The sequence below is a fragment of the Sminthopsis crassicaudata genome, chromosome 2, assembly GCF_048593235.1.
Source record: "Sminthopsis crassicaudata isolate SCR6 chromosome 2, ASM4859323v1, whole genome shotgun sequence".
NCBI classification, from domain to species: Eukaryota; Metazoa; Chordata; class Mammalia; order Dasyuromorphia; family Dasyuridae; genus Sminthopsis; species Sminthopsis crassicaudata.
The window spans coordinates 311283081-311571438 of NC_133618.1; the positions used below are offsets into that span (position 1 = coordinate 311283081).

Here is a 288358-nt window from a genome sequence, read left to right on the forward strand (position 1 = left end):
GCCCTTTCCGCTGCATTGTTCAGAAACTCTGCAAGGAGGAAAAATCTGGATCGGTCTCCTTGGCGGGGTATTTCTCGTGCTTGCATTTCCCAGGCACCAGCAATGCCTAAGGACACCCAGGGACATGACCCTCAATTTCTTTGAAAGGTTCTCAGTTAAAAAACAAAAACAAAACACAAAATTAAAACAAAAACAAAACCCCCACAGTTCCATTCCCACCCCACCCCTGCCAAAGTACTCACTTGCTGGGGCAGCCAGGTGTTCCAGTGGCCTTGGGGGGGAGGGAGGGGAACACCTGAGTCCAAAACTGGCCTTAGGCGTTTATTAGCGGTGTGACCCTGGGCAAATCACTGAGCCTCCAAAAAAAGGGGGGTTTAGTAACTGGAGAATATGGCCTGTAGTGAGCGATGTAAGGAGTGCCTGAGGGAGAGCGTCGGTGATGGCTACTGTAATGTCAACAAAATTCAGGGTTGTAGCCGAGTTAAAGACTACGGCGACGTAGGTTTCCGAGGACAGACGATGACAGATGGGTACCAGGATGCCAGCTGATGCATGCACTCCTGTTCTCAGAGTCCATGTCAGCTGATTTTACTTACCGTTCTTCTTTGTTACAGGGAAAGCCTCACTGGTGGGTGTGTTGTGTGTAGGTGATGGTGTGCCTGGAAATGACTAGGATATTAAATCAAAAGGCATCAATAAAACTTAAAACAAAAGAAAGGAAAATAGGGTCGGCATCCTCGGGTCGTTTGGGGTGCATTTCCTTTTTACAGCTGAACTCTGCAGGGATGAAGGCAGTTCAAATCAGTTTGCATGCTGCCTCCCAGAAGGCTTTGCTGCTTTCTTGGTGTTTCCTTCTCCAGCTTATTTTATGGATTAGGACATTGAAACAAACAGGGTTTTTAAAGTAACTTGTCAAGGGTACCTCAGCTTGTATGTATCTGAGGCTAGATTTTAATTCAGGAAGGTGAGTCTTTGGGATTCCATCACTGTGCCGCCTAACTGCCCCCTACAGAAAGATAGTATGTCACTGTATCAATTATCCAGCCAAGGAATGCAATGCCTGGTTTGCCCATCAGGTGGCAGTCTATTTGACCCATTAATCAAGTGTTGGGCCATGCAGAGGATAGTCTCAAAAATCTGCAATATTCCCATTAGCCTCCACTAGGTTGCTTTATTGTCCTAGAAGGTTTTGAGCTGCCAGTGGTCATGCTCACATTGTCCAGATTTGGAATTTAGTTAGCGCATGATATGGAACATTAATAAAAAAATTAAAATGGGACACATTATAATATCAGGAGGGAACCCGCTTCATGTCTAGAACATCTCTTAACTAACAACTCTCTCATTCACAGACAGAGCTACTCACCAATTGGTGGCAAGTTTCAAAAAATGATGCAAGACTTAGGTATTCTTCCATGGAGCTCTCTATCCCCAATCATCTCCTTAAATTTCTCCCATTTGGGGAGTATAATTAGGGAATTCCTGCTCTGTGGGTGCTCGTAGAAGGGGAACCAAGTGAGGAGGCCTGGAGTGTCTGATACTGCAGCTTTAGTGTAAATAAAAAACATGGAGGAAGTGAAAGAAGGGAGATGGGGGTTGATTGAGGACTTTTAAACCTACCATGAATAATTATTATTGTCAATTTTGTGTGCTCAATATTCTTCTCACATATGCATGCGTAATTTTTCAGCATTGACCCTTGCAAAACCTTGCGTTCCAAATTTTTCCCTCCTTCCCTCCACCCCCTCCCCTAGATGGCAAGTAATCCAATACATGTTAAATATGTTAAAAAATATGTTAAATCCAATATATGTATGCATATTTATGCAATTATCTTGCTGCATGAGAAAAATCAGATCAAGAAGGAAAAAAAAACTGAGAAAACAAAATGCAAGCAAACAACAGAAAGAGTGAAAATACCATGTTGTGATCCACACTCAGTTCCCACAGTCCTCTCTCTAGGTGTAGATGGCTCTCTTCATCATAAAATTATTGGACATGACTTGAATCATCTCATTGTCGGAAAGAGCCATGTGCATCAGAATTTATCACATTTAGGTTTTCATGGGGGACTTTTCCTTTCTATCAGTCCCGGTTACCAGCAAAGGCCTTTAAGCCACTACCTCCCAGTAGCTGCTTCCCCCCTCAAAGCCACCTCTCACCTGAACTACTGCAATCTTCCTATCTTCACCCCCCACTGTAGGCAGCATGATTTTCCTAAAGCATAGCTCTGGCTGGTTTTATTGTTCTCCTGCTTGAGGACCCAGTGATGCTCTCTTGCCTCAGAACTGTTTTTGCCTGGCAGTCCTCATGCTCTAAGCATGAAAATTACACTTTCACATATGTTTCTTAGAATCCAACTTTCCTTGTAATGGAATACTATTGTGCTGTAAGAAATGATGAGCAGATTGGTTTTAGAAAAACATGGAAAGATTTATATAGAAAAATGAAGACTAAAATGAGTAGAACTAAGAAAATGTTGTATACAGTATTGTCAAAATTGTTCAAAGGGTTCTGTGAATGACTAGCCATTTTGAGTAATATGAACATTCAAACCAACAGTGAAAGACTTGTGAAGAAAAATGCTATCTCGCTCTTCAGAGAAGTAACTGATACATGGAAGTATGTATTTACACACACACACATATATTATATATGCACATGTATATATAGAGAGATACAAATATGTATGTACACTTATATGTACATATAGATATATATAAATATTCGCAATTTCTATATGTATATAAATTTTTGTGTCCTTATATTATGTATCTTTCTGCTTATATTTATATATGTATATATACACATGTAGGTTTATATATATATGTTAATATATTTGTGTATATATATATATATATAATGGTTCTATATATACTGCAATTCCATATATTGTTCATATATCTCTTCATATGCATATATCTATCATCTGTCTCTCTCTCTTGCTCAAATGTCCTTAATTAAGAGGGAAGGAGGGAGACAATTTAAAACTTAAAATGTAAGAAAAAATTAAATCAAATAAATTTAAAAATTCAGTTTTTCTTCAGGGTTCATCTCAATTCTATTTGAAGTATTTCCTGATTTTCCCAAGCTACCACTACCTCCCCACTCTCCCAAATGTTGTTTTGCATATATTTTGCATTTTATTCAGTTGTGTACATGTCATTCTACACCCATTCCCATCTCCATCCTAGCATGTAGTAAGCTCCTCATGGGTTGTTTCTTTTTCTTTTTTCTGCTAATATATCTAGTGCTCAGCCTAATGCCTGGAAAATTGTAGGGAGAGACCTAGGCCTGTGATTTCATTTGTAAAGCTATTGAATAACAGATATGCCATTAGAATATTTGTTTATTAAATTTTAGTCTTGCACTTTTTAGAGTTTGGAGGAGGGAGAGGTCATTTTGTCATCCAAACTGGTCACCAAATTATCACTGATAGTTTTTCTTGTTTGTTCATCATGGCACAGATCCTCTTCAGGGTTGTTTCAGTTTGGAGTTCCTTTTTCCTATGACCATCAATAAATATTGATTGAGGCAATTAGCTGGCACAGTAGATGGAGGACTGGATATGGATTCTAGAAGATCTGAGTTCAAATGAAGCCTCAGATACTTACTAGCCCTATGACCCTGGCCTCTATTTACCTTAATATCTCCATCTGTAAAATGAGGATAATAATAGCACTTATTTCACAGGGTTGTTGTGGGAATAAAAATGAAAACTTTTTAAGATACTTACCAAATCTTTAAGGTGGGAAAAGGGAGAAAGAAGGAAGGGAACAAACATTTATTAAGTTCCTCCTATGGGCAAAACACTATGCTAGGAACTTTATAAATATTATTTCATTTGAGAGATAATGCTGGTTCTTTTAAAAATCCTTACTATGGGCAGATATGTGCTAAGTACTTGGCAAAAAAAAAAAAAAAAAAAAAAAAAAAAGCAAGAACATTTCTTTCCCTTAATGAGCTTATATTTTAATGAGGGAGACATACATAATTTGTTAGACATAATATTTTTAAAAATTGATATTGTAATATTTTATTATTATTTTTCAATTAAGCAAATTGGGTAGGTGACAATTGAACTTACTTAAAATACAAATAAGTGGATAGCTATTTACAAAACATTTTAATCTGAAAAAGTACTTTTCTGTAGGATTCTTTTAATTGGCAAGCTCCCCAGAGTATTAAATATTTTTCAAGTTCCAAAAAATATATATACATGCAACTTTATAAGAATTCATTAATTTGATTCAATTCACTATTAATTGAGTGCCTTCTATGGGTCAGGATGATAACAGATATTATTACTGTATTGCACAATGTGAGGAATGTCTGCATAATCTTCACTGGGAGACAGCATATTGGAAAGAGTAATTGGTATCATGTGATTTCCTCTGTATTGCTGACTATCACTATTTGTGTGACTTTGGATAAGTCTCTTACTCAGTTTTCTCATTTTTAAAATGAGGGAATACATTTGATGCAATCCCTTTAATCTCTAAATCCCGTTATCTCAAAGCTGGGAGTTGGGATAAAGGGGAAGGGAAAAAAGCATTTCTTAAGCACCTACTGCATACCAGGCATTGTGCTAAGCTCTAAGCAGAATTATTTTCTTATTTGATTCTCATAATAAGCCTAGGAAGTATGTATTATTATCCTCAATTTACAGAGGAGGAAATTGAGGCAAACAAGTTAAACAGGGGATAGGCTCATATAATTAATATCTGAGGCTACACTTGAACTTAGGTTTTCTTGTCTCAAAGTAGTATGATAGAGCACTGAGTTCTTCCTGATTTCTGGACTCAGACACTTACCAGAAAGTCATTTAACCCTGTTTGCTTCAGTTTCCTCATCTGTAAAATGACCTGAAGAAGGAAATGTCGAAATATTCCAGAAGAATACTGGAAATCCAAGAAAACTCCAAATAGGCTTATGAAGAGTCAGACATAACTGAAATGTCATCCTGTTTACACAAAGAAATTTAAGATTTGTCCCTCCTCTCCAGAAGCTTAAAATTTAGTTGATTTGAAATAAATTACAATGCAAAGGAGTATATCTTAAGCATTATATGAATACAGGCAATAAGTGTTATTATACAGAGGAGGAAGAAATTCCAATGACCCCTTTGATATCATCTTCTGGAGAAGGTGATATGTCATTGATTTGAAGGATGACTAGAATTTAGAAAAAGGGAGGAGATAAAAGGGGAAAAGTAAGTTCTTAGTATTTGGCTCTAAAGTTGGAAAGTTGTTGGGGGGTGGAGTGGATTTGTTATTTAAGCAAAAAAGCAAGTCTCTATCTTTTTTTGAAAGCTTCTCCTATCCAGGGGCAGAAGGATGTAGACATTGTCTGAAGACAGATCTATGGCTAATTTTTCTGGGTCTCAATTTACTTATCTACCAAATGATTGGGTTGGATTAAATGACCCCTAGGTCATCTTTAGATGTGATTTAGTTGTGATTGACCTAAGACCAATGCTCTGTGCTAGGTATGGGCAATACAAAGATGGATAGTCTACAAACCTTGCTCTCAAGAAGCAAGATTATGTTCTAATGAGAGCAGCTCTATAGAGGAGTAGGTAAAATTCTGGACCTGAAGATCTGAGTTCAAATCTAGCCTCAGACACTTGTGTGATTGTGGGCAAGTCATTCAACATTTCTTTGCCTCAATTTCCTCATCAGTAAAACAAACAAACAAACAAACAAAACAAAAACAAAACCCTACCTCCAGGGTTATTGTGAGGATCAAGAGATAATTGTAAAAAGTGCCTGGTACACATGATAAGGGCTCTATAAATGCTAACTATTAGCTATTCTTATTAATAGGGATGGGGGTTTCTTGTACATAAGAAGCAGTTAGGTAATGTAGTAGATAGAGTTCTGGGTTTGAAATAAGAAAGATTCATTTTCATGATTTCAAATCCAGTCTCAGTTACTAGTTGAATGACCTTGGTCAAGTCATTTAAAAAAACTCTTGTTTACCTCAGTTTTTTCATTTGTAAAATGATCTGGAGAAAGACAGCAAATCACTCCAGTATCTTTGTCAATAAAACCCCAAACTGGGTCATGAAGAGTTGAACACAACTGATAGCTGACCAAAAATGACTTTACCATCTCTATGCATAAATAACTATGGTACAAAGGAAACTGAGATAAGTACATAGATAAGCATTTAAGAAGTAGAGGCACTCTGGGAGGGAAAGGTCACTTCAGGGTTCAGAAGATTTCCTAGAAGAGTTGGTCCCTGAATGAAGTGTTGAAGTTCAACAGACTGAGATGGAGGGAATACAGGGAGGGGAAATAATCCATTTTAGACATGAGACAGATTGTCAGCAAGGCACAAAGATGGGAGAGGAAAGAATGAAAATAGAAAGTTCAGTTTAGCTGTAGAATCAAGGGGACTAATATGAGGTAAGACTGAAAAGGTGATCATGCAGGCTGACCTATCTAGGTCAATTAAATGCAGGATAGGGCTCCAGAATAGAACTGTATGATACATAGAAAGAGAAGAAGGCAAATGACACTCATTTTTTAGAGGTGGCAAGAGGATGAAAAAATGACACAGGAGAGAGAAGGAGCTGTCACAGGAGGAGGAGAAAAATCAGCTGTGCACAGAATCCAGAGAGCATAGCCAGAAGAAGCAATGCAGTAGTGCCACTAAAAGATATTATTTGACCCAAAATGACAGAGGTACAAATTATTTGTCCAACATGAGACCACTTTTCCCATTGATATGTATATTTTCCAAGAATAAATCCTGTACTTATTATGTGAGAAATGTAAATTTGGTATTTTTCTTATCGTGCCATTTCATTAAATGTCTTTGCTTTGAACTAAGTGTGTGTATCGGTTGACTATTAAAAGGTAAATACATCAGTGGGGGCTTGTGGCTCTTGGAAGTCAAGGGAAGACAGAGAATCCAGAAAGAGCTCATCAGTGTCAGATTCTCTACAAGAATCAAGAAGAGTCAGTGCAGAAACATTTCAGCAGATAAAATGAAGAACTTTCTACAATTAGAACTGTCCAACAATGGCGCAAAGCCCCTACTACTGAAAAATATATCAGGAAAGGCTGGGTGATCATCTGTCAGGAATGTTTTGGAAGGAGTTCCTGCACTGGGAGGGAGGTTGTCTAAATGACCTCTAAGATGTTTTCAGACCCTGAAATTTTGTGCTTTCTATGATCAATCTCTTTTACTAAAATTAAAACCCTCTTACTCTGTTTTTGAGAGCAGCTGTTCACTCTCCACTGAACAAAAACCCCTCCACATGTCTGAAGACAGCTCTTAAGTCACCTCTAAGCTTTTCTTTCTTTAGGCTAAACAGTCTCACTGCTTCCTCCCCTCCCACGTCCTGGGGAGAGAGAAAACTCCAGATTGGAGAAGAACTGGGGGCTGCCCAGGCTGATGATTTGTTGGAACTCTGAGAAACCTTGTTGCTTTTCAGGAAGCTATTGGGTTTTCCCTTTTCTTTCTTATTTACCTGAGTCCTTATGGATCAGCAATAATGCCCCCTTTCCTCCCTCCCACTCCACCCCCTGGCTGATTGGAATTCCACTATGGACTAAGTCCTCTGGCTCTCCTCTCCCCTTTCAGCCATCTACCCCCACTCTTCCATAATTGGGTGGAGCTCTGAGTGGGCAGCCTTGCCAAGCAGGGTTTCCTAGGCAACATCTCAGTCAGTCTCGTGTTTTGCTAAGGGCTCCCAATCCAGGCTCAGCTACTCACAGCCTGGCTGGGTGTCCCCTTTCCCCTGTCCCCAGCCAAGAAATACCCTATCAAGAGCTGTAGTTGCTGTTAGATGGAAAGAAATCATCCTCTTGGTCTTCAGAACAACTGGCTTGATGGAGCTGGGTGGGGAGGGAGAATTGTTTATATGTAATAAGACATAATCTAATTTTTTTTTATCAAAGCTTTTTATTTTCAAAACATATGCATAGATACATTTTCAACATTGATCCTTGCAAAACCTTGTGTTCCAAATTTTCCCCTCCTTCTCCTCACCCTCTCCCCTAGATGACAAGTAATGCAATATATCATAACCTAATTTTTAAAACAACATGTGCAGCTACTTTCTATCTACCCAGGTAACTTATACCTTCGGAATCTAATACTTAATGTGCAACAAGAAAATTGGATTTACACACATATATTATATCTAGGTTATACTGTAACACATGTAAAATGTATGGGATTGCCTATCATGGGGGGAGGGTGTAGAGGGGGGGATAATTTGGAAAAATGAATACAAGGGATAATATTATAAAAAAATTACTCATGCATATATACTGTGGAAAAAAATTCTAAAAAAAAATTTTTTGAGGACCATTGATCTAATAAAATATCTAAAGCAAGATTTGAATACCAAAAAAAAAAAAAAAAACACCCAAAAAACCCAAAAAACAACATGTGCAAGGGGGGGGGGAGTATTATTGCCTTTTTCTTTTCTTTTGAGTGGAGTGGGATGGGAAAACCTTTTCCCCTAAATGGGGGGTCAGATATTTTGGCACTTAAACTGCTACCTTTTAGAATTTGTTCCAACTTCTATAACCTGAAGGATGAGGAATAGGCAAAGAACAGTCCTAACATCATTTCCCTCCTGCTTTGGCTAAAAAGAATGATAGTCACTGCCAGGGTAGATTACCACCCTCCCCTCCACCCCCATTATCTAGACATCTTATTTTGATAAACAAAATTAAGTAAAAAAGACATATATCACTGATGGGATGTCCAAAAGTAGAAGGGCCTGATCTTAAAACAGATTAAAAAAATACCTCCTTTTCTTCTGGGTTAGGGGGTGGGGGTGGGGAAAAATAACTTCTCAAAGAAGCCAATGGAAGGGAATGAGGAGGAGGTGGGGTAGCAAGGCCGGGAAAGGGTTGGTTCCCCGAATGTCCTTTTTCTTGTGGCCAGAGCCCCCACAAACTATGGCATCCTGATGGACTGATGTCAGGGAGGGGCCCTGGGAAGGGAGGCTGGAGGCAAGATGAATCAAGGCCTGTTAGTCCTCGTGGACTGTTGCCCCAGCTGTGTGCTCAGAGGGAGGGGAGGCGAGGGGCCAGGGTGGGGGGCAGCAGGCCAGAGAGGAGGCCCGGAGGCTCTGATTCTTTCCCAGATGACCTGGTGTTATTTTTAGCTCTGGAATGTTCCCCCTGAGCCCCTCCAGGTTTATTTAGCTTCCCTTTGCTGCCTGAGCTCCCCTTAGTGGACAAAACAAAATTGCTGAGCTTTCTGCCTGAGGTTCAAAGCATGAGGAGAAAGAAAAATGGAATATTAGGGCATCCGAGGAAAAAAAAACCTGGGAGTAGGCAGGGCTTTAGTCTTAAATAATTGATTATTTCTTAGTCCTTTTCAATGGACTTTTGAGACATTGCTAACTTGTGTCATGTGGTATAATGAGCAGTGCTAGATTTGAAACAGGATGATTTAGATTCAAATTTGTCTCTGAACCATTTTAGCCAGATGACCACTTAATCTCTATCACCCTTAGATTTTTTTATTTGAAAAAAAAAAAGATAATAAATACCTGTAATATCTACTGCACAAGGTTATTGTGAAGCTTAAATGATGCAATTATGTAAAACACTTATAAACCTAAAATTACTATATAAATATAGTATCTAGGTACACTCAATTCACAGGACAGGTATTTTATAAATGGTTCCCCAAGTTCAAGGTATTCTGTAGGTAAGAACTCTAGTATTGTAGTTCACAAGCCCTCACTGATGTGTTTACCTTTAACAGTCAGCTGAGGATACAATTAGTTCAAAGTAAATGCATTTAATAAAATGGCATAGTAAGAAAAGTAGCAATTAAACATTTCTCATTTTAACTTGGGACTCACTTTCCCACAAATACACATATCAGTGGGAAGAGGAGGAACACAGGGTTGGGGCAATTTGTGATCTCATGGCCATTAATGTCTTTTAATGATACATTGTACTCTCTTCTGATTTCCACTGGATACATACAGTCTTTGAACAAATAGTCTTTGCTAGATTTGCAGCTATGGCAAGTGAGGCTCTCTTAGACAATTTTCTGCCTAACTAGGATTGACCAGATGCTTCCAAGAACTGCCTCCATGAGGTATCTTGACAGTGGATCTTTTCTCTCTTCTGGTTTGAGCTGAACTCTGGTTATTTCTTCTTCATTTAGAAGAGTAGGCTCAATAATTCTTTTTCATTTGAAAAGCACTAGAATTTTCTTTTTTTTTTTCTTTTTTTTTTTAATAGTTCCTTTAGGAAAGCAGATTCCCTCAGCCATAAGACAAGGAAATATGCTTCCCTATAAGGGAGAAAGGCAGCAAAGTGATATCATGGTAGAGTGCTGAACTGGGAGTCAGGAATTCCTGAGTTCAAATCTGGACTCAGATACTTTCTAGCTGTGTGAACCTAGGCAAGTCACTTAACCCTGTTTGCCTCCATTTCCTCATGTCTAAAATAATCTGTCTTTAGATACACAAACTATCTTTTCTGATAAAACATCAAATAGCATCGTGAAGAATCAGACATGGCTAAAATACCTGAACAACAGCAAAAATAAGGTGGGAAAATTCCAAACTTCCTCAGCTTAATTTTTTTATTCACCTTTCAGAATCCTCCATCTTGTTTCCTTCAGAGTCTCCCTCAGGAGATTCTCAGTCCCAGGGACCAAGCTCTTTAGAACAAAACTTCTTAACTAAATAATTAGTGCTTTCAGCCTCAAATCTGTCTTTTCTGTGGAATTAACTTCCTCTCAAGGCCTTGGATAGACTCTGCCAGACACCTCACCTTAGTTTATGATAAGCCTTTTCTGTGACTTTTGATTATAATCTCCAAAGCTTAGACTATTCCGGTCATTATCCAGGAAATGTCTATTTGCCTAAAAACTTCAAAAATCTAAGGGTACGTACCAGGTTCCCAGATCCAAATTTCCTCTGTTTTCCATGTACAGAGCTTGGCTGGTATTTTTGACCTTTCATAGTATACATATCCAGCAAAGCCTGAGGAGGCTTAGAATTCACTTTTACATAAATGCTAGCTACTTTTTAAAAATATGGATCTGGGAATGAAAAGTTAGGTGACTGCTCATGGAAACTTGTATTTGGCAGAGAAAGCTATGCTTTGTTATTCTGGGCCTTCTATTATTCCTCCTTCCACCCCCAACCTGTAGGGTCCCATATCTCTATGGGTAGGCAGTCTGAGTACTGTTTGTAATTCCTATTCTTAAAGGGAAAAACATTACAAGATACTTTCAGCTGGGTAACTGGGAGCTTAATATAAACTCTAAAAGGCATTCCTTTGTCCTGGGAGCATTCTATCTATGGGATGGATTGTATGTCCAACATTTTACACTGCTGTTGTCTCTCTCCTTCTATCCCTCTCTCCTCCCCTGTCTTTCTCTTTCTCTGTCTCTCTGTCTCTCTCTTTCTCTCTCTGTGTGTTTCCCTTTTTCTGTTTCTCTCTTCACTAAGGACAATGATTCAATTCTGGACCTGTGTATTTGGTGATCATGTTAAATCTTTGGGGCACTGGGAGTCTTCTGAGAGATTTCGTGGTCTTTTTCTCATGTTCTTTGACTCTTTGCATTCCCCACTCAGAGCTCTCAGGAAAATTACTTAAAGCTCAGGGTTTAGTTCACTTCTGGGATCTCAGGAAAAGCAGAATTAGAAAGGTACTTGTACATATGGAGTTTTCTTGTCAAAGATACTGGAATGATTTGCCATTTTCTTTCCCAGCTCATTTGACAGATGAAGAAACAAAGGCAAACAAACTTATCTAGGTTTACATGACTAATGCCCGAGGCTGGATTTGAATTTAGGTCTTTCTGATACCAGGTCCTGGGTGCTCTGTCTGTGCCTTTGAACTCTAATAAGACACATACATCTTAGATAAATGTTTGGTCAGTCATGCTCAAGACAGAAACACAAAATAGGAAAGTCAGCTAGGAATTTAGTACCTATGTGCTCCCACAATAGCTGGTTTGGAGAAAAATGGGAGCTACTTTTTTACTTCCATCCTTGGAAACTTCAGAGTTAGTTGATGCTTCCTAAAAAGTAAAAGGAAGAATGAATGGGGGTGGAATCATTCCTTTTTTAAAGGTCCACTGAGCCACAGACTTTGCTCAGTAGACCAGAAGAGATTGCTTGGTTGTCCCCACATCATCTCTTAGTGCTGTCACAAATGGCCAGAAACAGCCAGAGGCTTTGTTATCCCTAAAGTATCCATGCACAGAGATAGCACACAGTAACACAGAGAATCAGAAAAAGCAGCTTTATATATGCTCAATTCAACACCCAGTTATTTGAAGATTCATAGAGGTTAACTAATGTAATCCTTGAAATCTAGATGAGGAAACTGATACCCTAAGAAGTTTGTACCTCATTATATTCTGCTGGTCCCTTCATTTGCTTCTTAAATACTTACCTACTCATGCTTAGGTCTTTTTCTAGCATCTGCTGGCAGGAGTCACTTTTTCATTGATTATTTTATTTTGGAGTTGTGGTAGAAGACAGCCTTTATTTCACCTCATGGCATATGCAAAATGTGCAAAGGAGTCACAGGAGACATAGAGATAACACAGAAAACACTCATAATAGCCCATAAGCTCACCTCAAAAAGGAATCAAAGTTGAGTCTGCCATTCAATTTCCATTGAAATTCTTCCCTCCATTACATTTTCACACAGTCCCTCCCAGACTCCATGGGGCAGCTAGACAGGTAATGCTCTTTCCAACAGATTTGTACTGCCCAAATAAAGCATTGTAGGGGACAGAGGAGAGGAAAATATTAAAGGAGGCTGTATGACAATGCACTGAGGGCTGGTTTCAGATTCTGAAAGACCCGAGCTTAATGACTCATCTTGGCTATATGGTTTTGGGCACTTGCTGACCTCTTAGTCTCCTAGGTTACTCTCTAACTTGTTCATCTACATTGATGGAGGATATTTTCTCAATGGGAGTTCCTTATACCAATGAAATCACAGATCTGGACCGCTACTAAAAACAAGAAATAAACAAAAAGAGAAAGGCAGCAAGTTCCTGATCTAATGCTCCCTCATGTTATTGCTGTAGTGCCTTTATTGCATTGACAAAGAGATGAAGAGGCACCTTCTTTAAAACTCCAACTCCTCCTCCCCCAGTGGCTTCTGAAAACACTTTCTGACTAAAACAAACATTTAGTCCTTATGATCTGCCCCATGTAGGAGCTCTATGTCTAAGGCAGAACTGGGTCCTTCAATTAAGTATTTTTTTTTTTGACTAAAGGAAGCCTTATGTGTCTAAGCAGTTGATTGGGTGAAAGACCTTCCCTGAAGTGGGGTGATAGCCAGGAGAGTGCACAAATTCCCAGTTCTTGACTTTCCTTTCTCCTCTTGTTTAATGAAGAAGGGAGGGGCTTGAGACATTACTTTGAGGTTTGTCATCAAGGTTATTCTTAGCCGTGGTATCTTTTTCCTTCTCAGTATCTGTTAGCATCAATTCTGACAAATCCCTTCACCTTTCTAGGGGTGAAACTGTTTTGTGAAGTGCTGTTGCCCACTGGCCATGGGCCTAATGTCATCTGGAATGGAGAAGAAGAAGCTGTTTTTTTCATTGACAAGGTATTTACCTTCAGCAGTGGAGGGAAGAAGAAGAGGGCAGCTATATAGCTCAGTGGATAAAGAGATGAGCCTGGAGTTAGGAAGACTCACCTTCCTGAGTTCAAATCTGACCTCAGACATTTACTAGCTCTGTGACCTTGGATAAGTCACTTATTCTATTTACCTCAGTTTCCTCACCTATAAAATGATCTCAGAAAGAAAATGGCAAACCATTCTAGTATCTTTGCAAAGAAAATCTCTAATAGGGTCATGGAGAGTGAGACATGACAGAAAATCATTCAACAACAACAAAAAGAGAGGGAGGTGCAGGTTCAACAGATAAGAAGCTGTAACAAAGTGTTTCACCATGTCTGTTTCTGAGTTAAGAGAAGATCTGTAAATAATAATTCATATTTGCAGTTTATAAAGTACTTTCCTTATTGCAACCCAGCAAGGTAGAGAAGTATTATTTGTATTTTTACACATGAAGCCATTGATGGTGAGAGGATCTAAGTGAATTGCATACATAGTATGCTGATTAGCCTACGTAGTATGCTGATTCTTGAACTAAGATTTTCCAACTCCAGAGCTAATGCTCCTTCCAGTACCTCTCACTCCTTCTCTTTGGAGTCATAGGTTCATAGATTTAGAGGTGAAAGAGATCTTCTACTTCTTTCTCTACCACTTCCCCTTTTATTTTACTAATGAGAAAAGTGACAGAGAGATTAAACGATCCAAGATCAAACAAGCAATAGATGAGTACCACTTGTGGTATTGAAGCCTGGTTTGTTTGTTTGTTTTTTTTTTTTGGCTCCAAATCCAGATGATACTGCATGATACAGCAGAACACAGGGCAAGGGCTTGGTCCCCATAATTATTATTCTGCCCATCAGAAAATCCACTGGGCCCTTCCACTTCTGGGAGCCAGCACCAAGTTTTCTTCTTTATCCACCCCCACAGGAAGAAAGAGGATAAACAATCCCTTTTTCTGAAGATGCTGTGCTCAGGCTCAGGGACAGGGTGGCAACACTTTAGGGAACTGTGTCTCCCTCCCACTGCTGGTGTTGCTGCTGATGAACTCAAGGGAAAGGCCCTGGGCTCCAAGCAGACAAATGTGAGGGTGAAAATAACTGGCTCAAAATAACATGGTTGGCTCTCCCCCTCCCCACTGGCTGCTGCTTCTTAGCCTCAGAATCTCCCAGCTGTTTCTGCTTATCTGAAGCCAGTGAAGCTGGTTGCCTGGATACCAGGCCTTTTGATTAGCAGCTGAATCCCCCAGGGACAGGCAGTGCTGCCTGCCTTTCTAGCCAGATCTTTCTGGCATCCCCAAGTCAGGAAAGGAAAGGAGAGGAAAAGAAGAAAGAGGAGAAGAGAAAAAGTACGAGAGGGAAGGGGAAGAGAGGGAAGGGAAGGAGAGGGGAAAGAGATAGGGGAGGAGAGGAGGGTAGAGGAGAGGAAAAGAGAGGATAATGGAGGGGAAGAGAGGAAAGGGAAGGAAGAGAGAGAGAGAGAAAGGAGAAGGGACAAGAAGTGAAAAGAGATGAGGGGAGGAGAGGAAGGCAGAGGAGAGGAGAGAGGAGGGGAAGGAAAGAGAAGAAAGGACAGGGAAAAACCTGAAAAGCTTTCTCCCTTGTTCCCAGGTAATATGGACACTGTTCTCATTTTCTCTCTGAACATTATAGCTCATCTCTGCCAGCTTTTTGCCCTTTCTTTTCCCAAGCATAGGACCCTGTCTGGCTTATATCATTAATGGAGGAGGAGAGCATCTCTTTCCCTAGCTCTAGGTTAGAGTGATGGTTGATCCCCAAAAGAGCTGTTCCAAAGACTTAGAATTCTAATCTCACAGAATTAGAGATCCCCAAAGTTGGGCAGGACTTTAAAAATCATCTAATCCAAACTGACCCTGAAATGGGAATCCCCTTCTACAGAATTTGTGACAAGTGGTCAACAGCTGTAGAAGAGCAGCCTGTGTCTGGAAGCCACATGAACTCTGGGACAATTCCCATAATGACTAGAAGGGAAGGACCAATCACCCAATAGACAGGAATCATGGCCCAGTATGACTTAAGCCAGCATGATTCAAGGAGGTTGTGAAATCTGTTTGCTTAAGAACAACAGCTTGAGAACAAGAATATTTTGTAAAGAGGGGAACCTCTGTGTTCCAAGAAGGCACATGAAAGGAAACCTACACTGCTGGTGTCCCAGATCCTGCACAATTCAATATACAGATTTTAGAGACTCCACTGGGTAGTGTGAGAGGAGGTGGGGGGAGGAGATGCAAACTGAAGAGAAGGAGGAAGAGGAATTTAGCTAAACAGCACAGATGGAGGAACCTCTGAGAAAGGCAACAAAAGAGTCCAAGATTGCATGGACTCTAGGACAGGTCTGGAAATTAGCTGTCCTGAACATCTGCTGAGGGGCTCCCTAGCAGAAAAGGCTACCAAATAATTGGAAAGGGGATTCTCTAGTTGCCCCTTAATTCATTAGGTTGAGGTGCTAAAAGTAAAGCAAACACCTTTGAAGACTCCCCACTATCTCCCAGAAATGACATTATTTGTATCTTTAATCTGACTAAAGGAATATGAATGAGATAGGGACTGGGGGAGATTGGAATCACCAGGTGACTCCCCTAATCAATTTCTCACCCCCTCTCAACTTTTCCCCTAAGCCACTGTTTAAATCATTTCTTGACTAAGGAAAAGAGCACAGAATTAGAAGGTTGAGGAGTGAAAAAAGAAATGAGTGGATGGAAGGATGAAGTAAATAAATTGATGTTTATAAGACTAATCACCAAATTTTTTCTGGATCTAATATTTTACCCTTCTGGGTTCAAGGACAGAGCAGAGAAGGAAGAAAGAAGATAAAAAAGGAAAAGGAGAGAAGAGAATAAACCATTTTACAGAGACTTTTAAATTTGTTTTTCCTTCCCTTGGATAAGGAGTGAGATCAGTCTGTAGAAGGGGAACTGAGAGGGGAAACACATGAATAATGCAGGGAGGAACACATCACAGCAAGAAAATAGTTACTGTTTCATCAAAACTGTGCACGGTCCTCGAATACAAAATCATGGGGAGATAGAGGGTTGAGACCAGGAGAAAGGAAAGCTGTGTCCTTGGAATCTGTGTCCAAGGAATTCATTCTTTTCCCCTTACCCTAAGGCGCTTTTTCTATCACACCTCCTCTCTCCCCTTTTCTGTAACACTTTGTAATCTCCTGAAATGGAGGATCAGTCTCTGTCTTTAGTCTTTGCTTCTGACTGTTGCTTTTCTGATGTTACTTGACCAAAGCTCCCTGAGGGTTCCTGCTGGTTCTGTGGAAGGGTAGGAAAAAGAAGGCGAGTTATGTAATCAGTAAGTGTTGCTCCTCTCCCCTGGATGCTTTTGCTATTTTTCAGTCTCTGATGTTGGAGGAATTTGAAAACACTTACATCAAAGTTCCTGAGAATTTCCCAGAGGGAAGTGCAGAGGGGGGCCAGCTTGGTTACTTGACCACAAAGGTACCCCAAATGCCCTCAAATGTATTAGGACAGTGAAACACCCTCCATCATTTTCCATTTTCATGGATGACCGGATTCCGCAGATAGGGGCAAAGGGGTGTCTGAGGGTGTGGAAAGATAATTCTGGAAAAAAAAGCTTCAAAGAAAAATATCAGAACTAATGTAGGTAGAAAGAACACAGGCCCTGTGTCTGCAGCTCTACAGTGTCTCACATCCATCCCCTTTTCATTCACAGTGTTTCCTGTAATATAGTCTTTAGCCTATAGTAATAATCTTCTTTATTGACTGTTATTATAGTCTTCAGCTTGCTCTAGAACTAGTCCAGATGTTGGGGATAGAGGGCTGGCCAGAAAGTCCCAAATTCAAGCCCTGCTTCTGGTGCATCCCAATTTCATGTCCAGGAAAGTCACATCTCAGAGCTATATTGACAGCTCTTTAAATCTATAATGGTTGGTGGAAAAGGTGTTGACCTACCAGGGTAAAGGATATTTCTTTATGGATGAGGCCATTAGTGCACAGAGCGCTGGACCACAAGTCAAGAGGATTCATCTTCCTGAGTTCAAATGTAGTCTTAAGCACTTACTAGCTGGGTGATTCTATGCAAATCACTTAAAGCACATTTCTTTTTCAACCTATTTTTCACATAGTTGCCAAGATAGTTTCCCTAATACTTTAGGTTTAACTATATTATTTGTTTATATAGTTGCCAAAATAATTTTCTTAATACTTTAGATGTGACCGTGTCATTTGTCTTTAAAAGCTTAGTCCAATCTTTCAGACCCATCACAATTTGGTTCCAAAGTATATTTTCAGTCTTATTTTATTTCTTACTTCATGGAATTTTATTTTATTGTTTTATTCCACACTTCTTTTCATATTTCCTCCATGTTCCAGATCATTGTCTTCCCTTATACTTTTTTTCATACATTTATGAAAAGCATCCTCTATTACTGGAATGTTCGTCTTATACATATCTGACCATTGACATCCTTTTCATAAAACCAACTCTTCATTTTGTTTATTAGTTCAACAGTTTTCTTACTTTCAATATTACTATTTTCTTCTTTTATTTTCAGAATTTCAAATTTGGTATTTAATTGAGTTTTTCATTTGTTCTTTTTCTAGCTTTTTAATTGCATGCCTAATTCATTGATCTTTTCTTTCTCTATTTTATTCATGTAAACATCTAGAGATATAAAAATTCCCCTAAAATTGTTTTGGCAGCATCCCACAAATTTTCATTGACATCCTTGTCTTCCTTTGAGGCTCAGTGACATCTCCTCCATGAAAAATTCCCCGGTGCCTCCAACTAAAAGAGACCATTTTTTCCCTTCACAAAATTCCCTAGACCATGTTGTCTGCTTTTTTTCTCTGATATTCTCATGTTCTGCCTTGTAGCATAGTTAGTGATGTCCATTTCACAGTTGCCATTCTAAATTCCTTTAGGACAGGGTTTTTGACCTATGGCCTGTAAACTTGTTTTTTTTGTTTGTTTGTTTGCTTGTTTTTTTGTTTTGTTTTGTTTTGTTGTTGTGTTGTTGTTGTTTTTGTTTTTAAACTATTTTTTAAAACTGTATTTCAATAAAATTGATTTCCTTTGTAATCTTATACATCTTATTTTATGTATCTAAAACATGTTTCTGAGAAGGGGTTCATATACTAGAACTGCCAAAGGCAGTTCATGACTTAAAAGAGGTTAAGAAATTTTGTTATAGGATAAAAGCATTGCCATTTTTTTCATCTTTGTAAGTACCCATGTACCTAGCACAGAGAGTTCACTTAATAGTCATTAAAAAAAAATCACACCGTATGGTGTGGTGGAAAGAACATTAAATTTGGAGTCATAAGACCATGATCTGATGAATTGGATTGGAATCATGAGACATAGGTTTATTTTGGCTTGGTCACTTACTAGCTGTGTGGTCTTAGGCAAGTCATTTAGGAAGAGAGGACAAGTTACCCAGTTAGACAGGGATCATGGCCAAGGGGCTTTTGGAGCCAGGTCAGACCGCCTTCTGAGAGTGGATTGTTAAATTTTCACCAGGAATATTTGCACCTTGGAAATCGGCATATACTACAGATGAAGGCTTGGTTTTTGGTTTTGTTTAACATCTAGATTTAAGAAAATTATAGAGAAAATGCAATTGCATATTCAACTTAAAAGTGGATTATGCATATTTTTTTCCTCCAAAAACATTTACCAGCAAACTCTTGATTCTCAAGACCACTTACTCTCTCTCTAGATTTCAGTTTCTTCATCTGTATTTCAAAATTTGTAAAGCATTCTTTATATATTATCTCACTATTATACTCACTTAAGGCAGCTAAGTAGCCTAATAAACAGGCCTTGGAGGAGAGAAAACAAAAGTTCAAATCCTATTTCAGACACTTACTAAACTTCTGTCTCAGTCTTCTCATTTATAATAAGGGGATAATATTAATAACAGCTACTTCATAGGGTTGCTATGAAGAGCAGTGAGATGACATGTATAAAGCTCTTTGTAAATCTTCAAGTTCTATTTGCATTTTAGCTATTATTATTTCAGATGAGAAAAATTAACCTCAGAAAGATAGGTAAGCAACAGACAGCATGCATATTTGGACTATACTACATGCTCAGCACTGTGCCTTGCATTGGGGATTCAAATATAAGGAAAAAGAAAAATCATCCTTGCTTTTAAAATATTATTTTTTTAATTAAATTTTTAAAAATTAAGAACCTTTAGCACTACTGTCTATCTACCCAGATTACTTATACCTTCGGAAGCTAATACTTAATGTGCAACAAGAAAATGGTATTTACACACATATATTGTATCTGGGTTATACTGTAACCCATGTAAAATGTATGGGATATCCGCCTGTCATGGGGGGAGGGTGTGGAGGGAGGGAGAGATAATTTGGAAAAATGAATACAAGGGATAATATTATAAAAAAAATAAAAAAATTTTAAAAATAAAATTAAGAACCTTACATTTTAATGATACAAAGGGAGCTGAGAAGGAAGGGAGGAGATGGATGGTGCAAAAGTTAGCATGTTGGATCTGGAGTCAGGAAGACCTGAGTTCCAATATGGCCTTATACCAGCTGTGTGACTCTTGCCTCAGTTTTTTCAACTGTAAAATGGGAATAATAATAGCACCTGTCCCTTAAGCTTGTTAAAAAGATAAAATGAGATATTTGTAAAAAACATTTAGCACAATGTCTGGCACCTAGTTGGACTCTATACATCCTTATTCCCTTCTCTTTTTTCCCCTAAATGGTAGGGGCATGGCATTGAAGGCTAAAAAGTTAGAAGAAGAGACAGAAGGTTGGACAGATGGAGTGTCTTCCCAAAATGGAGGGTCCAGAAAGAATTCCACAATGGGAAAAGATGGCAGATTTTGAGGAGGCCTCGGGCACTGAGGGGAGATCTACTTTGAGATGATAACTGAGACATGCCCAAGGAAATACTAAAGAAGGGAAAGGGACCTGTATGTGCCAAAATGTTTGTGGCAGCCCTTTTCATAGTGGCTAGAAGCTGGAAGTTGAATGGATGTCCATCAATTAGAGAATGGTTGGGTAAACTATGGTATATGAATGTTATGGAATATTATTGTTCTATAAGAAATGACCAGCAGGAGGAATACAGAGAGGCCTGGAGAGACTTACATCAATTGATGCTGAGTGAAATGAGCAGAACTAGGAGGTCATACACTTTAACAATGATACTGTATGAGGACGTATTCTAATGGAAGTGGAAATCTTCAACACAGAGAAGAACTAATCCAATTCCAATTGATCAATGATGGACAGAATCAGCTACATCCAGAAAAGGAACACTGGGAAATGAGTGTAAACTGTGAGCATTTTTTTTTCTTCCCAGATTATTTTTACCTTCCGAATACAATTCTTCCTTTGCAACAACAACAAAATTCGGTTCTGCACATATATATTGTACCTAGGATATACTATAAGATATTTAATAAGTATGGAAATGCCTGCCATCTAGGGGAGGGGGTGGAGGGAAGGAGGGGAAAAATTCGGAACAGAAGGGAGTACAAGGGATAATGTTGTAAAAAAAATTACCTATGCACATGTACTGTCAAAAAAAAGTTATAATTATAAAAATTAATAAAAAACAAAATTAAAAAAAATAACTGAGACATGACAAAATCTTTGAATTATTTTTGAATAAATACTAGAGATGGGGTGGAATGGTGTCTGGGAAAGCAAAAGGTGAGGGAAGAAGGTGAAGGAGGGATCCATGGGTGGGGGAAGGTTAAGTAATAGCAAGGCAAGTTAAGGAGTAGAATTAAAGAGTCAGCAGAGATAGGAAAGATACATTTTGTTTTCTATTTTTTTAATAAAATAATTTTTTTAAAAAAAGTAAACACCAGTGTTCAAATCCAGGTCTTTCTGAGTCCAACTCTTCTAAGAGGATTTGTCTTTCACAGAGAGTTACTGTGAGGCTCAAAGGGGACAATATGTGCAAAGTATTTTAGATACCACAAATGATCATATTCTTTTTTGTTCAGTCCTTTCTGCCTTGTCTGCCCTTTGTGACCCAATATGGAGCTTTCTTGGCAAAACTACTGGAGTGAGCTGCCATTTTTTTTCCTATCTCATTTTACTCATTTATGAGGAAACTGAGGCAAATAGGGTTAAGTGATATAGCCAGCTAGAAAGCATCTGAGGCCACATTTGAGTTCAGGAAAATGAGTCCTACTGACCCAAGACCTGGCACTCTACGCATTGTGCTATCTAACTTTGCTTCAATTAGTACTTCCCCAGTGCTCTAGCTTCATGCCATTTCACTATTATTGCTGAGAAGAATTTGGAAGCAGAAAGAAAGAGGTCTAACAGGAAGAAAGAAAAATAGAGGGAAAGATACTGGGATCTCCTTTGTAAGAGATAAAGAAAAACACTGGTATAGTAAAAAGGATGGAAGGTGACTTTACTATTCAGGCATAGATCTTATATATATCATGATTCCCTGAAGTACCTAACAGGATCCCTGCTAGCCATTTTGTATTTTAAGCCTTGTCTCAAAAACCCTTTTTTCTCTCTCTGTTAGATAGGACGCACCAAGCCTCCACTTTACTTCCTTTTTCTTAATGCTATCATGTAAAAATCTCCATTCTCCCTTCCTTCTGTCCCTCTGTATCGGGGCAGTGGCAGAGCTAGGGTGTGGCTGGTTTACCATCTGCTTTGACAACTGAAAGAGCAGCTGCTGGAGGCAATAGCTAAGCAAGAATATAAAATTATCCCGGGAGGATATCTTCCCGACATGGCAGGATTCAAATAGCACATGCCGTGTGTGTGTGTGTGTGTGTGTGTGTGTGTGTGTGTGTGTGTGTGTGTTTCTGTGATCCTCACTTTGCACGTTTGAATGCCCCTCTTGCCCACCTTTGGTAGAAAAGAAATGACCATTTATTAAGTACCAACTATGTTGATGACATTTGAACCTCATAGCAACTGTGGGAGATAGGTGCTATTACTTCCACTTTACAGTTGAGGAAACTGCATTTATTAAGCACCGACTATGTACTAGACACTTACAAATATTATTTCACTTCTTTGTGACAGCGCTGGAAGGTAGGTGCTATTATCCTTACTTTGCAGTTGAGAGAACTGCATCTATTAACTATGTTAGGCACTTTAAAATATTATCTCTTTTTTCTCAATAGCATTTTATTTTTCAATTACACGAAAAGATAGTTTTCAACATTCATTTTTGTAAGATTTTGAGTTCCAAATTTTTCTCCCTCCCTTCCTTACCTCTCTCCTCTCCAAGACAGCAAGCAATCTGATATAGGTTATACATGTACAATCATTTCAAATATATTTCCATATTGTGTTGTGCAAGAAAAATCAGGCTAAAAGGGAAAAAAAAACACAAAAAAGAAAAAAGATACATACATATATATGCACATATAAACATATATAGAGACTGTATATATAAATATGTATATCTGTGCATATATATGTATGTATATATATATTTGCGTATACATATGGTATATATTATATATGTATATTTACAGATATGTGTATGTATGTACTTACATATACATATTTTTTACACAAACACACATATGCGTCTTATTTTTACGGTGGCCTTCTTCCCATTGTCTCTTTTTCTTTCATCTCTGATCATCTCTTCTCTTTTGATACCCTTTTTCCTTTAGACTTTTGTTTGTTGGTTCCTTTTGATGGCTCAGAGTGATTACAAATAACACTTGTTTCTGTTTTGGCCAGAAACCCTTCCCCTCCCAGATTGATTTTTTTTTTTTTTTAAACTAGGTGAAAGAAGCCATTCTCTGCCTCATTTTTTACCTAGCCTTAATCATTGAATGGGCATTGCTTCAGATAAACTGAGACCTGGGAAATACCTTTGCTTTAAAAGACCAAGTCCTCCCACTGTATCCTGGACCATCTCTAGTCATCCTAGTCCAGTCTTGCCACTGGATCCAGATGATTCTGGAGGAGAAAGTAAGGTTGGTAGCTTTGTATAATACAGCCTCATTTATATCCAATTCACTTACAAGTCATGGCATCTCTTTCCTGATGTCATGATCCTCTTCCAAGGACAAACAACAATAGTGGGTGTGGAATAGTAATGTGTTATTCAAATGTTCTTTCTTTTGTATTTGAAAATTTTTCTTCTAATGGCTTCTAGAACTAGTTTCTGAACTGAATTGTTAAAATTTACCACTCAATTTCTTGGAGTTTGAAGCATTTTTGTTTGTTTTTCGGTCATCTGTGAATTCTTTTATTTGGAATTTCATTTTCTGGGTATGGAATTTTTAGACAGTTTTCTTCTGTTGTTTCTTTAATTTTGGTGGCAAGGTTTTTTTGTCCTGATACTTGTAAATCAATTAGCATAATGTGTGGTACATAGTACATTCTATATAAAGGTTAGCTTTTTAATCACTACTATTGTTATTATCTTACTGTTTGGAACATATGATCATTAGGTTGTATCTGTGCATCATAATTTTGAGTTCTTATGTTTTGTTTGCATAGTGCATGTTTTAAAGATTGTTTTTTACTTCTCTTCTTCTAGATTGTCCTTTCCTTCTGTGTATTTACATTCCAAATCTATTGTTCTCTCTTTCTTGTTTCTTTGGAGACATTTGCCATCGAAGATTTTAGTTCTTCTACTATGTTCATTATTTTGCTGTAAAGGACAAAAATTTTAAATAATGATCTTTAATCGTGTTTTATTTTTTCCAATTACAAGTAAAGACAGTTTTCAACATTCATCTATGTAAGATTTTCCAAATTTTTCTTCTTCCCTCCTTTCTCTCTCCCCTCCCCAAGACAGGAAGCAACTTGACTTAGGTTATACATATGCAATCATGTCAAGCATTTTCATATTAGTCATATTGTGAAAGAAAATTCAAAATAAAAGGGCAAAACTATGAGGAAAAAAAAAAACAAGTGAAAAATAGTATCCCAGTTTGCATTCAGATTCCCTGGATGTGGTCAGCATGTAAGGACACTAATTTGGTTCTTATAATTCTCATTTCTCTCTTGAACCACCCAGGAATCATGTAATTGTGGTTCCATGTTCCTCTCAAACTCCATAGGGTCTTCTGTCTCAAGTATTGGATCATTTTTCTTTATTTTGTTGAATTTATTCATAGATATTTGTTTATTAGAATTTGTTTATTAGAACTGAGGATCACTTTTCCCTTCTGTTATTATGTTTTTATTTCCTGTTGATTTTTTTTTTAAATGTTGAAGGTCTCTGAGTTTTCCTTTTCCTGAAATCTTTGGTACTTTCTATCCCCTCCCTTCCACCCCATTTACCTTATCACTAACTTCCAACTTGGATCTTAAATCATCTGAGGCTCCTCCCAAACTGGGCAATTGAATTTACCATCTAGCTCTCTGCCCCCAGCTGATTTTTTTGGGTGGTCAGAAATAGCTCCAGGTGGATGCTGTGCTCTTTGCCCCAGACTTGACTGAATGCTGCACACCTCCCTTCCCAATATAAATGATACTCTATCTGGTGAGCTGTCCCATTTTGTCTCTCAGTTCTCTGGCCCCAAATTGGCAGTTCAAAGCCTGCTTTCCCTGGCACCATGAATTTAGAACCTTTCAGTTTTGGTCCTTCCCCTTGGCAGGCTTTGGCTCCTGAGGAGCTGTGGCCAAGCTGGTTATTGAGTCTTGAGCAAACTTCTGCACCCTGGAGACAAAGCCTTCATGGTATTGGAAAAAGGAGGGGGGCTAGGGGTGCAGGGGCAGGTTTTGATATAAGCCTGTGTTGTGTCCATGTGTCTGCTAGTGCAGCCTTGCTAGTGTGGGAGGCCTGGGAGAATGCTGAGAAGGCTCAGGGTCAATAGGAATCAATGTTTGAGTAGGGAGGATTAAAAAAAAAAGCTTTTTGATTTTAGGTATCCTAGATCATGGAAATGACTGGTTTGTTATCCTTGATGCACAATTTCTGATTTGAAAATGTCTTGGAGATAGGAAAAAAATGTCTAGTTTGCCATCTTGTTGCTCATATGACCTCAAAATGTGTGTGTGTGTGTGTGTGTGTGTGTGTGTGTGTGTGTGTGTGTAGGAAGCCAGGACAGAGGACACCAGTTCCATCTGGATCACATCCACTGATAGTATTCCAGTCTATATGCCAGTGTTGGACAAATCTTCCCCAAACAGCTTTAATCATATCATCCTTTCCTCTGCGACATATCCCTCACTTTCCCTCCACCCCTGACTTTCTGAAAGACCTTAGGCTTAAATTAAATTAATTCTGCTTTGGCATTCGAAATTAGATATAATTTTCCCTAGCTTCCCTGGGACACATAGTCAAGAAGATTTGAATTCAAATCTAACCTCAGACACTTATCAACTTACTGATTCTGACAGGTCACTGAATTCTATCTGGCTCAGTTTCCTCGTCTGCAAAGTGAACTAGGGAAGGAAATGGCAGACTTCTCCGGTATCTTCTCCCGTACTTGACTTGTTCAAGTATACACTGTTAGTAAGCTGGAGGTGGAAGAGAGCTCAGGTCCAGTGCTGTATTCACTGCACCACCTAGCTGCACTTAGAAGATTTGGGACTGAATGAAAATTTATTCCTCAGCTAAAATTCTGTGCTAATGTCTCATCGTGATGTCTCATCCTGGATGAAGAGGCTGGGGTTCCAAAGCACAGGGAATGGAATGCAGAATCTGAGAGGGTCCTTCGAGGATTCAAATATAGTTCTGATGATGGATTCTGTGACTATATTCCCAGCATCAACTTAGCTGAGTTTGTATAAATTCATTACCAGAAGGTGGATCACCGCGTCATTCATTCATTCAACAAACATTTATAATGTAACTAACTGCTAGGAGAGAACTGGTCTCAAAGTTATTATCTCTGTTCATTCCTGCCGTTGCTACTTAACTGTCATACAGACAGTTTATTTAACCTCTCTAATCTTTGAGTCTCTTAGAATTGGCGAGCAGCTGCTAATATGCATAGATTCGGGGGTTTCTTCACTTAGTATTCCCTATACAGTGAAGTCGGAAGTCCAATTAAAAAAGAAAACACCAGATTTTCTCGATTGCCTTGGGAATACACAATAAATAAAAAACTCCCCGCCCTCAGGGAGCTTACTTTCTCTTGACTACAGTTTCTACTAGTTTTGCGTTTAGTAATTCAGGAAAACTACTATGCGGATGGGAAGGAGTTGTAATCTGCATAAGTAGATGCAATTCCGGCTTTTGAAGTTTAGGAGTAATTTAATTTATTAAACGCCTGCCTTCCTACTAGGGAGCAGATTGTGCTTGTGGATTCCTTGACTCACCTACTAAGGAAATAAGCTATGGTCCCCAAATCTTTGGGTTTCCTGAAAGGTATATAATTTGCTTCCCCAGCTGCTCCTTTCTTTTCTTCTCTGAACAGCACTTTGGGGAGAGCTCCTCACAAGCTGTTTGTTCCTTGGCAAAAGCCCAGGACACAGCGTCCCCCCTTTCCCACCTCCTTCTCTTTCTTTCCTCCTCCTCCAGCAACGCCATGGGCCAGGGGAGGCGGGTTGGCGGAGAGCAGCTTGACAACTCTGAGAAAGCTACGCTAAGCCGGTCTCTTTGCATGCACAGCGGAGGCACACTTGGGTAATGGGGCCGGTTGCCTTCAAGTCCCGAGGTGCTTAGTAGAAAATGTGCCCCTTGGGGGGTTAGTGTTTACCGAAGACAGCAGCCACCTGGCTCGGAGGGAATGGCTCTCCCGCCGGCACACAGCACAACACAACTCTATTTTGTAGTGTCTTTCCTACAAATTGTATCCCCAAACCCCGTGTGCAGTCAAATAATACAATTATAGAGGTAAATAACAGCCTTGGGAGAGAGAGACCATAAGAGGTAAAGGCAAGGGAGAAAGCAGACACAGTCAGTTGAGATTTGAAAAAAAGAAAGAGATTTAAAGAGACAGGGAACTACTCCTTGGGAAAGGATGCTGTAAAAAGTATCCTTGTTTTAGCAGAAGGAGGAAGGATTCAGCTGAAGCAACCAAGTATGTTTAAAAAAAAGCTGTGTGAGCACAGTGGTTTTGTTTTTTGTTTTTTGATAGTATTCTGTTTTTCCAAATGCATGTAAAGATATTTTTTCAACATTCACCTTTTTAGAAAATAATAATGAACTTTTTGTTTTTCAAAATACATGCAAAGATATGAATATTCAACTTTGCAAAACCTTATGTTCCAAATTTTTCTACCTGTTCCTCCCCAAGATAGCAGGCAATCTGATATAGGTTAAACGTGCAATTCTAAACATATTTCTATATTTGTCATTCTGCACAAGAAAAATCTGATCAGAAGGGGAAAAACATAAGAGAGAAAAAACAAACAAGCCATAACAACAACTGAGGTGAAAAATCTATGTTTTGATTCACATTCAGTCTCCCTGGATGTTGGCACTTACCATCACAAGTCTATTGGAATTGTCTTGGTTCACCTCAATGTCGAAAAGAGCTAAGTTCATAATGTTTGATAATCATATAATCTTTTTGTTATTGTGTACAATAGTCTCTGGGTTTTGCTCACTTCATTTAGCATCAGTTCATGTGAGTCTCTTCAGACTTTCCTGAAATCAGCCTGTTCATTATGTCTTATAGAATAACATCCCATTATATTCATATACGATTACTTATTCAGCCATTTTCCAACTGGTGGGCATCCACTCAGTTTCCAGGTCCTTGCCACCACACAAAGGGCTGCTACAAACATTTTTGCACATGTGGGACTTTTCTCCTCTTTTATGATCTCTTTAGGATCAAAGGATGAGTACAGTTTTATAGTCCTTTGGGCATAGTTTCAAATTATGTGAACCTAGTGTTAAAGTCTGGGGAGACAATGACAAAAGTGATAATCCTTGCTTTCAGGGAGTTTCCATTCTACACATCAGAGACCAAAGGAAAAACTTTTGAGGAATAGGAAGTTTGAGGAATAGGTGGTTCAGTGGATAGAGGACTGGGCCTGGAATAGAGATGAGTTCAAGTCTGACTTCAGACACTTACTAGTCGTGTGACCCTAGGAAAATCACTTAGCCCTATTTGCCTCAGTTTCCTCATTTTTAATAAATGAACTGGAGAAATAAATGGCAAATCACCCCAGTATTTTTACCAAGAAAACTCCATAGACAGTATCAGTATGCTTTGGCCCCTGGGTCATAAAGAGTTGGATTCACTGAACAATAATGTAGGAAGGAAGATGTCCAGAATACCTGAGTTTAAATCCTCATTCCTTCCTTTAGGACCAGTGTGACCTTGATTAGTGACCTCTATTTCTTTGTCCTATGAAAAAAGATGGTTGGATATGATTATAGGTTTTCAACATTTTTTTTTAGTATTATGAACCCTTTTGGTAGTTTGGGGAAAGCTATGAACCTTTCTGAGAAAAATGTGTTTAAATGTGTAAAATAATAATAATAAAAGTAACATTACAAAGAAGACTAGTTAAATTGAAATATATGTATTAACTTTTAAAAAAATTATATACACCAAGTTAACCTCTGGACTAGATCCTAATCTGCTAAGAAATAGTGTGGTACAGGATGATTTCAGAAAGGCCTGGAGAGACTTACATGAACTGATTCTGAGTGAAATGAGCAGGACCAAGAGATCATTGTATACTTCAACAACAATACTATGTGATGATCAATTCTGATGGACGTGGCCCTCTTCAACAATGAGATGAACCAAATCAGTTCCAATAGTGCAGCAATGAACTGAACCAGCTACACCCAGTGAAAGAACTCTGGGAGATGACTATGAACCACTACACAGAATTCCCAATCCCTCTATTTTTGTCTGCCTGCATTTTGCTAATTGTACACTATTTCAAAGTCCAATTCTTTTTGTACAGCAAAACAACTGCCTGGACATGTATACATATATTGTATTTAACTTATACTCTAACATATTTAACATATATTGGTCAACCTGCCATCTGGGGGAGGGGGAAGCAGGGAAAAAATTAGAACAAAAGATTTGGCAATTGTCAGTGTTGTAAAATTACCCATGAATATATCTGGTAAATAAAAACTATTAAATAAAAAAATTAAAAAAAAAAGAAATAGTACGGTAAGAGTTTTAGACCTCAAGTTGGAAAAAGCTGGTTTCAAATCCCTTCTCATATACTTACTAGTTTGTAACCTTGGGTAGGTAAATGGTTTGGTGTAGTGGATAGAGTGCCAGGCCTGGAGTCAGGAAGACTTATCTTCCTGAATTCAAATCTGGCCTCAGACACTCAACTAGCTGTACGACCCTAGGCAAGTCATTTAACCCTGTTTGTCTCAGTTTCTTCATCCGTAAAATGAACTGGAGAAAGAAATAGCAAGTCACTCCTGTATCTTTGTCCAGAAAATCCCAAACGGAGTCACAAAGAGTTAGACTGAACAACAACAACAAAACTTTGGATTTTAACCATTTTCTTTCAGTGCCTCAGTTTTCCTGTTTGTAAAGTGGGAATGATAATAGCACTTATCTTACAGGGCATATTATGAGACTCAAAGGAGGTAAGGAATGTAAAGTCTTTACCTTGAGGTAGTATATAAAATACAAGTTGCTATTATTATCTCCAAAGTTTCTACCAACCTAAATCTTAAAATAAGACTTATTATAGGTCAGTAGCTCATATTTGGAGAACTTTATGATTGCAAGGCAATTTTCATATTTTGTCCAGCATGATTACTTTCATATTTTAGGTAAGGAACTGAGGTTAAAATCAACCAGTGAAATATGGTAGAATAAAAAAGAACCAGATACAGCTCATGGGATTATAAAATGAATAAATGAATGAAGGAATGCAAAGTATTGAGTGCTTACTAAAAAAAACACAGGGAATATAGATAGAAAAAACAGACAGTCTCTACTTTTCAAGGAATTTCCATCCTATTAGGGGAGACGCTGTATAGCTTTCAGATGCATGTCAGATGGAAAGGTCATATGCACCTTAGGGTGCAGTGGCAAAGCAGATGATAATGTATCATTTTTAATGTCATTCCCATGGATAACATAACATCCATTTCTAGTGTTGAACCATTTGAAAATGCCAGAGACCTTGGTGGAAAGGACTTTGTTTTCTATGTTTAGTATGCTATTGACAATAGCACCAGCCTAAGCTGTTTCCAGGCAGGATTTCTATAGAAGTTGCTTTGCAGGATGATGTCATGGAGATCTGTATTGTACACTAGATTAATGATCTATGGGATCATTGATCTAGAGGTCAGAAGTCATCTAGTCAAACCCTTTGTCAATAAGTGTGTTAACATTTGCTGAGTGCTGTTATATTTTGTATAGCAAAACAGATTATTGGCCTCTCAGTATAGGAGCATCTGACTGGTAGAGTTGCCAGGTTATGAGGTTTGGTCCTCGGTTTGGGCATTTTCAGAACTTATCTGACACTGTTCACCCAAAGGCAAGTGGACCTTGGGAGATTGATTCAGATTAGCTAAATTCACAAGAGAGTAGTTCATAATTTAGAATGTTGATTTATTAATTTGAATGGAAGATCTGAGCTGCCAAGTGGACCAGAAGACTCCTATGGGCTGGTTAGTATATGTTGCTTCCCAGAAAGAGAGGCTGCTTGAGAAATTAAATTAGGATCCAGAGGCTGCTGAGGGAAAAAGAGGGCACTAGATGACCTTGAAGGACAATGTCATTAAGCTATGCCAGACAAATGTACCCATTCTTTATAACAGAGCTATCCATTGAAATTTAGGAGATCTGGCCAGAGTATCCACACCTCTGACTAGAATTTGAGAAATGCTGACAAATTTTTATTCTCCAGCTTTCTTTTTTCTAGACTCGTTACCAGGCACCAGAAACTCCTGTCATTATAACATTATCTCATGACATGTTACAATTTTCAAGATTATAGCTTATCTTACATTTCTTCAACATTTCAAAAGATTGGTGATTTCATCAGTATACTCCCTCCACCAACGCATCTCACAACCCCCAATACCTCAAGAGATGATTTCACAAGTTGCTATGGCTAAAAAGAAATTCATCACCTCACAGCTAACCCTCTGGAAATGAATGAATTTCTTTGACCTTAAGTAGGCTGGTTTTCAGAAAATAGATAGTCTATTGATGAACCTGAATCTGAAGCCTTTCTAGATTAAAAGGCTTTGCCAGTTAATGCTTATTCTATACTAGTGAAGCTTAACAAGCCAGAGGTAAAGGCTCAGGATATAGACCCTTGGGTCTGGAGTCAAGAAGACTCCAGTTCAAATTCAACCTCAGACATTAATGTGGTTCTAGATAGGCACTTAAATTCTGTCTGTTTTAGTTTTTTTCATCTGTAAAAAGAACAATTAAAGTCCTTATCTCCCAGCATTGCTATGAAAATAAAATAATACATGGAATGTGCCTTGAAAATCTTAAAACACTATATAGATGCTAGCTGCTATTAATATATATATATATATATATATATATATATATATATATATATATATATAAATAGGGTCACCTCTATGTGAGGATGGGAAATGTTTTACTAAAGATATTTTGCATATTGCGCTTTTATGATGTTTTCTTCCTAGTAACATATAAGCAATTAGCTTATATTTATTCCAGCTATTCCTAGATCAATGTAGGATGAGTTAAAAAATCCTTTTTATTGTATATATTGGTATAAATTAGCCTCATATACTGAGAAGAATAAAGAGCTAGCCTTGGAACCACAGTGACACAGGTTCAAGTCTTGCTTCTGAGAGATAATCAGTTTTTGAGCCTGACCTTAACCATTCAGTGTTCTAGGAAACTCTAAAATTATAAGCTGCTGTGGGGTGCTGACCTGAAGAGGTAGAGGGAACTTTATAGGATATGAAGTCAAAGGTATAATCCTTATCATAATCCACACAAGAAAAATCCTATGGAATGAGGAATGTTTTTTTTGAGACTGTGATTGTTGTTGTTTATTCTTTGTTCTCAAAGAAGACCATGACATCAGGGAGGTGATGCTATAACATACAAGTAAATTGGATTTAAGTGAGGAAGAGCTGGGCAAAGTCACCAGCCTCACTTTTTCCTCCAGAGCCATCAGAGTCCAGTGGTTAGATATAGATCAGGATGATTGGAGATGGCACTGGATGCAACAGGAGACCTTTTTATTTTGTTTGGGTCCTGATTGACTCAGAGTGAATGTAAATAACAACCATTTCTGTTTTGGCCAGAAACTCTGAGAGTCTTCCCCTCTCAGATATATTTATTTAGATTTTTTTTGACTAGGTGAAAGAGGGAATTCTTTGCCTCAGTTGCCCACTAGCCTTGATCACTGAATGTCTGTGGCCTCAATCAAACTGAGACCAGATTTGAAACTTTGATGTAGTTGGAAGAGCAGCTCTGAGAGTTGGTCTGTAGTGTCCTGTTGTCTCTCAATTGTAATCCTTCTCTGGGAGGAGGTTTCTTTTCTGTATAATCTTTTCCTCTGTGAGTAGGTTTATTGGAAGGTTTCTGGAGCCTCCAGCCAGAGCAAAGGTAGAATCTCGAATCCTCTTCTTCCTGAATCCTGGCTCTGAATCTCCTCCAGCTTCCCTGAATCCTCCTAGGAAGTCTTGTCCTTGACCCAATGCAGACTGCTTCCTTCCCAACTGCCCCCCTCTTTTATCCTCCCAATGGGAACTACTTACAATGAACTTGCTCCTTTTAAAGGTGTGAACTAAAGGTGTGAACCCTGAGCTAGAGAATTGTTAAGTACCGACTTAGCACCTAGTAAGAACCTAACATTGGTCACATTCAGTTGAGTGGATAACTCAAAGAGGTGATCTCTCTGTATACATACCATGGACAGACACTAAAAATGGATGGTGAACTTAGCTCAGGGTTGAATTGGAGGAGGAAAGTAACCGGGATTGCCTTTGGGAAATGGCAGTTTTAATGACTCTGTCATGCATGGTCTCTGATGTTTACTACTTATGTATCTGTGAGCATATCACTTAATCTCCCTGGGCCTCAGTTTCCTATCTATGTAAAAAGAGGAAGAGGTTGGATTAGGGTAGACTTTGGGATCTCTAAGTCTTGGATCTTAATGTCCACAATCTTTTCCATGGTGGATAGAAGCACTTTTCAGATGAGGAACTACATTGGGGAGGTGATACAAAATATACCAGCAAAGTTGTTAAAGCTGGGATGATCACCTAATGAAGGTGAGGGATGGAATGGGAAGATCATGTCATTCATTTGGCAACCATCTTATGGCAACTGAATTTAGGCCCTTGATGTATTGACAGGATCTTCTGGGGAAGATTATGGGAGAATATAGGCAAAAGGCCATGATCTGTGGTGGTGAAGATAGCTATCAAATAAATGAAATCCCCAACCTTTTAAAGCAATTCTAGGCAAGTCTCAGCTTCTCAGGGACTCTAGGCAACTCTCCAAGACTAAATGTTGGAGAATAATTGCCTGGTAGATCTTCACTGGTGGGGCCTGTGCTCTGTTCTACATTAGGTCCTTCATGATGGAGTAAATCAGTTGAGGGGCAGTCCTTAGGGATTGAGGTAGGGGGTTGGATCTAGAGAATCATATGTCTACTTCTCCGATGTCCTTAACTAACCCTTGAACCCAGAAAACTCTTGAGTTGAGGAAATCAAAGGCAGGAACTTAATGAACCCAAAACTCTATTGAATGCTGTACTTTAGGGATGAAACAGAACATTGCCATCATAGTCAGTATTGTCCAGAACTGTTGAGTAGGAGCAACCACATGTATGGCTCACCCTCCTTGGGAATCTTCCAGCTATTGCCTTAGGTAATATCAGGTATGGACTTTACTCAATGGACTGATTGCATCTCTGATTCTTTCAGTTACTCTTTTTGTCCTGAAACTCAAGTTATTTCATTTTTCTTAGCTCACATCCTTTTAGTTTGATCTTCAGTTAGCCATCAGATAGCAATTGTAGGGCTCCAGGCTTTGATTCCTAGGAGTCCCCAACTTGACCAACTTGGCTTATTTCAGGAAATTTGGGGCTCTAGTATTTTTGCCACTTGGACAATATACTTCACAGAGGTCCTGCTCAAATACTTCATCAAAATGTGAAGGTCACTCTAGGTTCTTGAAATTTGTTCTCTAGCAGAAAATCTCATTGGGCATAGGTAATACTGGTGACTTGGAATCAGGAAGACTCGAATTTAAATTCTCTCTCAGATACTGATTAGGTGTGACCTTGGTCAAGTCACGAAATCTTTACAACTGTTGACTTCAATTGCCTCAACTCTAAAATAGGGGTGATAATACATCACAGGCTTGATAGTTATTGTTATATTTGCTGTTGTTCCTAGGCAAAAAATGTCGGAAAGAAAATGGTCCAGTGATTGTACTTTGTGATCTGTATGCTACATTGAAAGAGAAAACTAATGAGAGGAACTTGAAAATTAATAACCAAATCCCCCACTGTTGACCAGGGATTTGTGAGTTAATTTAAAGTCTTCATGATAAGAGCACATTGTATTGGTAGCAATGTACAAAGGTCCCCTGAGGACAAGAGCACATTACCAAGCTGCCAATGACCCAGTCCTAATGCCTTCCTCTCGTTGGGCTGTGATCTGCTGACAATATAAACATTAACTCATATTGGGAGGGGTGGGGGAGCCTTGGCTTCCATTCTAACATTGCGATTGGGTGGTAGAATGGCAGTATGATACTTTATGGACAATTAACACAAGTTATAGTCACAAGTGGAATAGGACCTGGAAAGGAAGTTTTTTCTCACTTTTTTTGTTGTTGTTCATTTGCATTTTGTTTTCTTATTAATTTTCTTTCCTTTTTGATCTGATTTTTCTTGTGCAGCAAGATAATTGTATAAATATGTTTACATATATTGGATTTACATATATTTTAACATGTATATATAACATATTGGCTTGCTTGGCATCTAGAGGAGGGGGTAGGAGGAAGGAAGGAAAAATTTGGAACACAGAGTATGCAAGAGTCAATGTTGAAAAATTATTTGTGCATTATGTTTTGAAAATAAAAAGCTTTAATAAAAATATTTTTAAAATGTGTCCCCATTTTGCAGATGAGGAACTAAGGCAAGTAGGGCTTAAGTGACTTGCCCAGGCTCACACACCTAGTGTCTTGTGTCTAGATTTGAATTCAGGTCTTCCTAACTCCAGGCCTAGTTTTCCAACTGGCTGTCTCCAAAAGAATACAGTAGTATAGGAAATAGAGATAGCTTGCCTTCGTTAATGGAGGCTTGGGGAGGAGCTCTTCACTTTATCCTCTAAGAAGAGGGGTAGAAGGTAATGATGAGGTATCACTACCAAGCCATGTGATCTTACAGGATTGTGGAGTTCTTATACTAAGATGCTCATTTACTTTGGTGGATTTTTCATCAGGAGTTTGATAAACTGATGAACTTCACAGGTCCAGAAAAAGCAACAAAATCCTCCAAGGGAAGGAAGGGAAGGCCTTGGAGTTTGTACCAAGGTGCAGAAATAGCCCTAGAGGGTCATGATCTGGGGCACACGGCCTGTAAAGCACATGGACACAATTATCCCATATCAGGTATTTAGAGGAACTCTGAATGCTGCAGACATGGTACATATCATGGGAGATCATGGGAGGAGTGGGAACAATGGCCTCCCAGCTGCTCAGAACTCATCTCCTCACCCCATCCCACGATTCCAGAAGAATAGATAGACAAAGTTTGCTGAGACCATGAAAAGTAACACCATAAACCAACAGGGGTTTGCAAACCTTAGTGCTGTATAAAGCTAGCTGTCGTTGAGTTGTGTCTGACTCTTGGTGACCCCATTTGGGGTCTTCCTGGCCATGGAATGGTTTGCCATTTCCTTTTCTAGCTCATTTTCCAGATGAGAAAATAGAGGCAAGCAGGAGTAAGCAACTTGCCTTAAGTCACTCAGCTAGGCTAAAATAAAATTTGAACTCAGGTTTCCTGATTCCAGGCCTGACACTCTATGTATTGTACCACCTAGCTGCCCTATTGGTAAAACATACAGGAAAGAAAATGGTCTAGTCATTATACTTTGTAATCCGTGGGACATTTCTAGATTCTCAAAGAGAAAGCCGATATGGAGGAAATAACCCTTCTGTGACCTTCCAACAAACCCTTAGCCCAAGCCAGGCCCAATGCTTGCTGAACCAGTTTTTAGGAGTATTCCAGGCTAAGGGGATAAGATAATTTGGGTTTAGAATTCCAGGCAGCCTGCCTTGGGAATAGCCAAAGAGGTTAAGTTGTATTTTGCTGCAGCTGTGGGTATATGGGCACTTGTGTCCTGGGGCCACATGACAGGAGAATTCAGCATTGTATTTCCAGAACCAAAGTCCCCTGGACTTGAATTGAGAAATGAAGAGTCAGATGGCCCCTTACTTTGAAGAATTGAATTCTTGATTCCCCATCCTTGCCTGGGTTCATTCTATCTGTACTCATAGTATGTACCATGTCACAAATTTGTAATATTATAGATTGTAGTAGAAACAGCCATTTATTTTCAATGACAGACCTGAACAGAAGTCACTCTTATATCCCACAATATAGAGGAAATAACTGATGTTTACATGTCTCATCAGTGTTGTGCCCAAGTATTCTTGACCTTTTTACTTACTGCTCTTGATTAAAGAAAGTGGAAAGAATTCTGGATTTGGAGTTAGAAACTTGCTATTGGTCTGCTGCCTGCTACCAAGGTGGTCTTTAATATGTCACTTCACCTGTCTAAACCTCAATTATACTACCTGGGAAATGAAGAGGTTGTACTAAAATCATAAAAGGGACCTTTCAGTCATGTCTGACTCTGTGACCCCATTTGGGGTTTTACTAGCAAAAATATGGGAGTAGTTTGCTATTTCCTTCTCTGGTTCATTTTATAGATGAAGAAACTGAGGCAAACAGGGTTAAGTGACTTGCCTAGGGTGACACAGCTTGGTAAGTATCTGAGGACAAATTTGAACTCAGGAAGATGAGTTTTCCTGACTCCAGACCTAGCACTTTTCTTCACTGGTGGTCACCTAACTGTTTTGAAGGGTCTTTAGTTTTCTAATTCAACCCTCTTATTGCAAGGCCCAGGGTCTCACAGTTAGTAACATAAGTGAGATTTTAATCCAGGCTTTCTGACTCTAATCTAGCATTCTTTCTGTTATCCCAGGATGGCTTTCTAAATTAGTTTCCAATTTTCCTTCTACCTCTTCATCTATGATCCCCTGATCCTTAGCTCTATCTATCAACTTAAGTCTATAGCCAAATCTATATTTGTAGTATCACTTGTGTGATCCTTTCTCATTCTTTGTGTTTGAAATGGAGATTTTTCATGCATGCTATTGTGACTAAGAAGAGTGATGAACCTTTCCATATAAGATAAATAGATCTTTTTTATATAGTCTATATTTAAAGAAGGAAAAAAAGGGAGGAAGGGAAAAGGGAAAAAGGAAGAAAGGAAGAAAATAAAGGAGAAAAAAGGAAGGAAGGAAAAAAGGAAAGGAGGAAGGAATGAAGAAAGAAAGGGAGGCAGGGAGGAAGAAATATAGGAAAGAACAAAGGAAAGAAGAGAAGGGAAGAAGAACAATGGAGAAGGAAAAAAGGGAAAAAAAACCCAATCAAATGTTTGTTAATCACCTACTATTTGCCAGGCATTTTACTTAGTACTTTACAAATATCTCAGCTAATTGTCACAACAATCCTGGGACTTAGGTGTTATTATTATCCCAGTTTTACACATGAGGGAATTGAGGGAAACAGGTTTAAGTGACTTGCCTAGGGTCACACAGCTATTAAATGTTTAAGACCAAATTTGAACTCATAAAGGCAGATTACTACATCTTATTCTATCTTCGAACTCTCTAAATGCTAGTCTAATGGTGAGCACAGTTAGTACTCAATAAATAATAGTTGATTGCTAATTATAGTTCAGATTCTTATAGGTTTTTGCAAAGAACTTTTCTTTAATTTTTTTTCTTGATGCCTTTTGTTTTTACATCACATTCATTTCCAAATATATCCTTCTTCCCTCCCCTACCCAGCAAGCTATCACTTGGATGCTACACTTGTAATAAAACTTTTTTTTTAAAGAAATAGAAGAAAAATAGCTCAGCAAAACCAACCAGCACATTGGTGGTGTCTGAATGTATATGCAGTACTATAACCATAGTCTCCTACCTCTGAGGTGAAAGGAGGCAGGTGAATTTTCTTAATATTCTGCAAAGTTGAGCTCATTCTGTATAGTTTTGTAGCATTTAGTTTCATTTTGTTGTTCTTTCTATTTGTATTGTAGTCATTGGATATATTACTTATGGTGCTTTTCTTACAACAAACCTGAATGGAAGGCAGTCTATTATGAGCAGGAGCATTATAGAAAGATATTGGGAGGTAGCAAGTGGCCCTTTTAGTCAGGAAGACATTTGTTTCAGTCTTGCTTTTGACATGTACTAATTGTTTGACTCTGGGCAAGTCACTATTTTCTTAAGTGTTTTAGGTAATTCTTTGAGACTATACATTGCAAAAAAAAAAAAGGTGCTGACCTGCATTGATAGAGGAAATTTCCTACACCAATAAAATCATAGGTCTAGGCTCTGTTCCTATACTATGGTACCTGATATTCAGAGAAGGACAGTGACTTTTACAAAAGTCTCAAGTGGAAGAGTCACTCAATAAGAATTATTACGTGTTTACGATTTGCCTGAAACCTGTGCTAAGCATTAAGCAAATATAAGCAAAAGCCCCTTTTGTAGTGGTAAGAAACTGGAAATTGAGAGGATCCCCATCAGTTGGGGAATGGCTAAATAAGTTATGGTATATGAATGTAAGGGAATATTATTGTTCTATAAGAAATGATTACCAGGCTGATTTCAAAAAAGCCTGGAAAGACTCACCTGAACTGCTGCTGAGTGAAATGAGCAAAACCAAGAGAACATTGTACACAGCAATAAGATTGTGTGATGATTAACTGTGATGGACTTGACGCTTTTCATAAATGAGGTGACTCAAAGCAATTCCAATAGTCTAATAATCTTGGAATGGAGAGTGCCCACATCCAGACAGAGAACTATAGAGACTGAATGTGAACCAAAGCAGATATTTTCACCCTTTTTAATTTTGATTGTTGTTTGCTTTTTATTCTTATGTTTTTTCCTCTTATGATCTGATTTTTCTTGTACAGTATGACAAATATAGAAATAGGTTTAGAAGAATTGCAAATGTTTAATCTATGTCAGATTGTTTGCTGTTTTGGGGAGGGGGAGGAAAGGAAGAGAGGGAGAGAAATTTGGAATACAAGATTTTGCAAAGGAATGTTGAAAACTATCTTTGTATCTATTTGGGAAAATAAAATACTATTAAAATGTAAGAAAAAGATCTTCTCTGCCCCTCAAGGAGCTCAAATTCTAATAAGAGAAGATCACACACAAAAAAGAAAGCCACAAAGATGGTGGGGGGGAGAAGGGGAGTCCAAAGAGTCAAAAAAAAGGGCTTTGGAGAAGAACAAAAGAGGAATGGCTTGCATCTAGATATTCAGACTTCAAAACCAGCTCTTTTTCTACTTTACCAAATTCTTTTTCCAATGGATGCTTGAAACATCCATTAGACCTGGCATACAAATACTAAGCCAGGGTAAAAGATTTTAACTTGGAATTCAGGAAATTAAAAAAAAAATCTTGATAACTATTCCAATATAATTGGTTTCCTTTTTAGTCCAATTTTTTTTATTTTATTCATTTAAAAAACACAATTTTGATGAGTTTCTAGTCACTGCCAAAGGGGTCAATGATATAAAAAGATTAAGATCCTCTGGTTTAGAGAGAGCAGCAATCATGCCCTGGGCAGAATAAATCCCTCCCATGACCAATTTTAAATCAATGTTTCTAGGTTAAGGAGCATTGACTGCTGCTTCCCAGCAATCCTTTTACACACACATCCTCACAGATGCAAAGATATAGACATGTGTATACACACATGTACACACTCAGAAGTCACTAATAACTAATCATCCTCAGGACTCTTTACAAGCAACTAGAAGCAAGGTGTATTTAGAAGGAGACAGATTAAGTTTATTTCAGGTAAGGGAAAATGTTCTAACAGATTTGTTTCAAAGTGGAATGAGCTGTGTTGGGAGCTAGTGGATCTCTCCTCAGTGCAAGTCTTCACGTGAAGACTGTATGCTTATATGACAATAATTCTGCAGAGGGATGCTATGTTCAGGTACTGATGGATGAGATGACCTCTGAGGACGTTTCCAGCTCTGAAATTTTTTGAAAGCTTCACTGGATGCTGACAATAGAATTCAGTCTCTACTTTGGATGAGAGGATGGGGAAAAGGGACTTTGGCAGGTGGATTTTCTTAATTATTCTGCAAAGTTGAGCTCATTCTGATGATTTTGTAGCCCTGACTCTTGTTGGGAAAATGGCATTTGCACTGTGAAAGTATATCAGGGTAGGATTTGTCTGATACCGGGAAAGGCTGAGGCTGGTGGAGTGCTTGAGTTTGGGAGTTCTGTGCTGCAGTATGACTAAAGGGATTGGATGTCTTTCATTTCCGAGCTGGGCAATCTTGAATAAATCATTTCATGTATCACAGGAACATAGATTTGAACTGGAAGACAACTTAGAAGTCACTGAACTCCATCCTTTCACTTTACAGATAAGCAAAATGAAGCTCACAGAAGGGAAATAACTTCCCAAGGTCATACAAAGAATAAGTGACAGGTGTAATTTGAATTCAGTTACTCCTTTTCCAATACATATCTACTGTTTTACAATGCTCACCTCCCTGAGTCTCAGTTTTCTTATCTGTAAAATGATGAAATATTCTTCCTAGATTTAATATAAAAATGTCCAGAGTGAATGTCCAACATTCTCCTCCCTCTCCTATTTCTGGTTCTCAGGCATGCCTGTTTTTGGCAAGAAGAGGATCAGTTTGAATCTTAATTAGTACTTGGTTTAGTGTGGGGTGAGCATTCTTCCCCTTCCCCTTTTGGAACAGGCAGGAGGGATATATTTTGTTTCTATTCCTTGACTAAAATAGTGCTAAGGAATAATAATATTTGTAACACTGTATCTTTTATTCATTATCTCTCTTTGTGGCACTGAAATGAGTTTTAGGTCCCATTCCCATTCATCCTCATACTTCTATGAGGAATTAGGAAGAGACTGTATTGATTAATCTGTGTTGCCAATGGGGAAACTGAGGAAGAGGTAGGGGAGATTTATTTGTTCATGTTCATGAAGGAGCCAAGAAATAGCTGAGTTGGGAGAAAGACCTAGATCTTTATTCAGTGTTAGACTTCTTGCTATCTTTCTGCATCCCATGTGGTGTGAAAAAGGTGGGGAGTGGTGGTAATGGTGAGGAGGCTGAGACAGGGAACAAATGGATGGGGGAGGGAGAAGGAAAAGGGAAACTAATCTGGTTTCCATGACAACCACACATGTGAACCAGCTGCTGTCACCATGGAAACAGGAGGAAACTGCTCAGAGGCAGGAGAAGCTGTCCCAGGGGAGAAACAATTTTGACAAAAATACCCTTTGATAAAAATAAAAAAGAAATAATGAAAGCCACTTTCTCTGGGACTTGGGGGCACTGCTGAGTGAGGTGACAAAATGTTGGGGACCTGGGCTGGGCTATCCAGTCTTTCCCAATCTCTTTCAGCTTCTCCTTGTCATTTTATGAGTGTATTTCAGAGAATTACAGACTTGTACTATTTTAGATCTGGAAGGGACCTTAGAGACCATCTAGTCCAACCCCCCTGATTTTACATGTCAGGAAACTGAGGTTAAGAGAAATGAAGTGACTTACATAGGATCATTTAATGAGTCACTGATAAGAGAACCTGGGTTTCTATCTTATGATAGAAGCATTTATTTTCCCCATATCATGGGAAAATGAGAAGGAAAATGCTGGGTCATATTGGTAACCAGGGCCAGACAATAAGATTTTCTAATTTGTACATCTGCTTGTTGAAGGCTAGGTGGGTAGGAAGGAAGAACAAGACACAGAGCTGGAGAATAAAAGGAGGGGAGAAGTCAGATTCCAATTCATATTTGCTAAAGGAACCAATCTTCAGCATTTTTTTTCCTAAACACTTGTCCAGTTGAACAATTTCTTTTGTGTGGGTGCTGGCTTTCTTTGTCTCTCTTTGTCTCTCCGTATGTCTCTGTCTCTATCTCTCTCTGTTGCTCTGTCCCTATCTTTTTCTCTCTGTTTGTCTCTGTCTCTGTGAATGTCTGTCTGTCTCTTGTTCAGATCACCTAGGATAGAAAGTCAAATCATCAACAAGCATTTATTAAATGCCTACTATGTGCCAAGCAGTGTGCTAAGTGCTGGGGATACAAAGAAAGGTAAAAGACAATTTCTGAGGAAGACAACTTGCAAATAACTATGTGTAAACAAGCTAGATGCAGGCTGAATTGGAGATAATCAAGAGAGAAGGCATAAAAGTTAAGGGGGATGGGAAGGATTTCTCAGAGAAAGTGAGATTTTTAGCTGGTATTTGAAGGAAGCTGCGAATCCAAGAGATGGAGGTGAAAAGGGAAAGGATTTCAGGAATGAGGGACAGTCAGTGAAAATGTCGAGTTAGTACATAGTGTCTTGTTCAAGAAACAGCAAGGAGGTCAATGTCACCGTATCAAAGAACTTAAGCATAGGGAATAAGGTCTAAGAAGACTGGAAAGGTTGGATGGGGGGCAGCTTATGAAAGGCTTTGAACACTAAAGAGAGGATTTTATATTTGATTCTGGAGGTCATAGATTATCGTTGGAGCTCACCGAATATGAGGGTGACATAGTTGGATGTGCATTTTTAAATGCATAAAATAAAATACATGGGTTTGCAAAGTAAACCAAAGGTTAGTGAAATTAAAGGTGTTCTCTTTTTTTTTTGACCACCTAAATTCAAAGACTCACTGAAATATATCCACAAATCTAGGCTCCCTATTATGAACCTCTTGACTAATTGGAGTATAATAATAAGGAGACAGGGCTGTCAAGCAGGACATAGACAATCAATACTTTGTCTTGTGGTGTGAGGTTAGTTCCAGAGAGGGCAAGTAGGGCTAGGAGGAAGAGGTAGGCACTGTAGACCTAGGGAAAGATCAAGAAGATCACGTAGGCTTCAGAAGCCCAGTCCAAGAACTGAGAATGAAGGAAATAAAATATCAAGGACCTAAAGAATCAGTCTGGGAAATTAGGAGTCAGGAACTTGAACCAGAAAATCTGGGTAACCAGAATATGATCTAAGCAAGGACTCTGGGTAATAGGCACAGGTATCAGTAATAAAAGGCAGCTAAGTGGTACAGTGGCTAGAGTACCAGAGTTGGAGTCAGAAAGAGCTGAGTTCAAATTTGGCTTTAGACACTTACTAGGTGTGTGACCTGCACAACTCAGCCCCTATTTGCCTCAGTTCCTCATCTGCAAAATAGGGACATTCTAGGGAAGGGAATGGCAAAGTGCTTCAGTGAATTTGCCAAGATGGATAAGTTCGTGGAGTCATGGAGAGTTGGACATGATTGAACAACAACACCCAGCAGTAAAAATGGAACTTGGTAAAAATACTGAGTCAAAGCTGCTTACATGTCTCCTGTCCAGGCCAGGGTGGCTAGAAAGACAGAAATGTAATTCTTGAAAACTTCATGGCATCTTTTATAGAATCTTCCAGGGAGGAGGATAGAGGGCAGAGAATGGGAATATATAACCTGTTAATTCCAAGGAAAAATCCTTTGCTTCCATGTAGCTCTTCCAGGGAACTAAGAAGACTATACTAGTTCATCCCATTTGTATGTACAAAAAGGCAAGCTAAGACATTGTATAACAAAGGGATTTGTTCAGGATATTCCTTTTTCTCTTCCAAAGTTCCCTGAGACTTGATGCTAAGAGAAGGAGAGGGAGGTGACCTTGAAACAAAAAGGACACAGTGCTAGAGAACAGAAGATAGTTCACTTCTCATATGTGCTGCCTCTTGTATGCTGGACTCCCTTATGGTGCAGAACATGATTGATGTAGCAAAGAATGATGCGAGGGAGATGGTACAAAATGCACATTTTGGAACAGTGACTGCAATGACAAGATACTGGATTTCAGTTTTCTGTCTTGGACTATGTATGGCCTCAGTCTCTTTAGCATCTCCATGGGATGCTGAAGGTATGATGGGCTGGAAGGCTGGAAAGCTTCCATTAGCTTCCTTGCTTGGAGCAGGGGTATAGGGTGATGGGTAGGTGGGTGAGGTTGCTGGCCTGGCTGCCATTTCTCAAATCCCTCTCTCCATCACTTTTGTCAGCTGCCCCTTGCTGCCACGACTTCCTCTTTCCCCTCCTCCCCTCATCCTCGGAGGCAGCTAACACATGTGCAGTTACCATGGAAACCATGTGAATTCCATTCTCAAGCTATCCACATTGCTATGCTAGACAAGTGAAAGGGGTGGGAGTGGGGTATCGGAGATACAATAGGCAGCAATAACACCTGTGTGGAGAGAGCTTTCGTTACCCACCTCTCCTAAAGCAGGCAGTCTTCTGTTCTTTAGCCCCAGAATCCTTTTTGTTTCTCAGACAGCATCCTTCTCTCAATTCCGCCCCCCCCCAACTAAAAATTCCTTTTTGTTTGTGGTCACAGGACAATAAACCATCAACTTGCCCCTAAACACTGGAATCATCCATAGAACAAAAGATTATCTCATGTATATATCTCTGGGTGGTACCAACTATGGAGATCTGCTGGATTATACAATGTGGTGGGGGAGGGCAGTGTGGGTATTTCAGAGAAGGAGATGGGATGGGGAGAGGGGAGATTGTTTGGATTGTTTGTTCTCCTTTGTAATCCAAAATGCTGTAACAATCCTAGAAATGGTGCTGATAGTTCATAGTAAGGAGACTGACTTTGGCAATTTTATGTCGTCCTCAAGAACCTTGGGATCTAAATTTCACTTTGGCCTAACAGTGGCTGAAACTGGTGAGTAAGTAAAATAAGAATTATTATCATTAACCCATGCTTTCATATACTTTATCTTCACAAAGATGCTATATATACTATTTTCATACTCATTTCTCAGTTGATAAAACTGAGGCTGATCATGGTTTAAATGATTTGTCTAGGATCAGATAGTAAGTGGTGGTTTGGATTCAGGTTTTTCTGACTTAATGTTTAAATATCATTCTATTCTCTATGACACCAAATTAATCAGGGAATTTAAAATAGGGAATTTGAAAAATGCCTTAATTGCTCTCTTTCAACAAATTCCCTAGTCCATTATGCTTATTCTTCATCCTTGGCCTTCTATCTCTCTCTTTCTCTCCCCCCCCCCCCCATTTATTTCTTCTTCTTGGACACCAAATTATATCCACTCAAGCAGCACTCCCCCATGAAGTATTCTTCTGCTATTTCACTTGCATCAATCTATACAATCACAGAAATTCCTTTTTAGTCAATAGATTTGGGGTCAAATCCAGGCAAGTCACAACTCTCTGAGCCTCAGTTTCCTCATGTATAAAAAGAAGTAGTTGGATTGGATGATCTCTTTCTATTACCAGCTCTTTGTCTACAACAGTCTACCTTAAATTTATGATCAATAAACACTTATTAAAGACATTATGCCAGCAATAACATATGTAAAGTTCTTTATAAGCCTTAAAGAATTATGTAAATGCTAGGTATGGCTGTGTTGCTTTAAAGATATTGTTACTGTTTTACTCACCAACTCTTTACAGTTTATTAAAGTACCTTCCTCACAATCCTATAAGATTGGCAGTACAAATGTGAGTATACTCATTTTACTGGTGAAGAAACTTGAGCCTGAAGAGCTTTGATCTTTCTCCTCTGCTCCAGTTCCATAACTCCAACTATTTGCTGGATATTTTAACCTAGAAGCCCCATTAGCAATTCCAACTTACCATGTCTAAAACATAACTCATTAAAACACACACACACACACACACACACACACACACATCCATTTACTCACCTTTTCTCCAAACTCGAGAGCACCACCATCTTCCCAGTTACCATGTTTACAACTCTGTTGATATCCTTTACTCTCCCATCTTCTTCACACTGCATTGTGTTATTGCCAGATCTTGAACATTTCTCTTTCCTATCAAGTCCTCATCACCTCTCATCAAAATTACAGCAAGAGTCTCCTAACAGATCTTTCTGCATCCAGCTTCTCCCCCTCTCCAAATAATCTCGAAGCTCCAAATTGATGTTCCCAAAACTAAGTCTGCCATGTCATCCCTCCAGCTCAAAAACTTTTGGCAGCTCTGTATTTCCTACAATATCATGACTCATCACCAAAAGTTTGTGCTCACAAAGACTGGACTCAATATTGAGGCTTCTCATAATAGTCCTTCTGTTTGATTCATACCTTCACTGAAGATTTCCTCTGGGAACATCAATCAATAAAAAATTTATTACCTGTTATGAGCCAGGAACTGTGCTAATTGTTGAAGATGCAAAAAGAGGGAAAAAACAATCTCTGCCTTCCAGGAGGTTACAATCTAATAGGAGAGATAATATACAAGCAAATACATACAAAGCAAGCTATATACAGAATAAATTAAAATAATTAACTAAGGGAAGGCATGAGAATTTAAGAAGGCTTGGGGAATCTGTTTCATGTCTAAAACGGATGGTTTTGGACCTATGAAATCATAAGTCTGGATAAAGAAATAATAGAAATAATATCAAACTTTATCAATGTCTATTGGGCTTATATCCCAAAGAGATCTTAAAAGAGGGAAAGGGACCCACATGTGCAAGAATGTTTGTGGCAACTCTTTTTGTAGTGGCCAGAAACTGGAAACTGAGTGGAGACCCATCAACTGGAGAATGGCTGAATAAAATGGTACATGAATGTTATGGAATATTATTGTTCTGTAAGAAATGACCAACAGGATGATTTCAGAAAGGCCTGGAGAGACTTACATGAACTGATGCTTAGTGAAATGAGCAGAACCAAGATCGTTGTATCTGTTAACAACAAAACTTATACAATGATTAATTCTGATGGGGGTGGCTCTTGTCAACAACGAGATGATTTAAACCAGTTCCAATTGTTCCGTGATGAAGAGAATCAGCTACACGCAGAGAAAGAACTATGGGAAATGAGTGTGCCTCACAACATAGCATTTTCACTCTTTTTGTTGTTATTTGCTTGCATTTTATTTTGCTTCTCTCTCTCTTTTACAGGTTTGATTTGATTTTTCTTGTGTGGTACGATAATTGTATAAATATGTATGTATATATTGGATTTAACATATATTTCTACTATGTATAACATATATTGGATTACTTACCATCTAGGGGAGGGTATGGGAGAAAGGGAGGAAAATTGAAACACAAGGTTTATCAAAGGCTAATGTTGAAGAATTGTCCACACATACGTTTTGAAAAATGAAAATCTTTAATAAATAAAAAAATAAAAAATTCCGATCAAACAAAAACCAAACAATGCCATATCCCCTCCTATGAGATTTTGCTAGAGACCTATATGACCTTGACCAAGGGACAGCTTCTCTGGGCTTCAGTTTCCCTATCTGTAAAATGGAAAGATGGTTTTGATGTCCTCCAAGTTGTCTTCCAGCTCTAGGTCCGTGATCCTATGACATCTAAATCCTATAACCTCTAAGTCTATCTTCTTACAAATATGATTTCCTTGACTTGGAGAACAACCCTATGTTATTCAACATGCATGTGCTAGAAATATGCTATGAAAGAATGAAACACATTTGTTCAACTCCATGTGGAAAGCATTGTGCTATATTCTGAGGATACAAATACAAGTGAGCAAGACATCTCCTGCCCTCACGGAGCTTATATCCTAATAGAAATAACACAGAGAAGGAGGACATGACCCCCTCTTCTCACACTCTGTCTTCTACCCATACTGAGCTTGCCATCCATCTCTTGACTATGAATTTTGTAGAGACTGACTCTTTCCTTTTTGAAACCCAATCCGCTCTCATTTCATAATCCTTAATCAGATTCAATTCATTTCAACAAATCACCCCAGCTCAAAGACTGCCCCTCAACAAACCTCACTGTGATCTCTCCCCATGCCCTAATTTTTACTTATCTCTTCCTCTTGAAATCAGCTTGACCTTGTTTATCTGTGTTTATGTTGTCTGTCTCTGCCTTCTATCATTCCCCTAACTCTGAACATGACTGTATAGTATAAGCTCCTTGAGGATAGGGAATATTTTGCTTTTGTCCTTCCAAACTCCAGTTCTATGGAGTGATTCACTGAGAGTTGGTATTTGAATCAGGAAGTCCTAGTTTTATGTCCTTTCTCTAATAAACTTAGTCATTTTGGAGGTTCCTGATTGACTCAGAGTGAATGTGTAGGTAAAAGAGGTCATTCTTTGCCTCAATTCTTATTTAACTTTAATTGCTGATTGGGTGTGGCCCCAGTCAAATTGAGACCCATTAAAGACCTTAGTTTAAAAGAGCCAAGGTTTCCAACTGAATCTTTGTCCTTTATCATTCATCTTCATCTATAGCTTGTCACTGAACTCAGCTCTGGAAGAGAAAGTGAAGCTGGTGACTTTGCACAGCCCTCCTTTATTTTATTTCAATTCACTTTTATCACAGGGCATCACCTCCCTGAGGTTGTGGTCCTTTTCAAAAATAAAGGATAAACAACAATAACAAATAACAATAACACTGTCTATGTGATCCTGGGCAAATCAGGCAGTCTTTAAAGCTATAATTTGCAGAACAATGTAGATTCTCAACTACTTTGGTAGATGGAATTTCTTTATTGGAATTTTCCAATATTAATGAAAACACAGGTATAGTTCTACAGATGAGGAAACTGAAGCTAAGAGAGTTTTCATGGCTTGCCTAGAGTCATCCAGTCTTCCTGGATTCCTGACTTCAAGCTTTGTGCTCCATTCCTTGTGACACCAGTTACCTGTAATAGGTAGTTTAATTCAACTCCCTCTTCTTATGAAGAAAAAAATTTCTGGGCTTCGAACTCTTTGTACCATTCATTTGGCACATACCTTTGCTTTGCATTGTTCTTTAACTATTCCATCTGCTGGTATCCCCAGTGGACAGTATATACCTTAGGGATTTCATACATACTATTTCTTTTTTCTCTCTGATAGCACTGAACTCACTTTTGGAAATGTAATTAGTAACTCAGATCATCTTTTGACTTCTCACTTTCATCTGTAAAATAAGGTTTGGGTAGATAAGGTGATCTACAAAGTTCTTTCTAATCCTAAAATTCTATGATTCTATTCTTGATATGGAGTAAATACTTATAGAGTTAATACCAGGTGCATCAAATAGAAAGGCCATAAGTACATTTGCATATGTTTTGCATGTATGGTAATTTTCTCACACTTACCTTTCTCCAGCAATTTTCCAGGTTATTATTGCTGCCTTGCAGCCTTCTATTTCTTTCCACGTTCCCTTTCTCCTAAAGGATGCCATTCATCTTGATTGTTCACATCCAGAATTCAAAGCAAAAAAAAAAGGAGGAAGCCCAAATAGCCAGGCATTTGGTGAAAATTCCAGGCTGAATCGATAGTGTTTTGGGATGTCTAGAGACTGATTCTAGAAAACTAGCTCCAGTTATAATCTAGAAGACATTGATTTAGGATAATTTAGCAATTTTTATGACTCAAGTTTCCATTATTAAACCAAGTTCTTTGAATTTATGGTTAGGGCCTTCATATTTGTATCATCCTTAGAACTTAACTCAATGCTCAGCATCCAGTAGATATTTAAACATTTGTTGTTATGATTCACATTTCCTTGGGGGGAGATAGATGGGGAAGACTGAGAGGCTCCATTAGTATAGCAGAAAAAGCCTGCTTCTGAAATTTGAATACAAGCTCTGTTACATACTAGCTAAGTGACTTTGAGTGAGTCAGACCTATCTGGACCTTAATCGAGGGAGTTGGATCCAGGCACCATTCTTTTTTTTTTTTTTTTTAATTAATTTTATAATTATAACTTTTTTTGACAGTACATATGCATAGATAATTTATTATTATTATTTTTTTACAACATTATCCCTTGTACTCCCTTCTGTTCCGAATTTTTCCCCTCCTTCCCTCCACCCCCTCCCCTAGATGGCAGGCATTCCCATACTTATTAAATATCTTATAGTATATGCTTGGTACAATATATATGTGCAGAACCGAATTTTGTTGTTGTTGTTGCAAAGGAAGAATTGGATTCGGAAGGTAAAAATAATCTGGGAAGAAAAAAAAATGCTCACAGTTTACACTCATTTCCCAGTGTTCCTTTTCTGGGTGTAGCTGATTCTGTACATCATTGATCAATTGGAATTGGATTAGCTCTCCTCTGTGTTGAAGGTATCCACTTCCATCAGAATACATCCTCATACAGTATTGTTGTTGAAGTATATAATGATCTTCTAGTTCTGCTCGTTTCACTCAGTATCAGTTGATGTAAGTCTCTCCAAGCCTCTCTGTATTCCTCCTGCTGGTCATTTCTTACAGAACAATAATATTCCATAACCTTCATATACCACAATTTACCCAACCATTCTCCAACTGATGGACATCCATTCATTTTCCAGTTTCTAGCCACTACAAAAAGAGCTGCCACAAACATTTTGGCACATACAGGTCTCCAGGGACCATTCTTGACTGTGAATTCCATGAGCTATAAGATCTAGGACTTATCAAAGAGTTCAACTTCAGGCTCCTCCTGATCATTCTTTGTTCTCTTTGTTTCCTCTCTCCTTGTGTGCTCCCATGACAAGATTGCTGGATTTGGAACTAGGAGAATTTGGTTCAAATCTTGGCTTCATCATTTATATCTTATGAGACCTTGAACAAATTATATAATATTTGAATCTGAGCCCTGCCCCTTAGTACCTGTAGGACCTTATGCGAGGTCAAACTCTACAGACCTCAGTTTTCTCATTTGTAAAATGAAGGGATTGTACTAGATGGTGCGCAAAGGTGCTTTCTGGCTCTAAATCTGTGATCCTTTAAGAAGCACAGAACCAGGATGGAGAGGGTTAGGAAGCTGAGCACAAACAGGTAGAATTGCTCTGAAGGATGACCTTGACCTGGTTTCTTTGCTTGCATACTAAACCTGCATCCAGTCTCAAGAGGAGGGCTGCCTCCTTCCAAGAGAAGGAGGTAGGGAGAGGGGAGATTAAGCAGGGAAGAAAAAAAGAAAGGAGGAGGAGGGCAAATAAAAAGGCTTTACTGAGAGGATGAAAGAAGAAAGAGAGAGTATGTGCTGGGGGGAAGGGAGGAGGAAAGGGTGGGGAGAGGCGGAAGGGAAGAGAGAAAGAGGAACAAAGAGAGAGCTTCAGCAGATGCAGCAGCAGCAGCATCTTGAGTGAAGGGATCAGTGAAAGATGAATGAATGAACAAATGAATGAACAAGTGAATGAGCTCTGGTGACTCAGCGTCTAATGCTTTCCCTTCCCCACCATTAAATCCTTTATTGCTCAGCCCAGCTTCCACATGACACCAGTGGGGGAGGGGATAGATGTGGCAGATTGCTGGGGGACTTTGAGTCCCCCCTCCCTAGGCAACCTTTCTTTAAAGCCCCTGACCAAATCTTTCCCCAGAAGTGCTTTCTCTGCTTTCCCTCAGATTGCTCCCTGCTGAGCCTCTTGGGCCAGGTTTGGGTACTAGCAGAGGAGAAATCTCTGAGTAACCCTGATCACTTGTCTCTTTCCAGACCCCTCATTCCTACCCTGTTTGTAATGTATGATGATAATAAAAGTAACAAAAAGAATCAGAACCTATCTCTTCCCCAGGGTTAGATTTTGTGCTTTGCTACATATAACCAACCACCTACAGATTGCAAATGTAACCAAGAGCAGGAGCAAGTATGTATTTATATACCTGCCTGATATAGAATGAAAGTCAGGAATCCTAGGGACAATTGTGTGTTGGATATGAAGCAACTCTTCTGAGCTCATTCATCCAACTCATATTACCCTTTTCTGTTTGACAGTTCTTCCTGGATGAAAAGGCATTTTCCTTAGAGAAGGACCCCACCCTTACTTATGGTGACCTGAAAGTTCCATTCCCCAGATGCTTTTTGCAGTCTTAAGCAAAAATAAGTGGCTTGAAACAAATGTATTGGGGTAACTTTTATCCTGAAAGAGGCAGGGTGGTAGGAGCATTGGACTTAGGGTCCACATCCTGCCTGTGATACTCACAACTTATATGACTTTAGACAAGTCACTCTGTGCCTCAGTTTCTTCACCAATAAAGTGAAAAGTTATATTTGATAGCTTCTAAATTCCCTTCCAGTTCTCAATATATCTCAATCTATAATCCTATCATCTATATCTTTTTTTTTTTTCTGAAGTAATTGAGGTCAATTGACTTGCCCAGAGTCACACAGCTAGGAAGTGTTAAGTTTCTGAGGCCAGATTTGAACTTAGGTTCTCCTGACTTCAGGGCTGGTTCTCCAAACACTGCACCAACTAGTTGCCCCTATCACCTATATTTCTAATAATATATGTTTTCATTGCTATAAGAAATTTGCAATAAGGAAGTTCTCCCTGAACATACCATCTATCTATCTATCATCTACCTTTTTATCCATCCATTTATAATCTTTGTTGATGTTATTGTCATTTTTCAGTTGTGTCTCTTTGAGACCCCTTTGGGGTTTTCTTGACAGATGATTACAAAAATATACATTCATATATAATATATAAATATTTTATTGTTGTTGAACTATGTCCCTTTATAATCTTGTTTGGAGTTTTCTTAACAAAGATACTGAAGTGCTTTTCCATTTCCTTTTTCGGGCCATTTTCCAGATGAGGAAATTAAGGCAAATCAGGTTAAGTGATCTGTTCACAGTCACACAGCTAGTAAGTGCCTGAGGTAGAATTTGAACACTGGCCTTTCTGACCATGTCTAGCTCTATCTAGCACTACATAGCTGTCTCATAATCTCTCTTCTTACTTATATTTTTCTTTATTTATCATATATTTATCTATCTTTCTCTTTCTCTCTCACCAGTCTTGCTACCTATCCCTTTATCTATCCATCCATCACTTATCTATAGTTTTATATATATATATATATGTATATTTATGTGTTGGGTAGTTAGGAGGCACAGTGGCAGACTACCAGGCCTGGAATCAAGAAGACCTGAGTTCAAATCAGTCTTCAGACAATTATTTGCTCTGTGATCCTGGCCAAGTCACTCAGCCTTTTTTGCCTCAGTCTCTTCATCTGGAAAAATGAGCTGGAGAAGAAAATGGAAAACCACTCATATCTTTGCCAAGAAAACTCCAAATGAGAGCAGGAAGGGTTGAACATGACTCAACAATAACAACAACATATTTATATATTACATATGAATGTATATTTTTATACTCAATTTTTCTCATATTAAAACTTTGAGATAAACAAGACATTACAGATAGAAGGAACAACTAAGACCTGAGGAAGCAAATGTTTTAGGATTACAAGATTAGGGCTAGGAAAGAATTTAGACATCATATGGTGAGACTGGCTACCTCATATTTACAGATGAGGAAACTGAGGCTTTGAAAGATTTCAACTTGTTAGAGATTAGTCATGACAATAAGTATCAGAGAAAAAATTTGAAACTGAGAGTGTAGAATAGTAGGGGAAAAAAAGCTGGATTTGGAGCCAGAGGGATTGAATTTATAATCCTGGTTCTGTCATTTACTTTTTGTCTACATGACTTTGGTTGAGTAACCTAGCTTTTATGAAGCATAGTTCCTCATCTGTAGGATAAGGGGCCTAGATGAAATGACTTCAAAATTCCCTAGTCATAAATCAATGATTTTATGATGCTCTAACTTCAAAGTGAGACCCCTTCATTACATCACACTGGCCTTAGGTTACCCAGCTAGTTAGTGGTATATCTATAACTGGGATTCAGGCCTTCTAATACTCAATTCAGAGCTTTTTTATTAAATCCCTTTGCTGGGTGGCAGGAAAAACATGAGCTTCTACTAAGCCAATGCAAGCTTCTTTGTTCCTCTTTTCATCATAATCTCCAGAGGTACCTTATTGTCGTTCTGGTTGGGGAGAGTCCTCCCCCTCTCTCCTGAAGAAACTTATCAGCTGGGAAAGCAGTCAGGCTCCACTGGGCTGAAACTACGCCCAGCTTAGGTCATAAGAAGTGTGGTCTCTGGGGATGTTGCCTGGATCACAAGAGCTATTGTCTTGGGGGATGCCGGGAGGTTTCTTGGAGACTTATTTTTGTGCCTGGGGCAAGTTCATTGAAGGGATTAAGAGAGTTCTGGGAATGGGGGAGGAGGCAATGACGGAATAGCCTCCTAAGTAGCAAGGATGTGTCCCAGGGGCAAGGAGGACCAGGGACCAAGGTGATAATAGGACCAGTGAGTTGTCTGTGTATAAGGAAGGGGAGATGGGTTAGATGAGATTTCTTTGTGACATTTCTCCCTTCTATGTTTTCTCAATTCTGTACCCCTTTCCCATCACATAAATGCTAGAGGTTCAGTTTGTATGGGATGACTTTTGGTTTCAATCCTTCTGAGCTACATCCTGTGAGAATAAAATGATTTGCCTTGCTGTATTTTATTTTGTTTTTTGCTTGCCTACCTGATCCTTCCCCCATTTTCTGGTCTAGATTCTTCCCTGCAATGGAGAGGCTTTCTGATTTTCATGTTTTCTGGTACTTAGGGAAGGTTATACAAACCCAATTTACATGGAGTGGTGGGCATCCATATGTCCTCTTATGTGCAAAGATAAAAAACAAGAAGTCACTACTTCTACTCAAGACTGACCCCAGGACCCTGGATCCTGTCCAGCCACCACCTCTCCCCGGGATGTTGTGCTGAAGGTTGTACTAATGCTATCCTCCTAAGCCTGCTACCACCATCCTTTCTGTTCCTTTTCTCCCCAAATTAATGAGGAAGGGCTTCTATTTTCTTGGCATGGGGAATCCTGTGACTTTTCCCTGTCAATTTTGTTCTTGTCTCAGGTTACACGTGTGCTTTTGGACAAGAGCTACCCTGGACCATACCCCTACCTCCCTCTGCCCAGATGACAGTTTCGTTTCCCCAGGGATTTGATGATGCTGAAGTGGAGACAGGCCTCTGGTTGCTATGGTAATGTTCCTCCCATGTGCTTCTGGGATTGTAGGACGAGGAAAGCAGTGTATGTGTGTGTGTGGGGGGGGTGTATGAGGCTAGGGGAAAGTTGTTGAGTCAATGGAGAAATACAAGGAAAGGTATATAGTAGTTTCTAGGGATGCAGAAAAATATACATGAGAGGAACTTGTTTAAAGGTCAAAAATGAGGGTCAATATCCTGCCGCCACATGAAGAGAGCCTATGGGAAGCTCCAAATTCATGGGATGTCATATCCTCATAGGATTCTCGTTGATGTCAATTTATTCCCAGGGTTCCTTTGGGCAGGTTTTGAGACTGGAAAATTCCTCCTCCCTTTCCCATCCTTGAGCTTTCTCTTTGTCTCTGGTGATAGTTTTGGTGGAAGAGATGCTGGTGAAAGGAGAAGGGGCAATGGATTTGTACAGATACCATTTTTGGAAGTTGCCTTATTTATTTATTTATTTATTTATTTTTGCTCCCAACTGTTCTTCATGATCTGGCAACTAAAAACATTTCTTACTTGGTGACCAAACTTTAGGTCAGGTGTCCTCTGTACTTCAGAAGGCTGATTGATTATGAGACAGCAGACTTGGGAACTGTCACCACCTCTTGCCCAGTTTTGTAGCAAAGCTTCAGAGCTTGCCCATATCTCAGATGAGGATAAATTCTGAAGAAAGTGAAGTGACAATCTTCACTGACAGATGGAAAGCCCTCTCTCCCTCCTCCATTTAATGAACGTGGATTGGTTGCTTGGCGGGAAAATTTCTCTCCCAACTCCATCCTCTTCTTTCAATCTCTTAGGTACTGAGGGACAGCCAGTCATTCTCCCTATGCCTTTAGTCCTCTTGCCTGACAAAATCTAAAAGACTCACCTTCAGTTCTCTAAAGTTGTGACCCCAGAATCAATTCCTGGTATTTTCTCAGGACATCATGATGATTATTTTATTATTGAGGTTGGAGTCTGTTTCAGTGTTGTCTTTATATTTTCAGCACTTCACACAGTGCTTGGCACAATGTGGGCAATTACAAAAAGTTAAATAATTGGTTTGCCTTCCCTGATTCCTCCCCTCTTGCCTGCTCTTCCATTCCCCCTTCCTTCGTTCTTCCTTCCCTTCTTCCCACCCTCTCACCCTTCCTCCATTCCTTTCTTTCTTCCTTCTTTCCCCTTCCTTCTTTCTCCTCCCTTCTTTTTTCTTTTCTCCTTTTCTTCCTTCTTTTTTTTTTTTGGAAGGGATATAGCTAATGTGGCTATTTTTTTGCATGGTTTATACATATTTGTAATGTTTTTTTTGTTTTTTTCTGGCCTTCTCATTGCGTAAGGATAAGGGGGTGGAAGAGAATTCAGAACTGAACGCAAAATAAAATTGAATTTTAAAAATATTTAAAAATGAAATGCTTGGTTTGGTGAGTTCTTCTGTCCCTGTGGAGATGCTGCCTTATGGAAGAGTTTATTGAGCAGATCTCTAATTCAGATTGTGGGTCTTCCCCACATCCTGTCCCAATTTTGTTTACTGTACTAAGATCATTCTATACTACAATTCAGAAAGTGGAAGGAAGCTCAGAGATCATTTTGTCCAACTCCCTAAAAGGTAGGAACCATGCCATTAACATGGTGCAGAATAAAGAACAATGAATGGATTTGTAGCAGAGGACCTGGCTTTTAAATCCTGCTCTGCTGTGCACTATTTGTGTGATCTTAGATAAGCAATTTCCCCCCCCCTGGATCTCAGTTTCCTCATCTGCAAAACAAAAGGGAAGTATTGAGCTAGAGTTCTTTCTAGCTTGAAATCTATGACCCTAATACAAATTAGCTTTAGCACAAGGAGAGTGGAACAGAAAGAAAGATTCAGGGAGAAACGGAAAGGCTTTGAGCTCTGAGGGAAGACCAGAGGAGAAAATGAGGGAGAAGATTTGGTGATGAGGGAGAGAAGGAAGGAATCCTTGAGGGAAGGAGTGAGGCTGGTGGTGTGGGAGAGGGAGGTGGTCCAGAGCTCTGGAAAGAGAAACCTTGGGGAAGACAGGCTGCACATTCCCCCCCAAATCTTCCCCAGGGCTCCTGCTGTGCTCCCCAGTCAGAGAAAAGGCCCCCTCTGCTCAATACAACATGATCTGTAATTTCCGGCAGACATTTGAGGTCCCTGACATCTGCATAATGTGTGCCAGTCTCTTAGCAACAGGGAACAGCTGTCTGGCATTTCCAAGATTAAACTGTAACTATACACGGCCCTTGCCAGGGGGATGGGGAGGGGGGAGGGGGATAAACAGTGCCTCCTGGCATTTTCAAACTCATTTAGCTTTTATTCATTTCCTGCTCCCAGTAATGAGGCCAGGGATTCAGGCTGCTGCTGAGATAGCAGATTGTTCTTCAGTTAGATCTGCTCAGTTCTAGCATGACTCGGTGCTGCCAGGATGAGGGGTGGGCGGGGGGAAGGGATGCAGAAGGGTAGCTCCGGGCAGCGTGTGTGTCTGTGTGTGTGTTTAAGGGGGCTGGGGGGGGGGAGAGGAGGGCCGAACAGGTTATGCTGTGAATGCCAGAGGAACAATGCTATGTGACCTTGTGCGAAACATTCACACACACCCCATTTCGATGTCTTTCTCTTTAAGTGATGGAGCTGGACCAGACAGCCTGGAGAGGCCCCAAACCTAGCGTAGCTGATGCCCTTCTCCGGAAGTGGTTCTTGCCATCGCCCCTTCCCCAGTCCTTTGACCAGTCTGCTTCTGTCTGTGCAGACACAGGGTTTGTTGTGAGCCACTTTAGAACCCTCCCTAGCTCCCTATCCGAGGGGCTCTGGACTGAAGCCCACAGTTACCTCCCTCTCTAGGGGTTAAGCAGAGCCCCATGGATGCTTCTCCCTGGCCCTCTGGGCTGCCCACAGTGGAGGGGAAGTGAGTAAGAGGACCTCGTTTTGAATTTTGGCTCTGCTGCCTCAGCCTGTCTGACCAAATTCCTTCACCTCCCTCCGTTTGTAAAAAGAGGGGCTCAGATTAGTTGACCTGGAGAGTCCTTTCTAATCCTGAGATTATGCTTGTACGAACTTGGTCCTCTTCCCAGGGTCTCCGGGCCTGCAACTCCAACTACCCGGCCCTCTTTGCCTCCATCTCCTGCCATCTGGCTATGGCTCCCCAACTCATGAACACGGTGTTTTGGTTTTGCAGTTAAAGGGAAAAGTATGTGTGGGGGAGTGGGAGTGGGGGAGTGTGGGTTAGGGCTGGGGCGGATTGGGAGGGAAAAACCCTCCGACTTGGCCTTTGCTCCCGGTCGCCTGTGCTCGCCAAGGCCGGCAGGATCCAGGAATCCATCAGCGGGTGCCAGCCCAGCGCACTGACCCAACCGAGCCGGCCAGAACTGGGGCTGGAGTCCTTCCCAGGGAGGATAAAGCTGAGGGCTTCAGGCAGCCAGCAAGTTAGTGCTGCTGCCGCCGCCGCTGCTCCTGCTGCCGCTGCTGACTCATCATCGATCCCAGCTGGCGAACACTTTTTCTGGGATAGCTGTTGCTAAGATTCCTCCGAGATGACTGATTGCTCCGGAGCCGAGGGAAAGCGGTTTTGCACATTGCACACAAACAGGCTCACACTTAGGTGGGAACGCTTGCCCGCCCCATCCCTGCCCTCACACTCCCGGGAGCAAGGACCCCAAAGAATCACAAACACCTTCAAATCTAAGAACTCAAGGAGCGGGAGACGCTTCCAGGGTGTCCCGCTGCTCCAAGCTTAGTCCCCAGGACCGGCCTCTCTGCCTCCTTTTCCTTCCCTCCCTGGGTTTCTCAGTTCCCTTCATTCTGTCTGATGACCTAATCTGCCCCGTCCCTGAGCCTGGCCAGCTTTTTGATGTCTAGTGTTCTGACCACAGAACTGGGAACTTGGCTCAGACTGGGACTGCCTGGAGGCTCCCAGCCAGAGGCAGCCTTTAGCTTTGGGTGCCTCTGTTTCCCCACCTGTCAAGAGGGATGATAACAAAGCTGTTCACCCTTGATGGAGAGGCCCCTGCTGTGAGGATCAGTGAGTTCATGCTTGGAAAGTACGGGAGCCTCTCTCTGATTGGCGCTGAGGGTTAGGCTGTTGACATTATTCTGGGAATGTTTGTTATTTTGCTGTCTATGTGCCCAGAGCTCCTGGCACCAGACAAGTTTGAGCCTTTAGCACAGAGGATCAGGAACAGGAGGAAGGGCTCATGGATTCTATTGTCTGCACAGTCGGTGACCTAAGTCCCACTGCCCTCTCATCACCTCAGTTTACCTATTTGTTTGACAGAGGTGAAAATCCTTGGGGATGGGAGCGAGCACACTAATAAAGGAACAGGACTAAGAAGGGATGTGTGGACCAGGCCCTTTTATTTGTCACGAGTTCTCTGGAGTGGTGGGCTGGCTGCCATTACTGATTGCAGGTTCTTCTCTCTTCTTCTGGTACCTAGCACCAGTTCATGTATCAGTCACCAGCTCATTTCTGGGCCAGGTTCCATGACTACTGCAGATCAGGGCTTAGGATTTGCTTCAGTTAATATCTCTGGTCTTCTCCCATCCTCCAGACTTTGGAGGAAGGGATCTGCCCAGTCTAAATCCTGGCTGACTTGCTTTGGCAGCTTGGGGTAGCTCCTTTGCCTATTCTTCCTACCTTAAAGGATTATGGGATCCAGCAAAAACCAAAACAAAACAAAACAAACTCCCCAAACACCAAGCTTGACAAGGGACTCAATTTCCCCATCTGTACAATGAAGGAGCTGGATTACAGGTTCTCTAAGATCCTTTGCATACAACCTATGAAAAAGCTATGTACAAATATTCAGAAGGTGATAGAATCACAGTTTTTAGGAACCAGAGGGATGTAAGAGATTTTTAAACTCCTCACTTCACAAATGAAGTTACTAAAAACCTGTTCAAGGTCAATTAGTGGTAAATGAGAGAGCTAGGATTTGAACCAAGATTTTTTCCAACATTGCTATGTTCTTCTATTGGTCCAGACTTGTAATATCATCAATAAGATATGAAACTACCTATTGATATAGGTAGATACTCATTTATGGCCTATGTTGGCTGGGGCATTGAGAGAGTAAAAATATTTGAAACTGATAAAGACTCAGACCCATGTTTTCCTGGCATTCCTATCTATAGTCATGCTGCTTCTCATTTGACCTTGGAATGTAGGACAAGGTCATATTTCATGTTGATGTATGTCAGCTTAAAGACTAGAAACTCCCAGAAGGTAAGAATTGTACTAACTGTAATTAGTTTACAAAAGAGTATTACCTCCAAGGCATTTTGGTCAGTTGAATATACATTATGCTTAACTATTCTTAATAGGAAACATTTGAACTCTGCCAGGTTAGAGCCCTAAATCTCCTTTTCTGATAGTTTTTTTTTTCTGTGCCAGGATTCTTTCTTGTTCTTGTGTGTCATTTTTTAGTCATTTCTGACATTTTTTGTGACACTAGATGGGACTTTCTTTGCAAAGATACAAGTGGTTTTCCATGTCTTTTTCCCGTTCATTTTACAGGTGAGAAAACTGAGGTAAACAGCATTAAAAGACTTTCTCAAAGTCACATAGCTAGTACATGTCAGAGACCATTTTTGAACCTATGAAGATGAGTCTTCATGACTACAGGTCTGGCACTCTATCTACTTTGTTTCCTAGCTGCCCTCTAGGGTTCCTTACTTTTAGCCAATGAACAGACAGAGTCCTTCAGCAAAGCAAATTATCCTCATTCTATTTTTACTAACAGCTGGTGACAAAATTTCCCATTGCTGGCAAGGTCCAGTCTCATCCATGTTCATTTTAACTCTTGTTAAATGTTTCAAAGGAATTAGAGGCTGTCATTTTCCTTTGAACTTTGAGAGGAGTTCTCCAGAGAGAAAGCTGGGAGAGTAGATTCTAAGGCAGAGTACTTTGGCTTAGGCTGCCGTGAAGGGTGAATCCCTTAGTGAAAGGCAGTGCATTTCCATAGAGTGAATTCCAAGTGACAGGGAGCAGAAATACTCTGTGTCTGAGGCTGGCACACGTGCATGGGGGCTTCCATTAGCATGACATTACCATCCTCCCCAGTCATGGAGAATGAAAGACTGGGTTGCAAATACTACAGAAACTCCATTTTAAATGTCTCAGTTCTTTACTAGAAAGTGAGGGGGTTAATCTAAGAGGCCCTTGAGGCCAGTTCCAGCTCCAGCTCTATGATATCCCAGAGATCTGGCACATTGGTGAAATCACAGCCACCATAATATGTTTTTAAAATGATACTCATCATATGACCTTGGATAAGTGACTTTTCTGTCCTTAATTGCCTCATTCCTATCAAATGAGGCAATTGGATTAAATGGATACTGAAATACTTTATGAATCTATGATTTGAATTACTCTAAGCAGTCACAAGTTGTCACATTATTATTATTTTAAGTTATTATATTTTAATTATTATTTATTATCAACATTATTCAATTATTTTCAAATTATATATTTTATTTTCCCCAGTTACATGTAAAATAATTTTTAACATTTGTTTTCAAAAACTTTGAATTCCAAATTCTCTCCCATCTTCCCCTCTCACCTCATTGAGAAGGCACATGTGAGGTTATGCAAAACATTTCCATAAAAGTCATGTTATGTCACAACATTCTTAAATCCAAAACCCCTAAGCATCATACACACAACACAGACACACACACCAATGCAAGGTTTCAGATATGGTGCCTCAATTTTTTAGGTCCGTAATGTCTCATAGATTGAGATGGGTAGAGAGAAAACAGCAACATAATAGAAAACAATGTGAAAAAAAGAGGAGGATTTGTATTATCTTGTACTGTTCTGGAATTGTTATGTTATCTCTCTAAGTACATTGTAAGCTCTTTGAGGTCAGGGATTTGGCTTTATACTTTTTATGCTTCTCCCACAGAGACAGATATTGAACATAGTTGGTGCTAAAGAAATGCATAACATGAAATAGATAGTTTTTATAGCTAACACAAGTGGGTGATTATTTGTAGAGACATCTGTCTGTTTACAGGGGGATAGACTTCTCAAGAGCCCTTCTATTCCTAGAATTTCAGGTGTTAATTCTGACCTCAGCTCTTAGAGGTACCACTGAGATAGGGTGGAGCAGAAAAAGATGTCCCTCCTATCCCTAATGTTCCCCTTAGCATCTACCCCTGACCCATACACAGTCTGCTATAGTGAAAATAGCCCTGGCTTGGGGGTCAGGAGACCTTATTCCAGTTCCAGTATTGCCCCTAGCCAGTTGTGTGAATTTGTCACCTTTTTTGCATTGGTTTCCTCATTTATAAGGTAATAGAACTGGGTTTCAAATGCTTCTTCCAACCTAACCTGCTCTGGTACTGAGTTTTTTTGTCAGTGGTCAAATTTCACTTAAAAGCAAATGAATAGAAGCACATAGTCTGCAACAGAAAATCCAATAGTATTGCATTTACCCTCTTTGTATACAGGGAAAGAACAATTACAATCTAAAGAATGAAACTCCTCCAGACCAACTCTCCTCTCACATAAGAGTCTTTTATCCACCATTATTATCTAAGTCAATTCCTATATGTGTGTGCTCTCTGTCTCTATCTCTGTCTCTCTCCTCTCTCTGTCTGTCTCATACATACACACACACACACACACACACGTATAATGCTCACATTGCTTTGTACTCAGAATATCTTTTTCCTCTGGGTTTTCTAGTTCTTTCAGTTTCTGCCTGTTCCTCTTCAGCTGCTTTTCTACACAGAGGAGTTTTTTGCCTTTCCTCCCTTCCCCACCCATTTTCTTAGAAAGGAAAGACCATGTTCCCTTAGCAGGAACTCAGCTACATCCCCACTCTATAGTCAGGTGAGGTGAAGGGATTCTCAGAATAGCCTTACATAAAGATGGATGGGCCTTCTTAATGGGCCCATATACTAACCCTCTTCCCAGAAGCTAAGAGGATTGGGGCTTGGAGAAATCAGAAGGGCTAGAAGAGAAAGGAGTGAATGAAAACCATGGCATGAGACTCACTGGATTGGTTTCCTTGGAAGTGAGAGGACTTAAAAAATAGAAATAGGTACTCAACCAAGCTAGAAGTAAAAAAAGCAAGGTATCATTTTGAATTGCCTTTCCAATACTAAGGGAACCTCAGGGAAAGGTTTCAAGGTGAAAGTCTGGGACTGGTTGCTAGAGGAAACATGGGAAAAAAAATAAAATCTACCTCCTGAACATAAGGAAGGAGAAGAGATGACAATATGAAAAACTAAGATAGGTAAGATCTCCTCCAACAGGTCAAACTATTGCTGAAATCATCAGACAAGATTTCTCATCTCAGTGTTTATGCACATTCTCCTTTCCTTTCTCTCCCCCTTTCTCTCCATAAGCTTACGTCATTAAAAAAAATTCCTTGTCTTAACAAAAAATAACAACTCACATTTATATGGTGATTTGCAGAATACTTTTCTCAGAACAGTTCTGGGCTAGTATTGTTCTGGAATGATATAGTAAGAGGACCCAAGCTGGAATTCTGGCTTGGCTATTTGTTACCTGTGTGATGTGGGGAAAATGATTCCTTCTCCCTCTCTGGGTAGACCTCAGCTTTTTTGACCATAATATGCATTTGAGGAACTCTAAGGTCCCTTAGAACTAAAAAATCTTATGATCCAGGTAGATAATAAACGCTATCTCCATTTTACAGAGGAGGAACCTAAGGCTCAGAACAGTTAACCATCTTGCTTAGGGGAAACGTGGTGTTGAATGGTAGGATCAAGAGATGGATCCAAATATTCTGGTTTTTCTACCACATTGACCTTTTGGCAATCAGGATTAGGACCATATATCTATTCCTTCCTTCCTTCCTTCCTTCCTTCCTTCCTTCCTTCCTTCCTTCCTTCCTTCCTTCCTTCCTTCCTTCCTTCCTTCCTTCCTTCCTTCCTTCCTTCCTCCCTTCCTTCCTTCCTTCCTTCACTGTCTATTTATCTATAGAAAAGGACCTTAGTGGCCATCTAGTCCAAGTCCCTCTTTTTTATGAATTAGGAAACTGAGATCAAGAGGCTTGCACTATGGTCAATGGTACAACTGGGATTCCAGTCCAGTTCTTTATACCCAGTGTGCTTTGCACTTCATTTTCTGTATCTGTCTGTATCTCCTCTGCTTTTCTATCTGCTAGCACTGGGGAGGAAATCTCACTGAAGTCTGTAGCGAAGGAGACCCAGAAGAAGCTATACTTGGATGGGCTGATGGAGGAGCAGACCAGGAAGGGTGGGAGCAGATCCTCCACTGGGGAGGAAATAGGAGCAGTCTAGTCTCTGAAGAAGTAAGATTGGCTGAGAGAGAGCCAGCTTAGACAGCTGAGGAGGAGGTGGATGACCATGGCATTCTAGGGCTACATCATCCTCATGTTCCTCTACCCTTTTAAGCAAGGTGCTTTATTATGAAGTGAGGCACCTAGTTGATTTTAGAGACACTTCTTAGGATATAGGCTGACTTCCAGTTCATGTAGGTAAGGCCTCATTGCTGTTCTAGAGATGCCTTTCTGCCTGGACACTAGCCCCCAATAAAAGGGGCCTTTCAGCTTTGCACACTGAAAACCTGCACCCCCCAAAGCCCTTCCTTCAGATTCACACTGACATCCAGTGGACATGAACAGCATCACAAGGAAACATTTTCTTTCTCCCCCCACTATCTTTTGGTTACCCAAGCTTTTGAGTTGTTTTCCTTGGAGAAGTGAGGGTGAATGCTGTTAAAAGTCAGAGAAGCATTTCAATCTCCTCTAGGGTTAAAAGTCATTTGATACCAACACTTCCAGAGCCTATTGACAAAGGAAGTTGAGAAAGACCTGGGGAGAGGGGGAAATGGGGAGGGAGAGAAGAAATCTAGTGGAATAAAAAGAGATTTAGCAACATTTAAATTTTACATTTAAGGAAACTCGGGCTCAAAAAATTTTGATGATGTCTTCAAAAACAGATACTAGATCCTAGGATTATGTAAATCTGGAAGAGATCTTTGAAGTAATTTTGCTTAGGGATCTCCAAAGCAGAAATATGACCAGACTCTAAGGTGGGAAGGTGTTACCAACCAATAGGAGACTTGGAAAACAGGTTATCTCCCACCCTTGATGTGATAGTTATTTGTAGAATTTGTTTGTAGTCCGACCACACCCTATCTGATCTTCCCAGTACTCCACTATTCATTTCCTTCCATCTCTACACCAATTTCCAGACTCTCCACTTCAGGTCTATTATAATATAAACTGATCATCATCCAAAGCAGGTGTGCAGGTTCCCCAGCTAACCTCGGGGCTGTAGTAGATATCCCTTCATTTTGGGTGGGAAAGAGTGAGTTATATAGGATATGCTGGTTTGGATGGATTATTGTCTAGATAGTTACATCTTTTGCCTAAATTTTCCTATTACTATTGAGGGTCTCCTCATGTCTAGTCACCTGATCTTCCTACTCTTGATGTCATCATTGGCTCTCTGGGCTCCCCTATCACACATATACAATCAATTGCCATTTCTTGTCATTTCTTCTTCCTCATCTGTCTCCTTTCTATTCATAATCCCCTTCTCCTATCTTAACTCCTTTCAGTGGGTCTTGGAATAGCCTTAAAATCAACTCCCTCTCTGAATGGCCACTCTGATTGCCAAATGTGATTTTTTTTCTAACCACAGATCTGGCAATATCATTATCCTACTCAATAAACTTCTATAGCTCCCTGTTGACTCTAGGATCAAATATTATTTCATCCTTATCCTTTTTCATTTCTATTTTTAAGTTTTGTAATATGCATAATTATCAGCACAAGAGTATGCAATTTATAACTAATAAAATATACATATATTAGAGGTTTATGCTTAATTTGTTTTGTTGATAGTGGTACAGATTAAAAAAAAGTTTGGAGACTGCTAGTGCAGTCCAATGGCTTGGAAAAGACTAAGGTGAGCTTTTATCATATCTGGTTCTGAACCTACCCTGGTTACATTTTAGTCATTTCTAAACCATGGTGCCTGTATCCCAACTTCCTACTTACCTTTCACCCACCAGAATTCAAAATCCATCCCCTGCATACCTTAGGCTATGACTGGTAAGCTTTCATCTTATCTTCTTTGGTCTAGAACCTACCACAATACTTTTAGGTCATCTTCAAGTCATATCTCCTGGCACTTTATCCCCCTTTCCTTTATATGTATATCCTTCCTTATAAGAATTTGTTTCTTGAGATCAGGGTCTGTCTTCCTTGCTTGTATTTATGTACCCAGGGTTAAGCACAGTGTCTTGCACCTTATAAGGGCTTAAAAACTTCTCATCCATTTATTCATGCACTCCATGGCCATGTATTCCTCCTTGCTGTTTCTGGAACACAGCACTCTATTCCCCGTTTCTGTATGTCTGTGTACTGGCTGACAATGCTTGGAACACACTTGTTTCTCATCTCTGTCTTTTAGAGTCCTTCATTTTCTTTGAGAGAATTCAAGGACCTGTGTGAAATCTGTCCTGATTCCCAAAGCTATTTTCTCCTTTCTTCAAATCACTTTAAATTTATTCTGTCATGTATATAGTATATACCTATGTAAGTATAAGAGAGGTTGCATGGCCAGAATGGATAGAAAATTGACTTGGGAGCTAGGAAGTCCTAGATTCCAGTCTTGTCACTGATGGCTCTTGACTGTATGATGCTAGGTGAGTCCTTTGACCTTTTAGTGTCTTAAGAGACTCTCTAAGACTGTAATTTACAGAGAGGGTGCCCACCTGCATTGAATTCTTTATATTAATGAAATTACAGGTGCATTCCCTTATCCCTCTATGTTGTCCTCTTTTGTATGTTGTCAAATTTTTTTTGAGAGGAGCGACCATTTTCCTTTGATCTTGGTTTCCCTAGTTTCTAGCACAGTTGTAGTATATTTTTTGTGGTTGATGATGATTGTATAGTAGGTTCTTAATAAATTCTTGTTGATGGATTAATTGGTAGATTCAGGAATTCACAGACCGCTTCACAACAAATTGATGCCATCCCATCAAGAGAGGCAGAGATATATATCTACATCTATCTATCTAGATATATCTACTGTCCATCTGTCTACCTATATATTTATCTTTGTCTGTCTAGATAAATCTATCTATCATCTCCATCTATCTATCTATCTATCTATCTATCTATCTATCTATCTATCTATTTATCTATCTATCTATCCATCCATCCATCTAGATATAGAGGGGAATGTAAGGCTGCTTACTCCCTGGTAATGAACAAAAAGCTTAGTCAGCACTTCTATCCCATCAGGGCATTCATAAAAAGCCCAGGCTAGGCAGGGGATTTCTTAGTGAATGGCTTTCAGTGCCACCTGGTGGTTAAAACGGTTGAGGTCTTTTTTCCTTTTAACATAGGCCCATATACCCAGTTCAACATACATACATATATATATATATATGTATATATGTATATATGTATATGTTCAACTTCTGTTGAGTTGGCTGAGAGCAATATTAGATATAATTACTATGGTATACTCCATTCTAATTTATCTTTGGAAACAGATTTCATAAGATACTAACAGCAACTCCTGAGAATTTTTTATTACCATTATTCAAATGGTCCCAAGTAGGTTTTTGCCATCTTTGTGGCAATTAGACATTTGCCTCTGTCACAATCTAAAGCACTGGTTTTGGGATCTAAAATGGGCATTGCAGAAGAATTAGATCATCCACACACAATGCTGAAAGCAACAGGCCTTTGTTTCACATGGTTTAAAGGAAGGTATAGAATTTAGAGTAATGGGCCAGTGGATAGATGCTGGGTCTGCAAGCAGGAAGCTCATCTTTTAGATTTCAGATCTGGCCTCAGAAACTTACTAGCTTTGTGACCCTAGGTAAGTCACTTAAACCTGTCTACCTCAGTTCCTCATCTGTAAAATAATCTGGAGAAGGAAATGGCAAATTACTTAAGTATGTCTGCTAAGAAAACCCCAAATGGGGACATGAAGTATTAAACATGACTGAAAAATAATTGAACAAAAACAAAAATATAACAACTGGAAACACTTATGGATGTTTTCTTTTTCTTTTTGAACTATGGTATCAGCAGGTATTTTCAAAATGTGACAGGAATAGAAACAACAAAAGATGTCTCCAAACTCTTCAGTGTGATCTTTAGGTGATTGATGTTGTCCAGAATAGAGCTGTGTGGAAGGCACTAAGCCCAGAAAACCATTGTCACCCAATCATTGAGTATAATATAAGACTATGATGGAGGAAAAGAGAGGATTGGAATGAGGACCAGGGATAAAGATGGTAGAGACACAAAGTTCTTGTCTGAAAAATTTAGAACTAAGCAAGGATAGCATAATTATTCTGCTAAGTCTATTTACTAAAGCTATGGTTAATTCACTAAGTGTGACATGTGGATTGACTGGATAACTCTGCTTTAAATACTGTTCTACCGATAATTTCTTCTCTGTCCTTTTCTTCATAGAAGGGATCATGAACATAATTTATGGCAATATCCCTTTATTTATTTTTTTACAATAGAGGAAACTGATAACAACAGAAATTAAGTGACTTTCTCAAGATCTCAGAGACATACAAAGTTGAGAATTGAAACTAATTTTAATTCTAGTTCCTCTGAAGCGAAACCCCAATTCCTCTTCTATGCAGCATACTTTTCGTGCTTTATTTTATATTTATATTTATACTATTGTGTAGTATAAATATCTATGATGCCATCTTATTTCTCCAATAGACTGTACGATTTTTGATTAGGATATCAATAAAATAGGTTCTTTTCTCTTCTTTATTATTATTTATTATTAATTTTTTCTTATTTATTTATTATTATTTTATAATAATTATAAATTTATTATATATAATAATATATATATTATAATTATATATATTATAAATAAATTATAAATTTATTATTATTTTCTCTTCTTTATTATTATTTATTAGCTACATGGTCTAGTGGATAGTGCTGGACCTGGAGTTGGAAAAATCTGAATTCACCTCATAGATTTACTAACCTTAGTGATTCTGGGCAAATTTCTGTTTCCCTCACTTTCTTCTTCTGTAAAATGGGGGTACTAATAGCACCTTCCTTTTAGGATTTTTGTGAGGATAAAATGAGATAAGAATTATGAAGTGCTTTGCATGCTTTAAAATGCTTATTATTGTTATTATTATTATTATTATATGTTTTCCCAATAGTGATCTCATATGTGACTTTGGATTCAATTATTGTTTCTACTTAGATAATATCTTACTTTACATATTTGGCTCAAATCTCTCTTCAGTAGTACTTCAGTTCCATATCATCACCTCCCTTCAGGACATCACAGATTCAACATGCCCCAAATGTTAACTTGTTGTCTTCCTCTCTAAATCTGCCCATCCCCCACACTTCATTTCTGATGAGATCACCAACATCCTCTTGGTCACCAGGTTTGTAACTTCTGAGTCACCCTTTACTTTTTTTTCTGCCTCATTACCCAGTCAATCAGTTGCCAAGTTCATCATCTGTACCTTGACAACAGGACAAGCGATATTTCACTATGCATCTCTCAAACCTTTCTCTCCACTGATATTCCTACCAACCTAGCTCAGGCTGTGATTAGAACTCTCTTAGACTAATCTAATAGCCTCCTTATCAGTCTCTTAGCTGTCAGTCTCTCTCTCTCTCTCTCTCTCTCTCTCTCTCTCTCTCTCTCTCTCTCTCTCTCTCTGTCTCTCTCTCTGTCTCTCTGTCTCTCTCTGTCTCTCTGTCTCTGTCTCTGTCTCTGTCTCTCTCTCTCTCTCTCTCTCTCTCTCTCTCTCTCTCTCTCTCTCTCTGTCTCTCTGTCTCTCTGTCTCTCTCTCTCTGTCTCTCTCTCTCTCTCTCTCACAATTTGATTCCAATTTATTTTTCTAGTCTGTATCATATTATTCCCCTAAACACATTCCAAGAAAACTAGTCTACTTGGATTTCACTGAAGTCTTCTCTGATCTTGGTATTTTTTCCCATGGTTATTCCCACTCCCTTCTCATCTCTGTCTTTTTATAAGTTATCAAGAAACATTTATTATGCACCAGCACTATGCTAAGTACAGGGATTACAGATAAAAAAATAAAGATTTCCTTAAGGACCTTATAATTTGATGATGGAAGATGACACTTGATAGGGAGATAGGAAAAGGGAAGGAAGGAGTAGAGAGAGGACAGTAGAAAGAAAGATGGAAGACTGGACTGAAGGATAAGTCCAAAGTAGTGATGCAGAATGAGAAAAAAAGAGATGATTATTTTGAGTCCTTCCTTAAATGAAGAATTTGGGAGGAGCTCTCAATTCTAGCCTCCAATCAGAGAATTATCTTCCTTCAAGGCTTGCCTCAGGTGCCATTTTCTATATAAAGTCTTCTCTGATTCCCCTTCCATTTATTAATATTCTCACCTTCCTAAAATTACCTGATATTATCTGTTTAAGGATAAACTTAGAGAAGTTTAAAGAAGCAGTGAGTGGTGGAAAAATCTCTGGGTTTGGAATCAGCAAGATCTGTGTTCAAATTCCCAACAAATCATTTAATAGACAAGTCGGTGTTAGGCAATTCTCTGGGTCTTAGTTTTGGTTGCTTTAAGCACAAAGTAGGCATCAATTTGCACAAAACAGATACATGACCGATATCTGTGATACTTTATAATTGTATCATATATATATGTATATGTATATACATACATATATATATATATATAAAATGTATAATTGTATCATATGGTTTAAAATAGTAGATAGAGAAATAGCCTCAAAGCTAGGAAAACCTGGGTTCCATTTTTTTTTTCTCCATCACATACTCTTTGTGGAATCCTGGATACTTCACTTCATTTTTAGTTGCTCTTGGCAATGTAAGATGCAGAGAACATCCTGACCCAAACTTTTAGCCCAGTGGTATTGCCAAAAACTAGCAGTATGATTTTGAGCAAGTCACATAAGCACCATAGTCAGGCAAGACTCTGAATGGCAAGGGCTGAGACATCTTTCAATGCTTTATGCATAGTAGATGCATTTTATTGAATGAATGGTGAATGAACAAATGACTCCAGTGAGATGAAGAAGGCATTTTTCAGTGATTAGTGCTCATATAAGGTAGGGTCTGCTGTAAAAAGGAGAAGTACTTGTATACTCCTATATAGATAAAAAGCCTAAATCAGAGGTTAGTGACATTACTTGTCCAAGGACATACTGCTGCCCAGAGATGGTGGTGCTGAAATTTCTTCATAAGCTACTCTGAGGGGCACTGAATTCAAAGGAACCTCCCAAACTACCTTCAGTTGATCTCACATACACACTTAAATTTTCCCCCATGGCTCCCAGTCTCCTGTCCCAATCCTGCCTTATTTTAAACCAACTATAGGGTTAAAAAAGCAATAGAGATGATCATGTTGTATTTTATAATTGTATCTAAGTATTTCCATCTCCCTTTCCCTGAAGATTTTTCTTCTCAACTTTGTGTAACCCCAGGGAATATACACTTGCAATATATTTTGAAATATATTTACTTCATAGAAACAAAAAATATAATAGTAAAACTTTTGAAAGACTAGAAACTCATGCATGAAGTGAAATTTGAACTCTCAACTGCAAAGTAGTTGCAGTCTTTCTGGTTAAGTTGTGAGGTCTTTAATTTCTAAAGAGGGAAAAGAGATAGTCTTGTCCCATGATGAATGTTAACCCTATTATCCCCTTCTCCTGCAGAGCTGTAGTTGCTTCCTGGTCAATACCCTGTTCAGACAAATATCCTCAATCTCCAAAAGTCCTTCTGGTGGGGGTGTCTCTTAGGTGATTCCTACTTCACTATGAACTTCCTTTCCCCCACTCAACTACACTTCAACCTTACAGTCTCATGAATGTAGGTAGAAATTTTTCTACCTATGTTGCATTTCAAACTATCTTTCTGGATGACTTCATTTTCAGTTTCTCCTATATACATTCTATTCTCTTTTTAAAATTTCCCAACACAATTTGACATTGCATAATCTTGGTCTTTATATTAATTCCTTGAGGTTTCTCAAGTCACAAATATTCTTCATTTGTTTGCTGTCTTCCAGGTGAGGAAAAGAGGAGAATGCTGAAGAAAAGACAAACCTGGCAAAGTAGGCATTGGAACTATAAACTGGAAAACTGGACCCAAAATGGATGCAATGCAAAGAATCTTGGATTTGGAGTCAGAAAGAGAAAGGGAAAGAGAATATCTACACAATACTCACTATGTCCAGACACTACGTTAAGTAATTTTAAAAATTATGAATATTATTTCATTTTATCCTCACAACAACCCTATAAAACAGGTTTTGAAATTATTCTATTTTATAGTTGATAAAGTAAAGCAAATAGAGGTGAAGTTGCTCAGGGTCAAATAACTAGTAAGTGTGTGAGATTGAATTTTAATTCAGGTCTTCCTGGTTCCAGGTCTAGGAATCTTAAATTTTTAAAATTATTATTATAGCTTTTTATTTACAAAACATATGCATGTATAATTTTTCAACACTGACGTTTGCAAATCCTTCTGTTTCCCTTCTCCCTCCCCTAGATGGCAGATAGTCCAATACATGTTAAATATGTTAAAATATATGTTAAATCCAATACATATATACATATTTAGACAGTTATCTTGTTGCACAAGAAAAATCTGATCTAGAAAGGAAAAAAAAACCTGAGAAGGAAAACAAAAATGCAAGCAAACAATAACAGAAAGAATGAAAATATTATGTTGTGGTCTATATTCAGTTCCCACAATCCTCTCTCTGAACATAGATAGCTTGTCTTCATTAATGAATAATTGGATCTGGTTTGAATCATCTCATTGTTGAAGAGGGCCATGTCCATCAGAATCGATCATCATATAGTCTTGTTGTTGCCATGTATAATGATCTGATTCTGCTCATCTCACTCAGCATCAGTTCGGGTAAGTCTCTCCAGACCTCTCTGAATTTATCCTTCTGTTCTTACCGAACAATAATATTCCATAACATTCATATACCACAACTTATTCAGCCATTCTCCAACTGATGGTCATCCAGTTTCCAGTTTCTTTGCCACCATAAAAAGGGCTGCCACAAATATTTTTGTGGGTGCTTTCCCTCCTTTAAGATCTCTTTGGGATATAAGCCCAGTAGTAACACTGCTGGGTCAAAGGGTATTCATAGTGTGATAAATTTTTGAGCATAGTTCCAAATTGCTCCCCAGAATGGTTGGATTTGTTCACAATTCCACCAACAATGTATCAATGTCCCAGTTTTCCCATATCCTCTCCAACATTCATCTTTGTCTTTTCCTGTCATCTTAGCCAATCTAAGAAGTGGATAGTGGCATCTCAGAGTTGTCTTAATTTGCATTTCTCTGATCAATAGTGATTTAAAGCATCTTTTCATATGACTAGAGATAGTTTCAATTTCTTTATCTGAAAATTGTCTGTTCATATCCTTTGATCATTTATCAATTGGAGAATGGCTTGAACTATTATAAATTTGAATCAATTCTCTATATATTTTAGAAATGAGGCCTTTATCAGAACTTTTGAATGTAAAAATGTTTTCCCAGTTTATTGCTTCCCTTCTAATCTTGTCTGCATTAGTTTTGTTTATATAAAAACCTTTTAACTTAATATAATCAAAATTTTCTATTTTGTGATCAATAATGATCTCTAGTTTTTTGGTCACAAATTCTTTTCTCCTCCATAGGTCTAAGAGATAAACTATCCTATGTTCTTCTAATTTATTTATAATCTCATTCTTTATATCTAGATCATGAATCCATCTGACCTTATTCTTGGTATATGATGTTAAGTGTGGGTCAATGCCTAGTTTCTGTCATACTAGTTTCCAATTTTCCCAGAAATTTTTGTCAAATAGTGAATTCTTATCCCAAAAGCTGTAATCTTTGGGTTTGTCAAATACTAAATTGCTATAGTTGTTCACTATTTTGTCCTGTGAACCTAATCTATTCCACTGATCAACTAGTCTATTTCTTAGCCAGTACCAAATGGTTTTGATGACCGCTGCTTTATAATGCAGTTTTAGATCAGGTACAGCTAGGCCACATTTATTTGCTTTTTTTTTTTTTTTTTCATCAATTCCCTTAAAATTCTTGACCTTTTGTTCTTCTAGATGAATTTTGTTGTTATTTTTTCTAGGTCAATAAAATAGGGAAACTTAAATTTTAATTCTACTCTGCAACATCCATCCTTGCAAAGTCTTATGTTTGAAATTTTTTTCCTCCCTTCCTCCACCCCTTGCTACACACACACAGCAAGAAATCCAATATAAGTTAAATGTGCAATTCTTCTATAAATATTTCCACAAATATCATGCTGTGCAAGAAAAATCCAATCAAAAAGGGAAAAAATGAGAAAGAAAACAAAATTCAAGCAAACAATATAAAAAGTGAAAATCCTATGTTGTGATCTATCCTCAACCCCCACAGTCCTTTCTCTGAGTACAGATGGCTCTTTCCATCACGGGACCATTGGAACTGGCTTGAATTACCTCACTGTTGAGAAGAGACACATCCATCAGAATTGATCACCATATAGTCTTCTTGTTGCCATGTACAATGAAATTCTAGTTCTTCTCACTTCACTCAGCATCAGTTTATTTAAGTCTCTCTACATCTCTCTGAAATCATCCCACTGGTCATTTCTTACAGAACAATAATATTCCATAATATTCATATACTACAACTTATTCAGTCATTCTCCAATTGACGGGCATCCACTTAGTTTCCAGTTTCTTGTCACTACAAAGAGGACTGCCGCAAACATTCTTCCACATGTGGGTCCCTTTCCCTCCTTTAAGATCTTTTTGGGATACAGACCCGCTGCTAACTCAAAGGATATGCACAGTTTGATAGCCCTTTGGGCATAATTCCAGATTGTTCTCCAGAATGGTTGGATTCCTTCACAATTCCACCAACAATGCATCAGTGTCCCAGTTTTCCCACATCCCCTCCTATATTCATCATTATCTTTTCCTGTCATCTTAGCCAATCTGAGAGGTATGTGGTGGTATCTCAGAGTTGTCTTAATTTGCATTTCTTTGATCAATAGTGATTTAGAGCATTTTTTCATATGAGTAAAAATTGTTTTAATTTCATCTTAAAATTGCCTCTCATATCCTTTGACCATTTATCAGTTGGAAAATGGCTTGTATTTTTTTAAAATAAATTTGAGTCAATTCCCCATACATTTTTAGAAATGAGGCCTTTATCAGAACCCTTGGATGTAAATTTTTTTTCCCATAGACTGGATGTTTTCCAAGGCTTTTTTCAACCATAAATCCTATAACTAGCTGATTTCTGAAGTCCCTTGCAGCTTCCACATTCTTTACTTGTTTGATTCTGGAGGTATAAGCAAGGGTATATACCACTATGTTTTCTTCACTGTGTTAATTGTCCTAATTTAATGTGTTAACCTTGTGTTGGTGAAAAAGTATGTGGACTGATGCAGAATGAAGCTAATAGAATCAGGGAAGCAATACACTATAATGATGCAAATGGAAAGAATAAAGTAGTGGAACTGAGTGGTGGGTGATCATAATAAGCAAGTTTAATTCTGGAAAAGAGATGAGAAAATCTACCTCTCCCCTCTCTCCTCTTTGCAGAAATAGAGAGCTAGGAGTAGAGGGTTGCATATGTCAGTTGATATGTTTTGTTGGTTTTGTTGAATTGTTTTCCCCCTCTGTTCTTTTAAAATCTTTGTTGCAAAAAATGGCTTGCTGAGTAGGAGAGGAGGGGGAAGAGGGATTTATTTGGAAACAAAAGTGATATAAATAAAAATACACCAATAACAATTTTTAAAAAAAATTGATCATATTTTATATCTTGTACAAAACCTATGTCTTGGACATAGGTTACTAATTATGTCAAGTTACTTCAGACAATGTGTTTTGTGTCTCTAACTATTAAACTCCCAAGTTTTTTCTTTTTATTCTTCTTTTTATTTCCTATTCCCTATCCAACACTCTTCTTCCAGGAATATTCTGTGGGTTTTCCTGGTTTGATGTTTGGACTACTTAAAGAGTGCCTTGCTGAGAAGAACTGTCATCTTCATCTCACTGGAGTCGTTCATTCATTTACCATTCATTCAATAAATTGCATCTACAGTGTGTTATCTATCACATTGTACTATGCCTTGGACCTTGTCAGTCAGAGTCTTTCCTAGGGGTGGGTTCAAAGTCAAAGGGAAATCTCCTATCTACTTGGAAATGATGATGACAGTAGGTTGGCCAGAAACCATGGCAACCAATTAGGGAGGGGGAGGCAAGCCCACCAGAAACCTTTGCTATGACGCATGGGTGACCAATCAAGATACCATGACAACTATTGAGGGTGCATGGAATCATTGTGGTTGCCAGGATCCACAGTTCACAGAGTAGACTGGGGATAGACTCCACAAATTGATCCTAGCAGAAAAAGGACCACAGAGCAAATGAGAGCTCTTTTGAGAGAGAATTGACAATAATAAAGGATTCTTGCCTACTCTTCCCAATTAAATATTTCCTATTAAAATATTTTAAAGTACTGGGAATATGAAGAAAAATAAAATGTGAATTATACTTTCAAGGACCTAATTGATATCATATATAATCTCATTTCCTCTCCTACCTAGGCACTCTTGACCCAAACCGTCTATATTTGAACTTGAGTGTTGATCCTAAAAATCAGTTTCCCACTTTCTTTTTCTATTTCTCCCACTGGGAAAATCTCTAAAATCAAGTTTAAATATACTTCACATCACAGTTTTACTTAAATATGTTTATAACATAGAATTATAGATTAAGAGTTGGAAGGATTCTTAGAGACCTTATTTTAGATTCACCCTCAATCCTCCTTTTTATAATTAAAAAAAAACCAGTTAAAGATTCAGTGCCCTGTCCAGGGTCACACAGCTACCAGTGTCTGAGGCTGAATTTGAACTCAGGTCTTCCTGATTCGAGGCTCAGTGCCCTATTTGTTGGGTCATACTTTGAGCCTGCTGAATGGTATTCTCTATTCATTTGAACTTGTATTGCCTGAACAACTCAGAGCAATAGCAAATGTGGGTGGGTGGGTGGTGTTTGGGTTGGCATGATTCAGATCCTATGGCATGGCTTTAATCTTTCAGCTGCCTTCTTTTCCAAGAAGCAGATTGTTGAGAAAGTCTTCTCTCAATGGGAGGCAAGTATCTGAACATTCATCTTTTAAAAAAATTGAATAAGAAAAGAAAAACACCAAATAATATAAGCATTTCTACATACAAAGTAGAACAGAAAAAAAGGATTGTATAAGAAACTGTGAATCTCTGCTACATACAGCTTGCCTTTTCCTTTAAGGATAATGGAAATACTGACTTCGAAGTCCCAGTCCTTAGAATATGTACATTATTTTCTGCTTGGTATCAAGCAGAGATATGCTGGAGTCAGCTCATACCAATTTTTGGAGGTGATTGTTAAATTTTCAGTATGACAGTAATAGCAATGATCAACTCTGAATGATTTACCTATTCTCAGCAATACAATGATTCAAGACAATTCTAAAAGACTCATGTTGTAAAATGCAATCCACCTCCAGAGAAAGAACTAATGAACTCGGAATGTAGACCAAAGCATTCTCTTTCACTTTCTTTCTTTCTTTTTTTTTTTTTTTTCTTTTTTGGTCTATGACTTCTTTCACAACATAATTAATATGGAAATATATTTTGCATGATTGCACATGTATAAACTATATCAAATTGCTTACTGTTCCAGGGAGAAAATTTGGAACTCAAAATTTTAAAAATGAATGTTAAAAATTGTCTTTATGTGTAATTGGATATGTTCAATTGGTGTGTTCAATTACATCTCAAAACTCAGCAAATGCTACAAATTGGGGCCTGATTTATTGTTTTGTTGATTGTTTAGACTTAAGAAAGTGATGAACATGCTATAATGCACATTAAATTTGAGAGTGTTTTACTTATGTGTTTCCTCCTCACAACCCTCATTAAATATTTACCAGCAAACTCTTAGTATCAACTTATGTAGATGCTTAGTAAAACTGCTTTTGGAGATTCAAGAAGAAAGGACTCTTTCCTTCTCTGATTCAGAACATATACAGATATTTTGTATTTCTTATCAATTTACTGTAGTAATGGAAATCTTTTCAGTTGCTTGCTGAGTGGGAACTGAGTGATGATGAGGGAGATGAGAATTGCTAAAGACTTCTGCATTAGGAAGAGAATTTGTAGCCTCCGTTCACCTGGGCATCACATGGTTGCAAATATTAAGTGCCAGTGTGATTTCTTTTTGTTGCATCTATTCTTTTCTGATCTTAGGTGAATGAACGAGCAAGAAGGAATAGACCAGCTTATAACTTTGGGAACTTTGGAAGTTTGGAAGAACCACCAGAAGCCCAACAATAGGAATTCCTAGCAGCTGAGTAGTGACAGTAGCTGAACTCAGAGAGAATGAGCCCTGAGGAGAAAGCTACTTGACCCAGCACAGCAAAGGATCAGACGGTCAGCCAATACATTTACCCTGTTCTTCAAGCCACAGAGGTTCTTATTCATTTATTGACTATGCTATGCCCAGAAATAAATTTAGTTGGGGGGAAATATTCTTTTTAAGTGTGAATATACTCTCCAGAGAAAGAAGTATTTCTAGTTAAGAAGTTTATATATACTTCAATTCTTGCTATATCTTCTTAGTAAATTTTTTTTTGTAAAATTGATAGTAACTGGTTAATTGATATTGAGGAGAGTTCAATTAGTCAGAGTGACAGAGGGGCTTAAATACCCAAAGCTGAGGAAGCTGGAGAACAATTTTAAAAAGGGGAAACAAAGCCAAGATGTCTGAGTACAAGGAATTAACACAGCTGAACTCTCGCCCACAATTCCTTCAAACAAATCTATAAAATGAACCAGATAGAATCTTGATGGATAAATCCAAAAGAAGTTACAGTGAGTCTTTTGTCTGGCTCAGTTTATCATAGGGAGAGAGATGGAAAAGTTTGTTGATATATAAGGGACAAGGTTAGGCAGAAGTACTGCAAAATATATAGATTAGACCTTAATTTTTCAACAGGGTTTCACAAAGTATCTAGCCTAAGCTACAGAAAAATAATCAAAACCAAAGGGTAATTTACAGTTCTGCCATTTTGAATCAACAGAGCTTTCCAACTAGCTGATGGGGATGGAATCTAGTGGCATTTTATATTATTAGCACAGAGCCAAACCCAGATCAAGAACTCAGACTAGGGGGATAGTAATCAAACTTTCCCTTGGATTAGACCCCATTTGGAACACTGAAAGCTTTCAGGCTCTCAGCCTGTCCTTAAGATCCTGGAATAACACAACATTCAATGGGGCCAACCCAGACCTTTCCTCCAAAAGTGCGGCAGAGTCCAGGTTTAACATCAAGTCCAAAGTTAAGAAGTGGGCTGAAAGAATGAGTAAACCAAAAAAGAATCCCACCATAATGAGTTATTATGGTGGCAGGACTCATAAGAGACAAACTCTGAAAGGAATGATTCCAAAGCATATACAAGCATTGCTTTAGAGAAAAACATAGCTTGGGCACAAACTCAACTAGAATTTTTGTAAGATATGAATGAAGCAAGAGTTTTAAAAAGAGTTAAAAAGCTTTTATAAATGGAGTAAGAATGCTTGGAGAAAACTGGAAAAGAATTAGGAACTATGAAAGAAAGAATTGGAAAGGGAATTAACAGCTTGGCAAAAGAGGTATAAAACCTTGCCCAAGCAACAAACTCCTTGAAAATTTAAATGGGCCAAATAGAAGCCAATGATTTCATGAAGTAATAAGAAAGATAAAAACAAGGAAAGAAATCCCCAACCAGTGAGGGTTACTCCAGGGAACCGGAGGGGAAAGAAATGGTTATTTCCGGGACCTGACTTGTTAGTATAAGTTTGGGTTGAGAAGAGTAAGTCTAGAATGTATATACTACATCAATATATAGGAAATTCAACATGTAACTTTCAAAACTGTCCTGCTATTCTGTGTTTCCTTTTGGTTCTCTTTTAATTTAGAAAAAGTATATTCTGGAAGACAAAAAGGTCAAGAATATCAAGGGAATTAATGAAAAAAAAATGCAAAAGAAGGTGGCCTAGCTGTAACAGATCTAAAACTATATTATATAAAAGTAATCATCAAAACTATTTGGTATTGGGTAAGAAATAGAGTGATGGATAAGTGGAATAGATTAGGTACCCAAGACATTAGTAAATGACTACAGTAATTTATTGTTTAATGAACCTGAAGACTCCAGCTTCTGTGAGTAGAGTTCACTTCTTGACAAAAACTGCTGAGAAAACTGGAAAATAATATGGTAGAACCTGGGCATATACTAACATCATATACTAAGAAAAAGTCAAAATGGGTACATGATTTAGATATAAAGGGTGATACCATATGCAAAGCAAGAGCGCAAGAAATAGTTTGTCAGATCTATGGAGAAGGGGAGAATTTATGACCAAACAGGAGCTAGAGAACATAAGACAGAAAGAAATCTTGTTTTGTATTATGAAATGTAAAATGGATAATTTTGATTACATTAAATTAAAAAACTTTTGCACAAAGTCAATGCAACAAGATTAGAAGGAAAGCAGCAAGCTGGGAAAAACTTTTATAGCCAGTGTTTCTGAAAAAAGCCTCATTTCCAAAATATATAGAGAAGTGAGTTAAAATTTTTAAGAACACAAGTCATTTCCTGATTGATAAATGGTCAAAGGATATGAATAGGCAGTTTTCAGATGAAGAAATTAAAGCTATTTGTAGTCGTATGAAAAATGTTCTAACTCACTATTGATTAAAAATGCAAATTAAAGCAACTTTGAGAAACTACCTCACATCTATCAGATTGGCTAGTATGACAAAAAAGGAAAATGATAAATATTGTAGATGTGTGAAAATTGAGACATCGATACCTTGTTGGTGGAGTTGTAACTGATCCAACTATTCTGGAAACCAGTTTCTGTCTAAAGGACAATCATACACAGCCCATACTCTTTGATCTATTAATATCATTACTAAGTGTGTATGCCAAAGAAATCACCAAAAAAGGGGGAAAGGACCTATATGTACAAAATTATTTATGGCAGTTCTTTTTGTGGTGGTAAAGATTTGGAAATTCCCATTAACTGGGAAACGACTGAACAAGTTGTGGTATGTGAATGTAATAGACAACCATTGTGCAATAAGAAATGATGAGTTTGCAGATATCAGAAAATTTTGGAAAGATTTACATGAACTGATATTAAGTGAAGTTAGCAGAACCAGGAGAACACAGTAATATCAACATTGTACAACAATCAACTTTGATAGACTTAGCTCTTCTCAAGGAGATGAAGATGCAAGACAATTCCAAAATACTCATGATGGAAAATGCTATCTACATCCAAGAAAAACTATGAATTCTGAATGCAGATTGAAGCATACTATTTTCACTTTTTTCATGATTTTTTCCCCTCTTTTTTTCTTTCACAGCATGACTTTATGTGGAGATATGTTTAACATGATTGCACATGTATAACCTATATCAGATTTCTTGCTATCTTGGACAGAGGAAAAAGAGAGAGAGAGAAAGATCTAGAATTCAAAATATTATAAAAATGAATGTTGAAAACTATCTTTTCATGTAATTAGGAAAATAAAAATACTATTTATCAAAAAAGGAAAGTGTATCAATGACTTAGCAACCCTATTGATAAACCTCCTCTTCCAATTTCCCCTCTCTCTACATTTAAATAAAAAATTAACTGAATAAAATAAATAAAAAAATTAAACTAAAAAATAAAAAGAAAATCTTTGTAATAAATATGTGTAGACAAGCCAAAAACAATTTGCCCACTATACTTGAATAATTGAATCCTGGAATTCTTGAATTTGAGAGATAGCTTCCCCAGATCTCATTTCATCTTTACAGTAACCCTGGGATATAGATGCCATTTATTATTCAAATTTACAGATTAGAGAACTGAATCAGACAGAAGTTAAAAATCTTTCTCAGAGTCACAGCTAATAAATACACAATACTCCCTAATACTAGGTCTCGTTTTCTTTCTTCTGTACTCCCTATCTGCCTCAGCAGTTCTTTTCAGAGTATCCAAATTCAGATAAACATCCTCTGGTTCCATTTCTTATTATGGAAACATATTCAGTCTCTATTAAGGCAGAATGAGATTATCTGCATTGGTAGGAGTATCCATTCTGGTGGAATCAGATTCCTGAAGAATTGAATTTCTGATAAGAGCCATGTATAATCATTGCATCAGCATGGCTAGGATTTTAAAAACTTGGAAGTGAGCTGGAATGTTTCTACTAAACAATATGTTCCATGGAGGAATCAAAAAATGACATAGTATAGTACACAGAGTGATAGACTCTGAGGCAAAATCTGTGTTCAAATTCTCCCTATGATATTCTCTAGCTGTATGGCACTGGGCAAGTCAATTCCTTTCTCCGACAAAATGGGGGCTTCTGGGGTTTGTGAACTTCAAGGTTTTTTCCCTGCTCCAAAAAAACCTTAGGGTCTTTTCTACCACTCAATGTAGTTATAAATGAAAAATTATTTATCAAGCACTTACTCTGTGCCAAGCACTGGATCACAACGAAATGACCTGTGTGATGTTGGTCAAGTCAATGAACATTTCTGAGCTTCAGTTTTCCCAACTATAAAATGAATTCTTTCTTTCATAATTGTTAATTCTTTTCTAATTTTTTTATCTGGATATAACATGAATTAGATGATCTCTAAAGTCTTGGCCAGCTCCAGCATCCAGTGATAATTTAACATCTCCAAAGCTGATGGAGGGATGCAAAAAGGCTTTCCCAGTACTCCTTCATCTTAGTGCCTTCCCTCTAATGATTATCTCCATTTTATTCTGTATATATTTTATTTGCACATAATTGCTTGTATGTTGTCTCTTCAATTGAATTGTAAACTCCCTGAGAGCAGGGACTATTTTATTTTGTTTTTACTTTTATTTGTACCTTCAGTGCTTAGCACAGTGCCTGGCACATAATAGGTACTTACATTTTTATTGACTTGATTTGACTAAAGAATAACAAGTTAGGGAAACTAGAGAAAAAAAAAATCTGGGTTTGGTGCTAAGGATCTTAATTAGCTCTGTTTCTTCCTAAGCCTCAGTTTCCTTATCTGCTAAATAAAGAGGCTGAGAGGTGATTCAGGCCCATTCCAATGGTCTTGTAATGGAGAGATCCATCTGCACCGGAAGAGAGGACTATGGGAACTGAGTGTGGATCACAACATAACATTTTCAGTTTTTTTTTTTTTTTTTTTTTTTTTTTTTTTGTTGTTGTTGTTGTTCTTGCATTTTGTTTTCTTTCTCATTTAAAAATTTTTTTATTTGATTTTTCTTGTGCAGCATGGCAAATGTGGAAATATATATATATAGAAGAATTGCACATGTTTAACATATATTGGATTACTTGCTGTCTAAAGGAGGGGTGGAGAGAAGGGAGGGGGAAAAATTTGAAACACAAGATTTTGCAAGGCTAAATATTGGAAGCCTATCCATGCACATGCTTTGAAAATAAAAACTTTAAAATAATAATAAAAAAGATTAGAAGGCTGAACTAGGAGCTCTCTATGGTCAAAATATGTCGTTCAGTTGTGTCTGCCTCCTTATGATCTCTTTTGGAGTTTTCTTGGCAATAATACTGAAGCGGTTTGACATTTCTTTTTCCAGCTCATTTTACAGATGAAGAAACTGAGGCAAACAGGATAAAATGACTTGCTCAGAGTCACATAGCTAGTAAGTGTCTAAAAATGGATTCAAATTTAGGGTCTTCCTAACGTGCTCTGTATACTGTGGCACCATTTAGCTACCCTGGTCAAAATCTATATTCCTATTAAATCATCTCAAAAGTACAGATTGTGGGGGACAGTCTTTTCAGAACTCCAAAACTGGACTTTCTGAAGCTGCTCTTGAATCTTAGCTTTGTTATTCATTGCCTGTGAGACTTGGGCTAAGTATTAAGACTCTGTGGGTCTTAATTTCTTCATTTATGAAATGAAAGATTTCAGATTAACCAGGCTCTAAGATTCTTCTCAGCCCTTCTGTTTTTTGATCCATAACTTCTCATCCAACTCTTTGGAGGTTTGTGTTCTTAGTCTGGGCCTCAAGCAGCAAAAGCAGCAGTTTTCAGAGTACCCAGGCTGGGCATCACAGGGTGCCCACCTTTTTACTGACAAGGTGGTTCATGCTATTGCTAATCTTCTTTATGTCCAACTGTAAATTTGCAGACACAATCCCCTCTCACCAAAGTCTTGCCCAGAACCAAACAGCAGAAGCCAAAGTGATCACAAGGAGTTGATGTCATGGGGATCTAAGCCAGGGGCTGGATGAAAGAGGGTGAGGTAGGAAGTTTCTGCAGAGAACAGAGCCAGCAGTGAGCTCTGGTACCTGTCCCCACAGAGCAGCAGGGGGAATTCGGGAATGATTGGGGAGCTAGAGGAGGAGGTCTGTAGCCACTGTCTTCCATGTCACCTCAAATCATCTCTAGCTGCTCCCCACTGATGACCTGAATTTTGTCCTGGATCCCATAGCTCTGTTAGGTCAGCTTTTTCCTTGTCTTTTCAGGGCCTGAGTCTCTATGATTCAAAACATGCCATTCTCACCTCTTTCCCCTCCCCTGCTTTCCTCCTTCCTCCTCCCCATTATCCCAGGATAAGGACTATCTTACTTGCTTGTATATATGTTCCCAGTGCTTAGTACAGTGCCTAATCCATAAGGGGGCAGCTAGGTGGTGCTAAGTCAGGAAGACCTGAGTTCAAATCTGCCTTAGATAACTTACCGGCTCTGTGACTCTGGACAAGTCACTTCCCTCTTTTTTGCCTCAGTTTTCTCATCTGTAAAATGAGCTGGAGAAGGAAATGGAAGACCACGCCAGTAGCCTTGCCAAGAAAACCCCAAATGGGGTCATGAAAAGTTGGACATGTATGGTTGAAAAAGGATTGAGGAATAATACATAATAAAAGCTTAGTAAGTACTTCTACCTACCTCCTTATTTATTGATCTCTCTCTGTCTCTGTCTCTCTGTCTCTCTGTTTCTGTCTCTTCTATAAGTCATAAAAATCCTTTCCAAAGTTCTAATCCAATGCATGGTATGGAAGTAACCCTGGGCTCCAGAAGGCTATACCAGTGGAAAATAAATTCTGGCTTAATCTGGTAAACTTGCAGTACAACCTTAGAATGTAACTCCAGTAACAGATGGAATCCATTTTCTACAGACCAACTTGGCTAATAATAGAGAGGTACATCACCCATTGGCTGACCACCTGATGAGGAATATTTTGGGCCATTACAACACATGAAACAAAGAGAAAAGCACATGAGACTGCAGGTCTCTATTACATAAAACTTATTTTTCTTTTTAAGTTTATTATAAGATCCACTTGTAAGATCTGTCTTGATTATCTGGTCTTCTTAATGATCTACATTTTATTCTTTTCTCTCCATTAAAAAAATGCCTCAATGAATCTACCTTCTTCCCTCTCCTCTCCTCTCCTCTCCTCTCCTCTCCTCTCCTCTCCTCTCCTCTCCTCTCCTCTCCTCTCCTCTCCTCTCCTCTCCTCTCCTCTCCTCTCCTCTCCTCTCCTCTCCTCTCCTTCCTTCCTTCCTTCCTTCCTTCCTTCCTTCCTTCCTTCCTTCCTTCTTTTTCTCTTGTTTGTTCTCTCTGTCTCTCTCTGTTTCTGTCTCTGTGTCTATGTCTGTCTCTCTGTCTCTCTGTGTCTTTTTCTCTCTCTCTTTCTCTTTCCTTCCCTCTTTTTCACCTGGTACATAAAAAGTGCTTAATAGAGTCCTGTTGACTGACTTTTCATTGGGTATTCATATTTATATAGTACTTTGCAGTTGACAGAACACTTTATATAGATTATTTTTATTTGATCTTCATGTAAATTCTATGAAATAGACATTGAAATAGACTAAACCTGTGATTTCAGTGGCCTAGGAAATTCCTACATAAGGAAACTCTAGTAATTCAGCATTTCTGCAGTTGAACTCATACCTCTCTGACTATTTCACTAGCTTGCTAGAATAATTATTCCCTCCATTTTGTTGAAAAAGAAACTGAGACTCAGAGAGGGCAATTGCTAAAGTTCACACAGATAAGCCGTCCTTTTCCCTCCGCATTACTCTGATTTTCTCTCTGTGGGTTAATATAATGTTTAGGATAGGGGGGAGTGAAATTAGCAACAGAAACTGTTATGAAAAAGTCTACTTGTTACTTTTATGGACCGGAATGTGGAAGGAGAGAGCTACACAGAGACAAAGTAGTCTATTGATTTTTTTTTCAAGGTTCTTGCAAAGTCTCATCTATCTTGGCTACAATTTCAAGTCTTGTCCTTGGGAGGTGTATCCCACTAACTAGTCCACAACTTGTTACATGAACTTAGATGAGATTTCTCCCTCCCTGCGGCACCCACTGTCCCAAGATAAATAAAATCAACTATGTAATCTGGCTTTTAAGCCTGGAATATTTTGCACAAGTCTTTCTTAATTGGTGGTGAGAATGAGAAGAGATGACTCAATGCATCAAGTCTCTGTAGAGTGGAATTGGTGGGAGAGCTCTGGAGAAGAGAAACATTCTTCTTCATTATTCTTTTGAGAGGATGCACATGATTTCAGATTTTCTTCAGGATGGACTCCAATGAGGAAAAAGAAAAAAAAAAAAGCTTTCAGAAGTGGCAAACATGTAAGGGATGTTGATGCCTTATCATGTTCCCGATTTCCAGCCTGCCTCCGTAGAGAACTTGAGAATTTCTCCTTTGGTGAGATTGGTTAAATGGGAGCTTCTTTTGCTCTCATCTAAAGAACTCATTCACTCATATATTTTATAATATACTCTAATCTGTAGTACTTCATCAATTTCTGTTTATCTGATTTGATAAATGGGCTATTTCAGTATTTGTGATGGTCTTTTGTGTAGCATTAAATGGAAGTCAAGTTAGTGGGTATAAACTTGGGGATACTCTCTTCTCTTTAAGGTATACTGGCCAGAAGAATGTCTTGAGCTTAAAATTGTGTTTTTAGGTATATTTAGGGGAACAGATGAATATAGTTCTAGTATAGTAAGTGTCTTTTTCAGAGGAGAACTTTTTGTTACTTTTAAGGCAAGAATCAGTCTTCCTTGAAGAGAATTGGGAAAGATTTCTGAGCTAGCTATCCATGACAACCTCTCATGTTTCACCTGTTTATATATGTTTAGACATCCCATGTGTATATACATCTATATCTATATCTATATATCTATATGGGCAACACATAATTTACCTGTACATCCAACACTCCTTGAAAAGAGTAAGAGGTGAAGTTCACTTTGGGCCCTAGATTCCCTGTAGAAACTTGTTAGGAGAGATTCTATACGGCACCCGACATCTCTTTGCAAGAAAAAAGAGGGGGAAAGGGCAAAAGACAGGAGAAACTGGAGAGAAAGAAAAGTATGGCAGAAAGAGAGGTAACATTTAATATTCAAAATAAATGAAGGCCCAGGAAGGGGAGGGGAGGGATGAATGTGGCATTTTGTTAATGATTCCTGATCACAGACAACAGGGATCTACTACTTAAAAATTTTAATCAAAAATTATTCTGGGGAAAACCAAAGGACATAGTGTAATGGAGTGACAAGAATATTGGAGCTGGCTTCAAATTCCAGTCAAGATACTATCTGTGTGACCTAGGAAAAAATCATTTAATGCTCTAGTCTGCACTTTTTTCATCTGTAGAATGAATGGGTTTATAGGATGAAGAACTAGAACACTTTTTAGAAATTTCAGTCCAACCCACTCATTTAATAGATGAAGAAAGCTTGGTCATAAAATAAAAATAAAATATAAAACTAGGATTTGAATCAAGATCCTTTAACTTTGCAATTCATTAATGATCTTTTCACTATGCCATACTGACAAAGATTATGCTAAATTCTATTGAGCTCTTTCTAAGGTAAGACTTGTAGAACTCAGGATTACTTTTGTTCTGGTAACTGACTATCCTGTGGAATAGGGAATCTACAGGAAGAAATTTCAAAGAGAATCTCAAGAAATTTTCTTCATCCTGATGGTGCCATCTTGATCTTGTGGCATTAAATCTCTTTCCATCATGTTTTCCCAGCAAATAAATACAGAACCATGGAACTCCACAGTGATGAGTGAGATCCAATTCTCCATACACCCACTTATGTCAGTATAGCAGCTGAGAGGGAAGAACTAGGTTATGATCCAAGAATTGGATCACCCTGAATGGATATTCTTAGTATTTCTGAACATCAAGGATCTGTTTCTGTGAACCTGTAAATAGGGAGAAGTACGGGAGGACTGTCTAAAGAATTCCAGCAACTTTTGTAATGTTCTTTCCATTCTAGAGCTTTGGTATATCCTCAGATAATCTTTCTGGCCTTTTCATTTAATATCCCAGTTTTCCAGAGTCCTAGACCTGCCAGAGTTCATTGCTGAGGGACTTTACTGATGACTTAAAGGAGTGTGAAAGTGATAGTCTTTTTTCTATTTCCTTTATTAAGGAAAAGTTCAAAAGGAAAACCTCATAGCTTAAATAGAGATAGCCAAGGAAATGAGAGGCAGAGAATCATGGTAGGACATTAGGGTAGTCCAACAAACCTCTCATACTACAGCCATGACTAACATCTTTGAAGTAAAAGACCATCAACTCTGACATACCAAGGACAGGATTGCCACACCCCAAATAGGGATAGGACTCCAAATTAGGATAATATTGACTCGGACACATTGGGAACAGAACTATTGCTCCCAGGTTAGGGAAGACTCAGGGAAGAGATCCACACCTAATGCTATTATTTGAAAATTTTCAGCCTGACAATTTTCAGGGCATAGTAGGATACAATGGTCTAGGATTCTTTGAGTCCCTGATGCCCCAAGACAGCTGAGGTGGGAATTTATCAAAGCAGTTCCAAAATCAGAGCTACTTAGACATTTTGTAGGGATAGGAGGGGTTTTCTACTTGAATGTGTTTGATTGATTTCCAATCTTTGGATGGAACTCTCTTGGCAGAGAAGCACCCATCAGCTAAAAAACTACAAGTTTCAAATCTGGAAGCTTGCAGAAAAAATCCAAATATTGGGAGAGTGGGCCTAGAAAAGCAGGAGGATTAAGGAAGCATCCAGAAGGAGGTGGGAGCGTGACTATGGAATCACAACAACAACTAGCATTTAAATAACACCCTAGGATTTGCAAAGCACTTTAAAAATATCTCATTTTCTTCTCACAACAACCCTGGAAGTTAGGTACTATCACTGTCCCATTTAACAAAAAAAGAAACTGAGGGGCAGATGTCATTAAGTGGCTATATAGGATAGAAGAAGACTGGGCCAATAAAAAACAGAATTCTGTCTATCCTATGACATAATTTTTATACCCTCAGTTTCTGTACAGATTCTAAGTGATCCTTCTTTTTCTATGTTCCTATAGTCTTTTTTATTCCCTCTAAGACTGAATTGATTTCTATTCATTGCACTGTGGGCTTCTCCCCAGGGTCTTGTGGAGGTCCCAGGGTCGAGCAGGAAGCCTCTAAGTTGGGGGAGGTGGCAGGAGAGTCACAATTGTCTCCTCCCAAAGCCAATGCCAACGTCTTTGCAGGAACATAGTCTGCCCCACAGCTAATAAGTGACCACCACCTACTGGATGCACCAATACCAGAGATGCTGTCTCCATGGCAACTGATACCTTTTTCTCATATGCTTCCTCCCTTTTTCTTTTCCGAACCCGAGTGTTAAAGGAACAGAAACACTGAATCTGGACTTTGGAGTGGCAGGTTTCCCTCCCCCAAGCTGGTGCCAGCAAGAAAGAGACAATACCACACCCTGGGTATGTTTCAAATTGAATTCACTACCAAACAGACTGAGAAAGCGATTAGACTATGAAACGACTGGAAGCTCCAGTCTCTTATGACTCTTTAGAGAATTCATTTTTTTTAACACCTTTGTACTAGTCACTGCTTGGGAGTGACAGGTTGTCAGAGCCTGTCATGATGCGGGTAATGATGTGGGTGCGAGAGACAAGCAGACCAACAATAAGATCTAGAGCCATAGGCACGTATATGCGTGCGTGGGTGTGTATGTGCGCTCATGGGTGTGTGTGTGTGTGTGTGTGTGTGTGTGTGTGTGTGTGTGTGTGTATGTGTGTGTGCTCTTATGCAATTAGAGTAGATTTACAAAGTGTTAGGAATTGACTCTTATCATATAGATTTCTATGTCTGGGGAAAGTGCTTGATTTGGACAAGAGGCTTGGAGAACATTAACATGTAAAAGAATCAAAGCCTGTGATACTGGTAGGAGAAGTACAAATTCAGGGAGATATTCATGCATTTAATCATTCAGTGCCTCCTGAATGCAGAACATTGAATGTAGAATTTAGTCACCGTCATTGCCTTCATGATCTTTGTGATTGAATAGGTCACTGAGACAAAAACAAAAACAAAAACAAAACAGATGATGGAAGGCCCCATGGTGGGGTAGATGAGCATAATCTGGAAATCTGGTGGAGCCAGTCCCGTACAGAAACAGGAAAGCTTGGAAGAGGAGTGGGTTTGCAGAGAGAGGGGGAAAGATCATGAGTTACAGTCTGGCTCAACAATGGATTAAACATCAGAATTGGATTCAAGAAAACCTGAGTTCCAATCCTGCCTTAGACCTCATTAGCTGTGTGACCTTAAAAAAGTGATCTTCATGTCTAAAATGGTCATAGTGTTAGTAGCTGTTTCACAGGATTTCTATAAGAAAAAAAAAGACATATGTATGAATTATAATCTAAAAACCTTAAAGCATTATGTAAATACTGTCATCATTATTATATTAAGTGTTTTACAAACACTAAAATATTATATTTGTTGTGGTTCAGTTATATCCAACTCTTTGTGAGTGCATTTGGGTTTTCTTGGCAGAGATATTGGAGTGGTTTGCCATTTCCTTCTCCAACTCATTTTACAGATGAGGAAACTGAGGCAAACAGGGTAAAGTGACTTGCCTAGGGACACAAGGCTAGTAGTGTGCAAGGCTGGAATAGAATTTATGTCTTTCAGGGATTTCAAAAATTCAAATTCAAAACAAATGATTTGCAAGGTTGAAAGGGTAAAGCTATTATTGATAGCTGTGGTCAAGGAAGGCTTCAGGGAGGAATGGATATTTGAAATGGGCTTTAAAGAATTAATTTTTGACAAGTAAAGCAAGGTACATAAATGGTAGGATGCATGTATCTTTGAGGACACAGGTAAGTGACTTAGTTTGGCTTGTGTGTAGAATAGCATAGATGAGAATAATATGAGATAAGTCCAAAGTTGTAGGGTGACACCAGGTAAATGAGTATGCCAGATAAAGGAGCATAGACTTTGCTTGGTAGGCAAGAAAGAGAAATTGATGATTTTTGGACACAGGAATGATCTGACCAAAAATGATAAAGTTAACAACAGATGCTTTTATTTCTTCATTGCTTATTTTAAATAATCTATTACTTGGTTATTTTAGATCCCTCAAGAATTCCTCTGCTAAAATGCTTCCGTGTTTCCCTTTTACCCTACAGGATAAAATAGCAGAATCATTGTACAGACAATTTGTTGTTATACAATCGTTTCAGTCACAACCCAACTCTTTGTGACCACATTTGGGATGTTTTCTTGGCAAAGATACTTGAATGCTTTGGCATTTCTTTCTCCAGCTCATTTTCTAGGTGAAGAAAATGAGGGTAAACTTGGTTAAATGACTTCCCCAGGATTACACGGCTAGTGAGTATCTGAGGTCACATTTGAATTCATAAGGATGAATATTTCTGATTTCAAGTCTCAGACTCTTTCCACTATGCCCTCTAGCAGAGGGGAAATATGACATAAAAAAGGAAACTCAGAGTAGGTGAAGGGGGAGGTAAGAAGAAGAAGAGTGGGAGTAGAATAAAGCAGTGATTTTGGTGCTTGGGTTCCAGGAATAAGTAACCAATCAGAGGAAGAGATTGCAAATGCAGAGGGATCTTTCAGAGTAAGAAGGCTTCTGGGATACCCAACATCCCTCAGTGTGGCATCTATATGTTAAGGACTACTCTTTGGATCCTGTTACTTAATTGTTCTACAATCTCTTTGAGAAGTTAGAAGGGACTAAATGCAAGAGACATAGATGTAGAAATGGCAAGATTGGATGTGTGGGGTCAGAGAGAATGAGAAGATGAGAACAGTAATGAAATTACAAATCTGGAAGATTTGAAAAATGGTGGTAACCTCTTTCTTTCCCCAGGATATGATTACATGATCATAATAGCCTATGATTATGACCCCTCTTCATGTACCTTTTAGTCCATTGTTTCCTATTTTCTTCAGAAGATTATCCTCTTTACCATTCTCTACTCCAATCCTTATTCTCTCTTTATCTACTGATATTTTCCTTGCTTCCTTCACATATGCCATGTCTTCTCATTCTTAAAAAAACCTAAACTAGATGATACTGTCCCCTCAATTTATTGTTTTATATCTCTTCTCTCTTTTCCTGCTACATTCCTTGAAAAAGCTGTTAACTCTTTCTCTCATCTCACTCTTAAGCAATCTGTTTTTCAACCTCATCTCTTAACTGAAATTGCTCTTTCCAAAGCTACCAAGGAACTCTTAATTCCCAATTCTGATCATCTCTTCTGAGTCTATTCTTTTTCACTTCGCTGCCACATTTAACACTGTTGCACACCATTTCCTCTGGGGTATCTTCTCCTCACTGGGTTTTTGTGAAAATTCTCTTTCCTGGTTTTCTTTCTACCAATTTGACAACTTCTTCCGAACCCATTTGCTGGCTCATCAGACATTTCATTCTCTCATTTGTGAGGGTTAACAGAAAGCTCTGTCTGAGCTTACTTCCCTCTTTTTTGATGATCTCATTGGCTCCCTTGGGTTTCTTGATCATCTCTTTATTTAGACAATTAGCATGTGTATTCACATACATATTTATAGGCACACACAAATATTCACATATATTTTTACCTACATATATGCATACTTATATATACACACATGCGTATATGTATAAATATATACATGTACACACATATATGTATGTATATGTATAGATCTGTGTATTTTTATACTTATAGATGTGTGTATATATAAATATAAATATATATAAATTATATCTATATATATGTCTCTCTCTCTCTCTCTCTCTATATATATATATATATATATATGTATATACATACAAATACACTCAATTCATTACTCTCTGCTGAACTCTAGTTTGGCATCAGCATCTGCCTATTGGTCATTTCAAACCAGTTGTCCCAGACACATTTCAAATTTATTATGTCCAAAATAATAATAGCTAACATTTATGTAGAATTTTAAATTTTGTTTCTTTTTAATTTTTCCAGCCCATTCGGAGTTTTCTTGTTTGCTATTTTCTTCTCCATCTCCTTTTCCAGGAGAGGAAACTGAGGCATATAGAGTTAAGTGACTTATCCAGAGTGATCCAGCTAGTAATTATCTGATACTTGATTTGAACTCAGGAAGATGGAGTCTTCCTGGGCATCTATTCACTTCACTATCCATCTATTCATTTTAAGGTTTACAAAGTGCTTTACAGACATTATCTCATTTGATCCTGACAATAACCCTAAGAAAAAAGTGCTATTCTTATTCCCACAAGGAAACTAAAGTTTTGATAGGTGAAGTATTTGCCCAGGGTCACACAGCTCAAAAGACTCTGAGACAGGATTAGAACTTAGGTCTTTACTCCTTCGCTCTTGATTCATTGTGAGACATATTTAAATTCTATATTTCTCCCCAAACCCAACACTCTTCTGAATTTATCTGTCTCTGAATGGACTTTTACTATACTTTGAGACTCCGGGTTCTCAGTCTCAGTATTATTTGAACTTTTCATTCTCTGTGACTATCTCATTAGTTGAAATATCTTGCTGTTCTTAATTCCACAACATCTTGTGCATCTGACCCCTTCTCCCTACTCATACAGCCACTATCTGGAGTATTATAGTAGTTTCTGAATTGGGCACCCTGCTTTTCATATCTCTCAATTTCAATTCAGCCTCCACAGAGCTTCAAATGTTATTTTCTTGAACCAACATATGTGACCATATCATTCCTCTATTAAATAAACTCTGGGGTTCCTTTCTCTCCCTCCCTCCAGGATAAAATGTAAACTGATCAAATGAAATAATCATAATGTAAAATGCTTGCAAACTTCAAAGACCTATATAAATGTCAGGTAAATGTTAGCTATTATTATAAATTCCCCTATGGCTTTTAAAACTATTACTCAATCTGTCCTCAATCTTATCTTTTTAACCTGGTTGATTATTACTTCTTTTCTTGTAATCTAAGGGACTGCCAACATTTTCTCTGTTTTGTTTTTTTTTTTTTTTCATATATGGTACATCTCTTGCCTCAAAGCTTTTGTACTGGCCCTCCTCATTTCCTTCCTCATCTCATAAAATCTCCTCTTTTCTTTCTTTCTTTCTTTCTTTTCTTTCTTCTTTCTTTCTTTCTTTCTTTCTTTCTTTCTCTTTCTTTCTTTCTTTCTCTTCTTTCTTTTCTTTCTTTCTTTCTTTCTTTCTTTCCTTTCTTTCTTTCTTTCTTTCTTTCCTTTCTTTCTTTCTTTCTTTCTTTCTTTCTTCTTTCTTTCTTTCTTTCTTTCTTTCTTTCTTCTTTCTTTCTTTCTCTTCTTTCTTTCTTTCCTGAGGCAATTGGGGTTAAGTGACTTTCCCGGGGTCACATAGCTAGTAACTACTAAGTGTCTGAGACCATATGAACTCAGGGTCCTCCTGACTTCAGAGCTGGTGTTCTATCCACTGCACCATCTAGGTGCTCCTCCATGTTTTTTAAGAGGCAACGAAAGCACTATCTTTTACATACAGAGGAAATGGGAAATAATCTGAAAGGAAAAGACATTAATAGCTTGAGGGTTGGGAAGGAACAACCAGGAAAAATGCAGAAGATACAGAAAGAAGTTGAGCTGAGTTTTGAAGGAATTCTGGAAAATTAAGAGGTAGAGCATTCTGGACAATATAGAGATATCTAGAGTGAAGGTAAAGAGATGAAAGATTGGAAGATCATATTGAGTAAGCAGCAAGTATGCCTATGGAATGCCATGAGAGAGAGAAAATGTAAGAAGACAGAAAAGTCAGAGTAGTTTTCAAGAAATGTTGAATGAAACTGGATTTTTCAGATGTAAGAGTTAGTATAGGGGGCAGCTAGGTGATGTAGTGGATAAAATGCTGGTTCTGGAATCAGGAAGAGTCATCTTTGTGAGTTCAAATCCAGCCTCAGACACTTACTAGCTGTGTGACCCCGAGCAAATAACTTAACCCTGTTTGCCTCAATTGCCAGTAAAATGAGCTGGAGAAGGAAATGGCAAACTATACCAGTATCTTTGCTAAGAAAATTCCAAGTGGGGTCCCCAAAAGTCAGATACAGCTGAATAAAAAGTATTATTATGATAATAGCCATTTTAGATAAACTTCTTGTACTTAGCAGACAGATGGAAAAAATGGAATTTGAGTGACTAGAGAGGAGATTTTAAAATATAGAGATGTTTTTGAGACAGTGGTAAGTCTAGAATTAACAGAGGTGATGGGAATGCTTTAATTTCCCTCTGAGAGGCTCTAGTGAGGGGTTAGGGGGAGGTGTTGAGGGGGGAAGAGCTCAAAAGGAATTCTTATTTAGTCATTTAGAAATATTTAGAATCCAATGAAGGAAGATTGTGGTGTTACTCTCTGAGGAGGCCAAAATGAGGAGGGTAACATATGAATATAAAGACATTCTTTGAAAAATGAGTGGGATGGCCATGGATCAGACCACCTAAAAAGTAGAGGGTAGGACAAGGAAAGAAAATGGATGACTTTTTTGTTTCCCTCTCCCTTCCCCACTCCCTTTCCCCATGGCTGATTCTGGCCTTGCCTAATTTGCACCATGTTTATCCTATGAATCTGTTAAGGTTCATATAGATTCTGGCTAAGTTTCCTACTCTAGAAACTGGTTTTTAAAAATCCAATGGAATTTGGAAGTTTTTTAGCCAATGGTAATAGGAACAAATAGAGTAAGGGGTGTGGAGGGCAGTTTTTCTAGATATACCTCCAGCTAACCCCTATCTCACCCTTTTATGATATCCTGTTTTCCAAAATCACATCTATTCTCACCACTCTGGGATGTTCTCACCACTCTGAGAGTTTCATGCCTAGATTTGTGTTCATAGCAGTGTCTTGGTAACTTTTCAGGAGTGCAATGGTGATATAAACTGATCTTTTTCATCTCTAAGGAGAATAGAAGGGAATACCAACTACTTATATGATCTAGAAGGCCATCTAGTCCAGTCTCCTAATTTTACAGATGAAGAAACTGAACTCCAGGGAAATTAAGGTACTTGCCCAAGATCACACAGGTAATGAGTTTTAGAAGGAATATATGAATCAGGTCTTTTGATTCTGGAGCTAAAGTACTTTCTATCTCAGTTTCTTAAACTGTAAAGTGGGGATAATAATATCACTTACCCCTCAGGATTGTTGTGAGAATCAGATGAAATAATATTTATAAAGCACTTAGCACAGTGCCTGCCATATTTGATTTTCTTTTCTCTTCCTTCTACTTCCTTTCCTTCCTTTCTTTCCTCTCTCCTTCTCCTTTTCCTTCCTTCTTTCTTCCCTTCCTTCCTTCCTTTCCTTCTTCCTTTCTTCCTTCCTTCCTTCCTTCCTTCCTTCCTTCCTTCCTTCCTTCCTTCCTTCCTTCCTTCCTTCCCTTCCTTCTTTCTTCTCCTTCCTTCTCTTCCTTCCTTCCTTCCTTCCTTTCCTTCCTTCCTTCCTTCCTTCCTTCCTTCCTTCTTCCTTCCTTCCTTCCTTCCTTCCTTCCTTCCTTCCTTCCTCCTTCCTTCCTTCCTTCCTTCCTTCCTTCCTTTATATTCTCTCATGTTCTCTCTCTCTCTCTCTCTCTCTCTCTCTCTCTCTCTCTCTCCTCTCTCTCTCTCTCTCTCTCTCTCTCTCTCTTACTATCTGCTTGGTATCATTTATACATATTTGAAGAGGATGTGGGATGGCAGTAGAAAACTTGCAGTTATGCTTAACATCATGATCTACAAAGAGAAAGGGCCATTATCCTTCAATACTTTGTAAATATCATGAATAATTAAATTCCTCTTGATTTCTCCCTCTTACAGTGGAGTCACTGAGCAGAGGGAGAAGAAAGGGCTGCTAGGATATTGAGGAATAACTGGAATAATTGTTGGTGGAAAGTTGGGGATATTTAGGATGAGAAAGAAAAGACTGATGGCTGTCTTCAAGTGTTTGAAGGAGCATCATGCAGAAAAGGGATTGTGGTTGTTTTGCTTGATCCAAAGAGCAGAACTAACTAAAAATAATAGGCAGAAATTGAAGAGAGAGATTTCCATTGGATGAACAAAAATATACCTTAGCATTTTTTTTGTTTCCCCTAAGGTTGGATAAGGAATTTTATTTGTAGAAAATAGGGATTCATGATTTTTATATCTCCTGGACTATTCTGGAGGTCTGATATTTCATTTTATGGATGCCATCTCAGCATGGCATTGTTAAATATATTTTAAAAATACACAAGATTGCAAAGGAAATTAAATATATTAAAATACAGGTATCAAAACATATTTTAAAAAGTTTCCTGATCCCAGGTTAAGAACTTACATTTTAGTGTGCTCCTGATATGGATATTCCCTCCAATGATATAGACCTTCTCTCATCTGTAATTTAAAGTTATATAAAGGGGCAATGAGATGATTCAATAGATAGAACATTGGCCCTGGCATCAGAAGAGCCCGAATTTAAATCTGGTCTCAGATACTTACTAGCTATGTGACCCTGGACCAAGTCACTTAATTCTATTTGCCTTAGCTATAAAATGAGTTGGTGAAGAAAATGACAAACCACTTCAGTATTTTTGCCAGGAAAACTCCAAATGGGGTCACGGAGAGTGGGATATCACTGAAAATCACTGAATAACAACAAAATGAAATGAGTTGCCTGAAGAAGTAGTTACTTCTCACTTCCTAGAGGTCATAGGATTTATATTTAGAGGAGACCTTATTGATTAAATAGTTTCATCACTTCATTTTATAGATGAGAAAACAAATATAAGAAACATTAAGTTACTTGTTCAACATAAAAAATGATAAAGTTAGGGACAAAAACAGAGGCAGCTGGGGGCTTGGTGGATTAGAGTGTTGGTCTGGAGTTAGTCAAGTTGTACTTGTTTTTTTCATTATTGGCATGCAATATGAATAGGATAAGGATCAAAGGACCTTCCTCCTTTCCTCCTCCTCCTTCTTTCACTCCTTATGTGGTATCAGGATACAAATGAAAAAGAGAATTTGGATTTGTTGAATTTGGTGACTTAGAGAGCCAGCTGGAGGCTGCCAAACTCTTTAAATCCAACCTGCCTGATTCTTCTCAAGCTCTATCCATTTTATGAATTAAAGAAAGGCAAGTGACACTGATATTCCACTCACTGGATAATAGGAATGCCAATAGTCTATGGAAGATGAAGACAGATAGTAGCTAGATTTCCTTCCCAGGAAGGTTTAGCCCTTATAATGTAGTATGTCTAACTTGGGAGTCAGCAACCTCCTTGGACCTAAAAGGGGAGACAATAGGGAAGGAAAAACAGCAATTTATGCAATAGGTAGAAAAGGAAGGGAGAAGCAAGAGAATGTAGGAAAGGAGAAAAACAGGAATTTAGGTGGAAAGAGGTTTGTATGGTAGAGAATGGTAGGGAGAAGGGGACAATTTATTTTTCTGGTGTGATAGTCACAGCCAAATTATCATTGTTAAGTCCTAATGTGACTGATCACAGCTGTTTCAGGAGCTGTTTTTTGTTTAAGGGCTGAACATAAGGGTGTGGTGAATTCAGTATGTATCATCTGAACAGAACCAATTATTACATTTTCAGCATGAGCATTCACACCTCAGAGAAACTGGCAAATGTTATAACATTTTGAGGCTTGATTTATTGTTTTGATGATTGTTAAGAATTAAAGTATTGGAGAAATGTTAATAATGCAAATTAAACTTAAAAGTATGTTGTGCTTACATTTTCCCCTCAGAAAGCTGGTTGTTAAACTTATACTGCCTAGACATCAGGGCTGATCACATATAAAACATTGGAATGGTGGATTTTTTTTTTCTTCCTTGAATAAAGAATCCTGATTTAGAATCAAAGGACTTGCTCATTACTTGTGCTTAACCTCACCTCTCTTGACCTCATTTTTCTCATCTATAAATTGAGGTCAGTGGAAAGAATGATCTTTCAAGTTCTAGTGGAGTGCTAAATCTTAGTCTCTCTCTCTCTCTCTCTCTCTCTCTCTCTCTCTCTCTCTCTCTCTCTCTCTCTCTCTCTCTCTCTCTCTCTCTCTCTCTCTCTCTCATCTTTCCTCTAAATCATCTCTCCCCTTTCACCTAGTGAGGGGGAAAAAAAAAACAAACACTTCATCTCCGAGATATCAGCTAATCTCTCTCAGGAGCCCAAGAGATTAGTTTTGGAGTAAACCCCAAATCTTCAAGTCTTTGAGGAATAGCTCTCTAATGGAATTTCAGGCAGCTATTTAGTGACAATGCCACTTTATCTGCTTGGGAACCTTAAATTCAGAATTCCTGCAGCAAGCGGGAATAGCAAGAATACCAGACTTTAAGCAGCAAAGTTGAATTCTAACACCAGGTTCTACCATGGATTTGCTACGTGACCTTAGCCAAAACAGTTCTCCTCTTTGGGTCTCAGCTTTGTTCTCTGTAAAGCTGGGGGTTGAACTGGTCTGTCTCACCTACTTCAGCTCTGACAGCCTCCTCGGAGCTGGCCTGCTGGACAGATCCTTTCTGTGCCGGAAGTCTCCCACACCCAGCTAAGAATCCCTTTCTACCTCTATGTGCGCTCAGTATGCAACAAGCAGCGTTCTAATCTGGCCCTGGGGCCTCCACCCTGGCTCCTCTCATGAAGAGCCTGTGTGGCTGGAGCTTACGAGAGCCCTGGCCTGGCCCTCAGCCCCTTGGCCCCCATCCTCAAAGCTGCTCATTTCCCAGCATCTCCTTGCAGGGAGCTGGAGCCCCTTGCCCTGCTCCAGACGGCCTCTGCCCTGGGCCAAGAGAAGAGCAGCGGGGGAGGCATCCGCTGGAACAGGCGCGGGGAGCTGGCCCCAAAGCAAGGGGGATGTGGGAATAAGACAGGAGCCAGAGCTGGCTCCAGCCAGAGGCAAACTGGCCCGAGCAGGAGAGGGAAAACAAAGCAAGACAAAACCCAAACATTCCTGAGGAATTTCTGAATTAAAAGCTGGAAACAGCGGGCCAGATTTAGTCTGGGGACTATGTTGCCAGATCTCAGCCAAAGCTCTTTTGAGCCTGTCTCTGTGCTCTAAGGTCTGGGACTCCTTTCCTTCTCCTTCCCTCTTGGTCCCCCTCCTTCTTGTCCCTCCTTTCCCTTCCCCTCTCGACACAGGTCGATGGTACCTTCTCTGTCTCCCCCCTCCCCTACGTAGACTATTAGATCGGGAAAAGCTAAAAGATGTTTTGGTCCAATTCCCCCTTGTTTTTGAATTAGGGGAAACTGAGGTTCTTTCCCTCCCTCCCCCTCTTTAAAACCCTCTCCTCTCCTCTGCATCCAGATTTCTCTCCCGGCTAGTTGAAAGGGGAATGTATCTGCTATCCTCTCCCCTCCTTCTCCAGCAACACAGGTTGTCCCAGATCCAAAGTTGTGAGGAGCTGGCAGCTCTCCGCCCTCCTGGGGCCCAGTCATCCTCATCTTGCTCCCCAGGGAAGCAGCTTCCTTGGATCTGAGAATTATTTGGTAAACAATCCCAGAATGTCTGTTTGTCACAGGATGTGGTCATCTTTAGACTTGGCCTCCCTCTTTCCATTTTCCCCATCACCGGGCAATAAAATGTACGTCTCTCCTTGGCAAGAGAATGTAAGTCTGTCCTTGGCTGTTGGAGGGACTCAGGCAGATAACCCTGCATCATCTTGGGGTGACCCTGCCTGCTGTAATCCTAATCTTCCTGGAAATGTGTGGTGTCTCAAACGGTTTTTTTTCAGACTTCACTAGCATTTATATGTCATTTTAAGGTTTTAAAACACTTTAACCCATTATCTCCCTTGATCCCCACCACAACCCTTTGGGGAAGATGCTATTTTACATTTTACAGCAGACGAAGAAGCTGAACAGGCAGAGTTAAGTGACTTGCCAGAGGTCACTCATATAGTAGCATTTGAGACAGAATTCAAAGTTCAGTCTTCTATTCTCAAGTCCAACACTATGCACTAGCTGCCTCTCTGAGAAATGAAGGCAGCATCAGGCCCTTTCACCTTCTATCCATGCAATATGATAGAATAGTATAATTAGAGCTGGAAGGAATCTTAGAGTTTACATACATATACATATTACATATAGAGAGAGAGAGAGAGAGAGAGGAGAGAGAGAGAGAGAAGAGAGAGAGAGAGAGAGAGAGAGAGGCAGAGAGGCAGAGAGAGAGAGACAGAGACACAGAGACACAGAGACACAGAGAGAGACAGAGACAGAGAGACAGAGAGAGACACAGAGACAGAGAGAGACACAGAGAGAGACAGAGACAGAGAGACAGAGAGAGACAGAGAGAGACACAGAGAGAGAGAGAGACACACAGAGAGAGACAGAGAGAGAGACACAGAGAGAGAGACAGAGAGAGAGACAGAGAGACAGAGAGAGACACAGAGAGAGACAGAGAGAGACACACACAGAGAGAGACAGACACAGAGAGACAGAGATAGAGAGAGACAGAGAGACAGAGGAGGAGAGACAGAGAGACAGAGAGAGAGGACACAGAGAGAGAGAGAGACAGAGAGAGAGACAGAGAGAGAGAGACACAGAGAGAGACACAGAGAGAGAGGAGACAGAGAGAGACAGAGAGAGAAAGAGAGAGAGAGAGAGAGAGAGAGAGAGAGAGAGAGAGAGAGAGAGACAAATAGAGAGAGAGAGAGACAAAGAGAGAGAGAATGTCCCATTTTACATGTAAAGAAATAGATGCTGGAAGAGTATGATTACCTAGGTAGTAAGTAGGAAAGGCAAAATTTGGATTCATATCTTTTGATTTCAAATTCTTTTTTTTTTTTTTTTTGGCCATGACATCACACTGCTTCTACAAAAGGACCAGAATGATGTAAATACTGTGGACAGGAAAGATTTGTGTTAGAGACATCGCTGTCCCTGTATCATGGTACCTTTCTTTAGCCAGAAACTATCAAAAAACATCAAGTGCTCCAACTGGATTTGGGAGGAAGAGTAGGTCCAAGAAGGGGGGAATTCCTTTAATTCTGGCTCAGAGTTTAGTCCTTTCCATCTGTTCTTCATTTACATCTTCCATCTGCTGAGAGAAAAGGTGGAGGGTGTGGAAGGGAATGATTGCAGACCCATGGTCCCTAAGCTCAGGGAGTTCACTCAGACTGGTTTTCCTTGAATCTAGATCAGGCCCCTCCAACAAGTTGGGAGGAGGTTATTTTTCTTCTTGGCTGTGCAGCTGGCTCAAGTCAGGAGTAGCATTAGATTACTGTGCTTTGGAAAATTAAAGAGAGTCAGAGAGAGATATTAAGACAGAGATAGGGAGACAGAGAAGGAGAGACAGAGAGAAAGAGAGATACAGACAGAGATGAAGAGAGAGCAGGAGCCAGAACTGGCAGGGCCAGGATACCAAGAGACTTTGTCTAATTGGAGTTCTTCCCTAGAGAGCAGGGATGAAGGAGTTATGCTTAACACAGTTACTAGAAGTCTTCCTCCTCACTTTTTATAGGCTGAGTCTTTGGGTCTTTAGAGAAGGCAATCATGAAGGGAAGCCAAGAGGACATCTGAGGTAGCATAGGACTGTAGTGGGAGTGATGAAGACCCAATTTAAAATTTTGCCTCAGAAAATTACTAGCTGTGCGATGCAGGGCAAGTTGCTTGATCTCTCTAGATCTCAATTTCCTCGTTTGCACCTGTCTTAAAGGATTGTTGTGAGGATCAAATACACACATATATAATTAGCATATATCATTATATATGCATTCATATATACAAATATATTATGTGAGTTATTATAATTAATATAGTTGTGTTTGGGCCCAACTCCCTGCACTGGTAAGTCAAATAAAATTCTATGAGACATCTTCCTGAAGACAGCTTGGGTCTAGCTCCATTCTGAAGATGAGGTTCCATTCACAAAAGATGTGCCATCTTGCGATGCTCCATAGTTCCTTTTAACTCCTGTTAAATCCCTAATTATCAATCTGCATCCCCAAAAAACCACTTCAGAGTTTTCACTTAACAAAACTTCATAAGAGTGATAGGGATGTTGGAGCAACAAGGGTTCTCCTCAACTTCAGTAATTTTCCCTGATTGGCATGTAAATAAACTTATGGACACAAGCAAAAAGTCAAAGTGAAATTGGCAGGGCTATTACCCTGTGTCCTCATTTGACTTTCTTGTTTTTATTATGTGCTTCTGCTTACAACAGAATCACTGACTTGCAAGGTACGTTGCAAGACAATCTTTGAGGAAGTAATGACTTAGTTGGGAAATTGGACACATGCAACATCCATATTTGATAGATATCCATATTCATTGATGGAGAGAAGGCTACACAGATAGAGAAAATATTTATTAAGGTTTAACTATGTGAAGCAACTAGATGGTACAGCATTGGGCTGGGAAGTGAGAAGACTCATCACCATGAATTCAAATCTGACCTCAGACTTTCTAGCTGTGTGATCCTAGGCAAATCACTTAACCATTCTATTTGCCTCTGGAGAAGGAAATGGCAAACCATTCTAGTATTGTTGCCAAGAAAACCCCAAACAGGATCAGTTGGACATGACTGAATTTTAATATGCCTTGCAGACTGGAAATAGAACTCTAATCAAAAAGAAAGACAAATCATGCTCTCAAAGAGAGCATTTTAGTCAAGGAAAACAATACATAAAAGCTGAAAAGGGAGAAAGGAGTGAAAAGGTAGCCATCATGAAGTAAGGGGAAGAGATGGTCTGAGCATCTGCATCTGAAGAGCAAGTTGGCTAACATGAGTATTTCTTCAAATGGAGTGTTGGAGAGGAACCTATCAATCAAAGGAAGTGGTCATAGATATGGGATATTGAAAAAAGCCAAGGGGCTGAAGTGGAGAGTTGGTTTAGGATATCAGGAGCTAGTTTGGGTTTAACTGAGACAGCGTAGAATAAGAAACTAAGTAAGCAAAACTGTTTCTTTTTCCTGGGTCTCCATTTTTTGACACATACAATTATTTAACTTTCATTGATAAGCAATTACTAATTAGAACTTTAAGATCCTTTCCAGATTTGAATTTCATGATCCTAAGTAAAGTCCTACAGTTGCAGTTGATTTCTGGGGACAACATTATCCCACAAAGCCATCTCTATCCTATTCTCATTCTCATATGGGCAATAGAAATGGATTTGGTCAGGCCTTCAAATCTGTCCAATGTCCCAGATTTTCATTCTTTATACATATTTCTGGACTGGATGTAGATGTATCTTCAAAACACTATGTCTGAAGAGTCTGCATTTAAGACATACAAAAGTAATTCGGGAGGATCCAACATTTTGGTCTGAAGTCTTTTTATAGCATACAAGTTCCTTGAAGGCAGAGGTCCACCTCATTCTTGTCTTTAAATCTCCGCTGTTCAGCACTGTGTTTGGCAAATAGTAAGTGCTAGTTAGTAGTACCTTATTTATTTTTTAAGTAAGTGCTTAATAACTATTTGTTGATTGATTTATTTTTTGGCTTCCTTTTCCATGTCTAAAGAGCTAGGTGTAAGGAAAGAAGACAGATTCTGATTCAGAAGGATGTTTGTACTAAACAATTAAACACAGATGGTAGTGGTTCAAAGGAGCTATACTCAGTTATCTCTCTTCTTTTGGGAAGAGGCCCTTTTGAAGAGAACTAGCCCCAAGGATTGATTCTTTCTTAGGGGTAATAGAATTAACATGGGAAGGGACTTCAGAGATTATCTAGTACAATCTCTTCATTTTATGTTTTTTTAAAAATATGCTTTATTCATAACTTATTTTTACATTACAATCATATTCAAATGTACTATCCCTTGCCTATCACAAAATGAATCTTTTTATTGATATAAAGCAAAATAGTTAAACAAAAGCAATTGGTACTGTCAGAGAGCGATCATGTCTGAAAGTGTATGAAATATTCTATACCTGTAGTCCCCCACCTCTTTGCTAGAGGGAAAAGATGGTTTTCTTATTTCTTTTCTGAGTCTGAGATTGAACATTACAATTTCTCAGCATTAAGCTTTGAGGGTTTTATGTCCTTTTTGTTTACATTTTTTTGTTTTATTTTTCATTATATTCATCATTATTTTGTCATTATTTATATTGTTTTTCTTGATTCTAGTTTTTTTCATTGCATCAATTCATATAAATATCTATATTTCTCTGGTTCTTTATGTTCATAATTTCTTATAGAACTTCAGTCAGGTACCCACCCATTTTTATCCTATTTTTTGTTGCTAACACAAAAATGCCACACATATTTTTGTTACATTTGAGACAAATCTCTAATTTTGGAATATGAAGAAATAGAGGTCCAGGGACTTAAATTATTTTCCCGTAGTCACACATCTAATAAGCAACAAAATACGGATTAAATCTTTTTTCTATCCAATGCAATTTTGTTTTGCCACCAGCAGCTCTTCTTGAAGCTATTAGTGAGCATAGTGGGTAAAGCATTGAATTTGGAGTCAGGAAAACCTGAGCTCAAAATCCTGACTCAGACACCTCCTCCCTTTTCTCTCCCTCCCTCCCTCCTTCCTTCCTTCCTTCCTCCCTTCCTTCCTTCCTTCCTCCCTCCCTCCCTCCCTCCCTCCCTCCCTCCCCTCCCTCCCTTCCTTCCTTCCTTCCTTCCTTCCTTCCTTCCTTCCTTCCTTCCTTCCTTCCTTCCTTCCTTCCTTCCTTCCTTCCTTCCTTCCTTCCTTCCTTCCTTCCTCCCTCCCTCCCTCCCTCCCTCCCTCCCTCCCTCCCTCCCTTCCTTCCTTCCTTCCTTCCTTCCTTCCTTCCTTCCTTCCTTCCTTCCTTCCTTCCTTCCTTCCTTCCTTCCTCCCTCCCTCCCTTCCTTCCTCCCTCCCTCCCTCCCTCCCTCCCTCCCTCCCTTCCTCCCTCCCTTCCTTCCTTCCTTCCTCCCTCCCTTCCTCCCTTCCTCCCTTCCTCCCTTCCTCCCTCCCTCCCTCCCTCCCTTCCTCCCTCCCTTCCTCCCTCCCTCCCTTCCTTCCTTCCTTCCTTCCTTCCTTCCTTTCTTCCTTCCTTCCTTCCTTCCTTCCTTCCTTCCTTCCTTCCTTCCTTCCTTCCTTCCTTCCTCCCTTCCTCCCTTCCTCCCTTCCTCCCTTCCTTCCTTCCCTCCCTCCCTCCCTCCCTCCCTCCTTCCTTCCTTCCTTCCTTCTTCCCTTTCTTCTTTCTGTCCTTTCTTCCTTCTTTCCTCCTTTTCCTTTCTGCCTTCTTTCTTTTTTTCTCTTTCTTTCATTTTCATTTTAGTTTATTTTTTAAATGTCACAGCCTCTCTCAGCTTCAGTTTCCTCATTTGTTGAATGAGGGGGTTAGATTCTATTATCTCTAAGGTTTCTTCCAGCTCTAATAATAATAGCTAGTATATAGCATTTTAAGATATACAAAACATTTAAAAATGTTAAGTCATTTGATTCACATAATAGTCTTGAGAGCTAGGTGCAATTTTGATCTTCATTTTTAAAAATTATTTTTATTAAATCTTTTGATTTTCAAAACACATGCATGGATAACTTTTCAACATTGGCCCTTGGAAAACCTCGTGTTCCAAAATTTCTCCCCTTTCCCTCCACCTTCTCTTGTAGATATTAAGGAATCCATTATAAGTTAAACATGTTAAAAATGTTAAATCGAATATATGTATACATATTTATATGATTATATTGCTGCACAAGAAAAATCAGATATAATCTTCATTTTCAGATGAGGAAACTGAGGTAAAAAATGTTAAATGACTTATTTGGGATCACACAGCTGGTAAGTGTCTGATGCTACATTTTAACTCAGGTCTTCTTGACACTAAGATTCTGTGCACTAATACCCAGAAAGCCTCTGAGCTGTGGTAGAGCACTTCTGTCCCATAGCCTGCCATTTGGCTCTATTTTCAAGACACTTAAAAATTATTTCACTTGGGAGAGCTGTTTTTGGTCCTGTTTGTAAATTCAAGACAATATAGATTTGGAATAGCATGAGCTATTGAGCTCTTGCTCAATATTATAATATATATATGAGGGACTTGTGAGAGCAGATCTCCCTCTGCTGGGAAGAACTGGAGAAGAGGTAGTAGATCAGCCTAGTCTGGTGGTCTCTTAGAGATGAGTTGGTGGAGAGCTCCTTCTGGCTCTTTCCATAAGATTTCTTCCAAATATAATTTCTTTGATTCTGTTGCTCTTTCTCCAGGCCACAGTTTCTCTCCTTATAAAGTGAGGAAATTGTTGGACTACATTGATGCCTTCTATGACATTTGCTCAAACATGTCCGTTTCCCCACATGTTTGAGCAAATGTCTAAAATAATTTATTCTTTTTGACTTTCAGTTTTCTATAAAAAAGGAAGTTGCCCTGGATAAATGCTAAGATGCATTTCAACTCAAGATTTTTGATAACTATGTATTTATACATCTTGCAGATGTATTTGCATGCAAAAAACTCATACATTCAATAAACATTTATTAATAAATTATGATGTAGTGAGAGAGAGTGTGGTACAAGTGTGAACTGGGGAGTCCAAGTATTGGATCTGGAGTCAATAAAGACCTCAGGCACTAGTTGTATGACTATAATCAAGTCACTTAAGGTCTCACAGCTTCAGACAATGCTAGAGGTTTGGGAGCCATCTCTAGGGAAACAGTTCTTCCTGAAACACAAACCTTTGATATATAAGATGGGCCAAGTCAAAAAAGTATTTCTTAAGTACCTGTTTTGTAGCAGACACTATGCTGATACATACAAAGAAAGGGGAAAAACAGCAGGCCGTGTCCTCAAGAAGCTCACAATTGAATGAGGGAAACAACATACAAACAACTACACATAAACAAAATAGTGAAAGACTAAGTTGTGGATAACAGACAGAAGACACTAGCATTAAAGAGAATTAGGAAGGGTTTATGTAGAAGGTGGGATTTTAATTGACTGCTGATCCAGAGCTGAAAGTTTCTATAAAAGGTTTGAGCAGATGATTTCTGTCTCTGTCTCTGTGTCTCTGTCTTGGTCTGTATCTCTCTGTCCCCACCTCCTTCCCTTCCTCTCTGTCTCTTTTTCTCCTTCCTTCTTTCCTTTTTGTTTCTATCTCTTTTTCTTCCTCTTCTTCTCTCATTCTCTTTCTCATTCTCTTCTCTCCCTCCCTCCCTCTCTTACCCCCATCTCTCTCTCTCTCTCTGTTTCTCTCTCTCTCTCTCTCTCTCTCTCTCTCTCTCTCTCTCTCTCTCTCCTCTCTCTCTCTCTCTCTCTCTCTCTCTCTGTCTCTCTCTCTCTCTTTTCTTCCCCTTCTCCCTCCCCCCTCCATCTTTCTCTCCCTCTCTCCTTCTCTCTTCCTCTTTCCATTTCTCTGTCTTACTCTCCCCAATCCATCCCTACCTCCGCAGTGATTTTCAAATGGAGATGAGGAATTGCTTTGGGAGTTCAGGAGAAAGCACTGCATTGGTCTTACCTGGCTAGTATGTGACCATGAATGGCACCTCTGTTTCTTTTTTCTCCTCTGCTCATCTTGCTTGATTTTAAGTGACCCTGTTCTGGAGATAGAACAGATAAGATCACTTCCTGGTATATCACTACCAGGTAAAACCTTGAAAAATCAGGAGAGTCATCTTGAGTCTGGAGTCAGCAGTACAATTAACTTGGTGGCCATAGAAGCTGAGTCTAGTGAGTAGTCAGCCCTGAAGAGTGACCTGCTTGACCTAGGTCAGCAAGGAGTCTATCCTGAGCATTGGAATGATTCCTCTATTGGGTATATATCTAGAAGTGAGCTTGGTGGGAGCTCTGTGAAAGGAGAAAAAAGTCTCTGGCCAAGAACTGCCCACTTCCTCTCTCCAGGTGATGGTGGTATAGAGGATTATTTCATAATAATTTATTTTGAAGTCACTCTTCCCAGAACTGAGTGCATATCTCCACAGCTTGAAGAATATTGTTATTTTGACTTTTGCTATACTTTCTTGATAAATGCCTCTTGATATAAAAGCTAATTGATGCTTATGGTTAATTGACGTTTAGGACATGTTAACTGACTAAATGATATTAGAGAGCACCCTGGTTGGGGGACTCCTGGTCACATACTATTACGTTATACTTATTAGGAATTGGGGATTATTAGAATTCAGAGCAGAAGTAGTAGCTGTTCTCTGGGGAGCCAGCCAGCTAGAGGAGTTGGCAAAGTGAATTCAGAAATGGTCATCTCAGTTTCTTCAACTACGATTTTGGGTCAGTCTTTATTTTCTCTAAGAAGTGACTGTCTTTGACCTGAACTTTCTTCTAATAACCTCACTCCCTCTATGCAGTCTAAGTTTATGGAGGGAATTCACCACTGGTGAATCACTGATGGTGTTCCCTTTGCATTGCCATCCTGTCTTAATGTGTAACCCACACACAAGGCTTCATTTTCTCACTCTCCTTTTTCACCGGTTGGTCTCTATGCCTTCATGGGTCCTCCACGTTGGAATGCTTTCCCTCCTCACCTCCAATCTTCCCTGGCTTTCCTCAAGACAAATCCAAGCCCCACCTTCAAAAGCCACTCTTGGTCCTCTTCCTTGCTCCTTGCGCCTGTTCGTTGAGATCACCCACTCTGTCTATAGCTTATGTGCAGTTACTTGTTGTCTCTGTTAGAATTTAAGCTCTTTGAGGCCGGGGAATGTGTTGCCTTTTTCAGAGTAGCGGGCACTCTGCACAGCGTTTGGTACACATTTAAGCCCTTAATGAGCGCCTCTTTACTGGACTTGACTTCCCCTTAATGACTTTTCCAAGCTCTAGTTTTCAGGATCTTCAGTTCTTGAATTCTGTTGTTGACTTTTCTCCTTCTCTGTCTCCAGCATCTCGGACTGGCTGAGTTGGGGCGATAGGGATAAATAGGTTCTGGAGCTAAGCAGACCAAGAAGCTGTTCCAATATTTCTGGAATTGAATTTCATAGAAAATGGATTTGAAGCCTTCCCAGTGATGGAGAATAGACTCCTACCAATGACAGAAGGGAAAAGAAAGAAAAATAGACACAGACCCTCTAGGGAACTCAGAAATCATTCTGACAGAAGTGAAAACTCTGGGAAACTTGGAAGTCTTATGTCATCAGATCACCTCCTCTGTCAGCCTTAATCAGCCTGGACTTTTGAAGCTGACCTGACACCTAGTGGCCACAGTGTAGAACTACCTTATGTTGGGTGGAGAATCCGCTACTGTGGTGGCTAGGCAGGACTGAGGTTTCAGGGGGAGGGCTAGCTCTGTTCCCCATTGGAAACTGTGTGGGCCATCGCCCTCTTAGGCTTGGGTGATCCCGCCGTTGGCAGGCTCGTGGTCTCTAAGAGAGCAAGCCAGCAGTGGTCCGGCGCCTGCTGAGTTTCAGTTTTCCCCATTTTCACAAAAGGTACTAAGTGAAAACATCAGTTCTGAAATCCAGCTCCTCTGACTCTAAATCAATTAAGAAATCTTCCATCCTAACCCATGCATATGTACTGTCAAAAAATTATAATTATAAAATTAATAAAAAAAAGAAATCTTCCATCCTGGATAATTGAGCATTTCTGAATAAAAATGGCCCTCCTGAGAAGTCTCTCTCTCTCTCTCTCTCTCTCCCTCTCCCTCTCCCTCTCCCTCTCCCTCTCCCTCTCCCTCCCTCCCCTCCCTTCCTCCCTCCCTCCCTCCCTCTTTCCCTCCCTCCCTCCCTCTCTCTCTCTCTCTCTCTCTCTCTCTCTCTCTCTCTCTCTCTCTCTCTCTCTGTCTCTCTCTCTGTCTCTCTCTCTTTCTCTCTCTGTCTCTCTCTTTCTCTCTCTCTCTCTCTCTCTCTGTCTCTCTGTCTTTCTCTCTCTCTCTTTCTCGTTCTCTCTCAATCTCTCTCTCTCTCTTCTCTCTCTCTCTCTCTCTCTGTCTTTCTCTCTCTCTCTCTGTCTCTCTGTCTTTCTCTCTCTCTCTTTCTCTCTCTCTCTTTCTCGTTCTCTCTCAATCTCTGTCTCTCTGTCTCTCTCTCTATCTCTTTGTCTCTGTCTTCCTCCCTCCCTCCCAACCTTTCTCTGTCTCTCTCTCTCTCTGTCCCTTCCTCCTTCTCTTTTTTCTCCCTCCTTCCATCGCTCCCTCCCTTTTTTGTCTCTCTCTCCCTTTTCTAATCCTGTTTGCTTCCGTTTCCTCATCTGTAAAACAATCTGGAGAAGAACATGGCAAACCATTCCAATATCTCTGCCAAGAAAACCCCAAATAGGGTCACAAAGAGTCAGACATGACCAAAGTGATTAAACAATAATAATTAAACCATAAACAAATGTGGATGACAATAAAAATATTGATGCTTATAAGTACAGCATACTGTGGGGGAGGCGCAGAATTTAGATGAAACAATTTCTCATCTGAAGCTTCTTGTTGTCTAATGGGGGAGGGAGTATGCTATAAACAAGGACAATTATAATATAACTTGTAAATGTAAGGGTATTAGAGGTGTCTTGTGAAACCTCAAGAGACTAGGAGAAATAATGGAAGCATGGCAAGCAATGAGGAAATGCTCTCTGGAAGTATACAGGCTAATGTTGTTCAGTATTTCAGTCATGTCCAACTCTTCCTGACTTCATTTGTTTTTTTTTTTTTTTTTTTTTTTTTTTTTTGCAAAGATATTGGAGCAATTGCCATTTCCCTCTCCAGCACATTTTACAGATAAGGAAACTGAGGCAAACAGGCTAAACGAATTGCCTAGGTCACACAGTTAATAAGTGTTGAGGTCAGATTTGAACTTAGAAAGTTGACTTCAGGCCCAGCACTCTATATACTGCATGTATTAGCCTTATATAGAAGCTACTCTCCTAAGAATTATGGACATCATCAAGAAAGCCCCCAGTATCTTGATAAAGGGCTAGTTCTTTGCCATTTCTTTCTCTTAATGCCCTTTCCAAGCTTTATCTTTTCCAACCCCATGCTTTATATATCACAATAAAGTTTGTAAACACTTGAAATAAATGAATAAGAATATTAAGAGGCAATTTGAAGAGAAAAGTTGATGGAACCATTGTATTCTTAGACTTGAAAATATAAAAAAAGCAGTTATTAATCGGCCAATGGATCAACCATGAGTTAATTATTTAATTAATATGTAAGCAATCACAATATAATGCACATAACATAATTGATAGCTAATTATCCAGTGAATCCACAAACATTTATTAAATGCTTAGTCCATCAAAACTACCTGGGATAGAGGAGGAAGCTAGGGTAGCTCAGTGTATAGAGTGCTGGATCTGGTGTCAGGGAGACCTGAAATCAAATTTGGCCTCAGACCCTGACTAGTTGTGACACTGCGACACTGGGCAAGTCACATAACCTCAGTTTGCCTTAATTCACTGTAAAAGAAAATGGCAAACTACTTCATGGATAGTATGGGAATGCTATGATCTGTGGGGTCATGAAGACTTAGACACAATGGAGCAACAAATGAGGGAGGGAGGAATAGAGTAACAGACCAATGAAACAGAAGTTTTATTTATTATTATTTAGAAGAGACACAGCAGACAACCAGTCAAATGTATGCAAAATATCATTGATTGATAAACCAGAGAATAAAAACTTGATAAAAGGATTTATTACTTAATAAGTATATTTAGAAAATTGGTTGGCAATCCAATAGGAAAGAGATTAAGGTTCTCTACTTATAGCACATTCACTCGAGCAATTTTGAGTTGAATGATTTTTTTGAGAGCAAGGATTTTTTTTTATCCATTTCCTTTCCTAACCATCATAAGATTTTTGAGACTCCCCCCAATTTTCCAGAAGTTAATTAATTCATTTTTATTAGCTAAGATATTAAAAATCCTTCAGAGAATGTTAGCAACATAAGAGAACAAGCATTTATTAATTAAGCATATGCTAAGAGCTTTATAATTATTATCTCTTTTTTTTCCCTGAGGCAATTGTGATTAAGTGACTTGCCCAAGGTCACAAGCTAGGAAGTGCTAAGTGTCTGAGGCTGGATTTGAACTCAGGTCCTCCTGACTTAAGGGCTGGTGTTTATTATTATCTCACTTAATCTTTACAATAACCCTGAGAGGTAAGAGCTATTATTATCAGCATTCTACATTTGGGGAAACTGAGACAGTTTAAGTGATTTGGCTCAGGGTTATATAAGAATTAATAATAATATGTATATAGCACCTATTATATGCCAGGGACTGTGCTAAATCCTTTACAATTATTATTTTATTTGATCCTCACAACAACCCTGAGAGGTAAGTGCTTTTATTATCCCCATTTTACAGATGAAATAATTGAAGCAAACAGAGATTAAAGGAGTTCTAGGGTCACACAGCAAGTAGCTAGCTGAGACTTGAGATGAATAGCTTTTCTGATTTCAAGCCCAGGAGAGCCACCTAGCTTCCTCGAGGGGCCTTAGAGATCTCCTAGATTAGTCACTTCCCTTTAAGGATGAAGAGACATGTTAAGAAACAAACTAAAGCCTGGGAAGTGATGTGATTTTCTCATATGGTGAATGGCAGAATTGGGACTAGATCCTTCATCTTCCAGTTCCTATTCTGTTCTCTTCACACTGTCTTGTGCTGTCTCAATACCATTCTCTTTCCTTAAATTACTCAGAGAATCAGGCCTAGATTTATAATTGGTCATATTGGCTCTCTCTTTAAAACCCATTCATCTTCTTATCCTATTGAGAATCCAGCAACTACACTCTGCTATAACTTCCTCCTCCTCTTTGACCTTCCAGCAGCAGAAATTCACCCCCAACTTTGGGCCTAATTGTCCCTTGGCTGGCTGTTTCTGCTTGAGACTGTCCATAGCTTGCTGAAGAGCAAACCACCAGCAACCCAGACACAAGAGGAAACTCAGTGTATTATTTCCTCATTCCAAGATTCTGTCTTTTCAATGACTATCCATAAGCTTGTCTATAAGGTTTTAGTGTAAATTTCCTTGGTTTCTTGCTTCCTCTTAATTTTTTCTTCATGGTGTGGCTTCTTATCTCATTGGGACTTTGGCTGTTCTTCAAACTCACTGTTTTAAAAGGAAGAAAACAATAATTATAATAGATAATAATTTTAAATAATCATATTGCTTTTTGATCAACTCTTTGAGATAGCTACTGAGAGAAAGACACTGAAAACACTTGCCCTGAAAAAAAAATCAAACAAGTCCATAGTTCTTGCTGAGGATCTAAAGAAAATGTTGAAATTGAGAAACGTCACAAGTCAGCTGTTACCTTAATAATTAAAGTTGCTTCATGCCAGAGAGATGTCCTTTGGGACGCCAGTCCAGAAAGTGGTACTGCAGGAGACTATAAGAGCGGGGACTGGTTCATTTTTGTTTTTGCATTCTCAGCACGGTGTGCATTTGTACATTTTAGTCATGCCTGACTTTGGTGTTTTCTTGGCAAAGATACTAGAGTAATTTGCCATTTCCTTCTCCAGCTCATTTGCCAAAGGGAAAAACTAAGGCAAACAGAGTTAAGCGACTTGCTCAGGGTCACACAGCTCATATGTGGCTAAGGCCAAATTTGAACTTAGGTCTCCCTAACTCCTATCCACTGCACCATCTAGTAGCCACCATGCACATAGTAGGTACTTAATAAATGCTTGCTTGTTGACTTCTAGACACTAATCATATCACTAGAGATTTTTCTCCCCAAAATAAGTTATGATAAAAATCTAAGCTAAGGCCCATACTGTTACATCGAGGCTAAATTATAATCGTAATATAAAAGTTAGCATTTACATAGTTTTTTTTCTCAAGTGGGCTATAGCTATCAGCAGTTTAAATTCTCACATCCCTGAACCTTTAACTCTCCCATTCCTACTATGATTTTCTAATCATGAGGACTCCTTCCATCACTGCACATGTTGCCTGATTGTAAACTAACAGGTACATAATTTTTTTCCTTATATTTTTCTCCAAATATATGCAAAGTTTTCAACATTCAGCTTTGCAAAATCTTGTGTTTCAGATTTTTTTTCTTCCACTTCTCCCCTCTCTTCCTCCCCAAGATAGCAAGCAATCTGATGTAGGTTAAACGTATGCAATACTTCTAAACATATTTCCATATTCATCATGCTGAACAAAAAAAATCAGGTCAAAAGGGAAAAAACACAAGAAAGGAAAAAAATAAGTAAACAACAAAAACCATAAAAAGATCAAAATGCTTTGATCCACATTCAGTCTTTATATTGTTTTTCTGGATGTGGATGGCACTTTCCATCACGTCTTTTGAAATTTCCTTTAATCATCTCATTGTTGAAAAGAGCCATGTCCACCAGAATTGATCATCATATAATATTGCTGTTGCCATGTATAATGATCTCCTGGAACTGTTCATTTAACTCAGCATCAGTTCATGCAAGTCTCTCCAGGCCTCTCTGAAATCATCCTGCTGCTCGTTTCTTACAGAACAATAATATTCCATAGTATTCATATACCTTTTCCATACCATTCACATAACATTTCCCAACTGATGGGCATCCACTCAGTTTCCAGTTTCTGGTCACTATAAAAAGGGCTGCCACAAACATTTTACACATGTGGGACCCTTTCCCTTCTTTAAAATCTCTTTGGGATATAAGCCCAGTAGTAACACTGTTGGATCAAAGGTATGCACAGTGTGATAGCATTTTGGGCATAGTTCCCAATTGCTCTCTAGAATAGTAGAATCAGTTCATAACTACATCAATGATGCATTAGTGTGCCTGTTTTCCCACATCCTCTACAACATTTATCATTACCTTTTCCTATCATCTTAGCCAATTTGAGAGGTGGGAGGGATACGTCAGAGTTGTCTTAATTTGTATTTCTCTAATCAATAGTGGTTTAAAGCATTTTTTCATATAACTAGAAATGGCTTTAATCTTGTTTGCAAATTGTCTGTTCATATCCTTTGACCATTTATCAATTAATTATATTCTTATAAATTTGAGTTGATACTCTATTTTAGAAATAAGCCTTTATCAGAAACAATAGGTATGTCATAAAGAGAGCTCCATGAGACCCAGAGAAATTAAATGACTATCACAGTTACACAGTTGGTTAAAAGTCAGAAGAGAGATTGATGACTCCAAATCTAGCTGATAATGATTCATTATCATTTATTGTACCAACTGCTAGTAGGGCACTGAGCTTGCCCCAGGGAATGTCTAATCTTTTCTTTGAGAGGCTTACACTCTACATGAAAATCAGGGACATGATTGGAATTTGTCAAGTCAGAAAGCATCTTCTGCAAGCATTGTTCCTCCTCTTAGAGCTAATATGGGATAATGGCAATGGTACCAGCTTTGGTGTAAAAGACTAGTCCAATTATAAGTTCTATTATCTTGATAATGATAGCACCTACCCTTTATATGTGGCACTTTCTATGTGCTAGGAACAGTGCTAAGTGCTTTACAAATATTATCTCATTTGGTCCTTACCACAATTTTTATTTTTTAATTTTAATATTATAATTTTAATATAATTTTAATTTTAATATTATAATTATCCCCATTTTCCAATTGAGGAAACTGAGGCAAACAGAGTTAAATGATATGCACAGGATCATGCAACTAATAAGTGTTTGTGGCCAAATTTGAATTCAGGTCTTCCTGACCCCGGTCCTGTGTTCTAACCACCGCACTGCCTACCTGCTGATTCCTCAGCCTATATCACTTATTATCTATATGACCATGGATAAGTATCTTAATTTCTCCAAGGCTTAATTTTCTCTTTAGTGAAAAAAACACATTGGATTAGAGGCTTCTCAAGTGCTTTTTAGTTTTAAATCTATGATCTTAGGATCCCAGGAAAAGCACTCAAATGAGATTTTCATATTTTGCTTTGTTAGAAGAAGAAGGAGGAGAGAAGAAATTATAAGAAAGGGGGAAATGTGAGGGATCTGGAAATACATATATCAAGGACATCTTGTATATCTTTTGGGCAGGAGTGAGCTGGTTAGCTACTGACTCTCCAAAAAGACAATTTTTAAGTTTAATTATTAATACTTTCTTCACCACTTTCTTAGGTCTAAGCAATAAACCCCCAATAAATCAAGTCTTTGTACTATTTGTACTATTGTACTATTTGTACTATTTACTTATTTCTGAGATATAAATGCTCACACTGAAAATTTAACAATCTATTCTGGTAAGAGCTGACTCTAGTACAGCCAGCCTTTGGGAGTATGCTTCTGGTCCTTGGTACCTTTGGGCATGCAGTGCTAAGGCAACTGTTGTGGTTAATATATTTCCTGGTCTTGTGTAAGAGAGTGGCCAGACTTTTATTTTGGCAAAAGGAAAAACTCTAATAATAATAATTCATATATTTAGTGTTTTAAAGTTTATCAAATACTTTGCTCATAATTAATCTGTGAATTAGTAAGTGATTATATTGTTATTCCCATTTTACAAATGCTTGAGATTATCTCATACAATTGGTGGATAGAGATCTGTTTTCAGAGTCAGGAAGACTTGAATTTGGTCCTGCCTCTGATATATATTGACTATGTGACTGGACAAGTTACTTATTCTCTTAGACCTTCTGTAAATTACAGGAAATTTTCCAGTTTGCACTGGTAGAGAGAATTCCTCATTAGGATTTTTCTCTCTCTCCCTCCATTCTTCCCTCTCTCCTTTTATCTCTCTCTCTCTCTCTCTCTCTCTCTCTCTCTCTCTCTCTCTCTCTCTCCCCTCTTCCCCCACCCTCCTCTCTCTTCTTTGTCTCTCTGTCTGTCTCTGTCTCTTTCCTCCTGTCTTTTCTCTTTTTCTTCTTTCTCTCTGCCTCTTTTCTTTTTATCTTTGTTTCTTTTTTCTCTCCATCTCTTCTCTCTCTCTCTTTTTCTCTGTCTCTCTCTTCTCCTTTAGTGGTAAAGCACAAGAATGTATTTTTGTCTTTGTTCTTTTTAAATTAAAAAGTCTTTTTAAAAAATTAACAAGCTTTTATTTTTTCATCCCTCCCACCTTCCTTAAATAAATCCCCAATGGAATAATAGTTCTTATCCTCATCATTATACCCACAAATGAGGAAATTTGAAGATCACATTTACTGAGATAAAATGGAATTAAATGACTCTTCCAAAATGGGCAATGGGCATTGAAACAATATCAGTTCCCTGCTACTTGTGGGATAGACAGTGATCCATCCTACCAGGGACACTGCAGAGTGGGTGGGGCTGGCACTCCCAGGTAACAGAATGAACAGAGCTCTCAGTTCCCTTAATTCTAATAAATCAGAACAATTTCTTCTGAGAGGAGATGGAGAATCCTATATAATAAGCAATTAGGAGTGGATGAAGAAAGATCCCAGACATATGCCATATCATCAAGACATCTCACTATCATAATAATAAGTCATAGTACAGGATTGAGGCTTACCTGTAGTCTACTGTCCCTGTTTCATATGGGTCTAGTTTCTTGATTAATTCCCTGATTTGCATTCTGTTCAAAGGAACCTTCTTTTGCTGCAGAAGTGGAAGGAAGAAGAAAGCTGTGTTAACCAAGTTCTCTAAACCCACCCTGTGTTCTATCTTAAACTCGTATCTCATTGCTCAGGTAGGTTAAATTTCTTTGTTGAAATGGGAGTGGAAGGCTTGGAGGATAGTGAAATTGGTGATCAATCTAAAGCAAAGCTCATCATGGAATTGAGGGTCAAGAAGAACCCTAAATTTCCTATGTTTAATGGCCATGTTTATGATGGAGCAGTAAAAGGAAAGGATCCAGAGGAATTAGTGGGTGAGTCCATGGAAGGCAAAATTCTAGGAAAGGTCAAGTTTGTTTTCCATGTCCTGCTTCTGTCACTTTTTAGAAGTCCTTTAGTCCCTTTTCTTTTTCTCCTTTCCTTCCAGAAAGGGAGTCTCTTACTAGAGAAGTCCACCCCAGCTATCCCTCTTCTGACTTCTGTTAATTTTGCCTTTATATTGCAAACAAGACTTATCTTCCCTTTGGGCTGTGCTCTCACTGTGATGTTAATTGTTGATAAAAATTTGTGCTTTACCTGTCCAAATATCATTTATATTTTAATTGGATCTTTTCTATATTGACCCAAAGAAATGATTAATAGGGTAGTTATAGACATCAAGGCAGGGATATTAGAGTGTGTATGTTATATATATAATATAATATACTACATATATTTTTGTTGTTTATTCATTTTACTCATGCCTGAGTCTTCATGATGGTTTTGAGGTTTCCTTGGCAAAGATACTGGAATGATCTGCCATTTCCTTTTGCAGCTCATTTTCAGATAAGGAAACTGAGGCAAACAGGATTAAATGACTTGCTTAGGGTCATATAGCTAATAGGAATCTGAAGGCAGATTTGAAATTGCAAAGGTTGGTCTTCCTGACTCCAGGCCTGGCACTGTATACTCCATCACCTAGTTGCCCTAATACATACTTACATATCCACATGTCAAGATATAGATATAGATACATATGTGTATATATATATATGTATATATATATATAAAGAGAGAGAATGTATATATATATATATACTTACACATAGAGTATATATATGTATATATCTATATATTTCACATTTGTGTCAATGAATAAAGTATTTGGCTTTGATTTATACACAAATATACAGATGAATGCATGTATAGATATACATGGGAGGAATATATATATATGTGTATATATATATATGTATATATATATACATACACTTGTGCATATACATATGCGTATTCACACATACACATATATACAGATCTACTGCATGAGAACCCTACCACTGTCAAAGCTTTCCGAAATTCTGCCACAGGCATCTTCGTCATTCCAAGATGATCTATACTCTTAAAGAATTCAAAGATTGAAATATTCTGCGATGTCACGTAAGCCTGAGAGAAGCAAGAGAAATCAAGAATGAAAACGTGATTATTGGAGGGAATCCACCTTAAGCTATTACTTCATCTTAGACTCATTGCAACCTGGCATTTGGATTATTGAGTGACAAACTGAGGTTTTGTAAAAGCTTTTCCTGAAATAGTAAGCTTCCACATGCCTCAATAAAATAACCAAGAATTATATAGTAGTGGAAGCAATGAAGAGTTTAGGGATCAGGGTCTAACATTCATTAATTAGTAGTGTGACACTTCAGTTTTGTCATTTGTAAAATGGTTTAAGATTACCCCTGAGGTGTCTATCTCTGAAAGTTCTGTGCTTATGTGATTCCATAGAGGGTTTATGCATACATATTTAGGACTATTCTAAGGATTATCAAACGATATAAAAGCAATATAAAAATAGTCTGCATTGAAACAGGGCTTTGAGTTTTGCAAAGTGGATTATACACACCATCTCACTGAGCCTGGCAACAACTCCGTGGGATGAATGCTATTATTATCCCCATTTTTCAGAAAAGGAAATTGAGTGCAGAGATGTTTAATGATTTGCCCAGTTACACAGCTAGTAGGAGTCATAGGTAAGTTATGAATCCAGGTCAGCTTCCTGTTACAGATTGCTTATGGACTAGTTAGAGATAAGTATATGCCTATGAAACAATTAGAAAACAACCATAGATATTATATACATAATACATACATTGCATGGATTTGCATGTATATATATATATTCACACATACATACATAATACATACACACACATGTATATGTGTATGTATGAGAGGGGGGTAGAAAAAAGGAGACAGAGACAGAGGGAGAAAGAGACAGTCAGAGAGAGAGGGAAAGAGAAGGTTATAGACAGTGGGAAAAGAAGAGGGAAAAATGGAGAAAGGGAGAGAGACAAGAGACAGAGACAGATTACTGTGGGAAAGTACACTTAATATAGACACAAATGTGGAACAGGAGCAGAGGTTTATGGCCCTGCCAGTTTTACCTTATAGCTACTACGTTCTTGGCTTCAGGCTTATTTGCACACCAATAAGGGAGCTAAACCTCCTCACAGCTCCCACCCTAATCCTGTGGGGTATTGTTAGGTATGGATTCTGCAATGGGTTTGGGGGAACACAAAACTAACAACCAGGCCCTAACTTTTAACTTACTTTTTAACACTAGTTAAAAAGATTAAAAACAGCCAAAAAAGAAAGGAGTATAACCCAACTCAGAAAGTTGGCTGTTGGTAGGCACCAGGAGAAAAATATAAAAAAAAAAAAGTCAGGCTTAATTTTAGTCTAGGGACTTCTGTTGTTGGCCTTTCTGGGTCTGGCAGCTCACAGACTTCAGCACTGTACTAAAATACTTTACAAAGTGCTCTCTGTTTCTTTTTTTCTATAATAAAGCATTAAATGTAAGACATAGGCAAGCTCAACAGAAATTAGGTGAGGGAGAAATCAAAGAAAGCTTTGTGGCTTAAATGGGATTTGAGTTGGCTATAGAAGGATGGGCTAAATTTTTATGGGTAGAAAAGAGATAGGGAGGCTTCTCCAAACAGGGGAACATTTATTCTAAGCTTTAGGTTCCTTGGAACATAGGCGGGTAAATCATGCCAGATCTAAATTCCAATCTATGAATAGATTCAAGGGAAGAGATACTGACACAGATTTTTTTTTTTTTTTTTACAAAATGAAAGCGCAAGCCTGCAAGCACATGTTGATTTCCACCCATGAGTGCTGTCTGTTGTTGATTAAAATACTTATTAAATACCTGCGTCCTTAGATTTATTACTGGAAGAGAAGCAATTTTAGAGATTGTCTATTCTTGCTCTTTCTCAAATTCACAAATGAGGAATCTGAAGCCTGAGAGGTTATTTGAGTTAAGTGCAACACTGGTAATAGGTTACCGAGCCAAGTTTGAAATCCAACATTTAATCCAGTAGACCAGATGGCCCTGAATGTGGGATTTCTGGGAGGAGTTATATAAAGCCCAAATAGTTGTATTCTAGTCACAGTCACTGCTGATCACCTGCACTCACAGACAGGATACTTTTGAATGCATTCTATTGCTCTTCTCTCAAAACAAGTTTAGCTTCCTAAGTGTATTTTATTTTTTGCTCAGTCATTTTTCATTTGCACCTGACTCTTCATGACGACCTTTGGGGTTTTCTTGTCAGAGATACTGGAGTGGTTTGCCATTTTTTTCCTCTAGATCATTTTACAGATGAGGAAAATAGATTAAACAGGGTTACAGGGCTTGCCCAGGATCACGCAGCTACTAAGTGTCTGAGGCCAGTTTTGAACTCAGGAAGATGAGTCTTCCTATGCCAGGCCCAGCAATCTATCTACTTTACCACCAAAATGTCCCATATTTTGTTTAGGCTGATAACAAAATAAGATTTCATTCCTTTTATATGTATCAAATAATGGTAGGGGTGGTGGGACATTTTGCTTGTACCCCAACCTTTGTATTTGACATTTGTTTTTGTGTTCAAGGCAGTATAGCTTTGTGGATAATGGCAGACGTGGAATCAGGAAGATCTGGTCCTAATCTTTCTGACATTTGTTAGCTGCGTGACCATGAATAGGCCACCTATACTTTCTGTGCCTCACTTCACTCAATAAAATGTGCCTTCAGTGAAATATCTTCCTTATGGGATTACTGCAAGGTTCCAGTGACATAATATATATGAAATGCTTTTCAAACTTTAGAGTTTAAGTCTTTAAGTTCCAACTAAAATCCCACCTTCTATAGGAAGCTTTTCCCAACTCCTTTTAATTCTAGTGCCTCCCCTCTGTAAATTATTTCCTATTTATCCAGTGTTTAGTTTATCTATATTTATTTTTATATTTCTCTCTTATGAGACTGCGAGCTCCTTGGGAGTATAATAAATAAATAGGTCAATTTCTAATTACAATTGGTAGATAATATACCAATATATGTAATGACCATAAATAAATGAATGAATAAAGCATTTATTAAGCACTTGCTACATGAAAAGTGCTGTGCTAGATGTTGGGGTTATAAATAAAATACAAGACATTCCCTACTCTCAGGAAGTTCCCATTCTAAACAGAGAAATAGCACAAATGGAAGGTTTCAGTGCAATTTAAATGGAAAGATCTCATGGTCCCTATGGCACAGTGGCAAAGCAGATGCTAATGTTTTTTATTTAATTCCATTTTCACTGATAATATCATATCAATTTCTGGTTTTGAACTCTTTGGTAATTGCAAGAATTAGACCCACCAAGTGGTATGGTGGTGGCAAATTGTCCCGATGTGGGTGCCACAGATTGCTGGCCCCTAGTAGACAGTACATGTCCAGCATTAGGGGGAAATAAATATAAAAAAGGAGTGGAGTAAAGAAACCATAGTTAACAAGAAAATATGTTTAACCAGAAATGGATGAGAGCAGGAAAAAAGAAGGGGGGATTATCTCTCAGTTGGCACATTAATTTTTCCTTGGTACAATGATAGAGTTTCTAAGGATTATTAAGACATTGTAAATTTCTGAGTTGCTTTTCACCACAAAGCAAGATATTATGAGCAGAGTTTCTGTACCAAAAGTACATTTCGTTCCAATTTGAAAATTGGTAATCCATGCCTGGCAATTATTTATTCATAATGATATTTGATGGACTTGAGTATCTAATTATCTAATCACACCAAATTAACTAGTCTACTTTTCACATGCAAAGGGCCAAGATGTTCCTTCTTCTGAGACAGTAATATCTTGTACAAAATACTTGCAAATGTCTTTCACTATAATAACCCAGAAAGAGCCTAGTTTCATAGGCCTGAAAAGTCTGAGGATGATAAGGGACTTTAGTCTGAGCATCACATGGTTTTTAGTACATATGTTTAGTTTGGAGCATGGATGCCATAAATTCAATTTAATTACACCGTTTCTTTCACTATGGGAAAAGTGATGAAATGTATAGATGGTGGTCCTCAGAATCAGGCAAACCTGTTTTCTGATGTATATCGACTGTGTGATTTCTGGGCACTTACTAAGACCACTTACTAAGACTATAAGTTGCAAATAGCCAACTTACCCTGTTCTAGTGAAATCACAGTTCCTATCTCTGGGGGTAAACACTGGCCTAGGTGCTAGGGAAACAAATTAAAAAACAAAAACAACAATGAACAAACAAAATCCTAGAAGTTTACCTTAGATGTTTAAGTTTTCTTATGTTGAAGTACAATGATAAGTAAATGCAAAATATGTACAAGATGATACAAGTAATTTAAATTTAAAGAGGTATTAAGTATGAACATTAAGGGATGAGACAAAGCCTTTACATGGGGAACTTAAACTTTTTCTCAAAGGAATATGGACATTCTAAGAGGCAAAAGTGAAGAGAAGGCCAGGGATAGACCCTACAAAGACAAGACATTATTTGTCACACACCTGGAACATTTAGTAAGCCTTTTTGATTGGAATAAAGAATGCATGAAAGAGAGTACTATGAAATAAGACTATGTGGGTAGGTGGGAGACAGATTATAAAAGGCTAAAGACTTTCTATTTCATCTTAGAGACAAGGAACCACAAAAATAAGCATTTATTAAATTTATTGAATGCCTACTAAGTGCTAGGCATTTTGCAAAGTATTTTACACATATAATCTCAAGTATCATTAGCATTTATTCAGCACCTATTATGTGCCAGGCACTGTGGCAAGCATTGGGGTTACAAAAAGGCAAATGACAGTTTTTGCCCTCAGGGAGCTTACAACCTAATGGAAGAGTCAACATACAAACAAATGTATAAAAAGCAAGGTATATAAAAGATAATTATGGAATAATTAATAGGGGGAAGGCACCAGAATTAAGAGGGATTGGTAAAAAGTTTTTGTAGAAGGTGATTTTAGTTGTGACTTAAAGGAAACCAGGGAGGTTAGTAGTTGGAATAGATGAGGGAGAGTGTTTCAGGTATGGAGGACAGGCAGAGAAAATGTTGAGGGATGAGAGATGGATTGTCTTATTTGTGAAATATCCAGGAGGCCAGTGTCTGAATCAGAGTACTTGTTGAGGATCAAGGTGTAGGAAAACTGGAAAGGTAGGAGAAGGTTAGATTATGAAGGACTATGAAGGCTGAACAAAGCATTTTGTATTTGATCCTGGAGGCAATAGGGAGCTGGCTGAATTTATTAAGTATAGGAGTAATATGGTTGGCTCTGTTCTTTAGGAAAATTACTTTACTGCTTCTTGTAAGCTGTATACTGCTATATTATTATCATTTTATAGCTGAGGAAACTGAGGCAGATAGTGATTATTAAGTGGCTTACTTGAGATCCCACAGTTGAGTGTCTGAGATTAGATTTGATCCTGTCTTTCTGATTTCAGGCCCAGTGTTCTATCCACTATGCTACCTAACTTCCTCTAGAAATAGAGTGACATGGAACAAATATGCTCTGTGGAAACTACTTGTCTGGATCACATAGTTTGTAAATGTATGAAGCTGGATTTGAATTCAGGTTTTGTTGACTTCTTGAATGCTCTTATCCACTGGGTTACCAGCTGCCCCTAAATTAGGAAGCTAAGAGGGCCAGAAATCAACTCTTAATGTGTGAGCATATAAAAGGAGATGGATGGGAAAGATGGACCTGAGAGATTATTATTAAATTCAATATACATTTATCAACCACCAACCAATGTGCAATATAATAAATATTCCATTGAGCATTGTTAAATGGTGGTCTAAATATATTTATGACAACTGTGAACCAGATAATCCCACAGAATGAAGCTTGTGGGTTGAAATGTAAAAGAATTGAGCTAACTGAAAATAAGACCTATTGCATAAACCCTGATATGAGAATGAGGTGAGGAGGAAGAACTAGGGATCATTTTAACAGAAGTTTTGAAGTGATCTTTGTAAAACTGGCAAAATCTGTAATATTGTATGTGGTAGAATTTGATTCACTATAGCCCAGATAACAAACTTAGAATTGATCCCATACCCTGGCATTAGGATGGAAAGATTAAAGTAATCCATAAAATTTCCATGACTCTTTGATAAAAACTGACCTAGCCTACTGATTTACTTTTTAGCAATGTCTTTCTGGGACAACCCAAGAAGACCTAAAGAAAGACTCTAGGACAGAGGTTTGGCCCAAATGACTCCGGACTAGCCTGGAAACAAACAAACAAACAAACAACCCAGCAAGCAGGGAGCTGTGGGACTAGCTGGGTTGGGACAGCATTAAGACTCCAGAGATTGTGTCCAGAAAGATTGACAGAATCTATTCTGATAAGGAACACCAAGCCAGTTGTGCTACTGAGAAGCCACCTTGGGTGAAAAGGAAGCAGCAGAGTGTAGAATCAGTGGTATAGGGACAGTGCTGGCTGCATACCCTTGCAGGAATGGGGAGATGTTGGTTTGGGGTTCCAGGTCAGAGGGGAGAACTGAAGTGAAGCCAGAGGCACTATCCCCCTATCCCAGAACTAGAGGCGATTATACAAATAAGTTCTTCTTCTTATTTTTTATAATGAGCAGGCAAAAGAAGAAGAACCTGATTATAGAAAGTTATATGAGAATAGGAAAGACTATGATTCATCTTTAGAGGGGGATACTGAAGTTAAAAAAGCCTCTCTTATCCCAAAGAATAATATTAAATGGTACCTGCTCCAAATGAATTTGTAGAAGAACTTAAAAAAACATATAGAAATACCATAGTTAAATTTTGATCAGATCAAAGAGAAAATTTTTACATATAATATGTAAATGTGTGAATGTATATGTGCGTACCAAGAAGGGCTAAGCATCTTCTAAAATCTATAAAGAAATAAGGGGGAAGGGAATAGGATAAGGTGGGACATATTATAGATTAATGGGAAAGGAATAAAGAGGGAGGAAAAGAGTGAAGAAAGAAGGTAAGGGAAAGGTCCATAGGAGGGGTTGGGAGGGTGGTGATGGATAGTTAAGTAATAGCAAGGCAAGTTAATAAGTAGAAATGAAGTAAAAGAGTTAGCAGGGATAGGAAATAAAGAGAGAGACACAAACACAGTAAGAATGGTAAGGAGTACAATTTATTACATGAAATCGGTGATCTCAAAGTCAAATTTAAAAAAGATTCAATGAAGAATGAAATTACATTATGTCAGACATATTAATATTGTTTTAGATGTGTGTGCATGTATGTGTAGATTTGTATATACACATGTGTGTATGTGTATATATGTGTGTGTGTGTATGTATGTGTATATATCATATATATCTATACTTAATTGTAGCCTTCTTGGGGAAGATAGGGTAGGAAAAAGGGAGGGAAAGGTTAAAATGAAAAGTGCACAGAGGAGAACAAAAGAAACAAGGAAACAAAGATGGACAGTTATTAATATGTCTTCTATTATATATGCTTTCTTGAAACGGACATTTATTGTTATACATTTTGAATTCTTCCTGATGTTCTGTTGGACACATGACAGTGTTTTTTTTGTTATTTGTATTTAACTTTTAAATAAAAAATTAAAAAAGAAAAACATGGAAAGACAAACTTATTACAGAAGATGCAATTCACTTTTAGAGAAATAGATGATAGAAAAATATGCATAGTGTAGTCTTGGCATATATGTATGAATGTATGTGTTTATATATGTACATGTTTATAGATACCTATATTTATGTGTCTATATGTACATATATGTAGGTATCTCTATATTTAATTTGTCTTCTTTAGGGTGGTGGGGAAGGGAGAGGAAAAATATAAACTAAAAAGTGCACAGCAGAGAATAAAAGAAAACCAACAAGAAAGCAAAGAAAAACTGGGCAATTTTGAAAACAATGTGTATTATTTATTATATAGGTTTTCTTGAAATGGACATTTATTGTTTTATATTGAATCCTCTCTTATGTCTGCTGTATACATGGCAATCTTTTTTCTTTTCTCATTTTGTATTTAAGTGTAAAATAAAATTTTAAAATCTCTTAAGTACTCCCAATTAAAAGGCTAAAGTGGGCAGGTTCTGTAGCATAGGGGTGAGAGAAAGAAAGTGATTATCAGGATTAGCATGGAAGTTATAGAAAATTTATAGAACAAAGATTAGCCCTGTACTCCAGGGAATGTCTTAATGCATTTGTCATTAAAGAGGGCAATGATAACTTTATATCTGTTGACGCCATCCTTGCAAAGCCAACCCTTTGACTAGTCTTACTTGTGTTTTGGTAGATGCAAGTAGAGATGACTTGCCCCAAAGGCTTCAGCATCACTTTCTTAATTACTAGGAGCTATGCAATATGTAAATTTGTGAAGTCCTTATCTTGTCATTTTACCATCTGTTCCAGATCCTAAGCACAACTATAACTTTCTGTGCAGCTGAAAAATAACTGAACTCTACAAAGCCCAAGTCTTACATTTATTTGTAGGCTTGCCCATATAGCCTTAATAGAAATAATCTTGCCATATAATTGACAGAGCTTGACTAAGTAATGGTCCATGCCACTTGGTTGCATCCTTGAGATATTGGTTCTGCTCACCTCTTTTACTCTCACACTTTCTGTATTCTGCTTGTATAAGGTGGTACCATATGTCAAAACACCAGCAACACATAAGGCTACTTCTAATTGCTTTTGTTATTTCCAAAAGTCACAATGCCAGGCTTGGAAGGCACAGATAGGGATGTTAGGAATAAGAATGAAGACATTGAAAGGAGGAAAGAAAGGAGGGAAGGAGAGAGAGAGAGAGAGAGAGAGAGAGAGAGAGAGAGAGAGAGAGAGGGAGAGAGTTTTTAAGGAATTTATTTTCTATGGTAGGAAATAACATGTATGATAAATTAATACAAAATATATTGGAAATTAATAAAAATAATTTAGGAGGGGATACTAACAACTGGTAGAATAAGAGGCTGGACAAAAGAGCCTTTTTCAAGCTTGAAATCTATGATTCTATGATACTTAGAAAGTCAGTTCACACTCTAAATTCAATGATTCTTTAAGAGCAGGGAAAGAAAAGTAGATAAATGTTGGAGTCTAGAAGAATTGGATATATCTAACACATGGCTATGGGCTCAGTGATAATTTAGACAGATTATTTGCCCTGAAGTATCTAAGCATAGCTGCATAGGTTTTCCTTGGATCAACTAACATAACCCAAAGCACAGTTAAGAACATCTTAGTGAGATCACAGTCTGGGGTAGAATGACTAAACAGTATAATCAGTTATAGGGAAATTTTTAGACATCACATTGAACAGAACTGAGGGAAAATGAAATATTACAGAGAGAAAGGAAGATGTGAGATTTGCCATCTTCATATAATATCATCGGAGCCTATGAGAGGCAGGATGGTTCTGTTAGTAGAAAGTTGACCTTGAAGCAAGGAAGACTTGAGTTCAAGTTCTTTGAACTTTGTTACATTGGCTAAATCTCAAAGCTGTAGGCATTTACCAGCATACACTGAAACAAGGAGTTCCCTCTCCCAATAATTGGTCTAGTCCTCATCTGCCTATACAGTCTTTAATTATCTGCAATATAGCTTCTTATCTTTAAGTGGATTCATAATTTATTGGGTGTTATAACTAAAGAGTTTATTAATGAATCAGTGAAATTCAGGAAGGCCTTTAGAGATATCATAATTGTCTGGCTTCAGCCACAGGACAGAACCCTGGGACACTTGGCACAGACTTGGAGAACTATCAGTGACTTGTTTGCCAAATTTGTTAACAACACAAAACAATAAAGGCATTACTAATATGCAGGATCCAAATCATAATCTAAAAAGATTAGACTGAAATAATGAATATAACATAATAAGAGAGAATCAAAAAGTATTAATGCAGAATTAATCTATTAATTAGAATTTACATGAATTATTAATTTATTATGACTCTATTAATTAGAATTAAACTATGAATTAAAAAATTAAATTGCACAATTATAGGAAGGACATACCTGACTAGACAGGAATTTATGTGAAAAATGACTAAGGTATGTTAGCTAGCTCCATGTATGAACAATGTGAGAAGATTGTAGGGAAAGAAGCACAAAAAACTGAATAAAGGAATTAGAGTGTCTAGAATAAGGGAAATAATAGTTCTGCTGCCATCTATCTTGGTCAGTCTATGAACATGATGTTTGCTTCTGGGCATCAAATCTTACAAAAGACAATGGCAAAATGGAGTATATTTAGGAGATGAATAAAATGGTGAGGGGTTTCAAAATCATGCCATTTATGGACTGATGGAAAGAAATGAGAATATTTATCCTAGAGAAGAGTGGAGTTAGAGAGAAGATAGTTATCATCAGCTATTTCAAGGACTTCATATGGAAAAGGAATGATGCTTGTTGGGTCTGGCCCAATATATCAGAACTAAATAAGAGCAAAGAGTTTAAATTGCATGAATTTCACTTATCTTTATAAGAGAAAAAATTCTCTATCAAAGCTATGAAAAAGTGAACTGAGCTATCATAGAAGAAAATGGGCTTCTCATTTGTAATCTTCAAACAAAGGCTAGATAACCAATTTGTGGGTAGGTTACATAATGGATTTTTCACGTTCTTTGATGTCTCTCCCAACTAGAAGATTGATGATTCTGAATAGGGAATATGGAAGTATTACTGTCCCAAAGTTGAAGGAGTTAGGGATCTGGGTGGCAAGTTCCTCATTACTATATGTGTTTAAGCAGAATCTGGATGACATTTTGTTATCATAAAGGGATGTATCCATCTCATGGGGTTATATTATATGACCTTAAAAAGTTTTTTCAACTTTAAGATCCTATGATACCACCTATGCTTTGTTCACTCCATCCTGTGCCATTCAATCTAATCAATCATCACATTTTGTCCTTCTTCCTTTTATTATTGTTGTTCAGTTATTTTTAATCATGTCTGACTCTTTGAGACTCCATTTGGGTTTTCTTGGTACAGATAGTGGAGCAGTCCACCATTTTTTTCTCCAACTCATTTTCCAGATAAGGAAACTGAGGCAAACAGGTTTAAGTGACTTGTCCAGGGTTACACAGTCAGTAAGTGTCTGAGACCAGATTTTAACTCAGGAAGATGTCTTCCTGACTCTAGGCCTGGCATTCTTTCTATCACCAGACAGACTTGAATTCAAATCTAACCCTAGATACATGCTAATCATTCAAAAATCATTCAAACACTATCTCCTAAGGTTGTTGTGAGGATCAAATGAGATAATATTTTTAAGTGTTTAGCACAATGCCTGGAACATAATAAGTGTTTAATAAATGCTTTTTCCTTGTCCCTCTGTATGACCTTGGAACATATGCTTTCTCTCTGTGAATATTTTTATTTCCTCATCTGTGATATGTGAGGGTTAGACTACATGATTTCTAATACTTCTTCTGGCACTGAGTTCTGCGACACTGATCCATTCATCGGGTCCTTTCTATTCCTATTATAAATATTCTTGTCATCATCTCACACTACATTATTTCAATACTTTTCAACCAATCTTGCCTTTACTTTTCCCTCTCTTTCACTCATCCTATGGTGTCAAACTCAAATAAAAGCAAATCCCTCTGGATTACATATTGACTTAGAAAATCACAAATTAACACAATCTATATTTTACTGTATTTTTAAAATTTTGTTAAATGTTTCATAGTTACACTTTAATTTGATTCTGGACACATACAGATGTTTTTACAGGCCAAGGAACCATGAATTTGACATCATTCCAGATTAACCTTAACATTTTCTTTTGATTTATCTTTTCCCTGCTAAAAATTAAAATAAAATTTTAGGGACTCTAGATAGTCCAAAATCAGCAGATTTCCAGAGTGACTTTTAAATACCCCAACTCTCTTGTGATGAAGAAAGCCATCTGGATCCAGTGAGAGAGGACAATGGAAACTGAATGTGGACCACAACATAGTATTTTCACTCTTTTTGTTGTTGTTTGCTTGCATTTTGTTTTCTTAATTTTTCTTTTTGATCTGATTTTTCTTGGACAACATGATATTTGTATAAATATGTATAGAGGAACTGCACATGTTTAACATATATTGGATCATTTGCTGACTGGGAAGCAGGTGGGAGAAAGGAGGGAAAAATTAGAACACAGGATTTCATAGGGGTGAATGTCGAAAATTATCCATGTATATATTTTGAAAATAAAAATCTTTAAATTAAAAAATACCCTGACCCTAAAATTGATTAGGACAGTCACAGGTAGTTGCCACCCTCAGGGATATAGACTTGGCTTTCTGAGAAAAGTCTTACAAGCAGAGACTCATCTATGCTGGGAAGCTGATCAAGCATAGCCACAACAAATAGACACCCTGGAAAGGAGAAAAAATAAACATGGTTCTGTTTATTGTTTCTCCACAGGTCAGCCTATCTGGAGAGACAAAAACATATCTTTATCAGGGATGTCTCCAGCAGATCATTAAAGTCACACCCTTTTCCAAGTCATGGAGGCTAGAATTAGAATAATTTTCTGAAAACATTTGAAACTGCAAAAAGCTTCACAATAGTAATCACTGAAAAATTTCAGTTTTTTTTTCTTTCTTAAAATCCCCAATACCTGCTCTATCTCCAACCCCCACATTTGCCCTAGCTATAGTACTTATTGAAACAATCATTATACCTCTGGCCATGGTGCTGATGTTAGCTTTCAAGAGTTCCAAAATCTAGTCGTAAACTGCCTTTCTGCTTTTATTTCCTATAATTGCACTACATAATTGGTTCTGCTCTAGTCTGCCCAATTTATTCACTGTAGTCCAGACACATGGGACACATTCCTAATTGCTAATGCTGTTTCTCTTGCCAGAAAGGCATCCACCCATATAGGTTCTTGATTTTCTCTAAAACACACAAACAAAACAAAGCAAAAAGCCAAAATTCATTCATTCTATGGCCTAGTTCAAAGAGCACTAGATTTGAAGTCAAATTCCCATATGTCAATATCTGGTTTGCTATTTAATACCAGTGTGATATTGGGTATCATTTTCCCTTTCTTGGCTAAAAATGCTGAGGACCTGGGTTCAAATTGTTACTTACTACTTGTGTCATCTTGGATGAAACACTTTACTTGCTATGCTTCAGTTTCCTAATTTGTAATTTGGAGCTGGACTAGATAACTCTAAGGTTCTTTTCAATTCTGTAATACTACTATCTATTTTTGATGACTGAAAAGGCTGGATGATTTCTAAGATCTCGATCACTTGTAGATTGTATGATCTTATAATTCTCATCTTCATAAAATCTTCCCTGATTACTGTGACCCATCATGAGTTCTCTGAATTCTATTCCCAAATTTTGGACCTATGGCCAGTCATTTATTACTTATTATGTACTAGCTTGTTTTCTTGGTTACTGTGTATGATTTTTATCCCCACCTATATTTTAAACATTAAAGAGATGAAATAGTATCTTATATATTTTTGTATCTTTCCCCCATCTTGCACAACATCTCACCCATGGTAGTTAAACAATAAGTTTTTAACAGAATGGAAGTCTCTTGCAAAATATTGATTCAAATCATTCTTTTGACAATTTCTAATATACAACAGCAGGAAAATAATTTCAATTAGTCTACTAGCCTCTAGTAAATGTATACTATTATGCCAGGGACTATGCCAAGTGCTGTGGATACAAAGGTAAGCAACAACAATAGTAGCAGCAACATAATCAGCATCAACAATAGTCCCTGATATCAAAGAGCTCATGCAGAAGACCATATTCAAACAATTACAAACAAGTTTGTATATACATACATACACATATGTTATATATTGGGAGTAGTCTCAGAAGGAAAACACTAAAATTAAGGAAGACTGGGGAAAGCTTCTTGTAGAATGTGTCTTAAGTTGAGATTTGAATCTGGGGAGGTAGAAGTAGAAACAAGAAGAAAGAACTCCAGTTTCCTCAGGTGTAAAATGGTGATAGTAATGCTTGTCCTACTTCCTTTAAAGTTGAGAGACTCAAATGGGATAAATAATAATAATGATAAATATTTATATAATACTTTAAAATTTTCAAAGTATTTTTTTTTTTGCTTTAGAAAGTGGGGTTAAGTGACTTGCCCAGGAACTTGCACAATTAAGAAGCTATGTTTCTGATATCAGATTTGAACTCAGGTCCTCTTGACTTCAGGGCTGGTCCTCTATCCACTGCACCACCCAGAAGCCCCAGTAAATATAGTTTTCAATATTGATTTTTGTTCCAAAATTTTCTCTCTTTCCTTTCCTTCTCCTTTTCCCAAGAAGCAAACAATCTGATATGTTATACATTTTCAGTCATTTAAATATATTTCCATGTTAGTTATGTTATGAAAATTAGAACAAAAAGGAAAACCTGTGAGAAAGGGAAAAAAGTCAAAATAGCATATACTTCTATCCACATTCAATTTCTTTGGATGCAGATGGCACTTTCCATTCCAGGTCTATTGAAATTGTTTTAATTCACTCTATTGTTGAAAAGAGCTAAGTCCATCACAGTTGATCATCACATAATCTTTTTGTTGCTGCAGGTACAATGTTCTCTTGGTTCTGCTCACTTCACTTAGGATCACTTTCTGTAAGTCTTTCCAGGCTTTTGTGAAATCATCTTGCTCATCATTTCTTGTAGAACAATAATATTCCATTACAATTCATATACCATAACTTATTCAGCCATTTTCCAATTGATGGGCATCCACTCAATTTCTAGTTCCTTGCCACTTTAAAAAGAGTTGCTACAAATATTTTTGCACATATGGGTCCTTTTCTCCCTTTTTATGATTTCTCTGGGATACAGACTCAGTAGTGACACTGCTGGATCAAAGGGTATATGCAGTTTTACAGCTCTTTAGGCATAATTTCAAATTGCTTTCCAGAATGTGGATCAATTCACAACTCTACCAACAATGCATAAGTAGCCCAGTTTTCCCATATCCCCTCCAACATTTGTTATCTTTTCCTGTCATCTTAACTAATCTGATAAGTGTAAGGTGGTGCCTCAGAGTTGTTTTAACTTTCATTTCTCTAATCAATAGTGATTTAGAACATTTTTATATGACTATAAATAACTTTAATTTCTTCATCTGAAATCTTGGCAAACTTTAAGTGATATAATTTAGTCTAATAGATAGAACACTGACTTGAAGGTAGATGGATAAGTTAAAATTCTGCCTCAGACACTTACTGGCTATGTGATACTGAACCATGTAACTTCTCAGACTTTTTTTCATCATTTAATAAAATGAGTATAATAATGACATTTACATCATGAACATCTAGTGTTCTTGAGAAATCAAAATATAATATGATAAAGCCTTTGGCAAAACTTGAAACTGTATATAAATGTCAATTATTGTTTCTTGTAAATCTTGTTCCATAGGATTGAGCTGCCCTTCTATAGGAGGATGCTATCACAGTTCATTCCACCATCACTACATCACCACACAGTGCTGAGATTTAGGATGCAGCAATTACAATGTTGGATACTACAACATGCTGTTCCTATTTAAGGGTTGAAGACTTTAAGTTTTTGCTAGGGAACTGTAGAGAAGTCCCACTTAGAGATGGGATCCTCAAGAACAATAGTTTTAATAAGAAAGACAAGATAGAATAAATTCCCAGATCTTTTTTTTTAGGTAGTGTTTTGGGAGAAATCCAAATGGATATTTCTTTTTCTTCTTTCTTGGCTTATCATTATAGGTATCTCACTTTAGGGAACAGCTATTGCTCCAAAAAAAGTGGAATGTTGTAAGTACCCTTAAGGTGAAGAATGCTCTAAGCTTGGTATTGAGGATGAAGAACTAGCCTTTAAGCTGAAGATTTGAATTCTGGTCTTATCTATTACTCATATTAGCTTTGTAATTCTTGGCAGGTCCTTTGACTTTTCAGGGCTTTATGGAAAATCATATAACTTTAATTATGTAAAATGTTTACCCTTAGAACCACTTCTCTCTTCTCTTACTAGGGCTGGGAGACTTAACAGGAGGAAACATGGAGGTCAAGGGCATAAGCAGCCTCTCCTTTGGCTCCAATTTGATCCCTCTAGATTTTTTTGTAGGCAAAATGTTGCCAGATTCTTCAGATTTCCTACTTTTAGAATTTTAAATTTTTTTTCTCTTATTTCTTTTCTCTTCTCACCACTGGTCCCCATCCTACAATCTTATGATGTTTGCAAATAAGAGAGGAAGAAGGTATCTTCTTTTCCATTCACCTTACAAGATGGAATATTGTTCTATCTCCTAAGCTTTTTCATCTCTCCATGTCAGGTCATGTAGGTCACTGTAGATCTTCACTGTAGGTCAATCAATAATCATTTGTTAAATGCCTATTATGTGCTAGGTCTTCTACCAAGCACTGAGGATACAAAGAAAGATGAAAGACATTCCTTACTCTCAAGAAACTTATAGTTTAATGGGGGAGATAACATGTAAACAACAATTTAAAACAACTTGTATACAGAGTTTTTACATGTTCATAGTAGTTCCTACTTCTACCCCTAATTCTGTGATATGTTTTTGATTCTGAGACTCAAAACAGAAAAGTTGGGGGTTAATGGTAGTAGTATAGAAGGTTTTCCAGGCAGCGAGGTGGCACAGTGGATAGAGCACTGGACCTAGTGTCAGGAAGACCTGAGTTCAAATTTGGCCTCAGACCTTACTAGCTAAATGACCCTGGGAAAGTCACTTAATTCTGTTTGCCTCAGTTTCCTCATTGTGAGATGAATTGGATAAGGAAATGGCAAACTACTCCAGTATTTTTGCCAAGAAAACCCCAAAGGGGATTATAAAAGAGTTGGATATGACTGAAAAAAACAACTCAACAATGAGAAGATTTATATTTATCACGCTTAATAGAACTGATCAGCAATACCAGGCACTGCCAGTGGGTGTTGCCATCTGACACACAAAGGGAATTCCTTAGGTTCAAACCTGATGTAAAACAAGCCAGTCTCTAACTTTATCAATTATTTGGCATCCTGTATTGTTGAGCTCTAGCTTGATGTGTAATCTAAGGATTCTTTTTCTAGCTGCCTTTTAATTTGAAGCTTTTGTTTCTCTGCATTGAGCAGAACATACTCTTACCCACCGGCACAACAGAATTGTTACTTCTATGCAGTGCCCATTTACTTTCATTTTCAGCTGCCCTAATCTCCCAGGAAGAAAAGGCTTCCTATTGCAGTAATAGTGCTAATCTTATGCTATCTTCTGTTCAACATTACTGGAGTATTGAGTTTGCTTTTCATCGTTTAGTCCTAGATGTTATGGCACAGATATAGATGAATCAGTTACAGGAGACAGCTCTAGATAGGATGACTTTGTTTCTCAGTAACTACATCATGTCCTCATTGCTATTAATCTAAAAGTAGCTGATGTACATGCAGCAGAAGGCTTCTTACGTTCATTAGGTAATTCGATAATCTTGATCATTGTTATTTGTGGCTTAGGGAAGAGAGTTATAGTGGTGAATAGCAGATAGAGAGCTGGCTTTGGAGGCAAAGACAGCTGGATAGGTAGTGGTGGATAATTCTGGGAAGTCACTTAACCTGTAAGTGCTTCAGGCCGTTCTCTAAGGATACAAATAGCAGAGTGCCAACTTGCATTGGTAGAGGGAGTTTTTTCATCCTTATGCCAAAGAAACTATGGGTCCAGGTTTACTGAGTCCTGTCCTGTTTAGTAGCGCTAAATAATCAGTTTATGCTGGGGTTTGGAGGAACAAATATAGACCAGGTGACAGAAAACCCACAATTCTAATATTGATTCTTTCCATTTCTACAAATACTCATTAAGCACCTGTTATTTTTTACATCATTTTCATTTTATTTTTTTAAACTTTTATCTTTTTTATTTTAATAGTATTTTATTTTCCCAAATACATGCAAAGATATTTTTCAACATTTACTTTTGCAAAACCTTGTATTCCAAATTTTTTCTCCCTCTTCTCCTTTCTCTCCCCTCCCCGAAACAGCAAGTACTCCAATATAGGTTAAACATGTCCAATTCTTCTAAATATTTCTATATTTGTCATGCTGTGTAAAAAATCAGATCAAAAGGGAAAAACATGAGAAAGAAAAAAGAACAAGAAAACAAAACAACAAAAAGGTGAAAATATTATGCTTTGATCCATATTTGGTCTCTATAGTTCTCTCTCTGGACGTGGATGGCACTTTCCATCACAAGTCTATTGAAATTACCTTGAATCACTGAATTGTTTAAAAGAGCCAAGTCTATGATAGTTGATCATCTCATAATCTTGCTGTTACTATGTACAACATTCTCTTGGTTCTGCTCACTACATTAAGCACCAGAATTCAGAGTAGAGAGACTGAAGGTCACTGAGAAGCTTTGATTGATTTTCCCAGGGTTACATGATTAGAATTGGGATTTGAGAACTTCTCAAATACCATACCATGCCACTTCTCCAAGCAACTGGGGAATTAAAAAATTCTTTTAATATCTCAAAATTTCTTCATAACAAAAGACCTATCTTCTCTTAATACCAATATCCTTCTACTGTTATTATACAGCTGCAAACCATGGAATATTATAGTCTCTGAAGAACTGAAACTGAAGATTGCTTAAAGAGCAATCAAAAGACAAATAGGTTGTATGAACAGGCTGCAAAACATTTCAAATAAGAAATTATGAAGGAGAAATAGGTTAAAGAACATTGTCTTTTATAGTCTGGTACAGTGGTGAGAGAAAGAAAACTATGAAGATAGTCCAACTGCTTCATTGTGATAGTAGGAGAAAATAAGGAAAAACTATAAATGAATTCCCCCCCCCAAAAAAATCCTGGACCAGTTAGATTTATACATGAGTTCTATCAAACATTTAAAGAATAATTTATTCCAATAGTATATAAGGTGTTTGAAAAAAAATAAATAAAAGTACATTCTCTTTGAGACACAAATATGGTCTTGATACCCAAACTAGGGAGAGTTGAAACAAAGAATAAAAACTATTGACCAATATTCTTAAAGAATATTCATGCAAAAGTTTAAATAAAATATTAGCAAGGATAGTGGAGCAACATATCACAAAGACAATGTACAGAACTTGCAGGACCAGGTCAGGATTAGAAAAATTATAAACATAGTTGACCATTTTAATACAATAATACATTCAGAAAAAGGTTTTGGTAAATTATAATATCCATTCCTCTTAAAATACTAGAAATAATAAGAATAAATGGTGGCTTTCTTAAAAAAACAAGTAGTATCTATCTATAATCAAAAGCTAGCATTATTTGTGATAAGAATAGCAAGAAGCTTTTCAGGAACAAAGCAAGGATGTTCATTATCATCACTGCTATTCAATATTATGCTATGAATATTAACTATAACAATAAAATAAGAAATAAAAAAAGGAATTAAGTTTAAGCAATAAGGACAAAATTATCATTTTGGTTTACCTTAAATGATTTTTGGATTTTTGGATCTTTTAAAATTTTTTGATTTCTCTTTCTCTATAGGAGTTTATTTTATGTCAACAGCATTAATATTTCTAAGGATTTGTCAATTCTATTTTTTTCTAAACAGTCCAAATAATTGGAGAAATATTAATTGCTCATGGGTTAACTGAGGCAATATAATAAAATGCCAATAATACTTAAGTTATTTTATCCATTTAGTGCTATATCATTCAACTTATCGAAGTGTTGTTTCATAAAGCTAGTAAAAATAATAGCAAAATTCATGGAACCAACAGTTAAGAATATCAAAGGAATGACTTTTTAAAAATTGGGAAGGAAGGGAGCCTAGAAGATTCAGATATTAAACTACACTATAAAGCTGTATTTATCAAAGCAATTTGCTAGTTGGAAGAAATAGAGAGGCTGATTAGGGGATTGTATTACTTATATATAGAAGCAAACATGCACAATAGCCTAGTGTTTGATAAATTTAAACTATTGGTATATGAACCTACTATTCAGCAAAAACTATTGGAAAAACTTCAAAGTAGCCTGGCAGAAATTATATATAGACCAACATCTCACATGATTTACTAAGATGAGTTTCAAATGGTTACATGTGACAGCATGAAAAAATTAGAAATGTATACAAGAAATTAAACTATCTTATCTGTTAAAGAGATTCACAAGAAGAAAAGTAGACAATTTTGGTTATGCAAAATGTAAAAGTTTACATAAAACAAAATCAATGCATCCAACATTAGAAGAGAATCAGGAAGTTGGGGAGGTAAATCTTTGCAGCAAGTTTCTCTGATAAAAAATTACATTTACAAAATATATTAGGAACTGATTCATATCAAGTTTCAGGAGAACAAATCCAAGCTATCCATTGCCATATGAAAAAATGCTCCAAATCACTAAAAGTTAGAAAAATGTAAATTAAAAAATTCTGATGTGTCATCTTGCATCTGATTGGCAAAATCTGGGGGAAAAAAAGGAAAATGAAAAATTCAGGAGGAACTGTGGGACACTAGGTATATTAATAAACACTCTGTTAGTGGAGCTGTGAATTGTCCCAGTATTCTGGAAAGCAATTTGGACCTATATCCACAAAGCTACAAAACTGCATATATCCTTTGAGCCAATAATACCCAAAGCTTTATACCCAAAGAGATCAAAGAAAGAGGAAAAGGATTCATGAGCACAAAAATATTAAAAGCTGTACTTTTCACGGTAGCAAAGAATTATAAACTGAGGGAGTTTGCATCAATTTGAGAATGGCTGAACAAAGGATGGCATATTAATGAACAGGAATGCTAATTATGTTGTAAGAATTCAAGGGAAAGAGTTTCAGAAAAAAAAAACCTAGGAAGAATTGTATGAACTGATGCAAAGTGAAGAAAGCAGAATTAAGAGAATAATTTATACAATAATAACAACAATATTATAAAGATAACGACTCTGAAAGAAGTAGGAACACATATTAACACAATAATCAGCCATAATTCCAAAGGACCAATTAGAAAATATACTATCCATTTCCAGTTAAAGAACTCGTTTAGTTAGAGACTCAGAATGTATATTAAAACACATTTTCTGTTTAGTTTTTTGGACAAGGCTAATTCAGATTTTTGCTTTACTTGAAACTATATATTTGCAATGGATTTTGTTTTTCTAATTTACTAAATGAGTGGGTGGATGGGGGAAGATGAAAGGACTATAGTTCAGATATAATTGAATTAAAAACCCCAGAGAAAATAGGGAAGGTTGGGCATGAAGGGTTGCACTTGCATCTCTGAACAGAATATTCATAATAATGAGATCAAAGATGTATGTAACTATCCCTATTGCATAACAAAATATCTTGCATATAGAAGCCATTTAATATATATGTTTGTTTAGTTAAATTAAATTGAATTGAAGAGGTAACACTTGCCAGCATAGGCTATGATAAGCACACTATCTTTAACTTATTCAAGACTTTCTAAAGTAATTCCAAGTTTTTTCTCTTTTACTGGGAATGGTGAGGCCCTGTAAAAATAATTTCATAGAATAGAGGTACAACCTTAGTATGTCCTAAGAAGCTGAATTGGGTTTGAAAGCAAGATTTTTTCTTTTGCCAGGGGTCCCAGTAGACAAGAAAAAGAGAAAGACAAACTTACCCTGATCAACTTTAACGCAGATGGTAATATGACTTTCTTGCTGATAGTGCCTATCACGTCACCATACAGCACATCTAGTTCAGGATGGACAGCAAAGACACCATTTAGTTGTTTCACAAATCCTTCAGTCACCAGCACATTCTGATGGAGAAGGGAAAAGAGAGGGGACATAGATCACAGAAAAGTACTATAGGAATCCTTTCTCTCTTTTGTTTGTATGTGCATTGTTTGTGTGTGTGCGTGTGTGTGTGTGTGTATTTGACTTAAATGAAGAAGCATTTATTAAATATATGGTTAGCCATAACTCAGGTAGGCACAAGACTACAAAAATAAAAATGAAATAATCCTTAACTTTGAGAATATTTCATTCTAAGAGAGACTACATGTACGTGTATAGGTACATACAAAATAGATGAAAGGTGATTTTGGGGAAAAGGAGACTTGCAGCTGGGGGAATAAGGAAAGTCTTCATTTAAAAGGTGGCCCTGAGACTTGAAAGAGATCAGAGTTTTTAAGTGACAGAGGTGAGGAGAGAAAAAATTCTAAAGAAGCATAGGTGACAAGCAGGGCAAAGACATGGAAATGGAAAATAGAGTATGTGAGAGAGAATTAGTATAAGTGGAGTATGAAGAATAGTAAAAAAAATCTATTTGGTTGGACTACAGTCCATGGCAAAGGTAATAAGTCTAATAAATTTGGTCAGATAGGTTAGGGCCTGACTACAAAGATCTTTAAATGTCAAACAGGAATGTCTATCTGATCTTAAAGACAATAGGGAGCTCTTGGAGGAGAACAACATAGTTAGACCTGTGCATTATGAAAATAATTTTGACAAATATGTGGAGAGTGGGGAAAACTTTGAGTTAGGAAGCCCAAATCAGAGGACACTATAAATATGTCCATATGAAAAGTGATAAAATCGCAAGGATAGTGACTATATGATTGCAAAGGAGATTAATGGGAAAAATGCTGTGTAGAAACTACAAAATTTGGCAACTGATTAGAGATGTGGGATGAGGGACTTAACTTGAAACAATATAAAACTAATTTAATTTATACTTATAAAAAGCTATAAAATATCTTTAACATAGAAATCTATAACAACATAAAGGAATTATTCCTTTATCTGTCCCATTCTATTATATATTTGCTACCTCCTTCCTGCATTTGTGCATCTTTTTTTTTTTCCTTTTGTGAAAGGCCCATTCTGCCTGTAGTGGACAGAGGGCTGGCTCTAAATTCAAGAAATCCTGGCTTCAAATTCTGCTTCTGACACATACTGACTATGTCATTTTGGGCAAGTCACTTAAACACTAAATACATGGACAACTCTCTCCTTATCTCCAAGAGGCAGAGAATGGTTAGAATTGCATTGGCAGAAGTTATTTCTTTACTCTAGAATTCCATGCACCAATGAAATCATAGGTTTAGTCCCTCTCCTTTTCCCTTTATTTAACCACAATCAATATTTAAATAGTAGCTAACATTAATAATAATTTCTAGAATTTCTATTGCTCTTTAAAGTTTGCAAAGCACCATACAAATATGATCATTTTAAATATTCACAATAACCCTTTGAGGTAGGTATTATTCTTCTTCTCGCTTTATAATTTATAACAGAGATTTAGTCACTTGCCCCAGATTATACAGCTGGTAAGTGTCTGAGACCAGATTAGAATTCAAGTCTTCCTTATCAAGTCTTCCACTCAGCACTCTATCCACTAAGCCATCTAGTTGCCTCACAATGGATTATTTGATTTTTGCTTTCTGTGGTGATGCTATTTTGTCTGACTAGTTTACTTCCTTATAATGAATTTGTTCTTCTTCCAAATAATAAGTGATTTTCATTCCTCTTTTTCATAATAAATTCAATCTTGGCATTTAAAGCCCTTTACAGTCTTCCATTTCCACATTTACTTTACATCACTCTTCTTCATACACATTCAATTCCAGTCAAATGGACCCATTCTTCTATTCATCAAATTGAAAAGGTGGTGTTCCCCATCCTTGCCATCATCCAGGATGTCTTCTATGCCTTTCTAGGTATATCTACTCTTGCCTTAAACTCTTAAAATCCTTAGCTTTTCTTTAAAGTTCAGCTCCAATATAATGTAAGCTGATTGAAGAGAGATTATTTAATTTTAGTCTTTAAAACCCCAGTCCATAGCACATAGCTCAGCATATAATAAATGTTTGATTAATTGAGCTAAGTTACCAATTACTACAAAAGTCTCAGGAGAATATAAACTCCTTGAGTTATTGAGGTGTTTTTTCTCTTTTATTTTTCTCTCACAAATGCCTAATTTAGTGTCTTGCTTGTAGCAGGTATTTAATAAATACTTGTTGCTTATTGTAGTTTGTATTTTGCTGATTGGAAAAGTTAATTTTTCTTTGATTTGTCATCTTTTGATCAGAAGTTCTCAAGTAGGAGTCCATTAAGCTGGATGGGGAAATATCTTTATTTTTACCAACTTTTAGTTTCTTTTTGTAATCCTATGCATTTTACTATATACATTTAAAAACATAAATCTGAGAAGTTTCATAGATTTCACTAGACTGCCAAAAGGATCTGTGGCAAAAAAAGGCTAAGAAGCTCTGGTCTAGATATAGGCCCTCTTCCTAACTTTGATCATTGGTTTGGTATTCTATTAGTATCCTATACAGAAACACATTATTTATACTACCAGTTGCCACCACAATGATATGATACTGTATTGTACTATAATCCTATCTCTTAAATCTTGTGTACATATATATCACATAAGAAGTGATGTCTTGAGAATGATGTTTTAGCAAACATACAAGAACTTGTAGCATTCAAGGTCATGCTCTCTTCCTCAGTTTCAGTATGGCATGAAGGTGACATGCAGTCCTTTTTTCCCCATTTAGTAGTATTTGATTTTTTCCAATTACATGTAAAGATAGTTTTCAACATTGATTTTTAAAAGATTTTGAATTGCAAATTTTTTCCTCCTTCCTTTCTCTTCCTCCCTCCCAAGACAGCAAGCAATCTGACACAGGTTATACATGCACAATCATGCTAAAGACATTTCCACATTAGTCATGTTGTGAAAGAAGAATCAGAACAAAAAAGAAAAATCTTAAGAAAGAAAAACAGAACAAAACATTATGCGTTGATTTGCATTCAGACTACATAATTCTTTCTCTGAATGTGGACAGGATTTTCTATCATAAGTCTTCTGGAACCCTTGAATCATTGTATTGCTGAGAAGAGCTAAGTCATTCATAGTTGATCATCACACAATACTGCTGTTATTGTGTACAATATTCTTCTGGTTCTGTTCACATTACTCAACATCAGTTCATGTAAGTCCAGGTTTTTCTGAAATCCACCTGTCTATCATTTCTTATAGTACAATAGTATTCCACTACACTCATATATCACAATTTCTTCAGTTATTCCCCAGTTGGGTGGGCATTCTCCCAATTTTCAATTCTTTTCCACTAGAAAAAAATCTGCTATAAATATTCTGTGTACATATGGGTCCTTTTCCTTTCTTTATGATCTCTTTGGGATACAGCCCTAGTAGTATATTCCTAGATCAAAAGGCATGCACAATTTGATTGTCTTTTGGGCATAGTTCCTAATTGCTCTCCAGAATGATTTTTTTTTAGTTCACAACTCCAGCAATAATGCATTGTTAGTTAGTTAGTTAGTATTCCAATTTTCCCACATCCTCTTTGACATTTATAATTTTCCTTTCCTGTCATATTAGTCAATTTGATAGGTCTGATGTGGTACCTCAGAGTTGTTTTGATTTGAATTTCTCTAATCAATAGTGATTTAGAGCATTTTTTTCATATAACTATAGATCACTTTAATTTCTTTATATGAAAATTGCTTGTTCATATCTTTTGACCATTTATCAATTGTGGAACGAATTTATTCTTATAAATTTGACTGTTTTCTCTATATTTGAGAATTGTATTTATCAGATACAATGCCTATAAAAATTGTTTCCTAGCATTCTGCTTTTCTTGTAATCTTGGTTGTGTTAGTCTTGTTTGTGCAAATCCTTTTAAATTTAATGTAATTAGAATTGTCCACTTTGCATTTCATAAAGTTCTTCATCTCCTGTTTGGTTATAAGTTCTTCCCTTTGTCATAGATCTAACATAGATCCATATTCTTGCTCTTCTACTTTGCTTGTGGTATTACCATTTATGTATAAATCATGAACTCATTTTGACCTTCTCTTGGTATAAAATGTGGATTGTTGGTCTATGCCTAGTTTCTCTCATACTGGTTTCCAGTATTCCCAGGAGTTTTTTTTTTTTTAAATCAAATAGTGAGTTTCTTATGCCATAAGCCGAAGTCTTTGGGTTTAGTAGAATAGTCATTTACTACTGTGTCTTGTGATATTCCATTGATGCACTACTCTAGTTCCTAGCCTAGTACCAAATAGTTTTGATGATTGCTGCTTTATAAAATAATTTTTGATCTGGTGTGGCTAGACCACCTTCCTTTGAATTTATTCTATTAATTCTCTTGATATTCTTGACCTTTTTGTCTTCTAGATAAATTTTGTTATTCTTTTTGCTAGCTCTATACTTTTTTTGGAACTTTGAATGGTAAATCAAGTAAATTAATTCAGGTAGAATTGATATTTTCCCCTTTATTTAGATATGGCTGTTTGTTTTGTAATTATGTTCATATAGCTCCTGAATTTGTCTTGGCAGGTAGACTCCAAAATATTTTGTATTGTCTACAGTTATTTTAGATCTAATTTTTCTTTCTCTCTCTTCCTGGAAGGATTTATTAGTATTATCTAGAAATACTTGGAGTTCTTAATTGTCATAAACTCTGGCAGATACTACCAAGTTGGATGCACTACCATTGGTATTAAAAAGAGTGTGACAACTGACTGCCCCATACTTCCACTCAGAATCCCTCTGATTTCCCAGGCCTAAACTCTTTCCCCTGGGACCCCACTGTTATACACATACCTGTGTACCCATGTCTGTAAACACATATATATGTATACATATATGTATATGCATATGTTAATATGTACATCTCCAGCTATCTATTTATCAATCTATTAATCTATCGTAGAATGTAAGCTTCTTGAGAATAGGCACTGTCTCACATTTGTATTTGTATTCCTAGTGCCTAGGTTGATAGTAGGAGCTTAGTGAATGCTTTTTTACTTATTCATTCATGGGATGCAAAAACTTGAGTCCAAGGGACATATGGGAAGGGAATAAACATTTCTGTAGCATCTGCTATGTCGTCCAGCTGCTGTGCTACACATTTAAAATGTTATCTAATTTTATCCTCACAATTACTCATGAAGTAGGTGCTATTATTATCTTCATTTGACAGTGGAAGAAACTGTGGCAACAGAGGTTTATTGACTTGCCCAATGTCAAACTTCTAACAAGTGTCTGAGGCCAGATTTGAGCTCAAGTTTTCCTGACTCCCCGTCTGATGAGCTTTTCATTGTATTACCTAACTACTCTGCATGATCAATGTGAACTTGGACTCTAAGACTGTTAAACTGTGAGTGTGAGCACCTGGCAACACAACCGATGAGGAACTTTAATTAAGAACAAGAGTAAAAGATGTAATCTGGAAAATGTGTATGATAAAAAAAATGTGTATTGAGAACAAGGGATAATGATGAATGGCATCTTCTGGATGTTTGGAGTAAGGAAGGAAGGCCTCTAGCATTGATTAGCTCCTCTCTGGCAAACCTATTGGAGGCTATACTCCATCTGGGAAGATATGGATGGGTTGCAATCTGCATTGCTGGAGGGAAGTCCAAATTTATGGATCACAGGTAATATGATGAGGTAAAGGGCTATCTTTAGAGTCATGGGATCTGGGTTCAGATTCCACGTCTCGCATGTGCTGGCTGTGTGATCCTCTCCATGCTAATGAAATCCCAAATGCATAGTGATTTTTAAATCCAGTCAGGTTGGAGTACCAGTTCAAGTGTCTACAGATCTGAGTTCATACTAGCAAATCATGGGACTTTGAGCAAATCTGTTAACCCCTCTAGGTAGCCCTTTACCTTATCTGTCAATATTGATAGCTACTTCGCTTACTTTACTAGATTGGCATAGGGCACATTAAGATGATACACCTGAAATAAAAGGGGGCAGTCCTGTAGTGCTCCTTAAATCCCATTATATAAGTAATTGCCTACTCTGTCAGTATGTTAGCCTAGGCTGGTGGGGTCAACCTACTGAGATGTCGATCTCCTCCAACCTGCTTTTGGGGTTCCTCTTGACAGACAAAACAATTGCCAATGCACCCTCTAGAGTCACAGGATTTTGGGACATCTGCAGAAGAAATGAAATAGGAAAAGGCTGAAGTTAGGTAAAGATTTATCATTCAATTCTTGAGAAAGAATTTAACAAAATTCAGTTTTATTAAAATAGAATACAGTTTAGAATGAGAAAATTAAAAAGAAATATCAAACAGAATCATGAGAGATTGAGCAAAGAATATTCTCATGCTGGAGGAACCATTGAAGACTTAATGTAGGAGGTGGCCCTTAAAATAGATCTTAAAGGAAAGGTTTTTCAAAAGACTGAGATGAAAAGTGTTTGAGTATCAGACATAAGATAGAGGGCCTTATGCAAAGACTTAGCAGAGGGCAAGATGAAGATGGGGAGCAACTAGTAGTCCAGTTTGACTGAATTTAGAGTGCATAAAGGGAAAAAATGCTGAAAAATTGATTTTACACTAATTTAGTCTCCTTAGCTATCTATGAATGTCTTTTCAGGGCCAAGATTGCTTGGGTTGGTCTGTGGTTTCTACTTTTTCATCAGCATGAAACTCTTTTTTATATATGGATATTTTGGCTGTTGAAAGAAGCAACAGCATTTGGAAGGGAATATTGATAAAAAATCAGCTTGAGAAGTTGAATAGATATAGTACTTTTAACAAAAATGCTTGAGGAGAAATGGAGTGTTCTGAAGACCTGAGAGAAAATATTTTCAATTAAATGCTCTTAGAGGACTTCTTTGAAGACAGAGCATTGAATGGGTTAAAGATGGCTGCAAGGTATTGTGGTCCATTGGCTCAATTGTTGTTGTTATTGAGTAATTTCAATTATGTCTGACTCTTTATGACCCCCTTTGAGGTTTTCTTGGCAAAAAATACTAGAGTTATTTGTCATTTCCTGCTCTAGTTCACTTTATAGGTGGGGAAACTGAGGCAAACAGGGTTAAGTGACTTGCTCAGGGTTACAAAGCTAATAAGTGTCTGATGCTACATTTGATTTCATGAAGATGAATTCTCCTGACTTCATCTACTGCACTTCCATTGGCTCATTTACATATAAACTATTTTCAAAGTTTTAAAGGCTATAACTGAGAAATTAGAGATCCTAGGGACTACTTTAGCATGAATTATATAGATAAATAAATGTTGTTGGAGGCAAGTGTAGCAGAAAGATGAGTTTCATATCATAAGTTAGAGATGGGTCACTGCTTATCAGTTATTAGAAATTATGGGGGAAGAGGCAAGAAATTACCAGATGAAGACAGAAAATGAAAAACATCACAGAAGGAATTTGGAAAAGAAGACACTGAAAATATAGAAAGTAACAAGAATTGAACTGATACACAGCTTCTGCAGTTGTTTTTCTGAGAGCCTTTGGCCTTTTTCTTGAATAAAGGTTATGCTTATTCCCCCTCTTGCCTTAATAAATTATTTATTTTTGAATCAATGGTTTTGTATGAATAAGAACCACACCTGTGGGGGGCTTAGGATTTACAGTGTAGAGTCCTATGAATGTACCTTTCTTATGTGACGGCTATCTCCTGGACCCTGAAAGGGTTATCCCCACGACCTTGAATTGTAGAAATATAGGTGAGATGTGACCATTCCCATCCCTGTATAGGAATATCTCAAACTTATCAATGGGAAGTTAGATTTTGGTGAGTAAGCCAGCAGAAAAAGGGAGTGTATGAGAGCACAGACACCCAAACAGAGGGAAAGTGCAAGTTCTATGGGCATCCCATTTTGGGGTAAGTACATTATCTCTTCTCTCCTGCTCTCCTCTTCCTTCCTTTCCCTTCTATTTCCCTCTCCTTTCTTGATTCTACTCTGTTCATGCTCAAGGTAGAACTTGTTATGTTCTGGGCATGGGTTATTTATTCTTCACTCTCAAAGAGGACCAGTGACATCATATCTTAACTTGTTCATGCAGGTAAAATAACTCTCATCTGTCCATTGATTCAGTTTTCATGCCTTAGCTCAAGTAAAATTATTCCATTTGGGTTACTCTTCCAGCCCCATGTCTATCCTGACCACCCAGTCAGTCTGATAGAAATTTTCTAATCTATTAAATTCTATCTTCTATTCTCTTTCTACAAAGACACTAAGGAATCCCATCCTTCTTTTTCCTCCCCTCCCTTCCCTTTCATATCTTTCTAGCAGTCAGAAAAAACTCACGCATTATGAATTAAATACAAAACACAAGCTGTACAGATGATATTTTTTGGTCTAAAGCAAAGAAGCATTCACACCCATCCCAATAAGAGCCCAGTACCAAATTTAAAAACTTGAGCCTGAGCTCTTTATCTTGCTACTGGTCTCTAATGAGTGACAGGAGCCACCTCAGATGGCATTCAGGTAAGATCAGCCAGGAAGGGCTGGGGTTGAATTTCCTCATTGGCGTGTTGTTCTCACAATGGCATGTCTGACTAGACCAAGTCCTTAGCTCCTTCCTGTAATGATCCCAGGAATAAATAAGGAGAGGCTCCTTAGACTTCTTTACTCTCTGGGAAATTATGGAAATCCCACAGGCAAAACTTTCCATCTTTGTAGTTGGATCAAAAACAAGGAGCCACACAAAATTCACAGAAGAGTTCTCCTGTTAACCAGTGCATTGATTCCTAGCTCCATCTTAACCTATGAAGCACAAAATTCATCCTGGTAATGCTGTAACTGCTCGGGCAAGTCTAGAAACAATGCGGCCAGTTTAACATTCCCTGGCAGTGATAGCTTTCTCAGCTTTTAACATGTGTCTGTAATTATATCCTTCAGGCTGCAATTCTGAGCACCTGCCCACAGGGTAGTTGGCACATGCTTCTCTGCAGTAACAAAGGCAAGCTCTTCAGCTGCACACCACTAGGATGGGGTGGTTAAGAGTTTGCCTCGGGGTGCCAGACTTAGTAAGACTTGCAGCCCAAAAGCATCATAGATATAGCAAAGTTCACTTAGCACCTACATTACAAGAAAAGCTAGTTAAAATAGTGATAGCTACCATTAATCCACCAATTTTAGTTTCACAGAGTTATTTACATTTGTTATTTTATTTGTTCCTCACAACAACCATGAGAAGGAGATGATATTATTTTTATTTTGCAGATGAGAAAACAGGCTAAGAGGTGATTTGCCTAAGTCAAGCAACTAGCAATTTATTTGAGGCAAAATTTGAAATCTGTTGTCCTGACTTCGTCTAGCCTTTTATTCACTAATAGGAAGTATCAGGTTGTATGCTGGATTTAGTTCTTTCCTCTTTTCCTAGGACTGATTTCTCTCATAGAAACTTTCAACCTGTGTTTCAAGGTTTCTGTCTTGTTTGCTCTTTCTCCCCTCCAATTCCTGCTGCTTGTCCTGGATGTGACTGGTGGCATTTACCCCATGTACAAACATTCCTCCTCATAGCTTTCCTCCAAGGATAATGAAGCATGTTTAATCTTGACTTTCCTGAAGTGATATCATAGATATCACTGGCTTTTAGTTAATGACCTCAGATTCAACTTATTTGTGTAAGTCTAGTTCAAAAAACTTTACCTTTAAAATTCTGAGGGTTTCATTGAGTTCCAGTCCATTGCTCAGACTGTTGGCCCCATCATTGTTCAGGTGGTTGCTGCTGATATCCAGATAGGATAAAGTAGAGTTGATTTTGAGTACTTCCCCCAGGACCTGAGCCCCTTCATTACCAAAGCCATTCCAAGAAAGGTCCAAAGTCTTCAGTGTAACATTGACCTCCAGGGAAAGTACAGAATAGCATAGGAATAAGGGTTGTATATAACACATCAGTGGATGATTCCATTCTCTGTAACCACCTATCCCACTTCAATAACATCTCAGAGGGACAGAAACAGGAAGAATTTGTCTTTTCTAGATAAATCCTTCTTGTGTCCAGCTTTAAAGTGTCTGGTCTCTTAGCTGTAAGCTTAGTCAATCCCTTGTGGTTGCTGTGAATTGCTTTTCTGAGACTAACTCAGCATCACTGCCTGAGCCTCCGCCAGGGTGAGTTTCTCTATGTCAGGGATGTATTTCTAATATATGAGGACTTAAACTAAATGACAAATGTACTTGCTATTTATCTGCTTACTATCTGAGAAACGGCATGTTGATAGAGACTGTTAGCTCACCAAGCAAAGCAATGAATTGGAACAACAGAGATGGGAAGAGAATAGATATGGCAGTTTGCCTTTAGAGAGTGCCACAGGATTTCTGCACTTAGAGAGTTCAATTGTAAATATATATTTAACAGGGAGGCTTGATTCAGTGTTTTCCCATTGTATGAGAAAATGAACTATTACAATTTTTTAGGGACACAGAGCATTGTAGCATGTTAGAACTAAAGGGGGAAAGTTCCTGCTTTTTCAATCAGTGCTAAATTGATGTACTGATTTCCAGTAGAAGGAACCAAGGGAGTCAGGGGCTTATGGATTTACCCCCCCCAGAATACTTTGTGTGTCTGTTTACTTACTGCACCAGAGTCTAGACAGTTAACATGATCAGTGAGTGGTCTACAGTGAACATTCATTTAGATTATATGGAAGCTATGCTTCTCTTACAACTAGGGGACATTATTCCTTACTCTAAGGATGAGAGTGCAACAGAATCATGACAGCTGTCCAGTCTCAGGTACCTGAGAAGAACAAAGAAAGTGATGATGATGATGATAATGATACAGGACTGGGAGATGCACTGGGACCTTCCTAGAACCCTTCTCATCACCATTCAGAAGAGAACCTTACCCGGAGACTATAACACACTGCCACAGCTCCCCTTGAGTGCAGTTGATTCCAGCTGAGGTTCAATATCTGAAGTCCTTCATTGAGGACTGAGAATAAGAAAATATTTTAGCATGAAACATATCCAACAGTATCACATTTCCCAGTTACCATGCTCTGTATAATGATATTACCCAGCATATATCCCAACTGCTCTCCTCCTTTTTCAGAAAATGAATTGTGGCTAAGGTCCAGTTCCTTGATTCGGTAATTAGACTAGGGAAAGAAACAGTGAACAGTAGGTTTTTTCAATTTTCTTTTTTACTTTCTTTTTTCTTTTAATTTTTGGCTACTTTTATTTTTTAATCTACTTAAGGAAAAAGAGAGGGAAAGTTACAGAGTGATCTCAGATCTTGGTTATTTCTTTAAAAAAAAACTATCTTATTTCTTCCCCCAAGAACATATATAAAAACAATGCTAACATTCATTTCTTAATATTTTGAATTCCAAAATCTCTTCTACTTTCCCTCACCTGCTCTTGTCATTGATAAGGTAAATAATTTGACATAGGTTATGCATGTGTAGTCATGCAAAATACATTCTATATTAGTCACGTTGTGAAATTGGCCATTCTTTTTTAATGAATGATGCGAAGTAGAAGAACTAAATTCAACTGGCTTGGGACTTACTCTCTTGCTTTGTAGTTACACAGCCCTACCAATGATATTAATAATTTGCCTTCCATAGATTAGTATAAATAAACACTGGTTGAATAAAATTCATCCATTCATCCATTCATTGATTCAACCAACACTCAATAAGTGAGTAGCATGCACAATGGATGCACTGTACAATGTGCTAAGGGAGAGAGAAAGATAAGCAAGATATGTTCTTTGCTCTCAGAACATCATAGTGTAATAGAGTGATCAGACATATACACAAATAAATACAATAGTATTAGAAGCTGCTAAGTATGTAGGAGAGTTCCAAAGAAAGATGGGATTAACTAATAAGTACTAGAGCTAAAATTGGAACTTGTCTTTCCCTCCAAAACCAGTGCTCATCCCTCTATGCTACGCTGCTTCCCAGGCAGCAATGGAGTGGAGACAGGTGGTGGGGTGTTTCTCAGGTGTAGGAGAGGAGACAGAAGGGAGAATATGCTTGAGGAGCTTCCTCATTTCTTACCACAAGTGCATTGCGGAACATCTCGGCTGTATCATCTTTGAAGTTATTCCCTGCAATGAAGAAGTTGCATTGATGGAATTCATCAGGTCTCTAAATTCCCTCATTCTTTTTTTTTTGTCTCCCTTTCCAACATCTCTAGACCTCTCCCTTTCTCCAACACCATCATTGTTTTTTTCTCTCTATCCCTACTGTCCCTACTTGGGTTATTCTGGGAGCTAGCGCTCTCTCTCTCTCTCTCTCTCTCTCTCTGTCTCTCTCTCTGTCTCTCTCCCTCCCACACACTATTCATTCAAAATGGCAGCATTAGATCCACATCTGGGTCCAACCTACAACCACTGAAACGTGCTCCATCCTTAGCTCTTTCTACCTAACACTTCATTGGTGTGAAGTAATTCAACCGTTAAGTTTGTCTCTAGGATCCAAACAGTGTTTGATTCTTTTTCCTGACATTGATGGATATATTGATGGGTATGGGAGGAGGAAGGGGGTTACCAAGTCACTTATCTTTTTAATTTTTTTATGTGATATTTCCCCCCATTAGGAGGTAAGCATCTTTATGGCAGGGACTGTCTTTCTTGTTCTACTTGTATTTGCAGCACTTAGAAAAGACTTTAGCACATAGAAGTTTCTTAATAAATGCTTGGTGACTAACTACTGACCAATTGCTTTGGCATTACATCATAGCCCAGAGGAATCAAGAACCTCCTCTCTTGTTTCCCTCCCCCCATCCCCGATCTTGAACTTCACCTGCAAGCTGAATTGACCAGAGTGAAGAAGTATTTTCTAAGAGAAAATCTGTGATAATTTTGGCCCCTCCAGAACCCAGGTGATTGTTGGAGACATTCTAAGAGCAAAACAAAAAACTATGAGAAAAATATAGCAGATTGCCACTTTCACTAACAAATGCAATGTGATAGAAAAAAAGGGCATCAGAAGAGCTATGTTCTGAGTTTGCTATATGACCTTGATCAATCCTTTGACCTCTCTGAGTTCTATTTAATCATCTGCAAAAATGAGGGGATTGGATTAGATGGTCTCTAGGGATCTTCCTTTAAAATCCTACAGTCATATGAAGGTGATCATGGTATTTTTTTAACCTGAAGTCTATAAAGAAATGGAATATAAGAGAGGTCTGCAGAAATAAAAATGCTTTAATTTTTTCCAAATGATTTATCTCTCATTGCCTTTGAAAGATTTTTCAACAAGGAAATGGACAATAAGATCAAGATACTTATGAAGTCTGGGCAGGAAATGTTTGTTGGAGTATTTCATTGGAAAACAGGACAAGAGCCCCATGGACTTCCTTTGATATATATCAGGTCCTAATTTGAATTACCCCCAAAGGAGAGGAGCCAGTGATGGGTTGTGGTGAGGCTGGTAGTAAACTGTGGTCTGCTCTGCTTATGTTCTGACAAAGGGGAGAAACTGAAAGGAGGACAGCATACCAATTCCTGAATATAGTAGTTCTCATGTAGCATCTGCATCAGGGCTAAGGCACCTTCTTCCAGTATCCAATTATCCTCTAACTCCAGGCGGGTGATAGTTGTATTGGACTTGGGCCATCATGTTGGAAAGGACAAAAAAAAAGTCAGTAACATTTCTCATTCCTCAAATACAACTAGAACTCAACCCTCTACTTAACCTTTGCTCTGATGCAACTTAATAGAAGCATGAACTTTTGGGGGGAGAAAGCAGGAAATATTCAGCATATATTCAAATTCTACACTGTCACCTTGGACAATTCATTTTTTACTTCTCTGAGCCTCAGATTCATCGTATGTAAAATGAGGAAATTGGATTAGATTATCTCTGAGGTCCTGTCCCATTATGATCCTCTGAGGCAGCTGGGGAAATGGTAGAGAATTTGCTGGATTTGGAGTCAAAATTCAAATCCTATCTCAGATACTCTATGACCTTAAGAAAGTTGTTTACTTTTTTTCAGCTTCAAGTTTCCTCCTCAATAAAAGAGATTTAGTGATAGCATCTAACTTGAGGATTTGTTGGGAGGGAAGGATGAGATAATTTATTTAAAGTATTTTGCTAGCCTTAAGACATTATGTAAATATATTAGCTGTTATTATCAACTATTATCAGCTATGAATAATATGGGAGAATCTTTTGGTAACATTTCTATATTATAGTAACAATGACAATGATATGGTAATATTTCCATATACACAGAATAAATCTGGCTAGACTTATACTGTGTATATGGAAATGAATTAGAAAAAAGGGCTCATTCTTGGATTCTCTATTGAAAAAGACAAGAATATTTGCACAGATGTGGGCCCATGGATGCAGAACATCACATATATCATCAGGTTCTGCTGACACATTGGTAAGTTGTGCTGAAGTGCTCCCCACCCCATACTCCCATACTTTGTTATTCTTTATGAATAGCTTTTAGGAAGGAAAGGAAGGTAAGATTAAAAACAAAGCTGATCAAAAACTTTTAAAAAAGATACGAGGAAAATCTGAAGAGTGTTTGCAAAAGCCCCTGAAGTGATTAAAGGACTAGACAATAAGATCTTGGAGAAGAGACTCAAGAGATTACAACTACTGGTCACTTAACTTAAGTTTTAGTTTCCTCATTTATAAAATGGGTATAATAATACTTGTACCATGTCATATTTCACATGGTTGCCATGAGAATCTGGGGAAATAATGTATATGGAATCTTCATATAATTTAATCATAAAAAAGCCTCAATGGACCCCATAAGAGTACTCTATCCACCACTATGGATATGGATCATCCTCCCCAATTCTCCGCTATAATCTCCCAAAAATTCTTCATAGAGAATTTATCCAAAGATCTAGGGGAGGCCTCTAAGTCTTTTAACCTTTTATGGATACCATGCTAGACTCAGGTTGTACATGTATTATGTTCTAGATGTGTGACCAACCAATTTCTTTTTTTCTGAAAATGCATTTCCTTATGTTACTTCTTATGTGACAATCATCCTTTTAAAACAGCCTTCTCATGTCCACCATATGTATCTTTCCATTAACCCTTTGTGGCACCCACAATTTTGCTTAATCATGGAGTTCCATTGACTAGTAGCCACAAAAAGTTGCCAAAAGAATATTTTTTTTGGTCTAGATCTATGATTTCATTTGTGTAGGGAGCTGGTTAAAAAATTTACCTTTAATTAATGCTAACCAGTATTTTGTAATTTGTGATCTTAGAGAATAGTTTGAGCGACTTGTCCAATTTTATCTGGACAGTTAATGTCAGAGGTGAGATATGAACTGAAGTCTTCCTGACTCCAGAGTTAATTCTCTATCCATTCTACCATTCTACCAATCTTCCAGGAGAATACAGATGTTTAAATGATGGGGTTTTGGCACTTAGTTCAAAAGAGTTGGACTTTTTCTGTGTAGATTGTAAGACAGTTTTCTTTTTAATGACCATAGATCTCACTGAGGAGTTATCCTATGGTCTTCTAGGACTTGATGTAATAAACAGAGTGTCACCACAAACTGGTTATGTCTACAGGATGTCCCCTCTCTTTTTCTGTTCAGACTCTTTACTGAATATCCTTCATGTAAATAATGAGCATTTTTGGTAACCATATATTTCTCTCTTTTGTGCCTCATTCAATACTGATGTAGTATAGACTAAAATTTTTTATTCTTCCCAGGTCATGGCTTTCTGACCTTCCATTTTAGCCCCTTGGAACTCCTTTAACATTTTGGAAAGTTGTCCTTAATAATTTGAATTGACTCACCTAATTGAACCCAGAATGAATCATGAGTATGAGAGACAGTTGGGAGAAGTGGGAACTCTACCTTGCTTCTTGTGACATAGTAGGAAGCTTCTTGAAGGGAGATGGAAAAGGGGACACCATGTGAGTACTGGGTAAAAGACAACAAACTATGCAAGTCAACCAACCCAATTTGGTGCTTGGGATCAAGACCTGCTTGAAAATATGAAAGAGCAGTGCATTTCTGCTTTCTTTGAAATCTGAGTTCAGAATAAACTCTATTGTAAGGGAGAAGTCCAAGTGTAAGGGTCCCTTGTTTGACACTGCAGGAGAGTAGGGTATAGGGAGCCCAAGTGTCTCCTGTCAAGACAAAGACACTGGAGTATACCCAGCTGCTATGTAATAGGCTTCTAAGGGAAGACTTTACCAAGTAACTCACTGGGATCCATTAAGCTGAGAACTGCAAAAGATACTGGTAGGCACTATTTACTGGAAGACTAGGGCAGAGTAAAGAGTTACATTCTGCACAACAGCCAGAATTTGTAGGCAAGTGACATTATTTTCCATGAGCTCTGTTTGTGAACCTTATTTGTTTTCATTACCCTGTGTTAATGAGACTGCCTGGCATCCATCTCCTCTGTTACCTAGGCTGAAACACCTTAATCTATGAAGCACCAATATCCTTTTCATCTAGGTATCTTTTTAGTAATGGTCACTGATAGGCTGGCAGGCAGTATTCTACTGAATAAACGTGTGTGTGTGTGTGTGTGTGAAAGAGAGAGAGAGAGAGAGAGAGAGAGAGAGAGAGAGAGAGAGAGAGAGAGAGAGAGAGAGAGAGAGAGAGAGAGAGAACAGAGAATTTATTGAGGACTACAAAGCATATAGACTCTCTAGTGAAATTCCTAATTCATTTTATTTATTAAGCACATGTGCTACTGTACTAGGTGATGGGGATATAAAGACAAAGTCATTTCTATGCTCAGGGAGCTTATATTCTACTCAAGTAAAAGTAAATGCAAAATAGACTTAAAAATAAATGCAAAATAATTTGGCAGTGGAAGAGCACCAACTACTGAAGGGAATCTTACCTTATTATAAACTTGCAAACCTGCCCAAAGTGACTTGTATATAATGAGCCTAGAGTCCTGCATAATACACATCTAGTTGGCACAATAGATAGAGAGTTCTGGGCCTGGAGCTGGAAAGAACTGAGTTCAAATCCAGATTCACACATTTAATAGTTCTGTAACTCTAGCATATCACTTATCCTCCAAATGCTTAATTTTCTTCATCTATAAAATAGGGATAATTAACAGCATCTATCTTCATCTATCTCCCAGGGTGGTAGTGAGGATCAAAATAAATTATAACTAAAAATCATCTAGCACAATGCCTGGAACATAGTAGGTGCTATATAGATTATTATCCCCTCTTACTCCCCTTCCCATTTAAAAAAATACAAAGTGCATAATTATTTCTAAAAAGAGGATGGCAGTGGATACCCTTCAGGACCTGGCTGCGCCTACCTGTTGATTGATAGATTGGTTAATTGATTTCATCTACCACTGTGGGAATGGACAGAGGAAGAGTTGTCAGTTCAATTTCTTGTCCTACCCATGCTTATTTGCCCTCCTAAACATCAGCTCAATTCAATTCAACAAACATTTAATAAGCACATACCACATGTAAGGCCCTGGGTTAGGCACTAGAGATACCAAGGCAAAGACAAAAAAGCCAACAAAATCTCGGCAGTCCCTGACCTTAAGGAGCCGATATACATTTTCCTCAGGGTTTGTTTTTGTCACACTTGGTTCCCAATGAACCAGTTATAGAACTCTTGAAGAAAAAAGGGACAGTGAATAGGATATCAGTCATGAATAGCACTACAATGCAAGAAATCTATTACAATTATCCTCATAATGCTCAGTCCTATATGTCCCACAGAACTCAGCATAAACATAACAGATGCTGGTCAGATTGAGAAGCATAACGAGATTGGATTTGGCACAATTTGGTGGAGGAAGTAGCTATATCGATGGTTTCATGGATCCATTAAAGTCTTTTCCTTTCCTTTCCTTTCCCCTTCCCTTCCCTCTTCCCTTCCCTTCCCTTCCCTTCCCTGTTCCCTTCCCTTCCCTTCCCTTCCCTTCCCTTCCCTTCCCTTCCCTCTTCCCTTCCCTCTTCCCTTCCCTTCCCTTCCCTTCCCTTCCCTTCCCTCTTCCCTTCCCTTCCCTTCCCTCTTCCCTTCCCTGTTCCCTTCCCTTCCCTCTTCCCTTCCCTTCCCTTCCCTTCCCTTCCCTCTTCCCTTCCCTCTTCCCTTCCCTTCCCTTCCCTCTTCCCTTCCCTTCCCTTCCCTCTTCCCTTCCCTCTTCCCTTCCCTTCCCTCTTCCCTTCCCTCTTCCCTTCCCTTCCCTTCCCTTCCCTTCCCTTCCCTTCCCTTCCCTTCCCTTCCCTTCCCTTCCCTTCCCTTCCCTTCCCTTCCCTCTTCCCTTCCTTTTCTTTTCTCCTCCTTCTCTCCTCTTCCTTTTCTTTTCCTCCTCTTCTCCTTTCTTCTCTTCTCCCTCTCTTTTCCTCTTCCTCTAATCTCTTTTCTTCTCTACTTTCATTTCCTTCCTCAGTCTTTGAAGCAAGAGTCCTTTTATCTTTTCCAGGCTGGAAGCTGGCTTAGTTTATGCCTCTCTAGGTAGACTAATTTCCTTATCCCACTACCCTCACTAGGGGCTTCCTGTATTAGTGCTAGACTTAGTACAAGCACCTAATTGACTTAGCCCACTGTAGTTCAGAACTCTTAAACTCAAGTGATCCATTATCCCTGGGCTCCTTAGTAGTAAGGAATATAGATGTGAAACACACAGAGGCATCAAAGTACTTTTAAAAATATCTAAATAAAAGAATAAACAAGTAAAATGAATATGTTGACTCATAATTCTACAATTCTGAACAAAAGAGTTTTAGCTATAATGTTAAGGACTTAGTGTAGCTAGGAGGACTTTTTTTCCTTATACAACATTCAAATATGGAGTACAAACATTATTTTGAACTTGTATATTTGCCTACTCAGATTTAGGAGAGCAGGAAACATATCAGGAAAAGATCTGGTAACTTCTGTATTCCCTCCAGAAATGTTTTAAACAAAAGGAAGTATTTCAGAATGGGAAAACTTTGAATAGGCTAACTAGGGATACTGTGGAATCTTCTTCGAGGGAATCTTAAAATTAACAGTCTTACCTGATTGGGTGGGTTCTATTTGAAGGTAGAGAGATGAATTAACTGGGTTTGTCAGTTCCCTTGAAGTCTTAAGATAGTATATCAGCAAGTGCTGGAAAGCTATTTTAAAATCCTATCCCCTTGGCTATATTTGAGATCAAGAATGGAAGAGATTTCCCTTCTAACTCTTTTATTGTTGATCAAATAAATATCAACAATAAATAATAAGTCCTACTCTGTTCCAGGACTTGTACTAGGCTCGGATTAAACAAAGACAAACATGAAATAGGCTCTTCCCTTAAGAAGCTTTCCTTCTATTGGAAGAGTAACATGTACATATGTCAAACATAAATACAAAGTAATTTTGTAGAGGAAGTACTAGCAGTTGAGAATGGGTGAAGAAAATCTCCCTTTAGGAAATAGCATGTAAGCAGCACTTTAAAAACTAGGAATTCAAAAAGTTGGAGGTGATGAAATAAATCATCACAGTCATGGAGGACGAGTATTCGGAGGCACAGAGTTTGTGTGTAAGGAATAGCAGCAGATTGGTTGGATGGACTGTGGAGTGTGTGAAAAGGAGTTAGGAGAATCTGGAAAGGTGTACTGGAGTCAGAATGCTGACTTTAAATGTCAGACAGAAGAGGTTGCATTTGATCCTAGAAGCAAGGGAAGATACTAGAGTTTGAAGACATACTTTTCATAGTCAGATTTGTGCTTTAAAAGCATATCACTCTGTATTGGGAGAATTCAGACAGGAGATAAGACCAGAACATTTGAGGTAGTTATAATCCAGGGACGACCACTAAATCATCCTGGAGCCACAAGCTGGTAACCTGCATCCAGAGATGACATGGGGTTCTCTGGATAGTATCAGGAGTGAAGAATAAAGTTACATCTACAGATAATACTATAAAGTAAGATTAGGAAAGCAAATTGGATCCAGATTACGTAGAGCTTTTTAAATGTCAAGCAAAGGCATCTATGTTTTATCTCCTGGTATAATGAGGTGCCACTGAAGGTTTTAAGCAAGGTATATGTTATGTGATCCCTGCATTAGAAAAAATTATTTTGGCAGAATGGTTTGGAGAAGGTAAAGACTATTTATCAAGGAAACCAAATAGTATCGTACACCAATTCATTTAAGAAGTGATGAAAGCAACAATTAGAATAGTAGCAGTACAAGTGTATAAAGGGAGAGTTGTTTTGAAGGTATAGTCATAAAGAGCTTGCTTGGGAAAACTATCAGACATCACAGAGGTTGTGAGTTTTAACATAGGTCCCAACCAAAATCAAGTCTAAAGATCCATGTCTAATGTCTCATGTGGTGGTTAAATTTTAACTTCTATTTTGAGTAGATTCATTAATCTGCCTAAAAAGTAACATTAACATTAAATAAAAAGATATGTTCTTCTATAGCAATCCAGAATATAGGCAATCAGCTTAGAAATATAGATGCATTTCATAGGATAGGCATAATAAATGTATAAAAAGATACCCTAGCTGGCAATGCTTTATTCCTAGATATTTTATCTATTATGGCAGAGTAAGATGTATCCTAAATTTGTCATAGAAGGCCTGCTTTAATCATTTATCCATGAAAACATATGTATTTTAAATATAATTAATATAGAAATACATTTAATATAATTGTGCATGTATAACATACAAGATTGATTGCTGTCTTGGGGAGAGGGGAGAGAAAGGAGGGAGGGAAAAATGGAAATCAAAATCTTACAAAAGTAAATGTCAAAAACTGATAAATTTAAAAAGAGAAAAACCCATTTAAAACAACAACAAAAATTAATTCTCTGGTAAAAAAAAAAAAGAAAAAAGAAAGAAAGAAAGAAAGAAAGAAAGAATATTACTCTGGCATCTGTGTGAAGGATAGAATGGAGAAGTGAGGGACTTGAAGTGGAGGCCCCAATGAGGAAGATTTTGCAACAGTCTAAGTGGGAAATGATGAAGACCTTAACTAGGGTGATGGCTGTTGTGAGTGAGGAGAGACAAGTGGATGTGAGAGACATAGGTAGAACTGATAAGACTTAGTAATTGATTGATTGATTTGACCTATTTGTTGGGTGGTGACTCAGTTTGATTCCTAGTCCTATCCCTTGCTGTTAGAGATATTGATGAGGATGTTGCTTTATTTTCCTGAATAAGAGAACACAGCCCCAGTATTCAAGAGAGGTATGTCTCAGACTTAAAGGAAAAAAATCTAGCATTTGCAACCTATTTGCTGTGGTAAAGTGGGGAATGCTGATGGAGAGAAGGAGGTGTTAATCATCCAGAATGTAATTGGGATAAAGGGAAGATTGTGCGAATTTCAGGTCCTCCTCCCATGGCCACCATTTTTACAACCTTCTTTCCTGCCTCTGAATTTTGCTTTGGTGATGCTCACCACTAAAGCTATAGCAATGGCTTTGATACCCTTGGGTCCCAGCCCATGATGATTGAGGTTCACATGGGTTTCCTCCATGTTTCTGATGAAGTAAGAAACAGGAATCACTCCTACAAGCTTGCAGGCTTCTAGGTAGAGATCCTCCTGTCCTGTGGTGAAAGTCTTCTCCGAGTCAGCTGAGAAAAAATACAAGAAGCAGAGTCAGAGCACTTTCGTTTCCAATCTTCCCCTTGCTCCCCTTTTTCCCTTGGACACAAAGGATCTAGGTTCAAATCAGCTTTTCTGCTCACTACCAGTGAACAAATCACCTAGCTTTTCTGGGCCTAGTTTCCTCATCTGTAAGAATAAGGGAATTGGATTAGATGGTTTCTAAGCTTTGAAGCTGGTTCAGGACCCATAACCATCCTTGAGGGGAGAAATCATTTTGGGGAAAACACCTATCTTTCTTATCATCACCAGCAACTCCTACTGATCACCTGATCTCCTAAGGCAGACAGACCCAGAAGGTTTGGGAGTAGTAGTCCCTCCCAGACCAGCCCTCACAGCAATCATCCTAAGAGAGGCATCTTCTGTTGGGAAAGGGCCAGTCAGTCCCACCAAGTCCCCATAGGATAGGCAAGTCAGCCTAACAGAAGCAGTAAGTGTTAGAGGGTGAGAGAGGAGGCAGAGTGTGCTGGGTACCACTTTGACCACCACTTTCCCTCAGTCCCTGATGAAGATTGTCAAGGACCCTAAATCCAAGAGCTTTGGGAATGGCAAATGCTTCTATCCCAGGACTGATAGCCAACATTCTAGGAAAAAAACCATGGAGATGAAGTTATTCTTGCAGGCACTACAGCTGCCACACATCTATCAAAGGATCAGAAAAGAAAGCTCTTATCACCAAAATCCTTGGCACTCTCAAATGGCTCAACATCTGAAACCAATAGGATTTTGTCAATGGAAATGACTACAGAGAAAGCATTGATATCTGTTTTGCTACTGTACTTTTAAGGACCATGGACTATTTCCTTCTAATTTGGAACTGAAACCTTCTATATGTGTTGCCTCTCCCATTAGAATGTAAGCTTCTTGAAAGTAGAGACAGTCTTACTTTTGTATTTGCAACCCCAACACAATACATAATATTTAATAAATGTTTTATCTATTTATCTATCTATCCATCTATTAATATGATTTTTAAGGATTTATCACTGTGAGTGAGCCTCTTTAGAGCTACTATAAGACCGAGAGAGAACAAACCTAGAAGGTGAAACCCCACAAAATGCTTCCTTGGGGAATAAGGTTAGAGGTACTGCAGTAGCAGGACTCCAAGCTTTAAAAGAAAAAAAAAATTAGGTGATATCCTTCATCCAAAATGGAGTCATTTAGAGTGGGCTTTTAAGGTTTTGAGTCTTTGTAAGATCACAAAAGCACTACAGAAGAATCAAGCAAGCAAGCATTTATGAAGCCTTTGATGCACTGAGCCTTTGTATAAGGTGTGGCTCTGGAGACAAGCCTTTGATGCTTGCCACCTCTATGAACTTGGGTAAATCTCAACTTCCCTGGAGCTCAGTTTCCTCATTTTTTAAAAAAGGGGGAATAGCTTAGAGGTTCTCTAAAGTCCCTTTCAGTTTAAGATCCAAGATCTTATGATCTTTGGAAATACAAAAACAAAAGTGAAACAATTCCTGCCCATAAGGAGTTTTCATCTTATGGGAATAAAACAAGATTCATATATAGAGATAAATAAAAATATATCTACAAAATAATTTCAGGAGGTTGTAGAGGCAGTAGCAGTTTGGGAGATTAGGAAATCCTAGCAGATGGCACTTGGAATGAGCTTTCTAAGAAGTGAGGAATTTTAAGGGACAAAAAAGGGAAGAGAAGTCTCTTCAAAGTAATAGAGAAAGAAATGAATGGAATACTATGCATGAAAAAGAGCAAGTAGGATGATTGAGTTAGAATGCAGCATGCATTAAAGATATTCATGTGTTACAAAGTTGGAAAAACAAACCAAAGCTAGGTTATAAAGGATTTTAAATGAGAAACAAAGCTGGAAAAATAAGCCAAAACTAGATTATGAAGGGTTTTAGATGAGAAATAAATAAGTTGTACTTTATCCTAGAAAAAAAGAGACACTGAAGTTGATTGAATCTTAGTGACATGTGTCAGACCTGCACTTTAGGAAAATCATTTTGGTAGCTTCGAGAAGGATGAACTGGAAAGGGAAGAGCCTTGAGACTATTGGCTGATCTGTTTCTGACTTGGATCTAAATTTCGCATCTATTTTCCCTCTGATCCCAAGGATTTTGGCCAACTAAGAACAAACATTTGCAAGAAAGATAGGACTGCCTTTATCAGGGAAAGGAAAACATACCTACAAAGTAGCTTAACCAGTGGTCATAGATACTGACATACTGACCTCTTTCAGATCCAAACTAATCATTTTAGATGCGAAGGAACCTCTTATCCCTGACTGGGCATTGTTCTGATTCGGCCCTCCTGCTAATGCTGCTCCATCTTATCGATGTCCAGCCAGGTCCTTTGATTCCAACTGATGCTTTCCACTTGGGATGCAGGGATAATGTTACCTGGGGCTCCTAGTGAGGGGCTTTTTCTTTTAAAAGTAGGTATTATTACCAGAGAGTCCACAAACTAGTTTTTAAAAATATTTTGACATCTGCACTCTAATATGCTTAGTTTCTTTTGTGATTCTATGTATTTAATGTTATGTATTACAAACAGTACTCTGAAAAGGGGCCCATAGGCTTCATCAGACTGCCAAATGGGGCTATGATTTAGAAGAATTAAGAATCCCTGCTTCAGATGGGGCTTACAGCCCCTGACGTGACTGCAGGGATATGGATGAGACAGAGCAGCTGTCAGCTTTGTCTGTCACCTGCCATTGTCTGAATTTCCTAAGCTAAACACAGCCTTCAGAGGTTATATTCCATGGGGTTGCATCTGTCTTCTGGTTTGTCCTTGGGACAAATTCTATTTTTGTTGTAACCCTGGCACCTGACACTTTTGGCCTTATTCTTAGCTCTCTTCTCCATGGCTTCATTTCAAGGCAACCTTCAGCATAGCAGGTCCATTCCCCTGGAGAACCACATACAAACCGAGTAATGTGTCCTTCCCACTTCTCAACATTTGTTTCCAGGTAAAATCAGGAGCATTAAAATAAAAGATGGGGAAAGCTCCTTCCCCCTCCAAACCTCCTCCCCCCACCCAGCATGCAACCCCAAGGGCTGTATGAGGAAGTGGAAGAGGTAGGAGTTTTAGCTTGTGTGGTAGAGACTAATGGGCTGATTGTATCAATAAGAGCCTCAGGACCTTTAAAAAAATAAACTGGCAGAGTAAACTGCTTTCTGTTTCATTGGTTATGTCCCTGAGTCAATGCTCAACTCCTGCAGCAAAGAAGAAGGAATGTAGGGGGCAGCTGTGAGACACTTGTTTCTAGGGAGACTGGTTCTTCCACGGGGAGTTATGGCTAGCCATCCTGACCTAAGTCTTGTGACTGGAGGAAGAAGGGAGACTCATGACTTTGAACAGCCTTCTCACAATTCTCTTGTAAGCCAAGAAGAGGGATCTCTTCTGAGTTCACCGGTCCTCTTGGAGAAACAAAGGACAAACAATAACCATCCTCTTCTACCTTAGCCACTAGCCCTTCACACCTGCTCTTTAGCCTATTTGCTGCCTTCTGGAAAAATCTAGATATGTAGTAGAAGTACGCTCCTGGGAACATGTGAAATATTTCCTGGAGCAGACCTAGAAGGAGACAGCATGGCACAGTAGAAAGAATGCTGTGGCCCTAGATTTGAAATCTGCTAGTTAGGTGACCTTGGGCAAGTCCCCTAACCTTGGTGAGCCTCACCTTTACCCCTCAGAAAAATGAGTATGCTGGATAAACTAATCCCTGAGAGTCCGGTCCTCTCTGGCTCTAAACCCATCACCATCTATGGTCTACTTGGCACATCAAGGCCTCTGATTATGAGGTTTGAGACACCAGACACAAAGTTGAGTTCCTCCTATTGCTTTTGTGCTCAGATTTTGGGGAGAATCCATAGGCTTATTTGTTTTGTTTAACCTGTACTAGTACTATGCATTAGAATGCAAGCTCCTCAAGGGGAGGTTCTACTTGGTTTTTGTCTTTGTATGTCTGATGTAGAGCAAAGCACTTATCACAGAGTAAATAGGTGTCTAATAAATACTTTTTTATTAGTAGATTTTTTTAAGTTGTTGAGTACTAGAAGAAAAGTGCTGGAAAAAAGGTAAATTGGGTCCTTTCTGAAATTTTGGCAATAAGGTCCAGAATTTGAGCTTATCACACTTAACTCCAGCCAACTCTGTGGGGCTTGCTGGTCACTCCAGTGTGCCTTGTAGTTCTCCCTTTATTTTTATTTTCCCCAAAATACTTTTCAAGTGGTTTATATTATTAACTCAGTAAACTTTCAAGCCAGTTCACATCTGATGAGCACTCCTCATGCATGGCTCTTTTTAACTCATGCTGCATTGGGTCATTGCCCAATTCTAGTCTGAACTCCCATCCTAAGTCAAACTCAGGATTCCTTGGGCTGAGGGGTGTGTGTGTGTGTGTGTGTGTGTGTGTGTGTGTGTGTGTGTGACTGCCTACAAAAGTCCACTTTGCACCTAAACTGGTTTCATATCTAAAACACTTTTGGGATATAGTTTGCATCAAGTATTCCCTTGTGCATTCAAATTTATTGAAGAAATCATTGTCATATCCATAATCTAGTTGTATCTAAATGCACTCCAAAGACCAAGACCTGACCTGGCCTCCTTGGACTCTTTGAAACAAAGCCAACTCCAAACTAGACCAGATTTCTCTGGATTAGAATAAGCCTCCCTTTTCCCCTGGTTTATCTCTTACTCTGCCTCTCTTTTTTGATACATACTCACATGTATAGAGCTCTAAACACCCTCGGGTACCTTAAGTATAGGTAAACAACTTTCACAAAATTGGATGGAAAATTTCACATGATCCTGAGAGACTAAGTAGAGTTTCCAAAGAGGAATTTCCAAGTCTTAGCACAGTACCTAGCACATGGCAGGTATTTAATAAATGCTTATTGATTTGACTTCATTATATTTTGATGCTAACTTTCCCAATATTGTACTTATTTTTCCATTCCTTTTCCCTCATAATCCAAAATGTAAACTAAATAAATGGATAAATTAAAAAACAGCCGGTTTCTTAGGCCACTAGGAAAATGCCTGATTGGTCCATTAGGGTATTGTGACTCTGTTGAAGAGGGTCAGATGGTCAGTTGGATTAGAGGATCTTAAGAGAGGTAGCTAGGCAAATTCTCCCAAAACCAGGCCAACAGGTAAGGCTTTCCATTGGTGGTGGGTTTCCACCCCCAGTCAGTGAGCCAATATCTATTTAATGATACTAGATCATGCTGACATATAGGGGATATCTTTATGTCCCACACTTTTCAGTTTAGTATATATCAACAGAAGAAACCTGTTAGTGACATGAAAATAAAGATTTGATGGGAATAGACTTCAGGGCTCTTTAAACAAACTGACAAATTCTGAAGACTCTTACTGACTTTCCTGAAATTTGTCAAGGAAAATAAATATGTTCAGGCATCCAGGTCTTAGTTGTCAGGTGAGTGAAAGAAAGCTGTCACTGTGCTTGGTTCAGATAGATGTTTAATAAATGCTAGAAGATTGAATGACTGACTGACACTTGTTGTGTAAAACTTTTCAAGTCATCAAGTTATATAAATATTTTTGATAGTTGCAACAGCAGTATGGCAATAGAGAAAGCAAAGCATTTACTATGAGCCAGGCACTGTGCTAAGTATTAAGGATACAAATGCAAGCAAAAAAACAAAAGAAACGAAACAAAACAAAAACTAGCCTCTATCCACAAGGAGTTTATATTTTAATAATGAAAGATAATGCATAGGATAGCCATTTAATGAAACACATAGCTGCCCCAAACCAGCAACATCTGAAATTTGCTATCAAGGGGTCTGTTAAGGTAGTTCCTTGTGGCCAAGGCACCCTGTCTTGCACACTTTTGTGTCTCCCATAGTACATGACTTGTGTTAATTGAACAGAGCACTGATGTGGTTCAGGGTTTAAGTGCTGGGTTTGGAGTTAGGAAAATCTCAGATATCTCAGATATCTACTAGCTATGTGACTTTGAGCAAGTCATTTAACCTAACTGCCTCAGTTTCCTCATCTGTAAAATGAGGATCATAATAACATCTACTTCATGAGATGTTGTGAGGATCAAATAAGATAATCGTTGTAGAACATTTTGCATAGTTCCTGGCACATGTACCCATTATATAAATGTTAGCTCTTGTTATTCATTAAGTGATTTCTATGGCAGGAACCATAGGATCTACCTTGCCAATGAAGACATACTGGCATCTTTTACTCATATTCCCTTCTCACTCTACCCCTCACCCCAGTAAATAAAATAATGGGGAGAGGTCTGTTCTGACACAAATGCTGGGGCCCCACCCAAATGTGCTGCAGGCTCACCTTCGATCTCAAGGTCTGTTTCGTAGCTCTCAGGCTGGGCTTTATCTTTCTCAATGACAGGTGTAGATTCTACCACACAGATGATATCTTCATCAGAATCACTTTCCTCTATCTGTTGGATGGCCTCCTCTAGAAAGAAAAAAAAGAGGGAAAAATGCCCATCTCCCTCTGTACTTTTCTCCAGATCAATCAGAAACCATCCAACTCTACCTCGTTCTCAAGAACTCCTTGGGAATAAATCTAGATCATTATATCTAGTCACCAGATTCCCATCTTTCTCCAGATCCTCTATCTTGACTCTGGGTTTTTATTTATCTTGAGGATTTTGACCTCTGATAAGCTATCTGTAAACAAAGAGGTTGAGTTAGAATATCTCTAGGTATTTTTGATTCAATGACAGATGCCTATCTAAACATTTCTTGACACCTGTGCCTCCCACTCCCCATCTCTTTGCTAGAAATATAGTCAATTCAATTCGTAAGTACTAAGTGCAAAATTAGCCATTGGTCTATACTAAAACTTGTCTGGGAAGACCTCTGGGCTTCTTTTCTGTGTTCCCTCGTTACTGAGAACACGGGAAAATCTGCCAACAGTTCTTGATTTTGACTCTGCATATATATGACTTGGCCAATCATTTTCCTTCCTTCTTTCCATGATATTGTCTTGGTGATTTGCTCAACCTACGATTTTTCTTTTGGGTAAAAAAAGGAAAAGCAGGGTGATGCAGTGGATATATAGGCCTCTCTTTAGAGTCAGGAAGCCCTGGGTTCAAGTTCTTCCTTCAACATCTTAGCTGTGTGACTGTAGGCAAGTCATGTGTCTTCTCACTGTCCCCAGTGAACTCCTTATAACTATAAGTTACAGATTAACATCTATAAAAGGAGTTTCCTTAGTGCGAGTTCCCCAAGTTTATTATTATTTCTAATGTCAGACATGGACTGGAAAACTGGTTTGGATGCCCAATGCAATTGGAGAGGAATAAGAAGTTTAATTTGGCTTCCAGAAGGTAACAGCCTGCACTTATAAAGCACATTAGCTCACTTGATCCTCTTAATAAATTTGTGATATAGTTGCTATTATCATCCTCATTTTATAGTGATTAAATAACTTGCCCAGAGTCACAAAGCTAATAAGGGTTTGAGGAAAAATATGAACTTAGGTCTTTTTGACCTAAGTTCAGTTATCTAGCCACTATATTGCCAAGCTGCCTAACCAAATAATATTAACTCCTTTCCTTTTCAATTTTTAGATAATCTTTCAGTTGAAATTAAATGTTAAACTATCATGATTTCATGCTTATTTCACTGTTCCCCTTTTATTGATGAAGGAAACATGAAAGTAATGGGATTTCCCCTTCTATTTTATGCTCTTATGTCATTTGAGTAATCATTTGAAATTCTTGAACCTGTTTAATCATAGGATTTTTTTGTTATATGAAAGCTAAATGCTGAATTTCTGGAACCAGCATCAGAAGGAATGACTGGATGGTATATGGAAGCCATGCTATTGGCATTTAAGGGTCATGCCATTATTATTTGGAATGAAGATGACTCAGGTTCAAATCCTGTCTCTGCTCTTTACCTGTGTGATCTTGGCAAATCATTTAAACTTTTTGAAGCCTGATGTTGCTTATCTATAAAATGAGGAGCTTGTATTAAAACAAAGTTTCTTAACCTGAGGGTTGTGATGGGGTCATGTAATTGAATGAGGGGGTTGTGAAATTATGATTATAAGTAAATGTTTGTTTTGTATGCCTAGTTTATATATCTATATACCTGGGTTTATATAGAAATTTCTTTGGTGAAAAGGGGTTGTTGAGTGGAAAAGCTTTAAGAAGCCATGTATTAGTTGACATTTAAGGTAGCTTCTAGCTTATGATGTATGATACTCTGATCCTAGCCTATGTATGGAGTTCCACCCATAGTAGGCTCTGGAAAAGCAAAGCCCTCACAATTCTGCAGCTCTGATTTGAAATGAAGTAAGGGAGCTTTTATTTCTTGCATGAAAGTTATAGACTCTGGAGCTTCTCACCAGCCTATGAGACATACTATTGTGGTGTAATATAAAGAAAATCGGCTTGGGGACAGTGGATCTGAGTTCAATCACTAAACCTGTGAATCATTAGACAAATGAGTTCATCTTTCTGGGCTATGGATCCTCACTGAATTTTTAAAAATGTATGTGTGTGTGTGTGTATATATATATATACACACACACACACACACACACATATATATATATACACACACACACACACACACACACATATATATATATATATACCACACACACACATATATGTATATATATATATATATATATATATATATATATACACACACACACACAAATACATACACACATGTATACATACACATACATTTTATATATATATATGGAATTTGTATTGGGTCCAAGGTCCTGTCTAGCTGGAAAATTCTACAATTCTAAGTCCCTATTGACCTTGACCTTCCCTCCAACCCCCAAATCAATGTGCTACAAATCCTGTTCTAGAGGGAGACGGAACAAGGGGAGAGGAGAAGCCGGCTTTCAGGACACATGGAATCCATCCCCGCATTTCCAGCCGAGGCAGCGGTCAAGAGAACTGAGCGGTGATAAAGGTTACGACTTTTCACCTTGTTCAAGTGTATCCTCATCATCATCATCATCATAGTCCATGTTGTCAGTGCCCTTCCCAGGGTCGCTGCCGGCTGCTGACCACCTTGCTCGTCTCTCCCCCAGAAGCACACTGGTACCTTCACTTTTGTTTCAAACTTTGTTCTCCTCCACCTCCCATTAACCAGTCCTGGTGGCCTGTTATGACTTTCCTATCATAGCAGGCCCCAGAAAGAGCTGGTCCCTAAGGTGACCTGACATGCATGAATATTGTCCCAGTTCCCTCAGTTAGGAGAACCTTTGCTTCCCCTGGTCATAGGGGCAAGGACACCTGCTTTACCCCCGAGAAATTTCCCTAGGGCCCTGTTTCAGTGGGAGCCTCCCATGCCTCTTACCACCCCCTCCCTCCCTCCCTCCACTTTTCATTTCATCTCCAACATTCCATGACCTCACCTAGTCATTGTGATCTCGGAGGGTGAACCTGGCAACAGCAGGCCTCGCAACCTCCCGTCGGCTGAGGCAGTCATCTTTTCTCCTATGTTCATCGGGATCAAACCAAGGCTTGGCTGGGAGTGCCCAGGTGCTGTGGGTGGGTCCCTCACAGGTGCTATATTTCCCTCTGAGTTAGGACTGAACCAGAGCCTCTTAATCAGGTGACTGTCAGGAGCTGCCATCATGTTCTACTCTAGAGATGGTGGCTGTACTTCAAGTACAAAATATTTCAGTGGAGGGTGAGGTCAGTTTCCTCCTGTACAGGTTTTTTGTTTTTTGTTTTTGTTTTTGTTTTTTTGTTTTTAAATTTGGGAAAGTATCCTGAGGCTTGGAGAGGAAGATCCGTATCTGACAAACACACGTTCTATCGACACAGCCGACGGCAGCCAAGCATTATCGAGCGAAAGCTGCTTTTCCGACTTAAATTGAAGTTGCCCAGAGATCATCCCCATCCCAGGCTGTATTTCATGTCTTGGAGTTGAAGTTCAGTTATAGTTTACTGGTTGGTGAATCCAGAGGCGTTTTTGTTTTTTGTTTTTATTTTTACTTCTTGACAAGTTCTTCCAGCACTTCAACAGGTCAGGTCAGTAATTTGGTGGTTGATTTCAAATGATTCACTTTCCATAAAGTTATGGTGATCTTTTCCATATGGTTATTTCAACAGTGCAGACTGCAATTTCATCTGTGAGATTCTTGTCCATGAACTCCAACAAATCTCTCATAGAGTATCTATGGCTTTCTTCTATGACTCAATACTTTGTGGGCCCCAGTGCAAGCTTTCGGCTGTGCATTCTCACTGTGTATGATTGACCTTCCCTCATTTCTGATCATATATTTCTCAGATATCTTTTAGGTCCTTCTGGGTAGGTCCTCCATTTTAAGTTTAGTGCCAAATATCTGTGCTACTCAGGCCCATCATGTAAGTTTTGACATTGACTTTTTAGTTACCTCCTTTTTTAATTATCTGGAGAGTCATGGTATTCCACCATGCACAGCCACATGGCTTCCAAATATAATACAGTGATATAGGGACAAAAGACATGAAGAAAGTTACTAAGCCAGAAGGAAGACAGGATGCATAGAAAAAGAATAAAACAGTTCCTTTGAAAAAAGTTAGATGTGTGTCCATTCTCTAGAAGAAATCTGTTAGTTGATTGGAATCATTCCTGAAATGTAATCTCTTGGTCCTGGGTTCAGTGACTTCTCAGAAGAACCCTAGATGATTATTACAAGAGACAAAAGTTTAGGAATGAGAGCCAAGAAGTGCTGTAAGAGGTGAGGAGAGCAGTTGTATTCTTAGGCATTCCTTATGCTAGCCACCGCTCTTTGTGGAATAAGAGAATACAAATACACCTTATTGGGCTTTATTTCCAGCTTTTGGGTCATTTCTCCTGAGCAGAAGGAATCCATTTCTCCACTCATGAGAGTCAGTAGGTATTTAAAAGGTTAGACAAGTCCATCTTAGACAACAGGTTACTTTTGCAAAGCAACAGGAGTTGGAAACATCTCCCTGAAGGGGAAAAATGTTGTAGGCAATTATTTTGGCATGCTAATTTCCCCTTGACCACTGAAGGCAAGCAGTCACTTTCCCTTTGGTTCCTAGCTAATTCAAAAGCAACATTGTTATTTGAGACTGGAGTCAATTCAAAGAGAATTTTTGCTCTAGGAATACTACTAGCCTTAGCTTCAGGGCCAATGGAGCTGTAAATGAGGTTCTTGTGAACTTGGGAAACAGCATGGCCTAATGAAAAGAACCTGAGGATTGAAGGCAAGATTTGGTAGATTCAGTGGTCAGCCCTGATGTTTTCTAGCTATGTTACCATGTCATTCAGCATCACTGAATTTGTTTACTCATCTATATTTCTCCTTCACAGAGTTGTGAGAAGGTATTAAAAATCTTAAAATATTATATAAACATGAATTTTTATTCTTATTCTCATGATTCCCTTGAAGCAAAGGGAACTTCAGGATAGGGAAGAAATCCAGATTTCTCCTATAGAGCCCAATCAGTGGGGTTTGGAAACCACAATTCTGGGATTCCCTAAGCTATTATGGTATCTGTCACTTGGAGAAAAGTTATTGATAAAGTTTGCAAAATTACTCTATAACAATGTATCCTTTAACATTAAGAAAGCTTAACCTACCCTAATATAAGCTAAATACTTCTATATAATAATACTTTAATAGTCTTAAATAATTTTTTATATTTATATACCATCAGACCTCTCTCCTACATATCTCATCATCTCATGATGTAGGAAAGATCAAAGAGAAGGGAATGAGTATTTATAGTATGACTACTATGTGCCAGGCACTGTGCAAGCACTTTACAAATATCTCATTTGATCCTCACAATAACCTTGTGAGGTAGGTACTGTTATGATCCCCATTTTACAGTTGAGGAAACTAATGTAGGAGCTGCAAGCTCTCCTCAGAATCAGGAAGACATAAGTTCAAGTTCAGCTTTGATAAGTATTGGCTGTATGACTGAGTAGCCCACCTAATCTTTCAGTTCCTCCAGGTAATTCTCTTAAGAACCTAAATTGCAGAGAAGATGTGATTTGCATTGGTAAAGGAAATACTTTAACTGGAGTTTCCTAAGCCAATGAAATAACAGGTTCAACAACAAAAAAAAACCCAAACACACACACACACACACACACACACACACTTACTTCTCTCCCAAATAAACAAGCCAAAATCAACCGTGTCAGGCACACAGCTAAGTCTTTGGATGCAATGAAAGCCAAAATCATGGTCCCTGTGCTTGAGTTTGAATTCTAACGGAGGAGACATAGGAGCCCCTATGTTGGAGTTCTAGTCTTTATTTACAAGTTCAGCAGGTTCAATGATAATGGCTTTTAAGTTAGAATTTTGTACTGACTCATTAACTGGAAATCACTCTTCTGGGATCTAGTTCAGTATCTAGAAATACATCCTTTGGTACCAAAGGGAAATAATCTTTGAGTGAACAATTCACCTTTCTTAATTAGATACCCATATAAAAGGAACAGGTGATGCCAGGTAATACAAGACACTCTCCTCTTTGGGAATTTACCAATACAAGTTGAAAGCCAATCTATGCCTGGGTAGATTAGTTTTAGTAAGTTGTATGGGGATAAGAACAGGTTAAATAACTTAATCATGGGAGTACATAGCTAATAAGTAAAAAAAAAAATTAAAGAAAGTAGGAGAACTGAGAAGCCAGTGGGTTTGGGTTTAATTCTGATTTTTGAATAATCCCTGTCTTGGTGACCTTTGACAAATCACTTATCTCATCTTAACTGCCTTACTTTCCTCATCTATAAAACAAGAGGATTGGACCAGATGACCTCTGTGGTCCCTTCTAACTCAAATCTATGACCCTATTAAAAATACTAGAGATAGAACTCAAATATAGCTCCAACACTTTGAATGCAAGCACACAATGAAATCTCATTCTTCCAAGTTGAGATAAAAATAATTCCTTCCTGATTATATCTACAAAAATTAGAAATCATTCAGAGACAGACAAGACACTGAGTGAAGATCACCTCATGTTCAAGAGTAAAGGGAACTGATAACAAATGCTGATATTAAAATGATTTTAAGATAATTTGAGGACAAAATATGGATGACAAGTTAAATGAGTTATCTTCAATAATTTATAGACATATAGACATAAAAATACCATATGCATTATTTATATGTCGGACCATAACATTACTCCTATCATGTCTTGAGGATTTCTTGGCAATCTAAGTCCTTTAACACCTTCAACCAACAACTTCAATAATATATTCAACTGAAATAGTCATTAATAAAAGTAAGTCCCTTTGTTTTCAGCTTGTCCAACAATTAAGTATATTTGAACATGTATTTGTTCATTATTGTTCTAGGTCAACTTCTATCCCTTAATGAATGTTTTGGAGAAATGATCTATCTAAAGGACAATAATAGGCCTGGATCATAAACTCTATAGATTATTGAGAGTAACTCATTTAATTTGTCATCCACAGTATCCTCAAAAGTATATTAAAATCTTCATAATATTGATGATTGTTATCTATCAGCTATCTTTATTCTTGATTACTATTGGACTGATGTAAGATAGCTCACACAGGTTACCTCACTGGAGAATTTCTTACTGTTTTGTAAAAATGATATTGAGGAATAAGTGGGTTTTCCTCTGAACCTGGAAGAAATAGGATAGTTGGCCATCTGGATCACCTCCCACCACGACCCTTACATTCCCAGTCACTTTTAATCTGAAGACACTCCTTCATTTCACTTGCCTTACATTGTTTTTGATACTGGTATCAAGTGCAAAGTGACTCCGACAGAGATGTTTAAACAAAACTTCTATCAGCTAATTAATGACTATTCAAACCAGAGGGAAGGGGACAAGTGGAAGAAAGATGCGTGCCCAACAGTAGGCAAAGCCTACTTCAATACAAAGGTATTAGATTTTCTGTAGACTAGATTGTCTCATTTCTCCTTGCTAGCTCTACAAACCTGAGACATGTATAGTTGGATAGAGAATATGCTTGGAAAATGGAAACAGGGAATGAAATTTGGAAAGGTCGGTGAACATCATATGATTGCTCACCTTAAATGCACCTTGAACAGAAAACTCTGGAGAAGTAAAATTAGGGCATTTGGCCACAAGAAACATCTTTAAAATACTGTCTCATGAAGGTGGCTTTATGTGTTCTTCCCATTAGGTGGCAGTGGAGTATATATGTATGCACTCTGCCAAGAGAGCATATAGGTACAGGAAAAAATTTGGCTAAATTACCTGATTTATTTCTGAAGTGCTGTCTCAGGATTTGTCCAGTGCCTCATCTGACTGGAATAATAGAATTTTGGTTATTCAAGGATATTAAAAAAATACTACTGAATTTTTTCTTCTGTCCTGGAAGTTATTTTGGGAAAGTAAGGAAAGGGTTAATTCTTATTGTTTTACAGATGTGGAGCAACAGAGGCTAAGACAGGTGACAAATCAGCACTTGATGGGTGATTATAGGATTCTAGATTATGAATTCAAAGGACCTCATCTCATTTTACAGATAAGGATGAAGCCTAAGAGAATCCATACACAAAACCACAATAAAAATGATCACTCACATTTCTATAATGCTTTATGGTTTGCAAAGAGCTTTTCAAATATCATTTCATCAACCCTGAGAATAGGTGTGACTATTGCCTCCATCATCTAGATTAGGAAAATGAGACTAAGACAGGTTAAGGGACCACACATCTAGTGACTAGATTTGAACTTAGGTCTTCCTGACTCCAGGCTTGTGCTCTTTACTGCCAACATTCTTGGTGAAGCTAGAGTTTGAACCCAGGTCTTCCTTCCTCCAAAAGTCAGGTCTTTTTTCCCCCTGCAACCACATCACGCTACTACTATAATGTGAGGAATTAGAACACTCCAGCAAAACTGGTGGGCCTAACCAATTCAGATTCTACAGCAAAAATGGCAGTGTGTAGAATTAAGGGAAAAAAGTTTTCAAAATTTAAAATAAAATAATTTGAAAGTGGTGAGGACATATATTGGGAAAATATAAAGCCAAATCTTCTTTAAATCCCGGAATCCCAAAGATGCACAATGTGATGAAAACATCATTTCCCTCCTTTTTCCATCCACTTTCCCCTCTGAATCTCACCTCCTTATGTCCAAACCATTAAGAGAGGCTTCCTGGAGAGGAACCAGCTCATAAGATTAGGAAGTTGACTATCTATCCCGGGACTAGGATGGATGCAAATGAGAGATTCTGTCAAAATTAAGCTGCTAAAATGGTGACCTTGTTTTGAAGTCTTTTTTTTTTTTTTTAGTGAACATCATCTGCCTAAAGTGGTTGATTCCACAAAAATGTGTATCGGATAAAAGTGTATTATAGAAAGTGTTGCACATGAGCAATGGTATAATGTTTCTAGTGAAGGAGGTGGTTATAATGCATTGATGATTTTGTTGCAAAACAAATTGATGCCTATATGAAAAAAGACTATTATTATTTTCACCCAATAAGCCTTTCAGCATTTCACTGTAGTGTGAATGGGCACGAAGACACTAGTTACCCTAAGATGTGCACTAGTTTCAGGCACCAAAAACACACCGGTAATGTACATGATGTGCTATTTTACACAGAAAATGATGAGTGTGGTGTAATTCCTACTACGGGGAAGCTGAGGCTCGGTGCGTTGTTTGAACACTTCTGAGTTGTCTCGGGTCAATCAGGCGTCAGTATTAAGTCTGGTAAAGTTATCTTCAGCCCTTGAAAGCAAGGGGCCACCGTGCCATACAAAAGAGGGGCTAGGCCGGAAGTAGAACGGATCAAACTTGGCTCCCGTGACAGAGCTGCTGCCTATGAACGGGCGAGAGGCAGAGAGAGAGATCTAGTCTTAAAAACAGAGTATAACAGATCCGTTATCGCCACCATCACCATTATCATGATATCTGTCTGTTTCTTTTTCTAGCTTTTCTGTGTCATGATGTACCCAGCCGGTCCTGGGTCTGGAGACTCCCCAGAAGGCTTTCCTGAACAACAGAGACTCCAGCCACAAATTGGAGACTGCACAGCCCGGACACTGGGTACTGAGATAGGAAACAAAATGGAACTTTCTGGGTGCACAGCGTGAGGGAGGGGGGAGGGGAAAGAACATGTGTAAGATGGGGTCCAAGGGGAACTGAAAAACACGTTGAGCTTAAGTAGCTTTTAGAGTCCCTTTTAAGGGATTGTAGCACTTAGAATTAGAAAAAGCCTTTGGGGTCCCAGCCTTAACCACCATTTTATGGATGAGGAAATTGAAGTCCAGACAGATAAAAGAGTCCTAAGGGCAGAATTATGGAATGCCAGAGGTCACATGATCTCATGTGAACAAAATGGTCTGCTCTACAACATAGGCCCATCCACGTTTTTCCTCATGCATAAAATGGGCATTAAAAAGAGAAGCTACTCTGTTAAATTTCACCACATAAAATTCGAGGTTCTATTGGGCTTTTGATATTGGATCCTGACTCTCCCATTTAATCTTTTCTTCCTAGTTCCATTCCCAAATTGGATAAGTAGAATACTTAGGCCTTTATCCCAATATATATCTATATTTAGATGCCACACAGGTAATAAAGCAAGATTTCATGCTGGACCCTTTGCTCCCCATTCAGCCATGTCGGCCATTGCACTTTCCCATCCCTGGGAGGCCTTTCCCGTTATTTCCGGGTACAGAGTTTGGAGACAGAGGTGGGGGTGGGGAGGAGAGGGAAGTGACCTAAGCGTTCGATGCTTTGTAAGGCACCCTGACCCAGAGTCAGGAAGGTCTGAGTTCAAATCTCACTTAATTCATTTACCCTCGGAGCAACTGCGCTAGCCTCAGTTTTTCCTCATGCGTAAAAAGGGCATTAAAAGGAGAAGCCACTTCCCAGGGTTTTGTGAGGAGGAGATACGACATTTGTGCCACATAAATACTAGTGATTTTCCCGTCCATTAACTAGGCCTGCGGCTCAGACAAATCCTCTCCCTCTCTGGCCCGGAGATTTTGTGAGGGTAAAAATTAGACATCTGGTGAATACTTCTATATAAATCCCAGTTATTGCTAGTTATCTTTCTCTCAGTTAACCAGCTCTGAGGACAGATGGCCACTGCGCTTCTCGCCTCGATTTCCTCATCTGTAAAACATGCGCGCGGCACGAGGGGGTCTCTACGTTCCCCGCCCAGGGGCAGGGAGGGGGTGGGGCGTGCGTGGAGGTTCTAGGCTGACGAGGCAAAAGAGAGGGGCGGGGCCTGCGTTTGAAGGCGCAGGCGGAGCTGCGGGTCGGTGGTTGATTGATTGGGCCCCGCCGCGCCCCATCAAGGGTGAGACAGATCTATAACCGGGAAGGGGGCGTCCTCCCAGAGGGAACTGGGAAAGGGGGTGGGGGTGGGGCGGGTTGCCGCCGGTTGTTTTGGTAACCCGGGCACAACCGTGGTCCCCTCGCGCCTGGCGCGCGCGCTCCCAATAAAGTTGTTGTTGAAGGGCGAGCGGCGGGAGTGGCCGGCGGCGGCGGCACCACGTGGGCGCGGCGGCTGAGGGGAGGCCCGGTGGAAGGGCGGGCGGCCCGGTCCCGCAGCCGGGGATGATCGGGTCGTGCCTGTGCTACCTGCTGCTGCCCGCGGCGCGCCTGTGCCGCGTTCTCTCAGGTACCCGGGACCCCGCGCCCCCGGCGCCGCCATGCAGACCCCTCCCCCCGGTGCCCGCCCCGCCCCGCCCCCACGGCGGCCGGCGCGCCGGGAGCTGTCCGCGGGCTGGAGCGGTGCAGGGGCCGCAGCCTCTTCTCCCTTGGTCCGGGCGGAGGGATTTCCGCTGCGGTAACAGCTGCTCCCTCTGAGCCGCGCGGGGCCTGGCGCCAGGGGCTAGTGCGGAGAGGGCCCCAGAGGGGGGTCGGGGCGGCCCCGGGCCAACGCTGCCCGATTCTGACATCCCGACCTCCCAGGAAAAGCCTGGCGTAGATGCGCAGCCGGCGGCGGAGGGCTTCGGGCGGAGAGCGCCGCTCGTACATGGAAATAAAACCCGAACCCCCGAGGCTTTAGGCGCGAGGAGGGCTTTAATAAAGGCTTACGTTTTAAGAGTGAGCTTTAATAGAGTTAAACTGCGCGTGCGTCTGGGAGCATCTTTTATCTCGGAAAGTCTCACAAGGCTTTAAGAACTAGTGTTAATGGAGTTAAACTGCATGTACTCTGTCTTAGGAAATTGTATAAAGTTTTACGCTTCGATAGACTGAAATTGCATAGAGTTTTGGGCATCCTGTGGCTTCGAAAATTCTACCCATCTTTAAACGTGCGCTTTAATAGGTTTGAAGTGCGCTCAGACTTTGGAGCACACTGTATCTTAGGAAATTCCCATCTTGACTAAAATTTTTTAAGAATTTGGGCACCTAATGGGGTTTAATTTAGCCTGTTTTCTGGAAAATTCGCAGATGTGAAAACAGCTTCTTGATGACATCATGTTATTGTAATACAAGGTGTCTTGTGAACTTAAATTTTTTTTTAAAATTGCTATCTCAATATAATTTGTTTCCTTTGTGCTCTTGTCTGTTTTATTCATTTAAAAGCATTGCTCTGAGAAGGGGTCCCTAGACTTCAACCTGCACCTATGGTGATTGTGTTGTCATGTCCAGTTCTTTATGACCCCATTCGGAGTTTTCTTGGCAGTGATCCTGGAGTTGCCATTTCCTTCTCCAGCTCATTTTACAGATGAGGGAACTGAGGCAAACAGGGTTAAGTGACATGAGTAGGGTCTTACAACTAGTAGGTGTCTTGAAGCTGGATTTGAACTCATGAAAATGAGTCTTCCTGATTCCAAGCTCAGTGTCTCTTCATTGTGCTATCTAGCTACCTTGAGCATCTAAACTTTAAAACACTATGTTTGTTGATAGTTTAACATTTCCTACACTGCTGAATATATCCACTCATCCCCTGCTCCTCAGCTAAAGATTTAAAAATAAGAGCCAAAAATAGTTCCCCCAGACCAGTGAACATACTCATCCTGGCTGTAAGTACAGTATTAATACCCCTAGAGACCTGCCCCTGCAAATAGGAGAGGGAAAAATTCTAAGGTATTCTGGTGCTCAGGAGTAAATTCATGAATAAACCAACACTTATTGAGCACTTACTTTACCAGTATCTCATTTATTTGGGTATTGGTGTCATCAAGGAAAGAGCTGTTTCCCACATAAATGAGTTTTGTAATAGGCTTACCCCATGAGGTGCCGAAATGTTTAAAATTGTGGTCATTATGGAAAGAAAGCTTTCTATAATGGACGCTGTGATCTCCTGCCTTCTTAAATAGAACAGCAGTATAGTTCTCTTGCTTAATAAGTCAAGGTCATGATTATGAATATCATTTTATTGTAACCATATTAAAATACAGTAATGCTATCACAGAATGACTCATTGGGCTTATTTGTTCCAGACTCTGATTTTAGTTCTTTTATGTATTTTTATTGTTCATGCCACTTCTCAAGTTACCTCTTTGGCTGTATCTATTTAAATCCTAAAATTTATTTAATTTTAATTTTTTTTTTAAATTTTTTTTGAGTTCCAGATTCTCTCTTTCTTTCCAGCCCTTACCCCATTCATTGAGAAGATGAACAACATACCAATTATATGTGTGATGTCATATAAAACATGAAATCATAGAATTTAGAATCAGAAAAGAACTTTCAAGATGATCTAGGCCAATCCCCACAATGTAGAGAAATGTGGAGCCCAGAGAAGGGACTTGACATTCTTAAGTTCATATGAGTAAGTGGCTGCATATTAGGACTGAAAGCCAGGTCTTCAGCATGGTACCTGGTACCATGTCAGGGACCTTGGTTTTGGGTCTCTATTATTTTCTACTGTTTTACCTTAATGTCTAGCTGGGTCTTGGTTTCATCATCTGAAAAATTAGAGGGTGGACTAAGGAACCTCCCAGCTCTAAATCTGTGATCTGATCATCTGGATTTCTTCTCTGGAATTCTTTCTGCTCTTCCATCTCCTTTATTTCAAAGGTTGAAGGTGGTTTATTTATTTATTTATTTTTTGTTTGTTTGTTTTTTGTTTTTGTTTTTGTTTTTGCTTTTTTTGATAAATGGACTGTTACTATCTGTCCCTTGGATTATATCAAGAACTCTAGGAATTCCAAAAATAATTTTATAGATTTTTATTAGTTTATATTGGTTTTGTTGTTATATCATTTATGTTTCTTATTTGCTGTGTTCCTCTTTGTACATTTTCCTAGTGAATTATTCTTTACAATAAAGGGGTAAAAATAGAAAGCAGGAAAAAAATAAGTCCTGTAAAACTAACCAACATATCCAAAAAAGTCTGACATCATATGCTGTGTTCCACATTCATGGGTCTGTGAACTTGTTAATATTTTGATAACTATTTCAACACAATTAATGTCCTTTGTAGTTTGTATATATTTTAGACATTTAAACTTATTACTTTGAGATGGGGATCCACAGGGTTCACCTGCCAAAAGGGCCATGACATAAAAGGTTAACAACCTCTGCCATAGTGAGTAATCAATAAATACTGGTTGTATTTAGTTTAAACTTTTATTTAAAACCTGTTTTCCCTGAAAAACTCTGCAAGTTACTGTATTTTGTCATCTTCCAATATTAAGAGAGGGCTTTAGTTTGGCCAGATGGCCTACTTTCTTCCCTCCTAGGCTTTCTTGCTTCCTTTTTGGAGTCTCATGGTCCTACACTGTTTAGCCATCGAAGGACAATGTATGGGCCTTCTCATCTCTTCACTGTGGCCAAAATGAGTCATTATATTTTCACAGCATTCTTTTTTCAGTTGCTCTCTTGTGGCAAGTAAAATATTTAGATCAGTGGTCCTCAAACTTTTAAAATAGGGGCCAGTTCACAGTCCCTCAGACTGTTGGAGGCCGGACTATAAAATAAACAAAAATACACACTCTGTCTCCGCCCCTCAGCCCATTTGCTATAACCCCACTGACCGCATAAACGTCCTCAGCTGTAGTTTGAGAACCCCTGTAGAGGATTCTTATCCTCCAGAAGTTTTAGTGTCTGTCTGGGGAAGAATGAAGTTGAGTTGATGATAATTATTCTGCAATCTAATATGTTGACTTTTCTAACAGATGCTTTCTTCACGTGTCGGAAAAATGCTCTCCTGGCCAAGAGCTCGTCCCCCCAGGTGGAGGGTGGCTTTGCCATGGCCCCTCGGGGCCTAGACCAGGAAGAGCGGGAAGGCCTGCTGCACCAGTGGCGAGAGGAAGGGGCCAGCAGGCTGCCCTCATCTGTCAATGAAGGGCCTCCTCTAGAGAAGGGGCTGGCCTCAGGCAGCTTGGCTCTTTTGATGGCCAGCCCTGAAGAGCAGCGGGATGCTGCTTCAGAGGATAAGTGGTCCAATGTTCAGCTGAGTGACTTGCGGGCTACAGAGACCCTGGAGGAGCCTTTCTCCGACTTGGCTGGGATCCCAGGAGAGGAGCAGCTGGAAGGTGTGGATGGCACAGTATGGACTGCTGTCCCAATGCAGGCAGGACCCCAATTTGCAGATTGTGCTGTCCTGCCTGTGGGCACCCTTACTACAGAGCGGTGGGAAGAGGACCCTGCAGTTGTGGCTTGGAGCATAGCACCAGAGTCAGTGCCAGAGGAGGAAGCACCAGTTTGGCCCTTTGAGGGTCTTGGTCAATTGCAGCCTCCTCCGGTTGAAATACCTTATCATGGTGAGTTGGTTGGAGAAATGGAAGGGGTAGGTTGGAAGGCAGTCTTACTATGGGATAGAGCATGAGCTACCAAGTTTTAAAGCTGGCAGGAGATTCTGCTTTTGATAAGTGTTAAGAGTAGGGCTTATAAAACTTTTGCCACTCTATCTCTTTTTGTCCAGGAAAATTTTATGTGACCTTGCCTATTTAGGTATATAATATAGGTATATAAATCAAACCCTTATTGATAATAAATCATAATTTTGCAACCTCCACATTCAGTTGTGTGATCTCACATGGGGTCATGAACCACATTTAAGAAACTTTATACAATCATGGAATGTTAGAATAGGAAGGAAACTCTAGAGTTTATCTTACTCACTCCTCTCATTTTATCAAGTAGAGAAGGTGAGTTCCCAGAGGTCTTGTACCTCATTAATGAAAGAGCTGCAAATGGAACCTGGGTCTCTTTGATCCAAGGCTTTTTCCATTAGACCATGTTGCACAGAAAAATTGTGAAGAATAAATGAGTCATGAATTTCAACCCTCCTTATTCTTTAGTGCTGAGCTGACAATTTTAAACAAAGGGAAACAAGCTATGCCTGGGGCTGAGGTCATAACAGAAAGAATGACCTTTAGCATCAGCTCAGCTTGACCTCATCAATGTGTGCAACTGTCCAATCAGAAATAAATCAGTGAGCATTTATTAAGCACCTCCTTTCTGGAAGGTACTGTGCTGATGAAAACAGATATTTGTGAGAAGTGACTTCATAAAGATGTATTATGTTGATCAGAGATGGTCATTTTAAAAAATGTTTTTTAAATTAAAGCTTTTTGTTTTTAAAATATATGCATAGATAATTTTCGACATTCACCCTCGCAAAATTTTGTTATAAAATTTTTTCCTCCTTTCATTCCACTCCCCTAGATGGCAGCAAGTAATCCAATATATGTTAAACATGTGCAATTCCTCTATACATTTTTCCATATTTATCATGGTGCACAAGAAAAATCAGATCAAAAAGAAAAAAAAGAAAACAAAATGCAAGCAAACTACAAAAAAAGTGAAAATACTATGTTGTGATCCACACTCAGGCCCTACAGTGCTCTCTATCATAAGGCCATTGGAATGGCTTGAATCAAGAGGTGGTCATTCAGTTCAACATTTATTAGATGCTCACTGTTTTCAGGGTACAGTGATGATGAGCAGTGGGGAAACCAAAAAGATGACAATCCCTATCCTGAAGGAACTTAAATTTTAATAGGAGGAAATTTCTGTGTAAGAATTTAAAATTACTAGATGGGGTTATGGTCCCAGGAAAAAGGAAGGAAAGCAAGGCTATCAGCAACTGGATGGGCTTGGAAAGAGGGATCATCAGGAGGCAAGATGGGGAACTATGAGGGGGAAGGAAGAGTGTCGTCCTTTCTCTACATCAGGTGACCAACAATTGCCTCGGGTCTGTCTATTGTATCTAGAAATCTTGTGGCGAGAATGGGAGGATCTCTCTGTCCAGCCAGATCCTCAAGGCCTAGATTCGGGGGAGGCTCCTCAGTTCCAGTTTACTGTCATGTCATATAATATCCTGGCCCAGGACCTGGTACAACAGAGCTCTGAGCTCTACATGCACTGCCATCCAGACATTCTGAATTGGAATTATCGATTCTCCAACCTTGTGCAGGAATTCCAGCACTGGGACCCTGACGTGAGTTGGGAATTGTGCCCTACCATACTGGGCTTCCTCACATTGGGACTTTTCCAGGACCATATTACAGCTACACTTATTCCATACTTACAATTTAATTGGGATCACATTGAATCCTTTTTCTACATTAGTTAGGCAGCATCCTAAGAGAAACCTTGAGAATTCCGGAGCCAACAAAGTCTGTATGGTCATGAGTGAGGATGGAATTTGGGGCTATTAAGGGAACAGAAAAATCCAAACCTTGAGTATTAGGTTGACTTCTATTTTAGGGTGGGGTGTGCTGATAGGGATTTAGGGGAAATGGTCAGTGATTTTGGGAATTTTGTTGCTTTCCAGTGTATTCCCCTTACTCCCCTGGCAACTTCCACATTGGTCTCAATATCACATCCTAGAGTGGAGGTGTCCTCCTGCCAACAGGAGGTGGGGGCCCCTTCTTTTCTGCACGTACCTGTGTCCTCTGAGTGATTGATCTCTTCGTCAATTTCCCAGATTCTTTGTCTCCAGGAGGTTCAGGAAGACCACTACTGGGAACAACTAGAGCCAACACTGCGGATGATGGGTAATGTAGTCCTGTGGGGGCAATTGGCTCAAGGGCTTTTGGATGGAGATGTCTCTGAAGTTCTTCTGCCTCCTTCCCTCTATCTGGAGGGATCCCTCATTTCCTCTCTGGACCTTAGCATCCCATATTCCTTAGCTCTCTTGAAAGTGAACGAGTTCCCTCCTCCTGTGGGTAAGCCTTTCATTCCCAGTGAAGGAGGGCTTTCTGTTATCTACTCATTCTCACACCTATTTGCCCTCCTATCCTTTCCTATCATTCATTCATCTGAATATAGTTCTAGAGAAAGCCTTGCAGAACTAAGAAATTGGCAAGGGCTACAAACCCCAGAGGTGAGTAGTAGAAATGCTGTGATGCTTTACTAGACTGATATTAGACAGTGGACCCTAGCCTTTGACCTCTGTGATCCATCTCACTGATTGTGGTTTTCCTACAGGCTTTACTTGTTTCTACAAGAGGAGGACTGGGTGTAAGACAGATGGCTGTGCTGTTTGCTACAAACATTCCAGGTTCCGACTGCTTTGTGCCAGTCCTGTGGAGTATTTCCGGCCTGGTCTGGAGCTCCTTAACCGGGATAATGTGGGATTGGTTCTGCTACTACAGCCACTGGTCCCAGAGAGCTTGGGACAGATAACCGTGGGTCCCCTGTGTGTGGCCAACACCCATGTGCTGTACAACCCCCGTAGGGGTGATGTCAAGCTGGCTCAGGTGGCCATCCTCCTGGCTGAAGTGGATAAGGTAGCAAGGTTAGCAGATGGCAGTTACTGCCCCATCATCTTGTGCGGGGACCTCAACTCTGTCCCTGACTCGCCACTCTACAACTTCATCAGGAATGGACAACTCCAGTACCAAGGCATGCCAGCTTGGAAGGTAAAGTGGTTGTTGACCCAGGGGGTCAGGGAGAGAAAAAGAGAATACTTCAGGGTAGAGAAAAGCAGGGAGGAGTGGCAGGTTACTTATGGGGTGGCTCCATCATGCCATCAAAGATATAAAGAGCTTTTATATAGAGACTACTTTGAGTTTTGCCCCTGAAGAGCAGAATATGAAGAAACTGGCTTTGGTTTAAAAGGGGACAACTTCCTTTGTGCCTGAGGAAGAACTTGATCAGCAAGGGCATGAAACACTGGACTGAGATGACGAAGGCAGGCCCTAGAGATTGAATGGAAGAAAATGTTTTGTTGGTCAGGTCACATCTAGAACATCATATATCATATATCACAGATATATTGACCAAGTAAGTTCAAGGTAATTTTAGTGGAACAAGCTAGAAGGTTAAGGTTAACAGGTTGATAAGGGTTTGGAAATAATCTTATATAAGGAATGGTTTCAGGGAGCTTAGAGGATCTGGGAGTTAGTTATAGGGACAAGGCCTAATGGTTATTTCAAGGGTAGAGAATGGTATATTGTGTAGAACTAGGAGCTGATTTATTCAATATTAATTCAGAGAGCCGCACCAGGAACAATTTATAGAAAGGCATACTTTGACTCAAAATGATAATGATCATGCTCTAGCTATGAAATTAAACTGTGAGCTTGTCATCCTAGAGTTATACATCTCTGGATTACTATAAAGATATACATAAGATACGTAGTATAAGGGATTCCTAACTTAGGTATGAGGTTGAATTAGATGTCTTCTAAGATCCTTTCCAATTTAATTTAAGGAAAGACAGTCACTTCATATGAGATGATGTAAATAGTTACTAGCTAGAAGGTGGGAATTTGGGATAGGACTAGATTTTTCTTGCATTTCTTTTTGATTCTTATCCTAGAATTTCAACATTGTTACTGTGAAGACTTTGAAAAAATACTTTTTCATATTTACGCAATGAAAGTTCTGAAAAGAATCCTGAGAAGTTATCCAGTTCAGTCCCCTTCTAACCTTAAATAGGTCTTAGGTATTATCTTCAGAGGAAAATAGCTCTGTTTCCCTAGTGGCTTTGACCCCCCCCCCTCCCAAGCCCTAAGATACATAGAGCTGTCACAGATAGAAGGACATGAGAAATCATGTGTTCCAGTGGTTCTTAACCTGCGGTCAGGGAACTTGGTTTTAAAAGATGTTTTGGTAAATTAAATGTCTACATAACTTATTTCCTTGTAAATCTTACATATTTTATGAATTTAAAAACATGGTTTTGAGCAGTGGCCCACAGGTTTACCAGAATGCCAAAGAGAAGACATGATAGAAAAAAATGTTAAGCACTCTGCTGACAGATGAGCAGACTGAGGCTTGGACAGGATTCTTATTGGTCATACGGCCAGATAGTAGCAATGTCGGGACAGAGAACCCTTGCCTTTTATTTTAGGATCCTTTCTACTATATTAGATTGCCCCCCTCCCCCAGTATGACTTAAAGCTTTCTTGCTGTAGCTTTCTTGTTCTGGCTTCAGAGAGCTGGTCACTCTTTGAAAGGAGTCCTTGCTTTGCTTCATAGATTTTGTGCCTTCCTTTCATTCATTGCGGCTCTTTGCCTTGTCTGACCCTTCCAGAAAGTGAAACAAAAGGAATTCCAGTAAGACTGGCTGAGTGGTACATGGCCAGGGTGGGGGAGTGGGAATTGACCTCTTAGATGATGATGCTGGCTCATTGGAATCCTAGGCAGGACACTTGAGCCTTCTCTTTCTCTTCTGATTTAATATACTGGGTGTCTTTGGCAGAGCAAAGTGGGAGGAAGGAGAAGAGAATTCAATGAATGTTCATGGAGCTTACTGAGCTTTTATTGTAATTAGGTAGGCTACTTAAATTTTTATTAAGTGACAACATTGAACTGGCTGATAGATTTCTTGCTGAGAATTTTTGAGTTTATAGTCTTGAGCTAAACCAGTGTATGTAGAGTAATTAAGGGACATTTGCTGCATTTTTTAGAAATGTGAGGCTGATTAAAGTAAGAAAATGCTTCCCATGTGGTGCTGTTTGTTCTGGTTCCATTCACTAAAACATGTTTTGTTAGCTCTTATCTAGACCAGGTAATAGAGAGCCTTTTCTTCCTTCTAAGATTTGTCTGTAGGGTGGCTTCCTGGTTCCTTTTTTTTTTTTTTTTAAATTTTATAATTATAAAATTTTTTTTGACAGTATATATGCATAAGTAATTTTTTAAAATAACATTATCCCTTGTATTCATTTTTCCAAATTTTCCCCTCCCTCTTTCTCTCTACTCCCTCCCCTAGATGACAGGCAATTCCATACATTTTACATGTGTTACAGTATAACCTAGATAAAATATATGTGTGTAAATCCAATTTTCTTGTTGCATGTTAAATATTGGATTCTGAAGGTATAAGTAACCTGGGTAGATAGACATAGTGCTAACAGTTTACATTCAATTCCCAGTGTTCCTTCTCTGGGTAGAGTTGTCTCTGTCCATCATTAATCAACTGGAAGTGAGTTGGATCTTCTTTATGTTGAAGATATCCACTTCCATCAGAATATATCTTCATACAGTATTGTTGTTGAAGGTGCATAGTGATCTTCTGGTTCTGCTCATTTCACTCAGCATCAGTTCATGTAAGTCTCTCCAAACCTTTGTGAATTCATCCTGCTGGTCATTTCTTACAGAGCAATAATATTCTATAACCTTCATATACCATAATTTATCCAACCATTCTCCAATTGATGGACATCCATTCATCTTTCAGTTTCTAGCCACTATGAAAAGAGCTGCCACAAACATTTTGGCACATACAGGTCCCTTTCCCCTGTTTAGTATTTCTTTGGGATATAAGCCCAATAGTAGCACTGCTGGATCAAAGAGTATGCACAGTTTGATAACTTTTTGGGCATAGTTCCAAATTGCTCTCCAGAATGGTTGGATTCTTTCACAACCAACAATGCATCAGTGTCCCAGTTTTCCCACATCCCCTCCAATATTCATCATTATTTCTTCCTGTCATCTTAGCCAATCTGACAGGTGTGTAGTGGTATCTCAGAGTTGTCTTATTTTGCATTTCTCTGATCAGTAGTAATTTGAAACACTCATATGAGTGGATATATTTCAATTTAATCATCTGAGAATTGTCTGTTCATATCCTTTGACCATTTATCAATTGGAGAATGATTTGATTTCTTATAAATTAGGGTCAGTTCTCTATATATTTTGGAAATGAGACCTTTATCAGAACCTTTAATTGTAAAAATATTTTCCCAATTTATTACTTCCCTTCTAATTTTGTTTGCATTAGTATTATTTGTACAGAAACCTTTTAATTTGATGTAATCAAAATTTTGTGATCAATAATGATCTCTAGTTCTCCTCTGGTCATAAATTCCTTCCTCCTCCACAGGTCTGAGAGGGATATTATCCTCTGTTCCTCTAATCTATTTATGATCTCATTCTTTATGCTTAAATCATGGACCCATTTTGATCTTATCTTAGTATATGGTGTTAAGTATGGATCCATACCTAATTTCTGCCATACTAATTTCCAGTTTTCCCAACAGTTTTTTTCAAATAATGAATTTTTATCCCAAATGTTGGTATCTTTGGGTTTGTCAAACACTAGATTGCTATAGTTGTACTCTTTTTTTGTCCTTTGTACCTAATCTGTTCCACTGATCGACTGGTCTATTTCTTAGCCAATATCAAATGGTTTTGGTGACTGTTGCTATATAATAGCTTTAGATCAGGTATACCTAGACCACCTTCATCTGACTTTTGTTTTTCATTAATTCCCTTGCAATTCTCGACCTTTTATTCTTCTGTATGAATTTTTTTGTTATTTTTTCTAGGTCACTAAAATAGTTTCTTGGGAGTCTGATTGGTATATCACTAAATAAATAGATTAGTTTGGGGGAGTATTGTCATCTTTATTATATTTGCTCAGCCTATCCACGAGCACTGAATGTCTTTCCAATTATTTAAATCTGACTTTATTTTTGTGGCAAGTGTTTTGTAATTTTGCTCATATAATTCCTGACTTTTCTTTGGTAGATGGATTCCCAAATATTTTATACTCTTGACATTTGTTTGGAATGGAATTTCTCTTTGTATCTCTTGCTCTGTTGCATTTTGTTGGTGATGTATAAAAATGCTGAGGATTTATGTGGATTTATTTTGTATTCAGCAACTTTTCTAAAGTTGTGAATTATTTCTAATAACTTATTAGAATCTCTGGGGTTTTCTAAGTATACAATCATATCACCTGCAAAGAGTGACAGTTTGCTGTCCTCGTTACCTACTCTTATTCCTTTAATCTCTTTCTTGACTTTTATTGCTGAGGTTAGCATTTCTAATACAATATTGAATAGTAATGGTGATAGTGGGCAACCTTGTTTCACTCCTGATCTTACTGGGAAAGGTTCCAGTTTATCTCCATTACATATTATGCTTACTGATGGTCTTAAATATATGCTCCTGATTATTCTAAGGAATAATCCATTTATTCCTATACTCTCAAGCATTTTTAGTAGTAATGGATTTTGGATTTTATCAAGTGCTTTTTCTGCATCTTATTCTGATCTATTTGATCATACGATTTTTATTAATTTGATTATTAATATGGTCAATTATACTAATAGTTTTCCTAATATTAAACCAGCCCTGTATTCCTGGTATAAATCCTACGTGATCATAGTGTATTATCCTGGGGATGATTTTCTGAAGTCTTTTTGCTAATATCTTATTTAATATTTTAGCATCAATATTCATTAAGGAAAATTGGTCTGTAGTTTTCTTTCTCAGTTTTCAATCGACCTGGTTTAGGTACCAGTACCATGTCTGTGTCATAAAAGGAGTTTGGTAGGACTCCTTCATTCCCGATTTTTTCAAATAGTTTATATAACACTGGGGCTAATTGTTCTTTAAATGTTTGGTAGAATTCACATGTAAATCCATCTGGTCCTGGGAATTTTTTCCTGGGGAATTGATTAATAACTTGTTCTATTTCTTTTTCTGAAATGGAACTATTTAAGCAATTTATCTCCTCCTCTGTTAATCTAGGAAGCCTATATTTTTGGAAGTAGTCATCCATTTCACTTAAGTTATCAAATTTATTGGCATAAAGTTGGGCAAAGTAACTTCTTATTATTTCTCTAATTTCCTCTTCATTGGTGGAAAGATCCCCCTTTTCATTTGTAAGACTAACAATTTGATTTTCCTCTTTCCTTTTTTCTGATCAAATTTACCAAAGGTTTATCTATTTTATTGGCTTTTTCATAAAACCAACTCTTGGTTTTATTTATTAATTCAATAGTTTTTTTACTTTCAATATTATTGATTTCCCCTTTTAATTTTAGTATTTCAAGTTTGGTTTTTTGTTGGGGGGTTTTAATTTGGTCTTTTTCTAGCTTTTTAAGTTGCAGGCCCAATTCATTAATCTTCTCTTTCTCTATTTTGTTCAAATAAACCCCTAAAGATATAAAATTTCCCCTTATTACCTCTTTAGCTGTATCCCACAAATTTTGGTATGATGTCTCATCATTGTCATTATCTTGGGTGAAATTATTGTTTCTATAATTTGCTGTTTCATCCAGTCATTCTTTAAGATGATATTATTCCGTTTCCAATTACTTTTTGGTCTATTTACCCCTAACTTCTTATTGAATGTAGTTTTTATTGCATTGTGATCTGAGAAGAAGGCATTTATTATTTCTGCCTTCCTGCATTTAATCTTGAGATCTTTATGTCCTAATATATGGTCAATTTTTGTATAGGTTCCATGAACTGCTGAGAAGAAAGTATACTCCTTTCTATCACCATTCATTTTTCTCCAAAGGTCTATCATACCTAGTTTTTCTAATGTTCTATTTACCTTTTTAATTTATTTGTTTTGTGGTTTGATTTATCTAATTCTGAGAGTGCAAGGTTGAGATCTCCCACTATTATAGTTTTGCTGTCTATTTCTTCTCGCAACTCTCTTAACTTTTCCTTTAGGAAGTTAGATGCTATACCACTTGGTGCATATATGTTTAGTATTGATATGGCTTCATTGTCTATGCTACCTTTTAGCAGGATATAGTTTCCTTCCTTATCTCTTTTAATTAGATCAATTTCTGGTTTTGCTTGATCTGAGATAAGGATGGCTACCCCTGCTTTTTTGGCTTTCCCTGAAGCATAATAGATTCTACTCCAACCTTTTACTTTTACTCTGTATGTATCTCCCTACTTTAAGTGTGTTTCCTGTAAACAACATATTGTAGGGTTCCTACTTTTGATCCAATCTGCTATCTGCCTCCGTTTAATGGTAGAGTTCATCCCATTCACATTTACAGTTAAAATTACTAATTCTGTATTTCCTGCCATCATATTATCCCTGGATTATGCTTTTTTTATCCCTTGACCCCCCTCCCCAAACCCCTTTCCCAATATTTAATTTATAGACCCCACTTGTGATGCGCAGCTCTCCCTTTTTTATATCCCTCCTCCCTCCTTTTAAGTCCCTTCCCCTTTCTTGTACCCTTCCCTTATTCCCCTTTTCCCTTTTCCTCTCCCCCCTTTTAATGAGGTGAGAGAGAATTCTCTGAAAAACAAATATGTCAATTATTTATTCTTTGAGCCTACTCTGATGAGAGTAAGATTCACACAATGTTTCTTCCCCTCTCTAAATTCCTTCAGATGTGGTAGATTTTCTGTGCCTCTTCCTGGGATGTAGTTTCCTTCTTTTTATCTCTCCTTCCCTTTTTTCTGATACTATCCCCTTCCCTTTACTACTTACCTTTTTTATATTATATCAGTAAAATCAAATTATCCATGCAGACTTTCTGTATATCCACAACAGAGATACAGTTCTCAAGAGTTGTTTTTACGCTTTTCTACTTCTCTTCAGTCTTGTGGATATAGATCAAAGTTTTTGTTTAAGTCTGGTTTTTTCTTAGAAACAAATGGAATTCCTTTGTTTCATTAAATGACCATCTTCTTCCATGGAACAAAATGCTAAACTTAGCTGGGTAGTTTATTCTTGGTTGCAGTCCTTGTTCTTTTGCCTTTCATAATATCAGGTTCCAGGCCCTTTGATCCTTTAATGTGGAGGCAGCCAGATCTTGCATGACCCTTATTGTGGCACCTTGATATTTGAATTGTTTTTTCCTCGCTGCTTACAATATTTTTTCCTTAGTTTGGTAGTTCTGTAGCTTAGCCACAATGTTCCGTGGAGTTCTTTTTTAGGGTCTTTTTCAGAAGGTGTTGGATGAATTCCTTCAACTCCTATTTTCCCTTCTGTTTCTATTATCTCTGGACAGTTCTCTTTGATGATTTCCTGTAGAATAGAATCTAGGCTCTCTTTTTGATCATAGTTTTCGGGAAGTCCAATGATCCTCAGATTATCTCTCCTAGATCTATTTTCCAGGACTATAGATTTTCCCAGTAAGTATTTGACATTATTCTCCAGCTTTTTTTTGTTGTTGTTTTTTTGTTTTTTTGTTTTGTTTGACTGATTCTTGGTTTCTCAATGAATCATTCATTTCTATTTATTTTGTCCTGATTTTTAATGAGTTATTTTCTTCATTCACATTTTTTAGTTCTTTTTGTATATGCCCAGTTGAGTTTTTAAATGAATTATTTTGCTCTGTTGAATTTTTTTCCATTTCACTAATTTTTTTTAGTGAGTTATTTTCTTTTTCCAATTGAGAAATTCTACTTTCTTGAGAATTTGTTCTCTTTTCCAATTTAGAAATCCTACTTTCCTGTGATTTTTTAACCTTTTCTAATTCACAGATTTTGTTTCCCTACACTTCCTGTGAATTCTTTATTTTTTCCAAACTCAAATTTCAGGATGTTGTTATTCTCTATCATAGCTTCTCTTTCCTTTCCCCATTTTTCTTCAAATTCTCTTAACTTTTTAATAGTCTCTTCTAGGAGAGAGTTATGTGATGGGGGGCAGGTATCATTCCCCTTTAGGGTGTTATCTGGAGACTGTCTGGTGTTAGCTTCCTCGGGGTTGGATACCCACTCTTTCTCTGTATAGAAGGTGTCAATCGATCACTTCAGCATCTTACTCATTGTTAAAAATCTTTTGGGGTTTGCCCTTGGGGTAAGAAGTTTATTTATTTACTAGCTTTCTCCCAGACCGGAGGCAGAATGCAACAACCCTGTGTCTGAGCTAAGAGAGAGCTCTGGGAGAGAGTTCCCCTCCCCCCTCCCCAGAAATGCCTCAGAGGTGGTTAGTAAGGCATCGCTGTGAGTAGTGCCCAGTGAAGGACCCCCGCTGTGTGGCCTAGTGACTGCCCTGAGGTTTAAGGCTGAACAGTGAAAGTTTCACAAACTCCAGCCAACGCCTCCTGTGGGGCCGTGGATATCAGCAGCTGATGCTCAAACCAGATGTGTCTGCCAGGAAACCAAGGTCCCTACTTCAAAGGTTCTGCTTCTCTGGGAGTTCTGTGGCTGCTAGAATTTCACTGCCTTAGGCTGAGCCCCCGACTATGTGGATTAGAGGCTTCCTCGGGCTGTGTCCCTGCTGTTGCTGTTCAGGCTCTCAACTACCCCAAGGAGAAGCCCCGGGCAGCAAAAGGTGTCTGCACAGGCCAAGATCTATTAGCTCACTTCCGGATTGGGGTGGTTCTAGGATCTGGCTTTATATTTTAAAGTGGTTTGATTTCTCTTCTGCTGTTTTATAAGCAGAGAAGAGCTAACAGCCTGTGTCAGATTCCTCTATCTCATTGGCTTCTCTGATCCCAGAGTTCTCCCCAGCCCGATCAGCACAGTGTGCTATCACCTAACCCTGTCTGTGCTGGTCTTTTTTTTCCTCCCCTCAGAACTGACCTTTTCTGTTGAAATTCCAGATTCTTTTCAGCTGGTAAGTTGTGCTTCTAATTCTTGTGGTTTTTATCAGTCCAGCGTTATTTTTGAGGCTGATTTAATTAATTGGTAATGAGTAAAGAAGGGAGCTTACAAATTCGCGTGTATCTTCTCTGCCATCTTGGCTCCGAGCCCACCCTGACTTTGAGGCCAGCCCTTCCTGGTTCTTGAAGTTGATCATAATTATTGGAGACAAAATTCTGTGAGAATAAGAGGAAAGAACCAAGTACAGACTTTTGACTGCAGGAGAGTACAGCATTTACTAAGGATGCCTTGTTCCTTCTGGCAGGTGATTCTCTAGCAGGAGGCCTAGATGATTATAGGACGCTGATCTTGTATAAAACAGATTGTTGGTCAGGGCCTTGCTTTTAAATTATCTCTTCAGACTATAACTTAAAATGGCCAGACCAAGTTCTGTGGAGCTGACTCATTGTGAAATTGAGTGAGAGTTTATCCAGAGGTGAAACTTTAGTCAAATTCAAGCTTTGTCTTTCCTTCCTATCCGTCTCCTGGACAGAAGCCGATGTTTTCAGGGAAGAATGGTACGTTTAACTAGCTCAATCAGAGGTGTATTTTAAAGCCTCACAATGGAGGCTTATGCAATACTTATATATCGATTTGTGTGCATTCATTAGCTGTCATATCAGCCATTCCCTTTAGTCTCTCTCTCTCTTTACCTCTGGCCTGCTGTTTTCTTGCAGGTGTCTGGGCAGGAAGATTTCTCCCATCAGCTTTACCAGCGGAAGCTGCTGACCCCACTGTGGCCTAGCTCCTTGGGCATCACTGACAGCTGTCAGTACGTTACTCCCTGTCACCCCAAGAGATCAGGTGGGTTACTAACATTTTTTTTTAATAGCACAGAAGAAAGCAATGTCTCTTTAGGAAGATGGGGAGAAGATTATACCTTAGGGTCCCCTACTATATTCCTTGATTTTTTGGTAGTCCTCTCTGCATTCTCAGTGCTTCCAAATCTAAAAAAATATATACCTCAAAAAGCCCTTTGTCCTCTGAGTCAAGCCTTTCATCTCTCTTGTGTCCCTGGACTGGCTGCTCTTCTGTTTGGAGCCTTTTGCTTCTTTTACACCCAGTACTTATCCTTTTATCTATAGAGAGACGCAAGTATGGCCGGGACTTCCTGCTGCGTTTCCGCTTCTGTGACAGTGCCTTCCAGCGGCCGATGGGACTGGTCCTGATTGAAGGAGTGACAGATGCTAGACCAGGTAGTAGAGATTATAGAGCCTTTTGTGTTTTATCTCAGATTTTGGTGAAGTTTCCTGGGCCTTTCACTGCAGCTGTCATAAAAATCTATGGGAATAAGTGCAGGGTGGTCATTAAGTCTGTGCGACTTTCAGCTTTAGTAACTTTTGCTATAAACATGCGAGAAGCACACCATAAATATAAACTATTAAAAAGTGAATTCTTAAAGAGTTTTATGTACTTATTAGGTTAAATTTTCTTTTCACAAATCAATTAATGAAATTTCTGAATGCCAGCTGAAAAAGATTGGAGAATGTGCATAAATGATGGTGGTTATGGTGAAAAACAAAACAAACTATGTATAGCTTTAAAAACTAAAATTGAAATTCTGAGGATGAATTGGATGAAGAGGCAGTGCTGCTGAGCATCTTGAGAGTCAGGAAAGCTCAGAATGGTGTCTTGTCTTTGATCCATGGTTAGTTTGGCAACTTTACCAAGTTACACAAGAGTTGCTGATTTGTATTGGAGTAAAAAATGTCTATATCTGGAATACCCTAAAGAAATGAAAGGTTTATATCTACTAAAAAGCTGAATAGTACATGTGATAGTGCTTTGCCCCTCATTTCAAATGTTTTCTAAAGACAAGATGGCATTCTTACAATAGTAACTTGGTCTCTGAGACAGAAAGTCCTGGAATCCTGCCTCCAACACAGATTAGTTTAATGATACTGGGCTAATCAATTAATCTATTGGTATCCCCAGCAATGCTCTTAGCTCATAAATTGCAGAATCGTTGCTAGCATATATTGGTGGAGGAAGATGCCTTACTAGGAGTTCCCTGTACAAAGGAAATTATAGAGCTTAGCTAAAAAAAAATATTAGCAATGAGAATTTTTGTGGCCTGGGGGATAGCCTCTGCTTGTGAAGGCCCTCTCCCTTTCCCCTCCTGACTTTTTCCTTATTCCTTTCCTCAGGCTCCCCACTATCAGCATCCTCTTCTTTAATTTCTGAGAAAACCAGATGGGGTTTTCAGAGGAGTTTTAGGACAGGAGGCTGGAGCACTGCCCCCTGCCCTGGGGATTCTCAATCCTGTGTCTTGTCTCCTTCATAGAGCGTCCTGCTGGCTGGTCCCAGTCTCTCCCTGAAGCGGACCCACCTGATCCGGAACCCTTCTTCCCCAGGTAGCCCTCTCAGGCCCCAACCTTCTGTTCTTTCTCCCTGTCTTCCCTACAAGTAAGGTTTGCCCTTCCCCAAAGTGCTGCTGGCGAGTGCCAGCCCTAAGGGCAGGCTGTTCTTTGCCTGTTTTCCCCTTGTTCTTGCTTGGCTTGGGCTAGTTCATAACCTGCACTGGCCAGATGTCATTCCTGTCAGCAGGCCCATGGGAGGACTGAGGACTAAGGGAAGTTGGACACCTTAGCTTGGGGCAGGCCCTTCATCATTGTCTCAGACTGGTGGAGCTGAACCTGGCATCCCTCCTCCTCTTGGCTCATTGATCACTGAGCGGTCAGCTTCTGGTTGTATTGTGTGGGAATTTAGCAAGGAGAAGGCTAAGCTGCATTCTCTGAGGCCTTTTTGAAGAAAAGTTAGAGAATTCGGAGATTGCCAATGTGATATCTCTACCTCTTTATCTTTCTTGTCCTTTCCTCAGGGCTTCGGGCACCATCCAGCATAGCCTCAACCTGACCTCAGTTTATAGCCACTTCCTGCCCCAGCAAGGCCGCCCAGAGGTCACCACAATGCCCTTGGGTCTTGGAGCGACAGTGGATTACATTTTCTTCTCGGCTGAACCCTGCGAAAATGGACACAGAGCGAGTGAGTCTGGTGGGTTGTGGGTGCTCGGAGGTTTTGACTGCTGCTCCTGACAGTGGTGGATTGGGCGTCAGCCATAGTAGCCTGGGCTCCCGAAAGTTAGCAATAACTGGCATTAACAGGGAGATTCTTGTTGAAAAAGGGTTTCCCACTCACCTTTGAGGGTAATGTTGTGAAAACAGATAATGATGGAATTTTGAATCAGAAGATCCAGATTTGAAACTTAGCTCTCTGATACCGTAGCAGGGGGACGTTTGGCGAGTCACCTGACTGCTGGCCCCTTGCCAGTTTGTATCTGCTTGATTTTTCCTTAGTGGGGGTGTGTCAGTAAGGGTGGGAGGGTTGTATGTGTATTTGTGGTGTCTCCCTGGAACTTTCATGTTCTTGGTATTTCTAATTATAATAATGATGATAATAATGATAATGCTAATTAAACTGCCTACTTCATTAGATTCATAAATCTTCAAATATGGACATGTGAATTTATCATCATCATGTTTTATTTTTAATTTTGAAAATACTTTTAGTGATATTATTATAGTTGATCCTTCTGATATAAAATGGAGTTGTTTAGAAGAACTCTCAAGTAGCATAGCTTCTGTAAATGGCATTGAAGTGAGGACTCTTGAGACACCCAGACAAATAATTTTTTTGCAATTTAGATTTCTTTGCCTTACCCTATACCCTTCCTCCACCATCTGCTTTGGGTAGGTTCAGATGAGGAATCCTCTTAAGTCTTATGATCCAAAAACAGTAGAAAGAGAAGAGGATGAATAGGAGAGGGAAAAATATTCTATCCCCTTTAAGTTTAATATGTTCCCAGAAAAGATTCATGGCTCCATCACCATTTGTGTGACCATAAATAGGAAGTACTTTCTTGAACTGTATCATGCCCACACTGGATTTGGGAACTGGCAGATGCATGTAGATTTATATTTCCAGGTGCCAACGTGCCTTACACTTGCTTCCTTTCATAACCCAGGTCGCAGGCTATACCGGGACGGAGCCCTCAAGTTGCTTGGCCGTCTCTCCCTCCTCTCCGAAGATGTCCTTTGGGCTGCCAATGGCTTACCCAACCCCTTCTGTTCTTCAGACCACCTCTGCCTGTTGGCCAGCTTTGGGATGGAGGTCACCGCCCCATGATGGGGCTCCTAGGGGACAGGGGGCTTATCCTCCAGAAGAGCTCATTGGATCAGAGACTGTGGAAATCCCAAGCTTCTGGAAACTTACATCCAAGGAATTTCCCTCCCCCACCCCCCTTTCACCCTCCCCTTCTCCTTCTCAGTTGGATTTCCTCTCTCCCATTTCCCCCACCCATTATGCCCCTGCTCCCGCCCCAACCTCTTCCTAATCCTGTGCCTCACACGCAGTGGCCCTGGGAGAGACAGGAGGGGGGCTCCCCTTCCTACCATGTATCCAGCGCCTCCCCCTCGATTTTTAATTACCAGGGTTGCGGGAGTTTTTGATCTCATTGGTTATTTGCTTTCAGGCTGCAGCTTATTGACTCCCCATAGCAGCCACTGCTGCCTGTAATCTCCCCTCCTGTCAAGCAGATTGCCCACTAGCTTCCCTGCCCTCTGCCCATATGGTCTAGCCTCTTATACAGCTACTGTATATAATGTATAGTTTTTTTTTTCCCTTGGTGTTCTGGTAAGCTGCAAGAGCGAGTGCAGCATTGATTTCCCCTCCTAGGGTGGGTCTAACTTGAGCAGGTGAAGTTAGTAGACTTCTAAGTGACCTGCTTGCTGTAGAGTCCCTCCTCCCCTCCCGTCTGCTCCTTCCCTGCTCCCCAGCTGCCTTACGTGTAGGTTGCCACAGAATTGTGTTCATCCAGCTTGGCCCTTGTGAACAAAGTGGACCCCTCAGCCTGGAACAGCAAGATCAAGAGGGCCTGGTGATCCAAGATGATCTGATTTGCCTCACTCCACAGCCCCCACTCCTGAAGCCAAGACATGGCCCTAGTATATTTCTCTTGGGTTCACCCCTACACCCTTACATAGGAGAAGTTGGCTTTTCTGAGTGTCAGCTTGGGGAAGGTGAAAGCTTTGGGAGCCGGGGGAGTGGGGGAGGTGTCAGAGGAGCTGAGTATTTTGTAGGATGAAAAAATTGGGTCTGAAGGGAATGTTCTTCTGGCCTGATGATATCTGAAGCTGGCCCAGAGTGATGGTTTCAGTGGGAAACAGTATATGAATTGCTTCCATCATTCACGTGAGGGCTATCTCTGCTGAAGCTTAAAATCCTGAGGAAGGACTCTGTCCTTTCTCTTACTCCGAGGAGCTGATTCCTGCTGCTTTTCTGACTCTCCAGGCCTTCCTTGAGAAACTGGTGGGGGGGGGGGGAAGGCATCTGGGAAGCATCTCTACTGTTCTCAGTGGAATGATTTGATTGGAGAATTAAGGGACGGCATTGAAGCCAGTTGGATGGGAATGAAATGTAGAGAACATGTCCCCTGGCCAGGTCACACCAACGTAAAGCTCCTGCTTGACTCTTCAGTAGTGGGGGTGGTGGTAGAGGGGTAGGGGTGTGTGTACGTGTGTGTATATGTGTGTGTGGCGTCTCCCTGGAAACTTCATGTTCTTGCCCTGCCCTGACTGTCACTCCTGTGTGCCTTAATCTTTCCCTTTTAGGAATGTCTTCCCAGGTCGTCTTCCTGGTAACCCATTCCCCTAAAATCCCCCTAACCCAAGGCAGATTCTGAAGATGCTTCTATCCCCATTGGGTCTGAGTTGCCTTTGTATTTTTTCCAAGCCGTCTCAAATAGGCCTGAAGAGTTGCTGAGGAGTCGCCTCATGCCTATCAGAAGAATTTTATCTTAAAAGGAAAGCCAAAGACCCTGCTTGAAATGCTCTGTAGCTTTTTTTTTTTTTTTTTTTTTTTTTTTTTTTTAAGCATAATAGACTCCTTAGCTCTGCTTCCTTTACATGAACATTGGCTTGCCTCAGGTTTGGGGGCCTCTTTTTGCCTGATATCCCCTCCACCTGATCTTTCACACTCCCTTCCACTGTGTTTGCTTCTCCTGGGTCCATCCTCACAGAGCCTCAGGATATTCCCCCCATTTGTTCCGCAGCTGCCCCTTGCCCTGTTTTCCCTTGATGGGAAGTGCCATGGCCCCACCCCGGGAAAGTTTATTAGGGAATCTTTTGGTCTCTGGCTTGTTGATGTTTTGAAAAGTGAAGTAGGAAATTTTTCATGCTAATTTAATTTTTTTTTCTGAAATAAAGGTTTGTCTTTTTTTTTCTTCTGTTTTTATTTCACTGGGATTTTGGAAGGTGTAGCATAGCCAGACCAATTTGTGGCTGGGTTGGCTCCAGGCTCACTTGCATGTTTGGGGATGAGGTTAGAAGTAAAAGGAGTCCTCAAGAGGCTAGGGAAAGAAGGAAATAAACATTAAGTACCCACTATGTAGTGGGCATTGTAATAAAAGTTTTCAAAATATTTTGATTCTCAAGACAGCCTTGGAAGTAGAGTATCACCATTTTGCTAACTTGTCAGGTAGCAAATGTTAGAATAGATTTAAATTCAAGGCTTTCCTGGCTCCAGCCCCAGCACTTTATCCAAATGTCTCACATAGGACATTTACCTCTCAAGGGATAGTGAAGGTATTGGAGTCTGGAACACTAAAATTACATCTTAAGTGAGAGAAACACTCAGATTAAAAGCCTCTGAGGAACAGCTGATCAAGTGGTCCCATTGCCCCGAACTCAACAAAATTGAGACAGGTCTGGACTCCTGGCCAGGGGAATTTAGGAGGAGGATCTATGTGGGGATGTCTGTCCTTTCTCGTTTCTGTTAAACTAGTGGGGAATCTGACAGCTAGCCACCCAGCATGCAAAGGCAGGCTGTTGGGTGTTTTCCCTAGATGAAGCCTAGGCTGATGCATCCCCACTCTATTTTTTGATAATCTATTTTGCATTCCTAAGCTAGAGCTGATCTGAGGGCCATCTGTTGCTGGGGCTGATCCCCTCATGTCTGGTTCTGCTGTACCATAACCTTTTCCTTCTCCTAGCAAACTGACTTCTCAGATTTCTCATCTTTAAGAAGAGGGAATTGGTTAATGTCTCAGTTCTCTTTTAGCTTCACATCCTGTGAAAATTGCCACTGACATAGACTTAACTGTATGGAAGCTAGAGTTTTCAACCTCTTACAAACCACAAACTGCAAGGGAAAAGCCTCCAAAGTAACTATTAATGGTATTAACCTATTGAATGATGGATTAAAAAAGCATTTCTCAAGCATTGCGTGCCAAATTCTGTGATAAGTGCTGGGCACACAAAGGCAAGACTATTTCTGTTCTCAAGTTCCTGTATTCATGGAGACAGCACAAAATTTAAACATAGGGAGGTCTGAAATTCTTAAGGTTTCTGTGGTGGGATGAATGGCAAGGTCTCGGAAGTCATTGGGGTCTATAATTAGATTGATTCCAAAGTTACTTGGCTTTGTTTACTTTTGTATTTGTATCAGTAGGACATAGCACTGTGCTTAGCACATAGTCATTTAATAAATACTTCCCCACTTCCTTTCCTTTTTTTTCCTTCCCTATTCCTCCTTCCCTGCTCTTTTTCATATCTCTCCTTTCCTTCCTCCCTTCCTCCTCTCTTTATTCTCTCTCCTCCCTCTCCTTTCTTTCCCCCTCTCCTCCTCTCTCTCCTTCCTCTCCTCCCTCTTTCTCTTCTCCCCCCTTCCTTCCCTGCTCTTTTCCATCCCTCTCTCCTTTCCTTCCTCCCTCCTTCCTCTCCTTTCTCCTCTCTCCCCCTAACTCCTCCTTCCTTTACAACTTGACTTTGCTGACAAATGGGCTTATTTCTAATAAGGTATCCAAGTGGTAAGAGGATCTAAGTGATCCCCAGATCAGAGTTTAACAATTCCAAAGTAAGAGAAACCACCTGATAATCTACTCTACTTCCGACCAACCTTTTACTCCACCTCAGAGACTGTGAGGTTCATAATTCCTGTAGGCTCCAGAAGCTGTGTTCCAGAAATAAAATAAGCATAGGGTCATTGCACTCAAGTCTTGGGATTCCTTGCCTTTCCCACTAGGTCATTGTTCTTAACACTATCCAGCTGGGAGTTGGATGAGAGTCTAGAGATGCAAAGTTATTTCTCTTTATGCTCTGGGGGGAACTTGCCAGGTACCGTCTTCAGGGATTCCAGCTCTGGACACTCCATAATGGATGAGCATTGGAGGGAGTTGATGTCTTGGTTATGACCCCATTCAAAGGTTTCTTCTGTGTCTGGTTTAACCTAGGATTCTCTGTCTCCATTGCTCTTCATTTGATGACAGTGTTTTGATTGGAACAAGAGTGTGGAAGATGCTTCCTGTCTTAGTCAATGTTAAACAATGGCAGGGAGTAAGTACTAGGTTGAGGGAGGAAGTGAAGTAAATGCTTCAGCCTATTCTATCATAAAACTGGAAATGTACCCCCCCCCAAACCTCACTCCCATATAAAAAGGCAGCATAAATCAGTAATGTAAATGATTAATGAAAATCTTAATCTCAACCAAAAGCAGGCCAGATACAAATTTGAGGAATCTGGATGTTCCATTAATTTCTAATATATGATAATCTTCAAGAATTAAACCAAAATTTACCTTTGCATTATTGGTAAAGAAAGTCCTGCCAAACAAACTCATGGAATAAACATAAAGAGAATGATTAGCCTGTTTGAGAAATGAACATGTCTTCAAGTACAAATGAGCAGTATGGATTTACATATAAATAATTACTATGCCAATTATTGTCTTTGTATGAAAACATTTCCAGTAGGACCTTTACTTACAAGTGCTTGGAAGTTATCTGTGTATACCTGCAAGTAATAAAACTTGATTTCTTTAAAAGTTTTCTTTGAATTCAGGCTATTAATTTAATTAAGTAGGTCCTTAATCTCCCATCTCCCCTCCCCCTCAACAAACAAATCAGAAATAGTGAGGTCTAAACCCCATTTCCCTTTTCTCACAGGAATTTATGAAAATCATTATATAGGTTGGGGTAGGGTTGGTATCTTTTCTCTCAGACAAGTTTTTCTTTTTTTAACTAGGATTTGTACAGCTGAGAGAAGTTAAGGGAGTAGCTTTTTATCTGAAGGAATGGGGCTGATGCATAACTTTGAAAATTGGCAAATATTTTGGCAAATAATTTGGTTTGGGGCACAGTGATGTACACCTATAATTCCTGTTTCTAGGTGGGCTGAGGCTAGCAATTCACTGCTACAAACGATGGTTGGAAAGTATAGGATGTCTGAGGAGGGTTGAAGGGCACTTCAGCATCCCAGAGATGGAAGATTTTAATCCGATACCACTGGCCCCCTTCACTGCCATAACCAGCTGCCTTCCCTCCCATCCCCAGAGACAGAGCTGATGGGGGGAGTGGTACAGAGTTGGAAGGTAAGAGGAGAGGCTCAGAAAATTCTGAAAGAAAAGGCGGCAAGGTTGTTAGGTCCTGGTTTCTGCCCAGTCCAGGTAACAGGAGCTGGGTAGACTTTATTAATTGTGTAAAAGTGAAGACAAGAATGAGGTAAAGCATAAAAGCAAAAAGGGTTTCAATACTGATATGAAGGGATGGAAATACAGGGGATCAGAGAATTAATTCTACATATGGTACATAGTTGGATACAAATACGAGGGGGGGAGAGATTCCATCATTTTGTCAGGCACGCCTGAGCTCCTTTTCTATCCTTTTCAAACTTCATGATTAAGGAAAACTGGCTCCAGAGCACCAGGAAGTAACTTAGAGGGGACCAATACTGGTTGGCTGGGGGCTAGCACCATGATGGGGCCTACCCTACAAATGGAAATGGAAAGTCAGGTGCAGAGAAGCAAGGTGAAGGGCTCAGACGGTATCCGAGTTGGCTTCCCTTGGTCAAATTCCAGAACAGACCAGTCCCTTCTCCCTCTGACCTTGGCTTTTCAGTGGGACTGAGGAAGGTTGTGATGGAGAGTCAGGGTCTTCTGTTGGCACAGGCTATAGCACACCATGGAATTCACGGACTGTCAGGAATGGGAGGAGGCTAATCCCTGTTCCCTCCCCCCTTCCCAAGCACACACTACTGCTGGTAGCCACTTTTTATGGGGATGAAGCAATGGTGTGGAGCATTCTGGCTCTGGTACTGCTGCTAATCAAGAAGACAAGAGCCAAAGCCCGAAGATGCCCGACTGTGCATCCAGTTAGACATGCCTCTGTAAGAGCATGGGAGGTGCTCAAAGGCGCAGGTACCCACTGTCTGTTGCTGCAGGAGCTGGGCCTGAAGCAGGAGAACTCAGAACTATAGGGGACCCTCTAGGCTATCAAGCAACTATCCTACAACTGGTTCTGCCCTTGAGGAGGCAGGCTATGAGGCCTCTATTACCCCAATGAAGGTCTCTGGGTTTCTATTATCCCCTTGACTCTCTATGATGACTGATCTCCTCTTGGGGCAACCCCGTGGCAATAACTGCCAGTAGAGACGGTTAAGGTAAAGCAGACTGGGTGGTAATGGTGCCTTTTTTCACGCCCATAGTTTTCCTTATCATGTCCTGGTGGAGTCATAGGAGATAATGGTATGGTGAGAAAAAGTCACAAACAATGGGCGATGGGCACACGGGCTGATGATTCACAGGGAAGGGGGAGAATGCCATGAATCCTTATGTTTCACAGGACTAGGACCAAGAGCTTCCACACACAGAGGGAAACTCCATTAAACTGATCCTGGAAGGAAAAGGCAATTGGGTTGATGATGTCTCTCCTCCCACTAGCTCCAAACAAACACTGGGCTGGGGTGGATGCTTTCCCCTAGCTGGGAAGCTAAAAAACAAAGGTTCCTGCTTTCTCACTTAGATTCCAGAGGGCTGCTGGTTCTTTTTTCCCACCCTCCCCAGGGAGCAAAGTGTAAACAGAGTGGGGGAGGGAAGGGACCTGGGATTGCTACATGTAAAAAACACTTTAAAAATAAATAAAAAGCACCAGTGGGTTTTGTTTTGTTTTACATTATTTTCCTTACATCACCCCAAAGCCCAGAGAATAGTCTGGGGAAATCACCAACAGGAAAGGCTAAGCAGCTGGTTTGCTCGTAGTTTTAACAGGAAGAAGTTGGGGTTTCTTTCCCCCTCAGAGCTAGGGGCTCCTAGCTTTACATGTTTGGATTATGGGAAAAATTCAAGGTAGCTTCCAAGGGTTTTTTCAGAGCTCTGGTGCCACTGAGCCTGGCCTGTTGTCTTAAAGTCCCTTTCACACTGGGCCTCCTATCCCCAAATTACCTCCTCGTACCTCCTCTTTATTAGAGGGGTACATGACCCAAACTTTTAAGGAGCCACGCTGTACCAATGAATCACTTGTTTATCTTCTGGCTCATCCTGCCAAAGGGAGTTATTATTTTTATCATTATTATTATCATTTTTTTTAGTAATTATAAACATGTCATGACCATCATTACCTAACTAGGAAAACCACTGTGGAATGGTGGGTAGTGGTGGGGGATGGGGAAGACTAGGTTCCTTCCCAGTTCTGTGAAATAAGACACATCTTCAGGTTCCTTCCTTGGGAGGATTGGGTGTAGGACTAGCATAGGAGGTGGGGCTGCGTGTTGGTCCTGGGGCTGAGCCGGTGAGACCAGAGCCTCACTAGTCCCCTTCCTCTCCACCTTCCACCCCCACTCCTGGGGCTGCCTTTGGCTAGCAGATGGAGGGCTCCTTGGCCCGAAAAAGACAAGCCTGGGGTTGCTGTCTCCAAGTCAGATGGGCCAGCTGTCCCCTCCAAGCCTCTTGGCAATCCCTGGGGTTGGACAGCTGCTGGGAAAGGCAACGGTTCCCTCTCGAGCCCAAGAACGTCCTCCCACACCCACACAGCAGCAGCAGCTGTTACCAGGTGTAACTCCCCCTTCCCGGGGGCCAGCAAAGCAGCATTTGTTCTTCCAGACTAAGCCAGTACTAGATGGCCTGTACATCCCCGGGCAGACCCAACGGATCAGGGAGGGAACCCCTACTCCACAAGCCTGAGCCCCAGGCTAGTTCCCTCTGGCTAAGGCATCCTCCCTGCCCCCATGGGGGGGAATGAGTGGCAAGTGAATTCCTTCTTAGCCCAAGCTTGTTTCCTCATCTTTATCCTCTTCCTGGGCCTGAGGCTTGTCTCCTTTTCCAGGCCCTCTGTTTTTCCTCTGCTGAACTCTGCCCTATATCCCTTTCTGCTCTATCCCCTGCCCCCTTTCAGTGACACAGAAACCACTTCTGGTCTGCTGATGGGATGAAGGGAGCAGGATAAACAGCTCCTGGGTCATCACTACGCCCCCATTCTATTCCCAGCCTCCTACCCACATCTCTCAGACTAATATAATTTTCTTTTGAATTCAGTAGCATGAATGATGTTTCCTTTTTTCTTTCTGGAAAGTTATGTTTCCTCTTCGTCTCCCCAAAAGCATCACTTCGTACTTGCTCTGCCCTGACTTTGCTTCTCCCACCCGTCCACCTTATTCTGGGCCCTTGGTCTGTAAATTCTGAGTACAACCTTCTCCCCATTCAACCCTCCAACATACCCGCTCTGCCACATGCTCCAGTCCTTCCTTCCAGCCTTACAATGCCACTGAACCCTCTGGATCGGCCCCCCATCTCCCAGCACCCCTGCTGCTGTAATGGGCCTTTATCCCGCAGTCTCCTTGCTCTGTGAGTCCTCTCTGTCTCTTGCCCTGGCTTGTTTAATGTCCTGCTGCTCCCTCCCACTAATTCTTGACCTCTCAATATCCCTTCTGCCTCTTGCCATTATGTCCTGGCCTTCTCATTTTCCCACTAACCCTTAACCTTCTGAACTGCTCTGTTTCTTCCTACTCAGCCCTGAAACAACTCTCTCAGTCCTCCAACATGTCCGGTTGCTCCTTCTCTGACTCTTGCTGGGTCTTCATTCATGTCACACCCATTAACCATGGAAGCCCCCCATGATGCTCTCTGAGTATTTTTGCTTCTTCCCCCTGCCTCAGACCTGGGTTAGTACTTCCTTTTATAAGTGCTCAGACAGAGCTAAGTGATTATTCCAATCAGCATCTCCTTTCTTACTGGGACTAGAGGGCTGCTGAAAACCTCATCCCAAGGTGGAGGTTTCTTCCTATTACATACAGCTAGGATCACTGTTACGGAAATTACTAAATTTAGCTGATGAATGAGAAAGGACCAATCAGCTCCAGACATCATCATCTCTGGTCCCTGATTCTCTGTTTGAGGAAGAAGACCAAAAAGTGTAAGGATGCTATGGGATGCAGAGAGGAGAATTCAGCTCCTGCCCAAGAAAAGGAAGGAGAGACAGAGCTAACAACGACTCTTCACCTTCCGTGGGGTCCCATCTCTCAGGAGTTATGTGCTTGCCTCCCACCTCTACTTTCTTCTTTGTTTGTCCTACTTTATATGCTCACCTACGGTCCTACCCAACCTGACCAGGCCCCTGGGGCTCTGGAGAAGTCCAAAGCCTGCTGTAGAGAGAGCCAGAGAGGATGGCCACAGGGGGGGGGGGCTTGAAGCTGAGCCCTGTAGCTGATGCTTCTCAAAGCCTCGAAGGCAACAGCTACTAGAGCTAGATATGGGGAACTCCTCCTCATCTCTGGTGCAGTAGTTCCAGTCCTTATGCTGGGCTTGTGGGCATTGTCTAGGCTGGCAGTGCTTCCCATGGGGGCTAGGTGGTCACAGCCACTTCTCTCTGGCATCCCAGAGATAGGTGTGACCTGTTCAACACGTTGCTTTATGGTCTGTATTAAACAAATCTCTGGGATCATACTGACTCTTCCTCTTCCCTTTAGGGTCACTGTGCCTCTTCCACAAATGCTGGGTGAGAACCATGTTCTTTCTGCCTGAGGGAAGCAGTGTTGTCAGATGAAGGGAGCTCAGGGCTCCTCCTACTGTGCCCTCAGCCCACACCTCCCCTCCATCAAGGCTCACGGTGGGTGGGCTTGGTCCTATGGCCGAGGGGGTGGTGGCAAGTCTGTGCAGCAAGTGGTCTCATCACCACTCACCTCACACCCGGATTTGGTACCCGTTGAGGTCTGGCATGGCTTTGGGTTCAGCAGGCTTCTTCTCACCAGATGGTCTGCAGGGAAGGAAGGAAAGAAGGAGCAGGAGGTGAAATGGATGAATACCAAGGAACTGAAGGATGGTTAATAATGAGAAGATATCAATCTTATATCATCTCACTCCATTCCTTAAAGGGAGGACACTAGAGAGAAATGGAGCTGGCATTTTCTGCTCACCCTGATCTGTGACCTTTCTTCTCTTGTTCTCTCTGTTCTGTGTCCTGTTAATAGGATAGAGCATTTTCTCTTCTTTTTAAAAAAAATATTACTTTTACTTTTCCCAGTTATATGTGTAAACATATTTTTTGGCTGTACATGGCCATTCATTTTTTTTTTACATCTTGGGAGAGAAAAATCAGAATAAACAGGAAGAAGTTGCTTAACTCTAATTGTCTCAGCAAAACAAAACAAAACAAAAAAACCAACCCCCCCCCAATTCCTTGATTCTACTTCCTCTCTTCCTCATCTAAATTCTTTCTAGTCTGCCTTCTGACCTCATCACTGAACTGAAATTGCTCTCTTCAAACTTATCAATGATCTCTTAAATTTCTAAATCTAATGGCCCTGTCTCAATCCTCAATCTTCTTGACCTTTTTGTAGCATTTGGCCGGGCTGATCAGCTTCTCCTCTTGAACAGTGTCTCTTTTCTGGGTTTTCGTACTTGTTTCTCTTGGTTCTTCCTTCCACTACCAGCTTAACTTTTCCTTATCAGGCTCCTTTGCTGGCTCATCATCCATGTCATACGTCCTAACTGTGAGTGAAGTCCAAGGCTCTATTTCCCTCTTTTTTTCTCTCTCACTTAGTGCCTTTATCAGTTCTCATGGATTAAATGTTCTCTATGCAGTGAAAACTTGGCTCCAAATAGCAAGTCCTATATTCTGTCCTTAGCTTCATTCTTATAGCACCAACTACAAAATGGAAGCATCTCAAACTCAACAGAATAGAACTCATTATCTTTCCCATAAAATCCACTTCTCTTCTGAACTTCCCTATTAATTTCAAGGGCATAATCACATTTCCAGTCATACAGGTTTGTAATCTTAGTGTCATCTTATTTTTCTCATTTTCTTTCACTCCCCACATATCCAATCAGTTGTCAAATCTCGTTTCATTTCTGTTTTCATAACATTTCTCCTCTCTTTCTCTCTCTGTCTCTTTGTCTTCCTCTCTCTCCCTCTTTTCTTTCTTCCCTCCTTTCCTTCTTTTCTTCCTCCTTCCTTTCTTCCTCTTTCCCTCCCTTCCTTTTCTCCCTCCTTTCATATTTTCCTTCCTTCCCTCTCTATCCTTCCTCGTTTCCTTGTTTTTTTCCATTGTCTCATCCTTCTTTCTTTCTTTTTTCTTCCTTCCTCCCTCCCTTCCTTTTCCCCTCTTTTCTCTTTCACATGCACACATTTATTAACTATATACTTGGCACTTTGTTAAGCACTTTACAAATATAATCTTGGTTAATTCTTACCTTTGGAAGATAGGAGCTATTATTCTCTTCATTTTACATTTGAGAAATCGGAGACAGAGGTAAAATGACTTGCTAGGGTCATACTACATTTCTAAGGTTGCATTTCAACTCTGGTTTTTCTGACTCCAAGTCCAAGGCTCTCATCATCTCTCATTTGGACTACTATAATGACCCCTTAATTAGTCTCTCAACTTTTAATCTCCCCTTCTCATATACCCTATTCCATTATGTACTCTACTCACCTACCAAAGGGATTTTCCTAAAGTTCAAATCTATGTCACTTTTGAATTAACAACTCTCTCTAAGATCAAATAAAATTGCCTTTTGGGGACATTTAAAGTTCTTCACAATTTGGACCCATGCTACCTTTCTAGCCTTTTTAAGTGAGAAAAGCTAGTAAAAGGTACAGAAATGAGGTGTGAGGAAAGCAAGTAAGACCAGTTTATATGGATAATATAGTGAGTATGTTGTATGTGTATGTATGTGTATTTATATACATACTCCTCTGTTAAAATATAATATCCTTAATGATAACTCTGTGCAATGATCAGTTATAACTGATTTAGCTCTTCTCAGCAATACAGTGCTCCAAAACACTTAAAAAATGCATCTACATCCAGAGAAGGAACTGATTGAGTCTGAATGCAGATTGAAGCATGTTATTTTCACTTTTGGGGGGTTTTGTGTGTTTTTTTCTTTTGTTCTATTTTTTTTTCTTTACATTATGACTAATATGGAAATATGTTTTATCTGATTGCTTATGTATAACCTATAACAAATTGCTTTGCCAGCTTGGGATGAGGAAAGAGAAGGAGGAAGAAAAATTTGGAACTCAAAATCTTTCAAAAAATGAATACCGAAAACTGTTTTTACATTTAATTGAAAAAAAAAATATTATTAAAAGCAAGCAAACTAACAAAGAAACAAGAATATAAGCTTCTCAAGGGAAGAAAGTATTTTGATTTTGTTCTTGAATCTTTGGTGCCTATCACCTGGTCTTTACTTATTAAATGCTTATTGTTTAATTGAGCTTACTCACACCTTACAGTCCTTTTAATGTTTTTGATTTGTTTATATGTGTGTGTGTGTGTGTGTGTGTATTTTCCTCAAACAGCAAAATTCTTCTCTCTCTTTCTCTCCTATCATTGAGAATGAAAGAAAAATAAATTCCCTGTTATAAGTTAGGCCCAGCCCTAATTTTAAAGGCCTCGGTGGTTTCTGACCTTGTGGAGATGTAACAAGTCTTAAGATTGTGGATATTTTCTTATGAAACTATTATAGACATTAGTAAGAGTTGTAAGAGAGTAATCAAGTTACTCTTAAAAGTGCTAGTACTCACAAGACCTTGTAATCATTCTACTGGATTGGATTCAGGAGATAACTGTGTCCAAATCATATAAGACCATACAATATTATTCCAACATATACCTGAATACAAATCCCTTTTACAACATATGAAGTGCATAGCCTTTGCCTGGAGACCTCTAGTAATTGGGAACCCACTACTTCTGGAGATAGTCCATTCTACTTTTGGATGATGCTATTGTTAGGAAAGTTTTTTCTACTCCCTTGACATCTAGTCTAAATTTTCCCCTTTGAAACTTCTATCCACTAATCCTAGTCTGACTTCTAGCAGGTTTTTTCCCACATGATGGATGTTCAAAAACTTGAAGAGAGTTATATATCCCCCAAAGTTTTCTTTTTTTCTTCTCCAGGACAAACATTGCTAAGTTCCTTCAATCAATCCTCATAAAGCATGGACCCCTCAGTTGCAAAGATGGTCTGTAGCTTAATAACACCCTTCCTAAAATGTGATTCAGTGCTTCAGATGTGGTCTGATCAATGCAGAGAATGGTGAAACAATTACTTTCTTATTCCTAGAAATGCTTTTCTTAATGTAGCTGAAGATTGTGCTAAATTTCTTGGCTTCCATTGTTGACACCTATTTTTTTAAAAAAGCCAAGAAGTTTTCTGAACAAAGAATCTAACCTTTATTAATAGAAACAAAAGTATTGATCTGCAATCTGCTCACTTGGACTGAAACCCTGACCTGTAGAATTCACATTTACTCATAGTTCTCTTGATTCATGTTTAACTTAAGGTGGTCAATCCATCATGTAAAGACTTAAGTAAACTATGGCTTAAGCAAGTCTTTTACTCAAGCATAATTTGATTGCTTTTACAGTCTTATATTTGCAGACCTATCTTTTACATCATAGGTCTAGTCCATCTTTTACCCAGTATAGTTTAATATAAAGATGATTATAGTTACCTTCCTAAGATTAGCTCACATAGGTATTTATTTACCTGGGATTATATCATAGTTTCAGTTCCACAAAGGCTTTCACCCAATACTATATTCTTACTATAAACTGCATAGTTATTTCTTATGATTATAGCTGATATAATATTAGCAAAGTAAGGTACTCAAGGAATTTTGAGTTGTTTACTGATTTTTCCCTTTATATATAGGCAGTGAGGACAGAACATTGGGTCTGGAGTCAGGAAGACCTGAAATTCAATATAGCCTTGATCATTCACTAGCCATGTAAATCTAAGTAAAACTCTTAACTTCTGTTTGCCTCAGTTTCCTTAATTGTATAATGGGGTTAATAACAGTACCTATCTTGTAAGGATGTTGTGAGGATCAAATGAATAATTGTGAAATACTTGGCATAACATGTGGCACGTAGTAGGTATAATTTAAATGCTAAGTGATATTATTTTGAGCTTTGTGTCTACTAAAATCCTCCCAATTTTTTTCTCATTTTATAATTGTGAAGTTTATTTATTCCTTTAACTTCTCTGAGTTTCAATTTCCTCAACTATAAAATGGGAAGAATAATGTTTATATATTACGGTGGTTGTAAGAATCAAATCCTGATGGTCCAGTGCAATGTTCTAAATATTTGCAAACATTTAAGCATTATATATGACATCAATTGAAATTATTATTTACACAGGATAAAAGAAGAGAAGAACAAAACAAAGCAATTTGAGGGGGAGAACAATTCCTTATCTCTGCTCTTGTTACCATTAACTCATTTCCTTACCGTCTCTCTCCTCGGCTGTTGCGGCGATGTGGACTGGACTGGCTCCTCTGGGGGAAGATATATCCTTTTTCCGATCCTTGGTAGGAGAGGGTGGTCCGGTCCCTTTGCTGATCTGTAAGCATCAGGAAAAAGGAGATAAGAGAAATTCAAAATGTCACCTTAGGACACTAGAGCCCACAGCCCTAATGAGCACCAAAAGGCCAAAGAAATTCAGGGCCGCTTGGGGATTCTGAAAATCCCCAAAGCATCCTCTGCTCAGGGCCCTTTCAGCTATTCCTGATGCTTATACTATAAGGGACCTTGTAAAGCCTGACTCTAGTCTCAGCATCAGCTGCTCTGCTACTGTGAGAATCTCCACAGCAATCATACTCACTCTAAGGCTGAAGTATGGGCTAGAATCCAGTTTTGAGGGGGACTTCATTATATTTCTTGTTTTACCCAAAGATGATTAACATCACTCTTTGAGCTTGCCTGCCCCTGTTCTGCATCTCTTCCCTTCTCTATCTCCAAAATTTCCCCATCATTATGTTGGATAGGAAAAAATAGTTTGCCCATTAAGGGCTACATTCTGCAGCTAGTCAGACACAATTCAGCTATTTTAGACAATTCCAAAATGGCAAACTACCTCCTCTTCCTCTCTCAATGGCCCCCAATCCCTCTTTTCTATAACTAACCTTCAGTCTCATGTCTCGGGCGTGTCGCTCTAGCTCTTTCCGAAAGTCCTCTCGCCCCAGCTTCTCCACATCCAGGATAGAGTGTTTCCACTCAATCTGTTCCACGCTATGGGGGTCATGAGAAACACACTGGCCGAGTTTCACTTTTTTCAGGACGTGCCAGCAACGCTGGTAGGCAGCCTCATAATCCAAGACCAGCTCGCTGAGCGTGCGGAAAGTGGGGGGCTTGTACATGAGGTCCTCCCGACGGCTCATGCCTAGTGCTCCGTAGCGACCCCCAAAGTTCACCCCCAGCACGATGTGTCGGAAGTAATTCCCTGAGAAGTGGGTTTTGAAGCTGATGGGGAAGCGCTCCAGTGTGGGCATGCTGTTGGTGAGGTAACTGGCCACGCCAGTCCTGCTCAGGAAAACAACCAGAGAGCCAGCCACCTGAGTATAGGACATTACCCAGGGACTGGGTAGATTTCCCAAGATGCTACTGGTACTTAATGGAACCTCTCCAGATGGGGCTTTCAGTAATTGGAAGATAGTTGAGTCCCAGATCCTTTTGGGTAACAACCTCTCTGTTTTTGTTGCCTTTTCTTTGAGGTAAGAGAATGGAGGCACTTAAGGTGGATGGGACTGGAGATTTCCATCTAGTACAAAGTACCTCCTAGACCCCTCAGCAATACCCTGTAAGGTAGTCTAATGACTACATATACCATCAAGAGGGAAGCACTTTGCTTTGATTGGATTCAGATCCCAAAGTGGGAGCTTATCCCATAAATGAAGGTCAAGCCTTTTGTCCTTGGTTTCAGCCTCCTGTATTTTATACTGCATTTTATAAATTATATAGATTTATAAATCTGTGATCCTATAAGAACTGGAGAGAAGGAAAATATGACTAGCCTGAAAAAAGTTACTACAACTCATGAAGTTTTGATGTCCTGTTGTTTTTTTAACAGTTCTTTGAATCACCAGAGTCCATGATTCATTCCCACCTTTGACCAAGACAAATTCTTCCCAGATCCTGCTCCTATAAGAATAAACTCTGTGTGTGTGTGTGTTTATTTGCTTGTTTGTTTCAGTATCCAGAATGTTCCAGAAGTATAAAGTATTTTATACTTTCTGGGGAAGGGAACCTGATGCTTGGGGAAAGCTGTCAGTCATAGATCTGAAGTTCTCAGCTATTTCATTTCTCACTACTCTCAGTAGGCAGAAGCAATATGATTCAGAAGAGAGAATTCTGGGATTGGGGTCAGGAAGAGTTGGTTTTCAAACTGGCCCTGTAACTCTGGTCTTAATCTGCACACACCTGATACGTGCAGCTCAAGTGACTCCTGAGGATTCAATGAAATCATATATGATATCTCTATGGTAGAGAGAGTCCCCCATAATGATGAAATCATGGAGTCTTCTCATAACCAAATGCCAAAGCCTTTCGTTCCCTGGAACATATTTTGAGGCTTCATGAGCAAATTTTTACAACCCTGGGGTAGAAAGTGACAATCCCTAATCCAATTTAATGAATTAAAGTAGGAAGAGAGGTATCAGAGTATAGAGCAGAGTGGTCAAATATGTGACCTGGGAGGGGGCAATCTGAACCAGACTGAAGTATAATTTCTAATTTTAATGTGTTGACATATACATATATACACACACACACATATATGTCAGTCAGATCACATATACGTTTATATATGCATACACATACAAACATGTGTGTTTTTTCTAGCTCAGCATGTGATTTGCTGGGATCCTAATGTTTAGTGGTCCCCTCCCCCATTTCTACTAGAGCTTGATATCACTAGTGTGGCAGATGCAACAGTAGGAGTCAGGAAGATCTGTATTCAAAAACTACCTCAAACACTTAAGTGTGTGATGAATTACTTAATCTCTCTGTGCCTCAATTATCTCATTTGTAAAATGAGGGAAGACGATCCCATAAGAACTGAAGAGGAAGAAAATATGACTAACCTGAAAAAAAGAAAAAAAGATAACTACAATTCTTGAAGTTTTGATTTTCTATTGTTGTTGTTTTTTCCAGTTTTTTGAATCACTCAGACTTCATGATTCCCATCTTTGGCCAAGACAAATTCTTCCCTTCCCAGCTCCTGATCCTAAGAATAAACTGGTGTTTGTGCATGTGCGTGTTCGTGTGTGTGTGTGTGTGTGTGTGTGTGTGTGTGTGTGTGTGTTTGCTTGTTTGTTTTGGTATTGAGTGCTCCAAAAATGTAATTCTCTTTCTGGTTCTAATGATGACTTATCCTTTCTTTAATCTTCCCCTTTCTTACTTTCCAACTCTCTTCTAAATGATGAGAAGTTAGAGTGAAGATGAGCTTCTGGGTTATACAACCCACTCATGAACATGCACACATGCCTATTTATATATTGTACACAATATACACATATGCACTTAAATACATGCACACAAACACACAGATATGCCCTCATACTCTTTTGGGCTGAGGCTGGTAAAAGTGCTTTTTCCTAAGGATCCCTTATAGTTCATAATCCAGTAATAAAATGCCAAGAGTTAGCCTGTGCTGTAAGACATGCAGCTTTCACTCAGAAGTCTATGGACCCAGATATCATTTTACTCTTGGACTGAAAATACATGGGGGAGGAGACTGAAGAGAAGTGCAGAATTTTTGGAAATGAAAACAATCCCCTTATTTTATAGGCAAGGATATAAATCCAGAAAGAAAAGAAACTTGCATAAAGTCACATAGATAGGAGGAGACAGAGCCAAGACATTGGCATTTCTGATTCATAACTAGTGCTCTTTCCACTATGCCAAAAGTAGGCTTGGGTAGAAGAAAAGGCAGAGCAGTGATAGGAGAGAAGGACATGGAATGAGAAGAAAGGATACATTCCCAGGATCACAGCTTCTAGGCATTTGATTGGCAGAGCCTCTTTGGTCATCTCCTTAGCCAGGTCCATCAGCCTGTGGAGAAAGAAGGAGGGTCAGAACCAGGAAGGATGTCAAACTACTTCTGAGGGGGGAGATGGAAGCGAGAGAGGCTAAAATGGGCAAAAAATGGAAAGGACAAGCAACAGGAAAAACAAATTAAAACAGACAACCATCGATTTCTTGGCTGATTCTGCTTTATCTTGACATGTCTCATTTACATGTCCTCTCCTTTCTAAAAGAGGAGAAGGGACTACTCTTTGGAATTGGATAAGGAATGGGAGTAAAAGAGAAAAGGGGAAAGCTTTCAGTGTAATGATAAAGGAGAGAAGCTGTTCCATTTCTCCCTGTATTATACGTCTTCTATTATAATACAAGCCCTTTCTCCCCGCCCTCCCACCCATATCCCCCAAACCCTGGACTCCTGATCCAAAAGACTTCCTGAGGAAGGAGTAGGGCCGGAGGAAGCAGGCCAATCAGCAGTGTTTTTTATATCCCTTCACTCACTTTCATGCATATGATACTCATTAACAAAGGGTGAAAATCCCTATTTTAGATGGGTGGTCATTCAGGGAGGCTGGGGGAAAAAGAGAGTAAAAACCTATTATGCTTTCCCCAAGGCCTCAGAATTGATCTCCTCTCTTTTAATAACTATGTCCCAAAGGGACCAAACCAAGTGGTTTACCACAGGGAAAGAAGGAGTGGAGGCAAGAACATTTAAGCCCTAGTGACCCAATAATGGTTTGTCTAGGAAGGATGTAACTGGGAGCAATCACTACTTTGCAACTGGCCTAATGCTGTTCTGTACTTCACAACAATTTTAGACAGTCTAAACTCAGTTAATTCCAAGCCCCATTTTTCCTAGGCCCTTGTGTTTGGAATTCATTGGGGTTTTTTATTAGATTTTATTTGTTCCAAAGCAACTTGGATCCTTTCCTCTAGTTAATCAGACCTATCTCATCATACTAGGCTCCTGGGAACCCAGACTCTGACTAATTCTTTTACAAAAAAGGGAACAGGCCATTCTTCAGATTCATTCATATCTCATCAGATAATACACTAAGAAATAACAAATGAGATTACTCATAATAGGTATCAGTCTTGAAATCTTCTCCAGAGTGCCCTCACAGGGTACCAACCTCTCATTAGGTATTGGTAGGCTTGGAAATGAGGAGGGTTGTCTTTATGGAGGGGAAGGAAAAACTAGGCAGGCATAGTCTATCAAATGAATTTCAAATCCTTCTAGAGCAGGAGTTCTTACTCTTTCTTGGGAGGGATAAAGATCTTTTGACAGGTTTGCGAAATCTATGCCCTTCTCAGAACAATATTTTCATAAGCATAAGTAAAGTAAAAAGATTTTGAAAAAAAGATTATAAAGACAATAATATTGAAATTCAATCATCAAAATGTTGAAAAAAAAGATCCTAGACCATAGGTTAAGAACCCCTATTTTAGAATTTCTGCTAAAGTCACAGTCTTCCCTAGAGCATAGGAGTACTGCTTCATGCCTCTTGCTTTAGGATCTGGACTCTAGGAGGAAGACTAGAGGAGGTAGCTTTTCCAATGAATAAAAAAAGAAAAAAGAAAAAAAAAAGATCTGATGTGTGTGTGTGTGTGTGTGTGTGTGTGTGTGTGTATACATATTGACTTCCATTACCTACCAATAAAATACAAACATGTTATCCTAACATTAGAAGGTCTTCATAATTTTCCTTCAACCTATTTTTCTAGCTGTATTGCATTCTTCTACCCTTCATCTGTTCTAAATTCTAGTCACAATTAACCACTCGTTTTTAAGCAAGTTACCTCTCTCTGCCTCACCTGCCTGGAATGAATTCAGCATCTTTCTACTCCTTCAAAGTCCTACTTAGGTATTGTCTTCTCCATGAAACTTGTCTAGAACCTCTCTGTTTAGTCATATACCCTTCCTCCAATCTTCCAGATCCTCTATCTCCTACTTGCTTAATTGTTTCTATTCTGTAAAGTATAAATGCTTTGAGGGCAGAGACTGTGTAATTTTTTCATCTTTATGTCTTCATCACCTGATAAATTTAATTAGCCCTTATCCTATTCCCTGTACCCCATCCTCCAAACTACCCAAGTAAGAATGGAAGATGGCTCCACTTCAGGCTGCATATTACCTTTCTGTGGATCCATTTTCTCTCCCTTGACTTTCATTTAATCCAATTCCATTTGTATGAGGATCCTGTCCCCACCATAAATGCTCTTATATTCTACAGAAATGGCCTTATGCATCCCTATTGAAAAGCATAGTTGCTAGGAAGGCAGCAGGCATATTGAGCCTTATTCAGTGAAAAACAGTTCTGATCAGAGCAGTGGAAAGAAGCACTTACCCAGTCAGAGGTCTGCTCTTCTTAATTTCAAAGAACTGTGTTCCTGTATGATTGTACCTGGAGGCAAGAGGTTAAGGGCCATTTGGTTTCCCCTAAAAGGAAACAGAAATCAAAGATGGGAATGCAAAGTTGTCTCTTAGACACATCTGCTCTTCTTTCATTGGTTCATTTTTAAAACTCTTTTTTTCAGGGAGCAAGTGGTTAAATCAATGTTACTTTTGCTGCTGTGAAAGGCACAACAATCTACTTCCCCATGGCTCCGTTTCAAGAGCCCCTGAGATTCCAAGTGATAGTATAGTGAAAACTCCTTTCTCTGTCCACCATTCCCATTCCCTCATAAACCAACAACATCCCTCTAGTGTCTCTATCCTATTGTTTCCAATCCTTCTACTTTGCTATTTGGAGCTTATGTTTTATTGTTATTCCTATTCCTCTTAGGTTGGCACTTTATTTCTCAAAGTTACTTTGTATATATTTAATATACAAACTTCTACAAATATATTTGATACACAAGTTTCTATAAATGTGTACATGTTGTTTCTCTCCAATAGAATGTAAGCTCATTAAAGTGAGGAATTGGTTTGCTTTGTCATTGTATCCAGGGAAGTGCTGGAAGACAGGTCAAATCAGGAGAGCTGATTATTAAATATTTTGTGAACATTTACAACTTGGAAATCTGCAAACTATGAATCAGAGCTTGATAGACTAATTTTTTGGTCCAAACTAGAGAAAGTGAAAGGGAAAATATTAATAATAATGAAGATTTAGCTTAAAAATGTGTCATGTAAGCATATTGTTCTTTGGATCCCCAAAGCCTACCACAATGACTAAAAAAAAGTAAGACTTTTAATACATACTTCTTAAATTGCATTGAATTAGGAATTCCCCAGTATAGTCAATTTTATCCCTTACATTGGGGAATCTGGAATTTATAAGATATCTCAGAAGATATCCACAATTCTAATTCTCCCAGAGATGGGACAAGGAAACAAGCATTTATAGGTCCTACTGGGTACCATTGCTAAGACAAATAAGATAAAAGCAAATAAGAGTTTAGGTTACTTGCTCAGGATCCCAGAGCTAGTAAGTTTCTGAGGCTGCATTTGAAGTCAGGTCTTCTGACTCCAGGTCCAGCACTTTATCCACTAAGCCCACAAGGCAAGGGGGAAGGGAACAAATCTTTATAAGTTCCTGCTATGTTCCAGAAACTATGCTATCTCTTTTAATCCAGAGTTTCTTAAACTTTTTCATATGTGGTCATAACTCATAGTTTAAGAAACTTTGATTAATTCACAGCAAAATGGGATGAAAACTAATTGCTTTCCAATGTTTTCCTCGACTAGGGCTCAGCTTCAATTTCAGGGGAATGCAATAGATTTGTATAGGCTTGAGTGGTCCTAGAGATGAGATACGCTACGAGATGAGATACGCTACTTAGTATGGCAAAGGATACTGCAGCTCCCTGATATAACGCTGTATGGCTTCCAGGCGCTCAGGGATAGATGTAGACGGCTGGAATGTAGGCACACTTGGTATGGGAGTCTGGGAAAACAAAAGAAATAGAATTCTGGTCACAAGGAGAAAAGGAGCTTAGTTCTTGAACCTTCCGATAAGCCAGCCTTGATTTGAGAAGGTACAAAACAAATGAAATTGATCTCTTCTATCCTACCACTAAACCTCCTCTTTCAGTATGTTCTTATTTCCTTTGGTGATGACTGCTGATTTCTTCCACCCCTACCCCAGGTAGATACTCTCTCTCCTTCCCTCACAGCATCACTTTCAGACTTGCCTACCTTGGGCGGAGTCTCTTTACCTAGACCTCAACTATCAATAACTGGGACTCTAGGGGAAAACGACAACAACAACAACAACAACAACAACAACAACAACAGTATTGTCTTGATTTGAAGAACATTTGAATTTCAGTTTTGTTTTGATTAATTATTTAGTTTTAGAATAAACATGCTTAGGTACAGTTCAAACTGGTTCTCTGGGATTAAAAAAATTTTACTTGATGCATGTGATTTTGTAGAAATTTACTATTTGGATTCGGAAAACACATGAGAAACAACACAGCAGAGAGGATCAGAGAGACATGGAAGTTTATAACTTGGATTTATAACACCTACACTCAAATCCTGCTTCTGATCCAGACTAGCTATGGGACCACAGGCCACTCACTTGACCTCAGGCCTTAGGCAACTTAGTAGCTTTATAAGTAACAAACCAGTTGCTGCCTCTGAATTGGTAGATGGAGTTTTGTTCCTTACTGGTTTCATCTTCCTCCTTTCTCACTCTCTAGGGACCAAACAGTGAAATTTGTTCCATGTTTGAGTTTAGCTACATTAAAATGCTTTTGCTCCACGTAGCATGCTCTCTGGAACCTGCCCTGTGCCAGATGACTAATCTACCTAATGGACAAACTCATGCTCTTATGTCAGTAGGTATGAATTACTTAATACATTATTCCCTCACAGATAACAAGGGGAAAATATATTAGGGGTTTTCTGGATGTATGATATATCATTCCAACTAACAGTGAGAATATTTGATATTCTAGAAGACTGAGATGTGGGAAGAGGGAGGAAGAGTTTGGTCAGTTAAATCCTTCTATGGCTTGAAAAGATAAAGATATGGATCATCCCTGCTTTTTACATTTTCTTTTGGCAAGACTTTTTATTATACTACTAATGTGCTTTGTGGAATCCACAAGGCACAGAGACCATGACTTGGAAAATGAATCACATGGACTTATTTTTCTTTAGTGTTTTGCTTCTATCACTAAGTGTTGTGGGGAATAGGGACATCCTGGGCAACTCCAGCCCTAGAGTATTTCCTAGCAATGGGAATAGGCAGATCCTGTATTTAAGACAGGAAGAACAGGATAGGAATCCTTTTGATGGGGTGGAAGAAGCTCACTCGAAGCTTGGGCCTGACTCAGTGTGAGTCACAGGAAAATATTGTGCAGCAGACACAATAGGAAAGTTTAATGTTGGGTCAGGTTTGACCACCACATTTCCTTGGATTCTGTCCTTTCCATATTTCATGCTGAGGTCTCTCAAGAAAGCAGGAAATGAAGTCTTAAGTCTTCCCTTCTATTGGATGCTATTTTTAGTCACTGACCTCTCTGGGATTCCCCCTCCTCTGAAATGTTAAGACCCACAATTTGTCAAGGAAAATGAAACAGAAGATGGGGAGGCCCCACATAACCTAGGTATTTTAATTAACCCCAAAAGACGAGGGTAGCACATGATACTGGCTAACCAGGCAGATCCATTCCCATTAGAGAATCCATAATACATCTGTTGCTTACAATAGGAAAAAGGCCCATCCCTCTTTGGGTTTCCCATGAAAAAAAGGTCATCCCATCCCATCCCATCCCATGTATCCCTGATTCTGCTATTTATTAGATGATGCCCCAGCTGTGCAGGACATTTCCTCTCTCATGCAGTCTTTGACAGATCCAAAGGTCACAGACCATCAGGATTCCTGGATTTTTTGACCCCAGACTAGAACTAGTGACTGCTAAATGATACAGTCTAACAAATCTATAAAAGGGGGAAGTGAAAGAAGAAACCTGAAGTAGAAAAGAACCTAGAACATCCCATGGTGGTGATCTTTTGTTATTCTTTTCGTCACAAACCTTTAAATAACTGGGGTTACCCAGAGAGAGACTGGGCTTTAGCAGAGAAAGGGAAGTGAGCTGTGATACTCATAGAGATTAGCAGATTAATGTTTTCCTTAACAGATATACATGGAAAAGCTTTGAAATGCAGGAGGGCAGAGGCTCCAGAGTGATTGGCCGTCTGTCCCGTTCCCTCCCTGTGACAGCTTCTCCAGCCTGGGTTGTCCCTAGCAACAGATCTGACTCCCCAAACAGATGACATCTCTGCTGGGGAGAATCAGCTTCTGCTTTTTTTCCTCTCTTCCCACTGACATGGCTGCTGTCATAAGTCAACAAAGATGAAGGTCTGGGGCCTTCCTTTCCCATTGTCAAGTGAGCTAAAGATCACTGTAGATCTGTTTTTTTGTCATTCCAAGTAAATAAAATCTATATATTGAAACTGGGGACAGCAAAGTAGCAGAAAAAGATTTGCTTACCCTACCACCATTGCTGTCAACACCTCATGTTTATGTTCTATTTTATAGCTGTCAAAATGCTTCCACACAAGTCACCTCATTTAATTCTTAAAACACATCTGTGAGTCAGGCCAGGCAAAAGGATTTGGTGCTGGAACAGATTTTAGATATCACCTAGTCTAATCCCCTAATTTTATAGATGATGAAACAGGAGTTTAGGCTTGGGTACTAGTCTTTTCTCCTTTGTGAAACTTATTTCCTTATTTGAAAATTAAAGATTAGAAGAGGGGATGATTGGACTGGGTCTCCAGTAAAGTCCCTTCCAATTCTACAAAAGAAACTCTACAGAAGATTGTTGGCTGATTCCTTGGGGATCTCTAAGGGAAAACAGGAACAACTTTATAAAATTTTCTGTAAAGACATAATGCTCAAGAGCATCATGCGCACACATGTACACACCCCTTTCATAATCCTAAACTATCTTAGTCCCAGGTTCTTCTGGTTATATTTTGACTTCAGTAGGATGCTTTCTCTCTCTGGATTTTCATATTCTAATATCATATAATAAAGAAATCCAGAAATCTATCTGTAAATGATCTGCTAAAACAGGAAAAATTCCCACCCATGCTATCTCACCAACTCAGGTAAACATTTTCTCATAGCCAATGGAGATTAGGAAGTCTACCTTATTTCTGATTCGTACTAGCTGTGTGACCATGGGCAAACCAATTAACTTTAAGATCCTTGGTTTCATCCTCTGTAAAATAGAACTAATGCCCCTTATGCCTATCTCAGAAGGCTACTGTGACATTCAAGTGAGATAAAGGTCCTTCAAAACATTATATAAAAGTCAGTTATGATTTTGCTTTCTATTTCTGATACCATCAATGATGTTCAAGAAATAAGAGAAATGGGGAAGAGAAAGAGAGTTATCGCCAGAGAAAGAATAAAAAACAATCATCAAGTCTAACATAAGTAATTCCCCCATAATTTGATAGGATTGTCCCTGATAATGTCTGGATGGCAAAAGCAAATCCATGTTTCCCCAAGACTAAGTCAAGATGAGGACAAAGAAGGTTCAACCTTGAATCAGTTAATAACCTCTAATTGATTGCTAAGCTGTTGGAGGTGCTACAGATTTTTGGCAGGTCTAAAGCTTCCAAAAGATTATATTTATTTAAAGCTAAAACTAGAATTAATAGTTAAGAACTGCTTACAAATTGTTATCCTTTCTCATTTAGCTTAAATCTACACACTTAAGTGATGTTTATTAATAATTTATTTGTTTTTAAGTATTAAGTCAATTGCATTTATAGTACTTTCTATATCCCTGGAACATAGAACAAATGGATTAAGGATATGGTAAGGGAAAGAAAGAACATTACATTATTAAAGCTATTTCTTGTACCTCTTGGGACATAGCCAATTTCTTTACTTTTCAAGATCTCAGTTTCCTCATTTGTCACATATGGTTACTGTACTACAGGAACTCTAAGGTCTCTTCCAGCCCTAATGTACACTGATTCTCTGACAATCCACTGGGTTTTTTTAGATTAAGGCATTTGGTTTCATGCTTAAAGGACCATTATAACACAACATAGAGTCAGGTATTTTAGTTCCAGATTGACCACTAATTACCTGTATGACTCTAGATTAATTATTCATTTAATTTCAGCTTCTTTTTCCTTATTTGGAAGAAGAGGAGAAAGATAAAGGGAAGTAGTAAGGGGAGGGAAAGGTGAAAGTGAAGGAAATGAAGGGAAGAAGAGTAAAGAAGAGGAAGCAGGAAATGTTAAAGAGAAGAAAGAAGGGGAGGAAGAAAAAGGAGAAAAAAAGAAGAAGAAAAAAGGAGAAAAAAAAGGAGAAAAAAGGAGAAGAAAAGAAAGAATAAAGTGGAGGAAGAGGAGAAGGAAATTTGGCTAAATGATCCCTAAAGTTCCTTACAGTTTAACATTCTGTGATTTTAATCTAATTCCTAGTGGAAAGTCTGTAATGTTACTATTTCAGTCCCCATCCTCAAATCATGATTTCATAAAAAACAACAACAACAACAAAACAACAACAAAAACAAAAATCTTCTACCAATACAGATCAACAACTAGCTATAGACTAGCATCTCTTCTATAACTTGCCTTTGAGAGTTGTCTAGGACACTCAAAAGTTCAATGACTTATCCATGATTCCATAGCTAGCACATTATAAGAAGCAGGATTTGAATTTAGATCTTCTAGAGCCATTAATTCCCTACAGCAGGATGCTTCTACCATTATTATCATCAAATCCCCTAAGCTGACATTTTCCCTCTTAAACTTTCCCTAGACAGCTAGGGATAGCTTACTGTGTACCAGGCACTGTGCTAAGTATTTTACAATTATTTCATTTGATCCTTACAACAACCTTGAAGCATTAGTGCTACTTTATCTCCATTTTACAGATGAGGAAACTGAGGCAGACAGAGGGTTCTTGTCCAAGGTCACATAGCTAGTAAGTATCTGAAGATGGATTTGAATTTAAGTCTTCCTGACTCCAAAGCCAATGCTTTATTTACTGTGCAACCAAGATCACTGGTTCCCTTTTGGCTAGCAGATGGGGCAGCAGATGTGTTTCTGGCAGAGTTAAGTGTGGACACCAAAACTAGACTTAAAGCAATTTTCCTTTGATATCCAGGCTGTGTTACTTTTCTATTCTCAGAAGTTGTTGGTAGGGAAATTCAAATTCTTCTAACCCTCTCAAAAACATCCTTCTAATCCTCTTTTTCCAGTTATCACCTCTAAGCCAAATAATAACAAACAAACCCAACATTATCTCCAACAAGCTATTGCACTGCCCTTCTTATTATATTTGAAGTCAACTATGGAATAGATGGGCTTCTTGAGGATGGAGACTGTTTCATTGTTATCTTTGAATCACCAGACTAAGTTGCAGAAAGCATGCACTTTTGAACTGAACTGCCGGTAACAACTATTTTTCCAATGATGGTGTTAGGTTTGTGTGAGGATGTTCATGTTCCACTCCCTAGTATCCTTTGTGAGTAACTTTATACCTTTGCCTAATGGATAACTAGAGTTGGGCTATGGCCTGGATTATCTATTCATAATAGTCACTCACATGAGAACAGAATCTGTGATTCCATTCTAAGCATAGATCTGATGGTCAGACTTTCCTCTCAATAAACTTCAGTGGCTCCCTATTACCTCCTGGATCAAAATCTTTTGATTGACCTTTAAAGCCCTTTATAATCTGGCTCCATCTTATCTTGCTTGAATTCTTCCATGGTACTTCATTCCCCTATGAAATCTAGCCATTCTAGATCATCTATTAATATGACACGCTAGATCTTATCTCCATACTTTTACACTAGCTCTTCCCTATGCTTGGGATTCTCTTCCTCCCTCAACCCATGGCTTTTCTGAAGATTCATCTTAAGCATCATCTCTTCCAAGACCAGGAGGCTTTCCAGGTCCCCTTCAGGTGATAATGCCATCACTTTTAAGGATATTTGTCATCTACTGAACATTTATCTTTTATATTCTCTCTCTCTCTCTCTCACACACACACACATATATATATGTATATATATATGTATATATGTGTGTGTGTGTGTGTGTGTGTGTGTGTGTGTGTGTGTGTGTGTGATCTCCCCCATTAGAATGTAAGATTCTTAAGAGCAAAGAAAGTTGCTTTTCTTTTAACACAGGGCTACATAGTAAGCACTAAATAAAAAAAAAAAAATGATCGTTGGTTGATTTGTTTGAGGTATTCTAAAAAGCCAAAGAATGTTAGAACTGTACAAGGTATTTCAGATCACCTAAAGTAAATTCTTCATTTCCCAATGAAGCTCAGAAACTGAAACACAGAGATTCCAATATTGGGAAAGTCATTTCATGACACATTCATTAGTGATAAAGTCAGGACTAGAACCCACATTTCCTAGTCTAGAGTGCTTTCTACTATATCAGGATGCTTTTGATTTCATTAGAATTATACTCTGGCCAAATGTGGGCCTCTTTCTGATGGAAAGACACATTAGAAAAGATGTCACCTAGTCACCAACATGCCATTACCAGAGAGCCATGTCTCAGTTTAAACCAGTTTCAGAGTTTATAATCAACCTTACTTAGTCTGAATATCTTATACTCCTGCATCCCAAACCTTTGGTCACTGTTTCTCACATGTAAATTGACATCATTTGGCCAGTGATTTTCCATGGTGGCTCTGTCTCTGTCCTCATATGAAAAAAAGAAAGTCTTTTGATCCAAAGCATTTACCAAAATCTACCCCCCAAGTCATTAAACTTGAGGGGCAGGGCATGCCTTTTTAAATAGTTATACTACACCTAAGTGAGGACCACAAAAGCCCCAGCCACAGATGATTCTAATGTTCAGAGGGAAAGTAGAAACAGAGATATGCCAGTTGTCCTTTCATGCATGACGCTGTTTCCTATTCAATGCTAAATATTCAGTTAGGACTTCTTCCCATCCAGTTTTCCATATCAGGTATTATATCCTTTATTGTGTGTGTGTGTGTGTGTGTGTGTGTGTGTGTGTGTGTGTGTGTATTTGGTAGACAGGGGTTTTCCTAGATCTCACAAGAGTGTTATCATCAAAGAACATATATCCAGAACTCATTTGCACATGGTAGGCACTTAATGTATAGAATGCCAGAACTCAAATCAAGAACAACTAGGTTCAAATCTGGCTTCAGGCACTTATTAGCTCTGTGACCCTGAGTAAATTGATTAATCCTCTTTGCTTCAGTTTCCTCATCTATGAACTGAGCTGGAGAAGAAAATGGCAAACCATTCCAGTGTCTAGCCAAGAAAACCTCAAAAGATGTCACAAAGAGTCAGACAGCTCTGGAAAAAATAACTAAACAAGATAAGGAACTTAGTACAATGCAATCTAGAAACAATGCTCTCTGTCTTACAGAATGTCATAATCTATGAACATTTATCTGATGGAGGCCCTATCCTCCACCAATTTACCCTGGTCAGACAAGTGTAATTTATTTTTAGTGTTCATTTAATTTCCTTCCACTCTTGGATCCATTCTTTCATTCCTGATTACCCAGATGATCAGGACATTTATTCAGTTCTGTAGCTACCTTGCCCAACTTGTGCTCACTCCCCAAAGGACTTGCTAGTACCTTAGTTCTGTAAACACCTGGGCTAAATAACCATCAAAGAATTCTAATACTGCAAGAGACCTCAAGGGACATTTAATCCAATCAAAAGCTGAAATCTTTCTATGCCCTCTCCACACTTTTCTGTCCCCCTTTATAAATTAAGACCTTGTACACTCTTGGACAAAACGTCATCCAAGCTCAACTTATATGACAGAAAACTCTCGCCTCTCTTCTCCCTTTTCTCTCCACCCTCCCTCTTCAGGTTAGTTTACAGAAAATAAATTTGATGAACTAAATCATACTTGGTGGATGAGTTACAGGGCTTAGTATCTTATTACTCCCAATTCACAAAGGCATGGAAACACAGTGTCTGAAACTCAAAAGAAGTATCTTAGTTGTAAACATTTCAGACACTAGTGGAGAAGGTATATCTGGGTAGGTGGGACTTCTTTCTGTGCATCAAATCACCCTTCATTCCCTTTATACATATATTTGATTCTGGTTTCATAGCCTTGGGGTCTGTGGAGTTCAAGAAGCCCATCCCACCCTGCAGCTCCAGTTCAGTAAAGTTCCATACTGACTCACCTTGGGCAGGTCTGTAGCCCCACGGATCCTCTGTGCCACCTTCTCTCCATCAGGGTGAATCTTGGCCACGTGCCTCCACATCCTCTCCCAAGTGGCCTCATCCACCGGCAGCCCGCCCCGGTTAACAAAGAAGGGGACACCTCCATCTCGAAGATCTTCATCCCCTTCTTCTTCTTGCTCTTCTTCCCTCTGTGCTGAAGCCCCTTCACTGGTTTCAGATCTCCTGACCCCAGAGGCAACAGTGGTACCACTGCCACTGGGGCCCACCTTTTTCCCCCCAGGCATCCCAAACTCTTCAGGAAAAAAAATGTTTCCAGAAAAAGAAAAATTAGGTAGCTCGAAGGAAACTACTGACTGAATTGACTCACTCACTGCCAAAGAGACAACACATGACCCACCGGGGTGTAGGGCCCCTTTAAGAAACCAGGGTGTGGTTCATTTATAATAAAACAATAATTTAAAAAGAAAAGATAGAATCAGTGCAATATCAGGGTACACCCGGGGCAGAAAGGGTCTTGGCTGTCGGAGATGAACCTTGCAGTAATACTTGGATTTCTTAAAAAGAAAACAGAAGCGAGTAAAGAAAGCATAGCCTAAGAGGCCTGCACATAAACACACACAGTCTGTACAGCCCAAAGCACTCTGGAAGAACAATGACAGAAGCCTGGGGTTAAAAAAAGTCTAACGGGCCAGCAGCCTGACAGCTCGGATAAGCTTCAAAAAGAGAGGGCAAGGCACATCAATGCGCGCTGACTCAGTGCCCCTCAGTTCCAGCTTCAGGAAGAACAAATTCCTCTACAAGGCACACAAGACGACATTAGCCCGAGGGACCAAGGCTCTGATGGACCAGTCGGCTTCAGGAACAGACGATTTGCTGGCAGCTTTTTCTTAGGGAGACTGGCCTGGGTCTGGGAGGGGGGATGAGAGGGAAGAAGAAAAGAGAAAGGGAGGGAGAGTAAGGGGGGGGGGATTGGCTATTTCCCTCTGGAGATGGATAGCAAAGAAAAGATATACAGCTGTACTATACAGGGGGCTGGGCACCACAGGGGGCAAAGGGACGGGGTAATCACACATCCCACTCGGTCCAACTACCTTTACAAAGTGGTCTTTGTCTCCAGTACCACCGTTCGCTGCCTCTTCATCCCTTCCAAGACAGCAACAAAACACACAGCAGTGGGAATTACAATTTTTTTTTTAAAGAGGAAAGAGGGAAGTAATGGGGGAGGGTGATAGGGCAGAGAAGGAGATAAGGCAATATAGAGAAGACCCTTCTTGTTTCCACCCTTCCTCTGCTAGCGGGAAGTTGGTGATTTCACAGTGCCAGACTCTCTCACCGATGCCATTCCAGAGTTTCTATACAAGTCCTTGCCCCGAATTCAACTAGTAGGGCTCAAGAAGGGTGAAAGGGGCCAGAGTGAGCGAGCGGCTGAGGTCACCAAGCTCCGAGCTGCGGCCACTGGGGCGCCGCCCGGGACTGGATGCAGCATGGGAGGCGGCGGGAGATGATGCCTGCGGTCGCCGGGAGAGTGGAAGAGAGAGAAAAGAGACTGAACGATGCTTCGGGTGCAGGACAGGGTGGCGGATGTGCAGGAGGGGCTCAGGCTCCTACTTGCTAGGCAAAGGGGTGGAGAGAGAAGGACGGAGGGGAAAAAGCGGGATGGGGGTAGGGTTGCAAAGAGAGACTCAGGCTCCAGCTGCTGCAGCCAGCGGATGTTGCCAGAGGCGAGCCACAAAGCCCCGGGAGGGAGCGACGCTGCTCCCGGGTCCTTGGCAGTCCATGGGGTGCAGCAGGCGGGGATGGGAACTCATATGCCCATTGCGTCCTCTATGGCCGGAATGCTGCTGCCACCGCCACCGCCACCGCCACCGCCACCGCCACTGCCGTCTCCGCCTCTGGGAACAAGGGCAAAGCTGCCGCGGCGTACCCCAGCTGCTCCACCCCCTTACCCCCCTTCTAGTCTTCAGACTCCGCCCGGTGTCTCTGTCTCCAGCTCTGGCAGTCCGCGCGCATGCGTTCCCTGTCCCCCCCTTTAAAGGGCCAGTAGACTCCCCCATTCTGGCTCCCTTCAGTCCCGAAATTGTCTCGCAGCTGCAGATGCTTCCCCTTTCTTTTACCACTCACTCCCAGACGCCTCAGCTCCGGGAATTTACCTGGGACTCTTAGGAAAAGCCAAAGAGGAAGTTGGCCACTGACAATACCAAGTGGGAAGAATGAGCGGAATATCTTGGGGCTATAGGGCTGTCAAGCTAATCATCTTTTTATGAATGAAGAAACTGAGGCACAGAGAGGCCACGTGACCTAATCGCAGTCAAATAACTAGTGACAGAACTGGGACTATATAAAATTTCTTACTTTCATTACTCTAGGAAGTCCTGAGGCATCTACCCCAGAGGCTCTGGCTTTTTTCCCAGAGCAGAGCAGTATTACAGATAACACTTTTTTTTTTTTTTTTTTTTGTTCCATCTCATCCGACTCTTCATAACTCTATTTGGGGCCTTCTTAGCAAATACACTGGAGTGGTTTTTGCCATTTCTTTCCCTAGCTCACTTTTCAGATGCAGAACTGGGACAAATGGTGATTTTCAAAATGACTCCCAGGATCACACAGAATAACCGTCTGAGGCCAAATTTGAACTCAGGAAGATGAGTCTTTCTACTCCGGACCAAGCCCTCTTATTTACTGCGCTACCTCGCTGCTCAGAAGTGGAGTCCCACTTCTCTTATTTAACTGTATGATCTTGAGTAGATCCCTTGAGTAAGACTCTTGGTTTCTCATCCACAAAAACATGACTTCTAAGAATCTTTTCTTCTCTGACATTCTGAATGACTGAAGAGTGGATCAGTGGATGTTAATTATAATTATAACAGTGGATGTAAGTTCTTCTACCGTTGATACTCAGAACCGTAGACCTTCATAACTCATGTCCCAAAGGGAGTGATCAACCAAACAATAAACATTTTTTCAGTGCCTATAATGAGCCAGGCTGGGAATTCACAATAGGCAAGACAGTTCCTGTCTTCATGGAGTTTATAATCTAATGGGAAACAGCATGCCATATATACAAATCTAGTCCCTCACTATGGAACCATGACGTCAGGCCCGTGATTTTATGACATTCAAGTAAAGTGGATTTAAGTGAGGGAAGACTGTGCTAAGTCATCAACCTCATTTTCCCCTCCAGAGTCATCTGAGTCCAGTGGCAAAACCATGACATCAGAGAGGTGATGCCATGCCATGAAAGTGAATTGTATTGAAGGGGGGAGGGGCTGTCCAAGGTCACCTGCCTCACTTTTTCCTCTGAAAATATCTGGGACCAGTGGCCAGATATAGATCAGCATGACCTGAGATGGTCCTGGATCAGGGCAACTGTACTTGGTTCTTGATGCCACAAAACTAGCTATATACAGGATAAACAGGAGATAATACAGAGAAAGCAAATTAAGCAGGATTGGGGCAAATTTCCTATAGAAGGTGGGATTTTAATTGGGACTTAAGAGAACCCAGGATGGCCAGCAGTCAGAGAGGAGACAGAAGAATGTTTCAACTGTGAGAGACAGCCAGAAAAATAATGCCTGGAATCTAGAGATTCTGTGTCTTGTTCGAGGAACACCCAGGATATCAGAGTTACTATAGTGAAGAATATAAGACTAGAAAGGTAGAGGGGGGTTAAATTATAATGAAGGTCTTTGAATGCCAAAGAGAGCATTTTGTATTTTATCCTGGAGGCAATAGGGATCCATTGGAATTTATTAAACGGGAGGATGATTGATTGCTGAAGGCACCCACCCATGGATTAGTCTTCTGTTCCAGTTTCCTAGTATGCCTTCTCCAAGACAAACTCACCTGGAAAATCCAAAGGAATGAGGCACATAAGAACGGGGAACTAGCCTTCCTCCTATGTGGCTATGATTTCAGAAAAGTATCCTTTAGGAGCTCAACTTTAATATATGTGTGTCTATTGGTAAGGCAACTTGAACTCTTAAGTTCTTCAAACATTAGATATGGAAGGACACAAGAAGGATATGAAAAGGAGTCAGCCAGTTCAGAATGAAGGTAATAACTGCTATATCTCCTGATTTTGCAGGGATAATGATATATTGAAAATTAATACTGGGCAGAAACCAGATTTCTAGAAATTGGAGGTTGTTGTTTATCCTTCATTCTCAAAGAGGACCATGGCATCAGGGAGGTGATGTCATGACATGAAAGTGAATTCAATAGATCACAAGTATCAAATACACAGCCCTTGGACTTCTTGCCACATTCCTTTGTGTGGCCTAACCAGGTTAAAATATAATTGGGAAATATTTAACAAAATATTTAAAGATAAAACAACACATATATTATGCTAATATGTGGTTTTCTAAGTCAATATGCTGCCAATAAGGATCCTTATGTATGGTTTAATGGTTTCTGTTTCTTATTTGAATTTGATACACTGCATTAGCTGGGTATTCCGGTTAAAGGCATAATATGGTGGAACTGTGGATTCAAAGACAAAAATGTACACTGCATGGTATAGTAGAGCACATTGGGCTTAAAGTTAGGGTTTCAATCCAAAGTTTGCTGCTTAGACTTGGGATGTCGTGGGCAATTAATTTAAATTCTTGGTCTCAGTTTTCTTATCTGCAAAATGAAAAGATTGGATTAGATGAATTCAAAGGTCAATTTTGAATCTATGAAAATTCAATAAAATAGCTATAAAGAAATTCCAGGAGGAGAGAGAAGTAACATTTGGTGGGGAGGAATGTGGGATAATCAGGAAAATACTTGAGTTGGAGAAAACAAGCATCTGAGCTAAAGCTTGGTAGAATCAGAGAGTTCTAGGAGGTGATGATATAGTGAAAGGTGGGGAAGAATTGCATTTTAAGCCTGTTTCTCAAAATGAACCACCTACAGGTGGCAATTCCTTTTGTTCCCATTTGAAGTTGTTCTCATGTAGGATCCAGGATCTAGACTGTTTCAGAAAAGGTCAGGAATAAAATGTGATCCTGACAATCCACAAGATTCCATAGTAAGTCAAGATTGCCTATGTTTGTGGCAGGCCTTTTTGTAGTTTCAATAAACTAGAAATTGAGTGGATGCCCAACAGCTGGAGAATGGCTGAATAAGTTATGATTGATGAATATTATAGAATATTATTATTCTCTAAGAAACAATCAACAGAATCATTTCAGAGAGTCCTGGAGAGACTTACATGAACTGATGCTGAATGAAGTGAGCAGAACTAGGAGATCACTATATATAGCAATAGCAAGATTATATAATGATTAATTTTGATGGACGTGGCTCTTTTCAACAATGAGATGATTCAGGCCAGTTCCAATAGTCTTGTGATGAAGAGAGCCATCTACACCCAGAGAGAAAAATGTGAGAACTGACAGTGGATCACAACATAGTATTTTCACTCTTTTTAGTTTCTTTCTCACTTGTACCTTTTTTATTTGATTTTTCTTGTCCAGCATGATAATTGTGGAAATATGTATAGAAGAATTATACATATTTAACATATATTGATCTAAGGGAAAGGATGGGGGAAGGGAGGAAAAAATTTGGAATATGGTTTTGCAAGAGTGAATGTTAAAATTTATCCATACATATATTTTGAAAACAAAAAGTTTAATAAGAAATTTAAAAATAATAAAGCATTTCCTTAAAATATTCTTGTGAGGTAAGTGGTACAAGTGTTACCTCCATTTTGCAGATGGGAAAACTGAGATTCATAGAGATAAGTCAGTTCAACAATGGTCACATTGCTAGTGTAAGAGCAAGAATTCAAACCAAGTTTTTCCAAACAAGTCTTAACTTTGCTACATATCATGATGGAGAAACTGAGGCCTGGAGAAGCAAAATAATTTATGTAAGGTTACATAAAATGTTAGTGCCAGAGCTAGGACTGCCAGATCCATTAAATATAGTTAACAAGTATAGGGTCTTGAATTTAGAAAGTAAAACAGGTCTCTTTTCTTGAATCATTCAATTTGACTCAATGTATTAAGTACTCAGTGTGTACAAGGTACTAGAGATACATAGACAAAACATAAATTAGGTCTATTCATGTTCTCCTGGGTCACTAGGAAGGTTTAGCACTTGTCCAGGTCAGTACATCATCACGACTCTGTAAGGTCCCAGCTTTAATGATAAATATTTCTAACTCAAGGATGTATTCATATAGATTCATTAGTTCAGTTATCAGTTCTTTCAGGGCCTCTCCTTTCTCATTCTCTCTTGTCCAGTCCTCACTTAAGATCTTTTATTGCCTGTTTTCCATCCTCTCCACCCCTGGCTCCAGCAAGTTTCTTTGAGGCTTTGTTCCAAGACAGCTCCTCCATTCAATTCTTTCCATTCTGGATGCTTAGCACATTGCTGAATAATTTTCAGAGGAGTCTTTGAGCAACAGCTGGCCACAGCTGGCCATGAGAGAGATTGAGGTACCCTTTCCCTTCACTTTAATGGAGCTCTGGGAAACAAGGCAGAGTTTTAGATTTTTTTCTCCAGTGGCTTGGGGATAATAATGAGTCTCACATAGCATTCAACAGACAGTAAAAAAAAAACCCATGCCCATGTGAGCAGGGCAAGGTGCCCATTTGGGTTGCAAAATAAACAGGCGACATATGTGCTCCAGACCAGCCCACAATGACTCCATTATCTCGCATTTGCCAGAAGTGAAATAACACTCTATTACTGAAGGCATCAAACAATCAAGTAAACAAAATGTTTTCCTCTACTCACCTCATACTCTTCTTTCTCAATGTTCCAGGACCTTTGGAAACTTCAATCATGAAAATTTCCTATGATTTTGCTTCCAAAGGAAGCCCTATCAAAAACGACCAATAGAACAAATTTTGGATGAACCCCCTTGAGGGAATCTTTACATTTATGTTCTGTTCTGATATCAAAGAGCCCTTGTTCAGTCCCTTGGGGTTGGAACAGAGAGAAGCAGGAATGGGTAGGAAAGGAAGAAGTTGTAAAGGAGAGCATCTAGAACTATGGGTCAGCTATAGGTCAGCACATGGTTCCCTGGTAATGAGTGCAGGAAGAAAGGGTTGGTTGAGTGGTTCCTTGTCCTCATTAACCACAACAGCACTGTGTTTTAGTACAATACAGAGATAATTGCAAAAGTTGTAACTTATTTGGCAATGAGCTCTTCATAAATATTTCTACAAGTTTAATCTTTCTCTACCTGCTGGCTTCTTCCTTGTCTATAAACATGTCCAGATTTCCCTAATCCTTAAAAAGAAAGCCTTCACCTCAACTATCATCCCATATCTCCTCTGCCTTTCACAGATAGGCCCTATCAAAAACCCTGACATATCCAAAACAGATCTCAGTGTCTTTCTATTTCTACTCTTCCTCCTAACTTTACTATATCTCTTGAGGACACCATGATTCTTAGAGTCACCACAGTTCTTAATCTATAGCACAAATATAATTATTACACCTCCTTAAGAAGCTTTATAGTTCTCTATTGCTTCAAGGATAAATTACAAACTTTTTAGTTTGGATTTCAAAGCCCTTTAGTCATTTTTCAGTTGTGTCTGACTCTTTGTGATCCCATATAGGATCTTCTAGGCAGAGATAATGGAATAGTTTCCTATTTCCTTCTCCAGATCATTTCATAGAAGAGGAACTAAGGCAAAAAGGGTTAAGTGACTTTCCCAGAAGCACAAAACTAGGAAGTATCTGAGGTCAGATTTGAACTCAGGAAGATGAATCTTCCTAGCTGTGGGCTAGGCATTCTATCTACTGCAATAGTGAGTTTTTCAAGTTTATTGTATGTCATTCTCCAATATATACTCTATGTTCCAGCCAAGTTGCCATACTAGTTGTTCCTCTTACATTATATTCCTTCTACTAATTCCATGCCTTTGTTCTTGCCTGGAATATGCTTCCTCCTGTTTTCTGTTACTTGGAATACTGGCAGTAACCTTTATTAGTCACATATCCAGCAAAGTAGCATCTGGCAACATCTATCAGAAGCCTTCAGGAAGCAGACCTGGTAACACCTTCAGGACAGTTCTAGAGGACATCAGCATCCCTGAATTGTCCAAGGCAAGAATTGCTCCCTTACTTGTCTACTCTGGCCATATGTATCTATATCTACATATATAAACCCTGGCCATATGATAGGGCCTTTTCACTGATATAATCTACATGTCTGTATTTTTCCCACTGCTGATATGTATATATGTGAGGGAGTATACTCTAAGATTCGGGGAGAAATTTTTTATTTCTACTTACTGTATTAGAAAATTTAATGCTTTTTCTTTGATCTAATTAGATCTTTACTGTTAAAGGGTAACATATTGGTAGGGACTCATCAATAATGGTTTTAGTGATTGAACACCCAGAGTATCTTAAACCTGGAACAGCCTTCTCTGGAAGACCTATTGTACATCCAGCTACTATGTATGTATTGTTTCTCTAGTATAATGTATCTTATTTGAGGGAAGGGACTGGTTTCATTTTAACTTTGTATCTTTAATACCTAGCAAAGAGACATGCATATTATAAGAGTCTAATGCATCTTTTTTTCAGATTGTATCATATTGGATAATGTATGGAAAACATTTTAAATCACTTAACACTTTTAAGACACTTGTCATTATGTAAAGATTCATTATTATTATTATTTTAATGACTAGAAAGAGGGCAGTAGGCTGAAATTTGAATGAGTTGGATACAAATGACTGCAGTCCTTCTCTTGTGTCTATTTTAGGGATAATTTTAGCACTAGTGATGCCTTGAATACTTCAATCCTCAGGTTTGTTTTGCTCAAGAAGTTTGAAATGTGAAAGCAGGCAAGGATACCAGTTGTATACCAGTTGTCTTTTGGAAATGATGCTAGAAGTATGGTGAAAATTCTTGTACATACTCAGTCCCTGCAGAGATTTGAGATCCATTGTTAATCCTGAACTAAAAGATTATTGTGTGACTGGTTCAGGTGAGTAAATATTTCAGAAGGCTATTCTCAGGAAAAAACTGAAAAAAATCAGTTATAGTTTGTTTTACAATAAGGAATAATATGGGAAGATAAAGGAGAAATATAAACTAATGGAAGGATTTAGGTGATTGAAGGCTGCAAGGATGATTCAGATGCTCAGATGCTTAATAACTTGATAAAATACAAAGGGAATAAAATATACAAATGATCCATATCTGAGTTATAGCCTTTAATCTCTGACAAAGAACATTTCTGAAGCCTCTTTGAGTGCCATCTAGTGGCCACAGTTTTTTTTTTTTTTTTTAAAGCATTCTAGGACACTTTATCTCTTAAACTAATAAGATCTCTGACTTAGATCTGGAAAAGACCTTAGAAACCATCTAGGACCTCCTTGCCAATTTTATACATAAAAAATGAGGCCCAAGGCCCCCAAACAACAAACCCAAGGGCATGCAATTAGTGAGTAGCTGACCTAGAATTTGAATTCAGATCCACCTAATTCTTTTCCAATTCCAAATTGCTCCTCTGAAACAAGTTGGGTTTCTTTTACATTGCAACTTATGAGTCTCATTCAATAATTTCTGAGGGAAATGTCATCAGATAAGGTTATTTGTGAATTCGTTTGTGAGGAGCCCTGAGTAATAAAGGCAACTCATTCATATAGTATGTTATAGTTATGATTATTCATCTCCTTACAGAGATGTTCATGTAGTTAAAGCTAACTTTGGTCTTATTTGGATGTAATAGTAGCTAATGCTTTACATAATATTTTGTTTTTTTCATTTTTAAAAATTTATTTTTCTTCTTTTCCCTATGCCTATTTAAAAGAGAAAAATACCTTACAATAAATATGCATAGTCAAGCAAAACAAATTCTCACATTGTCCATGTCCAAAAATTTGTATTTTATTCTGAATTTTGAGTCTATCACTTCTATGACAGGAGGTGGACAGTATGCTTCTTCATCTATCTTTTGGAATCATGGCTAGTCTTTACATTAATTAGAAATTTTGTCTTTCAGAGTTGTTTGTCTTTATGTTGTTGTTATTGTATAAATTATTCTGGTTCTGCTCACTCCACTTTGTATTATTTCCTATAAGTCTTCCCAGGTATCCCTGAATCTGGTGCTCATTTTTATAATGCAGTAATATTCTACTATAGTCATACGTTGTAATTTTGTTTAGTTATTCCCCTAATCAATGATCCTCCCTCCCCTTTAGTTTCCAGTTCTTTGCCATTACAAAAAAAAAAAGCATTGTTTTATATATATATTTATGCAAAACTTTACAAAGCCTTTATGGATACTGTGTCATTTGATTCTTTTATGTATGTTTCTTTCTAGATTTGTGTAAATTATATAGCATGAAGATTATTAACCCCATTTTCTAGATAATGATTGAAGCATTCATAACTATAAAAAATCTTGTAGATCATTTAATCTAGTGGTGTCTAAGTCAAATAAAAGCAGGGCCCACTAAGTCACAAACAACAATCCCCCAGGGTTACATATTGTCTCAAAAAAATAACATTTTATTTTTACATATTTACATATGTTCTATTGTAGTTTTGTTTATTTTGTTAAATACTTCCCAATTATAGTTGAATTTAGTTTGACTCTGCTAGGGAGTGCTGCTAGTAGTATTGGATACTTCTGGACTAGATTCTAGTTCAACCCCCTTTATAGATAAGAAAACTGAGGCTTAGAGATATGAAGTGACTATTTCTTTCTGGTTGAGACTTGGGAATTTCTTTTGTTGTCTAGTTATAATTGTTTCTAGACTTTTATTAACTTTTTTGTGTATGGACTAAGGCTATCTTCTTTAGTTTAACCCTTATTTCTTTTTCCTAGCTTTAAGAACCATAAATTTAGAAATTTATATTTCTTTGGGGAAAATGAGTCACTCTTGTCTAGAACTTTTAGAAGATAAATCTTTCCTGTCAGGGACTCTATATAACCTTAGGCTTTGGCTATCCATGCCCAGTGTTTCCTGTGCCCTAGCAGTCTGGCAGAGGCTGAGATGCCATTGTTTTTGCTTCCTAGGCTTCCAACTTGTAAATCAGCCAATTCAGCTGCTGCTGGGTCACCTTCTAAAGTTATGAAAAGTGCTTGAAAGTATATCTTGCAGTTTCCTCTAAGGTGGATGTGGTTAAAACATCCTTAGAGAAATATTTTATGGTCAGAAATATAGTCAGAAATGGTCAGTGTTTTGTCCATAGCAATTGTTCAGGCACATTTAATTCAACAAATAGTTACTAAGTCTCTGCAGACAGACTGCTATGAGTAAGGGATGCAAAGACAAAAAAAAAATTTTTCCCTGCCCTCAAGAAGCTTTCATTCAATTGGAACAGTATAAATTATTGTTAAAAAAAACAATTCAATTTAATTCATTTCAAATTAGGATATATATATATATATATACACACACACATATATTTCATATATATTATGTATATTATGTACATTATATGTATGTTTAATATATGTTATGGTATACACACACACAAATATATATACACACATAGATATCCATACATATACACATATACATGACAAAATTCCATAGATTATTGATATAGATATATGTATAAAACACAGATATGAGACAAAGTTGCAAAGATTATATAAATATATATAAAATATTCATTTCAGTCCTGTTCTACTGTTTGTGACTTCATTTGAGATTTTCTTAGCAAAAATACTGAAACGTTTGCCATTACCTTCTCCGGTTTATTTTACAGATGAGGAAACTGAGGCAAATAGGATTAAGTGACTTGCTCAGGGTCACACAATTAGAAGGTGTCTGAGGCCAGAATTGAACTCAACTCCTCCTGCCTTCAGGGTCAGCACTCTATATACATTGTGCCACCTAGCTGCTTCATACACACACACACACACACACACACACACACACACACAGATAGATAGATGATAGATAGATGGAGAGAGAGAGAGAGAGAGAGAGAGAGAGAGAGAGAGAGAGAGAGAGAGAGAGAGAGAGAGAGAGAGAGAGAGAGAGAGAGAGAGAGAGAGAGAGAGAGAGAGAGAGAGAGAGAGAGAGAGAGAAGGAGGGAAGAAGAGATAGAAACACATAAAAATACAGAGAAAGACAGAGACACAGAGAGGACATACGGAAAGAGAGAGGGAGGGAAAGGAAAGAGATAGACACAGAGAGAAAGAGAAAGAGAGAGAGACAGAAAGAAAATAGTGAAGGGGATAGAATAAACTGGGAATTTCTTCTGTTATCTAATTAAAATTATTTCTACACTTTTGTTTAGAAATTATACATCTCTATATTATTATATGTATGTATAATTGCATATGGCACTGTGGTAGACAAAATCAAAACAGCCTGTACCCTTAAGGAGCTTATATGCTACTGAAAAATAATAGTACACATATAAATAAATACAAAACGTTAAGGCCAGGGACAATAACTCTTATAGGAGGAAGAATTTTAAGAAAGAAAATTGAAGAGATATTTAGTTATAAGTGTATATAGATGTAGGAGAGACTTTGATCACTTTGATGAAGTTTCCCTGATCACCATCAACTTATATAATGAAATGATAGGGTATGAACCTTTGCCAAAAGGTCACTTCCCGTGTAGGAAGGCAGAAGTATTCCATCAGCTTCTTGCTGAACTGACACAGGGAACTCATCTGATTAGTTCAGTAATTTATTGCCTCCAAAATGATAGGTTATGACTAAGAGTCAGTGAGGATGGATTTAAGTTATTTGTAAAAGCCATTCTTTCCCTAGTGTCTATAAAAGGGAGCTGTGAAATGAGTCATTCTTTTTCTTTTTGTACAATTCCTCTACCTTAGAATTCTAGACTAGAGTATAGCAGGACGAATAGAGCAGGTAATTTTTTTCCTTCTTCACCCTTGGAGCAGAAAATGGAAGATGAAACAAAGGCAAGCTGCATCTGTTTGTCCATATGACTTGAGGAAGAAATTCATAAACTTTGAGTTATAGGTTGTCTTTTGCCTTTCTTCTTCCTTTTCTGAGCACTAAGTTGGCAACCTGAGCTAGATTCTTTTACCTGCTATTGTGTTTTGTCCAGATTCAACTCTGGGGAGCCTGACCTTCCCTCAGGTGATTTGGTTCCCCCCTTTCACATTCATTGGCTTATCATTCCCAACTGTATTACACTGAGAACAACTTTGTTTTTATCTCACATCTTGGATTTTTCCAAAAAAGGGAAAATAAAAGAAGTATTCAGTGTACAAATATGAACTGGATATAGTACAGGCAACTTATTCCTACTTGAAGAAAGCCTTGACAAGAACAAGAAAATGTAGCAGGCACTACAGAATGATCAGAACAGAATTCAGTATTTTGCTCTTTACAACTAGCAGTTAGTAAAAGGCCAATATTCAAGCTTCTTTGGCACATGGAATTGTTTCTGAAAGGCTGCTAATTAGCCACTTCCCATTTCTATTTTATATTGACATTATTCATTCAAAAGACAATCTTGATCTTTCTGGTGGCCTTTTTTTCTCTGCTGACCCTTGGTACCAGCCCACTCCTATGAATACTTAGAGGGGTAATGGATTTGGACTTTTCAAAAAATATTCTTTCTATGAGTTGTAGGGATGATGCAGGTCTAAAGTAAATGAAAATCATTTGTTCATTAGTCTTCCAAGTTTTTTTTTTACCTTTAAGGGGTAGAGGAGACTAATGAACTATATGAATGCATTATGTTTCTATGGTATAGATTCCTGGGATCCTTGAACATTTTTATGATGGGTAAAATAAAGACTTTCTTATATTTGACATGCATTAAATGAAGGAGTAAAGATCTTGTTATTCACAATTGGAAAATCTCAGACCAAGCCATACCTTATCTTTATTTAGGAGATTTTCCCTAAATCAAGAGCTGAGAGGAAATATTCTGGAATAGCAGTTTGAGTCAGAGACAGAAAATGACCCTAGGATTGGGGGAAGAGACGAAAAGGGAATTTTTAAATGCCTACTATGTGCCAAGCACTATGATAAGCACTTTATAAATATCTCATTTGAATTTGTTCATTTGAGCCCAGAGTCTTTGAGAGGACATATTTATCCATGATTTGTGGATGATTCATTCAAGTTGTTTAGAGGAAGGGTTGCTTAAGAGACTGTTGTCATGTGTCAAATTCCTGCTTTCTCTAAAATTTACATGCAAAGGGTAAGCCATCCTGTTGACTAAATAAAACTAAAGCTAGATAGTGTTTCATATGACTAGGAACAAGGCTGCTGGTATGTGGTTTCAAATGATTCCAATAATTTGAACCAAGTTGGATCCTCATGGGAGATGAGTCATACCAAAGTGATCCATCTGGAAGAAAGGTGTGTGTGTGTGTGTGTGTGTGTGTGTGTGTGTGTGTGTGTGTAGAATAAGGTTTTTGTTTTTTTTAACAAGAGGCTGAACAATTGAACCCAAGGTACCAGTCATGGAGAATGGGGAATCTCCCTTTGTTCTGCCCTAGTTAGACTACATCTGGAGTATTGTGTTGAGTATTAGGCACCATAATTTAGGGAGGATTTTGATAAGCTGAAAATCATCCAGAAGAGACCAGTCAGGATAGTAAAGGGCCTTGAGTTCATAGTATACAAGAATGACATGGGAGAAATGGTAGCTATACTCAAATATTCAACATGTGGAAAAGAGGTTAGATGTACTCTGGTCCTAGAATGGACCTGGAGCAATTAGTGGAAGCTATAAAGAGGCAGATTCTGATTGGAATGAAGGAAAAACTTTTCAATAATTAGAACTGGTAAAAGTAGTGTTGCCATCTCTGGAGATAGTGAAATACACCGAACCAGAAATCTTCTGGTGGAAACTGTCTATTTTCATCTAGAAAGATGTCTATTTTGAGATCTGTTGTAATAGGGATTTCTTTTGTCTGTAGGTTAGACTAGCTTGCTTCTGAGGTCTCTTCTAAAACAGGTTCTATGTTTCTGTGAGAGAGCAAATTTTGCAGGAAATCAGGCCCATGTTCAAAGTAGTCACAGCTAGAGTCTTCCTCTCTAAGATTACCTGCAATATTCTCTGTTTGTATTTTGTATGGACCTATTTATTTACATGCTGTTTCTCAGCATGTAAACAAGGGCAGGGATTTTTTTTTTTGCTTTTCTTTTTATCCTCTGATCTTAGCATAGTGGCTGGTTTACAGTAAGATGTGGATGTTTCCCTTTCAACATAATAACATATCATGGAGTTCCTGTTCTGTAATAACTATACCATGTGTTAGAATTTCCCTTTTTCACAAGGAAGTAGGACAATGACATTATACAACAACTAGCTAATTAGAAGGATTTCTGAGACTCAAAGCTGCTTGACATACCAGTGATCCTTTAAGAGTGAACTCTAGCCAAATTTGGAGATGCTTATAGCTGCCAGAAGCCTAAAGGAGCAGTCTTGATCAACCTTGAGCAAAAATTACAGACTTGAGACTTTGCTCAAGAGTTTCTAAACATCCTGCTGCCTGGTTTCTTGTGTCTACAGATGTCTTTTTCCTTATCCTCCACTGGTTACCTTCCAAAAGAAACTATAGTATCTCACTCTTTTTCCACTCCCCTTTGATCAGCTGAGAGCTCTTCCTCTGTTGCCTTGTAGCATCTTCTTTACCCTGAAAGTCTGTCCTCAGATAATAAATGCTTTGTAGTCTGTCATTAGATCCTGTTTCATTTTAGGTTTTGTTAATATCCTTAAGGTTTTGTCATAAGCTCTCTCCTGGAAACTTCATCAGTTCCCAAGGGTTGGACTATCACGTCTATGTCGATGATTTACTGATCTATATATCCAGCCCAATCTCTTCCCTGAGCTTCTGTTCTACATCATGAATTGCCTATTGAATTTTTCAAGTTGTATATCCCAGAGACATCTCAAATTCAACACATGAGTGCCTTCTCCATGAAGCTGCTGTGAAGCGTTTAGAGCTTGGTCGGTCATCAAAGACGCCAAGGGTCATCCTGGGGCGTTGCAGGTCCTCCTGACTTTGTTTCACCACTAGACTTTGATGACTCAAGAAGAGAGAGTGAAGTTGGTGATTTTACAACTCTGCCTCACTTAAATCTGATTCACTTACAAGTTAAAACATCCCCTATGATGACATTGATTCTCTTCAAAAATGAAGGACAAACAGGAACAATTTGGTCTCCTTTCCTCAAGGTTCTTTCTATATCAGCCATCTTCATCATTGTTGCCAAAGTGATTTCCCTTAAACTCAGATCTATCAACTTTAACTCAATCAACTTCAGTGGCTCTGAATTGTCTAGAAGAATAAAACATGAACTCTGTTTTAAGTTTTAAATCCTTCACAACTTCCCCAGCTTATCTTTCCAGCCTAATGTGAATGTTGCTCCCCCTTCCATATTTTATGATCCAGCCAAACTGGATTTGTCTTTGTTCCTTACATATGATACTCCAACTCCCATGTACTCCCTCCTTTCCTGTTTCACATAACATTCTTCCTTTCCTTTAGGAGGCAAAAATGTATTCTACATAACTCTCCTCATTTACTTAACTACTAATTCCCTCTTTTCAAAACTATCTTCTATTTAGATGGCTCACTTAGAATAATGGGTCTAGAGTTAGGAAGACCTGAGTTCAAAATTAATCTCAGATACCTCTAGTTAGGTGTCTTTAGGAAAGCCCCTTAATTAATCAATTTCATCTTCTATGAAATGGGATTAATAGTACCTACCTTCAGGTTGTTGTGAGGATCAAATGAGATAAAAATTGTGAAGCATTTAACATAATGATACTCACATAGTAAATTACATTATTGTTAAATTTATTGATTTTCATATTTATATTTATTTTGTGCATATTTATGATGTAATTGTTGTGTTTCCCATTAGAATATATTAGTTATGAATAGGAATGATTGTATTCTTTGTACTTTTATTCCTTCTAGCTCATTCAGTGTCTGTAACATAATGGTGTTCAATAAATAATTTCATCAATTAAAGCATTGATTTATGTCATATATGTTATGTACAGGCACTGCTCTCTGTCCTTGTGTTCCTCAATTAATACTTTGTAGGAGTAGTTATAGGTCAGCTAGTTGTTTCAGTAGATAAAGTACCAGGCCTAGAATCAGCAAAAGGTGAGTTCAAATGTGGCCTTAGATACTTAACTATCTTGTGACTTTGAACAAACTTTTTGCCTCAGTTTCCTAATCTATAAAATTATCTAAAGAAGGAAATGACATACCATTAAGGTATTTTTGCTGAGAAAACCCCAAATGGAATAACAAAGAGTTTAACACAATTGAAATGATTGAATAACAAGTAATAGTAATAATAATAACCAGTCACCTTTCCAAAGTGTTTTATATAACAGTATTTTTCTCACAACAATTATTATATAGGAAAGTATTATTAATCTCTATTTTATAGAAAAGAAAAATTTTGGCTTAGAAAAGTGAAATGATTTGTCCACATGGGTCCATATGGCTAACAAGTATAGGAGCTGAGATGCAAACTAAGATCTCCTGACTTCAGTACTATTTCTTCTACATCATACTGTTTAGCTGGGTCCAGACTAAGACCTACATAGACACCACTCAACTTGGGCTAGTTACCGGAATTAGGGATAAAGTGGCCGAGAGAAAATATTCAGCTTGTATCTGCAATACTTAGCAAAGCCTATAATAGCAAATGTCAGTGTTAAAAGTGTTAAAAAGACCAGTCTCTGCTCAACTAACCCTATGCATACAAACTGTTTTTTTCCACTGTTCTACTTTCAGAGATTGTGGTGAAAGGAGGGCCAGAGCTGGCAACAGAAGATGGTTTATCAGATAGGTGTTCACCAATCAGTATATCTGGAAAACCAACCAACCCACTTATAATAGACTGAAGGACGTTTTCTTTGTCTATGAAGAACAAAATGTATTTGTTTTACTCTAATGGATCTGCCAATTAGTACTTTGGTTTGAATTGTAATGTGCTAAAAGTGATTTGCATGAGAGACTAACAGGGCTATTGACGTTTTTTTTGATGATTTATAGGATTGAAACCAGCAATCCATCCCTGGGCCATTCCTGTAGCCCCATCCAAGACAGCCAGATTTCTGCTTCAGCTTCCTGCACTGATTTTTTATCTTAGTCCAGGATCTAGAACATCATAAATGCTTAATAAATACTCCCTGACTGATTGCATTCTGAAACATACCTTGAGTGGTTTTTGTGGTGTTTGTTATTGTTATTATTCAGTCATATCTGACTCTTTGTGACCCCATTTGTGATCTTCTTGGCAAAATCCTGGGTTGTTTTGCCATTTCCTTCTCCAGTTAATTTTACAGATGAGGAAATTGAGGCAAACAGGGTTACGTGGCTTGTCCAGGGCAATAAGCAATATATGTTAGGTGCTGCTGTGTATTGCCAGGGCTGACTTGTGCATGAGAAGTAAGATGTAAAGCATTATGTAAGAAAAGGAAAATAAAATTGGTTAGTTATTAGATCTTTTCTTGCTGTCCAAACTAGCATTGTCTCTCATGCCATCTAATATGATTTTGCCCCAAGAAGATTTATAGGTATCTTGAATAAGGGAAATAAATCTTAAAGCAAAGTCTAGGTTAATATTCCACAAGTGAGCACCCATTTTTCTGGACCATTACCTTACCCTGAAAGTTAAAAGTCTCCCTCCCCAGTATGTAAACAACATTGTTGTAATGTATACAATGTTCTCTTGGTTCTGCTCATTTTGCTTTTCATTACTTCATGCAAATTCCTCCAATTTTTTTTCTAAAATCAACTTGCTCATCATTTTTTATAGCAAAGTAGTATTCCATTATAATCATATATTACTATTTGTTTAGCCATTCTCTAACTTATGGACATCCCCTCAATTTCCAGTTCTTTGCCACCACAAAGAGAGCTGCTATCAATATTTTAGAACATAGAAATTCTTTCCCTTTTCCCCTGATCACCTTGGCAAAAGCCAATAGTAGTATTTCTGTGTCAAAGGGTATACATAATTTTATGATTCTTTGAATATAATTCTCCATTGATTTCCCAAATGATTGGATCAGTCCACAGTTCTATCAATGGTATATTAATGTCCTAATTTTTTTCCACATCCCCTTCAACATCTGTCCTTTTTTCCATCATTTTAGTCAATCTGATAGGTATAAAATATGTCAAAGTTGAAACTGCCTGTTCATATCCTTTGCCAATTTATCAATTAAGGAATGACTCATATTTTTATAAATTTGATAAAGTTTTTAAAAAACATATTTGAGATAAGAGGCCTTTGTCTGAGAAACTGTCAATAAATCTCCCCCCAATTTTTTGCTTTCCTCCTAATCTTGACATTTCTTTTATTTATGCAACCCCTTTTAAATTTAACATAATCAAAATTATCAATTTTACATCTCAAATAGCTATCTCTTATTCATTCATAAATTCTTCTCTATAAGTCTAATAGGTAATATGCTCAATGTTCTTCTAATTTACTTATGATAGCTTCCTTTGTGTCTTGGTCATATATTTGTTTTGACATTATCTTGGTAAGTGCTTTAAGATAGTTGCTCTATATCTAGTTTTTGCCAGAGTTTTTTCCAATTTTCTCAGTAACTTTTATCAAATAGTAAATTCTTCTCCTCAGAACTTAAATCTTTACATTGGTCACACAAAAGGTTACTATAATTTTTTTGTTTTTTAATTTTAATTTTTAAACGTAAAAATACTATGTTGTAATCTATATTAGTCCCCATAGTCCTCTTTCTGGATGGAGATAGCTCTCTCCATCACAAGTCTATTGGAATTGGCCTGAATCATCTCATTGATGAAAAGAGCCAAGTCCAATCACAATTGATAATCATATAATCTTTTTGATGCTGTGTAAAATGTTCTCTTGGTTCTATTCACTTCACTTAGCCTCAGTTCATGTAAGTACCTCCAGGACTTTCTAAAACTATTCTGCTGATCATATCTTATAGAACAGTAATATTCCATAACATTCATATACCATAACTTATTCAGCCATTCTTCAACTGATGGGCATACACTCAATTTACAGTTTTGTGTTACACAGAAAAGGCTGTTACAAAAATTTTTGCACATGTAGGTCTTTTTCTTTTTTTTTAATGATCTCTTTGGAATACAGACCTAGTAGAGACACTACTGGATCAAAGTTTATGCACAGTTTAATAGCCCTTTGGGTATAGTTTCAAATTGCTCTCCAGAATGATTGGATCAGTTCACAACTTCACCAACAATGTATTAATGTCCCAGTTTTCCCACATCCCCTACAACATTTATCATTATCTTTTTCTGTCAACTTAGCCAATTTAAGAGGTATGTGGTGGTATCTCAAGAGTTGTCTTAGTTTGCATCTCTCTAATTAATAATGATTTAGAGCATTTTTCATATGACTAGAAATGGTTTTATTTTCTTTGTTTGAAAATTGTCTGTTCATATCCTTTGACCATTTCTCAAATGGAAAATGACTTGGATTCTTATAAATTTGAGTCAATTCTTTATATATTTTAGAAATTACGTCTTTATCAGAACCCTTGGGAATAAATTCTTCCCCCCCCCACGTTTTCTGCTTCTCTTCTAATTTTGGCTACATTGGCTTTGTTGGTACAAAAACTTTTTAATATTATCAAAATTATCCATTTTTCATTTCATAATGTTCTTTATATTTCTTTAGCCATAAATTCCTTTCTTTTTCCCAGATCTGAGATATAGACTTTCCTTGTACTTTCTTATGTCTAAATCATGAACCCATTTCAACCTTATCTTGGTATAAAGTGTTAGGTTTTGGTCAATGCCTAGTTTCTGCTATAATATTTTTCAATTTTTCCAGCAATTTTTGTCAAATAGTAAGTTCTTATCCCAGAAGCTGGTGTCTTTGGGTTTATCAAACACAAGGTTACTAGAGTCATTGACTATTGTGTCTTGTGAACCTAATCTATTCCACTGACCATTGCTTTATAATATAGTTTTAGATCTGGTACAGCTAGTCCACCTTCATTTGCATCTTTTTTTCATTAATTCCCTTGAAATTCTTGATCTTTTATTCTTCCAGTTGAATTTTGTTATTATTTTTTTAGCTCTATAAAGTAAATTATAATTATTTATTATTATTATATTGTATGTTTACTCTGCTCCACTGATCCCCTTTTTATTTCTTAGCTAGTACTAGATAGTTTCCATAATTTCTTGTCTTACACAGTTTAAGATGCAGTATTGTTAAGCCAAGGTAGCTAGATATTGCAGTGGATAGTGTGTCAGGAAGGTTCATCTTCATGAGTTCGAATACAGCCTTAGGCACATACTATCTTTGTGACCTTGAGCAAGTTATTTAACCCTCTTTGCCTTAGTTTCCTCATCTGTAAAATGAGCTGGAGAAGGAAATGACAAATCACTCCAATATCTTTACCAAGAAAACCCCAAATAATGTCATGAAGAGTCAGAAACAACTGAAAAACATTTTGTTATTATTTTTCTACTCAAATAATATTTTAGTAATTTAATTGGGATGGCACTGAATAAGATTAGTCTAGATAGTTTAGATAGAATTGTTATTTTATTATATTTGCTTTGTTCACCTATGAACAATTACTATTTATCCATTTATTTAAACCTGACTTTATTTGTATAAAAAGCATTTTAAAATTATGCTCCTCTAGTTCCTGGGTGTGTTTTATATTGTCTATGGTTATTTTAAATGGGTGTCTTTTCCTATCTCTTCTTACATGGTTTTATTGGTGTTACATAAAAAAACTAATGATTTATGTGAATTTATTTTATATCCTGCTACTATACTAAAATTATTAAGTTGTTTCAATTATGTTTTAATTGACTTTCTAGAATGTTCCAAATGTATCATTATGTCATCTTCAAAAAGAGATAGGTTTTTTTTTTTGGTTTTTTTGTTTTTTTAATATTTCATTCCTCATTCTGGTTCCTTCACTTTTTTTCTTTTCTTCCTATTGCTAACATATCTAGTTCAATACTGAATAAGATTGATGATAATGGACATTTTTATTTCACTCCTGATTTTATTAGGAAGGCTTCTAGCTCATCCCCATTACAAATAATGCTTTCTGATGATTTTAGATGGATATTTCTTTCTATGTTAAGGGAAAACCCATTTATATCTATGCTTTCAAATGTTTTAAATAGGAGTGAATGTTGTATTTTGTCAAAAGCTTTTTTTGTATATCTTCTGACATAATCATATGATTTTTGTTACTTTTGTTGTTGATATTATTAATTACATTAATAATTTTTCTTATATTAAGCCTTCCCTGAATTCTTGGTCATAATATAAAATCTTTGTGATAAAGTGTTATAGTTTACTAGCTTGTATTTTACTTAGGTTTTTTGCATTCATATTCATTAATGAAACTGGTTTCTTTCTCTGTTTTTGCTCTTCTTGGTTTAGACATTAGCACCAAATTTATTCCATAAAAGGAATTTGGTAGAATTCCTTTTTTGCCTATAACTCTAAATAACATATCTGATATTGAAATTAGTTCATCTTTAAATGTTTCATAAAATTCACTTGTTAATTCATTTGGTCCTGGTGCTTTTTTTCTTAAGAAACTCAATTATTGCTTGTTCAATGTTTTTTTCTAAAATAGACTAATTTAGATTGTATATTTTCTTTTCTGTTAATCTAGGCAGTTTGTATTTTTGTAGGTATTCTTCCATTTCACTTCAATTGGTAAATTTATTGACATGTAATTACACAAAATAATAATTGTTTTGATTTTTATCTTTAGTGTTGTATTCACCCTTTTCATTTTTGATTCTAGTGGTTTCATTTTCTTCTCTCTTAAAAAAATAACTTATTAACCAATGCTTTATCTATTTTATTTTCCCCTCATAAAATCAACTCTGAGTTTTATTTACTAATTCAATGTTATATTATTATCTCTTTTAATTTTTAGAATTTCCATTTTGGTATTTAATTGGAGATTTTAAATGTATTCTTTTCCTAGCTTTTAAAATTGCATACCCAATTGATTGATTTGCTTTCTCCTTTTTATTAGAGTGTTTAGAGATAGAAAATTTCCTCTAATAACTGTTTTTGCTGTATCCCATAGATTTTGGTGTATTGTCTCATTTTTATCATTCTCTTTAATAAGATTATTTATTGTTTCTACGACTTGTTCTTAAAAAAAAGCTTTTTATTTTCAAAACATATACATCAATAGTTTTCAACATTCACTCCTGTAAAACCTTGTGTTCAAAATTTTTTCCTCTCTAACTCTTCCCCTCACCTCCTCCTCCCAAGACAACAAGCAATCTAATATATGTCAAACTATACAGTTCTATTATACAAATTTCCACAATTATCATGACGGTCAACAAAAATCAAATCAAAAAGGAAAAAATGGGAAAGAAAACAAAAAGCAAGCAAACAACAACAAAAAGAGTGAGAATACTATGTTGTAGTCCATATTCAGTCCACACAGTCCTCTCTCTGTGTGCAGATGGCTCTCTCCATCATAACACCATTGGGACTGACTTGAATCATCTCACTGTTAAAGAGTCACATCACTTGTTCTCACTCAATCTTTAGGATTAGATTATTTAGTCTCCAATTACTTTTTATTCTGTGTTTCCATGGGCTCTTATTAAATAGAATTTCTAATGCTTTATGATATGAAAAGAATACATTTAATATTTCTGGTTTTTTACATTTAACTATAGAATTTTTATGCCCCAATACTTGGTCAATTGATGTAAAGGGACCATATACCAGAGAGAAAATATTTCTTTCTATTTCCATTCAATTACCTCCAGATATATCTTAATTGTAGAAAGTGAATATTATCCCAGTTACTTCAGGTACATGAGGAGGCAATGAGATGAATTTACTCAAAAATGAGTAAATTTTGCTATCATTCTTAATTCATTCATCTAATGAAGAGCCTTCACCACCCTTTTTGTTTTGACTTCCACATCTTTTCCTAAAGGTCTTTTATCACGAGGCTATAATAGTTTTTAGAGAAAAATATTGGGTTTTTATATTATTTTCTACTTTATTACACATGAAATTTTAAATATGCCTTCACAATAATTACATGATAATAATCATAATTATTTTTTACTTTTGCACAGGATTTGAAAATGACTTATGAGACCATCTATTCTAACTCTCTCATTTTATATTTGAGGAAACTGAAGCCCATGGAGGTAAAGTGATTTATTTGCATAAGGTCATGTAGGTATTACGTATTAGAGATAGGATATGACCCTGGGTTTTCTGGCACTCAAACTAGGGCTAGAAGCTGTATTTGAATTCAAGTCCTCCGACTCCAAGACCAGTGCTCTTTTCCTCTGTACCTTGACGCCTTTATAAAGGTTTACAAAAGGGGCAGCTAGGTGGTGCAGTGGATAGAGCCCCAGCCTTGAATTCAGGAGGACCCAAGTTCAAATCTGATTTCAGACACTTAACACTTCCTAGCTGTGTGACCCTGGGCAAGTCACTTAACCCTAGCCTCAAAAAAAAAAAAAATAAAGGTTTACAAATTACATTCACATTCATTATTCCTCACAATGGCCCTCTGAAAGAGAGAATACAAATATTATCACACTCACACTCATTTTACAGATGAATAATCAGAGAAAATGAATGATTTACTCAAGATCAAAAAACTACTAAGTGTTAGCTCTAGTTTCTACTGATTCCTTTTTCAGTGCTCCTTATGCCATATTACTTGGCTCCAGAGGAACAGCAGTCCCAGGGAGTGCCAGCAGCTTTCAAAAGGACAGCTTTTAAATAGGCCAGTCCCTGCAGGTTACTGCATGTGATGTTTGCTGCACTGTCTGCAGAGAGTATTTTGGGGCTGGTATTTTGTCAAATGGATAACTTATGCTGATGACTATTATAATAAATTATGTGGGGAACCCAACATTATCTTGGGTCCTTGCTTCCCCTATAAACCATACAGCAGATGCAAGCAGTCTTTTATGACCTGAAAAGGAAAATGCAGCCTGTATAATTATAAAATGCCAGAACTTAGGCGTGTAGGTTTCAAGTAGAAGAGAACAGAGGTGCAAAACTCCAGAGTTCTCATTTAAAAGTTTACTAAAACTTCTAATGCCTCATGACCTACCAGGTCTTGTCAGTCTAGTAGAGAGAAGGATACCAATATTCTACAAGTTTGTAATGTAAAAAGTTTTTTTTTTTACATTATCCCATATTAACAAGGTATAGTTTTCTCTTATTCAATTTATCCATTCAGTTTTCATCTCTATCTTCCCAACATCCCTCACATTTATCCCCTTTTCTCCAGTCACATAGGTTTTACCCTGATTCAGATTCTTGTAACTTCTTGCCTGGGGTATTGGAATAGATTGTTAGTTGTTCACTCAGTTTCAGGCTTCTTCCCAACCAATCTATAGTCCAATGAAAAGATTACTATCTGAGACTTACATACAAATGGTGTATCTTTGATTTTTCACTTTGTATGTGAGCTTGGGCAACTCAACTTTTCTGAGCATCACTGTCATTATCTGTTAAAATGGCAACTTCTGAATTCCTTTCTGGCTCCTAATTTAAAATCCAACAATTCAGTTGCCAAAGTGATTTTCTTAAAGCAAAAGTTTGACCATGTCACTCCTTTCTTTACTCAATAAACATTATCACTGCATTATTTCTAGAATCAAATATAAATTCTTCTTTTTGGCAAAGTAATTTGAAACCAACTTTATTACATATTTTTCTTCTCCATGCACACTATAGTCCAGTTAAAACTGTAATCTTTTTTTTAAAAAAAACCATGATATTGCATCTCCCATATCTCTGTTTTTGTAGTGGCAGACTCTTTTTAAAAAAAAATAGTTTTTATTTACCAGATATATGCATGGGTAATTTTACAATATTGACAATTGCCAAACCCTTTGTTCTAATTTTTCCCCTCCTTGCCCCCCCAGATGGCAGGTTGTTGTTGAAGTATATAACAATCTCCTGGTCCTACTCATTTCACTCAGCATCAGTTCATGTAAGTCTCTCCAGGCCTCTCTGTATTCATCCTGCTGGTCATTTCTTAGAGAACAATAATATTCCTATTCATATACCACAATTTATTCAGCCATTCTCCAATTGATGGGCATCCACGTAGTTTTCAATTTCTGGCCACTACAAAGAGGGCTGAGTGGCAGACTCTTAATCGTGAAATGAACAACTTTGTTTCATCGTTCTCTCTCTTAGAATGCCTAGTTTCTTCAAGATTCATCTTGAGCAGTCTTTTCTTAACCCCATTCAATCCCACCTCCAAGTGCTAATGGATTCCTCAAATTTATCTTTTCAAAAATCAATATATCAAAATCATCTTTTATTTATTTTGTATATACTATTTGTATATGTACATATTGTCTCTTCTGACTAAATAAAAATTGGAGCTATTTCACTTATGTCTTTGTATCTCTGGTGCCTGGCATAATCCCTGACACATAGTAGGCACTTAATACATATTCATTGATCAGTTGGTTCACAGAGAATTCTCATGGGATATTCCTCCTCCTCCTCTTTTTCCTCTTCTTCCTTTTCTTCTTCATCTTCTTCCTTTTCTCCTCCTCCTCCTCCTCCTCCTCCTCCTCCTCCTCCTCCTCCTCCTCCTCCTCCTCCTCCTCCTCCTCCTCCTCCTCCTCCTCCTCCTCCTCCTCCTCCTCCTCCTCCTCCTCCTCCTCCTCCTCCTCCTCCTCCTCCTCCTCCTCCTCCTCCTCTTCTTCTTCTTCTTCTTCTTCTTCTTCTTCTTCTTCTTCTTCTTCTTCTTCTTCTTCTTCTTCTTCTTCTTCTTCTTCTTCTTCTTCTTCTTCTTCTTCTTCTTCTTCTTCTTCTTCTTCTTCTTCTTCTTCCTCATCCATCCTTCTCCTCTCCTTCTTTTTCTTTTTTTACTTCATTTGCATTACCTATTCTTTTCTTTTTCTGTCTCTGTTATTCTTCTCCTTGAATCTCTCTTTTCAAAACCTTACAATAATCCCTCTTGATCCTGATATTTCTCTTTCTACCTTTTTCTCATAGAAACCAGAAATAAAAATTTAGACGTGGAGATTGTTTTCCATAAAATTTTCCTCAATTTCTTCCAAATATCTCCTCCCTCAAATCAACCCCTGGCCTTTTTCATAGGTCCATGTCCCTTCAAATCATTTCATAATATGTCTATTCTTGCTTCCTTCTGTACCACAACAGTCAAGAACACCTTTTATTACCAGAATTTGGGGCAGGGAAAAGGTGTGGCTATGGAGTAGTTGAGACTTAGAAAAGGAAGTTAGGTAAGACTGTAAAGTCATTAAGAGGTGGTAATTGACTATAAAGGTCTTAATGAGCTACTTAGAGGTGAGGTATAAGCTCTGACTTAAAAAATAAGGATGAAAGTCAACAGGGTAAACAGGGTAAAATTTGTAGTGACTCATACTTTCTGTGTAATATTGGCATTTCTGCCATGGTCAAATGCCTGCTATCTGTGTTTCAAGTACAGGATGTTTTTCCTCCTGGAGGAAAGGTGAGAGTGCTTGAATATTACATTTTCTCATGGAGATAATTTTTTTCCCACATTCTAGGTTGATTAGGACCACTGCAATTTTCCTAAAGGTTCCAGTGCCTTCATAGTCTTTCCAGCCCAAAACACAGTACCTGGCCCATAGTGCACACTAACTAAATGCTTCTTGACAGATTTATGTGATTTCAATATGGAAAAATGGGATCTGAGGAGGAGGAAACGATTTCATATCTTATCATGAGTCTGCAGAATGGAAGTGTTCCACAGAGGATGAAGGGAAGTAATTAGATCATTGCATACATGAAGAGTGGAAAAACAGGCTTGAGATTCTGCTTGAAAAGGACAAAACTGGATGTTCCAAAGAAGAAGTATCTGCTTTTTCTCCAAGTAATAATAGAGTTGAACAACTGAAATCTTTAAATTAAAAAGTATGGGTGAGGAAGAAAACTGGTGATGTGTATTCACCAAATCAGGCATTATGGAATGTAGCTATAATGAAAGAGAATAATAATTGATATATATATTCAAAAGCTCACAGGAGATGCAGTAAAAAAGGAACCTCTCTCTGGGTGCCGATGGTTCTTTTCATCACAAGACCACTGGAACCAGTCTGAATCATTTCATTGTTGAAAAGAGCCACATCCATCAGAATTGATCATTATATAATCTTTCTGTTATTGTATACAATGATCCCTTAGCATCACTTTACTTATCATCAGTTCATGTAAATCTTTCCAGGACTCTCTGAAATCATCTTGCTGATTGTTTCTTATAGAACAATAATATTCCATAACATTAATATACCACACTTTATCCAGCCACTCTCCAAATGATGGACATCCATTCAATTTCCAGTTTCTTGCCACTACAAAAAGGGCAGCCACAAACATTTTTACACATATGGTTCTCTTTCTCTATGATCTCTTTGGGATACAAACCCAGTAGAAACACTGCTGAATCAAAGGCTATGCACAGTTAATAGCCCTGTGGGCATAGTTTCAAATTGCTCTCCAGAATGATTGGATCAGTTCACAACTTCACCAACAATGTATCAGTGTCCCAGTTTTCCCACATCCCCTCCAACATTCATCATTATTTGTTCCTGTCATCTTAGCCAATCTGACAGGTGTGTAGTGGTATCTCAGAGTTGTCTTAATTTACATTTCTCTGATCAATAGTGATTTAGAGTACTTTTTCATATGACTAGAATGGTTTTAATTTTCTGTTAATATCCTTTGACCATTTCTCAATTGGAAAATGACTTGAATTCTTATAAATTTGAGTCAATTCTCTATATATTTTAGAAATGAGACTTTTATTAGAACTTTTAATGAAAACATTTTTCTTGGTTTATTGCTTCCCTTCGAATCTTGTCTGCATTGGTTTTGTTTGTACAAAACTTTTAAACTTAATATAAGCAAAATTATCCATTTTGTATTTAGTAATATATTCAATAATGTTCTTCTTTGGCCACAGATCTGAGAGGTAAACTATCTTTTATTCTTCTAATTTTCTTATACTATCACTCTTTATGTCTAAATCATGAATCCATTTTGACCTTATCTTGGTATAGGATGTTAGATGTGGGTCAATGCCTAGCTTCTGCCATACTAAGTTCAAATTTTCCCAGAAGTTTTTGTTAAATGCAAATCATATTTCTTAAGTATCACTGAAACTTGGTAGGATAGAACCCATGTCTGAAATATGATTCTGCAACCTTACTCAGGAAAAAAAAAACAAGATATACAAAAGAATGGAAGAGGTGGTGGTAGGACAACATTGTGCATTAAGAAGTTATACCCATGTGAAAACATTCAGGAATCTGAATAAGGGAACCATTATATAGAATAATTGGATAATGTCCAATGGAGAGAGGAACAGAAATGATTTTGTCATAGATCACCTGAACAGAAAGGTGAATCAGATGAAGAGTCTGGAAAACAAATAATAATCCTTGAACAGTATTGGAAAACTTCAATTATCCAGGTTCTATTTGATCTCTCCTTTCTCTCCCTCCATCTCTCCCTCCCTCCCTTCTTCCCTCTTTGTCTCTCTGTTTCTCTCTGTGTGTCTTTGTCTCTGTCTTTCTCTATTTCTCTCTTTCTGCATCTCTCTCTGCGTCCATCTCTCTCTTTGCTTTCCCCAACAGCAAAGCATTCCATAGCATCTTGACCTGCCTAGATGATAATTTTATCTTTCAGAAGTTGAAGGAAGTTACACGAAGAAATTCTATATTGTTTTTGATTTTTTACTACCAGGGAAGAATTTCTTGCTGGGTGGAAATAATGGGGAAGTTGTAGAAAAGTGACCTCCAAGAGTCTGTGATGGAGAAAGAAAATCTGGGCAGAATCTGAGAAATATCCAGACTTGGGGGAAAGCAGATTTCAAAAGGTTGAAAGGAACATTAGATAGGCTCTCTTGAATTTAAAGTCTGCAGGGAAAATCATCTCAGGAGGGATGTAAAACTTTAATGGTGGAATTCTGAGGGTATGAAACAAAGAAAACTAAACTAAAGGGGAATTACTGGAGCAAACATTGTGAATGTTCAAGGGACTCACTAAATAAGTTAGATTTTAAAAAAAAGAATGTATAGAAGATGGAAGCAAATTCGAGAAATCTAAGAAAGGGATCCCCCAAGAAAGGGATGAATCCAAGAGTATGACACTGTTCTACAAAATTAATGTCAGGAATGCTAAAACTCAGAGTGAGTGAAAGTGGCAAGGGAAGCAAAACAAAAAATTTGTGTTGGTTTTTTAAAGCTATTGAGCTATTTAAGAAATTACCATCCTTTCTCTGCTCACTTCTGGGTTAGGCATGCTTGGGATGCATTTTAAACTCTTGTGTCTTTTGCTTCCCTTCTTATATCTAACTAGCTTCCTACTGTACAATTCTCCTTGGTTCTTCTGCCCATCACCTAAGAGATTTGGAAGGGCAACCCTTTCCCATTACAGGTAGGTTATTCATTGTTCCTCCCTCTGTCTTCCTCTTTCTGATCCCAACAAGGGGGCAGAATAAAACACTCTAGAGACCAGGGGAAGAAATAGGCATCCCCTGGATCCCCTTAGTAGTTAGGACCATAGAGAATATCTTCACTGGTTTCCAGAGAAGTGCTATAGATGAGGTCACAGAAAGCAGACCAAATCTAGGAGCCATAAGACTGAGTTGGGTCTTGGCTTTAACGTTTCCCCAGCTGTATGCTCTCAGATAAGTCTCTTAATCAACTGTTCTAGGCTTCTATTTCCCAATCTATAAATAAAGAGATTGGATTACATGAACTCTAAAGTTTCTCATTATTATAAACACCTACATTTTCCCCAGTTTTATATTCTTTTTTGTGTGTTGTCTTCCTCTTTAGAATGCAAGTTCCATTCATCAATTTATCTATCTATCTATCTATCTATCTATCTATCTATCTATCTATCTATCTATCTATCTATCTATCATCTTCTAGCTCTAGCATTCTATCAGACTACTGACTGAAATAATTCCATGATTCATCTTTCTCTTACTTTTTTACTCTCTGTTCCCTTTTCACTCTTCTTCCTTCTGTATCCCTTTCCTTTTAAAGTTTTATACTAGTGGGCAATGGAAGGTTGTAGAAAGAGAACGTGTCAGTAAAGTTTACTGGGTATTAGCCACCAATAGAGCAGAAGGAAGGCAGCTCTCCCCAAGCTTTTTTTTTCTTATAGCCCTTGTTCTTTCTCAGTGACTAGAAGAAGAAAGACTCTGGTCCTTTTTTCTTTGTTCACTTTGAAGACTTACAGGGTTGTTTATTTTTCAATATTTATCACATAAACTTTGTAAAACAGTTCTTTGTTAGCATGTTTCCCAAATTCAAAGGCAAAAGGAAGCATTTTTCTTCTTCTTTCCTTAGCCAGAGCCAGAATGTCTTAGATACTTGTGCCAGAGAATACAGTTGGTTCACTTTCCCATCCTCTTATACTGGCCTCATGAAAAGGCTGGTGTCTCCTGAGGGTGATTAGTTAGTTTTGGAGCTCAAGGAAAAAGGCCTTGTTTCCTTGCCAGCTTTCTAGGGGAAAAAGTTAAAAAACAACAGCACTCGAACCTTTGCAGATGGTTCCGCTAGGTCCCAAGACACTAAAATGACTTTTGTAAAGGTCATTTGCAGATATAAAGTCTATATAGGTAAAATGAATTGGAGAATTGAGCAAATATCACATGAATTGAATCAGTGTAGATGGAATCCAGGTTTAATTCATAATCGCTTCCTTTTCTTGTCATTTTTTCTTTAGTAATATTTCCTCTCCGTGTTGATTTTGGTGTGTTGATTGTTTAAATAAAATCTTATGTGAAGATTTAAATGAATTCTAATAACAACAAATCACTTTCCTTTAGAACTTTATGATTTATGGGGTACTTTCCCCAATAATTCTGTGAAAGGGGTAATGCAAGTATGATCCACATTTTACAAATACAGAAACTATAGGGACAGCTAGGTAGTATCTTAGTGCATAGAGTGCTGGGTCTGAAGTCAGGAAAACTCCTCCCTCCTGAGTTCAAATCTGACCTCAGATATTTACTAGCTATGTAACCCTGGATAAGTCACTTAGTCCCAAACACTTCAATTTCCTCATCTGCAAAATGGGTTGGAGAAAGAAATGGCAAACCATTCTAGTATCTTTGCCAAGAAAACACCAAATGGGGCTCTGGAGAGTTAGACATGACTGAAATGAGACTACAACAGCAAACTGAAGTTTTGAGGGGTCAAAAGACTTGATCAAAGATAAAATTTGTAATTGTCAAAGCTGAAAGTTGAATCCAAATCTGCTGGGGTCAAATCTAGAGCTTCTCCTACTACTAGAGAACACTGTAGTTCAGTTTAATTGTTCATTTAATCGACAAATATTCAGTGAATATCTACTGTGTGTCAGGCACTGTTATTGATACAAATGCAAAGAATGAAACAATTCCTATTCTCCACAAATTTAAACTATGAGATAACAGGAACATATAAAATATTTATAGCATAAATGTAAAGCAGTAAATACAAATATATATATATATATATATATATATATATATATATATATATATATATATATATATATATATATTAATTTGGGAGAGAGAGCATTAACAATATTGAGGATCGGAATAGTCTTTATATGCAAGATGGTGTCTGAGCAGCATATTATTGGAAAAGAGGAAATCTATGAGTTGAAAGTTAAGAAAAATTTTATTTCAAATATACAGCCAGAGCAAAGGCATGGAGATAGGAAACAAAGTCTTATATGTGAATGATAAAGATCAACTTGGCTAGATTGTGGAGAAAGAATTATGTTTAAAGAAGGTCAAAATATAAAGCCAGATTGTATGAGGTTTTGAAAGCTAAATAGAGGAGTTTTATTTTATCCTAAAGGAAATGAAAATCCACTGCAGTTGGCTGAATATCAAATGGTTATATCTGCCCTTAAGGAAAATTGCCTTGTCAGCAGTGTTAAGGTGGACTGAAATATAAAAGACTTGAAACAGAGAGACCAATTAAGAGGTGGTTGCAATAAATTAGGCAAGAGGTGAGGAGGTTCTGAATTAGGTGGGATGGAGAGCAGGGCTTTGATGTACAAGATGTGGTGAAGATAGAAATGGTAAGATCTGGAAACTGAGTATGTGAGATAAGGGGGAGTGGGTAATTTAGGAAAATGCTGAGATTATGAATTTGACAGACTAGAAGTGATGGTGCTTTTGGCAAAAATAGTTAAACATTTATTTATGTTGGACACATATAAAATATACATATTTCTTATTTTTCATCCTGAGTTCATAAACTCTGTCAGGATATGGCCACCATGTATCATCATCAGTCTTCTGGCATTATGGTTGGTCATTGTGTTAAGTTTCAAAGTCTTTTTAAAGTTATTTATCTTTATATTAAAACAATTTGTGACTTACATTGTTTTCTAGATTCTACTTGCTTCACTTTTTCTCAACTCACATGCATCTTCTCATGTTTTTCTGAACCTATTTCTCTTATTTCTTATAGTACAATAATATTTCTATACATTCACATTCCATAATTTATTTAGCCTTTCCCCAATCAAAGAATTTCCCCTTAGTTTTTAGGTCTTTGATACTACAAAAAAAATCTGCTGTAAATATTTTTACACTTACATGTATATATTTTTGTATGTGTTTTTTTATTCCTTTGATTTTGGGAGAAGGAAAAGGCTTGGGGTTGTATTTCTGGGTTAAAGAGTTTGTAGTTTTGTAACTTCTAGGTCCATAATTCCAAATTACTTTCCAGAGTGGCTGAACCAATTCACAGTTTTGCCAATAGTACATTAGTATGCCCCATTAATACAATGAATTATAAAAAAGTTACATCAAAGGAGAAAACTGAAATTTCAATCTCTCCATAAAATTGGAAAATGGTTAGACCAGAAAATGTCCATAATTATTGGCTCAAATGTTTACCAATCAGGCAAATAGGCCAATGTTATATTAAAATTAGGCTATAATCACAGATAAGACTGTTCACCACAATCACTTGGATATATGGTGAACCATCAAAATATAAGAATATCTTTTATGGATATTGCCATATTGAATATGCATAACCTTCAAATTAAAGATATGAAAAAATTTCAAAATATACAAATCTAGTCAAAGAAATCAAAACTATATGAGAACAGAAGTACAAATCATTTATTTTATTATTATTAGCTTGTCTACTATTGAAATTGTCCTAAGACAACTTATTCAGTAAATCTACAGAATATGAGCTTCCTTCTCAATTCATTCAATTATAATAAATTAATCATTTAATTCACTTGCAGAATAGTTCATCAAATAGTAAACCTAAAAGCAGAATAATGACTTGTCTCAGGATCATTTTTTGTTTGAATCCCATCCGTTGAGTGCAAAGATAGCAAGAAGGAGAAATAACTATAACACTTAGTTCTTTAAGTTTTACAAAGTGATTTAAACATGTTATTTTATTTGACTCTTAGAACATCAGAAAGATCACTGGATTTAGAAACAGAGGACCTGGATGCAAGTCCTCCATTTACCATCTACTAACTATGTGGTTTTGTAGATCACTTAACCAGACCTCTTCCCTTCTCTATAAAATTAATGAGTTGGATTATATTCCTTCTAAAGTATCTTTCATTATCTCAGTCTTTTCAATCATACAATTAGAGAATTCTATGATCCATTTTGCTAAGATTCAGAAAGGTTGTTATCTGCCCATGGTTAAAGTTAGAATCAAAGGCTAATTTTGAAGGTAGGTCTTCCTGCCTCTAGGGCTATTACAACACCATGCTCATATTTCCTCATTGCCAGTCTTCCACAACATTTCCAACAACTCCAATTTAGAACTAAAACTCATAGCTAGTGCATCGAGTCATGAAATACTAGAGCTCAGAAAGAACTTAGGAGTCACCTAATCTAACTATCTCATTTTATATGGGAGGAAACTCAGGCCCAGAGAGATTCTAACTTGCGTATGATGGCACAGTTAGTATATAATAGAACTGTCTTTGAATACAATCCTTTTGAATTCAGGAAATCCAAGTCTCTGTCATTATGCTATACTTTCCTAAGTGATATATAAATAATAATTATTTATTTAAGAAATTATAAATAATTGAATGAAAAAAGGACCATTTGTGCCCAACCTGTGATGGAATCTTCTGAACTCATATTGGTGTGATCAGCCAGAGTTGGACACATAGTACATTGATCCAGATATAGTGATGTAATTTTAGTCCTTTTTGAATACAAAGAACAACAGTCATTTAATAACCAATCTCTGTGAATTTTCTTGTTTCAATGACTGAGAAAGCCTGTTAGTGGCTTGTGTCCTTTTTTATGAGCAACTTAAAGAGAGGCTTTGTATCCATAAGCATTTAAGATAATTCTGTCTAGCAATGTTGCTAAGATCCTTGTGATTCAGGATGGAAAAAATTTCACCATTTCCAAAGCAAGTCATCCTGGTTGTTTTATCTCAAGCCAGAGGCTCTCTTTTCTAGAGAATAGAGCAAATTCACCAGCGGGTGCTCTTTGGTACTAGATAGATACCGAATGATGGAAACATCTCATCTTTTCTTCCATCCTCAAACACTGAATTGCATGGAAAAAAAAAGTTCATGCATCTGAATAGATTGTTTAAACAGAGGGACAATTATGGCAAACAAATTGGGGAGGGCTTGTGTTTCCCGATTACGACATTAGGATCAAAGTTTTCTTATTGGGAAAAAAAGTGTTCCACTGTGTATGCCAAAATTAAACTAATGACATTTTATTGTCATTTCAAAAGAATCCACCCAAGAACCCTGTGTATTTGGCCAAAAAACTCTGCCTATCATCCTAGAGTCACACAATTAGTTTATAATAGAGCTTAGTGTAGAGGGGGAAAAAGAGACTTAATTCTTTTTTATTATTATCTATTTCCCTTTCTCACCTATTTAAGAAAGGGGAAAAAAGAGAACATTCCCAAGATGCCTCATCGGTTTGGGGACTATATATGGTTTTCATTAAACAGCCAGAAAGACTAGTGATGTATAAAGCAATAGGCCTTTATTACAAGAAAACTCAAGATCTAACATGGAATTTTGAGAGACAGAGGCATCTAGGAATAGAAGCAAAGGAACAGACATTCAAAGGAGGAAATATATTTTGGCTCCTTTTGCTGGAATTGAGGATAAGGATATTAGCTCAGACATATTGCTCTTCAAACCAAGATGCAAAGGATAATATCTAACAGCAATTCTTTAGAGAGATTGCCCTTTGACTGGCATACTCAGGTTCTATCAAGTTTTTTGCCTTTCTTCCTCTTTGACATGTGGGATAGTAAGGATCACATAATCATCAAACCTTAGATTTGGAACTGAAAAAGAAATTAGAGGCCATTTAATTCAATTTCTTCATTTTTAAAATGAAGAAATTAAGACAACTAGAAATTATTTGGTGGTTTTTGTTAATGTTGATATTTGTCTTTTGTTCTCCAAGAGGACCAATGACATCACAAGGGTGATATATTGACTTATAAAGGAATTGGATTTAAATGAGGCAGAAGTGCACAAAGTCATCAAGGTAAAAGTCAAGATAACTCAGAAATCAAGTAGTATGCTCAAGATCATATAGCTAGTAAGCATCTGAGGTAGGATTTGAATCCAGATCTTCTGCAAGTCCTCTTGACTATTCTATGATGTCCCTCAAGTCATCTCAATCCTAGAGAATTTCCATAAGGAAGCTAAATTCATGTTTGGTTGTTGTCCCGACCAAACTCTGATGTCACAAACAGGCATATGCTTGGGGAGTGCCCAGCTGAGTGAGTATAAAGCAATGAAGTTTCAAGAAAAAGATGGGGAGAAGTTATTAGTTAGAAGGTGAGTCTAGTTCAAAATAGAGGCCGAAAGTGAGTCCTGTGAGTCTAAAAGAAGCTTTTCGGGATTTTTTTGACTACTTAGAAGACATAGGGAGAGAGGAATAGAAAAAAAAAGTAGAAAAGTAAAAGTAAGAAAGGAGAAGAGGAAAGCAGAAGTTAGGAAGGACATCTTTGACGATGTGCATTTTAATTTAGTCCATTTTATCAGATTCCATTTGAAACAGTCATATGACCAGAGCTGTGCTTTAGAATGATTGGCTGTATAGGATTGATTGTGTGACAGTAAATCTGGAGGTGTGGAGATTGGATAGAAGGTCAATGTAGTCAAATAGGAAGAGGAACGAGGGCCTGTATAAAGTTGGTGACAAGAATGATCAAGAGGAAGGGATAGAGGCAAGAGATCCCAAGGAGGTGGAACTGACAGAACTTGATATCTGAGTGGATGTAGGGGAAGATGGTAAGGAAAGTGTACAAGACAACACTACATTTAGAATCTGGGTGATATGGAGAATGTCAATGGCTTCAATAGATATAAGAAAGGAATGGGATTAAAAAGAAAAAGATCTAAGATACTGAAATATTGTCCTCTCTTTTCTGTCTCCATTTCCACCTCCTTCTATTATCATTTACTCCATATATATGAAATTAGAGCCATTGGGGTTCAAGGATAGAGAGAAAAAAAAACTCTAATGATATTTCTGTGTCCCAACTAGAGCAAGCCAGCTTTTGGGACAAATTGATACATGATTTGGGTATTTGAAAATTTGAGGCAAAGCTCTTTTAGGAAGAATAGGAGAATCACATTGGAGGGCTTTTTGGAAACTGTGAAGATAGGGTTAATCAGGGAGCTTTATCCATTTATTATCAATCTTACCTCTAGGAAGTTATTCACTTCAAAAGCCTTGTGTTCAAGAGGGATCATTTTCATAAGCTCATAAAATAGACCACAAATCCACTGAGGGCTTGCAGAATTTCAAGGAGAGAGTTAGATGAGCTGTTCTTTCCATTACAATCTTTTCTTTCTTGTTGGATAAGCAACATACCAAAATAGGAGGTAATGGCTCCCCATTCAACTTAGCCTTCCTTCAGGGGAGATTCTTCCTGGATGGGACTGTCAGATGAGTTCTTAGTTTGTAGTGATCTTATCTGTCAGGAATTGTCTCTAGGTAGTGGTGACCACTTGGACTTGAGTCTATTTTTTTAATCCGAGGAGTATTTAACTTGTAAAATGGAAACAGAGACTGCTGGCTTCTGTGTCACAGCTCAAGTTTACCAACTGTTTTACATCTTACAAAGCATTTGCCTCATAATAACTCTATGATGGTGGTAGTGCATGTGCATGAATCTTGTTTTCTGGAGGAGGAAACAGACTCAGGCCCTTGCACAAACTCTAACAAGGACTTATTGGCACAGCTGAGACTTGAATTCAATTCTTCTGAGTCTAAATGTTTTTTCATTGCATTATGACTCAAAAAGACCATGAGTAGATTACTTATGGCTATATATCCCATTAGGATATATACTCCTTGAAAAGAGGCACTGTTTTTTGTTTTTCTTTGTATCCCCAGTGCTTAGTACTTACCTGATATATTGTATACTTTTATTAAATGTTTATTGATTGATTTATTAATACTCCCCAAATTCTTTGGCTTCCCCTCATTCACTAATGAAATATTATATACATATATATATATAATTTTTCAAACTTTTAAGTACTATATATTTGGGGTGTTATCATTATTATTATTAGCAGCGGCTTGGACAACTACCCCTCTCCTTATCTCCTCAGAATGATGCTTCTATGAAAGTGAGCACTAATGGTCTTCCCAAAAGATATGTAGGAAGTTTGGTCTGACAGGTCTGATGAAATTTATCCTGATGTGGTTTGGAATAACAGAATGCCACTTTGTTGTGTCAAAATATCTTGGAGACACTGCTGTTTCCTAGAGCTAAAGCTTAGCTAGCAGGCTGTGTGTGCTAAGCATGACATAACAATAATCCTTTGCAAACTTGACATAACAATAATCCTTTGCTCTCAGAACGATATTTCCTCTGGAAAAAGTGTATTGCTTGGATTAGCACACTGAAGGATTTAGCTCCCCTTATTTTCCGCAGCCATCCCTCACATGTTCCCTGTCACTGACAGGTACTACGCTCCTGTTCCTATCATTCTGTGCCCCACAGGGTGGCCATGATGCCTCAAAAAACTTGAGACAATGGTTGTTCCCACTGGACCTTAGAACTCCTGTCTTGTCTAAGAAATGCTAACCATGAGAACGATCTCAAGAGCTAAGAATGATTGTGTTGTGAGCCAATCCCTTTTTTTGTATTGTAAGAGGCTGCCATTAGCAGCATTAAACCCTCCTTCTTAGAAGGTGGGCTTTTTACCTGCAGAAGTTTCTTCATGCTGATATTAATTAATTAAACTTATGTTTGTGTCTTGACTCTTCCATTTTTAATCTGCTTTGTGTGGTCTTAGCCATCCACAGGTTAGAGGTTGGTTCTGGTCCTGTTGATAGTTCCTTCCTATCCTTAGTTTTCAGACCCACTCTGAGCTGTTTGTAATTCCCTCCTTATCCTAATATCTTGGCCAGGATAAAAGTGGCCCTACTTATCTCCTTTTCCCCAAAAGAAATCTCATCAGTATTATAATCTGTAGGGGGCAATTCAGTGTGGTAAAAAGGACTTAGAAAACTATCCAGCCACATCTCTGCTTTGGGTCTGTTTCTTTATCTGCACAAGAGGGAGGTTAGACTGGGACCCCATGTAATCTCTGTGGTCCCATACTACTTTAGATCTATGAACCCTGTAAGAGCACTCATATCAGGCACAAGAAGAAGTCTTACTAAGACTAGGGGAGATATATTCTGTGCTCCTCTGCTTGGGAACATTATTTGGTCCACAGGCAACCTGTATTCATAGTGAAAGTTAGGCACTTGTTTGATAACTGGATATTACTTCCATTGGAGAGAAGGAAGTCGTAGGTGGCAATGGAAGAGTTCATTTATGAAAGCTTTAGGTTACACTTTCCATTCTAGTCTACATTCTGCTGCCAAATTAATTTCTCTAATGTACAAATCTGATTTTGTCACTCCCCTGGTCAAACCCCATCAATCATTCCTTAATATCTACAGGATAGAATTCAGAGTACTCCACAACTCAGTTCATTTTTACTCATTTCATTTTAATTCAATTACGTTCTATTCTGATTTACTAAGTGCCTATTCTATATAAGGTGGGGTGGTAGTGAGGGTAGAGGGATGTAATAATTTAGTAGCTAGAGATCCTGCCTTGTAATTAGGTGACTAATGTTCAAATCTTTCTTCTGATAGATTCTCAATGTATGACCTTCAGCAAGTAACTTAACCTCTCAGTGTCCTAAGCAATTTTGTAAGAGTGTCAGTTGAAGAATAGAGGGAACTTCCTTACTTGGGACTTCCTTCACAGATTCAGACCCCCCAAAATGTATAAAACACTGTGGTAAGGCACTAGAAATAAAAAGATAAAAAAATATGGTCATGCCCTCAAGGAGCTAACAATTATTGATTATTACTTTCATTACTAATAATCATAAAATATTTTATCCTGAACTTAACACCAAATAAAATAAGCATTTCCATCTACATAGTAGGATAGAAAACCAGTATTATTCCTGAAACTGCAACTTTTTCATAATATATACATATAAATGGATATTCTTTTAATACAATAAATTCAACATGTAACTTTTTATATAAAGCTTTTTATTTTCAAAACACATGCATAGTTTTCAACATTCACCATTACATAACCTTATGTTCCAAATTTTTTTCTCCTTTTCTTCCCTCCACTCCCTTCCCCAGATGGCAAATAATCCAATGTTAAATATGTGCATTTCTTCTATACATATTTCCACAATTATGCTGCACAACAAGAATCAGATCAAAAGGGAAAAAAGAAATAAAACAAAATGTAAGCAAACAACAACCAAACAATGAAAATACTCTGTTGTGATCCACACTCAGTCTCCACAGTACTCTCTCTGGATGCAGATAGTTCTCTTCATCACAAGACCATTGGAACTGGCTTGAATCACCTTGCCAACACGTAACTTTCAAAGCTATCCAGTTTGTCTCTGATTCTTTCTGGTTTTCCTTCTATTCCCTTGTATATGGTTAAGAAAAAGGCTGTGTTTCTTCCTCTCTTCTTCCCTCACTCTTTCCCTTCTTCCCTGCTTCTCCCTCCTTCCCTCCCTCCTTTCTTTCCTTCCTTCTTTCTCCTCCTCTGACTAAAGTTTTCTAAGAAAATTTGAGAAGGACAAAACGCTTTCAGTTGTGAAAAATTAGGGAAGGTTTCTGGAAGAAGCAGAATCTGAGCTGGACCTTGAAAGAAGAGAAGAGAATTCCAAAAGATAGAGAGATAGAGGGAGAGGTATGGAGAAAGGACAGACTGTGTGATTAACCCAAGGCAGAGAAATGCAGGGTCAGTTCAAACAAGTTAACTCTTAATCTAGTTTGATTGGAAAGAAGAATATGAAAAGGAGAGGAGAGTGAATAAATCTGGAAATACAGATCAGAGACATTATAGAGAACTTATAAGGTGGGCTAAGGATTTATTTATTTATTCATTCACTCATTTATTTACACATTCTTTCATCTGTTTATCCATTTATTTATTGTATTATATATATATATGTATGTATGTATGTATGTATGTATATATTTTGTTCTACAAATTTGGTCCCATCATTCTCTCTCACCCTTTTTTCATGTCACCCCCTGCTAACCAATCAACAAGTATTTTATTAAGTGCTTTCTATGAGCCAGGCTTGTGTTAAGTTGTGTGAACACAAAACTGAAACTGATATTTCCCTAAAGAAACTTAAATTCTATAGGGGGTCAGACACCATTACGTAGGGATATCAAAATATATTCAAGAAAAATAAAGCTAATTGAGAGGAGCTTTAGCAGCCAGGGGAGAATCAGGAAAGTCTTCAAGTTATACCTGAGTTGAGTTCCAAAGATATCAGGAACCATGAACTGTGTGATCCAGGTAAGCAGAACAAATAAATTAATCAATTAATTTATAAAGCCAGGTAATGTACCAAGGACTAAAGTTACAAAGAAAGGCAAAATATAGTTGTCTGTTCTCACAGAGTCTCCAGTCTAGTGGAAGAAAGAGAAAGAGATCACTTGCCATTGTCCAAATATGGCCTATCTTCCAGTGTTGTGGTGAGGAGCATATAAGGTAATAATTCTAAAGTGCTTACACAGTGACTGGCATATAATAAGTACTTTATAAATATTAGATATGATGATCCAGATCCAGCCTCAAATATAAAGTAGCTATGTAAGATTGGGCAAGTTATTTAATCCTTGTCTGCCTCAGTTTCTCAGTAACAATAGTACCTATCTTCCAGTGTTGTTGTGAGTATAAAATGAGGTAATCTTTCTGAGGTATTTTGTAAATTTTAAAACAGTATGTTGTTGTTCAGTCATTTCAGTCATGTTTAACTCTAACCCTATTTGGGGTTTTCTTGGAAGATATACTTCAGTAGTTTGTCATTTCTTTCTTTAGCTCATTTTACAGATGAAGAAACTGAGGCAAATAGGGTTAAGTAGTTTGCTCAGAGTCCCCCAGCTAGCAAGTGCCTGAGAATAGATTTGAATTCGTGATGTCTTCCTGCTCACCTAGCTGTCCCAAAGCACCACATAAATGTTAGCTACTATTATTACCATTCCTCTCTCATTACATTATTAGCTTATCTTCTTTTTTTAGTCATACAGGTCTTTAATGTCCATATTGGCAATGAAGAGCACATTGGTTTTGGGATCAGAAGATTTGGATTTGAATGCTGCATCCTATAATTATTAGTTGTGTGATTCCAGGTAAGTCAATTAGTTTTGTCACTGTAAAATGTCAGAGGTGGGATCAGATAGCCTCTGAAATCTGTTCAATTTCATAATCTTATGACTAGATTTTATTTCTCATCATGTCTCTGTCACTATCTGGGACACTGCATTGCAATAATAAACCCTTAATAAATAAATGTTTGTTGAATGAATGAAGTGTCACGGGCCATAATAGCCATAGTAGAGTTGACTTAAGATACTGCCCTAATTCAAGGAAGCTAGGATGCTAACTAAAAGTCCCTTTACTCTCACCCTACTCCTACACATATACATTTTTATACATATATATATACACACACACGTATACATATAGTATAAGCTTGGGAGTAGAAAGTTGCTACACTTTCTTAGAAGATCTTGTTTAGTTCATATATTCAGAGCTTGTTGGAAATTTCGAAGTCATTTATTAGTTCATCTTCCACATTTTAGACATGAGACATTGAGAGCCCCAATCACACGAATTTTAAGTTGTAAACTTCCCCCCCCTATTTCTTTGAGTCTCATCTGTGATTTTCATCAATATAAGGAACTCCTCAAGATTTTTGAGTCAATTGACTTTGACTACTGCTAGGACTATATTTGGGATACATAAATAACTTGGTCAGGTCATGAAACTCCTGGCCTTGACAAAATGAGTTAGAATGCTGGACTTAAAGTGAAGAAACCTGAATTAAAATCTACCCTTAAATACTTAGTAGCTGTATGAATCTGGGCAATTTACTTAACCTGTTTGCTTCAGTTTCCTTATGTATAAAGTAGGAATAATAATAATTATAGAATTTAAATCCCAAAATTATTATGAAGATCAAATGATAGTTTATATGTAAAAAGTGCTTCTTAGCTTAGTGCCTGGCACATAATAGATGCTATCTAGAAATGCTTGTTCCTTTTCTTCCTTTAACTTTCTCCAAGGCTATGGTATGGTGTATGGTGGCCCACAGCTCCTAGTGCTTCAAATGATATACAATAAATATGCCATTTCATCTTCAAAAAGCCTTGGTTTGCTTTTTCAAAAATGGATATTAGAAAGGTTGCAGCTTGTGAATTATTATAAAAGAATACACTTTTCTGAACTTACTGTTCTCCTCCTTCCCACCCTAAGAAGAAACCAAGCTAAAACTAAGTATTCTTTTTTTTAATTAAAACTTTTTATTTTCAAAACATATGCATAGATAAATTTTCAACATAGATCTACATATGCATAGATAAATTTTCAACATAGATCTACATATGCATAGATAAATTTTCAACATAGATCTTTGCAAAACCTTGTGTTTCAAATTTCCCCCCTTCTCTTACCCCGTCCCCTAGATGGCAAGTAATCCAATATATGTTATAATATATATGTTAATTCCAATATATGTATGCATATTTATGCAATTATCTTGCCACACAAGAAAAATCAAATCAAAAATAAAAAAATGAGAAAGAAAGCAAAATGCAAGCAAACAATAACAAAAAGAGTGAAAATACTATGTTGTGATCCACACTCAGTTCCCATAGTCCTCTCTGAGTGTAAATGACTCTTTTCATCATGAGATCATTTGAACTGGCCTCAGTCATCTCATTGCAAAACTCAGTATTCATGTTATGCTTAAAGTGTTTCCTGATATATCAGTTGGAACAATTTTTGTACTTAAAACACATTCTAGCAGAACTGCCTTTATTCTGAATCAAAATTAGGAATTCTGTGTTCTAGTTCTAATTCCCCTACTAAATATAATTCTGCAATTAACTTCTTTTTTCTAAATCAGAGCTTCATCTATAAAATCAAGGAACTGGATTAGATGAATTCTATTGAATATAAATAGATGCTTCATGAATATAAATACTTGTGTAGGCTATTAATTTGTTTTCCTTTTTTCAATTTGTATAGATAAAGAATAGATCAGGAAGACTGCCATCTAGTGGTCTATGCAGAGATCTGGACATTCTTGATGTAAACTTCCAAGATTAGACTTTTCTTCACCTATATAGTATAAGTGAATGACTGAGTGAGTGTGAGTGTATGTAAATTGAATGAGTCTCAGAGGCCATTTAACCCAAATCTTTCATTTTAGAGTGGAGGGAATTGCAACTCAGAAAGAGTGATTTGTCCTCACATTAAGCCACAGAAGTTGTAAGGTGACAAAACCAGTATTGGAACCCAAAATATCTGATTCCAAAGCCAGAACTCTTTCTCTTCAGGAGTTTGTTACCTCATCTGCATGTAGGGGGTTGATCATACAAGTTCCATGGTTAACCTGCTAAAGTCAGAAGGAGAAGATTGCTGTTTTGGGATTTTGATTACTTTCACCTATGGCTATATGGAGACAGATTTATTGATTTATTTTATGCTAAACATAATGAAATGTGATCAATTATGGAACTCTTTCACCTACCAGCCTCTCCCCCTCCACCTCTTCTTCTCCCCTCCAAGAACCTCCTTTCCCTTCTTTTTCTTTTCCCTTCTCTGGATATTCTCAAGAGAACTGAATGCTTCAGAGACTTGAAATTGGATTTATCATTAACTAATATTGAAAAAGCACTTTAAAGTTTTCAGAACACTTTTTAACATCTCATTTCATCATCCAATGGCTCTGTGTTGTTGTTTTTTAATCATTTTAGTCATTTCCCACTCTTTGTGGCATCTTTTGAGGTTTTCTTGGCAAAGATACTAGAATGGTTTGCCATTTCCTTCTTCAGCTCATTTTCCAGATGAAAAAACTAAGGCAAAATGAGTTAAATGATTTGCCCAGAGTCACACAGCTAGTGCCTTGCCAGTTTGTTCTCCAGCTCATTTTACAAATGAGAAAATGGAGGCAAATAGGATGAGGTGATTTGCTCAGGATCATAATTAGGCATGTAAATGTTTGAGGCCATATTTGAACTCAGGAAGATGAGTCAAGTACTCTGTGCATTACATTGCCATCTGTTTGCCTCCCTGACAAACGTTTATGAAGATATAATGGTAGAGGACATTACTGTTATCTAATCCTTTAAACAAGGACAAGAGAGAGTCAGCACTGCTGTCCTGCAGTTTTGACTTTTAGTTGTATGAAACAAATGACAATAAGGAAGGTAGCTGACTCCAAACAGGCAGCCAGAAGGAACTTCAGCAGTTATATGACGTATAATGAAGAGAGTAAGGATGCCCATGACATTGCTGAAATAAGTCATAATCCCTTTCCTCCAACTAGGAGAACAAACCACAGACTTTCTTCTAGGGATAAAAGAAGTGGAAGCAAGGCATAGACTTTTAATAGAGTGTAGCTATAAATTATAGGGGGAAATCCCTGAGTGATCAGCCAATATAACTCATTTTGACTTAATTACGGACAAGGATCCTTAATGATATCATCAGGAAGACAAGATTATACACAGTTAGAGACAGAGAATAATGTAGTACAAGAATAATTTCTGAAGTTTTGGTAAGAGCAAGGAGGCCTGGTAGAGCTCAAAGGGCAGTTAGTGGTGCAGCAGATATAGTTTTGGGCCTCATCTTTGAGAGTTCAAATCCAGCCTCAGACACTTATTAGCTGTGCGACCTGAAGTAAGTCTGTCAGAGTTTCTTCATCTGTAAGATGAGCTGAAGAATGAAATGGCAAATACTAGCTGTGTGACCCTGGATAAGTCACTTAACCCTGTTTACCAAACCTGAGGATTTTCCTCATCTGTAAAATGAACAAGAGAAGGAAATAGCCAACCACTTCAATATTTTTAATAACCCTAAAAGTAGGGTCATAAAGCATCAGTCATGACTGAAATGATTGAACTATGACTAATAAAGAGCTCAAAGTAGGAAAAAGTTTACTAGGAATGAAGCCTTCACAGAGAATATGAAATTTTAACCTGACTATAAATTAGGAAGCTTTATATTTGCTTGGAATAGTATGAACAAGATATGGCTTGGTGAGATTATCAGTCCCTCCAAGCACACAAAATCAAGAATTATTAAATTTAGGATCATGGATTTTAGAGCATGAAGGAAATTTAAAGGTCTTAAGTCCAATTCTCTTTTTTGAGATGAGAAAACTGAGATACAGTAAGATTAAGTGACTTGTCTAGAGTCAAACAACTAGTAAGATACAAATCTTGACTAAATATTTTGCCACCAGGAGCTTAAAAGTTTGTCTCATAATTTAAGTGTGCATAGGATGCTGGATAATTGCAAAAAAACCTATACCATTCTGGAGCCCAAGTTGTCGAGGCTTTCCCTAATTGTTGTTGTTATTATTTTTGTTTATTTTGTTTTAATTTGTAAGAATCTATCTTTGCATTATCACAAAGCCCCAAGTTTTGCTACCTCTCCTTTCTTTGACCTAAGTTAGTCATAGGAAGGAACTGAGGTAAGAATCAATTGTATACTTCAGAATTTCTGAGCACCCAGAATTTTTGACTGTTATACTCATGATCATGGGTTAATTTAGTTCTGAGAGAGTAGGTAGGGATGTTCTGGAACCACAAAGAGCCAATTGTTCAATTTCCAACGTGAGCATTTAGACCTTAATAATTGGCAAGCATTACAAAACATAGCTACATTTATTATTTTGCTGATTGTCTAGACAAAAGAAAGTAATGGAAAAAATGTTAATACAGGTTGCACTACATTAGCTTTCTCCCAAAACCCATCCCTCTTTTGAGGTTCCTTATTACTGCAGGTAAGTGGCACATTGGATAGAGTGCCAGGCCTAGAGTCAGGAAGAGTCATCTTCCTGAATTCAAATCTGACCTCAGGCACTTACTACCTGTGTGACCCTAGGCAAATCCTTATTCCTATTTGCCTGTAAAATAGCTAGAAAAGGAAATGGTGAGCTACTCCAGTGTCTTTGCCAAGAAAATCTCAGAATGGAGTTACAAACAATAAGACACAACTGAAATAGCTGAAAAGCAACAATTATTACCATCTTTTCAGTCAGTTGTTTGTTCCTTGAGGAGTTCAAGTAGAAGATAAGTTGACAGCTTGCCAGAGATGCTCCTAAGAAGATTCATATTTCAAGTAGAGTTGTCTTAGATAATCTCTCAGCACCTTTCTAACTTTTTAAGAAGTTAGGATTCTATTGTGGAATATTATTGTTCTATAAGAAATGATCAGCAGGATGATTTCAGAGAGTCCTGGAGAGACTTACATGAACTGATGCTGAGTGAAATGAGCAGAACCAGGCAACAAGAAGATTATATGCTGTTGATGGACGTGGCTCTTTTCCAACAATGACATGATTCAGGCCAGTTTCAATGATTTTGTGATGAGAGCCATCTACACTCAGGACTGATAGCATTTTCACTCTTTTTGTTGTGACTTGCTTGAATTTTATTTTCATTGTCTCTCTTTTTTAACTTTTTGATCTGATTTTTCTTGATAGCAAGATAATTATATATGTATGCCTATATTGGATTTAACATATATATATATATTTTTACCATGTATAACATATATTGGATTACATGCCATCTAGGGGAGGCGGTAGGAAGAAGGGGGAAGGAAATTGGAACATAAGATTTTTCAAGGGTCAGTGTTGAAAAATTATCCTTGCATATGTTTAAAAAAAATAAAAAGAGAAGCTAGGATTTTATGAATTACAGCATAAAATGAAATGTGTGGTAAGGGTAATATCTCAAGGCCCTCTTTTGTTCAGGCAAGGGTGTTTTTTTCTAAAAAGAGGTTATAATCAAGATTTAATTAGCTTAGAAACGTAAATTTAAATATAAAATGTAAAATCATTCTTTGTTCACAAGCCATACCAAAGTGGGTAGCAGGCTGGATTTAACTCTATGGGTCATAGTTTGTTGACTTGTATCCTAAAGGCTTGGCTCATTGATTAACTTAGTAGTGTTCCCAATAAAAAAGCCAAGGCATAAATAGTCATCAGTCTTCCCTTCACGTTTCTGTCCAGCAGCTCAGCATGAGTAAAACTGGAACAGGTCAATGACCAAAACTATAACATCCAAATGAATAAATGCTGTATCCCTACTGAATATTATCACTGTCACCTATACCAAAACTTTTTAAACTGTGAATCACAACTTCATATGAGATCATGTAATTGAATGTGGGTGTTACAAAATCATGATTTATTATCAGTAAATGTTTGATTTGTATATCTATTTTATATACCTAAATAACTGGGGTCATGTAAAAGTTTCTTGGGTGAAAAGGGCCATAAGTGAAAAAAAAAGTTTAATAAGCTCAGACCTAGAACATGAGCATCTCGTTTATTTGATTAGACATTCAAATTTTTTGTTAACTCTTAGATCAAAAGGTAAATTTTTACCTTTCAAGTAAATTGGTACAGTAACTAAATCCAGATGATTCTTATATTGGGATCATGAGACCATTGACTACTAAATTCCCAAGATGTCTAATAGGCAAACATGGAAAGTCGGAAACCACTCAAGACCCTAAATGACTTTCATTACTGTTTTTTTTTTTTTTTTTGTTGTTGTTGTTGTTGGTTTTTTGTTTTTCTCTGAGGCTGGGGTTAAGTGACTTGCCCAGGGTCACACAGCTAGGAAGTGTTAAGTGTCTGAGACCAAATTTGAACTCGGGTCCTCCTGAATTCAGGGCTGGTGCTCTATCCACTGCGCCACCTAGCAGCCCCAACTTCCATTACTGGTAACTACACAAGCTTGTATCCTGAGGGTTCAGACAATGTTGTTAGTTGTCCTTCGTCCTTTAAAGAGATGAATGACGTCACAGAGTGATGTCTTGACCCATGGGTGAGGTGGATTTAAATAGTCAGCCTCACTCTTCCAGAGTCCTCAAACTCAGTGACAAAACAGAAGTCAACATGACTGCTGATGACCTGGGATGCAGTGGGTGACTTCAATGCCTCACCAAGATCTTAGCTCTCTAAAGTTCCTGCTTCATGTGCCTTCATGGCCATTGGAACAAATTATTCTCACTGGGTCAGTCCCACAGGAAATATTTTCATGTGCTTGGGATAGACTTGGGATAGATCTCTTTAACTCACCCATAGATATAAAACCTGTTAGATACTCTCAGCTTGGTTTAGCCTGTCTGCCAAGTTGGTTTACTGAGGTGTGGCCACTGCACATGCTGCATCCTTGGAGTCACAGGTGAGGAAGGTGGAAATCACAGGTGAACGAGCAGCCCTGGAAAGGAGCTGGTGAGTCCTTACACTAGAGGTGCTAGTAGATCCAAACGCAATCTCATCAATAGGGGAAAAACCTACTATTTCTCAGGCTGGCTTCTCCGCTACCACAAAGCCTCCTGAACTGATTTTGCTGTTCTGCGTTCCAAAATACGTAATCACCACAGACTAACGTGGGGCAGCCTTACACCAGACCAGGCTCTTCCTGCTTGTGTATGCACATAGGTTTAGAAGTGGGGAGAGGTTGCCTTCCAGAGGAGCAATTGCTGTCTTTTCCCCACCTTAGAGCTCCTCCAATTGGACGGCCTTCTTCCCTCATTGTGACAACCCTCTCTTTCTTCAGAGAATACCCAGGACCATCTTCTGACAACTTTCTATGACTGTATTCTCACAAAGCTTTAGGAATTTCTCATATGCCTTAAGTGTTTTTCAAGAGGCACTTATGTCTCCACCTAGTGGTCATAAGCAGAACTTTTTTCTGAAAAAGTCACATAAACAATTTGGTTTCCCTCAAGTTATCATGAGTGCATGATGTAGAAATTATGGCAACCTCAAGCTTTGTGAAAAGTGCTAGGGAAGGTATTTCTCCTGCTTATTTGTCTCCTCACAATCAGAGCCAGTTTTCATATGGCATTTCTGGACTGACTGATTTTTGGAAGAAACGCTTTTAAGAGCAGACACAATGCTATTCCAAGGCATGTTATGAACCCCATTGTTATTTTGGTAAAGTCCCTTCTCAGAATGATTTTTTAAATGCATACATTAAATATTTTTATTACAAAAGAAATCAATTATGTTAAAATCAGTATCAAAAGTTTTTCTTAAACAAGGTTAAGAATTTTTGCTTTAACATACTCAGTTACAGAGAAGGTAAGAACTTTTACTGATAGAAGTTTTCTTACCAGGGAGTTTATTATAATAGTGAATACAGGTTAAGTCCTTGTTCCAAAAACTGAAGGTAAAAACAACAACAACAATGGGACAGACAATCCTTCCTCTCAAGAAGATTATGGAGGTTAACATGTGCTGTGTAGCCCAACAAAGAACTCTAGACTTATACAGATTGGATTCAGAGGGATCGCACCTAAAGATAGGTTATCTTTTCAATTATGCATCCTTAGAGTAACTCTGTATAAATCACTGAAACACAATTAGATATGGCTCATGCTTTCAAAATGTGGGTAGCAGTGTTCCCTAGAAAAAAAGAAAAAAAAAGATTGTGTCTGATTGTGATTCTATTTGGGGTTTTCTTGGCAAAGATACTGAAGTGGTTTTCCATTTCCTTCTCCAGCTCATTTTACAGATTAAGAAACTGAGGCAGAGTTAAATGACTTGCCTAAAGGTATATAGCTACTATCTGAAGCTGGGTTTGAACTTAGGTCTTTCTCACTCCAAGCCCAGAACACTATCCACTGTGACACCTAGCAACTCATTAGTTCATTAAGGACAATCAGCCGACACAGAGGAAGAGAATGTGGCTGGAAAGGGGAAATACCTGGAGTAAGTAGACACCAAAGTGGTATTCTATGTCAAATTAGAATTTGTGAGTATCAATAAATCTAGATTGAGCTCTATCAATGTAGAGTCTTATGCAAATCCTCCCTTATGATATAAATTTATTCCCCAAATGCAATAAATCTGTTGAAAATTTAATTGATGGGAGATTTCCATCAGTAAGTTTGCAACATAACAAATTTTCTTTAGCATCAATTTCAACAACATAACATGCAGATATAATTGAAGACACATGCTTTAATGTCTTTTCAATCACTCCCAAAGCAAAATAGAACGGTTTTTTTGGTCCAAATGATTAATTAGAAAACTCGTTAGGCAGATGGAAAATTCTCCTTTCTGTTCTGACACCTTCAAGTATAATCTTTTGAGTTTCTTTGTATGTTTTACCAAGCAATGTTTCAACCAAATCAAGAGTTGTCATAGCCAATGCTTTGTGACTCCATTTGGGATTTTCTTGGTATCTACTGGAGTATCTACCGAAATAGTTTGCAATTTCCTTCTGCAGCTAATAAATGACTGAGCCCAAATTTGAACTCAGGAAGATGAGTCTTCCTGATTTCAGGGCTAATTCTCTAACCACTATGACATACAAGTGTGCTAGTAAATGTTTAAGAATCAACTCTTTGGGGAAAAAAGGAGAGGTACAATTTTAAATGTAATCTGTTTTGTTAACATTTTCCCATCATTTAAAAAAGTCTAAATAACCAAGTAAACAGTAAACTAAGTTCTGAATTGTAGCCTTTTGCCTATTTCTGATGTGTAAATGTTCACAATGATAATTCCTAGCCCTTAGGAATTGGTTTCTATACTCTCCTCTCTGCAAGTAGCAACAGTGTTACTCTTACTGCATATTGTTTTGTAGCCCCAGCAGCAGCCCCAGCCCCATCCCCAGCAATACATACATATATACAATACATATATATATATATATATATATATATTGCTGTGAGGTTGCTGCTATTATTATTATCATTTTACACATAAAGAAAATGAATCCGGGGGGAGTATAAGCAACATAGTAAGTCTCTTAGTTCTAGTGCCTTTCTTCTAAGGACTGTTTCCAGTTTTTCTTGGTACATAGGTTGTTTGAATATTGTTGTTTGTATGTTGTTTCCCCCTTTAGACTGAGGTCCTCAAAGCATGGACTAGCACTTTTGGTGTAAAAGTTGCTAAGCTCTTTACAAGGCTACTTATTCACTTTTGATCTCTATCTGGCACTCAACTCTCACTTGTGGCATTAAGTTGCCATAAAATGCACAGTGGCCATAACTTGGTAAATTGTCTCAACCAATGGGCTAAACCAGGTTGAAGATAACAATAAGACTCAAAACCTGTCAGTGAGTTGGGGGATGTTTACTCTAAGCATGTGAAGACTTCTGGTGAAATGGCCAAGTGTGAAAAGTTTGTTCCAACTGCCATGACGGTGGCTAAAGAAGATGCTGTGGAATGCTTAGGGGTTGTTTAAAGATAGAAGACTTCAAGATCATCCATTATATCCCGGCCATCCTCATTATTCCAGACTTTTGGCAATGGACTTTGATCTGCAAGACAGAACCAGACAACTTTGTACAACTTTGCCTCACTTAAATCTAGCATACACATATGTCAGGGTATCACCTGTAATTTCACTGGTCCTCTTCCAAAATGAAGAATGAATACATATCTGAGGATTTGGATTCAGGTCTTCCTGTTATCATCATTAGTACGTTGTTCACTGCAATGAAAACCTTACAGAATGTAAGCCATTTTTTTTTTTTGTGTGTGTGTGAGTAAAAATTTGTGCTTATTAGAATAATTAATTTTCTCTGGGAAAACTCTCTTGTCAACCTATTCTGCATATAGACTTTTAATATGCCATTTAAATTTATTAGATTTCATGTTGTCTGTTGCTGTTTATAAGCATTTATATAAAAAGTTAACTCAGAAACATCAATGATAGTATATATGAGTCTCAATAATATAGCAGATAGCATTTTCTGAATTTGGACTTTCATTTGAGGTTTCCAAATTTTAACTATTTAAGCAGTCTATTTTATTTGCTTATTTTAGTTTTATTTGCTACATAAATTTTTCTCTTCAAAGCAGTTATGTATTCATCTATTATGAAGGAATATAAATTCATTTAAAATTAGAAATAATATATGGCACAATTAAATTTTATTGTTTAAATTTTAAAGTGAATATCTCTTAAAATTTTCTCATTGTTCCCGAGTTATTTCAATTTTTAAAGTTTGCAGTTTCTTGGAGTATTGTATTTACTAAAATGAATGGCATTGACAAATAGATAACAGATATTATGCTATGCTTATCTTTCATACAAGGATTGACTTCAGCCTTACATACTTCTTACTCAAATGCAATGAACAGATGAAGACTTTTCTGTCACGAGCCTATGTTGGCTGATGATCATGTTTGTGTCAAGATTTGACATGTGCTGACTCAAATTTGACTTCGTTTGCATATATCCCATTAAATAATAGCTGTGTTGCACTCACTGTCATTCAGTTGGAGTGAATTTATGGCTCTAGTCTCATTTTTGTTGACTTAATGAGAACTTAATTATAATTTGAAAAAAACTAGACATATTTATATGGGAATTGTGTTTAAAAAATCCAATAATTTTGGTGATTGATTTGTGACCCCTTTCTGTGAGAGGGCCTCATGCTCTTTCTTCTTGGAAGCCATACTTCATGAATTAAAAAAATTAGGAAATGCTCTATTTGCAATTATACAGCCATTATTTGATTATCAGGAAATTCTTTTGAGCTATTAGATACTACTTTTTGACTTTTTCTCTTGTTCCTTACATACTATCATCCAGAAAAATCTATTCTACCATTGATGATGTGGGATGTTGCACATCCTAACACAAATAGAAGTTATGAAATTGAAGTGGACAAATGGCAAGATCTAAGTGATTTGCTCCATACTATTTAATCCTTCTTTCATTAATGTAGCTTTTCTCAATGGGGAATGGAATGGAGTGGAGATTTTAGAAGAACTAGGTCTTGATCAGTCAAAAATAAGGCAAGGACCTATATTCCACAAATATTTTTCTCTATATATTTACTATTCAATCAACTGACAAACATTCATTAAGTGCCTTCCATGACCAGGTACTATGCTGGGTGCTAAAGATATAAAGACAAAAGTAAAACAGTCTCTACAGCTTCCATTACATTAGAAGAAAAAATATATACATATAAAAGCATGAATAGTTAAGTCCAAGTTTGGGTGGAAAGGTCCTAGGTATTGGGAAGATCAGAAAGGGGAGAAGATAGGGCTTAAGCTGAATCTTGAAGGAATCTAGGAAGTAGAAATAAGGATGGCATACATTTCTGATCTTTGGTATAGAGTACAAAAGTGTGGGAAATGGTTCATCATGCAGGAAGAACAAAGAGAAAGCCAGTTTCATTGGCCTATAAAGTATGGGAAGGAGAGTAATAAGACTGGAAAAAATTTGGGAGCATGATATGAAACATTTTGAAAGTCAGAGGAGTTATATTTTCTCAGAGGGAATGGGAAGCTGCTAAAGTTGCTTGATTAAATGTATGACATGGTTTGAGCTATCTCTAAAAAAAATTATTGGCCACTCTGAATGTACTTGAGAGGGGAGAGACCTGAGTCATGAACAGCAATTAGTAGGCCATTATATAGTTCAAAGAAAGTAGTGAGGGCTTTAAGAATTAAGGATGTGACTTTAGGAATGGAAATTGGGTGGGATGGCAGAAATGGTATAGAGATAGGGCTGATAAGATTTGGCAATTAATTGAAAATATATGGTGAAAGAGATGAGTTATTTCACTGGGTAACTAGAAGGTGGTGGTGCCCTTAATAGAAATAGGCAAATTCAGTGGAAGGGAGGGTTTTCCGGGAAAAAGAAAAATAAAATAAATTTGAAACCAAAGCTGAACTATTGAGATTGCAAAGCATAAAGAACAAAGCACTGAACAAAAGGTCAAGAAGATATTTGTTCTAATTTCAGCTTTGACATTTAACCAACTGCTTTATCCTGAGCAAGTCATTTGGACTTCATATTAAACCTCAAAATGGAAATCTTAAGAACAAAAAGAGCAATTAATAAAATTGAAAGCAAAAAAAAAAAAAAACCCATTGAATTAATAAACAAAACTAGGAACTGTTTTATGAAAAAAAAAAAAAAAAAACAAACCCAATAACATACCTGTTCTTACTAAGTACTAATGAGATAATGAGATATTACATTCTTACTAAGTGCTAAGTCAGTACTTGACAATTCTCTAGTTCCGGCCTTTCCTGGGGAAGAGCTTGCATGCTTAGGAGGAGCAAGTTCATTGGTTGAAGTAATTCTTCCCAGAAGCCCTTGCATTATCCCACGCCCATTCTCTGGGAGGATAAAGAGGGCAGCTCTGGAGGAAAAAGGGAGTTGTTTTCTGGACCAGACTTCAGGCTGCTCTCTACAGGAAGAAGAATCTGTCAGAGAGATTTGAGTTGACACAGCAGATCTCCTCCCAGAGAGCGATCGGCAGCTTCTGGAGAAAACAGCACGTTACACATACCAACTAAAAAATAGACAAATTAATAAAAATTAACATAAATTAAGACCAATAAAAGAAATAATTTGATTAAAAAGAAGAGAAAAAAGAAAACTAAATTGTTAATATCAAAAATGAAGAGCGAATGTACCACCAAAGAAGATGTTTATTAATTATTAGGAGCTATTTTGTCCAATTTTATGTCAGTAAAACTGACAATCTTGAGTGAAATGGATGAAAATTGAAATAATATGAATTATTTAGGCAAACAGAAGAAAAAATAGAACACTTAACCTACCTTAGAAAAGTAATCTCATATTAGAAAACACCTTGACCTCTTCCTCATAGATTCCTTTCTACCTAAGAAAAAATTTTCAGGGTCTGATGTATTTACAAATGAATTGAGGTGTTTCAGTTATACCTGACACTTCACAACCCCAATTTCCTGTCAAAGATATTGGAGTGATTTATAATTTTCTTCTCCAGGATCAGAGGTTAAATGACTTGCTCAGGGTCAGCTAAGAAATTTCTGAAGCTGAATTTGAACTCAGGTCTTCCTGATTCCAAGTCCAATGCTCTATCCACTGTGCCATCTAGCTGATCTACCTTCTCCCCAATATTTTAAAATATAATTAATCTCAATACTATGTGAAATATTAGGGAAATAGGTGAAGAAGGAATCCTCCCAAATTCCTTTCATGACACAAATATAGTTTTGAAACCTAGACTAAAGAAGTCTACATGGCAATTTTCCTAATGAATATTAATACAAAAATTTTGAATAAAATACAAACAAGGAGATTATAATAATACATCACAAAAACCACAGAATATGACCAAATGGGATTTATACCAAGAATGTAGGACTGTTTCAATATTAGGAATACTATATAGCATAGTTGACCATATCAAAAACAAAAACATTAAAAATTGTATGATTAGATAAGTAAATGCAGAAAAAGCTTTTGACAAAATACAACAACCATTACTATTAAAAAACACTCAAGATCATAGGGATAAATGTAATCTTTTTTAAAATGAAAAGAAATATCTATCTGAAACCAAGAACAAGCATTATCTATAATGGGGATAAACTAGAAACCTTCCAAATAAAATCAGAAGTTAAATAAGGATGTT

At 38.2% G+C, this 288358-nt stretch overlaps 3 protein-coding genes across 12 annotated transcripts; 1 reads left to right on the forward strand and 2 right to left on the reverse strand.

The window, feature by feature from the left end:
* The first annotated feature begins 87072 nt into the window (after positions 1–87072).
* On the forward strand, positions 87073–201844 carry ANGEL1 (angel homolog 1). 10 transcript variants are annotated; one of them, XM_074289934.1, is made up of 13 exons: positions 168720–168771; positions 172463–172700; positions 173374–173639; positions 179516–179630; positions 184667–185254; positions 186710–186936; positions 187426–187495; positions 187929–188362; positions 197921–198047; positions 198329–198439; positions 199528–199597; positions 200065–200228; positions 201208–201844. In XM_074289934.1, exons 4-13 carry the CDS (start codon positions 179528–179530, stop codon positions 201366–201368), a joined length of 2055 nt encoding a protein of 684 aa, XP_074146035.1. In that variant the 5' UTR covers positions 168720–168771; positions 172463–172700; positions 173374–173639; positions 179516–179527; the 3' UTR covers positions 201369–201844. The 10 variants fall into 10 exon arrangements, with proteins under 10 accessions (XP_074146031.1, XP_074146032.1, XP_074146035.1 ...); XM_074289930.1 differs by lacking the exons at positions 168720–168771; positions 172463–172700; positions 173374–173639 and adding exons at positions 87073–87259; positions 119119–119222 and having other exon boundaries at positions 200065–200237; XM_074289931.1 differs by lacking the exons at positions 168720–168771; positions 172463–172700; positions 173374–173639 and adding exons at positions 87080–87259; positions 119119–119222.
* On the reverse strand, positions 114602–172964 carry LRRC74A (leucine rich repeat containing 74A). Its single transcript, XM_074289940.1, has 14 exons — positions 172585–172964; positions 169949–170077; positions 163442–163617; positions 155576–155683; positions 154878–154974; positions 154131–154180; positions 153140–153221; positions 152970–153055; positions 151771–151965; positions 148206–148301; positions 141994–142134; positions 120406–120513; positions 119046–119131; positions 114602–114711 (listed from the first exon to the last, which is right to left on the reverse strand). Exons 1-14 carry the CDS (start codon positions 172625–172627, stop codon positions 114681–114683), a joined length of 1428 nt encoding a protein of 475 aa, XP_074146041.1. The 5' UTR covers positions 172628–172964; the 3' UTR covers positions 114602–114680.
* Positions 201845–201931: 87 nt separating the features above from the next.
* VASH1 (vasohibin 1) lies at positions 201932–233353 on the reverse strand. Its single transcript, XM_074289941.1, is given in 9 exon segments — positions 201932–203589; positions 211187–211260; positions 215753–215807; positions 215810–215864; positions 216427–216808; positions 219278–219352; positions 221671–221727; positions 223124–223212; positions 231460–233353. Coding segments are annotated over 8 exon segments (1071 nt in total). The 5' UTR covers positions 231745–233353; the 3' UTR covers positions 201932–203589; position 211187.
* Positions 233354–288358: the final 55005 nt, after the last annotated feature.

Coding starts and splice junctions, on each gene's coding strand:
- ANGEL1 (XM_074289930.1), top strand. CDS start 87,139: ATGAGGAAAAAGAAAAAAAAAAAAGCTTTCAGAAGTGGCAAACATGTA. Junction 179,631..184,666: donor CTGCACAGCCCGGACACTGG/GTACTGAGATAG, acceptor CTTTTCTAACAG/ATGCTTTCTTCACGTGTCGG. Junction 198,440..199,527: donor AGTGACAGATGCTAGACCAG/GTAGTAGAGATT, acceptor TCTCCTTCATAG/AGCGTCCTGCTGGCTGGTCC.
- LRRC74A (XM_074289940.1), bottom strand. CDS start 172,627: ATGGACTATGATGATGATGATGATGAGGATACACTTGAACAAG. Junction 155,684..163,441: donor CCATTGCTATAGCTTTAGTG/GTGAGCATCACC, acceptor TGATGGCCCAAG/TCCAATACAACTATCACCCG. Junction 148,302..151,770: donor AAACCCTCAGAATTTTAAAG/GTAAAGTTTTTT, acceptor TTTCTTCTGCAG/ATGTCCCAAAATCCTGTGAC.